This window comes from Falco biarmicus, chromosome 6 (assembly GCF_023638135.1).
Source record: "Falco biarmicus isolate bFalBia1 chromosome 6, bFalBia1.pri, whole genome shotgun sequence".
Taxonomy (NCBI): domain Eukaryota; kingdom Metazoa; phylum Chordata; class Aves; order Falconiformes; family Falconidae; genus Falco; species Falco biarmicus.
In genome coordinates, this window is record NC_079293.1 from 49,162,572 (window position 1) to 49,442,996 (window position 280,425).

General features: G+C 40.4%; 4 protein-coding genes and 1 long non-coding RNA gene across 21 annotated transcripts; 3 read left to right on the forward strand and 2 right to left on the reverse strand.

The window, feature by feature from the left end:
• Positions 1-1,339: 1,339 nt before the first annotated feature.
• SERAC1 (serine active site containing 1) lies at positions 1,340-31,241 on the reverse strand. Of its 5 annotated transcripts, XM_056343931.1 has the most exons (18): positions 30,754-31,054; positions 30,438-30,624; positions 24,635-24,726; positions 23,224-23,260; positions 22,816-22,952; positions 22,399-22,488; positions 21,394-21,525; positions 19,215-19,336; positions 17,606-17,734; positions 16,105-16,218; positions 14,290-14,452; positions 11,338-11,488; positions 10,374-10,515; positions 9,487-9,587; positions 7,141-7,238; positions 6,418-6,600; positions 5,786-5,929; positions 1,340-3,869 (listed from the first exon to the last, which is right to left on the reverse strand). In XM_056343931.1, the coding sequence occupies exons 3-18, from the start codon at positions 24,723-24,725 to the stop codon at positions 3,733-3,735; spliced, it is 1,971 nt and encodes a 656-aa protein (XP_056199906.1). In that variant the 5' UTR covers position 24,726; positions 30,438-30,624; positions 30,754-31,054; the 3' UTR covers positions 1,340-3,732. The 5 variants fall into 5 exon arrangements, with proteins under 5 accessions (XP_056199906.1, XP_056199903.1, XP_056199904.1 ...); XM_056343928.1 differs by lacking the exons at positions 30,438-30,624; positions 30,754-31,054 and adding an exon at positions 31,124-31,240; XM_056343929.1 differs by lacking the exon at positions 30,438-30,624.
• A 78-nt stretch (positions 31,242-31,319) lies between these two features.
• On the forward strand, positions 31,320-34,639 carry LOC130151535 (uncharacterized). 2 transcript variants are annotated; one of them, XR_008822609.1, is made up of 4 exons: positions 31,320-31,330; positions 31,557-31,675; positions 32,988-33,203; positions 34,500-34,639. It is a non-coding gene; the product is annotated as an uncharacterized LOC130151535 (long non-coding RNA). The 2 variants fall into 2 exon arrangements; XR_008822608.1 differs by lacking the exon at positions 31,320-31,330 and adding an exon at positions 31,434-31,447.
• Positions 34,640-37,340: 2,701 nt separating this feature from the next.
• Positions 37,341-217,318, forward strand: TULP4 (TUB like protein 4). 9 transcript variants are annotated; one of them, XM_056343920.1, is made up of 17 exons: positions 37,341-38,207; positions 40,358-40,556; positions 40,929-41,005; positions 81,257-83,545; positions 157,399-157,527; positions 157,832-157,993; positions 175,454-175,634; positions 178,162-178,296; positions 182,258-182,424; positions 192,225-192,449; positions 195,272-195,506; positions 196,007-196,151; positions 197,655-197,799; positions 199,065-199,158; positions 200,719-200,862; positions 204,969-207,541; positions 209,326-217,318. In XM_056343920.1, the coding sequence occupies exons 4-17, from the start codon at positions 83,294-83,296 to the stop codon at positions 209,440-209,442; spliced, it is 4,704 nt and encodes a 1,567-aa protein (XP_056199895.1). In that variant the 5' UTR covers positions 37,341-38,207; positions 40,358-40,556; positions 40,929-41,005; positions 81,257-83,293; the 3' UTR covers positions 209,443-217,318. The 9 variants fall into 9 exon arrangements, 8 of the variants coding, with proteins under 8 accessions (XP_056199895.1, XP_056199899.1, XP_056199891.1 ...); XR_008822606.1 differs by lacking the exons at positions 37,341-38,207; positions 40,358-40,556; positions 40,929-41,005 and adding an exon at positions 52,165-52,248 and having other exon boundaries at positions 209,326-211,436; positions 216,636-217,318; XM_056343924.1 differs by lacking the exons at positions 37,341-38,207; positions 40,358-40,556; positions 40,929-41,005 and adding an exon at positions 52,165-52,248 and having other exon boundaries at positions 81,257-83,200; positions 83,332-83,545.
• A 16,409-nt stretch (positions 217,319-233,727) lies between these two features.
• Positions 233,728-269,735, forward strand: TMEM181 (transmembrane protein 181). 4 transcript variants are annotated; one of them, XM_056343430.1, is made up of 17 exons: positions 233,728-233,950; positions 246,860-246,963; positions 251,659-251,714; positions 252,507-252,597; positions 253,184-253,302; positions 254,381-254,500; positions 256,363-256,443; positions 257,453-257,552; positions 258,352-258,482; positions 259,091-259,182; positions 260,261-260,318; positions 260,971-261,073; positions 261,173-261,224; positions 261,907-261,989; positions 263,101-263,190; positions 264,832-264,898; positions 265,846-269,735. In XM_056343430.1, exons 1-17 carry the CDS (start codon positions 233,820-233,822, stop codon positions 265,922-265,924), a joined length of 1,557 nt encoding a protein of 518 aa, XP_056199405.1. In that variant the 5' UTR covers positions 233,728-233,819; the 3' UTR covers positions 265,925-269,735. The 4 variants fall into 4 exon arrangements, with proteins under 4 accessions (XP_056199405.1, XP_056199403.1, XP_056199404.1 ...); XM_056343428.1 differs by lacking the exon at positions 233,728-233,950 and adding an exon at positions 241,909-242,003; XM_056343429.1 differs by lacking the exons at positions 233,728-233,950; positions 265,846-269,735 and adding exons at positions 241,909-242,003; positions 265,103-265,839.
• A 3,129-nt stretch (positions 269,736-272,864) lies between these two features.
• On the reverse strand, positions 272,865-278,357 carry DYNLT1 (dynein light chain Tctex-type 1). The gene is made up of 5 exons (XM_056344485.1): positions 278,176-278,357; positions 275,166-275,207; positions 273,875-273,998; positions 273,582-273,659; positions 272,865-273,289 (listed from the first exon to the last, which is right to left on the reverse strand). The coding sequence occupies exons 1-5, from the start codon at positions 278,200-278,202 to the stop codon at positions 273,219-273,221; spliced, it is 342 nt and encodes a 113-aa protein (XP_056200460.1). The 5' UTR covers positions 278,203-278,357; the 3' UTR covers positions 272,865-273,218.
• Between the last annotated feature and the right edge of the window lie 2,068 nt (positions 278,358-280,425).

The window sequence follows — 280,425 nt, forward strand, 5'->3', positions numbered from 1 at the left end:
GCAGGGCCAGACTTGCTCTGTGTTTATGAAACCAGTACAGAAAACTCAGACTGCAGGAGGCAGGGATGCCTTCCTTCTCGTTCAGGACTAAGCTGGGCCCTGCCACAATGTGAAAAGAGGCCAAGTAACCCGAACCATCGTTACCTGATGTCCACAGGGAACCCACAGCACGGCTCTGTCCTCAGGTCTGCTGCCCATTCTCACTGGGACATCATCAATGGAAACCAGTATCCTCAGTGATAGCTATCAGCCTTGAGGGCCATATAATGAGTGGTTGGGAGTGGCTATCCCGTAATATTTTTCGTGTTGTGAACCCAGCACCTTGAAATCTTAAAATTGTTGACACTGACTGTGAAGCCAGGTATGAATGATTTACCAGATGCAAGTATGTGTCTTGTGCTTATTTAATGTGAGAGACTTTGGCAAGGGACTAAGACCATGGGAGCTTGCCCAGGATGCTGTAGTACAGCAAATTAAAGTTACTACAGGCATCCTGGTTGGTCTGCTGCACTCACGTTTGGGGTGAGAAAGTGGTTTCCTTGGTATAGCAACTGCCCAATTTAGCTTTTTTAGGTGGGTGATCACTGAAACAAAAAGAACCAAAACCAGAGTAGAATTTATACTCTGACAAAACAATATTTTTGCTTTTTTCTTTTTGTCTAGAATTGCCATTTTCACCAGATGGAAAATTTCTCCTTTCTAGCTAGCAGCTCCGCCTGGCACCACGGAGCACAATCACAGTGAAAGCCAGTTTGCACTACTGTAATCACAACAATTGAAAAACCTGATGCCTGTTGCTGCTAGAAATACCAATACGGTTACGCAGGAGAGCTGGACAACAAGCGCAAGGGGACTGACAAACTCCTTGTAGTCCTGCCTTCCTGCCTTACTATTTTAGTCTTGGATGCCACAATGCAGACTAAATACCATCTTCTCAGACAATCCACACATAACTGCTAGCCTCATCTGCAGCTCAGTCCCCTGCTAGATGGGATTAAAGGCATGGTTTGAGACCTAAGAATTTACATAAAGGACTACTCTGAATGAATGTGACACCAGAGAAGCATGGACGTGTAAGTTTCTAATGGGAAGCAGACATGGATGCTACACAACAGACCTTCTGTCCCTCAAACGAATGTCTGTACACAGTTTAGGAGGCAAAATCCAAAAGCACAATGGAAAAATTGTTCAGTTTGGCAAAACATCAATGACCAGCTGCACCCCCCAGTACTCTGCCACTTGCTGAAGATGAAGGGTAAACATTAAATTCTTCCAGCGTGAGACAATCACACACACAAAAAAAGGAGGTCTTTAACAAAAGTGACCATGATCCAGAGTATTCATTTGGCAGATCATTCACCTTTAATACGTTTTGTGGTGTATCTAGCACATTTTTAAAAACACGTTTCATTACTATATTAAAAAAAAAAACACAAACCCCACCAAAAAAACAACAAACCGACACCAACCCAAGCCCAACACCCCCCCAATTACTAGTTTTAAAAGTTACACATATATACATACAGTTACAAAAAGGAGAAAGTTGCCTCAAGAGTTCCAGTTACAGTAACAAAACAGATGCATTTAGAGATTAATGTGTAACGCCATTGACTTGAATCCCTGTAAGCCAAAGGATTCTATTAAAATCAACACAGGATTTGCCACACTAAATATGCATTCAGTTATCAGAAGTCTTGTCTATTCACAATGAATTCCACATACCCGCTACTTTGTGAATACAAAGTGTTCTAATGTATTTACACTCCGAAGTTTAAGCACAGTATAAAAAGGATAAACCTCTTTCGAAGTTACAACTGTTCTGTTAATTTTCTATCTGAAATACCACCATGCAGTGTTCTTACCTACGTCTTGGGGGGGGGGGGGGGGGGGGGAATGCTCTTTTTGCCAGTGTAGTGCTGTACATTCTCTGCACTGCTCTTGTGAATTTTACTACGCAACTCCAGCAGGTCAAGGCTCAACTTCCAGAAGTGTACTTTCAGATGTAGTGTCCTCCTGGGCTGGAGTGCTCTGAGGTGGGAGCAGCTGAGGTGGCCTCAGGACCTGGCAGGACTGCGATGGCCACTGGCGCCTGCACCAAGCCCATGCAGAACTGCAAGGTGCATCCCACCTCTTTGGTAGCTTCCATAGCCATAACTTCAAGGCCAGTAATACTAGATCCATCTCACGTAACTGATGCTAAGAGGTGTCTTAAGCCTGTCATCAAGACGGGCCTTATTTAACCAACAGTCAGCTACAGCAGAATAGCCTGATCATAGCCTGTGTTTCCAGAGAGGGTTGGGGGTGTAAAGAAAGGAAGGAAAGAGACCACAATTAGTCTGTGCTGCAATTTTAACTACATTGCAAATTATCTAAGATTTCAAAAAAAAAAAAAAAATGACTGAGCACTGCCTTTTTTCTTTTTTGTCTCCCTAAAAATACTTACTTTTTATCCGTTCTGTTACAATATCCTTAACATAAACTGAAATCGGACAATACTGCTGTTTTTCTCTACATCTACACCAATTGATACACTTGGCCCCAAGAAACCAAAACATCTGGGATATTCTGCATTTCTGGTGGGACCTTGTGATCACCTGAATTTTTTCCTGCTTTACTTTTCTCTACCTGAGCTCTAAACTCTAAGCATTAGCTTTCTTGGCAGGGCCTACATCTGTCTTACTCCACTTGAGCATTTTCAATGCTCTTCTTTAAATCACCTAAAGAAAAAGTTTCTAAACGAGTAACATGAGCCAGGGCTTTGAATGTACCATCTTCTCGGTATGTCCCAAGAGTAAAGCAGGAGCTAAGCCTCTGTTCTGTATCTTCCATATGAACAAGCACGGAACTGCCCTGAGTCTGACCAGATGCACACTGTCCTAAAGAAAGCAATCTCATAAATTGATAAGATTAGGAGAGAAATGTACAAGAAAGTGAACGTTTCTTCTGTTTTAATTTATACAAACAGATTAAAACAACTACAGTTGCCTACGCAAGACAATCTACCAACCTATCTCTAACTCATGCAGGAAACTGATGGCATATTTACTGACAAAGTTGGGTGGTCTATTAAATGAAAAGGCAAATTACAAAAACTCCTGTAATTGGGCCGCTAGACCAAAATCCTACCTTCATTCACTTGGATAAAGTTCTCCAGGCTCCAGTCAGACTACTTCACATTGACAGTAAACCAAAGCTTTGAGGCAGCCACATGCTGCTTCTCCCCTTTGACACAACAAATAACCACCTCAGTTAATTGCTTCTGATCCTCTCTGTAAGACTTCAGTCCCACGTGTATTTTTACCTTAATGAGACCACCTACCTCCAGGGCAAGCTTTTTTTTTTTTTTGTTAAAGAAGATATCTTGGGCACTCTCCATAGTCAGCTGTGTTGCTCCAGAGCAATATCTGTAGACTAAGCAAAACTCCTCTTCACCGAATCCCTGTCCCCTCCAAGCCAAATTGCTGGAGAATTTACACAGATTTTGTTAACAGATCATGGCCACTCTAAGCCAACACACATTTTTTTTTGCCATGTTTATAGGACTTCATTTTGTGGGTTTTTTTAAATACATTTCAGAAATAAGTTGAAGAAGTACTACTGAAAAGTGTTTTAGCAGCAGATACTATTGATATAACATCTTTGTAGTTCTGCTGATCCCTTCATAAATGTTAGGAGAAGAACTTACTGTGTTACACCAAATAGAGGAAATAAGCAGCCAAGGATGGCAAAAACTCAGTCGCCAAGTTCTTGGGCTAAAACATCCTGAATGAACTTCAATGTACGTTGGTACAGGAAAGCATCCTTCTTCTTTGGCTTACAAATATTTAGATGATTAACATCCACTGGAATAAGGTCTCCAATTCCTAATTCTGTGAGAGGGGAGAAAAAAAAAAAAGAAAAAAACTACCAAAGTTTTAAGATCACCTAGACTGAAAAGCACACCTTGCATTAGCAATTTCAATTTCAGAAGCAACTTCTCCTGTCTTCAGTTTAACTGTTTTGCTTTCATTGTTTTTTAATGTACTAAAAGCATCAATACACGCTGCTAAAGTCAGATAGAGCTATACACTGCTACAAAACTCAAACTGGTAAACCATTAAGTTAGAATTCTACTATCTTTATTGGGAACACACAAATGTTCATTTCTCCGTGTAGAAAACTTTGAAGAATGAAAACTTCATTTACCAGCACTTGAGACTGAAGCATAAGCATTGACATCAACAGGGATAGAGTTTAATCTGGGGTATCCAGATTCTGATCACCACTAATTGCCCATATCCCTCATAAAAATACTTTGATGTGGAGATTAAAAATGGGACTAGAACGAACTTGAAACATGCCACAAATCACTACACCCAGTTCTGGGGAAATGAAAAATTTACGTTGCTTAATTGTAGAATACAAGGATCCCATTTTCAGCTACTGATTTTGGGGCGCACTATGGCATTTAGTCTTTCCTGACAGCTATCACTAGTAGTGAACTTTCCAGTTAGGATGCTGTGACTGCCACGTTCCAGTTCATTATGTATTCACTCAACCTCCTGAGAAATTCTCCATTTTGCTTGGAACTCTGTATCTTTAACCATGTAAAATGACACTAGAGCAGGATGCAGGTTTGCTTTCACATGCCCAAACGTGTGTAAGAAACAGTGAGCGTAGCACTTGTCAACCCGGGGTTTGAACAAAATGAGTGCCATGACATGGAACCATCATGTACCCTCTAAAGGCTTTCAAGACAGCTCACGTGAAACATTGTGTGTCATCTCTAGATGAGGAGAAATAGACCAGAAAATTGTAAGTGCACAGTGCTTATTTGTGCACTTTGTTATCCAGCCCCTCTTTTTCATTTTATTTTGTTAAATTAAAAAAAAAATGAATGTCCAGATTTTCGGTCCTTGCCAATAAAATTGCATCAGCAACATTTCCGCAAACAGCTGCTTCTTGAGAAGACATACTGAAAAAATACTGCTGAAATACTCAGGAGAACAGGGATGTATAGTCTGCCTTTCTCAGAGCAACTAGCCTTGCATTTAATCTAGTGGATTTAGCTGGTGGAAAGCCTGATCTAAAACCCAACAAAGGAATCATTTCTGTTCAAGGCCTTACAGGTACCTTGGGCAATGCAGAAGAGGGTTTTGCTCAGGGAAAACCTGAAAATACCAGATTTGAAAAAATTCTCTATCTTCAACACCCATAAGAAAAGCAAAAGAAAGAAGTGTCTGGTTTTCCCTTTTCCTACAAAAGGCAAAAAGATGAAGGGAACTCTCCAGAAGGCAAACTCTACTGCTTGGGTACCTGAGATAAGGATAAAAGATTCTTAAAGCTGAAAAACAACTTTGTGACTTTTTCCTTCCATTAGCAATTTACTAATTTTCTTTCTTATATTTTAAAGGAGAAAATACCTGGAACTTGTGGGAGCTTCTGAGATACTATTCAGCCTATGTATGCAAGATAAACAACAGTTACTCCTAATTACAGAGGAAAGGACTACAACAACATAACATTAGACCAGGGTCCACCCTGCTTTTTTCAATAAGCAAGTGTTCCTTGCATTTAGAAAAAACAAACCAAACAATTGCCATTCTAAGATATAAATGTAACTGCCTTTAATCTCAGCAGGGAGACTATAGTTTAAACTCAGCCAAACGTTTAAACAAAAAATCCCACAATGTAACAGATTATTTTTTTTATGGTCTTTCCACCATAGCATTTATAATCCTTCCTCATTATTGATGCTTACATGACTATATATAAATTAAATAAATTAAATGGCTACTTGACTTACTTGCTGATTCCAGAGGTACGACGTGCAGTTTTATCATGCTGCCTATGTGTGTTGGTAAGGTTTCTGCAAAACTCAGCACTGAAAATTTCTTATCTTTGGCAAAAGACAGGAAGTCATCATTCAGCTCTTTCAGGGCGGGAGAATCTGAGAAAAAGCAACAAAATTTTGGCAAAGTTGTCTTGAACATAAGATTATAGCATTTGCCTGGCAAGACTGCATCCCTAAAGAGATGTTTTGGAAAAATCAATGCTGTACAAAAAGGAGTAGCATTTTGCTTGTAATGCCTTTTTCCAGCTATCATATACAACAACTCTTTATTTCTGCGTAGCGTGGAATTTGTTTAGAAGAGTCTGAAGTCCAGCACATGTTGAGTTGTTTTCATACCACCCACCACATCACTAAATGGCCTGCAAAACTCTTCTATAAACTTTTTCTGACTCACTTTTTCCCCTCGCCTCTGCCATCAAATGAAACAGCTACTCAGAATTACTTACAGTAATTCAACACACAGCCCAAAACATAAAAAGGGATTTGTTGTTTTTATCCAGCTTTTTCTGACAGCATGATAAGAAAACCATCACGAACAGATTAGCATAGATCCCTGTTGTTAGAAGGTAGCAAAGTGAGCGTACCCTTGCTGAGTTCTTTAACCTCCACAGACGGAAAAAGAAGATATCTGGCATTTATAGAATATTCAGCCAGCTGGGAACCATGGTGAGGTACACTATAAAATATGATTCCTCTGGTGTTGTTTACAATTTTATCCATTTCTGGATTCTTGGAAGCATCCACCAGCATCTTTTTGACTAGGAGACCTGGCAACAGAAACTGAATTAATGCAGGCATTTAAACTGCTGTGAAAACAATGATCATGCTTATTATCTATGAATCAACTAACCCTATTCTTGCCTTAGCTGATTAGTCCTTAGTTTGTCAAATACGTAAGACTAAGTTGAAAAAACCAAAACCTAAGGAGGCATTAAAATAAAATGCCCATGAATGATGCAAATCCAAGTTTGTTTTGCTTTAAGTGTTGCTAATGGCATTTACTATATGCCTGATCATGGAGAAAATTTTGCCTCTGAAATCCCATTCACATAAATTTCAACTCATTGCTTTTGTGTTTTTAAATCAACACAGTAAAAATAAACAGCAACATAAATCCTTTCAAAATGTATATGCTATTGAATATAATGCATTAAAAAAGCAGAAATCTATTTTCCATTTTCAGGTCTTTGCAAATTTTTTAGATATACTATTCTGAATAATTGCATTTCAGACTGAATTTGTTTAACTGCTTATTCTGAAATATAACAGCAAATAAATACTTTATATCAAACAGGCAAAGTGCTTACCACCCATGCTATGTGATACCCACACCAGAGGTCTGTCTCCAACCCCAGCAGCTCTGAGCTTGTCAAGAAGCTCATTGCTCCTGTAAGCAATGGACTTCCTGCAAAGAAAAAACACACGCAAGCATGATGGGTTAAAAGGCAATGTTAAAACAGAAAGAATTCTCAGTGCTGCACATTTGTGAAAGTGATTTAGGTACATAAAACATTGATTACTTATTGAAAAATGCCAAAAACATTTGTAAGGTTGGCTTCACAAGTACAACAGGAATTGAGGTAAATTCAATTTCTTGATCTTGCTAGAAAATTTTATTTTAGTTTCACTCACTACTCCCTTCAGCTTTAGTTCGACAAATCTTTTTATGGAGTTTTAGATAAGTTTCATTTACGCATTGTAACAAAATTATGTTTTCATTTTATGAAAGCATCATCAATCCATAATGACCTTTATCCCCTGAAACAGGAATATACCTAACATCTGACAAAAACGTACTTTGCTAAACAACGCTCAAAATGTGAAGCAATGTACAGGAATTTAATAACTAAGTGCATGATCAACCAATACATTAAAAAAAAATCACAGATAATGTCTGTTATACTTTCCAGACAACAATCTCTAAGTACTTCGTACTGCAATAGTACAAAAGCACAATAATCTCCATTTTATAAATGAAGAGACTGAGCTCTAGAAAGGATAAGCTACACCTTAGAGGTTGAAAAGGCATCTGCAGTACAACCAAAACAAAACCAATGCCAATTCCCTATCGAGCTTGAAAGTGCAATGTTGTTACTACTTGCAGTGTGCTAAGAATCAAACTTAGAAGACCCTTGGATAATGAAAACATCAGGATATTGGGGCAACCACTGTGCAAAGTAATTCACTTCATCTCTACTGGTTCTCAGCATTCTCACTGGAAATTGCTTTTATAACACATATGAAAAGGATACTCAAATGTGTCTTTTCAGCTGAACAATAGGCTTTGGGATAGCTGGGGCACACAAAAATTCACTTTTGAAACAGTGAATGAGCCTACACACTTGGAGCAATCATAAAGCTGTGATTCTACTGGTACATCTTTCAGATACCTTCAGTATCTTTCATTTTTAATTATCCATATCAAATTATAAACCAATCAAATACTATGCTTGGGTGACCGTATTAGCAGGTAATGTAATTTTTCCATTTTGTAATGAAAAAGACGTTATCTTAAAATAAAGAAAGAAATATATGTTTGTTTATTTTTCAAATTTTCTTGCATTATATTTACTCCAGACAGACACAGGAAAAAAGTTCTCCTAGAATTATTTATGTTGGAAAAGACCTTTAAGTTCATCGAGTCCTGACCTTTACCCTAGCACTGCCGAGTCCACCATTAAACCATGTCCCTGAGCACCACAGCTACACATCTTTTAAGTACCTCCAGGGATGACAACTCAGCCACTTCCCTGGGCAGCCTGTTCTGATGCTCGACAGCCCTTTGGTGGAGAAATTTTTCCTACTTTTTCCTAAGTTTTTCCATGATTCAAAGCTGGTGAAAGGTCTGGAGAACAAGTCATGTGAGGAGCAGCTGAGGGAACTGGGGTTAGCCTGGAGAAGAGGAGGCTCAGGGGGGACCTTATCACTCTCTACAACTCCCTGAAAGGAGGCTGTAGCGAGGTAGGTGTCAGTCTCTTCTCCCGAGTAACAAGCAATAGGACAATATGAAATGGCCTCAAGTTTCAACAGGGGAGGTTTGGATTGGATATTAGGAAAAATCTCTTCACTGAAAGGTTTATTAAGCATCAGAACAGGCTGCCCAGGGAAGTGGTTGAGTCACCACCCCTGGAGGTACTTAAAAGACATGTACGTGTGGTGCTCAGGGATATGGTTTAGTGGTGGACTTGGCAGTGCTGGGTTAACGGCTGGACTCATGATCTTAAAGATCTTGTCTAACCTAAACAATTCTATGAAAACCATATGCTTTATTTTTCATGAGTATAAAGTCATAGTACAATGATTTTTTTTGCTGTGCTTATGAAGAATTATTGGATCATTTTAAGTTTAAGAAATATTCCCCTTAAGATACAGAATTGATGTTATATTTATGTCAACTAATAGCATAATTTAGTGTCTCCCCTAAACAGGAAGCAGAACAGACTGCAAGAATATAGGGAGTTGCCACAAGTAGTTCACCATGAGGTTAAAAAGCTCAAGCATACCACGGCTATACCTAATCTTTTTCCAAACTTGATTTACAAATGCAACAGGAAAAGTTAAATTTACTGTTTCACACCAGGCGATCCCAAGGATCAGCATTACAGGTCTCCCTCCTGCCCCCCCCTCCAAACTGCAGACACTACATTTGTTACCTGTGAGCCTCAACGGGACATTTTGCTTTCCAATCACTTAAATGGGTGTCATATTCCACAGATATGATTCTAAGGGCAGGACAGTCTGAAGCCAGCCACGTCTAAATTAATGAAAAGTGAAACCAAAAGGAGCTTATAATTGAAGCGCAGGCAATTTATCAGCAATGGAGCAAAGATACCACTATGGGGACAATATCAAGCAAGACTTTTGCTCTTCAGTTAATCCCCAAACACATCTTATACATAGACTATTATTCTTTTATTACAAGCTGGTGAACTCTAGCCTGTTGCCAAGCCACAAAGTAGGCCAGGGATGAAGATGGATTACTGAATCGTGCGTTCCTAGCGCCCTCTCCCGGGAGAAATAAGAATTACTACGACCACCAACAGGACCGATCAGTTGCAAGTTTTACAGAGCTACTTCGGTGGTTATACTAACGTGAGTTGCTTGAAGCAGCAATTACTTATTTACCAACAACATTTAATTAGCAATCTACAAAAACTGAGGTACTCAGACACCTATGTAAGACAGGTTACTTAATTTAAAACGTAATTTAAATTTTAAAATCTTTTTCTGAGCAATAATGGGGCGGGGAGGGAGAGCCAGCGCATGGGAAAGCGGCCATTGCCCCCCCTTTCACTAGCAGGAGAATGATCTGAGAGCACTAAATTTAGCAGGGGGTTTCCTTCACAAGAACAACATGTTCAAAATTTCACCTTGCCAACAAAAACACATCAGGCACTTGGAAAGTGCTCCTTGTATAACAGATTACAAGTAATTCGATTCAAAAGAGAGAACTACCGGACAGTGTAATTCTAGATCCCCTGGACAGCTGTCATTAATGAGATAACAAAAGCCACATGTGAAAATGTTATTGTCTGTTTACCTTTGGCCAGCACTGGCTATAGTCCTCTTCCCCTTCTGAAGCCTTTTTATCCAAACGCCGGTCAATGTCTTGCTGTCGCCAGGTTTTAAATGCTGCTCCCAAAAGACCATGAACAAAAAGGATGTCTGCTCTGATGGGCTGACTGAGACAGAATAAGGAATGGGTAGTACATATTAAATTTATGCAGAGCTTCTAACCTAAGGGATGCCAAAATATTATTTTTAACAGTATATGTGATTTCTTATCTTCTGGACAGCATTTCATGACATTGCATGGTATTTCAAAAAGGATAGCTAGATCAAGACACACACACACACACAAAAAAAAGAGGGATCCACCAAAAAGAGAGATATATAAAAAAAGGTATGGGAAGTATCCACCTTGCAACTCATATTTTCCTACAATGAAAAACAACATTCTCCCCAGCTACTGTTAATGCAGCTTGGTAGTTCCGACTTTATCATCAAATTACATCTTCACTGTAACCTGACTAACACCACTGGCCCAGGGAACAGTTGCTACTGAGTGACATGCCACATTGGAGACTGCTTCAGTCCCAGATACACGATCACTATTAAAAGCAGCTGAAGCTGTAAATTTACTGCATCTTAGGCCAACATGTGCTGCTGCCAGCAGAATATTTATAAGCCACTGCATCCCAAGACAGCGAGTGCAAAGGTTAAATGGTTGCAACACATGCAAAGCAGTAATTCATCTCATGGTTTGTGTTTGGATTTTTCCATGCAGTACAATAATACTCCTTTCATGACTATCGACTGCTCTGACCCCTTCTGCCCTCCTACCTGAGGATCTAAATTCAGTCCTCTCAACCTACCAAAGAACAGGAGGAACAAGTGACATCAGTACAGCAGCACTCTGATGTCAACTCTTCCAAAGTTTTGTAACTGAACAGTATGGCAAGTCACTCCAAGTACAGCACGTGCAGTATCTCCTTGTGCCTTACCTGCTACGATATTGTGGATGTAAGATATAAACACCATCTGGATACTTCTCTTTCACTGTGTCCCTGTCTAGATTAGCCAAAGCTCTGGATGCATGAGAAGACTGAATAACATGTGGAGATTTCATTACTTCAGCAAGTACAGAAACCCAACCTACAATGAAAAAAAATAAAGTGGCAGGTTAATTAATAGAAACCTCATCCAAACAAAAGAATTCAGAAACATCATCCTTCAAACTATACTTGTGAAAATAGATGTTAAAACTTGAGAACGGTAACATCAAAACAAATTATTTCAGTCCACTGTCTTTACCGCAGGAAAGCCAATGCTAGATAAGTGGAACCTCCAAAATCAAAAATCCAGACTGGCAAGGGGGCAATGTATTTTACTACTGTTCGGCTTATGATCTGCAGAATGTCTTCTCAGAAGAAAAAGAAAGTTTATCAGCAGGTCAGTGCAGTTGTCAGACAGAGAACAGATCTCAAGTCTCTTTCTGCAGGTAAGATACAAGAAAGATACAGAAACTAAATGTTCCAGAGAGAAAATTAAGCTTAAAGCATAAGTCAGACATAGAAAACAATGCACAGGAGGAATGGCAGGTAGAAAAATTGATGCTTGCTGTGAGAGTACAACCATTTCTAATTTTAAAATCCAGTGTGTGAAAAACTATGTAACGAATTAAAACATCCCCACTATTCTAAAAATAGTATACTATTTATATCTAAGAAATGTAAGAGAATTAATGAAGGAAATCTTTGATACAACCCTCAATAAGATTTTAAGTCATAGCTCCTTCAACAAAAAACAAGACACTTTATAATACTTCACCTAAGGTGTAAAATATAGTTTCTTATTCATGGATGGGGATGGTCATAGTCTACTGAGAAATGCAAAGGAATATCTTTTATGCATACACACACATACTCTGTTTCTTTAAAATCCTGAAAAATGTTGCTGCTGCTAGCAAGAGTGGTCTATAACTCAAAATTACGTTAAAGTCAAGTTCATAAATAAAACTTGGAAAGACTTTGAAGAGAGATTTTCAATTAGAGGCTGATTTGAAAAATAAGGAACAACTTACTTCATGAGAACTGTTTCAAAATCATATACAGTATGTTGCTATTTGCATAGCCACTAAGTTGCTAATTCAAGATAGCTAGTTCACTGTAGACTGAGGAAAAGGATGAATTGACATGTGAATTTTCTTCAAATGCTAGTACCTTTGAGAACTATAATTCTTTTTCTAATAATTATGTATTTAAAACACGTATCTAAGCAGAATACATGCAATGTGCAAGTTCTGCTTAAGCAGCACACTATCTAAAATCTGTTTTCAGTTTTCCAAATACAATGAAAGATTGCCAAGCTAGCCCGATTAAAACTAGCAAGGTCTCTGGTTCTGCATGGCTCTTAAATGAGTCAAGATGAAAAGTCAAAAATAACGTTTAGAATCCTTCTGCACCCAGATACCCCATTACAGCTACCACACAGTGTGTCATTGCTTTTCTTCCTCTGCCTGTGCCAGCAGTTTTTGCAAAGGAAAAGGTCCTTACAGGTTCTGATACATCATCCAGCAAAAGAGATGTCGTATCAACTCCTGACCTGCAGTATCCGACCGCTCATCTTTGGAGTCCAGTTCACTGTCTAAAATTCCATATGTGCTGAGAGCTCTGCCCCAGGGAGCTGCTGACTCTTCTGTTATGATCACTTCCTCTGCATGTATGGTTTTAGCAGTAAATCATAAGAATATAAGAATGGTGCTAGACCTCAGACCAAAGGCCTTTGTAGTCCAGCTGTCTTTCTCCAAAACTGAGCTGTCATCAAAGTTGCAGAATAATAAAAGAATAGAGCAATAAAAGGGCAAGCATATAGTGCTGATGCTCCACTATACCCTCTCAGTTTTCTGCAATCAACTTAGCTTCTGTGTGTAGAGCTTTATGGATTTTTCTTTCCATTAATTTGTCTAATCACTTTTCAAAGTTTTTTTAAGTCTTCAACAATCACCATGTTCTCTGGCATGTTTTAGTTTGGTCATGCACTGTATGGAAAAAATGCAGTGTACAAGAACTTTGCTCTTGCATTATGAACAGCTGATGACCATTCCCTGTTTGCCTTCTGTATGTCATCTCCATCATACTCTCCTTCAGTCGCTTTTTCCATACTTGGTGTCTTAGTCTAGTTATTTGTTCTTTGTACCACAGCCATTCCAAAGTTTTAATCACCCTCACAGTCTTTCCCTGTATCTTTGCTACTTCTCCTTTTTCCAAGAGGGAGATTAAAAATGTCCACTGCATTTAAGAAGCAGACACCAGCCCAGCCATAAACAACAGCATATTGATGTTTTCTATTTTTCTTTTTAATTCTTTTCTAATAAAACATTGGGAATTATTTATTTTGCACAGAACTTTCATTGTGGTACTTAGGAGGTATTAAAAAGTGGGCATCAGAGCAAAGCTTAGCAGAAGTTACTAGCCTAACATGAAACAAGGGAGGGCAGGAAAGCATGTTTCACTTTGTTCCAAAAGGTAAGGACTGCAAGCTGGTCTGTTCCTTTACAGGACTAAAGCACAGTCAAAACCACCACCAACAACAACAATCTACACGGTAGATGAGCTAGCTATAGGAGTAAGAAACTCAAAAGATCTTTGCCAGTACTGTGAACCAAGTATCAACCAAGTCCAAGTTTTCACCGTCCATCAGACTTACAAGACCTCTGTAGCACTGACACATATTGGCTAGACAGCATACAGAACTTTGTAATCAACACCATCTAAACTGTCTGTATTTTTTGTATTTAAGAAAACCCCACACAATACCACCACCTCCCCACACCCCCACATATAAATCCCACACTACTACCATGGTCCTCTGCATTTTACAAAAGCACCAAATCCTCTGAAAATTTTAGAACAGAAAACTGACATTCAGACTGCTCACACTTGGCTTCTTTTTACCTGCACGTACTATGGATGAATGAAGATGTTCATCCAAAGCCATATTTCCAATAATGCGAATTATGTTCCTTTGTATTTTTGCTGAATCTTTACGTAGCTGGTATATCCTCTGTAGTAGCTGAAGGCCTCCTTTGGCTTCAATTTTATCACAGTGAGAAGAAACCTAGCATTATACAGTAAATACAATGACAATAAGTAGACGTTCTGCAAAAGGTTCTTTGAGATGCTGTTAATTCACAAATTAAGGAATTTCAAGGAGCCAATATGATGCAGAGCCCTTATTACCTAGAAAATCTTACTAATCTAGAAAGCATTATGCCATAGTTGAAGAGGAAGTAAATATTTTAATATGCTAAATGCATGATTTCTATGGATTGACAACCTGAAAGATGTTAAGTACCATCACTCTACTCTCCTCTGCATCTGAGAGAGACGAGATTGCTCTCCACTTTGCGTGATCAAATTTCAACTGAAGTTCAAGAATCTGAACAGGACAATTGTCTGCATTTGTTACTATCTCAACCAGAGCTACTCGTCTTCCCATTCACTACCTAAAATGCAATCATTATAATCCCTTCTCTTTGAAATGCAAAAGTATTTCTACATTCCAAATAGTACTGCTATCATTATTGACCTGAAGGGCAACAACAGATTCTAGTTCAAGTAGATGAATATGCACTAATTAGTTGTAGTGTCAATACTGATATTGGCCAAGTGCTCATGACTTGAGCATGTTATCTACAGTGCTTAAAAACATGTGGTTGTTATGGAACTGCTGATGTCCTCAACTCTGGCTTTCCACGGACCCACACACATTTGGAATGAGTACAGTCGCAACTTGCTTAAACCGAAAATCTGGAATATAGCAAATTCTAGACTAAGTCAGTTTCTATGTATATGGAAAATATGGAAGGAATACTGGCAAACTGTACTTTACCCATCCTTACTACCAATAACAATGTGGTACTCTCAACACTGTTTATCAGTGTTCTAGGCTTCTGAGCAATTAAGTACTAACAGAAGAGTGCAGAATAGGAAACAAGAAGAATCACTGTTACACAAAGTCTTCCATACTCTTCATCTGTGTCTGCAAAAAACACACTGGTCCTGGGAAGATGCTGCATTAGCTGCATGTTGTGCAATATTTCTGCCCAAAGGCAGTGACCCTTGAAGAAGGGGCCTTTGTGAACAGCACAGGTTCACATCCCAGTCTGGCTTCTTAGGTGAATTCATGAGGCTACTCTGCTTTCTGGAAACCTGGCACTGAAGTTAGATTGAGAGTAATAAGAAAAGACCACTTGTAAACTCTCTGAACTGATGTACATCAGCTCAGACAAACCCACACATACTTTGCACTGAGAATTTCACGTCATCAGTATCTTGCTTACTGAAAGACTGCAGACTGGAAACACAAAGTGTTTCCTCATGATATCCATCTTCAATGACTTTTGAGTGTCAGCAGGAGGTAGCCCTACACAGAAAAGGCTTGTTAAAGCCACCCGGACTCCAGGCATTCTCTACTGCTTTTCTGTGTCAGAGCTGCCCTTTTATTTCTTGAAGGATACACACAGGTACACTACAGGTGAACTTACACAGGCTAATTAGAAACAATAACAACTTACATACACTTCCCATGAGAAAAAAAGTTTGTTATGCTGCCTTCCAATTCACACCGGTCTCAACTGTCCAAAAATCCATTCGAAAGGGGGAGGGGGAGGAGACAAGGAAATGGCAACTCCTTCCCAATATGAGAGAGCATTAGAAAGGAATGTTTATAAATGTAGTTTTTCAGTTCTAGTTTAAAGGACAAATTACCTTAGAATGCTGTACTAAAGCTTGCAAGCAAAAGAGTTCCACTGTCTCTGAAGGGATTTTACTCAGTGTCTCACAATATGGAAGTCCATTTCCTCCAAAACACCACAAGCCTCCCTGAAATGAGAATCAGTAAAAATTATACCACGTTCCAAACGGCTACACAAAATAAGCATTTATAAACTAAAACATTAAGTATGTAATAATCTATAGAGATTGCTATAAAGTGTGCACAACATGCATGTACATTTCAAAAAGTACAAATTACAGAGCAGTACAGCATAAAAATGTCTACGATTTTTAATTGAAAACTAGATTTTCAGTCAGTAGTCTCCATAGTCTATTAACATCGAAACATACAATAAAGGGGGAGAATATAGGATTTTCATTTTGTTAATGATTGTTTTCTTTTAAATTTGTTTGCTTAAGCATAAAAAAACCCAAGAATCAGACTGTGTCTAGATTTCCACAGCTGCAAAAATGAGAAGAGGAGGAAAAAAAGTCTTCGACATGTAGCGCACTCTGAAGACCACTCTCCCTTAATCACGCAGCAGGAAGACCAGCATAACCTTAATAAAAAACAGTTTTCTAGAACACAGTGATTATCAAAATGCTTCCAAGTGTGGTGGCCCACCAAAGCTCCCTTTGTAGCAAGAGCTCTGCCTGTGAAAACGATAAAGGAGTGACAGTGAAAAAATATTACACATAACTGTGTCATAGGAAATAACGAGTTATTGCACTCTGAAATCTCTAAACAAAGCCTGTCAGGCATCATTATTAAAATATGACAGTCATTTTTACTACTGCAAAAAAATAATAATCACCAATTTAAAAAGCCACAACTTTTTGATACAAAAATAAAAAGCACAAGAAATAGTGGATGACACTGGCATTATGATTATTATTTTTAAGCAATAATGGCATTTTAAATGATGTTCCTAAAGCCACTTAGGAAGTTGCTAGGCAGAGTTGAAGAATTCCTACTTTATAAGCCCAAACAGACTACTAGACTATTCCAATTCTGGTTTTTGGCAACAGTGACCTGTTACAGGAAGGCATTTCCATGGGATATAACAGAGTTTACTATTTAAAGTGTGCTAATAACTTATCAGTTTGCTAGTAAGACTTAATAGAGGTTTCATCACCTCAGCACTCAAAGAACACTCAAACGACAGTAAGAGGAAATGTGAAAAATCGTTTTATGAGCACTGCAAGAGGAAGGAAATGTTCCGGACAAAAATGTTGAAATATCTACTTTATGGGAAGGCTTGTAAGTAAAGACAGAATCTTTCACTGGACCAACTAGTACAGCTGGGAAAGACAAAACAAGCTTTCAAACAGACAGATTGTATGTAGAAGAGAGTTTACTTATGTTGTACAGTCACAAAGTTTCTGTATTTCTCTCCCTCTTATGATGCTCAAAAATATGGAAATAGGTGTGTATCTTTTGAGCTCTGCAGGAACAAAGAACCCAGATAGTTGTATTCTGCAAGTGGAAACTCACTCTTTGCGCAGCAAGAGTCTGACTACTTTCACGTAAAGCAAGAGACGTGAAGTACTGGACACATGGATCAAGATCAGTCTGAGGTAAAGATACTAACAACAAGCGAAGTTCATCTTCTATGGGATAATCCTGTGAGCAGAAAGCACAAATAGCTTTTAGTTATGTTCAAAGCATGAAGCAAAACACAGAGAAAAGAAAGATCTTAAATAATGGAAACAGCCATATTAATAAGGCCATAAAATACAAACCCTGGAGTTGAGTGCTCTGCAACTTTGGTTTAATAGTTACACCTGTAAGATTTTGGAAACTGGTAATTCTAAACCCACCAAATGACTGATGAAAAGCAAGCTTTAAACTTTGGTGGCCTTATTCTAACAGGGCCAAAGGGCAAAAGAAAAAACAGCTCCTCTTGGCACAAAAAGCTTAAAAGTTCACCCTTAACTACACAGTAATTTTGGTGCTGCTCCATTACAATGAATGTATAAGTTACTAGTAAAAAACATTGACAACATTTCATTTACTCTTTTATCTTAAAAAAAATCATATAGATGTTCATTTAATAATCCAGCGTAGGTGACAGGAAAACAGATTCAACAAAGTAATTTTATCTGCCCACAGTCATGGAACTTGCAGTTATTCTAATCCTTGCTACAATAAGAGACCGAGACGTATCTGACGTGCAGGGCCACACTTGCAGCCACAATGATTTGCTTCAACTTCCTAAGCAGCAGATTGGGAAGTCTTGGCTTTAATGACCTACCGATCATACCGCTGTAAAAATAAAGTATATATACAACCATATATTAAAATAACTTAGTACTTCAGGACTGACAAGTACAGATCCACTGTCACGTAATGTTACAAAGGTAAGAAGGCAAAAACTGAGAATATCACTACCAATCACAGCTGGTTTTCAGAGTTTTATTGGTTAAGGATAGTCTGTATTCACTGACAGGGACTTCTGCCAGCATTCATTTCAGTAGCATTACAAAAGACCTCTTATATTATGCTTTGTGTGCCAATTCTGTTTATTGAAGAAGCTGATATGATGACATGATTGCTCCAATCATCAAATATACTTACTAATTAACATAAAAACAAACCAAGTCCAAATCTATCCAATACAGATTTGTTGGTACCCAAAAGCTGGCAATAAAGAGGTGGGCCTACAGCAGAGCACCACACTAGCACTGAGGATGCAAAGGCCTCCAAGAGTGATCAATACCTGTAGGATTCTGTCAGTTATCAACAAGGCAATCTAGGGTGACTTCATGTAAGACTGCTCCACATTGTCTATTAGGTACAGATGGGCAGCGCGTGTACCAGACTGATAACTGGCTCAAACTTCACTGCTGCTAAATATGAGGTATGGACATCAATAATTGATGAATCCTCCCTCCTATCCTTATTTCCTTCCATCACGCCATTCACTAATGCAGCTATACCCCAGGGGTATACCACTATGTTGTAGTTTTGTATTTCAGTCTTAATTTTACTACTCATTAGTTACTTCAGAAGAATTCCACTTCAGTATGGTTACCAACAACAAAAGCATTAAAAACAAACAAGCAAGCAAAAATCCTCTACTACCTACTTTTCATTTACTTACATTCTTTATTTTTGGCAGCGGTGGTGGAGGCAGGAAAAAGCGAAGGTCAATATCTTTGGATCGAGCCAAACCTATAGCAGTCCTTTGATCGCAGATTTGGGCAACTGTACCATACTGATAATCTGTAGTACAAAAATTTCAGTGTTAGGGTTAAAACTAACCTTAAATATTTCATTTGGTTTTAAATGTAATTTCTGATCTACTTTGTAAACATACTCAAAAAAGAACCGCCTCTCTGCAATCTGCTGAAACAAGCTCTGATTTTGTAACCACAGTTCCAAAACATAAAACCTGCAGATGTTAGACCAGCACTATACAGAGCTGAAATACACCTGGCCATCAACTGCTCATTATAGACCAGTTTGATATAGGTCCTCAGATATAAGATGAACACAAGCAAAAGCAAACGTTCAGTTTTGCCACTGTGAAAGGAACACGAGGACTACAAACTCTAGCTTAATCCCCTGCGCCTGAGTTAAAATTTGAAAGGCATCTTGCATACTTTTTTCTGCATACAGTACTTAAACCCAGAGCCTTAAATCCAAATGCTGCAAAGACACAGACACATAATTTTAAACAATACAAAAGGCACACTTCAATAAAATTGTTAATGTCACAAAATCTGGTGACCTTAGAAAAGTCAGGATAGCACCACAGTACAATTTTAAGTAGCCTTTCCTTACTGAAGACACAAGACAAGACTTTCAGTTCTCCTACTGAAGGGAAAACAGATTTAAACAGTAACTACTGTTCCTTTCAAAAACCTACCTACTTCATAGCTGGAGAAATCCAAAATTACATATTGAAATTAAGTAACAAACCGAAGGAAGAGAAAAGAAATTTAAAATGGACCAATACTTTTTTCACATAAAAATGTGTTTCTATCCTTGTTACCATTAAACAATTCTAGAACAAAACTGACAAGCCATTTAAAATGCAGTTTTCACAGTCACATATTGGCTGTATTTTTTCATTGGTGCAGATCACTTACAGCTGCAAACTGAAGTCACTGAAGCTGAGCTTTGGATAAGCGAAATATTGTATTTACGGTAACAGGTATGCTGAACAATTTGGTCCTAGCTGTGAAAAGTTAGCCCATACTTTCAGTCTTAACCTTTTGGACTCAGTTTTGGAATACCAGGTAAAAAAAAAAAAAAAAAAAAAAAGTCCATTTTCCTCATGAGGTAGTTGTCAAGAATAATTAGTGTTTGTGAAACATCCAAATATTACAGCAACGAGCACTACAGAGAAAAGGAGGTAACAAAAAGCAACTAGATTCCCAAGTACTGGCCATCGTCTACTGAGATCCTGAGAACACCTGCTAACAGACAGTATTCTAGAAACATGAGTCAGTTACACTAAAAGAGTACACAAAACTTCAGGTTTTGCACAACCTAGCTTTCAAGTGTTCTCAAACAGCACTTTAAAATTGCTCAGGGAAATTAATTAGAATTTTAAACAGGTAATCTGAAACAAGATAAAACCCATGGGTGTGGAATTGCACTGGGAGAGTGAAGTCCTCGACTGACTAGATTACCAGAACGAGAGTCAAGATTAGTGTGTTGCGTATTTTATGCGGACTAGCAATGCAGGGGGGAGGAGGACGTGCATATACACACCCCACCCCTTCACTTTGGGTTTCAAGGATATTTGCTCCTAGAGCAACAGGGAGAACTTATTACTATTAAATAATAACTAGGGTGGAAAACAGCTTACAAATACTGCTTGCACATACAAGTCCTCTACCTCTAGTTTATCACTACCACCTTGCTATTACTATCAGCTCCTAACCAATTTTTAGTAACTTAATTATGGCCTTAAAGTCACTCTGACAGTGTCTTATAAAAATCACTGCCAGAACTTGTGACTGTGTTCACAGTCCCAACAGAAAAAGCGAGGAACTAATGTACACGAACTGCTCTCCCACACCACAGCAGTGGCTGCGCTGCTCTGGCAGGGAACAGAGAAAGACTCCGCTGCAGACGCGCGCTCTGTTTCAGGGTATTAGGAAAGAACAATAACCTGAAATGTAAATAACCCCACACACACTTTAGACCAAATTTCAGTGTATTCACACTTCTGGCAGATACTAGCTTTTTTTCATGTTAGCAGCAGACTTGGAACAGCTAAGACTTTATTGTATTTCTGGGATGAATCAGGCTACATCAGCAAACATTACCATGCCAGTGATTGTTCTTTGCCAGGTCTTCTACAGCCTGCAGTCGGACCTCTTTGTCTTCTGACTGACTTCTCTTTAAGAGAAGCCATAAGGCACATTCATGATCTTCTCCATCAAATGTACTGAATTGTTCTTTCACCAGGAAACAAATAAAACCCAAGTGATTATTAATTTTAATAGTCACATTTCTATTTATTGAGTAAAAAAACCAGTATCTGTTCAATGTTTACATATTAGTTAACACTACGTGTAATATTTTCATATTAAATTATTACAATAATCAATGACAGAATGACATCAGCAAAATGTTGATGCTTAAATAGGATGGTTTTGATTAATTTTAGTGGCACTGAGCTGATATTTCATGTATGTGTTACATACACTACTGACTAGCACTTACCAACCAGGATTGCCAGCTTCCAGCAGGAGCTGGAAATGGTTGGCAAGCGTTGAGGCTCTGACCTTGAACAACTAATTTCACAGTATGACGGTGGAGGTACATATTTTTATAATCTTTTACCAGAGTTAAATGAAAATAGATAATATGCCTCAAGAACACAGTTTTTTGTATGAACTGAAGTTCTTTTAAATTACTCTATAAAGCAGTGACACACTTATAGAAAGACTGTGCTGCTTTCAGTTAATATTGGCAATTCTGATGAAATCATAACCTACTTTTATAAACTGAAATTTTGAGAGTATTTCATCCCCCAAACACCTTTTGTACACAGAACTGGTATCTTAAACTTCAAATCTCTTCTGAAATAGGCAAAAAAATTTCCCAAATCTCTTCTTAACCATCATTTTTATTTACTTTAAGGAATAGTTTTAATACATAGAAAATATACTAATATTCTGTATAAATATAGAAAACTGTAAGTAATATTACCACTGTTTCAAACAGAACGTGCTAAGTTTGTAATAAAAAATATTTTCTTTCTAAAAAGCTTACATTTTACTATTCAAAAATAATAGTCATAGATAAAGCATGCTTTCAATACATACCATTAAAAGGTCTCCGGAAAATTTTAGCTTCTGTTTCTAGAATTTTCCTCACTGCTTTATGGATTTCTTTTCTAGCTTGGTACGTGATCCCTACAAGAGTATTTTTAGATTACTGGAAGTCTGAAGGACAGTTCTCTCATATTATTTTCCACATATTTATCAAAAAAATTATATATATACACACATATACATATGGATATATAGAGAGAGAATTATCTCATATATAGCGAATTGGATGTAAACAACTATCTTAAAAAAACAGCCACCAGCTTAAAATAAATTTGGTGACATTGTGAAGAATATTATTTTTGCAACAGATCTCAGGAAATATAACTTTCCTTAAATAAGGCTGACTTCCAGAAACATTCTATTCTCTTAAAATTGTATTTTTAGAATCCAAACAATTATGCATCTTACCTTGATACTCGCTTTGATTTAGAGAAGTTGTACGTACATATACATAAGATTTAAGTTTCTCTTGATGTATAGCTTGAGTATCAATTTGCAATAACTTCTTTAAGGACAGGACTTCATATGTAATGAATACAAAGCCTCTTTAAATAAAAGAAAACTGCATGTGAATATTAATTTAAAAATATGATGGCAAAAATATATTAACAATCATTTTGGTATAAAAATAGTCTGCAGATTATTTTAATTTAGCAAATACAAGACTCTAAAAAGCTTGACTAATAACTACCAGAGAAAACTATATTCTACCATGTCTAAAGGTCCCTTAATATTGTCAGATTTGTTGAAAGACACATTAATTAAAATTTTAACTATATACATAAATTACATATATGCTTATCAGTTACAACTTACCCTAGTATAAGGGATCCAGTTACCTTTGCAATTTTTCCTTGAAAAAATGAAAAATTAATGTCAAAGTTGTGTGCATCATCTCAACATAAACATAATTAGCATTTGATCACCAGATAATAAGAATGTTAGCCATTAAAAGTAAGCTTTTTAAATTTTTTCTATTGCTCTCTGGCTTTCAGGTAATCATTACCTAAATTTACAAATAGAGAAAACATTACCTGATTAGAATTTCCTGCTCTCCTAAGCAAGATGATAAAACACGTATCCTGCAACTGCTACTTACTTTGAGTATTGCTACCTATCAACTACATTTGTTGCTTAGCTCCAGGAATCAACAGTAAACTCTCCCTGCTGCTATCACTAGCATTCATTTGGAACTCTAGATTATTTTAAGCAGTTAATTTTTTCTTACATGGCATGGGTATTTCTTTGATGTATATAAATACATACAGGAGTATGTATGTTCTTTGAAAAGTCCTGCCAGGTTTCCCTAAGAAAATACATGTTTTTAAAATAATTCCATTGAATCTAATTCATAAAGCAAACAGCTGAATAAACACGTCACTTGCAATAGTTTCCCCTTTAAGTCTAATGATTCTTGCCAGATTTGCACTATTTTACCTGGACAATGCTGAGCTGATTATACAGATGTAAGGATCTCAGTACAGAGAAACTCTATTATTACCAGTAGCAGCAAACCGAATGGAACACATCTCACCTATCATGAAAAATTTCTCCTCCTCAGCGTGAACTGGGAGATTTGCCCCACAACCACTGCCACCAGGTTCTGTCTTTGCAAGACCATAAGAATTTTGCATGCAGACAGGAGGCAGCTACATGTTGAAGAAATAACTGGCAGAGAAGGTTGAAAAGGCAAAAATATGCAATGCTTCCTGTAGAGCAGAAATGGAAATATCCTATCTTTTAATGCTCAAAAATAAACTGTAGAGTTGTAAGAATTGTCATACTATACAGAAGGCACCAAAGAAAGGAGAAACTAAACAGAAAAAACTGCAGAACTTGTATAAGTAAACAAGGAGGAAGAAACAATAGAAACAAACTTTATTCAAACTTTATTCACAGTTTATGGATGTAATTGTTTCATGGCTCTACAGGTTAAAAAAAAAGAAAGATACAAAATGGAGTTTAAAACAGTTTAATGAGATTGCAACTAGGGGGGGACCCTCATCTTGTGTTCTAATCCCAGATAATCTGCTGGTGTCATTTTATGTATCACTATGCAAAGCAAAGTCAGAAGCAGACATCCACTTGAGGCAAATAAAAGTTTTTGATCACAAAGTATTCAGGGATTTAGATCTTTAGTATCATTTAATTATGCATGGCATCATACCAACACAGATTTTTCCTTTTTATTAACACCTCAGGTCAATACATATAGAACTGTACTTACTGATATCATTCCAGGGTAGGTGTGTTTTTGTGGCTGGACCAGAAGTCCCTATTTGTCTATAGCAAAATATACAGTAAGCGGCCACTGACATTCTGTGTAATACAAAAAAAAAAAAAAAAAAAAAAAAAAAGTAATTATTTATTTAGGAATTTCAGCAGAAAACCTGTAGCAGTTTTTTTTTCCTGTCTTTTTACAGCAAAGGTCATGATACGAAAGTCATGAATTACAGCAAAGGTCACAATAAACCATATTTGCGCCATTTCACTCCATATAAAGAGCTTTAATTAAAGAAGTCTATAAATTCCTCAATTTAATAGGCTGCATTTCAATTACATCAAAAGTTTAAAGCAGTTTTTCATACAATTATATGTTACTGTTGATTTTTGTGAGTATGTATCTCCAATTACCTTCTCTGCTTGTAAGTCTCCTTTCCCTACTTCTTAATAATTCTCCCTTACGTCTCAGATACAGTCATATCTCCACTACAACATTACTCAATATGATGTGGGCTTAAATACAACTCAGTAACCAACTACTTTTAAAATTCATATTAGATTAGTAGGTAAGTCTTCTATTTTGACTAACAAGGCTCCAGAACTACTACATACTTTCGCTTTTAAAGGTCAAATCTGACTAATATTTCAAGAATGTAAAAACTCCACAATTAAAAATAAGTATTGGTCCTAAAATGCTCTAACTCTATGGGCTCATGAAACTCATAGGGCATACTTACAGCTAAAAATTAGAGCACACATCTTGTTCTCGAAAAATTCTTACACATGCATGAATGAAAATCTAGCCATAGCCATGAAGAAGATGAGAACCTTTCCTAGAATTAAGGCTTTAGCAATTCAACATTACGAAGACACAGAATACTGACAAATTGCACCTGTACTCACTGAATGCTGAAATCAAACTAGAATACTTTCTCCAAACACACGATGCATTTTAGAACTACCAAAGTTCTGAATGTACAATCAACACAATGCAATCATGAATATTCTTGATAGTAACGGTCTCCACAAAAGTTGTATTGGAATTCTTCAAAAACATGAATATTTTTTTTTTTCAGATTTTTCTTCTGATCTATCTATGATGCAAGGCATTGAATTTTCCCATTTTACAGGTAGGAAGACGAGTTAAGACAAACGTGCTGCAACTTTCTTCCACTTCCATCAAGACTGTGTCTTAACCTCTGCACAATGGGGTTCAAGGAAAGTATAGTTGTATTAGTCAAGCACCAAAAACCAAGGCAATTTAGGCCAGGCAAAAGCCACTAATTCCTGTTTCTACCACTCACATATATTTAACATTTTATATATTAGCAAAAGTTACTGCCTTTACATTTGATTTATATAAGAAAAACCTAACTTATGAAAATAAGCAAATTGGCTTTGGCAACCCACAACAATCAAGTTCTGCATGCTACTTAATCTCAAGTCTTAGCAGACAGAAATGTAGTATTTTTAGCACAAGAATTATGCTAAAATCCCGAAAGAATATTAAACATTTATAACAATCACAAAATACACAAAAAAACCTTTTTGCATACACTGGATAAGTAACATGAAATTCTTATTTTATAGTAAGTGAAATTTTAGTGTCTGTTAGTACATCTTAGTACATTTACACGACTGAAATACTAAGTTAATCTGTTCAAACGGATTTCAAACCACACCACTCGCCCTCACATATTTATCAAATTATTATGTTGGAAACATAGATGTCCTTATTAAATGTCAAATTAAATCTATATTACCACAATGACAATTAACTCAAAATGACAAAACGTCATGTGTGTAAATCTTGATCAGTAAATCTGACCTTGAAATATGGGAGCCCCTGATATTCTCCTTGAATTTAAGGTAATCTCTACAGACCAAAAAAAGACCTTATATTCCTTCTAGTATCAGTGTCCAATTTCTCTAATAAGGGGACTTCTTTTATTTCCTTCCACTAATATGTCTTCCCTCTTTTCCTGTTCCCCAAAAGTTTTGATTTTTCCCTTCCTTCTTGCCTATATTAAGGCGATTCAGAAAAATGTCAGCATCACCCCAGCACTGCCATAATCACAGCAGACAACTTTTCAGCTTCTGTCATTTCAGTACTCTGTTTTATCCATTCACTTCAACAGAGTACACAACACTACAAAACACTTTTAAGACATTATTAATCCGTAATCTGGAGATACCTCCTGTGGCGGTGTGCCCGCCCCCCCCCCCCCAACAACAACATAAGGCCATTGTATTAGATATTACTATCGGCAACAAGTAATAGAAGGTGAAGGCAGTGCACAAGTAGGAGAAATAAGAGCACAGAAAATCATGCATGTAGACTCTTGTGCTGTGTGGGCTGGTGTCACACAGTGGCTCTGTCAATGGAAACCTTGAATTCGGAGGTAAATAGATGCCCAGTTTAGAGAAACAGTGATTGGCAATTATTACTAGATATAGCCAGGAAAACACCTTTCAAGATGGGATGGGTAAAAGCTTATGCTAAGGACAATCAACCAGCCACAAAGTGGAATCAAAAGGTAGATGAGCTAACTAAAATTAGGAAAATCACCGTAAATTCTGAGTGGTATTGATTGGGAGAATGGTTACATCAAAACTTGGGCCACACAAGTAAAGAAGCCCTTTACTTTGCTGCACAGAGTGAAGGCTGGCCTATAAACAGAAAAACTATTTCACTATAAACATTGAAACTATTCTTACAGAATGTCCTCAGTGTAGACTGGAATAACAAGCAGATCACCCTGCTAAAGCACCATCTCTACATATCAATGAAGGAAAACCGTATGGTCTACATGGCAAATCGATTATATCGGACCATTCAAATCCTCTGCGGAGTATCAATACATCCTCACAGGAGTGGAAGTAGTCTCCGGTTTGCTTATAGCAACTAAGTGTCAGAAAGCCAATGGGCAAAATACAGTGCAAGGGCTATCGTTTTGGTTCTCAAATCTACCTACTTCTGATGTTACTCAAAGCAATGATGCTACCCAAAGCAAAAAAATGCATTTTTCGTGTAAGGAAGTGCAAGACTGGGCAAAACAAGAGGAAATTAAATGGGTATTCCATACCCCATACTACCCTCAATCAAATGGGATGGCAGAAAGAGCTAATGGCTTATTGAAAAGGAATCTCAAACCACATGAGGCTCAATGGGATATGAGACTTCCCAAAGTACTCCATAAATTAAATAATGAATACGGGCCTACTGAGGGCCCTGTAAGCCAACCATCCTTTGCAAAAATTGAGCTTAGCACTCCACTTATTGGGAAAAGAGAACTAACAACATTACAGCCAGGATAGCCTGTTATGGTCAACCTACCATCCAGAGGTACTGTGCCTATGTCTTAACTAAACCTTGTGGACCACTTGCCTGGGAAGCCACTGATTGGCAGTGGTGCAAAACACAGAACTACTACACTATAGATTTTTTCCTTCTTTTTAATGGGGTAACGTGTTCGGACTCTCTCAACTAAACAAAATCTCTATTTTCTCTTACAGCACCCTGCAGGATGGCAAATGGAACATGTGTTCATGTTGCTATAAACTGAGCACAAGCAATTTAAACAAATCAGAACACCCACTGCAGTCCTCTCTGTTAGCACTGGGTAACCACATAACCAATGGCTCTTATCTGATATATTGCCTCAGTGGAAAAGAATTAATCAAAGGGACCACCAACGGATTGTGGATATACAAATATCTCAATATATACAAATATCCAAAACCAATGTTTCTCTAGCTCTTAGTTGTATTCAAGCTCAATTGCAGACACAATCTATGGTAGCAGCAACTGTAAGAGAAAATAAAGAAGGTACTTTACCCACTGAAATTTGAAAGGTAATTTGGGATAATGCAACTAAATTTGAAAAAGAATTCCATTCTTGGGGGTATTTAGCCAATTTCACTTACGATCCCATCAGTGATAAGGCCACAGCTTTTGTCTTAACCATATGCAATGCTTCAGTATATACCGTATTCCCAATCATTGCGTTAGGATTAAATCACAAGAGCTATACTTTAGCCGTTAGAAGATATGAGTATGGGCCCAACAAAGTGGAAACAAATGGTAAACTATTGATGTTAATGCACACGTTGTATGGGAACAATGATTTATTTGTAGACTAACATCACCAAAGCCCAAGACATTTGTTTTGACACTGAACAAAATGCCATTTTTCAATACATCCCCACAAAACTCCTGAAACTATACTTGTATATGTTGGAATAGGATGTATTTGTATGAGAACGCTTTGGGATTTTATATTTGTAGATAACATTACTGTAGACACAAGTAATCACTCAAATATTTGTGTTTGTAACTTTACTAAAATTATGGGATGCAACTTTAATTATTCAGCTGCTGTTACATCTTATCAGTTGTTACAATTCTACACTGAGTCTAGATTAATTGCTTATCCCCATCGGAATGAATCTTACATTGGTGAAGAAACTACTGCAACACGATGACCTGTGCCAAGTGCTGAAGCAACAGTCTCAAAACTCTAATCGTTGTTCACCATGGCACAGAAGAGATATACCGTGCCTTTGAAAGAGTGAAGCAGGATTGAGAACACGATTGGTGGAAAACTCTTCTTGGATGGTCACCAAAAGCAATAGAAGTGTTTAATCCTATGCTTCACTCAGTTGTGATTTTGCTGACTACGTTTATGGCTTATAATTATATTAAATATAAAGGTTTGATACATGACAAAACAAATAACCCAACCTCAACTATCCAAAACATACAAATTAACAAACAACAAATAGCAGTGCTTTACTATCTACTTACCATGGACCTATAAGCACACAAACCTTCAATATACTATTTATGGCACAGAGGCAAGAGGTGACCTCTCTGAAGGTACGATGAATTGACTCTATGGGCAGAGTTTGGCAGCATGCTCCCCCCCACCCCTGCCCTCTGCTTAAGCCATAACCACAAGTACAGGTTGTGATGGATCCATCCAGCTCACTCTGCACTTTGGAGGACAGATGGCAACATAGTAGCCAAGGGTTGTCTGGAATGGTGACCCAGATCTTGCTGGTATGCAATATGACTATTAAGTCAATCATCTTATTTTATAAATACTGGACAGCCCAGGGCCGCTTGAGCTCTCCTGCATGGCAGCAGGCTGCGTACCAGTATCTCCACTTCAGCAGCGACACCCCTCAAGAGGCTGAGAGACACTTTGCCGCAACAGAATCTCAGTAAGTGATTAACAGCATGCTAAACTCTGAAATCTTAGCTAAGTGATTTAAAGGACTGATTGTGCATATATAATCCTTTAGACATAAACCACTGACCAAGTCTGGGACTAGGAACAGATCCAGCTGCACTTAAGACCCCGCTCTGAGAAGGGGTTTAGAATGCAAGAGGGTCTTTTCTGAACCTCATGACTCAATGGGAGGGTCTCCCTGACAATCATGTCTGACCCCATCCTCCATGCAGTAAATAATAAAGTGTGCCCTGCCATCAAATCTTGTTAAACCCCTGTTGCATTTACGGTTGAACTTCCTTAACTTGCTACTTTATATCAATAAGATGTACTGTTGCTTCCCCCTTAGCAGTGCAGTGCACCACTCCATCAGCGACACCCCTCCCACCTACAAACTGTCTCATCTATGGCAATTCCTCATGATCTCTATTCACAGAACCACAGCATGCACGTTATTCTTCTACCTAACCACAGACTGCAACTCCAATAAGCACGCAGTTCAGTGACAGCAGGTGCCACAATTCCCTGAATTCAAAACATGCATCTGCAAACACAGGAGGCCAAAGTGAGTACCATTTTGTTGTTGCCAGGAACCTCTGTTCAGGACCGAGAGCAAACATGCTTAGTGATGTACAAACAGAATGCAAAAGGCCCCACTTTGCATCCAGCTTCAGGAAGCTCCACGGTCTGCAACAGACTGCGCCGGCCTGTGCCGGTGGGGTGCCAGCGGTCCTGCCATTACCCCACCGCTGCCTCACAACTGCACAACCAGGGTGTATTTAAAAAAAAATACAGAATTTCAGGCAACGTAACATCTAAACGGCCAAAAAGCAAAGCGGGGATAACTCTCTGCTTCCTTCCAAAGGAGGAAAAAAACCCCATTTGTTACCTTTTATGCGCTCACACGGAGCAAGCGGAGCCTAAGGCACCACTGTTATTTCTGGAGGTTTTTAACAGGCGCGGGCTCCCCCGGGGCCCCCCCGCGCCCGGGACGGGCAGCGCCGCTCGGCAACCCGGGGCCGGGGCGCGCTCGCCACTGCGGACTGCCGGAGCCGGAGGGACTTTGAGGCTGAGATCGTTAAAATAATAAATACTAAACCGGGAAACCACCCCGCAAACCCTCCGAGGTAAACAAGCCCCCTGCATCGGCCGGCGGCGACGGCGGGGCTGAGATCCCCCCTGTCTCTCCCCGAAGCCCGGCTCCGACCGGGCCTGGCCCGCCCCCGCCGGCCGCCATTACCGGGCCCCCCCGCCGCTACCTTCCGCCTCCGCCTCTCCTCCCGCATCCGGCACCGGCGCCCGCGCGCCCCTGTGACGCCAGCGCGCTGCAGGCAGCCCGGCCAATCCGGCGGCGGCGCGCGGGGCGGCGGCAGGGGCGGGGTGAGGCCGCGCATGCGCCTGGCGCAGCGGTGGCCGGCGGCGCGGGGCCTGCGTCGTCAGGGCAGCGGCAGGCCGCAGCGGCGGAGGTGAAGGGCGGCGGGACCGGCGGGACCGGCTGGCCGGGGTCTGCCCTGCCTGTTCGCCGACCCCGGCCGTCCCAGGGGCGTGTTGGGGCTTGTCTCCGCCCGGGCCGCCGCTGCAAGGTGCCGGCGGCGGCAGGGCCGGTAGTCGGGCAGCGCTCCGGCCTGGGGCACGGGAGTTGGCTTCTAGGGTCGCAGGGCTCAGCCGAGGCGTTGTTTCCTTTTCTTTCAGATTTCCTCTGCTGACGTGTGTACCCCAAAGCGAGAGCTGTGCTTGTCGCCTCTTCCGTGCAGCGTTTGTAAGAGAACTGGGAAGATGGTGAATGTGCTGAAAGGTGTTCTGATTGAATGGTTAGTTACAGCGCTTGATTGTCTCTCATTGTGGCGTAGTCTGTTTATTTCGTTAGAGCTGAAAGTGTTCTAAGTAACTTCAGAGTCTAGACCAAAAAAAAAAAAGAGGAGTTGTTTAGAGGAGGAGTGATGCTGAACAAGCAGACAAAAGTGTGGCCGTTGGGGGAAGGAGAGAAGCAGTTGTAGGTGATCCTAATTCTAAACTATCTTTTTTTTTTCCCAACATACTGGTTTCCACTTGTGTTTAACCACTAGATGTTCCCTCTTGTTCTTTATATTGTTTACAAATATGTTTGTTGTTGTTGTTTGTGAATAATTTCTTTACTGATTCCAGAGGGAGGTGAGAGAATCTTTCATCACTTCCTGTCTTTTTTCATGAACTAGAGTCCAAATTCTGTTGAAGGCTGACGTGTGGCTCTGTTTGTAGATCGTACTTGAAAGGAATGTGCTTGTAGTTTGTAAAAGTACATTTTTGATATATGTGCAGTAAACACATTTTCATACAATCTGAAGTCTCTAGACTAAGAATCAGGTAACTGGTTACCTCTGAAGTAAAAGGAAGCATCAGTCAGGATTTGTGAGGTCATTGCATAGCATTATGTGACGTACAAGATTTCTGCTGGACACTTAGGTTGTAAACATATTAACAGATTATGACTGCACAAAAGCAGAAGAACCTTGAACCTCTTGTGATGTACCAGATACAGCTGTGATCTTGCAGCAGCTAACTTCTCAGTTGACTGGATGTTAACCACCTGAAATCTGGATGTGTAATGGCAATGTGTGAGCAGTTCAGAGCTTAAACTCCGCTATAACAAAAAGCCTGTCTTCTCAAATTCGGCTCCATGCTAGTTCATTGACAAACCCTCTGAAGCACAAGAAATTGCCTGCCTGCAGCTGACTGCACAAAAATGCTGAGAGCAGAATTCTTGATTGATAAGGCAAGAAGTTCTAAAATCTCAAGCAGTTAGTAAAATTTTTTTATTTTGCAGCTTATGTGTTTATTTTATATGTATTTAAAGATCTGTGTACAGATCTTTGCCTTGTACTTTACTTTGCCCAAAATTCCATCCTAGGAGAAAATGCAGAATTGCTATAAACCTGGCCCCTTGTTTACACTTAAGATGAAAGATTTTTACAACCCAGTTTTCTGAGGATGTTAAGATACCAAATGAACAGGGAGCAATAAAGAAAAAAAAAAAAGACACTTCTGAATATGTAAATCATAAAAAAGTGAAATGTTGTGCAGGTCTCTTTTGGTTTTGTTTTGGTTTTTTTTGTTGTTTGGGTTTTTTTCCTATGCTCTTCCAAGAAATAGCTAAACTTTCCTGAAGGTACCATATCGAGGATTATAATCTTCAGGTGCTGTAACGAGATCAGTGTTTCTGCTGTGACATACATCTTCTGGCACTGATTACAGTTCTCTGTTGATTGTGTGAAAACAAACCAGTCTCCAGATACTGCCTGACATCATACAGGCTGGTCGTACCAGCTAGGACAAAAGCTTGTGCCATCTAGTACTGCTAATGTGAGTCACTGAAGTACAGCTGAATGAAACAAGCAAAAATTAAACGTCCCTGCAAAGAGGGATGTGGAAGAATGCTGGGAAACACATTCTTCTGGTGTCTGATTTTTCTCAACTCTTCTGTTTCTTTTAAATGCTAGAGTGTGTGAATGATGTTTCTTCTAAAGAAGATACAGCTTCCAGACTTTCCCATTCTCCTTTCCTCAAAATTACTTTGTACTTTGAAAATTCATCTTACTGTAGTCATGCTTCTGCAAGTTTGAGGCTAATATTAAAGGTTGGTTTTGGAGTTATTGGATAGGGGGCAGAGGAAGAGCTTGATCTCATAGTGCATGTCTTTGCACCATATATACTTTTAGGTAAGGGAGAATTGATCCTCATACTGCATTTAAGAGAACATTAACCAAGAAGTTCTTTTAAGATTTAGTGTGTTACTAAGAATTATTTTTAATAATTACTGTGTTGCCAAAACAACTATGTTCATGATTTTGAAAGTGTCCCGAGCTACCTCATTCTGATTTCCTGTGTTTCTTGCACATATTTTTCACCAGTTCTTGCAGTCAAATATTGTTTTACTAAAGAGCATGTTGTTTCAATTTTGTAAAAACTAGTATCAGAATAATATTATCTGAATTCTTCAAAATTTCAGTGGATCAAAGTTTATATTTTAAAGTCACTTTATCTAGCTGCTTAGTATAATGCAGCTGTTTCAACTACCTGTAATTTCCATACTTCCAATTTTTTTTCTTCTGACCATTTAAATTTAACTTAGAAGGTGACATCATGAAAAAGAAGAGATTGTTTGGTTACAGTGTGATAAATCTACAGTTCATACATGACTACTTTTTCTCTGTGCTTTACTACTTTGAGATCTATGTTCTCCTGGGTTCTGGTTACTTTTAAACAAAAATAAGCTCTAAGAAAACATGGGTTTATGGTGCTATTGCTGAAGACAGAAATGTAATGTCAAACTTACCATACTAAGGGTTGGTGGGTTTGTTTGGGTTTTTTTAAGCTACTCCAACAGCAGCATAGGGACACTCCTTTGCTAATCAAGCAGCCAGTTTTCCTCTCTAGTCTTCACTATCAGTTTATTTTTGTGTCTAAAGTAACCCAAGCAATTACTATTGTGAAAGAAGCAACTTTTTCAAAAGCTTCATAAACTTCAAGTTGTGAGCAACTCTTGAAATTAATAATAATTTCCCAAAGAACTTTGGAAGTGTCTTCAGTTGGTGGGGTTTTTGTTTAACTGTATCTTAGTACAATCAGGTGGGATCTGATGTGTGTTTGTCTCTACAGTGACCCTGCAATGAAGCAGTTTCTGCTCTACTTGGATGAGTCAAATGCATTGGGAAAGAAGTTCATCATACAAGACCTGGATGAAACTCATGTCTTTGTATTAGCCGAGTTGGTTAACTTCCTCCAGGAGAGAGTGGGCGAGTTAATGGACCAGAACTCTTTTCCTATTACTCAGAAGTAAAAAGATTAGAGAAATGAGATTACTGCAAGTTTTGGAATAGTGAATTTCAGTAGCTTGGGTTGTTACTGTTTTAATAGATACACTGTGGTTTGTAAGTTCTACGTGGAAATGGCTACTCTAGAAAATGAATAATTTTCTTGGACAAAATACTCTTGAATTGGATTTTGTTGCTCATTCTGAAAAATTATGGTATCTTTATTAAAATCCTTAAAACTATACACTTGAGGACTTGTCTAGACAATTTTGATGCATGCTCTCCATTTTTCCTTTAGGTTTGTTATCTTGCAAGATGGTATGATCCAAAAATTAATGTTTCCGTATTGGAATGGTATATGAATTCCTCTGACACATTACATTCCTGTGGAATTGATTAAATCTGGCTATAGTGTGACTGATAGAATGTGAAGAACATCTATGAAAGTATGATCTGTGCTTGATGGAACATCTCTGTACGTTGAAGGTGTGGTCAGATACTGCTTTCACTTAATGGGTTTTATACACCTAAATGAAAGTTGGTGTGAGTTTTTTTGGGGGTTGTTTTGTTTGGGGGGTTTTGTTTGGTTGGTTTGTGTTTGTTGGGGTTTTTTGCTTTTTTCCAAACATTTTACAAGTGCCCCATACTACTTGCCTACTTTTACCAAGGCTGTGCTTTCTGTGCTGTTCTTGGGTTGGGGAATGGTGCTGGGTATCTAGGATTTTGGTTGGGAAGAGGGGGGATGTGGAGGGATGGGAACAACAAAATCCATTGCCCCACATAATTATGTTTATGTTTTAATTGTAAACCGATTACTTGCATATCGACATTAGTAAATTAAAGGGATAACATAAACTGGAGACCAATGCTTTAGATATAATTTCTTGTGTTTTTCCAGCGAAGCTAATACCTAGTCACAAGAAGCTATGTGATCAGAAAGGGAAAATAAAGACTTGCTTGCTCTACCTGTGAAGAAGAAAGCTGTTTTTGTATTTTTGGGGGTGTTTGGGTGGTTTCTCTTGTTGTGTTTGTGTTTTTTCCCCCTTCAGCTTAGCTCTTCCTTCCCTACTACACTTTGCTGCAAAGAAAAAGCCTCATAGTTTCACAGTAGTTTTTTTACACAGTATTTGTAGCTCACTCAGATACTGGCTTATTTAGTAAGTCAGCTAGTGCATGATGATAAAACCTGTCAAGATTTATGTCTACAAATATGGCAGGTACAGATTACAGAAACAGGAAGAATAACATCTATTACCTTTTCTCTTACCCTACTTCCTACTTAAAATAGCCACATTTATTGGATCTGTAAGTAGTCATTTATAAATGAAAGACTGTTGGGATATTACTTCAAAGGGAAGCTTGGCTTTCAGACCTGCTCATGTGCATCAGATAGATGCCATCTTTTATCTTTGGGGGGAAAAACAAGTGTAAATAGAAAGACTTTCATAAGAAAGGTTTTCTTTTACTGACTCCCACCATTGCTTTTTTTCCTTGTCCAGTAATTATGAGATTAGTTGGTAGTTGGTGGGTTTTGTTGTTTGCTTGTGTTTGTTGGTTTGCACTCCTCACCTCCCAGGGGAATTGATATTTTTTCACAAGATATTTTTAATCAAAAAGCCATCCAAAGAAAGTGCTGCAGAATTGCATATATTCAGGCTCATGTGGATCAGCAGGTAGCCCTGTGGCATTCAGCTTCATGTAGTTTCTGGTACTCTGACTGACAAACAATAGTTTGGTCCAAGTTGTTTCATCTCTTTCTTTCACAAGTGGTTGCTTCCCCAGTCATACAGGTGAAGAATCGTCTCTACACATCTTCACTTGAAATAAAATGCTGACATATTTTATGAATGGTTTATGGTTCCTTACCTCTTTCTTGAGACTGGTCAAATATTGACCTCATAACCATTGTTTTCTGGAAGGTTATTGGATGCTCATTTAATGGAGAGATAATCAGTACTCTTAACATGGCATGATAGTTTAGTACAATTTAAGTGTTACCCTTAAGTTATTCTTTCTTTGGAATCCTAGTTTTTTTTCCATCCAGGTTTTGATGAAAGGTAGATGATCCCTCTTTCTTTAAATGACAGTATTTGAAAAGTCATGTTAGAATTACAGCTGTTGAACTTCTCTTTATTTAATATGCTAGTGCTGCATTTCTGTTGTGGTTTTCCTTTTAACTCTGTGATAAACTTCTTGCGGTTCTTGTCTTTTTCTCCTGGTTAATTGTAGTTTTATTCTTACATTAGCTGTGTTTTAGCTTGTATTTCCAGTTACATTTCCAGTGATAGATGGCTTATGTAATACAGAGGGATAGAAGTTCCAAACTGTATAAACTACACAGTTAGGCATGCATTCTTACGCTCTTTGTGCTCAATCTTTTTTGAGTGAACATGTTTATGGATTTTAACTTGTAAACCTGTCAAGGCTTAGATTATTCCTGCAGCCTAACCAGACCTAACTGTTTCTATGCTGGAAGAATAAACAAAAGATATAAAGAAGCAAATTGGTATCTCCTTATGGAGTCTAAGGAGTTGAGTTCTTTGTAGTTTCTAGGGAAAAGGGTCTTGAATTATGTAGTATGGTGAAGGAAATCCAATGAGGAAGCTCTTAGAACTTGAGCATGTATATGTATTAAAAAAAAACAAACAACAAAACACCCAAGGTTTTCTGGGGTTGAATAAACTTGGATCCCAGAAAACCTTTTTTTTTTCTTTAATGCGTGTAATCCTGGAATTTATATGCTTTTAAAAATACACACACACACATATATATATGTATGTATGTTACCCAGATGGGCGAAAAGTAGATACTAGCTTTGAAAAATATCAAGGCATTTTGAGATAATTAACATTTACATTTAGAGATTTATTTAGAGATTTTAAATGTTTTCACTGGCTTTCATTTAGGTGTGAAGTATTATTGGTGATTGGAGCTCAGAATGAAACATTATGTGAAGAATATCTTTTTTTTAAAATCCTGGAAGCATTTGAGAATAAAAGGTTAAGGAGATCTGTTTAAATATATACATGTTTTGCTAATAAAGCTGATATGGTGAGAACATCAGTTCTCACTGTATTTGGAATATTGTATCTTAATTTAATATTTCTAGCCATAGCAAATAAGTTAACTTTTTTCCGTTGGTATCTAGCATAGGGGCTATACTCTGCTCAGGTCCTGCTTGAGCATCAAAATAGAGCTTGAATGACAGACTTCTTGTTGAAGCAGCAAATCTTGATGGGCTTTCTCTGCTAAGGGTTGAGCTCATGCTTCACTTTATGCTTTTGCTCTGAGTTGAAAGTATCTTGTCTTCTGGAGGAAAAGCATGGTAGGGTAATTACCTAAAGGACACTTATTTGAGCTTAATTTCTTATTTGCTACTAATTTATACATAGATCTAAAATATTGTAAGTTCACTTGTTTGTGTTTTGTGATGTAAACAGTTGTTGGGTAGTTACTGTAACTTTGAACAGGCTCATGGATACCACTTTTAACACAAATGCAGAAGCTGAAGAGTAATACTTGACAGAAGGGTGAGAGAGATCTCTAATGCAAGGTAAGAGATTTTGAGCAATGCAAACAAAGTATTTCTGTTAAATGGGAAGAGAGGGGTGGAAACTGAAGGTGCAGCTTCCTATTAAAATAAAGCAATAGCACCTCTTACTGAAAATTATACTTTGGTGGTTTTGGTGGTTTGTTTTTTTAAGTTTGTTATTAATGGTCTTCAAAGAAACCTGTGTAGTATGACCATAGCGTACCACAAAAGCAAATAAGCCTGAATGCTGTTGTATATTTAGATACTTCTAGAGATTGTAGGTAAGCTAATTCTGGAGTGTGGATTTTATTTTAGTGTGGGGATTCACAGCATGATGAAGGTGACCCTGAGTTAGTCGGTACAGATAGGGATTATAATGAATTTCTTACCTTGTTACCAATTTGTAAGTCCTCTTTCCTTCTCTCTAGTACAACATTTAGCCCAGGGAGAATAATTGTCCACTACAGTAAAGGAGGAAATAACCAACAGTCAGTAGAGAGAATGCACGTGGCCCCAGGAAAGAAAACTGTGTTGAAAGAAAATAGAGAATGCTTCAGGGAATTACACCTTTTTACCTGAGAGAACCCAGATGGAGTGGATTTGACTTTGTAGCTAAACCGCCAGTGTTGTTTCATAAAAAGTTAGGCATCTGAATTCATCTGGAATGAAGAATGATAGAGCATTTTTGTTTATTTGTTTAGAAATTTAATGTGCTTATAATGAAAGTTCAGGTTTTGTTCTATGTAGCACATAGAACAGCTAGATGGCTATGTGATTTGCAATACAAAAACTTCTCCAACTGTACATTAAGAAAGCCTGTTCTACAGTCTTTCCAGGATGGTAGGGTGTATTCAAAATCATATCTTTTGCTGTCTTTTGGTTGTTGTTTGTTTTTTTTTTTAATGTGGCATCACAACAGATTTTACTGGGTTTTTTTCTCAAGTTAACTCTGCAGTGCCACCTCAAGTATGCAAGAGCAAGCTAGAGAAGGTATCTTTTATGCATTGACAAGATTGTTTACTGTGAGCTGAAGATAATGATATTTCATGGTGTCATTAAAATGACTTACTTAAACCTTTCTTAGCTGGCATCATCACCATAAAAGTGTCCAATTTCAGTCAGCACCTAGGTTGAACTTGCAAAACTAGGGCTCTGAAAATATATAGATAAAACAAATGAACAAGTCTTTGGTCATATAAGCCAACACAGGCTGAGATGTATATCTTGCTGGCAATAGGCAATTGGCTATTGAAGAAAACAGTAAGCTTTTGTAATAATTCTTTTTGCAGTTCCAAATTCTACAGCAGATTCCGATCCTTTTCCTACACTGACTTGTTGATTATCCCACAAATGATCTCATTAAAGCTGGTGGTAGTTACTGTGAAATGAGGCATTACTGAGTATATCAGAATTGGGTGTCATGTTTGTTTTGTAATTCAGACTCTGGGAAGGCTTACATGTGCTATAAATTAAGGATTTAATAAATTGGTGGAAGTTCATAATGATGGAAGAACAAATTCTTCCTGAACTAAGTCATTATCTTTGGTCTTATGACTTAACAGCCAATAAGAAATGTAAAAAATAGCGTTTCTGATGGAAATACGATGTGGAGCTCTTTTATTTTTAACGTGGAATAGAAGTAATATTTTACTCATCTTTGTTTCATATAAAAAGATTTTCAGGACTGAAGAATTAACAATTTGAAGGCAAACCAGTAAGGGGAGCTCTTACCAATATTTTAAACTGCTTTTTAAAAAATTTCTGCAGCGTGGGCAATGGTGGGACTTTCCATGCTTTGGAACATTAGTATCTGTCTCTCTGGATATGCTTTCAGCTGGAGATGAACATTCAACTTCAAAGGATCCTTCTAGGAAGATATTTGCAGCAGGAGATTTTGGCCATTTCTTAGATGTTTAGTTATCAGATGTTTTCTTTCTATGCTTAGGTGCACAGTCCTGTTACATGAAAATGGTGTGTTCAACATTCAGATGTTACTGGTAGGACCATGTATCTCCACATCACCGGGCTGATTTAGGAGCTGTTCTGTATTAAGTTACATCATTTTTAGTGAGCATAAATCACAGAAATACATTGTTGATACAGTCTGAAGTAACTTTTATTAATTTTTTTCTCTTTATTTCCTCATCATACAAAATGCATGTGATTTGTAGGGAACCTGTTTCTTAGAGCACATGCCCCATACTCTATGGAAGACGCTATTCAACCTTAACTGTATTTCAGTCTGCACTGGGAATTTCTGCATCTCTATCCTTATGGTGTTGCTAATAGTACACGGAAATGAAACATACAGAAAATTTCTCCCTCACTACCTCCAAAAGTGAAGTTTTACTGGTTTACACCTATATAAAGGTAAATTTCAGTATGTTCTTTAAACAAAAACCCCACACCACCTACCAGTTAAGTTTTAAGGGGGGGTGGGGGGGGGGGGCGGGGGCGGGGGGAGGGAACCTAATACCTTTGATACTGGTGGTTGTATTTTTCATATAGAAGAAAAAGTAATTTTCTCTCCTCTGACTGTGTAGCAGTAATAAGCAGATTAACTGCAGAATGGAAGCAGACTATAAAATTGCTGTCCAGTGAACAAATCTAAAAAATGAAAATTTTAGAGTAGTATTGTTAGCTTTTAGCTTTTTGTGCTTGAGGAATTCTAGGCTTTAGTAACAATGACAAGTATAAGGTTCCTGGAAATCTCATTTTCAAATTAATGTTTTTCTCTTATAGAAGAAAAGCAGGCTCATAATACCCATGGAGGAATGTGCTTGAACACACTAAAGAAAACCCATTCGACACCAGAACAGGTAATTGATTAGCCATAAAATTAGCTTCTCAGGAGAGAAATGACATGCAAAATTTCTGGATGACTGTAGATTGAAGGAGTTTACTGTCAGAGCTATACAATTGTTCACTTTTCTATTATAGAAAAGAGGGACCCAGATGTAAATTACAGGACGTGCAGAATGATGGGTACCCTTGCAGATGTGAAGAGATCTTTAGTAGATAAGTACTGCACATTTCTACAATGTTGGCATAGCTGATATACTATCAGTAGTAAGAGTTAAACATACTAAGCAAACCTCTAATCTGTCAGCATTTTGTGTGTTGTGTTCCTGATCTTTGAAGCTAGAGGGGTGAGGTAGGAGGATGAAACGGAAGGTAAGAAAGAGGGGGAGGAGTATTTTAGGCTTGTATCTAACATTTCCTGTTAATTCCAAAATTGAACAAGATCACGAGGAGCATAAGGACAAAATTGAGAGAGATTATATTCAAATTAATTTTAATTTTGTATCAAAAAATGTACTTGCAATTAACTAGAACCTAATTGGTTTATAGAATGTCCTGTATCAGAGCCAACATATCACAAGGACTGGGAGAGCAAGTTTTCTTAATGTCATGCCTATCATTCTACATCGCTTCAGTCCTGGACAGGGCCACTTTTCCATGTGGAATGATAATGTAGTTTTGCTTCTTTTTAATCTCTGGATTTTCCTACACTGGCAGCTTTATTAGGTGCAAAACGTGTTTTCCATGTGTGTGGTATGTATATCATTAGTCCCGGAGAAGGTGCCAGGAAAGAATTCTCTTGCTGACTCTCATTGTGCCCTGGTAGCCATGGGAAGGACACAACAAAACTTGGGCTATCTGCTTTCTGAGGCAAGAACATGGACCCCTCACTTTCGTACTCCTATGGAGCCCAAAAGCACGTTGGAAATGTCCAGCCACTGTTCCCTGGAGAAGGTGCCAGGAAGCAATTTTCTTGCTGGCTCTCACCATGCCCTATGTAGGTATTCCAGAAGCTAGAGATTCAGCAGTGATGAGGAACCCTGGAATAATAGTAGCCTTCTGTATCATCAACCAGCTTGAAATTAAGATAGGAAGGAAAAATCTCTTCAGCTGTAATATGAAGCATGCTCCCTGCATTTGATTTTGCTTTTGGTCTAAACTGAGGCTAATTTTCTCTTTTAATTTTGGGAAATTTATAAAGTCAGTATAGCACTTAAAAGAGGCCTTGTTTCTTGAGGAATGTTTGAAATTGATATTTTCAAGCACAGACATGGTGAGGTCAGTGTGATACGGGACTGTGACAGCTTTTTGCTGCTGGCCAGGTTGCCATTTGGGCGAAGACAGCTGCCAACAATGTTTGAGAGAAGCAGAAGAGTAGGGATGAGGAGTGGGCAAAGCTAAGCATCTGAACAAATCTCTCTAGAGGACCAGGGAACCTAAAGCCTTGGAACTAGTAAACATTTCCCCTTTTGGCTTTGAGTAGCTTTTTGGTTTTTTGTAAGCCATTTCTGCCTGTTTAGCGTGGTGTGTGACAGCAGGAGCCAGAAGGAAATGTTGGGAGTGGGAAGAAGGGATTCTAAGGGTGTATGTGTTTCAGAAGGTGGTTCCTAAAGTTGCTTGCTACAAGTATGAAAAACTAGACCAAGCTGAAACTGCCTTTTCAATATGCAGGGTTATTTTAGCTCATTTATTTTTTTAAAATGTACTACAAAACAAAAGGAACTGTGAAGGTGCTGGGAAGAACTGTTATTGTTTGAATTGCTAACTACAAGAAGCAACCAGCTATGCTTCTCAATTTGAAACAAGGATGGGGGGGCCTTCACATAGTGCATTTTTTCATTATCATCATATTTACATGACGATTATAACCAAAGCAAGTCATAGAAACAAAGAGAGGAGACTGATATAAATGGCCTAAGTTTAAGACTAGTGGTCAGACATTGGCAACACTTCGTCAGTGAGACTAATCACTTGTGCCAATATTTTAGTTTCTACTAGTCAGGAGACTTGCCTCGGGACATCTTGGGGGAAAAAACAAAATTGGGTCTGCTGGAAACTTGTCGTTCTTGGGTCAAGGGAATGTCAAAGTCTGGATTTTTCAGTCTCAAAACCTGCTACACTCAGACACGACAGGTACTTTTCTCCTTTGCCCTAGCACCCAGTATGTAATGATGGCAGTCATGCAAATTTGTATGCCTGTGACAACACAAAGTAGTGTAATAATGAAATATAATGTACAATTGAAAGGGTGATGTACAGATTTAATTATCTTCTCTTAAAAATACAAGAATAAAAACACGTATGAGAATAACTTATGTGTGCACCAGTAAGTACTGAATGCAATTTATTCTAAGTATAATCTCTGGTGCCAAGTGATTGATCTTTTTTAATGAAGCAGGCATTTAAATATACGTAAATTGTGTAACAAGTGTTGAGAACACAGACAAAACACCAACTCATTAGTTCAAATTTCTTCCAGACGTTGGTAAGAAAATAATTAAAAAGTAACAAATATACAAAGCAAATATTAGCAAAACAATTAATGTTTATTCATGCAAATGTGAGCTTATTACCAAGTGCAGTAAACTTACTACTTGGATTTTTTTCTGCTAGCTTTCAAGACGTGATCATATGGGATACTAAGCACTACATTTAACAGTAATTTTTTTACTTTTGCCTTACTACTAGAGCTGTGAAAATTAGTTCTCACTGAGAAGGGAAGATGTTAACAGCATTATTTTGTTGAGACTATGTCACCACTTAAAGAATAGTTCACCTTTAAGTTAACTAGTGTGATCTAGTAGAGAAGTGAAAAGCCTGGCATTGCTCTATGTTCTCAAGCAGGTATCTTTCGTGTGTCCTAATGTAGTTTTCCCCATCTGTAAAATAGGGATAAGGGTAATATTTTTCTGCTACTCCTACTAAGCAGGACTGCGGCCTTGCTTTGTTTTCTGTCTATGCAAAATGCACAATAGAAGTCTGTCCTGCTCTCTGTTCCTATTGAAGTATCCTCTAGTAAAAGTAAATGTTGGGGTACTTCATAACATACATAGGAAAATATGCATTCAATTGTAGGAGATCTTACTATGCTAGTATGTTAGCTTACATACATGCATATTAAATGCTGCTGTTGATTAAAGAGTTTTAGGTCTTCGTAGCATCACATCCTGGCCTAACCACAGTTCTGAGTGACAGGATAGGAATATTCTCTGTGTTTGTGTGTGTGTATTTGTATGTACATGAATACACACACAAAAATAACTGTATGTCTTTCTGTGTGTGCATATATATGTATATACAGTGTGTATATATAGTAATTGCAGCTACAGTATGCTTATCTCAAGGGAGAAAGGTGCCCTTCCTTGCCTGACAATATTTATTACAATTTAGAGAGGAATGGGATGCTTTTGCTGTACTTGCACTGAGTAGCATCACTGTAAGCCTCAAGCAGGTGGTGGGGTTCTCAAGGGGGAACAAACATAGGAAACTAGGGTGCTAATAAGGATGACCAGACCTTTCACATCTGGAATTTATTTTGTGTACTTCTGAAATGGGTTAAAATGATCAGTGAGATCCCCAATCAGGCATTCATGTCAGTAAGTTGGGTTTTTTTTCTTTGCACATAGGGCCGCTTTTTACCACTGTATCGTATTTTTCTGAAACCATAAAAAATGTGAGAAACAATTGGTATATTCATCATATTCTTGCTGTGTATTTTCCTACTATTAAATCTAGATTGAAATTATTTTTTTCAGTGGAGCAAAAGACCTTAAATATTTGATCGTGTTCCTTTATAGGCCTACCCACAGCAAACACAGGTATCATGCTGCAATTATGTTATTTTTTAAGAATTAACATTCGATTTTGCAACAGTCTGAGTATTTGTTGTGTTTCCTACTATGGAGGGTGATAGTACAAAGGATACTTACTTGGGACTCGCTGATAAACTGTTAGAATTCTGGTGCTTAAGACCTGGAATATTTTGATGGCTTTTCTCTTATTCTTTCATATTTTTCAAGAACTCTCTCGTTTTTTTATTTGAATGTTGTCTCCATTGAATTTTGCAAAAAAAAATGATGGCTTAAGTTCTGCTGTGCTGTCCTTTTACTTGAACTGCTCATGAAACTATACTTTGAAATGATAAGAGGTTTTGAAGAATACATGTATATGGCATGGGTCTCTGTAGATTTAAGCCAAAAAAGATACTAATTTATATTTCAGCTGTTAAAGCGCTTGTCTGAAAAGCCTAGGGACCTTGGAAGAATTTCCACCAGCTGCTATTTATTTTAATATTCTAATGTGTGCTTTGCTGAGAAAGTTATATTAATTGCTTTTTTATATTGTGGACATATTCAGAGGTCTCACTTTGAACTAGGGTTTCACAATGCTGAACTTACAAAATGCTTAAGAAGGGGGCGTAACCTGATGTAGCAAATGAAATAGGCAAAGATTGACTGTGCATGTTTAATAGAGTAAAATATAGATAGAATCATGACTGTTTCTCCTGGCCCTTCTCTGTACCCATTTCAAGTTTAATTTACCTTTCTTCAACGTAATTGATCACAACTGTATGCAGAATTCTAGGTGAAGTCTTCCCAATACCAATGCAATAGCATTTATATTCCAGATCTGTCCTGGGAATCCTGGGAGTATTAGCCTCTTTCATGATCTCATCAGATTGACGCCTTATGGATATTCAGTTCCTGACAGGCAGATACAGGTTTTCCTCATCCTCTCCTTTCAGTAGATGCCTTCAGTTTAAAATGAACATTTGTAAGGCCTTCAGTTCATGATTTTGAACTTTGTACTATCATATTTCATCCCACTTTTTTTTTATTAGTCTGCTTCTGTTGGTCATCCATTCTTTTCAGATTATTTTTTTTTGTGGTTTGTTCTAGGCTATGTTGTTGATTCAGGTTTGTGTCATCAGCAAATTTTAATAGCATACTCATGTTTTAAATATTTCTGTTAGTTGACCTTAGAACAAAAAGGTCAGTATCATGACTGATTGTTCAGGGACTCCATTTATAGTATCTCCTAAGGCTGTTTTCTTTGGAGCACCATCCATTGCCGTCCTTATTAGTTCCCATCGCCTGCCCTCTGTACTAATCCTCATCTCTTCAGTTTAATTAATATCTTGTGTGGCATCATTTGAAATACTAAGTGAAGTTCAAAAAAACCAAACCCACACGAATATATTTCCCTTCTTTAGCACATCAGTTTTCTGACAAAGAAAAAAAATGCAAAAGTTGCATTTCTATTCAACTTTGTGTATATTGTCCCATTTTCCCATTTATCAAAGTGGGTTTGTTCTTATCTACAAAATGTTTGTCAAGTTCTTATGTACTACTCACACCAGATGGGTAAATCTGAGCTTGCCCTTACTGTTCTTTCTTGAGTACAGGTACAACGTCTTCTCTTACATGTGCTAAGGTTGGCAGACTTCATTAAAAAAAAATTGTTGTCACTTTTAATGTGTCAGTTCTTTTAGTATCCTGAGATGATATCTTGTTTTCCCTGTTCAGGTTACATTAAGCTCCTTGAAGAAGCCGGGGGGGGGGGGGGGGGGGGGGGGTGTGTGGGTGCGGAATATATGTCGAAAGTTGGAGCTGCTTCCACAAGAAAAATTAGGCAGGAGGAAGCTGGAGTGAACAGCCAGTCAAGTGGAGGGTTTGGTTACTCATCCATCAGCCTGGCTATTCTTCTCAGTTGCTGAGGAAATCCTTGCTCTTTTTGGGTAATCTGCTCAGGCAAGCTGACTTGTTTCTCTTTTTCTGATGTGTTCCTCTGTAGTAGAGGAAAATTACAAGATTAGGTCCATCAAAAGGAAAATGCCTTTTGGAATCAGTTGAGCATATAAAGCTAGCAAAAATGAGTTAAGTTTGTGTGTGGAAAAAGTACGAGTGAATAATGAGCACACGAAAAAAGTGAGCAGGTTTGCATGCAAAACCCTCAAATGCATTAAAAATGGGATAGTTATCCACGTTGGCAATCCAGACAGAGGTGAAGAAAGAAGATAGAATAACAGAGGCATCTACAAGAACAGTTTTCCTCTTGTGAAAAATACACTTAAGTACCTATGCTAGTTTAGGTCCTGTGAGGTAGTGTTCTGCAAGGTGAACTGTTCATGTCCTTTATTTTACAACACATAAAGACAATTAGCATTTTTTTTTCCTATTTATTTTAATTTAGGGTATTTTGGTATTTCTCAGCTTTCCTTTCTTTGCTGAAGGACTGAGAAACTGGAGTGAAATCATGACATAACTTAATCTGATTTTCAGGCTTCTTGGTTGTGTAGCTGATGTGGTTGAATTGGGAGCCCTTTAAGATCTTTACTTGATTATTTTTGTTGTTATATTTACTTTTAACAGCTTGTAATGGAAATAAACTGCACTAAAAGGCTACATTTCGGTGCCTGCATACTGATGGACTTGGGGTTCAAAAGAAATCTGTATTTGCTCAACATAGCTGAAATCCCTATGGCTAGGAGGGGTAGGGACATTTGAAGAAATCCATCCAGTGCTGTCAGCCACAGACATTTCAGATGGGCAACTGCAACTGGAGAATTTTGTCTTCTTGAAACCTGTAAATATTAATGGACACATGGGTGTTTGGTCCATGTTTCTAAGAAATTCATACCAAAATCTTACCCTGAGCTCATACAGCCTTCTACATCCATTCTACTAAATATCAGTAATTCCAACTCGGGAGTTGTAAAGCAGCAATACTGATGCAGTCTTCTGAAAATTTACTGGCCAGCAGCAAAAAAAGGCAGTCACTGTCTGATGGGGGCAGCCCTTGTAGGTGATCAGAGCAATGACAGGTGTGAGCAGGATTTCCCTTTATATCTCTGTTCTAGACTGAAATGGAATGAAATAATTTTTTCTGTTGGCAGTTTTAAATGATGTATTTTTCAGAAAGTCAGGACAGACTTTCAGTGCAGAGACCTCAGTCCTGCAAATACTTAGGCATATTAGTTTGTTGAACTCAGTTATTGATATGTTTTTATGGCAATAAGGCTTGAGTGGGGATTTAACAGCATGCCTGTGTTGAACTCGTTTTGCTTACTTGCTAATGATTACACCTGAACGATGCAAGAACTATTATTTTTTTTATAGAATTAGGCCACTTTTCCCTTGGGTAACTCTTGAACTGTTTTTTGTTTTTCCTTTTTCCTACCCCAGTTATCTGGACTTACTAGATCTGCAGTTTTAAATTAAACTGTCTTTAAGATGAGATTAATTATGAAGAGCTGCATCCCCAAAAGATATTTTAAAAAGCACTTTGAGTTAAGCTAAGGCATTCAAAAGAATCTTAGTAATAATGGTTACACTTGATTTTTCAGGTGTGCTTTCCTTTTTTCATAGAGCATATGGGACACCTCTAGAAAGTTATTGTGTTATTTAAAAAAAAACCACCCTTGACTTCACATGTAAAGAATATATAGAGAACTATCATCTCACCCAGTTCTGGGAATATAATGCCTTCAGAAATCAGAGTTTTGTTCTTTGCAGTACTAATGTTGCTTGCATTTGGAAGGCAACCAAGGCCTGTGCTTTGCTTCCCGGCCCAACATGCCCAAGTTGTACAAATGAGCATGAACAGAGTGTGCTTGTGAATTGGGAAGACATCATGAAAAGTGAAATGACATGGGGGAAAAAAATTGTCTGCAGTGAAAACATTTTGTGTGAGAGAGTATGAATATTTCACCTGAAGAGAAAAAAAATGCGATGTTCTGGTTGGGCAGACTAAGGAAGGTCAGTTGAAGTTGTGTCCTTGTGTTTTCTTTTTGAAATAAAAAAAACTGACATTCAAAAAAGTTCATGTAGTTGCTCGTAGGCAAGTGGGTTTTATTATTTGCCTTCATTGAATGGTGATTGCTAGTTATTTTAAAGGTGTCCAAATTAAAAAAAAAAAAAGAGAGAGAGAGAGAAAGAAAAAGACGGTATTATGAGAAAATCTTCCTGGAAAAGAGGCCAGCCTTTGTTTTCTTAGGGGATTGTGAATATGGGATTAATGATTTATAGCAGGGGTCCTCAAACTATGGCCCCCCAGGGTCCTCAATCCGGCCCTGGTATTTACAGACCCCCCACCCCACCCCCCCAGCCGGGGGTTGGGGGGGAACCAAGCAGCCGCAGATGACTGCCTGCCACTGCATCCACGCGCCGGACCCCTGGTTTATAGGAATGGCCAGATACTGGAGTAGCTACTCACTCTAACAGCTGGGTAAGGTTTAAAAGCATAGGCCTGGTCATAACTGAAATGAATGGAGTGGAGTTCTGTCTGAAAAGGCATGTTTCTTACTGTCTTTGACCTTACATTCACAATATTCCAACAGTAAAAATGAATTTACAAACTGTTCTGTACAGTTTCTTGACTGATCTTTTATTATCCAGTCAAGTTGGCTAGGTAACTCAGCTTTTCTTTAGATCAGTAATACCCAGAAGTGAGTAGAAACATAGCTTTTAAAAAAAATCTGTGGTTTTTAGCTTCATAATAAAATTAACAATGTTGCCTAATATGATTTTGATAACACAATTTTAGGTTAATGTCTCTATTCATTTGTACTGCTGAAGTTGCATGAAAAGTTGCAGTTGGACTACTGAAACGTTTATGCTGTTAGCTCCATAATATAATGAACTGGTGCTTTAAGTCAAGGGATGTCTTCCTCCAGCTCCTCGAAGGGATGGAGTAGACTAGTGAAGGAAAAGGTTGTCTCTCCACTTTGAGTTTTCTGTGTTTTGTACATATCTTTAAAAAATAATTTGAAGTGTGAATTAAGTGAGTTTTTAAACGCTTAATTATCCTACCAATCTATCTTTAGTCATGGAAAAAGTTCAAAATAGTAGTTGCGCAAAAAATGATGCAATACAGTAGTGGTATTTTCCTCAGTGTGATCTGCCTTTGCATTTATAGAGCAGCAGTGTCCTGTTGGCAAATTAAAAGAGCATGTGTTATTGCTATAAATAATAGAAATGTTGACTTCTCTTTTCACTTTGGAAGCTGAGACCTTGTCTTAACTGCAGGGACACTTCTGGGTTTGAATCACTCAGATTATGGACTTGATTTGAGATTGCTGTGGCTCCCCTTCTGCATGTGGGTGAACGCTGTAGTTCATCCTTGACGTGGAATCAGGTCTTGCTGGATTCACATGTGCAGATGAAAAAGGTGGGGAATTGCCTCTCTGTTGCAAGGTTTAAACACAGTCTGGTTCTAGTCCCTGGGACTCTTGTGCATCTGTGTGAATTATTACTTTTTTTAATAAATGTGTTGTGTTGATAGACTAAAGCTAGAGCAACGAGCGACAATAAGCGTTCATCTTCCTGTGTATTTTTCTTCAGTCCTCAACACGTAGTAGGGTGCAGAATGGGTAGGACCTCCTGCAAGGAATTACTCAAAGTCACGATCGTAGTTTGTAGAGGCTGGCAAACAACTACCAGACATAGTTTTCTCTTGCGATGATGAACCCAGCTACAGACAGCTTCTAGTACAGCTGAGAGAAGAGACTAGTAGGCAATACTGTTATACTGTGGTTAGGGTGGCAGGGGTGGAGAGGGCAGGATTACAAAGGGGGTTAAAGCTGAAGCAGTGTTTTGGAAACCCCTCTGTGATGTTTTTTGCGTGAGTACCTAGACTTAATTTTTATGATGGCCTGTTCATTCAGAATTGAGCTAAGGCACAGATGGGTTAAGTTAAACAAAAGAATTGAGTGATGCAGTGGTTTTAACTGTTTCAGCCCCTCAAAATCTTCTACTGAAGAAGTAATCCCAGTATGGGACTACTTTGGAGTAATGTAAGCCTACCAATAAAGGGGTTGTGGTGGTGGTGGCTGTCTTTTGTAGCCATCCAGAAGGTAATTTGGGTACCCTGGTCTTCTGTGCTTACCAGTTGATAACTACTGTAACGCACCCCAAAATGGAGCCCTAACTCCCTGGTAACTTTTTATTGCATTTCAACTATAGGGCTGTTACTCTACCTTTAAGAGATGCCCGAGGTTTTAGCCTGTGCAGTGCAACTGAAAATTTTTAATAAAAACCCAACTTTTTTCTAAATAGGTATTATATTGACAGATGAAATCTACACCTAGCTCTAACATGTTATCTCAGGCTTCAGTCTTCCAGGTTTTCACAGACCTAGCTGATTCTCTGGCAGAAAGTTTGGCCCCTTCTTGCTATAGGTCGTAAGAGAAAATCCTTATGGAGCTTTGGGGAATAGTGTGAAAAATATTTACCTTTTTAGTTTCTGAAATGGGCAGTAGGCTTTGATTACTGAAGGCAGCATGGGATTGGGCCTTTTCACTTCCCACTCCCCAGGCACTGTTCTTCAGGTGGCTTTTTAGAGCGGATAGTTACAGTTTGTTCCTGGTTTCCTTAAACTATGAAGTGCTCTGCACTTTGCATGTTTAGGCATTTTTGTTGCTTCTTTCTGAAGAAGGGGAATGTGCACTGGATATAATATCAGAATGCATCTGCAGTTTGTTTGCAACACAAATCCCTTTTTACTGAGGCTCCCCCAGGCCTTGCAGTGCCGAAAACTCTGGATTGTGTCCTGAACGTGGCGGGTTTGAAGCCAGAGGCATTCTCTCCCGTAAGGCACCCCTGGACGCGCTACCATAAGCATTATTTTCTGGGAGCAAAGACTACGCTTAGCGAGGGGCACTAGTCAACACAGCTGACTTTCACTCGCCGTGGCTTTTGGTTTAAAATGCGGGACCACAGCGGCGCCGGCAGCCGCGCTGTCTGGGGGGCGGGGGGCGGCGGGCGGCGGTGCCGTGCCCCGGCCCCGCTCCCTCCCCGCGGGCCGCGGCGGGGAGCACTCGGCTGCCAGGGCTTCGCTGCCAGGTAACTCCGCTGCCATGCGCAGCCGCCGCTGTCCCTAACGCAGCTGCGGCTTCTTTCTCAGAGGGAAGTGAGGGGCTGAGGGAGGACGGGGACGCGCTGGCGGCAGCCTTGCCTCCCCCCGCTCCGGCTGTCTCCCCTTGTCAAACAAGCTGTTATCACGTCGCGTTACAGTGTCGCGCCGTCATGGCGCCGGCGGGACCCCACGAACGGTCCGTGGCCTTGCAGGGGGCGCCGGGGGCTGCCCGCGGCTCCGCGGGGGAGGGTTTGGGGCTGCCCCTCCCGCCCCCCGGCCCGGCCGAGCGGCCCCGGCGCTGCGGGGAGAGCAGGCGGGGGCGGAGCGGGCCGGGGAAGTGTGGCGGTCACGTGGCGGGGGTCACGTGGCGGGGGAGTCGGGCCCAGCCGCCGCCGCTCCGGTAGCGGTGAGAGAGGGAGCCGGGAGGGAGGGGGAGGCGCGCGGGGCCGGGGCGGGCGCGGGGAGGGAGCCCGGGGGTGCGAGCGGCCGCCGCCGGCTCCGCCGCCGCGCCGCGCCCCGCCGAGGTGAGTGCGGGGGGGAGGGGGCGATGCGCGGGGCAGGGCCGCAGGGCGGGGGCGCCGCCGGGGGCGGGATGGCGCGGGCGGCTGCGGGGCTGTTTTCCTTCCGTGCCGGCAGGGCGGCCCGTTTTTTTGGTTTTTTTTTGGGGGGGCGGGGGGGGGTGGTCGGTGGTGTGGTGGTGTCCCGGGGCGCCGCCGGGACTCGCGCATCCGCTGTGTGCCGCGCTCCGCGTTCGCCGTGTGGCGCTCCCCCGCGCGCCGGAGGGGCACCGGGCGGGCCGGGCACCGGGCGGGCCGGGCACCGGCCGCGGCTGGCGCCGTTCCTGCCGTCGCGGGCACGGCGGGCGGGAGCCTGGCGTCTGGCCCCGGCCCCGCGCCTTCCCGCGGAGCTGCGGCTCCGGGCGGTGCGGCTGGGGGGTCCCCGCCCTCCCCCGGGGGCTGCCGCTCCGCCTCGCCGGGTGGCCGGGGGCCGGCGGGAGCCCGGGGCGGCGGCGGCTCCGGCATCACCCGTGCCTCTCCGCGCGGTCGCGCCGCCGTGCTCAAAATGTTGTTTCTTTTTTTTTTTTTTTTTTCCCCTTTGCATCGCCCCCGCCTTTCCGGGAGCGGGGAGCTGGGACATTTGCCCCGCGATAGGGTGACATTCTCGAGCGGGTGCAACTCCCTCGCGTTCTTTTGTGTCGTGCCCTCGCATCGCGCCTTGCGATACGTGCCCGCGTGCGGGCGTGTTCAGCACCGCGCCTTCCTCTGGGTTTCCCAAAAAGTGCAGGAATCGTTCACCCCATTCCCTGCTGAAATTTGACTTAAACGTGACAACGGCTGTGGGGTCGGATCAGAGGTGCGCCTCGTGCAGAGGCCGGGTTCTGCGCGTGGCGTGGCGGGTGGCGGATGCTCGGGAACGCCGTGACCACCGGGTGCCGTGCTGCGACGCCCTGGGAAGCCGGCCAGACCGCCAGCGATCTGAGGTTAAAGGACTTCCCAAGTCACATCTGACAGTTTAGGACTTAAGAGCCCTTTTTCTTCCCATGGCTTAGATACACGTCTTTTCAAAAAAGAATGATACAAAGGCCTCTTAATAGAAAAGTTTTTTCTCTGCCTTCTTCAAAAAAATGCAATTGTGCTTATATTATTGTCATAGGCAATTTCATTTTGCCAGGATGAAATTTGCCTGTCCCAAATATTACTGATTTGTGAGCAATGTACTGTGTTTTCAATAGGTGAGGGGTATTGGTAATGGATATTTTCTGTGCATACAGCAGCTGTAAATAACAAAATTGGGTTTTAATGTCTGTTTTCACAGGTCATTTGCAAAATTTAAGTCTTAAAACCTAAAATAGCTTTTAACAAAATGCAGGATAATAAGAACTTGGTCAAAATAGCAAGTGTTGTACTGTAATACGATATTGACAGCTTTGAAGAGGCTTATATGAATAAGAACCATGATAATTTAACTATTTCTATTTAAGTTTAAAGAATGAAGTTGTACAAAAAGAAGAGGTTTATTAATAGAACCAATTTCTCATTACATCAAGATTTCTGGTAAATTTTTCTCAGCAATACCATCGTAAATTTTTCTGTAGTAGCAAAATCATGGTGATCCCTAGGGATGCTAGCTATCAGCTTGATCTTGCAATCCTAGTTTATAAAATAGCTTCATGCCGGGAGCTCCTAACCTGATTGCTCTTATAAGGAACATTTGCACGAGTGGGCCCCGTTTTTCACAGGCGTTGTGACTGTTAGAAAAAATAGAACTATTTCAGAAAACTACATATCCCCCCACGCCTCCGTTGGAATTTTATAAGAAGGTCATTACCAGATTCTTGGGGGCTGAAAGGGGGTAGTGGGTTGGGGTGTGTGTGTGTATATATATTAAAAGATTAAAAATAGCTTAGAAAAGTGACAGCTATAACTGTTGTGAATGACTTTCATGGAAAGATGATAATTTTTTTAAAATTTTTATTTGTACATCACATCACTGCTTCTAACAACAAGACTGGAATTTGGTCTCACCTAATCAAAGATGTTTATTCTAAAACCCTTAGTATATTTCACTGTACTATAAAAACCCTACTCACTTTGAGTTACACTGAGCCCATGATGGACAGTTTATTCAATATATTTCCTTCATTAAGTTGATTAGTAGATTTCAATGGTTCTATTGTGAGCTTACACCAAAAAAGCTGTTGCAGCGCAACTTTTCTTAGCTCATTGAGTCATTTTTATTGCAAGAAATGGTTGCTTCAGCTAAACTTTCAAACAAAATTAGTTTTGAGACTAGCCTCTAGAAAAAGTTGTACTCATTTTATGTAATTTTTAAGTATATTTATAATACACAGCTTTTAGAAGTACTTTTCATCAGTAGGTTTCAAAGCACCTTGCAAAAGAATTCAGTGTAATTATTCTCTCCTTATCTAAGGGTAATTATTCTCATCTTATCTGGTGCTCATAAAGAGATCATTGTCTGCCTGTGATCACTGTAAGAAACTTTCTAAGAAGGTCTAACAATAAAATCAGATTTTTGATTTAATTTTCTTCTACAATGAAACCCACAAACTCACCTTTCTGTTTTGTACAGTTTTTCTGTTGCAGCATTTTTATGTCATTAATGATGCCTGAGGTTGTTTATTGATTTACCATCCATACCAAGGTTGGAAGTCTGCGCTTTAAGTAGGACAGATGTCTCTTCTTGGTGTCAGAAGAGACCTTGCTGAAGGCTTAACCAAATTCACTGATGAGTTAGAGAACGATTCAGAACAGTTTCTGTTAAGGTCGTCAGAGTAGTAATGGTGCATGTCTGGTTCAGTTACTGCGGAGCTTGACTGCTAAGGGAGTTTGTACTGATGTCTCTTGATATTTAACAGGGGAAAAAAAGTGTGTTTGTATGCAGAGCTGCTATAAATGGTATGGAATCTCGCATTTCATTTTTCTGAGTGGAACTGGTGGTTCCAATCACCTTTGGTGTCCCATTTTTGTAACGTGTCTGGTAGCAGAACACTGATGTTAGAGGTGTGAAGTACCCACCCTTAAATTGTTGTTTTCCAACCACCTCTGTCAGTTGGGGTTTGCAGATGATGATCACTAATCATAATATTGGTAAATTTTAATAGCTTAGTTTAAGACTTGAGGTCTTCTACTGGGTTGGTATTTTGTAAAATAGGACAGAACACCATGTATTTTGTTTTCAATTCAAGACAATACGTTAAAGCATTGTCATTTAGAGATAAAATACAAGTTAGGAAATGTATGTAATGGAAGGATTACAATTTGGGAGCCATGCAGTATACTATATACTAAATAGTATGGGACCTGTATTCCCACATAGTGTAATGATGTTGAGAAACATGAGCTCGTATAACTTAGATCTTAGTCGTAAACCTTTTATTAAAGGGGATGAAGGCTTACCTACTGTAATGAAATGTTTGCCAGCAGTCTTGCAGGAGTAGTCAGTGATTTCAGTTGACTCGCTGTAGAAGCAATGCCTGCTTGTTCCAGGCTAGCATCTGGACTTCAGTTAGATCTATGTGGATCCCGATTATTTGGAAGAAAGGTTCGGGAGGAAATGTTCTGAGATGACCAGTTTCAAAAAGAAGTTTTTCTGCCTATTTCTGTGTTCGTTGTTTTTGTGTGACTTTTTGTTTTGATCCATGCTTTTGTATTTGATCCGTTATTTCTGTGTTGTGTGATTTTAAACTAATGCCTTTGTTTACATCGATTTACAGTACTTAAAACTTTAGTATCTTTTAAATGGTCTGTGATAGTAATTTTGGTTTGTGCTTATACCCATGAAAGACCTTAGTATTCCTCAGCTGCACATCTTATCCATGATAGCTGTAATATATCCAGGCTGGCCTGGAGAACCTCCCACTGGAAAGCTGGGCTGTTTGTGTAGCGTGGAAGTCCTGAATCATTTGATTGTTGCTTTCTGCATAGTTTCAGAGCTAGAAGGCCCAGCTGGTAGTCATACACTTTCCTAGTACCCTGGGTCTGAATAGTCTCCCAACATCCTTGCCTGCTGTGAAGTATTCCTCAAAGCACGAGTGTGAAGATTAATTCTCCCATTAGAATATAAAGATCTAGCATTTCTCAGAACTAATATCAATCCATCCTATCAGTTCTTCCTCTGCTTTGTACATGCAATGGAATAGATTGCTCTCCTTTGAAGACACTCTTCTCATCAAATATTTGTTGAAGCAAATCTCTTGCAGCTAAACTAATTTCTAAATAAAATCATATATCTCTTGTTTCATTAGTTTGAAGAATAATTGCAAGGTAAATTTTGGAAGAAGGCCAAACCCATTCACATAGCCATTCAAAGAAAATTACTGCAAATACTTCACCAGTGGTACCTGGCACCATTTAAGCAGATGAAAGACATAGAAAGGAGCCAGAAATGTTGCACACAATATGAAAAAAGATAATCTCTGTGTATTAGGAATGCAATAGAAGAGCAGTGTTTTTAAAGATAAGTAGCAAATAAAGTTACTGCGAAAAACAAAGGTTGGCTGTCTGCGGTAATTGTGATGGATCACAGTCCACAGGAGGCTTCTTTAGTTGGAGAAAGACAACACCTAACAAAATTCTTGAATTGTTAGAGGGAGAGAGTGGTCTCACTTTTATCCTGTTCTGGGTGCTGTATTTAGTATAGTGGGAACCCTGGTTTGCTGAGCAGCCAGGCATTACTAGCAGTGTTATTGTTGCCTGGGCTTGATAAGGAACAGATCTCCTTATTCTAATGGCATGGTGGAATGATTCCAGGAAATCCTTTCAGTTGTAAATAACTGAAAAATGAAACAAAACCCCAAAGATCTACCTGTCTAAAATCTGAATAAAATATACAAAAGGGAGATTGACTAACACAAATCCTGTCTTGGAGATCATACAGCCTGTAGATAATAGTTAATGTTCTATAAAAATATCAGAAATGTTACTCATAAAGCTATTTTAAGTGTTAAATAAAACTTGAAAGGGGGAGCGATTTCAGCTAAGGGAGAAGGAGCGAGGGTTATATATTCGTGGTGTCTTCCCCAGCTCTCGTGAGTGATGCAAGTATGTTAAGAACTGTTACTATATAAATATCTTGGCTGCCATACAAGTGCCCTACATAGTGTTTGGAAAGGAGGGAATTGAACAGTGTAGGTGTTGAACTAGCTTTGGATATTTTACCTGCCTTTTCCCAGGCACAAAACCGCAGACCTAAGGATGATCTATCAGCTCAGACCAAAGGTGTTTCTACATCGGTATCTTGTTTTTAACGGTGAATGATAGCAGATGCCTAAGGGAGAATATCATAGGGTGTGCAAATAGCTGAACTTCTGAAGAGAAGTATCGCTGGCTTCTAACAGGATGCAGTTTAGGAGTCTCTGGGCAGATGATTTGGTATTTAATAATATGGTTTTTAACAGTTGTGGTGAATTTATGCAATCTCTTTTTGAACACTTGATAGCTGTAGCATCTGCGGCATCCTGTGACATAAGAATAATGGAAGTATAATTGTCAATTTTTAGTTAGGCTGTTGCCAGCTTAACAGTTACGATCCTCCACTCCTTTTGTTTTGCATGGTAAAAAATCCTGTTATTTTTAATTTGTGAAATTTGATACGAAACTTTTATAATTGAAGTTGAGTGCTTGAGGTGTACATATGGAATACCAGGCCTTTCTTACTGAGAAATATAAAAAAACTCTACATAAAATCTTCTCCATTTCAGTAATGTCCAGTTTGTTTACGCTTTGCATTTCTCTTAAAACAGAACCCGAGAACTGCTTATAGCCAGTTTTGCTCTTGGCAGTGTATCTTTTTGTGAAGACTGTGGTGTTCATCCCTGTATATGAATTGTGTCTGTAGAAACATGAGCATAAAAAGCTTGCTTTTGAAAAGTAATTGCCAAGTTTGTAATTGTTCATAAGAATGAAGAAAGTTTATATTGAGATTTTGTTGTGAAGTTTCTGTAGTTGAATAGCAGAGGACAGGTATTACGCTCATCTTTATCATATGTTTATCCAAAAGAAGATGTAAGGCATTCCTGAATAACGTGGAAGCAGAACAGTGTGTAAAGGAAATGGCTCTTTCCTACAGTCAATACCGGAACTTTCACTTCATCCGTAAAGAAACAGTGATATAAATCAAATGGGCTTGATTTGCCTTTCCAGACTTGGGTTACTCTGGAGACTGCTGAGGACGTTTCCAGTTTGGTATGGACTTATCCCTGGCATGGATTCCTCATCTTGAGTGGTAGGGTTTGTAGGCAGATCTTTAAAGATGTTTGATGCCTAAGGCAAAGGATCGTTTATGGGAATGTACATATATATATATGTATATATGTATGTATTTTTAATTTGTCAGAACAGAAAATGGGGCAGCAGCTCCTATTGTCTGGTAATTCTTTATGAATTTATTTAGGTGAAGCAATGAAAGTGGTTGAATTCTAGGAGAGAGATTTAAATAAATGTATTTGAATCTTAAAATGACATGGGAAGCTATGCAGTGAAAATCTGCTATCTTGCATGAATGACCAAGAGATAAAATTAAACCAGCTCATGTTACAGGTATGTGATTTGGAACCAAACCATTTGCAGTTTTTCTGAAGCGGAGATGAAGATGTGAAGGGGCGGGGGGGAGGTTAGGTTAGAGAGATGGGAGAAGGAATGTGGTTCTTTTGGAGATACCTCTAGTAAGCCCTATTATGAATTATAATAGACCAATATGAGCAATAGTTAGTCTCTCAACAACAAAAACTTCAGTGCACCAACAGGGTTATATTAAAAGCAAATGTATATCATAGGATTAAGTGATAAAGTCCTCTTCCTCTGAGTTACAGGTCTTACAGAGGTGGATTCCTTCCAGATTTTGACAGCCTGCTGAGGAGTCATTTGTTTTTCCTTTATACCAGTAGAATAACCCAAACATGTATGAAATCCAGTATACGTTATTTCCCAGTATTGCTGAGAGAATTTTTGAATTGGAAAGTCTGTTCACTGGACCTGTAATAAGGTTGAGGAAAATATACTGTATAAAAAAGTGTAATTTGAGCTCAGTCCTAGTGCTAGGAGTAGGTCTGTACGGTATTAATCCCTCCCTTGTATTACCAGAAGCTTAAGCACTTTTTTTTTATTAATAAAGGAATTGGAAATTGCTTTTTCTTCCAAAGATTTAAATGAGAGACCACTGATTAGAGAATGATGATGTGGCTTGGGAGATGAGGAATAAGATTATATGGAAAATTTTTACAATACAGTTTCGTTTTCAGTACTGTGTTGGTAGCTTTGCAATTGTTATTAATACAGAGAGCAGATGACCTGATTAGTGGTTGTTCTGGGCTAAAAGTGACTAGTAATGCTGAAAGATTTCATAGAAGATAGTGTCCTGTTTTCACGAGATGCAACAGTAAAGTCTTTTGTCACTGTCATAGGGAGTTTATATTCAAAAAGTTGGATAGTTACTTAATTCAGTCTTCCCCTTCCCCCTTTGGAGTTGTGTTTAAATACTTCTGGTGTGAGGAAGCTTCTAGTTGGTTTGGAGAGAAAATATTTGTGATTTAATTGTCTAGTGCTGTGGTGCCAGAATGAGCCCTTGGTGCTTTTAGAATAGCATTGCTCATTGAAACTCCAGAAATTCTGGGAAAGTTCCTTCGTTTGGCTTTGAATCCGTGTGCTTCCTTGTCATCCAAGGATGAATGTGAAAACCAAGTGATGACCACCATTTGCTTTATGTTGGGCAGCGAATGAAAACTCTCCTAAAACAATCAAGTGACCTTTGTATGGTAAATGATACTATTTTTATAGTGTCTCCGTGAGTACATCTGCTACTGGCTGTCCATTTTTGGTTAAAGAAGATATAATGGGATAGATGTGTTGTGAGGATTTGGATCATATTGATTCGCCTCCAGCTATGTTGTCACAGTTTTGTTAAATATTATGGCTGATGGCGAGTGTACATTTCTGATGTGCAACTGTGGGTTTGTTTTCACTTACCTTTACTTCTACTTTGATTTATTGGGTAGACTAAAAATGCATTGCTTTCTGAGCCTAACCATTGCTCAAGCACTTGGAATGACTTTTCTCCCTTGGAGTATCTTGAGAGGTTTGGGGTTTTGCCTTCTTCACAGGTAGGAGTAGTGTGGAAGCACTGAATGAAAGACCTTTAAATGCTTATGATGCTCAGTTCTGTTTGTATTTTGATTGCCTTAAATGACATTTTTGAGTGCACCTCCTCATGTGTGGGCTGATAACAATAGGCCTGAGGTGATGCAGGTTGAATGGTGAAAGTACTGGAGAACATACTAAAGAGTACATGGCTTCTTTCAGTTTGTCCTTGATTAGACTGGTGTTTTTAGGGGATGTGGTGTATTTTTTGAACTTTTTTTGTTGTTTGGTGTTTTGTTTGCTTTTGTTTTAATTTGTGGGGTTTTTTTTATTGGTTGTTTTTGTTTTTTTTTTTTTTTTTTTTTAACAATGGTTAGGACAGTTTGTTCCAGTCTTTCTGGTTAAGGGTTGTGACCCTATTTCCAGGATGCTGCTATTGTTACTGTCTTTGCTTTCATTGAGATTTACAATTGCGCAGTTTTGTGGTATGCTAGGTGAGACTGTGTTTTGTTATTGCTTCCTTGTTCCCTCTACATCTTAATAGCACATGTAGTCAGGAAAGAAATCTTGGGGATTTTGTATTGTTTTAAAGCACCTCATTATGTTAACTGATCTAAAAATCTATCTGGAAAATTGCCCCAGCCTAAAAGTAAATAACAATTGCACGCAGACATACTTGGCTGCACAGCAAGATCTATTTTTAGAAAAGGGTTCTGTTCTGTTTTCACTTAATTTTGATGTTTTGGAGTTTTACCTTCATTAGAGAAATCTAATGAATTTTGGCATCTTTTCCAGTTCTTCCTAATAGATAAGTGTATGTATCCTCTGGATCAGATTTCAGAATCATCCGTGTAAGGGAAGCCCAGCTTATCCGTCAGATAACCTCAGGTATTTCAATAATTCCTAGTGTGTTCGAAGTTCTGCCTGTGCTTGTTTGGTGTTTACTCGAGTGGGGCCTTGGGGTTGGAAAGGTGAAATAGGCTGTAGGAGGTTGCTGCTATATAAATACAACATACTGAAACCCAGCTGCATTCCCATATAGATGAGTGTTCTGATAAAATGCTAGTTTTGTTTTTTAAATGAACCTGTGCCAGTCTAAGTTAAGTTACATTTGGTTTATATTTTTGCTGTGCATTAGTTGATTGCAGCAGCAGATGAGGATTTAGAATTCCTGTACTTCTCCCAGTTCTACCATGAGCTTCTGTATTGCCTTGAGATGCTTAATTGTCTTTTACTCAGCAGTAAAATGGGAATAATGCTGTTTTCCTACTTCCAGGATCACAGAAGCTAGAAGAGCACTTCTAGGATGCAGGATAAAAGGTTCAAAGTTCAGGGTCATGTTAGAAAAAATCATTAAGCAGTTGGAAATGAGTCAAATGTTCACTCAGCTGAAGACGATTAGGATAGGTAAAGGTTAAACTAAGAAAGTTGCAGAAGAAGATAGGACTGAAATAGGACAGGCTAAGCTGCAAATACTGTTATGTGACTCCTTATTTCTTTGTTTTCTTGTTGATTCTTGAGACTGTGAACTCTTGGCCTATCACTTGACATCTGTAAACCATCAGACACAGCAAAGTAATGATAGTGCATGCCTGGATGAGGTACCTGTGTAGGGCACGTGTTCAGACATACTCACTAAAGCAGTCTTGTAGCTGAAAGATTCCTCCACCTGTTTGTAGCAAATAGTGAATCACAGAAAGGTACCCACAGTGTTGCTAAATCAGAATACAGTGTGTTGGGAGTTTTGGGAGTTAGCAATGACAAGTCCATATTGTTCATCCATTGGTAAGGATGTGTTTGTGACAGAAAGGCTGATGCAGCAGCTTAGTTCATTTTTTTTTTTTCTTTCTCTCCTGTGTAATAGAAAATACATCTGTAGAGTTTATCCATAGAGATGCTTTTTGGTCACATATTTTTGAGTGAGGTTGTGGGAGTTTTCATTTTCATAGTCCCTTAGCAATGTCTGTGTTTACTGAAGCAGTATGAATAAAGCAGGGATGCTCTTTGTTGAAAAGTCTCATCCTACCTGTTTGGGATTGTTTCTGGAGAACAGACTGCTAATTCCTATAATCATTTTCTTTAATACCTAACTCAGCTATTATGCCCCAGATTTATGTTTGAACAGTGTAGTATGCAATATGCAAAATATAATTTATGCATTTCATAGATTTATTAAGGCGAGAATTAAGCATTACGGTTATGTAGCCTAAACTAATGCACAGCACTTTCTTAGTTGGGTGCTTAGGTTAAACTAAAACAGTGTTCTTTTCAGAGAAAGTAAGACTTTAATTTGTGATACAGGTACGAAGCTCGTTCTTTCATGTAGTCAACTGTTAATGGGCCTGTTCTTTTCTTGCATCTAGGTATAGGTAGAGACCTTGTGAAAAGTAGAATTGTACTTCAGGGCAAAGAGGCGAATATAAAATACCTTAGGTCACAGAGAAGAGTAAGAAAAGTGGAGAAGGTCCTTCCTTCTCATTTTGAGGCTTATCAGTGTTCTGGTGCAGATGTTTATTTGGAAATGTAACTGAACAAATGAAACATATCATAAAAATGCAAGGAACAAAATTTCATTCTTCCATAATTTTCTTCGATAGTTTCTCAGATTGTGGTGTGAGGCTTCCTGAGTGTCTCAGCTTGAGCTGCTTACCACTCTTTGTGATGTGTCTTGTTGACCTACCTTTTTTCTTCCTATTTTTTGAGAGACTTATTCTCTGTCTTCAGAGGTATACTTGCCACCTCTGAGTAGCTGGGTAAATTCAGGGTTGTCTCAGGGATTTAAGTTCATCAAAAGACGATAATGCTGTCACGTTTCTTGCCTTGTCCCTCTACCTTTCTGAGTTTTTCTTTCAGGACAAGCTCCTGTGGCTATGTGATTGATACTGTGCATAGTTCCTTAAAGTGAGACCATTAACGTTTTTGCTCTCCAGACTCTGGTGTTTGTTAGTGGCCTGTACCATAGTACTCAGATCTTCTCCCTCAGGCTTTTCTTGCAGGATGTTTCAAAGCCATCTGCTTTAAAGTACAAATAAGTGATAATAGGGAGGGAAAAGTTGTGGGAGATGCTGGTTTCCATACCAAATAAAACTCACAGAAGTACACAGATTGTTTGGCAGCATTAGGATATGTAGTGCACTTTGCAGCACGCTTGCTGTGAACTGACAGCCAAAGACCTTTGTTCACGGTTTTGGAAAATTTCAGGCCCAGAACTCTGGTCAAAACACTATTCAGACAAAAACCAGTATATAGCCACTGCCCTGAAAGCCATAATCTCCTTGTATTGAGGTTGTCAGACTTAATATAGAGATGTCCTGTACTTTGTACTGTTTGAAGGATCAAAGGCTTAAACATGATGCTTCAAATTGTGAGTTATTTGCCCTAGAACCCATTCACATGGAGTATCTTCTGCAGAATTTTTCTGGTATTTACAAACAAAGTGGGCAAAAGCTTAGGTTTTCCTAGAGTAGGTTTGTTTAGTCTGTATTTGATTCTTTTTTTCTTTTCTCTTTTTTTCTTTTCTTTTTTTGTAGTCTAAATTCTGAATTCCTTACTGATGAGTCTAATTATTAACAAGACATTCTCTCATGCTGGTGATAAGTCTAAATCTGCCTTGGGACAATGACTGCTTTCTTAGCATGATGTCAGTAGAAAGCCTGAAAATGCTGCCACACAGCAGCTTGCTTTCTCAGCTAGAAAAAAATGTTTTTTGTCAGTACCTTGTTAGATCCTTATTATCGTAGAAATTGATTGTATATAGTACAGTCGTAGCATCCTTCAGTCAGATGCCCTGGCTCTTTGTGGTTATACCTGCAATCAGCAGGGTATCATTGTGTGTTCATAGCTTGAGCATATGAAGATGTATTTTGCTGAACCTAGGCCTTGCTCAGCCGGAAAGGTTGCTTCCTGCTTTCCACTGCTTGTTTTTGGTGGATATTTGTGTCGTGCAGAAACAAAAATGAAACAAAGGTGTTGGTATTATGCACAGGTTTTGGGTTGAGACAGGCATATTGGTTGTCAAAGAGGTATTTTTTTTGTGTCCTGTCCTGTTCCCCCAGCCCCAGTCATGGTATATGATTACAGTAATAACCAAAAATGTGGCTGGAAAGAATCTAGCATGTTCTCTTTCCTCTCAGAAGTTTGCAGTCTGTGTTTTTTTTTTTAAGGCAAACACCTACTGTATACTTCTATCGGTTGGGTCTTTATGGGCATAATATGAAAGGAATCGCTGCCATCCTAATTTTTTCATCAGCATTTTAACTCTGTTTTGCTTAATTGTACATTGTTTTTCTAATAACATGCTTCTATCTCCCTGTGTGAACTTTATATCTAATTTATTGAGACAGGATTGTCTTGCGTGGTGGATTTTGCGAACATGTAATTTCTGATGTTAAATAATTCAAGATTTCATTGGTGTGCTAATAAAAAAATGCTTCAATAACTTCTGGGTTTGCTTTCAAAAATTTTTTTTTAGTGTAAAAGTGTCTTACAAATGCTGTTGCTAGACTGAAGGACCGATTCTCCCACCCCTCTCCCCCAAACCCTATATCCCTGCTAAGCTAATTAAACATCCCTTGTGCTGGTTGGCAGATGACACTCTACAGTGTGCATGTGCAGGCTGTTGGCCCGTTTACTCGATCCAGGAAATTGATACCATGCCTGAAGTCTGATTTGGGCCTTTTGCCCAAGAGCTTTAGCATCATGGCTTCAAAATAAAGCTGCGTGAATTCCACATGTTAATCTAATGCTCTTTTATCCCGTGAACTACCTGCCTGTTCTCAGTATGACCTTAATTCACCCCGTTTTCCCAAAAGGAAACTTTCTCCTTGTGTCTCTGCTTTCCTCTTAAGAGGGATTCCCTCCAGCTCTGTCATTAGCCGCAGGAGGGGGATTAATGTTTGTTGTGACCTGATGGCTCAGCTGGAAGGTAGCATATCAGTCACTGGTCAGGTTCAAGCCAGCTTCTAAAGGTTGACCTGCTGCTGCCATATGACACTGCAGGGTTTTGCAAATAACCATGACAGTTTTTCTTCCCATGTGTGCTTACATAGCTGGCTTTGAGTGGGGGAGAAGAAGAAATACTGATTTCTGCATAGCTCCTCTGTTATGAACCTGACATACACAGTGTTCGTGCCATATTCAAACACCTGAAATCTTGTGTATGTTGAGATTTGATGTATGAAGACTATCTTTTCCTGAAGTTTTAAAGAAATAAAACTAGTAAGTCTAAAGGGCTGTAGTAGACAAAATGTGTGAAGTGTGGCTGTGGCAGTTTGATATGTGACAGTTTTCTCCTGCTGTACTTGGTAGAGGCTATCACCAGTCCACTGCTGAAGGATTAGAAGAGAACGTGTGCCTGTGCCTCATGCAATTTATTAGAATTTGGCTTTTTAGCTTGGTCTTATCTTCATTGTCAGCCTTTAAACTGAGATTCAGGACCTTCTTGTGTGGTGGTGGAAGTGCAGATATAGGTCCGTAATGGAGGAGGAGCCTTTCTGACAATACCATAGTGAAAAGTCTTCTTTTACTACAATATGTTAAAGAGCATTTACAGGGCAGCTAAAAATGGATATGAAAAGATACTGAGTTTAAGTGGAACTTTTTGTCTGTCTGTTGTAGCAAATGTAGCCTTTAGCATAAATTGTCAAATTTAAATAACCTAGCTTTGCTAATGTCTGAGTATATATTGCTTAAATATTTTTTGCTGAAGTTTTAAAAGTACATCATATCACTGAGATGAGGAAAATTGCTGGGTAAATAATTGGATTCAGTTTGCTGAAGGGGCAGATCAGCTTGCAATAGATTTTCTTCAGTAGGCATAGATGGAAAGGTGTGTGCTTATTTCACTATAGTTTATGTCAAATAATTTTTTTTCAAGGAGAAATTGAAAAGGATTGTTTTCCACTTAAAAACTGTAATAAAAATGAAATGTGATGTTGAGATCGGCTATTTCTAGTGACGTAGTGATATAATTTCAGAAAGTCATCTCAGTTCACTAGCTAAAGATAATGCTTCCTTTTATTTAAAAAAAAAAAATTAAAACCATCACTAATAGAGGCATATGAATCCAGAACATCTAGTGTAGTTGTATCTTATTAGTAACATTCTCTAAATCTTATAAAACATGGATTTGTGTAAATGGAATTCTAGTTTCCTTTGAAGCTAACTTGATACTTGTGGGTTTGGAAGATAATCCTAAAATGTAATCCTTTAAAATATTGCAACTTATTTTTGCTATCCGCAGCAACATTGGTGACATTAGATTTGACGGTTGGCAGTGGTAACTTCTTCTAGGCTGGGTCTTGGAACACTTCAGAGTAGGTACTCGCAGTGTTGCATATGTATATACCGTGTGTCAGTGGTGCATATGTGACAATTTGCAGAACATCTGGTCCAGAAAAAGAGAAGGACCATTTATTGTTCTTTAACATCAAATATGAAAATCATCAATCTGAATATATATCTGGTTAAAGAATGTAATTGCTTAAATGTGAATGTATTATATAGCATTAAAGTTAGAAAAATGAAATATCAAATAGGAGGTATAAGCTATGTTTAATTGCAGATTAACATCAGTTTAAGGTTACTATCTAGTAACAGGCTGTCTTTCAGAAAAGAAGTAGAAATGCAAAATTGAATTAAAATTGTGTATTTAAATCAAGTTTCTTTGGTTGATGATTGAAATGGTAACTGTTCTTGGTTACTGTAAATCATTTTGAATTAACCTGGCCTGACTATCCATTTGCAGTGAACTGCAGGAAAAGTGGTTTGACACAAAATGTGTTTCACCTAATGTTGACAGATATGTTCAAATAACAAAAAAACCCCAAATAACAAAAAGAGCAAAAAGCAGAATGTTGGTTATGGCTTTTCCTGTGGATCCAAAATGTAAGTTTTTTGAAGCAAAGTGGAAATAAACAGGAAGACATCAGATGAGCCACACTCAGTGGCGATAGGATCATTGCACAGACTGGACACCGGTAATGGCAAATTCTTGCTTCTTGTTTCGATGCTGTCTTTCTCTTAAGTATTAAGGAGGATGCTCCAGCTCCATCCCATGGGGAGGTTCCATGGTGCAGCTGAGCTGGTCTAACATCTTGCTGTTTGTGAAATGTTTCCCAGCACTTAGGTCTTGTGGGTCCTGCCTGCTCCTTTGTGTCACCTCTTGACACTCATCATCTGACCCCTCAGTGAATTGGTCCAGCTCCATAAGGCCACAGAATACTCCTCACTCTTTTAGTATTTATTTTCTGATTTTTTAAGAAACTGGGTCTGCACAAGGAGATGTCAGACAGGCACCCAGCAGTGAACAGAGGGATGAGGGCACAACAGGTCTAGGAAGACAAATTGGAGTGGGTCGTAGCGGTAGCAGAGGTTAAGAAATCTTTCTGTGGCATAGGCTGCTTTGAACAATTTGCTTGTCTTGCAGGCCTGTACCTTTAGTTTCCTGATCTGTTGCAACAGGAATCATACTTACTTACATTACAGCATTGCTGAAAAGACTTTTGAGATGTGTGCTTTCAAGGTGTTGTAAGTGGTGAGAAAGATCTTATAGAAGCAATCCTGCCTTACTGTATACTCAAGGTACTGGTACTTTTGCCATAAAACTTCATTTCTCAGGAGATGTGATGTCATAAAGCTGTTGGATTACCATTGATGATGGTAATTCTGCCAGTCACATTATCAGCTCTTCTGTTGAAGAATGACGAAGCTCTCTTATTATTAATGATTTTGTGGGAAGAGCAAGGCTAGCTGTTTGAGTCATTGAAGGTTGCTATGAGAAACCAGTAGGGTTTCCGTAGGGCATACCAATGTAATTATAGAAGCTTCTTTTGAAAATGTATAAGCTGTCAATTACTTCTAGCTCTACGTCAGAGCGAATAAAACAATAACAGATGTTGAACAGAGTGGATGAACTATGTGTATCCTGATTTTCTTTGCAACTACATGTGGCCTTCCAGAAGATAGACTTGGGTTTGCTTGTAGTCTGTTAGATCTCTGGCCGATCTGGGTGCAGTTCTGAGAAGCAGCGATAAAGGGCATTCACTTTCAATCTGTAGCAGTTGCTTTGTACTTCGGCTTTTGGCTCTTGTAAGGAGAGCAACAGATTCAAGAATCACAGAATATGTTGCATGGGGGAATGTTATGGAACTGCTAAGTGCCTTGCTATGCTCTGCTTGAAATTTTTGATAATTAAAATGTTTGAAGCATTGAGAGGGAATAATCCTGCAGTATCTGTAAGGCTCCACATAAGAAACAAACACAGTTTTGTTGTAGAACTTCCCAGTGTATGTACTCCCCATCCCAGCGGGAGTCTTGACTGCCCAGCAGAAGATGCTCTCTGTAATCGGATCCGTGCAGCTCTGCATTGCTGTGGTACATCTGTCTAGAATCTAGCAGTGTCTTGCTTTATTTTACTGTTCATATTGCTCTCTGTGAGATGGATTTCTTCATCTGAAATTAAAATTTGTAAACATGCAAGTACAAACTAAAGCTTGTGAATTACATTTATAAAAAGCCCCATTATTGGTTTCAGTCAACTGAAATACCAATTTAACATAGTTTTGGGATGTGAGCTTTAGCTTCTCAAGCTTTTTAGTCAACGTAAGATATGAGGTGATAGTTTTAGCTCTCCAGCCTTATTTGCTTACATTGGTTACAAGGATTCAGAAAGTACTTTGCTTCAGATGCTAATTGTAGTTAAGCAGCTAAAAAGAAATCTGTTATTTTATTGATATTTTGCCCTTGGGGTGGGGGAATCCATGAATCTTGTTAATCCTGTGTCCTACTTCCTTGATATCTAGCAGAAATAACAGCAGAAAAAAAATTAATTTATGCAAGATAATTAAATGGACCAGATAGGCATCACAGACAGTTCGTGGCTGTATTGGAATACCGAGGGTAGAATCTCTGTCTCTACATGGATGGAAATGGGAAAGAAGTTTTAGAGAGCTCCTGGGCCTAATTCTATACTTCGATCATTCTTGAGAGCGAGCCAAGAAAAGTTGGTTTTATTAGCGGGCCCCTTAACCCTTTGGGGTGTACTTGCTTAAGGACTTGGTGTCCAGCAAGGATGGACAGGAAAGGATGGAATTTGTTTTATGTTTTTTGTGGCTATCCATCAGCAAAATGTTGTTTACTCCCATTCTTAGTGATAGATTTTGGATGGACTGTTGTAGGAGTGACACTGTGAGGAATATTTGGAAGATATAACTGACACACTGCAAATCTGTCAGGTGCATTAATTTGTAAAATTATTCCTATATGATAATAATCTTTGGGGGTTTGGCTTTTTCAAGATTATTGTGGAACATTTATCCATTCACTGTCCATGTTATAGTTATTTTAAAGATATATTTCATGTTTGGAACAGTGTCTGCTACTTCCATGTGCTCTCTGATGGCTTTGCAGTTTTATTAATGCACTGAAATGCTCATCTTGGGAACATTATGGATTGATTACTTATCCTTCTTCCAGATAATCCCAACAGCCTTTCCGTATCCTACTTTGACCAGTGGTACAAGCATTACACAGCCCTTACACAAGAGAAATACGTTACAATATGGACACGAGGAGAAATAGCATTGGTAGTAATATGGCTGTTGCTGTGATATTCTACAGTTATAAACAAGACAGGATATTTATTTGTAATTAGAAATATTAGAAAAAAATAGGCTGATTTCAGGCGAACATACAACCTTTGTGTTATATGCAAAGTATAACATTTTTCTTTTTTTTTTGTTTCATATCTTACATCATTTTAATCAAACAGTCCAATGCAGATTTGGTAGGTTGACAATCCAGTGAAGTCAGCATCTGTATCAGGTATTATTTGAGGTCTTAGAACCACTAACTACAATTTCCTATATTTAATTTAGGTTTTTCATTCTTTCAATACTTAGTAATAGAATTTTTGTATTCTGACAGTGTAATTTCTGTTTGTTCATCAGCTGTCTTTGTTTCATGCTGTCATTCAATAGCACAGTAAGTGAAAACTAAAACATCATTTTAGTTAGTGGGGTAGAATTTTCTTAAAATACCATTCTTGAGTTAATTTCAGAAGCTTTGTATCAGCTTTATGAAATACTGTATGTTTTACCTTTTTGTCTAAGTCATGTTTTGTGCATCTGTCTACTACAGATCAAATGTAATGGCTCTTTCAAGCAGATGCTGAAGTGTTGATTTCATCGCAATCTAGCTAGTATAGATAACAAGAAAGCATACAGTTTTCTTCTGGTAACCTGTTATTCTGTGGTTTGTGTATAAATACACAGTTAATGAGAAATTATTGAGGTGTCATGACAGCATTAGGTGTTGAAATAGTATACTATCTTCTGTTCCTTAAATCTATGAAGAAACTGGAATGTACTGATCCTCTTAAGCTATAGAATTGAAATCCTAAAAAGATTAAAAAGTTTTCATGTAATTTATTTTAATAGACTTTGTAAGCTCAAGGGGACCACTGACACTGAAAGATTATGATGTTACCTTGCCAAGCTGCTTACCACAAAAAGCAGCAGAATTTTCCTTGAGCAGTTTGCAAGCAGACTTTTTCAATACAGAAGAGGAACCTGTAGTACAGATGTTGAGTTTTATAGAGGGAACAATCAGAGTGGATTGTGTTGGTTGGTTTTTTTCCCTCTTGATTGTTCTGCTGTTTTACCCCTTCACATAGACATACAGAAGTAGCAGTTAGTATAGTAAATACGAGGGTTTTAGACAGCTGTAGAGGTACTTTGTGAAGTACTTCATAAAAAAATTATTGTACTAAACCAAGTTTGTCTAAATATATAGTAATTCTAGGCATAGAAGGAAAGAAGCGACTGTATGTAAGATAGCTTTAAAATTTTAGGTCAAAATTAAATTACGTATGAAATGACCTCAGATTGGTTTTATCTTACTATTATTATTACGTTTGGCTAGAATCTGCAAACATGACGGAATCCTAAGGAATTTACAATCATGTTAAAAAAAAAAGGCGGGGGGGAAGGGCAACCTGGCAACCTTTGCATGAGCCGGAGTATGGCCTATATTTGTCAGATTTAGCAGAAGCAGCCTGCTAAGTAGCACATCATCTACTAAATCCAATCATATTACTTCAATGATATTACTTTACTAAATCCAAATTTTTCAAAATGAAGTAGAAAATGTGTGAAGCTGACATTGTTCAGTTGAGTCAATCTTTTCTCTGGCTGTCTTGAAAAGTTTGCTATCTTCAGATGAAGATCCTTGTGCTCCTTGGGAAAGGTAGTAAGGTGAAGCTTGGCAATGGGAAAGAAGAAAATCCAAACAAATAATGCCAGTGAGGGTTTTTTCCACATGTTTAGTTGTGGGTAGCTTTTGCTTTGTGTGTATGTGAATGCATCACACAGTCTGTGTGAATATTTATCTAAAAGGCATAGATTTAACTGCAATAATTAATCTTCCTTTTTGATTTTAATGCTTTGTAGATGCTGAATCTGAGCTTTACCAAACACAAATCTTGTAACCATAGGTTAGGTAAAAATGCATTTAAGGAGGCATTGAGAGTTTTTTGTTAAGGAAAAGAAATAACTGGGTCCAAGAAGTTTGATAGTTACTGCATTTATATAGCTTCCTGGGGAAAAAATGAAATAGAATTAATTACAGAACTAGCTTGGAAGTAGTGAGAATATTACGTTAAAAACCCCACAAATCTGCATTTGTTTACTTTCTTGGTGAAACCTGAATATTCAATGGAGGAGCATTTTCATAACTTCATAGAGATTATAGTTAGAAGCAGGCACTATCTGGTAATTGTACAGTGTTAAAAGAATTACATGAAGTCTGGCTATCTTGGGATGTTACCATGTTAAAAAATAGATATACCAATACAGTATAAAATTAATTATATATTAAAAATTATACTTTTGAAAGGCTTGCTCTTGGCCGATTGACAAAGCTGAATAGGAAGAATCGGCATTTCAACTGTTTTTTAGGTAATTACAGAAATGAATTTTATAAACAAAATTTGAGCCGTGGCTTTTTTACATTCATAGCATTAAAGTGAAATGTTCGGAATTCCTACTTAAAATAATTCATGTGGCCCCTTGAATATACTTCTCTAGAGTTTCTGAGAATCTTTTTCTGGTCATTCATTTTAATCTGTGATCATTTTAAGAAATACTTTTGTATCATATTTAAGAAAATAGAAGACAGTCCTTGGTAGCTCTCCTTCCAGTGAATACCTCTGTAATCAGCAATTTTTACCTATTATGGGCCTCTTAATATAAAGGTTGTTGTGTCACAGTCGTGCAAGAAGAATGATAGAGGTGTTTGCGACTACAGCATGCTGCTGTTTCTTATCCTCACTTCAGAATTTTATCTGCCTATATCTTTCATATGTCTAGCAGGAGCATCTGGCCAGGATGGAGAGAATTATAATTGTGAAGACTTCTACAAAGTAAAACTACTTGGACACAGGATTGCTTTGCTGATTTACCTAGGTGCAGATCTGCCTTTCAGCTTGTCCACCAGAACATGACTCTGCGTAGAGGACCACTGCTTCTTGCTGGCCTCCTTGCTTCTGTCTGTACAGGTGACCAGTCAACACTTGGCATATTAATGCAGACAGAGCAGCTCAAAAACATCGTTTACCTAACTGGGCACATGCGTGTGCAGCTAATCTCATGTCCTCTGAGTCTTGCTAGTGAAACAACTTGCTTCTGTACGGAAGTCTTGGCTTTGCTGTAAGCATTTATTTAAAGCTCCCGGCTTTTAGAAAGGCCTCTTCAGTGACTCTCGCTTGTCAAGGTTGCCTCTCTAAGTAACCACTCTTTGAGTCTGTCTGTATTCATGGTATTATGTGCCTCTCTTAACCCAGAGACCTTGGCACAACCTTCCAGAGCCTTGAGGAAAAAACATGGAACTTGAAGCAGAAGGGGACAGGTATGGGGAAGTGATGAAGCTCTGTTCCTTAGCTTTGCATCTCTTTTTTTGGTGAGGGCAAGGGTATCCCTCCTCCGCATCTAGACCTCTAAGCAGTGGTTGTGGGGTGGCTATGAGTCCTCCAAACACAGACCGAAACCTTCCGTTATGGCACATTTGAGGGACAGTCAGGACTAGATTTGAGCTCTTGATCCCAAAGGCAAAGACTGAGAAACTCGAGCTTTTTGAAAACTGCAACTCTTGTCTTTCTGCATTCAAATAAATAAATGAATAAGTATATTCAACTCATTGAAGGTCTCCTGTGTGAGAAGTGCCTTGCTTCACAGCTCTAGCTGAGCAGCCTGTGGTGAGCAGAGGGCTGCACAGTGGGAAGCTCATACCCACAATCCACTTCACACCTGTGATGCTGCCTGCAGACATCGCCAGGAGCTCCCTCTCTGTAGGCTGACGCAGCATCCTTCCGCGCCGCAACACGCTGCGCTTGGAGTGCTTTGCAGCGATTATCAGATTTCTGACTGAAGTATGTCTTGCTGCCCAACAGAAATAATTCTTGTTTATGAGGATCTTCTGAATTTTAAAAACTGGTAGCCTCTATTATTTTCTCCCTTCGTCTCCCCCTCCTTTTTTAAATTTTATTTTTTTGTTCCCAGTGTTTCAGTGCATGTGTCACATACAAAGGTGTGTTGGAATTTTGGGGGAGAATATAAAAACTTTAATGAATGATCATAAGAAAGTATTCAAAGAGCCTGTGGGCAGATATTGGAGATAATTAGGAACTAGCTGTAACTGCTGCAGGCTCAAGGGATGTTTGCAGGCTGCAGAATGTTCCTACGGGAAGGAAATTGCTCTGTAATTACAGACAAGGTCAGTGCAGTCAGTTCAGTGGAAAAGAGATGGTGAGAGCTGGGGCTCCCTCCCTGGAAGATCCTTGAATGTCATTAATGAGACACAGTTGTTACCACTTTTTAAGTGAGTGTCCCCTCAAGTGTACATTGTATAAGCATTTGCTGTGCTGTGAGGGTTGCGGCCCTTCCTTGAGAGAGAAGATTGACACTCATAAGTGAAGGGAATTTCTTGGTCACCCTTCATATTTCTTCTAATCTGTGAAGATTTTGAAAGCATGTTTCAGTGGTGTAAATCTCCATGTTTAAACAACTAATACATGCTATTTGTGCAGTTTTCTTTTCTGAAACAGGTCTTTCAACATCTGTCTGAAGCATTTCAGCCCATTTCAATTTATTTGGCAATGAGACATGATTTCATTGCTGATGAGTAGCTTTGGCTCCAGGACGTTGTGGTAGTGGTAGCCATCTTAAATTCATCCTCAAGAGACAAACTTTGCTTCCCTCCCTTCTGAGGGCAAACACATGACTTCAGAAATACTTGTGTGCCCAGAGTTTGTCATCAGAAGCCTTCAAGTGGCAACACCAGTTGCAAGTACTTCTCCCTTCTGTTTCTCATTTGTGTTGAACAGCTCCATCTTTTCCATTTTGCCAGTGCACCTGAATGTGGGACTGCGCTGGGATGTGTCCGGGATTGATTCAGTTTAAAAAAGAGAAAAGCTTTTGAGCGCAGTTCAAACTGATTCAAACCAAGGCTGCTGTGGTGTCATACCTGCCACTGCCTTGCTTACATTGGCAATAGTGCTGCTGCACATACAGGGTGAGTTCACTGAGGGAAGCTCCCTTAAAATCAAGAGCAGTTTTTGGAGGGTAGGTTTTTGGTTATATCAGCCTTCTGAACTGCACACTTGGAAGACTGCTGGTGCTTCTGTTAGAAGAAGCTGGAGAGCTATGGCTTGTCACAAGGGAAGCTGAGAGTGCCGCTGAATAACAAACCAGATTTGTATTCGTTAAGCTGTTGTGAATCTTAATTTCTGGAATTTTTGATTGGATCATTTCTCTGGTGTAGTTCAGAGTGTAGCGCCTTGAATGCATCCTGGCATCCTGGCTTAAGTGAGGGGCATGATCTGCCATGCGAGAGGTTGAGAAAGAAACGATCAGAGCTGTGGGAACAGCAGTATCTTCCCTTTGTTTTGCAGCTGAATGCTTTGTGTTGTGAATTCTAACCTTCCATTATTTTTCTGGTTTTCTTCCCGCTATGTAAGCATAACAGATCTAGCATTATTTGACTCAGAGATTTCCCATGAGTGTTTCTGACCAGTAACTGATCAAAGGGACTTGCAGCAGTTCTTTTACAAGTGGATATAATATTTAGTCACCTAAAGTATATAGTTGCTAAAATAAGTATTTAAAAAACCAAACCAAAACCAGACAAAAAACCACACCTAAGTTAGATGTTCTCCTTCCTCCATGTTTTGGTAGGTTCTGTTTATCTCAAATATCCTTAGTTTTGAGGCTGAGTCTGTTCTGTAGTGCTTTTATCTTTTCTGACTTATTTTCCCTGCAGAAGTGTTTACCTCACTTCCTCCATAGGCAAGGTTTTTAACAATTTACTGTATTTCATGTCTTCAGGCCTCCATCATTTGGAGACTGTGTATAAATTTGGCAACTCACAATTAATAGCTTCTAATAGTTTGCTTAGCTGTACCACCCTTGGTGTTTTTCTTGAAAATATGTTTCCTGAAGGCTTGTTAAAACTTGTTTCTTTCTTGCTCTTCCTAACTGTATGTTTTTAATTTAACTCCCATTTAATCTGATGGTGTAGTATCAAGCATTGAAAGTGGAATATATATAATAGTTCTAAAAATACAGATAATTCCCTTGTTTTTCATACATGAAAAAAGATCTTGCAGTTTAAAAAACATACACAACATACATATATTGCTTTCTCCCCTATTTACAAGAACCCAGGGGGGTCATTCAGCACATCAGAAATGCCAACTGGCTGCTACAATTTTTTTTTTTTTTCACTTCTCTGAGTGTGTGGTTTGATGGAGTAGATGGTTATAAGTTTGTCAGAGTTTTGCGTTGAGGTAAATTTTGTCAATATTCACAATGAATGTCTGCTGAACAGCCACTAATACAAGCTTTACTTTTGTCAGTCTGCCAACACACACATTTTTCTGTCAGTTTTATTTGCTTAGTTATATATAGGTGCATGTAACTCACATTACAGCGTCTGTATTAATGGACTGGTAGTTAGTATCACAGTGCCTGGTATTATACCTTTGCTACATACCTGTTTCTGTGTAGCTATTCTTCAGTTACCAATCTTTTACATCTCTTGAGTAGTGTGGCTGACTGCCTTGCCCAGGCCATGCAGCTGTCCCCACATAGGGGAACAGCTTCTAGAATTACCCAAGGACAAACATTGTGGAGAGAAAACCATTTAAGAACAAACAGTACAAAAATCAAGCATCTTCTTTTTTTTTTTTTTTTTTTTTTTCTTCTCCATGCTTCTTTCATTTTTCTAGGGGTGAAGAACATTTTTACAACCACTAGTTAGCTTATTGGTATTTGTTTAGAGTCACGTCCTCCAAATTAGTTTTTTGTTGTTGTGCAATACAAAAGAACGGTGTTAACCTCCATGACTTATACCACAACTGAAGGTGAATAAAGTGAAAATAATTAGAAGAGATGAGTGAAAGAAGAGGAAAACGCGTACTTACTCAAGTCAAAACTACATTTTCTCCCTATGGAGCTGGCCCTTTTTTAATGGAAAAAAAAATCCTTTCACTTCCAAACCAGTTATCTTTTCTTGTATGTACTTTAGCCTTTTAGGAATTGAGTAGTTAATTTTGTCAAATCATTTTCTTTCCTTTTGGATGGGATTATTTAATAATTTATGTTACTTCATAAGTTGGACTAAATAAATAACAAAATATATCATCTTGCCAGCTTCTAGGCCTGTAGTATTTATCCTGTAATACAGTGACTGTGTTACAGAATGTGCCAGTTCTGCAGAATAGTGTTCAGCGGTAACCTTGAAGGTTACTCCCACAGTCACCATTTAATAGCTGGTGGGATCACCTGCCATCAGCTTGTGTAGAACCAGTTGTGGTTTGATCCTTCAGAACAAAATGCAAATTTGTGGTCTCACGTTTTTTTAAAGCAGCTTGCTTTAAAAAGCAGCTTGCTTTAAAAAAAAGCAGCTTTGGGTACTGGTGGTGGGGTTTTTTGGGTTTTTTTTTCCTTCTTAGAGTGTAAAAGGAGGGAATACTGCATTTTCCTTTGACCTGATGCAAGTTTGACAGGAAGGAAATCTGGTTAAGCTGAAAAATCCTGAAATTTGGTAGCCTGACTTTTCAAAGACTCGGTAGCTTACATTTCTTTCCATAAGATGTTTGGGCAGTCAGAATCCTCAAAACACAGTCTCTGAGTCTTTATTTGTTTTGTTGAAGATAATTTAAAAATAATGGATACTCACCTGAATTTTCCTTCTCTGCTTTCCTTGCTCTCCCTGTCTCCTTTTATCCTCACCTTCAGATGCTCTGCTCTGGAGCCTTGAGGAGTGGGGTTTTGAATAAACATAAAATGCTGAAGAGCTTGCTGCAGCATTGGTACACTTGGCTGTGCATGACTTCTTTCTGTCAACAGAAGAGACAGCTCAATGAAAGATGCATGAGAACAAGCAAATATTTTTCTGGTTGTCCAACTGTGGCTTAACACTTACACTTTATGTAAGTTAATGGAAACAGTTAGGAGAGAAAAATGATGAGTTAAATATTGACACTAAAATATGAGAGCCACTGTTAATAAGCTCATTTTTAAAAATTAATACCTGAACTTATTTCTATAATGTGAAAACAGAACTTGTTGTTGATTTTGAATTTGAGAAGGGCTATGCTTTCAAAGCAAGATCAAATACTTGTGGATCTTGCTTTCCTGTGTCTCGGGTCTAGTATGTTTTTGTCTCTTTAGGTATCTGTACTTAAGAAACATTTTACATCGCTGGGCATAGACTCAAAACAATATTAGAAGATGAGTTCAAGTAGCATCTCCCTTTGTTAAAGGGAAAATCCAGAGCAAAAATATTTTCAGCTACGCTTTGAGAGTGAAAGTAGGTAACTGCAGTTTGTTGATACTTAAGTGTCCCAGTAGTGCTAGAAATAATTCACCAGCAAAAATAAGTATTTTTTCAGAATCCAGTGTACTTCTATGATTAGCCCTTGCCCTGCTCTGAAAGAAAAGGTGCATAAAGTTTGATTATAGAAAAATCTGCAGGTAGAAATTTAGTTTGGATGAGTTTCATCTGGAAGGCCAAGTCCTCTTTATGTGGGGAGCACAAATGGAATTCAGACTAGTGATAAGATCATGCAAGTAACACCTAGCTCTTCTATAATGCTCTTCATCCTAGGCTCATATACATGCTTTACAATAGAGGTAGTAGCCATTACCCTGGTGTTTTCTGGTGGGGAAAAAGGCAAAAAATTTGGTTTTAACATGTGAAAAAGAGCAGACTTGGGGGACTGCTGTAATAGCAGAAGAAGGGAAAGTGTCTAAATTAGTTACTGATTTTCTTGAGGGAAGACTAGCATCCGAGTCTTTTGATTAGGTTATTTCTTAGGAAATACCGAGTGGGTGGAAATGAAGGGAAGGCGAATGGAAGGAATTAAATCTTAATATATAATATATGTAATCTTAATTCAGCCTATCTTTTGAGTGCTTGACACTACAGTCTTAAAAGTATTTTTTTATCCTGTCTACTGAATCAAAGTACAACATAAAGGAAATGTTGACCCTCAGTGATTTAAAGGTAAAATGTTCTTGTAGGGTATATTGTATTGAGAGAGAGTTGTTTGAATAATGACTGGCTTTATTCCTTTTGTGGTTATTATAGATTTTCACCTCACCCTGTCCAGCATTCCTAATGCAATTAGGACATTTTTAAGAGGAAAGGCCTTTGGTTTGTCTAATCTTGACAGTGATGGTAAATGGGACTTAAGTGAGAGAAGGTTGTTGGCCAAGTTACAGAAGAGTCCTTTTCTCAAACTTTTTATTCACTGCATATAAAATTAACGACAGAAATTGCAAACAGATTTTGTGCAAAGCCACTGAATCTGTAGTTGTCTGTGTTTTAAAATCCACTTAAAAAGTCATGGTACTTGCACAGTTCAAACAATTCTCTTCAGCGCTTACCTCATGCTGCTCTTAACTGATGTTTCGGAGGTTTTCAGTTTTCTCAGTACACCAGGTTTTTTTGTTTCTCTGTAGGATGAGTAAAGGCTTTCAACATAATACACATGCCGCTAATATAAAATGCCAACTCTTGAATGCAGGTGTTTGTTAGGAAGACCCCAGTGGGTATGGAAAAAACCCAAAACTTGACAGGATCAAGTTTGCTTATGGGATAAGCACAGAAATTCTTCTTCAAACCATTGTGTTCTGAAAGTTTTTCTAAATTTTCCTTTATATAAACTTTCTTTGGACTGTAATTGAGAAGCACCATAAATCTGGAAAGTCTAGGTGACATTTCTCACATCCTGTGATGAAAAAAATTGGTAGCAGCCATTATTTTTAAATCTTTAGTTAGTTGTAATGCTGAAAATTTCTGGTAGTGACTCACCAAACCTCATGGGCAGTGTTCTTGATAAGTGTTCTAGTCAAACAGTTTTGTAAATTACTTTATGACTTTGCCTTTATATCCATAAATTTGTTTTCTTATAGTTTTACTCTTTTTAAAAAAATATTATTGGTTGCATCTATGCTAGACTGAAAAAAGTGGTTAATTACTCAAAATGTGAGGTTAGTACAGTGCCATATGTAATATAAGACAACACCATTTTTCAGCTGTGATGAATGTAATGAATCCAATTCTTAATTTAAATGAGTTCTTTTTAGCAGTAACTGTATAGCTGCAATAACTCTGCATATGTGTGTGCACTTCAGATACAACTTCTGGAATATCCTGGACAGCCTTTTGCTTGGTCTCTCTTCTACTCTGTTTATGCTCTTCTGTATATAACTGACTTTGGGGAATTTTTTCTCCCTTTTTCAAATGGAGATTTTGAGTAGTCTTTAAAATTCATCTGTATTGATTCAGACTTCTAAGCTTTAATTTTGGAGTACCTTAGATCTCTTTAAACCAGTAATTTAAACCCTGGAGGAATCTTTTCAGTCTCCTTTGAGAGTGGTAAGTTTAGTACTGTACTTTCATGTTTGGAGCATCTTTCATAGGAGGAGAGTCTGAGAGAGCTGGGGCTGTTCAGCCTGGAGAAGAAAAGGCTCAGGGAGATCTTTCTGACATGTATAAATACTTGATGGGAAGGAATGAAGATGAGCGGGGCAGGCTCTTTACAGTAGTGTCTAGTGACAGGACCAGAGGCAACAGGCACAAACTGAAACACAGGTGGTTTCCTCTGAACATCAGGAAACACTTTTTCACTGTGAGGATGACCAAGCCTTGGCACAGGTTGCAGAGAGATGGTGGAGTCTCCATTCTTGGAGATACGCAAAAACTGCCTGGATACAGTCCTGGACAACTGGCTGTAGGTGACCCTGCTTGAGCGGGGTGCTTGGACCAGGGAACGTTCAGAGGTCCCTTCCAACCTCAGCCATTCTGTGATTCTGTTTGCGTGCCTCTGGTTCTAACTCTTGTGTCAGCTCTGTCACTGAGACCCTTCCCTGCTGTCACTAAGAGTTGTAGAATCTTTGTTTAAGAGTTTGCTCCAGTGACTATGGCCAAAAGAAAATTCTGTGGTTTTCCCCCCTAATGTATCTTCCTGGATACATTTCATTAGTTACACATGTCAACTGTGAAGAGTTTTGGGAACTTGGGAAGTGAAAAAGATTTTATAGTTTGTATTTGTGTATCAGATACGTATGTGTGTGTCTGAGTATTGCATACTTAATATAGATATTTTATAGAAGTTCAATGTAAAATCCTTAATCATAATGCTTTCATAATGCTTTGATTACTGTTAACAATATTCCTTGTATCTTCAAGTTGCGTTTTGGTTTAGTTTATTCACATTTTTTTTTCTTTTTGTGTGTGTGTATGTGCTTTGTGTTGCAGAGTTGGAAGAATCCAGGGATTTCAAGCTTTGAATGACAGGCGTCTTACAAGATTACCACAGCTAAACTGAAAATGCAGATGCAGCTCTGAGTACCAGATTGAGTGAGCTGGTGTGTGCACTCCGTGTACATGAAGACACACATGTTTTTGTCATCACGTAGACTTACTCTTGCATATTCCTAAGAGCTTTGCAATTGATGAAAATTAATTTGAGGACCAGATGGAGCACCTTTACAGCAAAAGAATCAGTACCCCATGGAAAGACACCTGCCAGTAATGTTCAACTTTCCACATGGTCTTCACGGGTGAAAAAAGTTAGCAAGAAGAGGAAGAAAAAACACCCTCTGCAGAGAAAAAGCCTGGCAAATACCTCTACAATCTCAGTCAGTAGCTGTGAGGGAAACAGAAGAACACGGAGGGTAGAGGAAACTGATTGTGTTATTGCAGAGGAATAATGTATGGTCATTGGCACGTTTTACTTTGGGCTCCATAGATTGTGAATGGACTAATTGTGACCATATGTTGAGTAATGATGACTGGAAGTGAATAAGTTGAGGAACTATGGGACAAGTCTGGGCATTGAACTGAGCAAACCTCGTTGTCCTTCTTGAGTTAACCAGGTCATCAAACTTGCATATTCTTTCTCCCTCTCCTTTTTCCTCTTTTCACTTAGTGTGGTATAAATACGAATTAATTGAGCTCATAAATGTTATTCAAATAAAACAATTGGAATACTTCATATGTTTCCTTCTTGTACAGCTGCAAATGTTGTGTCTGGAACTATGAATCTGTGCTGTAGACAAGCATCAAGAAGGAAAGATCCAATCAAACAAGCAAGGAAAATACCTAGAGAAATAGCGAACCCAGGAAGTCAGATTTTTAATGCTGCTTCTCTTTCTTTTTTAGATGATTATATTTCTTCCTTCCTTGAATTTTAGAAGATTTTGAAAGAGTGCTTACTTGATGTGCTTTAATTCTGGCATTTGTTTTTTACAGTAGGATGAAAAGTCTGTGATTCCTTGTAGCAGAAAAAAGGGAAAAGTAAAGGAAAAACAGCTTGACATTTTAGCCTGTTTCAGAGGAGAGAGAACTTCATGGTTCACCTGAGGCAAACTTATCTGCTTTGAAAGCTAAAAGCTTTAGAGCATTTTTGATTCTGCTATAAATGAAGAGGGGGTTTCTTTTTCATTCGTGTGTGGCAGCAAAAAGTGGGAAAGCAGGCAAGATAGCGTGATAAACAGTTCAGGCTGTGTTGGGTCTCTGGTGGAAAAAAAGTGCTGCAATGAAAATTGGATTGGCTTTGGATTGCAAAAACTTGTGAGTCCAACGAGCAGTTCAGTACCAAGAGGGATTTCCCAGCTGGCCTGGCACACCAGTGCCTGCACAAGTTTGGGTCTGTTGTTTCGCACGGTTTGTGTGCCTTTTTTTCCCTTTATGCAATCTCTTTCAGCTTTAGCAGCAGAAATACATCAAATGGAAAAGATATGCCAGAGGGCAGCTTGGAAAAGATGAATGTCATATATGTACATATATATGTATGTACGTGTGTTTAAATTTCTGCAACTGAACTTTTGAAGAAAATCTGACTGGAGGAAATCTTAAAAGCCTTAAGTTACTTGAAACCTACACATTTGCAACTCTTTGTCTCTGGAATTGCATTACGCTAAACTGGAATCTCAGGCTGTATAAAGATTATATCAAGTTGAGCAAAAAGATGACTTAACCATTTCTTGAGCGCCTCTTACGAAGTAGCTGTTTCTCCAAAGGATAAGTGCACCCTCACTCTACAGACTCAAAAACAAAAATGAACCTGAATTTTTTTTTAAGTGTTACTTTTTCTTAGCCAACTGCCATCATCTTTTATAGAGGAATTTTTCACTATGCATTTGGCGGATATTTATAAACACTGACCCCATCCTCCTCCCTTTCAATGATCTATCCCAGGTCAGTCTTATCAATTAAAAAAAAAAATTGATTTAAATTTTGTGCACTAGACATATTACTTTCTTATGTCAAAAAATAAAATATTTAAAAAGCATGTATGCAGCAGTGGAACATGGGCCTGTTCTTTGCAGCGATTCCAACATCCTCTGCCTCTCCTGGAAAGGGAGAGTCCCCAAAAGTGAGAAGGAGAAACCGGTATGCAGGAGGCGGTACTATGAGGAAGGCTGGTTGGCAACAGGCAATGGCAGAGGAGTTGTAGGCGTCACTTTTACTTCCAGCCATTGCAGGAGGGACCGGAACACCCCTCAGAGAATCAACTTCAATTTGAGGGGCCACAACAGTGAGGTAAGCAAAACATGTGTTACACTTTAAAGGAAACAATAGCAGTCTGTTTGGTTTTTTGTTGTGGTTTTTTTTTTAATATTTCTGCTTGAAATTTGACAGGGTGGTATGAAGGAGGCTCAAGACTAACCCAAATGTGATTGGGAACTGCTGGAGTCTTTCTAGTAAATTAAAAGTGTGGAGGCTGATGGTGGGGAGGTGCACTGGAAATGGGTCTGTTTTTTGTTTGCCCTATTTTCTCTTTCATTCTTCGTGCCTTCCAGTTTTCAGGCAAATTCAATAAATGCATGCTAAGGGAGTTAAGAGTTGTGATAGTTGACCACTTTTACACAGGATTAACATCTGGCTTGGAAGACTAATGAAAAGGCAGGGGAGTGGGAGAGGAGCTCATTTGAAGTCTGCCACTTTTTCAGAAGCTGCAAACTGGAATGGCCTGTGGGAGGGCATAGTTGTCATCTCTAGAAAAACTTTCAGTTTTGTTAGAAGAACAGGCAATTGGGACTTGTCAGAAAAATGTTAAGATGCCCTGCAGTAAAATGCTGTAACTTCAGAGTGCAAGGCAATGTCGTGACTACAGTGATGCAAAAACTTTTCCATTCATTTTTTTTGAAAGAGATAATTCTGTTGCTAAAAGCTGCTATTTCAGCTGTGCTTTATCATCTTCCTGGCATGTATTTCTTTCTCTGCATAATGCTTCATGGAAAGTGCAGATGATGCCCAGTAGCACACAGAGTGTCTTGGACAAGTGCGAGGACTTTGTTTCTGCTTTTTGGTTAGGCTTTGTTTGGATGTGCTCTTTGAAGAGAATCTGTCCAAATCCAAGCTTTGCTTTTAGGTTAATGGGTGGAATGACATTGTATGTACTGAAATTAAAACCAAAGATACAAAGTGGTTTTTCTTCTTTGTGCGGTTTACTGGTTGGATTGTAATAAATGTTGCCCTTGTGGCATAAGCGGCACCAAGGATTTAGAGGTGGGTAGATTGGTTCCAGTGTAACATTAATAACAATGCTCTTTTTAAGGGAAAAAAGAAGAAGTAGGGCATAAATATTTAGTCTTAAATAATTGCTTCCACACGCTTTGTCTATATGCAGGTGCATGGGTGTATTCTAAAGTATGTAGACTTTTATATTTATAGATGAGAGACAGATTCACATACATATATTTCTGTCAGGTTCATTCAGAAAAGAACAGCCACCCTTTCCCAAAGGGAAGAATGATGTTTGAGTCCAGCATTTTGTTTTGAACCTTCTCTAGCTGTCACTATAATTTTCAATTGCAAATTGCATTTTGTGTTTGAAGTGTGTGATACAATGATTGCTTTTCATTTCTCCATATTTTCTTCTCTAACTTTTCTGTGAACCTGGGCACCTATTTATATCTTTTTGCATAGTATGTGTCTTGGAAACAATGGAGGAAGTGCTGTTTATGGCAATGTGAAGTCTTGTTGCAGGACGTGGAAATAGAAGACTAGGTTTAAGAATGTGGCAGTTAAGTGGAGAAGATGCTGATGTGCATACTGCCCTTTGGTTTTGGCGGGTTTTGCTTTGTTTACTCGGTTGGCCATTAGATTTTCTTTCTTGGTCACCTCATCCTTGCTGTGTGGATTGAGCTGTGGTGTTGGCACATCCTTTCACCTAACAGTGATTGGCACGAGAGAAACTTGCCAAATGAAAGGAAAATGTTCTGTATGATTTTTTTTTTTTAATTTGGGTGCTTAAAATGTGCTGGGTCAAGCTTGTCATTAATAAAAGGTTGTGTTTCTGTAAATAATCTTCCTGACAGCAGGAATTGTATGAATGACCAGAACAGAGACTGTCAAATAATTTCTCTACATGCTACTACAAAACTGGTATGGTGGGGTTGTACTGCAGGAAGAAAAGTGGCACAATTACCTTTCTGTCATGAGTCTGTGGCTGCTATCAGATTTTCCTGCTGGCATTTTTTTTTGAGCATCTGTGCAGATAAAAGTTCATCCTTACAAGATGCTATGTTATACAACGTGCTTCACCAGGCTTACTGAATCCTTTTGTAGGAGAATCCTACTGATTTTGGTAGGAATGAAACTGTAATACAGGATTTGTTAGTTGTGAAAGGTGTATAGTTCAGTATAGACAACACGATTATTTTTTTCTTTAGAAAACACGTTTCCTTCTAAAGCTTCCTTTTGAAAGATTCTTTAAAAGAAAGAAAATGCGGAACACCACCACTTATTGCTAATATTTGCATAAGAAGTAGTAAATGTTTTGTTTTCCCATTCTTATGTTAAAAAGCAAGCCAACAACCATGTGTCTTCTGTATACCAGGTTACACAATGGAAAATGCTAATTTTGCAAGTGTATCCTGGTATATGTGTCTGATCAAAGCTACATTTATTGTACAGAATGTGCCCAAAGGGATGTGATTGACTCAAAACTTTAAGAGCCTGTGTGTTTCACTGACCACTTCTAGGAGCATGTTTTATTGTCTTGTTCCCAGAAATGGTGATTTATACCTCTGTGTGTTTTTCTTGGGAGTAAAGCTAGGGTGACAAGTCAAGTTTATTGCTTTTCTAACATACACTGCTGCTTTAATATTAGTATGCATTCAGTTATGAAGTGTGAAATGCTGTAATGAACAGAGCAGAAGAGTGAAAATACAGAAGCTAGATGCTTTCCATTTGGGGTATAATTAGCAATATGCAGTGGGCAGAGCTGTATATTGTATTTCAGTTTTAGGGTGAAAATCTGGAAGAGGTAATGCGGCAGTGCTGTGCTTTTGGCAAGAACGTGAGACTATTTTTAAGTGAGTTGTGAAGGTGGATGCTAGTGATGTATTTTTATGATTGCTGAAGAGATTCACTGAAATGGTCTTTTGGTACACAGTTACTTTTTTGACTCTTAATAGCATACCTGTAGCATATCAGAAGAAATAAGAATGAAGAATCCCCAGGACTGAATTACGGACACACATGTTGCAGTGGTGGACTTGCATGATTCATCGCAATGAACAATAATTGAGAATGAAATGCTTTGTAGTGTAAGCCAGGCTTGTGTTTTTACAACTGCTTCAAGGTTGGTTTTTAGAGTTTGCAGCTAAGAATTGGCTGCCATATTATTTTAATTAAAAACCTTGTGTTTTTTATAGTTTCTAAGGAGAACCACAGGGATTAAAATAAGTATATTCCATTTATTCTGTGGCAAGATGTGAAAATACTGGTTTTGTGATATTTTTTTTTAACTTTGGCATTGTATTTACAGTCCTGATTCTCATTTATGTAAGTCTCAGCATTCTAAAAATGAAAATTTAAATAGTCACATACCAAAGCCAGCAGCAACTTTGAAGGGGAAGAGGAAATGTGTGTTACGCAGCAGCTGTGCAGCTACAGCATGTTTCACATGTCAAAGGAACATGTTGCATCTCTGACCATGGGATGGGGGTGTCTCTGTGAGGGTAAGCAGTGGATGGAGCAGATGTGCATGACTGCAGAGGCATGTGGTTCATTTTGGCTTTGCAGCATCTCCCTTGGTGTGGGAGGCTGGTGTTTGCTTGGTTTCTTTCTTAAGTCTGGCAGGAAGATGGGCCATTGTACCACAGTGTGGGAATTAGCAGCCAGGGGTACAGCAGAGGTGCAGCGGCCTAAAATACCTTCCCCTCCTCTGGGTGTGTAGATGCAGTGTTGTGCAGAAATTAGAGTGAAATTTAGAAGTCTTTGATTTTGACCTAACTTGACTTTCCTTGGCTGCACTGGGAAACAGTGTTAGAAAAGTAATTGAGCACATTCCTTTTATGACTCTTATTATTTCTGTGATAAATTAAGGATTAAATTAAAAATATCTGGTCACTTCAACAAGGTCAGGGTTTTACCCAGTGTGAGTAGTAGGCTCTGAAGCATGCCAGGCTGAATATATGTTTTATAATACCATGGAGACACTGGCTTTCAGCTTCTGGTCCAGCCTAAGGTTTCTGGGGAGACATTTCAAGGGGCTCTGTGAAAAATAATTAGAAAAAAAGCCCAAACTTATCCTCAGTGGGCTTCAATTAGCCTTACAGGGAACTTCCCTTCCAGTCAAAGATTTACAGGAAGTCTGCAAATCGAACTGGTTGGATGGTGCTGCTGTAGGTATTTCTTTTAATGGGTTCTGTTGTGTCTAGTGTATTAAGAAGGTAACAGTTTCTGGGGCACTTAATATTTCTCAGATTATTAGTGTTAAAATGTGTTTTGCAGGTGTATATTTTGTTTTCACTGCGGTAACTAAAAAGATGTCTTTGATATATTCAATCAGATTCAGTGTGCTAATTGCTGGACTGAAGCATTAAAATGTAACACAAGAATATGCAAATTCAAATGCAGTGAATTAGGTAACACGCTGAATACATTGTTGTGTATATATAACCTTTTTTACTGTAAATATAAATTACTCACTTATTTACATTTGACCATTATTTGAGTGTCCTAAGTGTATGACTACAGCTGCAAAAAACACCCTGTGTTGTTTAGCACAGGATTTAGAAGTAGATAAGGACATAAACATATCCCGGCTGGACTGTCAAATGAATTATTTTTAGTTACAGCTTTTCAAAGGAATGCTATCCTTTAAAAATATTCAATAAATGTTGCTTTTCATGCTACATTAGTTATGGAATTCTGCACAGTTCTTGGGTTTGTTTTGTTTTAGAGTACAAGAAGGTCACAAATCATTTTTCCTGTTTTAAAAAGAAAGCTTTTCTTTATTCTGTTCACCTTTTTGGTCTTCTATATGAAAAACTCTGAGCAATTCTGGCATAGCAGATTCTTTCCAGAAGTTTATTGCTTGTATAGAAAATAAATTTTAAAACCCAAACAAATAAACATTTTCAGTAGTGTTTCTTGATTTTTAGTGTCACTGGTAAGAATATAGAAAAAATACAGGAAAACTTTTTGGTTTTTTAAACTTTGTTGGTTTAATTGTAACTGGGATTTGAACCTTAAATGTGATTGTCATTATGATTCATAGACAGAAAAAACAAGTCAGCACATGAGTCTTGACAGCATGGGTACCTTGTGTCAAATGTTGCCTTCAGACATGGCTGGAACAGTTGTTACTGGTGAACACTGAAGAAATCTTGAAGAGGTAGAGCGATACCATAGCTATAGAAACCTCAGAGGTACAAGACATACACTGATGTAAACTGCAGTGGTACTGCAGATCTTCTCTCCTGTTTTTCTGTCACTGCACAGAGAAGACAGGACAACGTTTGTTGGCAGAAATACTGTCTTTTTGTTAAAGCAAGCTTGTATAATTGGAAAAGACAAACAAGCTTTTGGGCATACAAGGTTCTGAAGAAGGACTTGTGTTTCTGAAAGCTTGCCTAGTTTTTACAACCCTGCTAGCTGATAGCAATGCTAAATGTGTCTACACACCATGCCCTTCCTCTGTCCTTAAACTGTTACGGCTGCAGAAAAACAGTGCTGCAAAGACAGGCAGGATTAGTGCTTCTGTGGGAAGTGACTTGTAGGAGAATAGGTTCTGTGCCTGCCTGGGCTGGGTCTGTTAAATTTGTATTGTGGCTGTTACTGTCAGGCTTTTCTGGCTACTTGTTTTCAGAAAGGACAAACACATTGGGATTTCAGGGAGGCTCTTTATTAAACCTTCTAGAACTGTCTGCTCTGCATTTGGTCTGGGTGCTCAAGTGCTTTAGTTTTCTTAAAGCAAGTATTAAAGGAACCAAAATACGTTTAATACCTCCTTTTTAGTCTTTTTTTCACCAATCTTTTAAACTTTTGGTGAAGCTTAAACATGCTCTGTGGCATGCAAGAATTGTCTTTCATAGCCTTCTCTTAAGAGAATTAGCGAAGGAAATAAATGGAGCTGGAAGTTGGAAGGGACTGATCCTTGTCACTTAAGTGACAAATAGTCCTGCTGCTTCCCATTTCTCTGCCCTACAGCAGTTTGCAAAACCCCAAGGTACTAAACTGTACCCATAAACCTTCTGTATACTTTGTATTCCTTTAAGAAGCGTGACCCACTTTCAATGTTGACCCACTTTCAATGTGTCTTTTATCTTTTCTTTGAGATATTATGTTTTCCAGCCACACCCAGCTTCTACTTCTACAAATATTTGCCCCTGTCTGTCTGTCCATCTTTTTCAGTTGCCTCAGAATCCCAGCCTCTGTGTGAGCTCTCCAAGTCTGGGGGGTTTGGCGGCTCAATGCACTCTCCTCTTGCTAAGGTACCGGATGATATTTGTTCTTACAGAGCTATGTGGCTTTGAGACAAGCCATCCAATACTGCTACTGTGATGAGTAATGAGAGCTGGTAATGCTGCATTGATGGGCTTCTTGAAAGTTGCTTTTGTAGGTCATGCGCACAGAGTGTTTCCTGCAAAGGATAGGTCATCTGCTCAGGAAGATTTTAAATTACACTTTTTCTGGTTTGTTTTAATAAGCATCTAGAAAATCATCCCTCAAGGCTGGGTAAAAAAGGGGTATATGACATGAGAACAGTATTACAATCTTTTAAACAAAACTGATTATATTTGTGAGCAGGTCATCAATATGGATTTACATTTTACCGTGCTGTAACACATGGCTACAGTTTTATTAGATAATTCTACTCAAAAAATTTTGAAGTGAAATCAAGTTCACCTTTATCAGAAGTGAACCCTAAGCTTCTATTCATGTTAAATTGTTGAAAGATAACAACGTGCATATTTCAAGATGATGATGCACCCAAGGGATGTTTCTTGCCTTTTGAATTAAGGTGAAGATGCTCTTTGGATTGGAGCAATTGTTCAGCATGATAATTTGGGTGTTCAGGGAAGATAAATGCATTTTCTTTAACAGAAGTTTAATAATGAAGACCTATAGATGTAGTGAATAGGTTGGATTACTACTGACAGTTAATACCTAAGCTTGGAATATGAACACCTTCTGAATAAGGAAGGTCACAACTCAGTATGTAATTCTGAAGGCCTTGCATACGCATACATAAATACTGAGCATCTGAGTGGTGGAGAAATTGGGTTTTATGATAGCATTTCTGAACCATAATAATAATTAAGGACACTGACTTGGTTTAAACGGTTCCCAGAGGAATTAATCAAATTACAGATAGTCTGAACAGATAAGATACCCATTACAAACCATAAACATTTCACAATATAATTGAACATAGAGCACCAAGTAATTGCTTGTCAAGTATAGCTGGAATGTAGTAGGACAGACAAAAGAAATTTTATAGGCACTTGTCCTTGGGCAACCAGCATCTCTGCTCTGATAGCAATCTTTATGAACATGTGTGAACTTCTGAGGGAGTGCTCAGTATTCTCTTTGCATTAGAAACTTCTTTAAAGAGAAGTAATCCACATGTGTAATGAAAATGTTACAGGAAATAATAAAAATGAAGTTGAATTGGGGAAATGTTTGTGAATTTTCAAAAAGTGCATGTTTTAGGTTTCCAAAATAGAATTGTGATGTTCCAGTTCTGGAATTATTTCACAGATTAGTATAATGAAAAATAGTAGCCTTATACATTGCTTAATTTTTTTGCATTTTAAGGAAATTAAATGCACATAGATGACTTTACTAATGAAGAAAATACAGCTTTGTTTAGCATGGTCAGAATGAAATGAAACTGCAAAGTACAGTAGATTTCTTCTGCTATTCAAAAGGGACACTGGCGGGAAGGAGTTCACACCCCTTGCCCTGATTAACAGCAGGGTTCTCAGCTTGGTCGAAGATGTGCCTTGGTGGGTCCCGATTTGGCAATTTTGGTGGCTGTTCTCTGCAGACAACAGACAGCACTGTCCCCCATAAGGCTCTCACAGAGAAGCTGTTGATGTGCAGGCTGGGTAAGGAGATGGTAAAAGTGAATTGAAACATGGCTGAATGGCTGGGCCCAGAGGGTGGTGATCGGTGGCACAAACTCTTATTTGGAGTCCAGTGAGTGTGGTATATCCCAGGGATCAGTCCTGGGTCCAGTCCTGTTTGACATCTCCATTAATGATCTGGGTGATGTGGCAGAGTTCACTCTCAGAAAATGTGCAGATGACACCAAGCTGAGACAAGCAGCTGATACACCAGTGATCAGCACACCAGTGGCTGATGGTTGTGCTACCATCCAGAGGGACCTTGACGGACTGGAGAAATGGGCTGACAGGAACCTCATGATAGTTCAACAAGAAGTGCCAAGTGCTGCACCTGGGAAGGAAGAACGCCATGCACCAGTATATGCTGAGGGCCACCCAGCTGGAAAGCACCTTTGCAGTAAAGGACCTGGAGGGTCCTGGTGGATGCCAAGTTGAACAGGAGTGAGCAATGTACCCTTGTGGCAAAGAAGGCAAATGGTGTCTTCAGCTGCATTAGAAGTATTGCCAGCAGGTTGAGGGAGGTGATCCTTCCCCTCTGCACAGCACTGGTGAGGACACACCTGCAGGACTGTGTCCACTTCTGGGGTGTTCTCCAGTCCACGAGAGACATGGACATACTGGAGAAAGTTCAGCAAAGGGCCACAAGGATGGTGAAGGGGCTGGAACATCTCATGCATGAGGAAAGGCTGAGACAGCTGAGACTGTGCAGCCTGAAGAGAGGGCTTGGGAGGATCTTATTAATGTATAGAACTACCTCTGAGGGGAGGGTGCAAAGATGATGGAGCCAGGCTTTTGACAGTAGTGCCCAGTGACAGAGGCAATGACCACAAACTAATCCACAGGAGGTGCCCTGTGAACATCAGGAAACAGTTTTTCAGTGTGAGGGCAACTGGCTCAGGTTGCCCAGAGAGGTTGTGGAGTCTCAATCCTTGGAAATACTCAAAAGCTGTCTGAACATAGTCCTGGGCTATCAACCCTGTGTCCCTGCTTAAGCAGGGAGCTTGAACCTTCCAAAGGTTCCTTGCAACTCCAGCCGTTCTGTGATTCTGTGAAATCTGTTTGTAGATCTAGGTGAAATCTTTTGTGCCTAAACTGGTGGAACAACATCAAAACCACAACTCTTGAAGGCAGGCAGGAAGCGCTAAATATGCAAAAGTGTGGAGAGAAGCTATTAAAATTTGGCTAAAATGAGAGAACAAACTGATGTGCTAGAGAAGGCAGAGAGCATTTTTTCTGAGGATAAATACAGATGATATTCCAAGTAGTCAAGCAGTTGGAGAGCATAGTCAAAATCCTCATGAGGAATTTTAGGCAGAGGTAATTAAAATGCAGAAGAAAGTCAAAGCTGTTGGATGTGAGGGTAACTTCACGAGAGGAGCAAAATTGGGGAAGGAAAATAGTTGCTATACTGAAGAGGAGAAGAAACTGTTTAGATGTCATGCCCCTTGGAAAGAAGTTGTAGAAGAAGCTGCAGCGCATAAGTCTTGTTTTAAGCTTTAGAAATACGCAACCCTGCTTAAAACAAAGCAAGAAAAAAAATTAACTAAATGTAGACAGTGAAAGATCTGACTCCTGGTGGAAATTGTATCACAAGATAGCAGTGCACAAATTACTGAGCTGGCTCATCTGTGTGTAAAATGAGAAAATGGCAAGTAACTGTTTTGTCAAGAAAAGACAAGCCAGAACTGTGAAGAAACCTGCAGCAGCAGGTCGTCACTGCCTGGGATAGGTGTGTACGTGTGCCTGTGTGCAGAAGAGACAGGCGTAGCTGCAGTAGAGCCAGTCTCAGAAATGTTGTCCAAGCTGAAAATGACATTGGCTTTTGTGAAGCTGAGCAAATGTGTCAGGGCATCTGGCATTCACTGACAGGCAGCAGAAGGCAGCATCCAGTTCCACAGACGTAGTTTCCAGAGAGGATAATGGCCAGCAGCAGAAGACACAACTGAAGGCTGATTACCAGCAGCATGGTGACCTTCTGAAGTTAATGTCCTGAGTAGTGTCCTGGAGGGGAGGCCAAGCATAAGAACCTGCAAGAGTTGTTGCAGAAGTTGAGAAAAAGGCAGTGTTTCAGCCTGTTGAGAAAGAAATCCATCATCTGATTAAGATGGAAGAAGGAAAGACACGGGGTTCTTCCACCCAGGGAGGAGACGGCTTTAAAGCCTTTAATCTGAAAGGAGCTAGAGGAATTTGGGTTTCACCGAAAATCTTGATTCCACCAAAAGGAATGTATCAAGGTCGTTCTTCAGGTAGAGACAAAACAGAGGATTGTGTCAGTGGAAAAAAAGAACAGTAGGAAGGAGACTCAATTAGACTTGATTATTCAATTACTAAAAATGAAGAAGTGCTTGTAATTTCTAGCTATGCTAATGAGAACCTTTCTTAAGGAATGACTTACCTTTAAAGGGTGCACATGTGAAGATACCCCTAAAGGCAGTTTTGAGGATACGATGAGACACCTTTCTGATGCTCTGCTGTTGGTAAAAGGAGTGTTGATTGCATACTAGAGCGCTTAGCTTAAAAAAGATACAAACAGATCTTTATATTAGGATTATTGTAAGGAAAAGTGATCCTATTCCTTATTTTTTCCCTTCCTTTAATTCTGATTTGATCCTCTGAAGTATTTCTTGGCTTGATAATACACAAATACCTTGCTCCTCCGTTCAGAAATATTCTAGGAGTATACAATGAAGCTGTGTTTGCTGGTGCTGCACAAAAGTGAGAATTCTAAATGCCCGATTAATTAATAAATGATATTGCTGTAGAGGGAGTTCTGTCTGTTTTAGGGAATGGATGCTCAGAATGCAGTTCCTTGAAATAAGGTGTCTTAAAAGTACCCAGAGGACTAAGTGGCTAAGAAAGGCTGCAGTATGAGAGTACCTGTCTCTTCCGTGTTCTGGTAATATCTTGAGTTAGGCGTATACTTCATGATCTAAATGGCACCAATACTGAATTAAATGTATGAAATGGAAGAACACTTGATGTTACAGTTACAGGCACAAATTGCTTTACTGTACAAAGTGAATTGTTAGCATAAGTAATGTTTGTTGGTGCACAAGATAAATGTCATCTTAGCAATTCTACTTTTGCTCACAAGATACCCCGTTTGATCACAGATGCTGGAGTAGGAATGACTGTTTTCCTATGGAATACCATCAATCATCTAAGTTCGATTTAAATTCCATTGCATTTCCAGCATTTTTAATCATTTCCAGAATAAAACCCTCAATGGTTTCTTAAGATTTAGTAGTCCTTTTACTAATTAGGGAACCCAGACCCCACACTCCACTTGTGAGACAAGTCTGCATGTCATAACCTCTCTTGAATATTAGCAATACATAACACAAGTTATAAAAATGTAAACTAATACTTATTTATTAAGAAATAGGTATTGGAATATGTGTATGTTGTTCTTGTTTGAAGGAAATCAGAAGTCTTTTGAAGCAGTGTTTCAAATTAAGAGTAGTTGTCTAGGATAAAATTTGTCCTGCTTTAAGCACTTTATTCAGAAGAAACAAATCCCGCAGAGGGGTTAACAAACCAGATTAAAATATTGTCAGTTTAAGATATTCTACTTATGCAACCGATTATATGTTGTTATTTTGTCTCATGGCTGCCACAAAGTCATTCTGTTGATTAAGCAGATTGAGATTAGGCTTTGACACGATGTTATCATGTATTATTAAAGGCCCTACCTGGAGCTGTAGTTTCATTGGGTTAATTGTGGTGATGGTTCCGGTCACTGGGTATGTGTTAAAGTTGTCCTCCCTCAGCCGGGTTCCTGCTCCGGGTCCTCAGAGTGAGGAGGTGAGATGTGGTTGTGATTACACTGGCTGGGGAGATAACTGTATGTAATGGCTGGCAGCGGGTGTCGGTAATTATGGGTATAGATTGCTTCTCCATCCCAAAGGTCCTCAGCTGCTGCTAACAACTAAAGTGAGTCACCTCCTGCCTGGGATGGGAGAGGGAGGTGCCGCCTCTAAAAATAGATAAGCCTAACTACCATTTGAGGCAAATACATATACTTTTATGTATCTATACCTATATAATATTTTCGGACATGCCTCATTTCATTTTAATTGCTCTTTCTACAGCTTTGATGCATGATTGTGATAATAATCAAAACTTGTTTGTAAGACTTGAAGGACTTCAGCATGTTCATGTGGCTAGAAAACATACAAAGTATTTTACATATATATAAAAAATCCAAATGCATATATGTGTGTCTTAGGAAAGACATGGACCTGTTGGAGTTGTCCAGAGGAGGGCCACAAAAATGGTCAGAGGGTTGGAACACCTCTGCTAGGCAGACAGGCTGAGAGAGTTGAGGTTGTTCAGCCTGGAGAAGAGAAGGCTTAACTGCAGCCTTCCAGTGCCCAAAGGGGGCTTGTAAGAAAGATGGGGACAGACTTTTTAGCAGAGCCTGTAGGGGTGGGACAAGCAGTAATGGTTTTAAACTGAGAGGGTAGATTTAGACTGGAGATAAGGAAGAAATGTTTTACAATGAGAGTGGTGAGGCACTGGAACAGGTTGCCCAGAGAGGTGGTAGATGCCCCATCCTGGAAACATTCAAGGTCAGGCTGGATGGGGCTCTGAGCAGCCTGAGCTAGTTGAAGATGACCTTACTCATTGCAGGGGGTTGGACTAGATGACCTTTAAAGGTTCCCTCCAAACCAAAGTATTCTATCATTCTATTTTATATAGATATAAAAAGAAAGGATTTGTGCTATATGTTGTCAGATAAAATAAATTCATGTTAGTAAAGCTGTTGAAAAAATAACAGCTGTAGAGAAATTCTGTTCTACAGAAAAGTAGACTAATGAGGAACTAAACCATTTGATCTGGGGACCTCATACAGTCTCCTAATGTTTTATGCTTTACTTTCAGCTAACTTAATAAAATATAAACCAAATGTTCTATATTGAGCTAAAAATTCATATGGAGCTCAATAGATGTGTGGATAGATGAGACATACCACAACATATGATATTATTTTAAATGAGAGCGTAGCATCTTTTTACAGTCATCTTTGAATATTCTTGTTTTCTAACTAATGTTTTTTCAGATCTGTGGTGAATAGTCATGAATCATACACTAACAGAAGGAGTAAGCTTTCTGTCCTCGTACTTTGCCTATCCAGCTGTTTTGTTTTGAAGGAAATAATGTCTGCTTTTACTGTGGCTGTTCATGTGCTTTCAGTGTTTCTTTCCTACATGTTCTCCTTTTTTAGTGCCGTGAAGAGTCAATTATAATAGCAGCTGAAACTAAACTAGAAACTTCCTTTTGATAAATGTACCCATGAAACTTGTTGCTATGCACTAGGCATTTTATTACTTCACTTGAGATATTTTTTCAGGGTAGTTTCTGAGTGTGAGACTTTTGTACTGAAATACACAGATGTTTAGTCGTAAGTCCTGTCTGAAAACAGTAAGACATAAAAGATTTAAAAGATTTTAAATGTGATGTTTTTAGGCAGCTGTTAACTTTTCAAGTTCCTTGTGGCCTTTACGTTTTTAACCTTCAGGACAGAAATTTGAAATCTTTTTAATATTGAAGGCACTCTTGCTTCTTAGGTGTTTGGGGTTTTTTTAATACTACTCATAGTATTAGAAATACCTTGCGGTTAATGTTTTACTTTCAAATTACTGGTGCAAATAATAGTCACACCTGAGTTGTTAGCATTATTTCTATTCACTCTCTGGAAATTGTAAGCTTTCCAGTATTATTATTGTACTGTTGAAAAACAGGTAATCTTACGTGACCAGCATCCCTTATTATTTTTCCTGGCGTTTATTCAAGCAGAGGTTTTTACTAATTTAATGTAGGGATCTAGTACATAATGAATTACACATTAAGTGGTAGCAGCATCTGTGAGAGCAGGGAAAGAGCTCAGAATTTAGGTAGAAGTGGGAATGAGCAGGAACTGGGGAACAGGGCAGCCTGAAGTGTAGAGTGGGAGACGCAGGAGTACCTGGAGGGGGATAGGAGGCACGGAGAGGGCAAGCCTGCCTGCTGCTTTTCTGACAAGACTTTCTGCCAGGCCCTGGGGTTGGACCTATGGTTCTGAGGTCCTGAATTCCCCTTGATTCATAACCAGCTATCAGATATGGTCAAAATATCTTCATCCTGTGTAGTGAGTGATCCAAACTGGAGATGACAACTTTAATAGCTGTTAGTTAAATGCAGATAGTAGATATCAGTCCTGCTCATCGTTTTGTGGATTGATGGTGGATGTCAGGAACAACATGTAGGGTTTTCCCATTTCTTTTGTAAAGCTTGAGCAATTTGTCAGACAGCCATTGTGTATCAGAGAGAAAGATTGGAAGTTATGAAATGTCAGCATTACCTGCAGCTGATTTACCGTGTCAGTTCATTTCTTTGGATGCATTGGTGCATATGTATTACGATTCAGTTTGCAGTTTTCTGAATACGTACTTCTTTTTTTGAATCCTTGGAATTCCTATCTGTTCAGTGCCTGTACAGTACCTGCAGATGAGGGAAAGTTACTTGAACAAGCTCTGTATTACTTTTTTTGGAAATCAGTAAGTATGTAGTGAAGGGCATGGAGAAAAGTGAAGTTCTGCGGCTGGACAGCTGGATGTTATTGTGGAGGGTTGTTTTTCTTACTGAGCGTTTCACCATAAGCGGGATGTATTTCTCATTTTCTGAGTACTGGTAGTAATCATTTTACTGTCTTTGGAACTGTGAAGATTAATTAATTAATTTTTCATGAAATGCTCAAATACTATAATTCTACACAGGTAGCCAGCATTTCTTAGTCTTTAAGCATTTGCTTTTGTCAGTCTGATCTTGATAAGTCTTCTGGGGATCTGATTTCACAAGCCAATTTTAAAATAAATTTTCATGACTCATCTTCAGAGTTTGATAATGAGTAATATTTGGCCCCACAGCACGTGGGCAACAATGCAGTGGTTTTTTGGCATGTATCTAGCTAATCTGGAGGGATCCCTTGGTGGACAGCAAAGCTAACTTAAAAACATGAGACTTGAGTTGTATAGCCATCAGAGTAAGGGGAGTTTTAGTGATGTTTTACATTCAGCTCATTGTGATTCAGTCAGTTCATTAGCGTAGAAATCACCTGTTTGGAGCTTCAGAACAATTGTAATGATGCGGATTGTACCCAGAGGATGTATAACACAACTCTTGTTAATGGGAGATTTTAATAATTGAGTTCAGTGTTGTTGATAATAACATTAGAGATGTTAGATCTAACTTGTTCTGTTGAGCTTGACTTCTCAAGTGTTATAAAAAATTCTGTGATGTACTTATATGCTGCAGTGATTATTAAGACTGAAAATCACAGGCGTTTAATTTAATCTAAAACATGGTAGTGTGACTCCCTTGGGTAGGCGTGAAAGCTAGAAGAAAGTCAGATAGTAATGGAGTGAAGTTTCTTATTGTCAATTAACTCCAGAATTGCTTGAAAAATGCAGATGGTTTATCAGCAGACTTACTGTAACCTCACCAGTACTGCAAATTCCACTGCAGTGTGAAAAATCAAGTTGAGCTTTTAAACCTCACCAGTAATCAAGGTTTTGTAGGTTAATGTAGGTTAGCTCTCCTGGATCATCTGACATGGTATGTCCAGCAGGTTTAAGTGGGTATAATGGAGTGAACTGTTCTGTATATGAGCAAAGAGATTCTTTTGATTGTGAAAGCAACAGAGACATGTTATCTTTTTGTTTATTATATTATTTTTACTATGCTAACTCTGTGGTGCTAACTTTTTATATTGAATGTCAGCAGGGGTGAGTTTTGAATACATGTGAGGAACAAATTTATTGAGTAAACAGTTGCTACTGTTAAATAAATCACCCTTAAGGTTGCATTTTAAAGCAATTATATTGCCAGAATGAGGCAGAGGCCCATAAGATGTCTTACAGAAGGTGCATGAACTGTAGAGGAGGCTTTAAAAAGGGCATAAAATGTCTCTTTAAATGCCATTTATACTTCCAGGTCGTTGCAGAGGATGCTTGTTTGGGTTCACTGTCCAATGTGATGGTGGTTAATTTTCCAGATTATTTTTACAAGTGTTTTTTAGCAATGGCAATTCCATTGTACTGTGCAGTGGCACTTGTGGGTAACTTCTGTCAGTATAGATTTAGCTACCATTCTTGTGAAATTAGATTTTTCCTTCATAATTTTCCTTAAGAGCAAAAAATGGATTGTTATTTTTTAAATATTCATGTGGATGGCACTGGTTTTAGTGAGGCATGTTAGATTATGTAAAATACTAATCTAGTCTGGTGATAATAACAACATTCTGTTCAGGCTTTTTACAAATCAAAAGTATTTGAACTTTTTACTTAAAATACAATTTTCAAAAGCCGTTTCGCTCACTCCTCTTAATCTTTGTAATTCTGCTTACAGAAAGTAGTCTGCTGCTTTCTTCATTCACTGCTTGGGATAAGTAGAGAGGGGAAACCTTGAAAATACTTAAAATGAAATTGAAGAGACAGATTTTCCATTTCTGTGAGCCAGTAGTAATCCAAGTTGAAAATAAGCGGCTTGTTTTTTAGGATTTTTGCTCAGCTGAGAATTTTTGGAACAACTGTAGTCATGACAGTCACATAACTGTTTGATGGAAGGCTGCTCACCAATTTGTATTCATTTTTGGGTGGTTATTAGCAAGCTAATAACTCTGGATGCTGTTTTGAAATTTCCTGTCACTTCTTGTCATTATCACTGGAAGCAGTGGGTGTCATTCCAAGGGATCAGCCTGGCATTTTATACTACATTTTTCACAGATAGTGATGTGTGTATCTAGACCAATGATGCCCAATCTTTCTACCCAGAGGAACTAATTCGTTATTCAAGTGTTAAAGAGAAAATTGCGTGCTTTGGCTTCTCCTCTGCCATGTGACTGGACTTTGTGTGGGGTGCTACAGTCATGTACTTTCCAGAAGCAATAAAAACAAATAGGTAGTGTACCAGCAGGTTGTATTTAGCCCTCAGGTGGAAGTTATCTGAGCAGCAGCTGTAGAATGTGCTCATTAGCGTGCTTTGCTGAAGGTGGTACAAATGTGGGGCCCAGATGCTTTGTCATAGCCGTGCTAAGGGATGGGATTTGGTTGCCCTTCGCCTTTGTGTTGTTACCACCAGCACTGATAAATTGTTACACCTTACACAGCGGCAAGAGTCACTGCACACCTATAGCGGTAGCACTCCGTGCTGCGTGTAGCTGGAGTTACCTGTCACTGGAGACAGTGTTTCTGAAGCCGAGTTGTAGCAGAAGCTCTTCATTCACTTCCCCCATGTTGCAGGGGTTTTGTCAGTGAAGGATCCCAGCAGAAAGAGACTTGGGTCAAGCTACAAACCAGAAAAAACCAAGGCAGGATCTCTCAGTCACAAGGATGCCAAACCATCTGACATCAAAAAGCTGTTAAAACATATATGACAAATTCTACTACAAATAGCGTGCTGGATCTTTTAGAATATTAATCTATTTTATGATCTCCCTTCTATAAATAAAGCTATATAATAAAGTGCTCCAGGGTCCTTTCAGATGAAAGGCATCAGATAATGGTGCCTTTGGATGTTTACCTCTTGTCTGGGCTTGTTAATTCGTTTATCACTGAAATGCTTTATTGCAACAACTCTGTTCTTGCCCATGTGTGGTGTGAAACTATTTGAATATCCTTATTTATTTTAGCTCATTTATTAAGTTGCCTGTTGTGGGGCATCTATGGCCTGAATTAAAACAGATCTGAAACACTCGACCCAAATCTCTATGTGAAAGTGCCAAATGAAATACATAGCTAGGCAAAATTAAAACCAAAGAAATAAATCAGGCACAAGGACAAGCCCAACAGACCTCTTGCAAACCACCCACAAAGGGATTAGTTCTGAGCTACTCAAAGGAATGGGAAAAACATGGGTAGCAGATAAAAGAGCAAAGGGAAGGGACCAAAAATATATAAAAATAGCTCAGTTGAAGTCAAGAAGTCTTGCAGTGAAGCCAGTCAGAAAAGAGCGAGAAAAGAAGTGCATGATGAAAAACAAAATGTGTTACACAAAAATGTGCATTGTTATAGAGGGGTGGAAGCTGTGGGGCAACGTGGCATCCCGGGCTCGAATCTAATCTGGAGCAGGCAGAGTGCCTTGCTGACATGTGGCCTGCTGGCTTCAGCTTTTTTGAAACAACCAGGAAAAAAACAGGGTTTGCCTGGTTGTTTCATCCTACCCACCATAACCAGCTGCAAGGAAGGAGACGACATTGCACATGCAAGTCAGAAAGCTGCTCTTCTAAAACACAAGTTTGCTTTTCTTTGGTTGGAAATAGAGTATAAGGGCTTTTAACCACCCATTAAGCACAGAACACCCAAGTACTAAAATGTTTTGCAGGATGAGGTCTAGAAGTTGTAAAAAGATGCATTCTTTTGAGGTTTTGGATTTTACTGGCCTGGGTGATTTCTTCTCAGCTTTCCCAAGAAAAGCCCTTTGTAGCCATCAGGATGCTGTAGGCAAATGGAGAACAACTACAAGGGCTTATCTAAAACATCCCCTTTTGAATAGATTATTTCTCCACAAATGAACCCTGCTGGTTACAAGGTCATTTAAATGAAATATGTGTTGCTGCCATGTTTGTAATCTGAACTGTAATCCTTCACCTGTGCCAGCTGGACAGTGCCAGGTCATTGTCCCCAAACAGGTTAAATCATTGAGTGCAGGAGAAAAGTCTAACAAGTGACTTGGCATTTTTGGTAGGGTGCAACCATTCTCCCAGCTCCAAGATTCAAAACAAACACACCCTGAACATTATGCAGCTCTTTTATTACATCTTCTGGCAACCTGTGGTTGGTTTCTGCTTTGCATAGCTGCCACTTCTTGGGATTCTTATTGACAGTTATTTTTTCTTCTTGGCCCATTTGGGTATTTGTTTAAACGGTATAAATAAATAACATTACTACTACTATCTTTAGTTCCCCTGCTGCTTTTCCTCGAGTAATATTGCTGTAGTTTCCTCTCCCTCCCTCTGCCCATGCAGTAGCACCCTTTTGCAATAATAACGTTACTGTAATTTGCTCTTTCTTCATTCATTCCTTTTGAATCTCTTTATGTGAAATCAGTGCTTGTGAAAGCTGGAAGTTGACTGTTCTGGAGGCTCATCAGAGAGATACCGGTCAGAGTGGATGTCCAAAAAGGTGGCAGTTGTGACAACTCTTTAATCCTTTTAAGTTTTATGCTCACCCATTGTCAGCAGTCCCCAGTGCCAATGCTGGGGTGGTTATGCATGTGTAATTATTACCTGACTGGGACAGGTTTCATTCATTACTGTCCTGCCGTAAAGGTGTAGCAGAAGGCAGTCTGCAGGTGACGAGGAAGATGCTACAAATTCTTACTTGTAGTATCTTGTATAAATTGGATAGGCATAACCCTACTGGTTTGTGACCAGTATCCAAGGGTTGTTATAAACGGTGTGGCTGGAGGTTTACAAAGTAGTGGGGCATTGCACATTTCAGTTCCTCTTTACTGATGTGTGTTTGGTATTTGTAAGTTAAAAATAGGACATCTTTTTCAATTTAAAACATACATTAATTGAAATAGCTAAGAGAATTTAAATTAGTAAATTCTGCCACATCAAGCCGAGTTCTGACTCTGTTGAAGCTTTCTTGGACCACTGCAGTTGTCTTCAATAAATCCAAACTTGTCATACCCATGTGAAGCCGCATCTTCTTCATGGTAGCTTTGAGTGGACCCACAGATGGGGTGCTGTGCTGGATACACAGGATGGCGGGTAAAAGGAGTGTGATGAAAGGAGTAGTCTGATTTACACCCTTGTATGTAATCTACTATTTAGTATTTCTCAATTTCTGGTCTTTACTGGCAGTATGCTGTGAGACTTCTGGAAACTATTACTGTGGTACTGGGTTTATAGTTGTGATAAAACACACTCCAGTCTTCAGAGCTTTCTGAGAAGCTGCTGTTTGTTTGAAAGTGGAATTTTAATTTTTTTTTTTCATTTTATCTGTCATTACCACACTTGAATTCTGCTTTTCTGTATTCCTAGTAGTTTTCTTTTTCATTTTGAAATGAAACTCTTCAGCCTTAGCTGGTACTTGGTGTTCCTTTGTCTTGCTCATCTGACTCCTTATCTTAATTGCATCAGCTCCAAACCCCATCTGTATTTCGGAAGTGGCTAATTCCTACTTTCAGTTGTGCCTACTTGGTTCCCATTGCTTAATGATACGTTTGTTTAGGCCAGAGATTTCTGCCTGGACTTTCTGGTGGTAAAACAATTTAAGGAGTCCTGCAAGGTCTTCAGGTGTTCATTTCAAGTGTGATTTGAGGCGCTTGGTCTGGTAAGGCTCTGTGCTGAGATGTATTGTAGAAACAGATGTATGTGAAGCTGTGGTGTTACATTATTTTACTTATGCATATTCTACTCAGTGTTCTTTAAAATGTCCCTTGTCAGGATTTTAACTTAATTATGCAATTGAACTTTTTTGATGTGAAGAGGGGAGAAAAAAAAAAAGGAGATAAATAAAACTTCAAATATTGACCTTTTGGGAAAGGGAGTGAAAAAGAAATAGAGTGCAGACGTTTACCAGAGGTGGAGAGAGAGAGAAAAGGTTAATAATGCTGGCACTGGCAATTTTTAGAATTCATTTGTAGCTGTATGTCACCAGTTTGAGACAGGACAGTATGACAATTTACATGTTTAAAGGCTTTGCCCACAACAGGACAGTATGAAGATTTACAATGTTAAAGGCTTTGCCCACAATGATTAAGAGCATCCATAGAGTATCAGATCAAACGTCCAACTGGCACAGTGTCCTGTCTCTGGCAGTGACCAGTAGCCAACACACAGGAAAGAGTTTTAAGCACCAGTAAGCTGGTAGTTGTACTTTCCTGATGCACACCATCACTCTCCAGGAGCCGACAGCTCAGGAGCTCCATGGGTCAGGTACATGGACTTTGCATCCATACAGCTTTCTTCTGTGGATTTGCATAACTGCTTTTTGCATCTGTGTAAAGTTCAGGGTTATCCGGTATAGTGACTTGTAGGCAATAGATACACCTATGAGTTGTATGGAGAAAGTATGTTCTTTTGTTGTTGTTTACACGTCTGTCCCCCTGATTTCCTTTGATGACTTTTGTTTTCTACACTAGAAAAGGCAGTAATAACCTATTTACTTTTTGCCACTCCTGATTTAATAGACCTATATGATGTCCCTTTATAGTAATTTATTTTCCTGATTTGAATAGTGCTAGTCTGTTGCTCATACAGAATCTAATCTGTTCATACATTTGAATAATCTTTTTTTTCCCCCTTTTCTCAGTGTGTTTTCAAGTTGCCTTATATGCATTTTGAGACTAGAGGAGCAAGAGCTATGTATCCATGCATAATAGAAATGAAAACCCATACAGTGGCATAGTGCTAGTTTCTGTTTTCCCTGTCTCCCCCACCCCCTTACAGTTGCAAATGGTGGCCAACATGATGACAATTACCACTTGTTACAGTTAGGGCTGATGTGTTTCTTTGAAAGAAGGCCTAGTGGGGGACATTTTAACTAGAGATGGATAGAGGACCTGACGTGGACTCCCAGTACAATTCCTGCTTCTTTGTCCCATGTAATATTTGTCAAAGCAATGGCAATGAATGATGATACATATTTATTATTTTTTTTGTGTGAAGGATGGCTGCATTCAACATGCACACATGCAGATAAAAGAAGTTGAACAGCTTCAAAAGCTATGTCAATCAGTCTGTCAAAATCACATTGGCAGACCTGGAGTACCGTATGTACAGATGGAACCTGAAAGTGAGATCTGTTTGCTTATGGGAGGAAAGGGAGCTTGGCTTGACAGGATTACCACAGAGAGCTGCTGGCTTGCTTGGCTGTGACCGCATCTTCACACTCTTTGCAAGAAGCTTGCCTTAAATCTCTCTCTTACACGTTTATTTAAAAATTTTCTTTTCTTTTTTTTTCCCCCTGCAAGCCATGTGTCCCACTTGGAAGGTGCGCAGCCTTCGTGCCTCTGTCCCCGCTGGGGCACCAGCACCGTTGCAGCCCGGGCGAGGCTCCTGGGGTCTGCCGGCACGGCTCGCTGCATGGGGTGAGCAGGCAGGAGGGTGGCTGGCACAGCTGTACCTTTGCTCAGGCTCTGAAGGCTCCACAGGGCAGGAACAGGGGCTACTTGTCCGTTTCGGGGAGCGAGGGAAGAAGAGCACAAAGCGAGCAGGGTGTGGGCTGCGAGTCCTGCTCGTTGCTCCAGTCAGCGCTCCCTGGGACCTGAGCCCTGGCTGGATGCTGTGGGGAAGGGGTGTGCCTCTGCCCAGCAAACCCACCCTACACACCTTGGAGAAATCTTTCTAAACTGCGTCAAGTCTTGAAGCTAAACAGAAGTTACTTACCTGTTGTCTAGAAGGTCGGGGTTTTTTTGTTATAGGGTTGGTGATTCAGAGCAGCTGTTCGCTTACAGACTTAATGGAAATCCGCTTGAAACGCTGGGGGAGTCTTTCTGGCATCTGTAGCCTTTATATATTTAAATTTAAATAATTGTGTTGTCATACAAGCAATTGTCCATTTCTTATACTTTTGCCATGAGAAATAAGATAGTCTTCATTTGTTTTAAAATGTGAACATTTAAAAATGTGTTTATGTAGGCAGTATGCTTGATCCATCTCTCCTGACCAGGTATTGTGTTGCTAGGCTTGCTCCGTAGTAATACTGATGTACTAAAGTGTTGATCTGTTTTCTGGCAACTAAATTTTGTGATTACCTTTCTCAGAAAGGTCTCATGCATTGAGGGGAAGACTTGTGGGTCTTGTTGGAGGTGTCCACCTTCCTGGCTTTGATCGTGCTGCATACAGTGGTGTAAGAACAGCACACTTGTGTTTCGTCCTGAGGCTACTTTACTCTGATTTCATCTCGCAGGTCACTTAATTTAGTAACATTTGTCCACCGTGAAAATGGTGAACATTTCTGTAAGTTTTAGTGAGGAAGAATTAAATGTCTAATATCTGTATTGTTAAATGGAGTAAAATAAATATACGAAAATGATTCAACGTAATGAGCATGTTCCCTGGAGAAGAAGATATTAAAATGCAAAGAGAAGGTGAAGGACATGGGTACTTAAAAACTAGAGCAAATGTACAAAGGAATAAAATTCTTGTCAGACAAAGATTTGGTAAGAAGAGAAAAAAAGCTAGTACACCAAAAAACATCTTTCGATTGTAAGAAGGAATATTTTATTCCCATTTGCGTCATGTGAACAGTTGAGGCAACGTAGTCAACCCTTGTAAAAAGAAACATTCACCTTCAGACATTAAAATGAGCTTTGTAACCAAGTAAATGTTTAGAACTGTTATGTTTCAGTGATAAGAGAGGACGGAAGGGAAGCTTCAGACCACAGTGTGAATTTGGGGCTCTGTCTCCTCTGGCTGTAAAATGGAGGTTTTGCATAACACTGTTTAAACCTGTCTTGTTATGGAGGATAATATTCAGAAGCAACCTTGGTGGGGTCTTGTTAGCAGCACTAAGTAGGTATTTGGTGTTTATGACTCACTGGGATGCTTACTAACGTATTCTTGGGTGAGATCTACAGACTTTTGTCCAATAAATTATTTTTTTAAAGTAGAAGTGCAAAATTAATGAGAGATTAATTGCCATCCAAACTGGATTATTTGGCAGGGCTTCATACGTAAACCCATCAGCATCAGTGCTTCATCTAAAATAATGATGGCATTGATACTAAAATGTAAAGCACTGGCATTTTAAGATGACTCACTTCAGGAAGAAATTCTATTTTAAAATCAGTCCTTCAGTCTGAGCTGCAGGCTAGGGAGGATGGTATTTGCTTTTGATAAGGGGTATGAAAAAAAATGGATTGAATGTTTACTGAGGGACATAATCATTGCAGGCATGCAGTTAGACAAGGTAAAGCTCTTTGGAGAGGACTATAGAGTAAAAGCCTGCTTTCAAAGAGACAGAATAGGCTGTATGATCCAAGGCAGATACAGGCTAATTGGCTGACCTTACCGCGTTTTCTATGAGGTTTGGCTTGAAAAGGAGAGAAGTAACTTCCAGTCAAAGGAAATTTTACGTCTACTTCTTTGAACTTCATTCTGTGACTTGCATTTGTAATTATCAATGTAGCTTGAGCTGAATTAATTTTTTTTAATGACACAGTATTTTAGTGTGGCCTAGTTCATGTTTTCACGGTGTTTTGAATGTAAAAAATGCTACGTGAGTACAAAGAGCTGTTACATCTTTGTTATAGGGCTGCTGATTTTTATTTACTTGCATGAACTTGTGCTGCAATCCCAGTCTTCCTGTGACTACCCTTTATCTTCTACAGTTTCTGTTGCTTGGGATAGAGGACTTAGCTGAGAATAAAACCAAATTTTTCATCATTTTTCTCAGAATCATTTAATGACTCTTTGTGGTGCTGGTTTCCTTAACTGATGTCTTCATTCTTTAATTTTTTCCTTTTTCTGAGAGTGTTCAAGCCTTCAAATTTTTTTCCCAGTGTCTAAATCTAAATTTTAATATTTCTTTACTTTTTTCTGAATTGCCATAGGTATCTTTTATTATTAAAAAAAAAGGCACACCTAATATAAAATGCTATCTTAGTTCCCTGATATGTGATGCAGCAGTAATCTAATATATTGTATCTCATTCTCCATGTCAGAGATTTACATGACATTTGAGTCTTCTGTGACTGTGAAGCTAATAAAATTTAGACTGTATCTTTGCTTTGATACAGAAGTTATTGTTTTTCAAGATACTGGATTTTGTTTCTTATACTGCATCCCCATATCAGTGTAATTGGTGGATGCAAATCCATCTGCAATTCAGCTGACTGCATGCTACAAGATAAATTTGATTTCTATGGAGCAACTTGAAATAATACTTCAATAAGAAAGAATTTTTAAGCTTATGAAAAGGAGATTGCTTTTGCAGTCTGACAAATCAGGTTTTTGCCTTTGTAGGTCTCTTTAAAGGAAAGAAAATAGCATGGAACCTGAAGTTCTTCTTAAATATTTGAACAAATCAAGGGAAGAAAATTTAGCTTTCCATTGGATTAAGCAAGAACTTACTATTTAGTTGGGCTATTTGTATTTCAGCATTTATGGGAAAAGGTGCTGTCTACTGTTTTTAAAAGTGAAACTATCCAGTTGTGGGTGGACTCAGTACTGGTTCATAAATGGAAAACATTCAAAAAGTTAACTGCAAGTGAAACGAGTCAGTTGGGATTAGACTGCTTCAGTCAGTGGAAAAAGAAACATTTCTGGGGAATCTAACATATGTTTACTTGGGGAAAAAAATTGGTGGTAATAATAATGTCCATTAGCAGAAGCTATTAACAGCAGGAACTTCACTTAGGGAGTCTGGTGGCAAGCACCATGTAGTTAAATGCTTTGATGATGGGAGAGCATGCGGGATGCTGTCTATGGCTGCCCTTGATTGCAGTGGTGTTCAAGTGCAGTGAAAGAAATGAGATGAAAGAACAAAGCAAAGGAAAAAAGGAGATCAAAGCAGAAGCTCTCACTCTAATAATAATAATAATGGGAAAGAAAATATCCAGTAAGACCCCCTTTCTCTTTGTCCCTTCTCCCAGTTGATGGTGTTGAGAAGTAGTGTTCATACTAGAGCCGTAGGAATGGCCTTTCTTTTCAACAGATGTCTTTCAGGAATTTCCAGTAGTTAGTACATAGATCTGCTTACGTCTGGGGCTTGATGCTTCTTTATATAGGCAGAATGTATTTTTATGACCTATTTATAATACTTCAGTTCACAGGATAAAAGTAGCTTGTTTTTCATCTGAGTTGTCTTTCAGTAGTTATGTTTTCCATGGCTTTGGAAATCTTTACTCAGTTGTTTCAAGAGCTGGGGTTTTTTTTTGTTGTTTTTGTTTTTTGATGACTTGAAGCTGCAATAACATCTAGTTAGGAAACCAAGCTGCTTGGTGGTTAATGGGCTTATTTTAACATTATGTGATTTCAGTTTTCTTGGAAGATCTGTGATGGCCAGTACTATTCAATTCAGTCACTATTTGTAGTACTTTGCTTTTGAATGTTCTCTTCTAGGTGTCCAGTAGGAAACAAACAAATCAGCAACTCTGGTTTTTTGCAAACATTAGAGAAATTATTTCAACATTCTCATTTTAAAATAGAAATGAAAGGTTGAAAGCTACAGAAGTCAGTAAATTTATGTGGACTCCTAGGGAAAGAATGTAGATGTACTCTGCAGATTATTTCATTTACATCCAAACAAAATTAATTTGGTACAAGTATTTATTTCCAGTTATTTGCATGTCAGTGCAAACGATGATGAGAAGTACTCTTAAGCCTCCTGTCACTTTGTGACTTAGAAGAATGAAACTCCTTAAGTCTGTAAGAGCCCAGGGACACGGGACCCATGCATCATCTAGTCTGGCCACCAGCAGGTCACAAACCGTAATACCAAGCTCAGTGCAGAATCCAGCAACTTGAAAATCGGTCACACAACTTGTATCAGATAAAATCCCTTCTCTTGCAGTAGGAAAAAGTACATTCCTTTTGTCTCAGATGTTGCAAGTTTCTGTTTCATTGAGAAAATGAAAATTATAAGCCCTTGCAATATCTTTTCTTACCTCTAAGTAAATATCCAGTGGTAATGTTATTGATAATCTGTAATTGCTTCAAAGTGCTGCTGAAATGCTAACCCTCTTACAGGTAGCTGTCAGGAGAAATGCAGAGGGCTACTTGAGACTGATTAATTGGTAGGAGTTAATAGGACCTGAAGGCAGTCTGCTTGTAGCTTTGTGCTAAGATAACCAGATGCTCCTCTCCTAGTATTGTCTTTCTCATACTGTCAGAGGTCTTTTTAAGCATCTGTCATTGTTCTAATGAAAGACCACAGAAGTTCCACAAAATCAATTATTTCAGTCTTTTCCTTTGGAGTAAGGAAATTGAAGTAGCATTTGATACGATTGCTGAATTGCTACCAAAAATGCCCCAAATCAGTCCTTTACGTGAGAAGACGTCCCACCACATGCTGTCATTTTTCGGCTTGTATCTGGACTGTGGAGTGCGGTGTGGCTGAGTTATACCTTTTAAACATACAGTGTGAAAATCACTTAGGTTATCTGAAGTTCGTAGAAAATCAGTGCATTCAGGTCGGATTACGAAAAGGAAAAACTTGTCTACATAATGGCTGTTCATGGAAGTACATGCTTGGGTGAGCTGGTTAGTTGATTTGTTTTGTACGTTGCCTGATTTTTAGACATCAGAGCGGGTACAGAGATTGTCACCTATAATATTTTTAGGTTTTAGGGCACTTTCTAAAGGAAGAAAATAAATAATTAAGCAATAAACTAATCTGTGAGGATCTCAGTGAAAATGTCTTTAGTTTTTGCTCGTCCTACTTAAACTTTATTTGTATGCTGCCTGTAGGGGAACAGTACTACCATGCATTTTAATATTGTAAAATAAGTTATTAATTTCAGTGTTAACTTGGCAGCATTTCTGTGCAATTATTGTCTCTTTTTGATTGGTCGTAGTTCTTTTTTCTTTCTCGCTGTAGCATTGGGATGGGACTTAACTTCAGAGCCTGTCACCACTGGTTCAGGAAGAAGAGTGGCAACTGAGTTGAGTGCTGGGCTGAGAGCGCAGCTCCATAGCTGTCCCAGCTCCTCTGGTCTCGGGCAGGCAGACTGTGAGAAAGAGAGTCAAATTTTGCTCTCAGAAAAAGTGGAGTGGCATCAGAGAAGCCCCTTGGATTGAAGGCTGCTTAATACTTATGTAAGTCAGGTTAACTGTCCACATGTCTCCTTTTGGGCTGTGCTAAACTGACCGCTTCTGCACAGTCTGTGCAGTGACAGTTGGCACGGATAAGAGAAAGAATTACTTCCCCACCCCCACTTTCTTGACATGAAGTGCCCAACCAAGGCACAAGAATTGGCTTTAGAAGCACATGAAGCTTGTCATCTCTCCAGGAGCTTTGAGGGCAAATCACAAATTTTGGGGTCAAATCTTGAGCCCACTGAAAACAGTAAAAAATATCTCTTGATTGCAACAGAAAAGTTACAATTTTTCTTCAGGAAGATGAGCATGTAATAAAATAAATGTTCCTATATTATTATATGATCTTTTATTGCATGCAGCATATTAATGACAGATGGCAATTGTCACTAATTTTATTGTTACTGAAGAAGCAGCTCTGGAACGAGCTTCTTTTTTGTGTCTTGATTAACCTTTTATTCTGAGAGGGAAGTCCAATGCCCAGATGGTTTGGTGTATTGAAGCTGAAAGCATCTGTGCTGGTAAGTCATCTTCTCACTCATAAAATGCTTTCATTTTAATCAAAATGGGATTGGACTAGACGGTTGCTTGGCATGTTGCACCTGTTCTAGTGTTGAAATGATTAATATATTTTTAAAATTGTGAAAGAACACTATGGCAGAGGAATTACTGAGCGTGCAAATGTCATAACGTGCAGGAGCAGGCTGGAAACTAGGACCATGCGTGGCAATAAGTTAGCTGAGGGGAATGTGCTCGGGCTTGTCTAGACAACAATCAACATGATGAGCTTGTCTAGACAGCAATTAACATGATAAGGCCTGTTTGCAGAGCACAGGGGAGCGGGAAACGGATGGCGCCAAAGTTGGCGCCAAGGAAAGGCAACACCTTGCTGTTAATTAGCCGCCAATCAGGGATTGCCTAGTATGCAAGGGTTAGCCTCAGGAACCAATTGGTTTAAGACGCGCAGCCTTTGAAAGTGTATATAAAGTTGTGCTCCTGTACAATAAACCGACATTTGCTTGCATCAAGCTGCGTCCCGTCTCTTCATTCGCCGCAAATTGGTGACCCCGACGTGATACGTTTAAGGATCTAACGTGAAGGGCTCTCGAATCGCCTATCTGAGCGACATGCAGCGAATCCCACAGAACTTTGAATGATCTGCTGAAAGGAAGCAGGAGCCGGCCAGAAATCCCTCCGGAGGTGAGAGGTGAGCTGTGGGAAATCCGTAATGGGGAATCAGGCTTCGTCCCCAGAAAGAGACGTATATGGACTCATAAAGGGTCTTCTAGTCAGATCAGAGAGTCCGTGCCTCAGTCTCCTCAAATGGTGACCCCTATGGTGGTGTTCCGAAGCCTTGGAAGAATAAGGACGGAAAAAGGACAGCTCGTGGAAGAGGGCTGCGTTCCGGAGGAGACGGCTTGGCTGAACGATCGTCTTACTGTCTGGACCAGGCGGACAACCTAAACCCCGAGGATAACGCCTGTATGCATCGAGACAGGTGAGCAGCCAAGAAACTTCAGAGACTTTGAAAGAATGAAAGTGTGTACAAACAGCAGCCAATTGTGTGATGCTGCCGCGGAAGGGAACTCCGTGTCGGGAATGCATTTAACATCTTGGTGGCAAATTCTGACTACTCTTTGCCAGATGTGGACTAACTCTACTATCGGTGCTAAACCAGAGGAAGCTGTAAATTCCACCGACAGCGCGACTCTTCTCAAGACACAGTCAGCGACGGCAATTCTGTCCACACCTCCTCTGCCCCCAAAGCTTCTGTCACTGATTGCAGCGACCCTCACAGCACAGGACCAAGCACGGGAACAGGACAACTCGGAGAATGATTTCATTGACTCTGATAAACCTTTTGATCCAGGTCCTATAGATCTGGAAAAGGAGCTAGAACTTTTCCCCACCCCCTCGTCTCTCCTGATGCATTGATTGTATTTTGGGGGGAGGGTGAAAGGGGGTCTGAGGGATTGGTGACGGGAATGCAAGTGGGAAACACTTCAGTGATAGGTTTTGGGAGTCGCTAGGGCATGTTCAGTATTTTGTCAGACAAATCAACTTGCAGAGTGGCAGCCTGTGCAAAACGAGGCTGTTAAAGAGTTAAGCAAAGCAGTGCGGGAAGGGGGGATTCATAATATATTTGCTATGTCCCTTCTTGAAGTGATGGCAGAGCCTTATACGCTCACATTGCATGATTGGAAGTTATTGCTTTGTATGGTACTAACTGATACAGTATATGATGTGGTTATCTGATTTTTGTGAGCTATGTGTAGTGGCCTTGACTGAAAACCTTAATCGGGGAATTGCTGTTAACTATGAGCAGTTAGCTGGAGCAATTACCTGTGCCTATTCTGTGACTCAGGCAAGGTATGCCAGGGACAACTGTTTGCAAATGAATGAGATGGCTATTAAGGCAGTCAGGATGTGGGAGTCTTGACACAGTCTTGCAGGGTCCTAGAGAGTCACTAACTTGTAATACTAACTTTATTGATTGGCTTCAGAATATTTTGCAACAAGTCGAACATCAGGAAGCTCAAGGGTTGCTTTTAAAACAACTAGCTGTGATAATGTCAATGAAAATTGTAAACGGGCAACTTTCACAATCGCAACCCCAACATGTGTCAAATGATTGTAACGCAGAACTCACAGCAGACTGTAATTCTCAGGCTGAGTTCTGGAATGCAGCATAACAGATTTTTGCTGCTCTAATCTCTTCTGTAAGAATAGTACACGCTCTTAACTTGCTTAGTAAATTAGGCTGCTAGCTTGCTAAACAAAGTAATACTACAAATACTATTTTTTTTCTGGCTTATTAACAGATGTTGATTCTGTCCATCATATGTTGCTACAGAACCGAGTTGCTATTGATTTTTATTATTAGCACAGGGACACAAGTGTGAAGACTTTGATAGGATGTGTTACGTGAATCTGAGTGACCACTGTGAATTAATTTACAAAAGTATACAAAACTCAAAAGCCTTAAAACAAAGATCTGCAACAGAGCCAGGGGCGGGATGCCTTTGGTCTCTTCTCACGGCTGGGAAACTTTGGGCCATGACTCAAAAAGTATTACAGGATTTATTATAATTATCTTTAACCACCTTATTGATGTTTGCCTTATGTCTCCCATACCTTTTTTTCCTGTATTCAGTGTTTAGTTGATTGTAGCATAAATCAGGTCATGGTCACCCAGCTACACACAACCTTTGCCTTGTCGCAATTAACAAGCAAAAAAGAGGAGGATAGAGAATGTCTGAAGAGAGATGTAGGAGAGGAAGCTGGAGAATATTTGACCTAACAAGAGATGAGAAAACAACTAGGTATTGTGAAGGAGACTAGGAAAGATAAACATGGTTATCTAGTGTTTAATAGGTGTCTGCACGCTTGTAGTGATATATAGCCATGTAACTACATGAACGATTTCTGCCCTGAGCCTGGTGGAGCATACAGCTGCGGTTTGTGTCCGGGCTCAGAGATGTAAACAGGGGCTTCTCTGTTATGTTAAAAGTGTCTCTCTTTGCATAAAAAAGAGAGGGAATGAAGGGAATGACCCCAGAGGTATGTTCAGAGAAGGCATGCGATGTTTCGAACTTTTTGAGTGAACCAGTTCTTGTTTGGTGTGCCCTTCCATCTATGTATAATGTTAATTTAAAAGAAAGATGATATTGTTTACACTTTGTCGATAATTGTCTTTCTGTAGATGCTAATGTAGTAGGAGGCTATGATGGGAACGTGTCGCAGCAGTTCTTCTCTTATCCAGAGTGCAGGGAAAGCATTAAAGAGTTAAATCACCTTGTTTGGTAGGCAGTTCAGAATGTGAGTCAAAATTGCCACTGCTTTTTGTTGTTGGTTCAGGGACATGGCTGCGAGGATTTTGATGGTATGTGCTGCGTGGATTTTAGGCGCGCCCCATTGCAGCAACATGTTATCAAAATCTGAGAAAATTTCAGCCTTTTTGGCATCCATTCACTCAATTGGCAGTATTGTTTGTTTGCTATTGCCTTGGTTGCTGTCATGTTTGCAAGGGCCCTGCAGAACATGGCAAACCTGGTACTAGCTGTTCAAAAAGCAAAAAGGGGAAATTGTAAAATTGTACGGAACAAGGACAGTGGGTTATTTTGACATTGATATCATGTCTTAGTTGGTTTTTTATTTGTTCTATTACTTGTGCCTTGTTTTTGCTTGGTTTCAGGGTTTTTTTTTGTGCAACAGGAAGGGGGAGATGCAGGAGCAGGCTGGAAACTAGGACCATGCGTGGCAATAAGTTAGCTGAGGGGAATGTGCTCGGGCTTGTCTAGACAACAATCAACATGATGAGCTTGTCTAGACAGCAATTAACATGATAAGGCCTGTTTGCAGAGCACAGGGGAGCGGGAAACGGATGGCGCCAAAGTTGGCGCCAAGGAAAGGCAACACCTTGCTGTTAATTAGCCGCCAATCAGGGATTGCCTAGTATGCAAGGGTTAGCCTCAGGAACCAATTGGTTTAAGACGCGCAGCCTTTGAAAGTGTATATAAAGTTGTGCTCCTGTACAATAAACCGACATTTGCTTGCATCAAGCTGCGTCCCGTCTCTTCATTCGCCGCAATAACGTTCCTGAATTATATTTGGCTGTGTGACATGAGTTCTCTACTTTATGCACAAGCATCAGGAACAAGTCTTTAATTACACAACCACATAGTGGCATTTCCTTTCTTCCACACTACAGAATACCTGGTCTGCTTGCAGTTACTCTGGGAGCTTCCAAAAGCAACTTTGTGTTATCACTTGTGATGATAGTTGGTGCTCAAAAGTAAAAAGACCTCAAAAGGTCTGGACAGGAGAAGTGCCCAACCCCATTAAGTGCCAAGTCACTTCCACTTGCCTATGGTATTGTAAGATTCCTGGAAACTGTTTAAGAAGTAATGTTTAAATCCCTGATTGGCATGCAGTAAGGGGTTTGTTAACAAGTCTTTAAAGCTGTTTAGTAGAGATGCAGCACATAAGCACAGAAATATATGTCAGGAGATTTGAAGCTATAAAGAACCATGGCCTTTTTCACATATCAAACTGAAAGGTGCTGAAAAATAAGAAGAAGATTGTGTTTTCTACTCTGTATTATATTTAAATAAACTGAAATTAAAAAAATGTCAGCATAGGCTAATGATGAAGGATCAACTAGAGGAGGTGTTGAAGGGTTAGACTTGCACTGGTAACAGACAACAGGCTTTAATCCCACAGCTGACCTCATTTCAAAGACACTTGCAATGGTCTCTTTCCTGGAGCCAGTCACTGAGCTGGGGCCGTACTCCCGAAAGGCTGCAACACGGCAGGCATTTGCACAGGCTCCGACACCAGAGCAGATTAGGGAAGAGAAAGAGTTGCTGTACATCGCTCCAATTTACAGTCATTTTCTGTGTGCATGCTCTTAGCCTGCAGCAAATATTAGATAATTTGTGTTAGCTCATTGAACTTACTTGTAGTGACTGAAGTAATTTTACTAATGCTGATCTTGGACATTAAAGCTAAGATGATCTTAAAGAGCAAGGAGGCAGTTGTGCTCTCACCAGTTCCTCTGCATCAAACCTGGTGTTTAGCAGCTCCAGGGAGGGTCAGCTGAGCTGGTTGAGCCTACACAAAACTAATTCTCTAGAGGAATTACTGCCATTTCTTCCCTTTTTGAAGTTGCTGTCAGTTTTACTCACTAGGATTATTCTGTATACAAGCTATTTATTTTTTCTTTCTCTCTTTGGGTCGTGCTTAGCAGTGTGTGGGCACTTCAGTCTTGCACACTGTAAAGATTAATCTGCTAAGCTCATCATGCAGGTTTTATGTGTCGATGGTTGGGTTTTAACATAGCCTGTGTTTAGTTCTGAATGCCGTTTGAAGAGGAAAGGAGAAACACAAAACTGTCATATATTTTAGAGAGAAGTAGGAAAGGGACTGAAGGAAGGCTGTGTGTGGACAGCAGTTTTATAGAAGTTGGGATCTTGCTTGCTCTGGCTGTTCAGGGTAAAAGAAGTAATGAAGCTGTGTTGCTGCAGCCTAGAAAAATAAGCTGCAAGGGTGCATGGATTAAAAATGTAAGCACAGTTAGCCAATAAACTAAATTACCATGGGGGATAGTAAAATTGTTAATTTAAGCCCATGTAAGCATAGGATAGATCAGGCTGCCATCCATTAGGGCTGTCTTAAGGCCAGTGGCATTATTTGTGAGACATGGCAGCAAAATAGCTGGCTGCGAAGCTGAGTTCTTCTAAAACTGAAAAAATAAGGTTCAGAGTAAACTCCTGTTGATCTAAATGCTCTTATCTGAGCTGCATCTCCAGTGTCAGCTCAGCTGAGCAGGTTTGGCTTATAGAGGGAATGGAAAGGCTTTGCTTTCCCCAGTCTTGATCTTAAATCTTTCTTTTTGTGATTAGATGAGACATTTTCTCAGTCATTTCCTTGCAGTGAATTGTTTCTGCTCTTTTCATTTTCAGCAGGTTTATGTGTGGATGAAAGGTTTGGGTTATTTTAGTCACTTTGAAAGCTTGCTCGTTTACGGCCAAGAAAGCGTCTCCCCATGTAGTGGGCGACCGCGAGCTCTCAGCACCTCTGGTGTTCCTCAACATTATCTGTAAAAGCTCGCAGAGGAGGAGGACAGTCTTTCAGTAAGCAATAGCTGGTGATTCAGTGCCAGCTCCAACTGTTCAGTCTTTTGTAAGTGACTGTTTTGGCCAGTCATTTAATCTTCTTCTGTTTTGGTTTTCCCTTTGTAAAATGTGAGTAACATTAATTCCCTTTTAGCACCTTTTTGTTCATATGTAGAATTTAAACTTTTGAGACTCTTTATTATAGTGTATTTGCACAAAATCTAGCACTGTGGGATCCTTGTCTTAGCTGAAGCCTTACAACGCTATCATAAGTAGCGGCAGAAATAATAAGGTGCATTCCCCCTATTTATCCCAAACCTTAAGACAAATAATAGAACTCTTGAGGTTGATACTTAGCATAAGACCCTGTAGAGTGCTGAATGAGTTAAATTTTTCAATATTCCCATATATTCCCAGTATAAGCCCTCATTAAGATGGAATTCATGTTCAAAATGTACACAATTCATGTAGATGAATTTATAGAAATGTTGTAAAGACTGGGAACAATACAGCCTGGCATTAAAGAGAAAAAAACCCAGACACTGAAAGTTATGGAAAATGTTAAATTTTATGTATTTGGCTTTCTTCTAATCTCAGAAATACATAGTTAGAATGCATGAACTACTTAGTCATTTGTGATGCTCTTTAGTAATCAGAAAGTTGTGACTGTGAATAATAGTATTGTGTTCCAGTTTAGATCAGGTTGATTAATTAAAACATGTAGAAATCTCTGTTTTCTTTCAGTTTTTCCTCCCTGGTTTATTGCCAGAGAACAAAAACAAAGCCTTACACAGGTGATAAGCAAAGCCTTTCCACGTGGCACATTTTTTTTTTTCTCTTATGGAGGATGGTGGTTGTTTTGAAAGCAAAGGGCCATCATATTTCCTAAGGCCCCATTGCATCACTAGTCCTTAGGGTGCACTGGGATGTGGCTGTTCTTTTGCAGAACAGTTCTTAATGGAATTTTCTGCCACAGAGCAAAAGTCATCAGCCCCTGTGAATTTAGGAGTGGAGGAAGAGGACATGGCCGTCAATCCGTAAACAGATACACAGGCAGAATTTTTGAATGATGCATAATATTTCAGGGAAGTTTTACAGTATGAGAGAGTCTTCAACTAAAATCTCTTGGGACACAGCAATGATTTAAAGCAGGATTTTCAGCATTTTAGTAACCTGTTTTTAATTCAATTTATATCTTGGCTTACCTCTGAGTTCTGCATTTTGTGCAAGTATTGCACCTGCTGATGTTGGTGTATATGCTATTTTTCATATGTAACTGTGGCTGAATCCTTGGTTTACCTCGAAAGCCTTACAACGTTTAAAAATGGTAGTGGGTATTTCTGCAGTACCAAGATGATCAGAACTTGAAATTTGTACTTGTAGATAGATACAGATATAGATACTCACCCTGCACCCTGTAATTGTGGTGTTACAGACAGATCTTGAAATACTAACTATGGTTAGCGCATGCTGAGACAAAATGGTAGTAAACATTTCATTTTCTGATTATTAGCCCTTTCTTATAATCTATTAATAATTCATAAATTTGCAATTTAGATTTTGTCTCACTTCATTACCAGCCTCATTTCTTACTTTCAAAGACAAACTCCAGCTGAGCTAAAATACCAGTTGTCCAGTGGATACATTTGGTTAGGCAAGCACTTGGGCAGACCTTCGGTTTATCTGCTTATTTGAAAGGCACAGATAGGCTGCTGCAGAAATAGAAATAGCATCTGAATTGTCCAGAGAAGACAGAATGAAGCTACCGGATTAGAATACTGCTCATTTGTATGCAGATGTACTCTCTTTCTTTCTGAATTTGATTCTTAAGTTCTGTTGATATGGAAGAGTAAAGGATGAAAAACATTCTTGGAATTGATCCAGACAGATACACATGGGTTAGTGCTGTGTGGCTAAATCATGATGTACATGCTGGGGATTATTTGAAAAAATCTACATTTGAAAAAGCCAAACTGACTGCCTTGGGAGAGTGAAGTGCTGCATCTGCCGTTACTGAGGCTAGTGGTCCTGTATGATTTAATCATATAAAGACTTTCATTTGCTAGAAAATTTCAGTGCCTAGAAAATAAAGTGGTAAATGCCTGCATTTTTGCTACTAAACATTGCTGATTACCTGTGAATAAACATTACCCAAATGAATGGAAGTATTTTTGTGGGAGGATATTTTTATTTTTCCTGACTTGGATACAGGTTGTGGGTTTTTTTTCTGCAGAACATTGAGAAGAAAAAGCAGCCAAAACCAAACCAAACCAAAATAAATAAACAAAATTCAGACTTAAAGGCTAAGATTTCAGCCAAACCTGCAAATAGTTATTTGTGTATTTGAATCTTGTGGGAGCTTTACTGCTGTAGTCATTTACCTGAAGTGTAGGCTCTGTCAGCTGAGTTCCAGTGCCACACTTTTCAGTCTGCTGTGTAGTTCATAATTTTGAAATTTGGTGGCATGGAAATATGTCTAATTAAGTCTACACACCTGGCTGTGTGGGCTTTACATTGCATTCTGTCTCTACTTAGAATTATATGGACTCAGGGTTTCTTGTTTCCCATGGATTCTCTGCTGTCATGATTACCCATCATGTCATGAAAGAATAGCTCTGTATCTTTTCCGTAGCAAGAAAAAATAAGGAAACAAAAATGAAGGAAAACAAAGCTGCTCATTTGGAAAGAAAGCAAGGATAAGAAATCAAGAAATTGAGAATTTATGTTAGAATTAAGGCTATTAGCCTTCCTCACATTTTCTTTTTCGTATGTGTTAATGGCTGTCTGGTTACAGAGATACTACCATGTCAAAGGTTTTGTTCTTTGGGTCCTTTGCTTTCAAGGGAACACGTTTTGAGTGGTAGGGGATAAGAGAGAGAGAATTTGATACATTTGCGGGTCTAGAGCAACGCTGATGGGTGCAGCAGCATGCCTCCAGGTGCTCTGTGCCACCTTGGGCAGGAATGCCTTAGTGCTGGTGCACGGAGCAGCCAGGAGACGGTGGCATGCACCCTCAGTTCTGCCGTTCCACAGAATCCATCCATTTGGGTTTTCTTTCCTGAATTTATGTAACTTTTATAAGTTGAATTTGATATTCTGAAATGACATTTTGAGTGAGAGATTATTTGCAATATTTTCTGGGTGCATTGGACAATATATTGTCTTACAGCTCAGAATACTAAAAATATGTAATTAGACAAAGGATAAGGTAAGAACTTTTAAGAGGCTGGCATTTTCTAATAATTTGTACATTTATACATTAGTTGTAGTTGATATTTTTGCTTTTAACTATGCTTAATCTGTTTAATCAGTAGAATTTTTTATAACTTCCCATGCAGTACATGCAATAGTCAATCTCTAGATGTTATGCTTTTTGCATAGACCCCATGTTATGCTGATCTCTTTACTTTAAAAGTCATCATTGATCTGTAGCACTCAATATAAAATTGAGAAAGGTCATCTGAAAAAAAAGTCCCTGTGGAAGAATATGTATATAGTTTTCTGGCTAGTGCACTTCACAGTCTGTTATCTCTTTCATTTGTGTAATGTATCTCCCACTTAATTTCATCTTTTCTTATACCTCCTGGCAAATAGCAATATGCCTCAGCATAATGATGAGCAGCAGCAAAGGTAAAAACAAATATATTTATATTCTTTCCTGCCTTCCAAATTTAGAACTGAAAATAGGAACTAGTCAATATCTACTGTTCAGAAGGTTAACAAAAAGCCATGGTTTGGGTAAAAAGGCTGTATATACTTCAACATTTTTCTGTATTATGCTTTTCTGAAGTACGTAAAGATTTTTGAAAAATAATTTAGGAATGATGCTGACAAGAAAAAGATGAACAGGAAGATAATTACCTCCTGGAAACACTTTATGTATAGCTTTTATTTCAGTGAGATTTAAGAGGCTTAAAGCTAAAATATGCAGAACTATTTGCAGGATGAAATTCGTGGCACATAAAAAGCAACACAGTGCATGCAGAGTATTTGGAGCCCATCAAGGCTTGGAATAACATTTTTAACAAACATATCCACCTACTGCTGTTTAATAACTCTGCCATCAGTGCGTACTGTTCCTCTGCACTACAAAGTTATCCCTCTGGATACTGCAGCACCATTTTGTGTCTCCATTGTGACATGGGGGGTCAAACGCTGGAAGATGTTGCCCAGAGAGCCTGTGGAGTCTCCATCCTTGTAGATACTGAAAACCCAGCTGGACGTAGCCCCAAGCGCCCGGCTTCAGCTGACCCTGCTCTGAGCACGGGGCTGGACTAGGTGGTCTCCAGAGGTCCCTTCCCAACTCAGCCACTCTGTGATGTGATAGCAAGGAAGGGATAGCTTGTAATGAAAAGTGCTGAAAGTGTTGGGACGTGGCTGATGGAAACCAAAAGAGAGGAGCTAGGCTTATCTAAGGGCAGCGCAGAAAATGTTGGCAGACCACGGCCATAGATATTTTTGCAAAATGTCGCCAAAGCAGCTGCAGAAGTAGTACTGTTAGTAAGTAATCGTATGGGGGAATGAGGAGCCCAGAGCTAGCTAGAGGATGGATGTGACAAGGATGTTATGAATAATAAAAATTACCAGCTTAGTTGCAGTACAAACCAAATGTAATAGAGGAGTTGACTGGGTAAGTTAGCAGCTGCTTAAAGGTTTTGAAAATGAGGAATTGGTGCTACATTCTCCATTTCTGGCTCTTTCCACATACCCATCAGTGATTTCACCCAAGTGAGCAAGATAGTTGTTTTAGCATAGCCTTAATGACCAAAGCTTGAGGGGTTTTTTTATTGTTGTGGGTTTTTCTCCCTTTTCTCTTCTGGAAAGCCTGACAGACAGGGTGGCAGCAGAAGCAGTGCCTTTCAGCTGGTACCTTATGTTCCCCTGGCAGCTACCTCTAGGCAGCAGCGTGGCCGGGGAAACCTGCTCTGCAGGGCAGCTGGTGGTACAGGCTTGCCGGTGGCAAAGGTAGTTGCACTGGTGGGCTGGGAACGTAAGCAGTGGCGGTTCTCTGGTCAAGAAAACTTCCCTCATCCCTTTCTATGGCCGTGAAGTCATGAGGCAGGAGCTGTAAATTTGAGGTTGTGTTTACTCTCAGGCTGTGTCATGGCTAGAGGTGCACAGGCATTTGAGGTTAGGAAGGAGTGTTGTAAACATCCAGTCAGATCTTCTATACCCTGGGCCTTGGGGCATCTTTCAATTACTGTATTAATGAGCTCAGGCGTGGATTATCTGTTGTTAGGAGCTTGATAGATCAACTGTAGTTTAGCCCATCATAATCAAAACCGTTACACATCTCCTACGGATTTTCTTGCCTGAATTTAGCCTGTGGTGGATCTTTGCTAGTGTATGTGGATACTGAAATAAAAAGCTTAGGACAAAGTGTGACAAAATAAAACGTACATCCAGGATTAATTAATTGGTAAGAAAATGCTTTCAGGGAAATTCATTTTAAGAGGTAGATACGTAGTTCTATAATAATTTAGTATTTATATTCTCAACCATGTAATTCCAAGGCCTGATTGAAGAAAGAGATGGAGGCAGGAGTCGTGATGACATCATGACTGTAAGACAAGATGTGGTCTATAATACAGTGATACCAATATAGTAACTGTTGACTGCCAAAAAAGAAGGCTCATCTCCTTCCCCCAGTTGCTTTCTCTCTCTTTTTTTTGTTTTTCATAGTTTCCTGCTACCTTAGCCCCTGAAGTAAGGGTTATGTGAGTGCTAGGAGCAAAGGCTGAGCAGGAGCTGTTCCTTTCAGGAGTAGCCTATAGTTAGGTTGGCTCAGCAGTGTCATTCAGATATAAGGGGACATAATGGATCCTGGAAACCAAGGGTCTGACTAGGAACAGTATTGTTAAAAATGTCATTGTTTCGGTTTTATAATACTAAATTTGGAACGTAGAATATGACTTTATTAGGACATTGCTATAGGAATATGTTGTAATGTGGACCATGCACAGCCACTGAAGTTACAGGCTTGACATTGGCATGCACAGAGCTGACAACACCCCCTGAATAATACATGCGATGGGTATGCGGTGGTTGATGCACTGGTGTTGTGTTACTGACATGTACATGATGAGAGGAGGAGAGGTTAGGGCAGCGTGAGGTCAGAAATGGCCCTTCTGCCTCTTCGGCTTCCTGGTCTTACACATCAGGAACTGGAAGAAAAAGGAGAAAAAGTGCTGTGATGCCCTTTGGGTCATGTTAACACCTTAATGTTGTATGTGTCTGAAGTGAGTTTCGTCATGGTCTCACAAAGTGTTTGGTTAAAAACAATTATATGCTTCTACAGATGCATCTACATTAGGGGGTTTGGTACCACAGCCATGTTAAAGGCTGTTCTGTAACTAGGCTTTTTCTGAGCAAGCTATCGACCTGAGCTGGACCTTACTTTTGAAGACAATGTAGAAGAGAATAGAGCAGGACATCACTGTTTTTTCATGCATGTATTCTGAAGTAGCCCATTGTAAAAGATGTTTAACACTCCTCTCCTTCCAGCATATTTTAAGAATGTTTTTAGAGGTACGTAATCTCATTTGTGTCCTCCCTTTACTTACTGATGGCATTAGAGAACCGTGTAATTGGCGCGCTTTCAAACTTTCATGAAAAGTAGAAATTGCCTGAAACGTTAACAAAGAAGGATTTTCTTTGGAATATTGTCTAGCTTGAATTTGACTGCAGCTTATCAGAAATAAATAATGAAGAGTTTTATGCACTGAAAAGAAAAAACTTCCCTTTTCAGATCTTTTCAGTGTCTGGTGCTCATATATAAGTGTATCTTTTATAGTGGTATAGAAGGCCTGACAGTTCTGATATAAAAGTGCGTGAGATATTTTAACAATGAAAAAAACCCCCACCAAATAATTCTAACTGTACAAAAATCAAACCACTTCATATCTGTGTGCATGAACATGAAATTTGTAATTATGTATATGCTTATAATGGGGCAGAGTGGACGTTGTGGTTTTCTTTGTGTCTGTTTATATTTCTGAAAAGAAGAACTCTCCACTCTAACACTAGTATTTGAATAGATTAAAGCCTCATTCCCCTGAGTTTACCCAAATCTGTAACTGTGCAGAATCACAGAATAATCAAGCATTAAAGGAACTTCTGGAGATTGTCTAGTCCAGCTCTTGTGCCCAAAGCAGTGTCAGCTGGATCAGACCAGGACTGCATCCAGTCAGGTTTCGAGCATCTCCAAGAATTGTGTCTCCACAACTTCTCTTGAGTCCAGATAGTATAAAATATGGAATATGGGACAGGAAGCAAGGTGAAGAACTGAATTTTATGGTCTGTGCTCCATGGAAGCATTTAAAGGCATACTTTGGTTTCACAACAGTAAACACAGTTTATGTTTGGGTCTAAGTGCAGTACTGAGCTAGAGTCATTAGCAATGTTTATTTTCATGTAACGGTGCCTTTTGGTATTCCTTACAGATACTAAACCTACTGTTCAGTCACAGAAACCAGATGGACATTGTCAGTTCTGCTATTTTATTGCATGCCCTTTTATGTTCCTAATGTTAGTGGAAGGGGCTACCTTTGGGACCCAGGTACAACCATGTATCGCTGTGTGCTTTGGGCAATTTTATTACTAATGACCAGGAGTATGTTTTCATTTTGATTACTGTAATACTACATAGAATTGTAGGCATTTATACTGTTTGCATATGAAGAGGTGTCATTTATTTAAAAAGTGTGCAGTTATATTTTTTTATGCTGTAAACCCTTTACATAAAGCTTTTGAAAGAGCGCTAAGGCTGTAGCAGGCCTGTGCAATGATCTTGTCATCCTTAAATTATTTTTCCAAAGCCCTGCTTCTCAGTCTGTCATGTGGGATACTTTAATCTCTTTTGCTGATGGCATTCACTATGTCCGCTTCCAGGGCAGCCACGGGCAGACCTCTTTAGAAGAACAGATGATGCGGTTTATATATAGCATTCCATTTGTTCCCAATGAAATCAAATGGCCCTGTGGCCAGGACTTCAGTTAGAAAGAGCAGTTTTTTGAGAACCACTAAATAGGATAAAAAGGGTAACAAATGGTGCGGTATTCCCCAGCTGGTTACCTTTTCAATATCATATAGAGAAATCCCCTCTGAAATGGAAAGAATTCACTGCGCCCTGTTTATGTAGAGGTGATTCACTTCTTCCTTGAAGACTGTACAAATAGTAAAAAAAATAGGTACATGCCCTGTGGCATTGAAGTCAAAACTGGGAAACTGGAGTAACTAACGTGTAGTATTTATCAGGTTTCCCGGTGTTCCTTCCTGAGCAGAAGCATGTGACGGGATGTTATTTTTAATTGAGATGAAAGGAAAATTTTATATATATCTAAATATATTGAAATTCCATTGCAGTTAGTGAATTGAGAGGATAAACCTGAGGCTTGTGTCAAGCTCTGCAGCTAGCTTCAGCATGTAATGTGCTGGAAGGAGCACAAAGACCTTCTGGCCATGATTCCTCATGGACAAAGCTCTAAAAAGTATACTTTACCTGTCAATGTCTGCATAATGCCCATGTGTGTAAGATTAGACATGTTTACATAAATACTGATGTGGATATGCTGTGCTTAATGCGTATATGCAGTGCTTTGCCATGGAAAGACTTTCAGGATTAAGATTGCCCCTAGATCATTAGCTGGAAGAGGTGCATCAGGTGCATCAGTGTTTCTTGACACTGAATCAGATGATGTATGGAATTCAAACCTATGTAAAGTATGTGAAAAGTCATCATCTATTCACCTCATTAACTTTTATCTTGAGGTGGAGGGGTCTAAATTTGTCTCTTGGAGCTGAAATACTGGTAAACCAATTGAATTGTCTGCTGGAGAAGTTTATTCTTTGAATTGGTTTTCATATATATAGACATATATATATGTATATATGTGTGTGTGTATATAAATATATAAATTCTCTAGAGTTCAATTACTTCCTTAATATGGCTGCATGGTTTAATAATAATAATAATAAACAACCCCCTCTCAAATGAAGTAATTTCACAGTTCTGTAAATGTTATATTCTATCTTGTGTGTTTATTGTCTGTCACTTTTCCACTTTACACCTGCCTGTACGCCTTTAAGCTAATTTCCCATACAGGAAGGCTTTTTCCCTGTGTGCATTTCATTATGCATTCTCTCAAGGTCACCAGTGGCTTTCCACCTGTTCCTTTACTCTTTTCGTCTCTCTCTGATCTTTAGTACTTGGCCAGTTACATGATGTTACTCCTACAGGGCCAGCTGATCAAGACAGTTGACTCAGACTTGCAGCCAAACTTGGGAGAGTACCTTCTGTGAATGTGCACCCAATTGTAATGAGCCTGTCAAAGAATCATAGAATCATGGAATGATTTGGGTTGGAAGGGACCTTTAAAGGATATCTAGTCCAACCCCTCTGCAATGACCAAAATGACTAAACTAATCAGCATCTTTACTATTAAAGTGGTGGTTATTATTTGGAATTTTCCCTTTTCAAATGCTACAAAAAGTTATAGTTTTTTAAAGGTGCTTGAATTCACCAAATCTGGATGCTGAAGGTAGCTTTTCATTGACCCGATGGAGTGTTTCACCAGTTGCTGGGAGAAAGGAGTTATGTAGCAAACGGATCTTTATTAGTTGCCATGGGTAATCAACTTGTTTAGTGACATTACATTAGAATTTACAGAAAGGAATTTTTTTTGAGATGCAGAGATTTTATTTGCCTTTAATGCTAATAAGATTTACCTTTTAAATTTGTTAGATTTGCACTAACTTAGGATTGAATACAGACTTCCCAACCCTCACGAGTAAAGGCAGAAGTGGCCTTGGTTTCAAGAAAGAAACAAAAATAAGAATGGGGAGTGAAGAATGGAGAGTGGTAGAGTGCTTCTTTCAACCACAGGACACTGTTTTTCCACTTGTCCTCAGCCCTCAAACCCTACTTTTTTTTCCGATGGTATAACAAGTAGTATTTCCAGGATCTTATGTTCAGGATTTCATTTAAAAACTGAAGGAGACTAACTGCAGAGAACAAAGCCTGCCATATAGCTAGATGCAAGTTCACTTTGTTCATCCCTTTCCTCCTCTGTTAGAGCTTTAGTTCTCTCTCATACATTGCTGTTCTTCACTTACCAACCCAGAAAGTCAGATATCAGTATGAATAGTACACGGTGTAACATATGTAAAAGGTACAGAAAAGTACACCCACCAGCAGCCTATAGGGATGGGGCTGGAGCCTGAGGGTGAAAACAAAAAGACTGCAGTTTTTATTTTTCTTTCAATCTTCTGTGAAAGCTTTATGGTTCTGAAGTTGTGCTCCTGGGCTGTGCTCAGCAGAGACCCCTGTGCCCGCATCTCGGTGCATGGTTCGTGCCTCATCAGTCGTTTGGCCGGAGCCTGGCAGAGGGTCTGCCATCCACCTGGTCCATTTGTCAGCTCTGAGTGTGGTTGTTGTTTTGGAGCTTTCGAATAGGCACGTATAATAAAAATAAGTTATTTCTAGTTAATCATATGGTGCCAAAAAGCAAGTAAACCACTGAAATCATTGCAAGAAACAAAATACACAGGGAGGAGAGGCAGGAGTAGAGAAGTGGGAGAGGCATACAGCGATGAAAGAGATGAAGTGTCGTGGACATTAAGTAGATGAACAAAGGTAAGGAAAGTACACATGCTGTAGAAACTCAAATTTTAAATTAATATAAATTTATATTGTAATGTCAGGGTTATACTTCATAGCTGGAGCAAGAACTCTTATCATAAATCCAGACCAATCTGTTTGATCTGTAAGTAATGGACTGAGTAATGACTCACTCTCTGAATTTACATGGTGTTACTGTTAATACAAGAATGTGTTGCCTGTTATACTCTTTGGAAATGCAGGTGCTTTCCCAAGTATTTTGAATGCCATGGGACTTCCCTAATCATGGTTGCCAGTGAGGAGGTTTGCACTGGCTCATGCTATGAACCACCTTCCTGGAATACCCTGGAAAACATTTTGAGATGCTGTCTACTACCTCCCTTCCCAGGTGTTTCTTTAACTTGCCTTGAAATTCTTTTTCTGTTAGGTTAAGGTAAAAGCAAAAGTGTTTTTATTTATAAAATTCACACTATACAGTATAGCTCAAAAAATGTGAGCGATGTAAAAGAAAGAAGCCCACACAATTATCTGCCTGTTAGGTTAAATCAGGATATTCCTCCTAGCCTGTATGGAGTAGCTCACAGGTTATTAGAAGTTGACGTCCCTGTGGCTGAGGATCCATTTCACAAGGAATTCTCTGATTGTAGCAGTGGAAGACAGTTAAGGGAAAATAGAAGCTGTTACTCCCCAACCATTTTTTGCTGTTTGCTTGGCTTTCATTTGCAGTTGAATCTTCTTTTCCTTCTCCCTCATTCCTCGTGTAGGGATTCTTACATTTATGTAGGAATTACTGATCAGTTTTAGATGTCTTCTGATAGTCTTAATTTTTGGAAATACCAGGATCCCTTTGGCTAGATTTCTTGTAAGGCAGTAGGCTGTCATTTTGGTAGATGATTACCTGTATTTGATTAAACTGTTACTAAAATGTTAATTTATTGAAGAGGAAAACTGTGCTTCTCACCTGCTAAGGAAACACAAAATCTTTTCATGCTTTGGACCTTGCGAGTGTGCAGTTCAGCACCTTCATACAGACATATAAACCAAGATTAATGTATGCCTTACTGACTAGTGAATGAATCGAGAATTGAGATGTGACTCTCTGTAGGCCACTTCAGGGTGAAAAAGGGGTTGGGATGACTGTCCACAACTCGTTTTTTTCCTTCAGAGAAACAGTTTACCCTTTTTTTCCCTGCTGATTTTCCTGCAGGTTATATATCTGAGCCCATTGGTTCTCATGTGATGGCAATGAAAAGCTGTGATCCCATTAGTTTCTCAGTCTGTGATGTTGAAGCTTTTCTGATATAATGATGAGTCATTTCTGACTGTATTAACATATGGCCAGTGCAGCAGGTGGTACCAGGCTTTTGTAACTGAGGGTACCAGGTTTTATCTTGTGAACTGAAGACTGTTAGAACTTCACAGTTGGTTTCCAGTGGCCTTACAGGAGACATTACCTGAAAAATCTGGTGTCCTTGCATAGCTACATGATTGAATTCAGTAGGTTTGCCCTTTGCACTTTGAAGGGAATAATTCTTGTATCTTGTACAAGCATATTGATTTGCTGTTGCCTTAACTTTTGTAAAGTGGAGCTAATTATAATTCCTTCTTTACAAGGAACTATTATAATAATTGTGGGGGGAAGACTGTGAAGTGTATTGCCACCCTGAGCTATAAATACACTATGGAAGAGTGAAGCGTTATGCATTGATCTGTAGTCCTTTGGGGTAAGATTAGCCTTTGATGGGACCATTCAGTGAAATTGCAATTTGGACAGGTCTTTATATTTAAGATGGTGAGATTCTAAAATAGAATTTTAAAATAGAATAGAGAAGTGTTTGTAGTAACCATTCTGACTGAAATGCTAAATTCATAATACCAGATTTATTTTTAACACCTATTTGCTATTTGTAGCAAACTTTTAGAAAAGTCCCATCTCCTGATGTTTCTTAGATGTTTGGATGACTGTATTACGTAGTTTTGTTTTGATGTGCTCCCCATCTTGTCATTTGGTGGTAGCTTGAAAGAAGATACATGCACACCTCCTAGTTATGTACCTTTGCCAAATTGGTCTTTGCTCTTTTGCTCAAAACCGGTGTGGTGAGGGTGTGGGTGTCAGTGGAGGAAAGCAGCTGCTGTTCTTGCTGTTCCCTCGGGAAGTATTGTGTGTTTCTAACAGTAATGCTGGAAGTCAGGCAGGACTCCCTTCATAAAGGTCAGCAATTTTTCCCCTCTGTGAACTTGATTGGGGGCTGTCCTATAGTAAGTCCAGTATGCTGTCTTATTAAACAGGGCAGTATTTTGTGTTTTGAAAAAACATCTCCTCACTTGAATGATTGCTGGATTAGTTTGTTTATTTTTTAGGCACTCTGTTGAATGAATGACTGCCAATGCTTCAATAAATAGCCCAGTGAAAAAGCACCCATATGCTTGTTTGCTTAGTTTTGGAAAGGAAGAATACAACATTGTTTTTATTTACGTGGTGCTAATCCCGAGCCCCTCTGCTACCTTCATTGGTGTGCCTTTGTACATGCTTTTTCTTCCTGCGAGCAAAAAACAGCCTATAATTCAACGCAGAAAAACCTTTCTGAAATAATGTTTTAGAAGTAATTCACTTGCACTGAACTGGTAAATAGAGAACTCTTGACATTATTTGGCATAGCTTTTCTTTTTGTTCTACAACCAGTGAATGCTGGAAGTTACTTAATACTTATGCTAGCAAAAGGCAAAGAATGAATCAACGGCTTAATAATGTTCTCCTTTAATTACTTTTTGCTCTCTTTTTATATTTAAATTTACATTGAATTAAGTGTTCCTTAGGTAATTCAGATGTTGATGAGTTAAATGGATTATTCATGGTGAGAAAAAGTTTAATTGAAGTGAAAGCAAACATCTTTTCATATGTGTGTACAAACCCAAGCAATTTTTTTTTTTTTGAGCTTGTATATTTTTAGCTGATTTACAGCTGGAATATGACAGTGTGCCTCCACTGAGGAGACATCTCTGATATGCTTCTGTTACTGAAGCTACACTTGCTGATTGGAGATTTCAGCTGGACTAATAGCAATTATAATTAAACCATACATCCTACTGAAAATCTGTGATTTCACTGTTTTTAAATTGCTTGAAATAATTGGCCAAGTGAGCTTTGCACACACAGGTCATGCTATGGATTTAGTGTAGGTAATCACAGAAACCCTGTTTACTAAAGGTTTTCTCTCTGTTTCATATGGTTGTCATCAGCTGAAATGCTGTTGTCTGAAAATAAAGCATGTAGAGCAAATGGACCAGGTACTTAGATGTATGTGACAATCCATAAGTGAAAGCTAGGGCTGCTCGCAAAGTAGTTTTTGTCATGTCTGTAGTTACTGAGTTATCACTTGGGAACAAAATTTTCTTGAATTGTTTTGGTATACTGTATTCTTACATTGGCTGCTTACTAGAGAGGAACTGCTGGGGAAAAATGTGAGCAGAGTTCAAATCCTCTGATTTCTTAGCGCTTAGCAGGAACACAGTCTAGAAAAAGAACTTACACACAGTAGGTGATAAAACTGCATCAAATACTTAACCTGCATAGGGATCATTATTATATATATATATATATAAAAAAAAATACTGATTTTATTTATATATAGCCTCTCCACCAAACTTGTGCCAGCAAAAAGGGGTCCTTGCCTCTTCTTTCTCCTCTTCTTCTCAAGATCTGGTTGTTAACTTATCTGGAAGGCAAAGCTAAGTAGTTTTAATTTCAGAAGGTTTTACTGTTAGACAGTTTTAAAATGAATGGGTCTACAGACAAAGAAGTTGTACAATAATAGTGTGTAATCTAGAGGCTGATTCTGCTATAGAAACTTCATATAATAAAGAGAGATCTGTTTTGGTACAGTTGCATATGGCATGGTAGATCCATGTTGTGAACTTTCTGTGCAGAGGATGTATTTCAGGAGCAGAGCATACATGAGGTAGCATGTGAGTCACAGAGTGCACCTCTCGGGTGCAGCAGGCATGTCCTCTACTGCTCCTTGGAGTAAGTACAGGTAATGTTAACAGTGTAGATTTTGCTGGAAGGGAAATTATGTCTTAGTGTGCTAGGTAAAGCAGCAAGGTAGTTACTATCTTTGGTAAAAACCCTGCCTAGTACTGAGGTTGTCTTGACACCTCTCGTTAGGAAGCTGTGTTTTACAGTGCCTACAAGTTTGTCAGCTGGAACTGCTGGGGCTGAAATTTTTGTAAGTTGTTTGTCTAGCTCAAGATGATACTTGATTTTTCTTTATCTTTGTTTTGTGGGCCAGGGATTTCTATCTCCATGTTCCCCAGGTCTGCTTTTAGACCAATTTATAACACCTTGAAATCTGGAAGAGGCAGTTTAAATTTTAGCGGTTAGATCTCTGAAGATTTCTTCCTTACTGAAGAGCTTCACATCTTTCCTCGTGTTGGTCAAATTGCACATGCTTCCATCCCACGAAGTGGCTTGGTGCAATGGTGCCTGATGCTAACGGGGATGAGGTTGGGCTGTTCCTGGTTTAGCTATTTTTCCATTGAGACAACTGAGCTGAGGGTGGGAACAGAGAAAACAGGGAGCACAGGCAAGATGGAAGCCATGTGAACAAAATGAAGGCAGGAATGGGTGGGAGGGGAGAACAGAGTTTGTGAGGAAGAGCTGTGGTGAGAGAAGAGAACTGAGTTTGTCTGGAGAAGATTGGAGGGTGAGGCAAGGCATAGCTTGAGGGGGGTCCAAAATGAAAGCCCACTGGGGAGGCAGAGAGTGGGAACTGGCAAGGGGAGTATTGAGGAAATGGTGGAGGGGTGTTTCTTAGCAAGGACCTGAGGAAGCGGAGGAAGGAGACGTTATTGAGGTTGGACAAGGATCTGGTGGTGGTGGGGAAGAAATAGGATGGGGCCCAAGGACAGTTTGGGTAGGAGGCAGCTAAGGAAGCTTAAGCGTGGCATGAAAAGGCAGGAGATCACAGCATTATATACCATGGCCTGTGATAAACCCTGCATTCATGAATCTCTGTTGTCAGCAAATATCTGTAAAGCCCACCAGTAAAATCCCCCAGCACTGTGCATCAGTGGGAATCTAGGGGGACAGCAGGCTGCTAAATGTTACGGGTCGTTCTGTTAGTTCCTGTGCGAGAGATATGGGAGATCGGCATGCTATTGCCATAAAGGTAGGAAAATGAGGTGTTCAGGGTAATCAAAATGGGAGAATTTACGTAGTTCTCTTGAACCAGTGTGATATAAAAGAACCTGAAAGTATCAAAGCAGAATTCCCATCACTTTATCCTCCATAACGACTTGGTACTGTTTAAAGGTCAGCCTTTGCCCTCTGTTACTCTTCAGCACTGTCAGATCCCCCTTATTCTTCCTGTATAGTTAATGTAGGAACCTGCCACCCCGTTGGAGATACTAGTGGTTTGGGACTCCAGGTGCACAGGGTTTAATTCCAAGTTGGCCACTCACAGGCTGTACAATTTTGGACTAGTTAATTGACCTTAGTGTGCTTTATTTTCCCCATCAGTGATCTGGGGATAATGATTTCTAACCACCCTCTGTAGAGGCTGTTACGCTCTCTGAAAGCTGCAGTTCATGCAAGAGCTGAGAGATGCTGATCATGTTATTAATGTCCGTTTCTTTCTATCTGACTGGTGACTGTTTCTTTTTTCTCTTTGGATCATTGTGTGACTGAGAAGAAAGGAAGGTACGCCTAGGGGTGATAGCTATGGTGTGACAGGGACAGCTTTCTATCTGTTATCTAGACCCACTGCTCAGGCAGCACTGGATGCATTTGTGTCTGCAGCCGGACTGACTCAAACTTTGTAGAGAGTCATTTCAAAGACATTCAGGCCTCCCTAACGACTCTCAGTTTATGTGGAATCATTTTGAAGAATCTGGCTTCATTAAGTAATTGTGAGTGACTTGGACCCCCGTGCTGAGTACTCGTTTTGTAGCTGGTGTGATAATGTCACTGTGCTGTGATCTTGTGGGCTGCAGTATTGAGCAGCATCACGGGAACGTGGCAGGGCGAGAGACGGGGCTAGGAAGGGAGAAGCTGCAGAATAACACATTTCTTTTCATACATGGTTACATGAATGTTTTAAGAACTTTACACAGCTGCCCTGCATTTAAACAGGGTAGCGTTTTAATTTCATGTTTATTCTTGCTGTGCTTACTATTTGCAGCCCTCTTTGAGCAGAGAGTGTGCCTCAGTGCTCTGCCGGCGATAGCTCAGATGCTGGTTTACAGTGTTTATCTCTATGAATTTGGACTTGAATTCAAATGAGAATGTGTTTCAATGTCATAGATATCTAGCATTCAGAAGCAATTGGATCTTGGTGGTTTGTGTGTTGTATTTAGTTACAATTGTTATGAGTATCTCCAACCCTTGTCATTTTGCCAAAATTGTCATTGAGGAACACGCTCAGGTCAGAAAGTTTTTGATATGTCTTATTGTTAGAGGAGAAGATGGTATCACATGGGGCACAGAGATCAAGACAGCGTCTCATTTACTCCTAATTTTTGAAGTAGAAATTGGTGCATTGCCTCGTCCAGAGGAGTCCATGGAAGTAGTCAGGGAGCTGGCTGACGAGAGTGCAGAGTTAATTCTTTCAAGCTCTTGCTGTAACACCACCTCTCCCATTAGAATAAGATCTTTCCTTCTTTCCTGCTGTTTTTTATTGTTGTTCTTGAGGTTTAATGTTCATGAGAGTGAGCCGGGCTGGAAGCCAGCAGGCTGTAGGCTGGCTCTGCAGCCCGCCATCCGTGCAGCTCCTTTGCTCCCAGAAGCTATTGCAAATCTGGTCGTCAACCAAACCTCCAGACTCTGCTAGGAAGTCCATACGAGAGCAGATTAAAGCACTTAGATGTTCTTTTGGGGAACAAGCCCAATTAAGCTGGTTTTGAAGAGCCAGATGCTTGTGAACTTTAGAAGCTGGTATCTTTCTCAACTGCAGTATTCCTTTCAACCTCTTTCTTTGCTTGTTTCTGTCCTAGCTCCTCTTCTGTAATGTGTCCTTGTAAGGTAACACAAGCCAAGAGTTGGATAAAAGTAGTTTGACATTCCTTTGTCTCAGATCTGGGTTAAAAGGTACGGATGCGGCATTTTTTTCAGGGAAATGAAATTTCCACAAAACATTATATTTGAAACATAGTGAGTAAATCACATTTTATGTTGCCCTTCTGTGTAGTGTTGCATTACTTTGAGAGAGCTGTTGTCTGTGTGCCATATGACGCAGTTCTTCCTTAAAAGCCTGGCTCTGTGGCTGACCATGTTTCTTCTGATGTGCCTGCAGTTATGCTTAAGAGTCTTCAAAATTTCCCCGGTAAGTTGATGTGGTTGCTTTTGTGATATTTATCTATTTTCATAATACTTGTCTCCACGCATTGCAGGTTGAAAATAGTCCCTAAGCCACTCCAGATTGTTCAGCCTGGTACTGTAGAACGGTTGTCTTTGTGCACTGACCTCTCATTAGAAAAACACTTTCTTTGGATCACCTCGCTCTCATCTACTTTGAGAAAAGAGGGGGCAGTTGTAATTCCTGAATGCTCTTCACAACTCCCAAGTTGAGAACTTTGGTCCTAGAATAAATATTTCCAGTGACACTCCCGTGCACTGTCGCAGGAGCACTGTGTTGCCCATGTATCTGTCATTACCAGTCATGAGATAGCTTGACTGGTGAACAGAATACAGTGCTGTAAATTATGGATATACAAATTGTGTGATACGAAGTGAACACCAAAGTCTAAATACTGTATGCTTTAGGAATAAAGAGTGTAATTAGAAAAGATGATTTAAATGCTATGGATTTGTTTCAGCAAGATGAGGAAAAAAGCGAGAAGGTTAGTGAAGTAATCTTAGTTTGTGATCTGTGGAAGCCTTTTAGTCTTCCTTTCTTTTAGGAATAGCATTGCTGTCCCCTTAGTGTAGTAACTATACATGAAATAGCAGTGCTTTAAAAATACATTTTTTTATCAATTTTACCCTTATTTCTGGAGCTCTGTTCACATTTTGCTGGGTAGTGATAACTCCCAGTGGAAAAAATGAGAATTACTTACATCCCACATTCAGAGAGTCAGATTCTGGGCTCTGACATTCACTAGAAATGGTCAGAAGTGTTCTGTAAACTTCACGTGCTTGGGCTGTATAAGCAGAGATGAGTCTCAGACAAGAGCCTTGTTGAATAGTGAAAGCGTGCACAGCTTGAGTCTTAGAGCAGTGTGGATTAGCTCACAGAAAACCAATTTGGAAGAAAATCTCTTTAATGTGGATGAATTATCATATCCTCTAGATTTGGGTACAAGCTGAGTGGGTGGATAAGGTAGCCTGGAACACTTAGCTGTCCGAAAAGAAAGTGTTTTTTTAGGACCTGCTTGTGAAGTATGTATTTCTGGCCTTCAACCTTTTTTAATTCGCTTCACATGAGAGTTGTACATTATTTATAGTGAGTGTGGGAGATGGAAAGAGTACTGTGGAAAAAAGAAAAATAAACATTTCAATAACGAGTTCTGATTTTGACTGCGATGCCAGTTTGGGGCAAGATGCCAGTAATTTCACAACCAAAATAGAAGTGCTAAAATCCCCCAAAATTCAGCAGTCTCACTCATGATCTGAATATTTTCTCAAATTATAGTTAGGAAGCAAAGCACAGAGTCTTGAGGCATGTGTCAGCCTCATGATGAGAAGAGCCGATCATACTCTTTTTAACTCAGAAATGTCTTCCTGCTGTTTTGAATAGGCTTTAATGGCCAGAGATGGTCTCTGTGTTTAGATGAGGTCAAGGTTACTGGGCTATAAAGGCAAACTGGCAGGCATCTCGGGTTTTGTGTTCCCCTGTGCTTGGTGGCCCATGCCACATCGGCAGCAGGCTTCCTCTTGGCTGGGGGCAAGGCATGCCGAAAGCTCCCCTAGGAGGCACCCAGGTTTTGGAGCTCTGCAGGACTGTAGCCTTTCTTCAGCTCCGGAGTTTAACAGCCCAGGTGAAACTCATGTAGGAGTTGAGCTGTGTTGGGCATAAGAGGCCGTCGCCATCAGATGAACGTGCTCTACTGTGCTGCTGCCAGCCTGTTTCTGTCACTGCAGCGGTAGCCAAGGGGCATGAGTGCAGTTTCATGGACAGCCTTTGGGTAGCAGAACTTATTCAGGAGGTTTATTTCACTGTGCCATAGTTCAGCAACACTTAATCATTGTAAGATATTATTTCTCTGATATGATTTACCATGTGGCCACTCACACAACTGCATTTACGCAGATGAAGGAACAGTGAGATGGTAACCAAGCATGGGAGCAAGCAGCCTAAGATGGGAGCTTTGGCCACTGAAGAAAATTCATACAGCAGCAGCTCTTTGCGAGTCTCCTCCAAAGCACAGCGCTTGGCTCAGTTGGCCTGGGAGCGTTTGTGTAGATCCTAAGCACTGTGCTGGCACTGCTCAACAGTCCTGGCTTTTTGTTGCAAGCGTGCATCAGTTCATGCTGTTTCATGCACACCTTGTTTCGCTTACGGCCAAACACGTTCATTCTGTTTAGTGCTACACTAAGAATTACTTGAAGAGTCACAGCCTTGTTGTTTAGAAAACTGGAGTATTGCATAGTGCAACTGTCAAGTCTGCTTAGTTTTAAGGGAAGGCAATGTGTCCTGTGTTGTTAAAGCAAGTCAAATGCCATTTATTTTGAGCCTCGTTACAAAGTAGTCTAATAAATACTTGTTCAGCCTAGGTAACACAGCCTGTAAAGGCATGTTATGCTTATCAATAATGAAAGGATCAAACAGCGTGGGCCTGCCTTTTTTTCCTTTTTTTTTTTTTTTTTTTTTTTTGGACATATATTTTTAACATACTCTGCTTGTTCTTCATCTGTGGCTGCTGGAGGCCATGAGGGGACACATTTTGTGTTTGAAGTGTCGTACATATAGACATTATATACACGTATTGAGTAGGCCAAAGAGTCAGAAACCATGATTCAGCCTGAATCTGTTGTGAATCTGCTATTAAACAGTCCCTGACTTGTAGGAATCTTGTAAGGGACTATGGGTCCATAGGGGATCATCTCACTAATTGTCTTGCATTTCTTAGGTACGGTCTGTAGCGTTTGTAATGGTCTATGGTGTTTGTTTACACAAGCATTTGAAAGTCATGTCTCAGACCCAGAATTTATGAATTTAACTTCAAAATGTTAAAGTTCTCTGGCTTTTTTTTCTTTTGAATTGTTAATATTTGTGATTGTACTCTTGGTCACCACAGAAAAATACTTGAAATTTTTTGTGTGAAACTGAAAATGAGATTACTTTGTCACCTTCTGGTGTGATTTGCAGGGAGAAAGTTACAGAAAAAGTGATGATCCCTTTCACATGCCCATGCACCAAGAGCACTTTTTTCCTGTAGTCCGGCAGGCGAAAGAAGCAGGGAAGGGAGAGGCTTGGCCGTTCTCCCATCCACAGCATGTCCTGGGCAGTGCCTCTGCCCTAAGATCATGCAGCCGGGATCCAGTAACTGGATGGTCTTTTTATGCATTTTGCCTGGAGAGAAGAAACCAGCTGTCTTCAGAAGCTGCTTGGCTATAGGAGTCTTAAGGGAAAGGAAGCCCGTAAGGTAGTCCTACAACAGGTAAAAATGGATGCCAAAAGTCTAAAATGCTGGCAATGGAGCACACACCTGAAAGAACAGGAACAAATAACAGAGTGTTTTCAGTGAATGAGAAGCTGGAAGTTGGTGAGACAACTGGTGGACCTGCTGGGTGGATTGCCGTGCACAAAGGGAGCAATTCAGGAAAGCAGAATATTGCAGAGATGTTAAATTATTTATTAGTGCCAATCTTCACTGCAGATTCACATCCAGATTTGTTGAGAGAGCTCAAGTATGAGGTGGCTGAGGTGTTAGACAAAATATGTACAGTTTTATTAGAAATAACATAGTAAGAATGTGGAACTAAATGTGTTAGAAGGCTCTAGGAAGCATCTGGAGAATTAGAGCTCAGTAAGCTTATACTGATAGTTGGTAAATTAGCTGAAGTAACAGTTACACATCACAATAGATTGCAGCCATCAAGATTGCACAGAAGAAAATGGTGTCATGCCAAACTGAAGAGCGGGAAGCTGTTTTGGCAGATGGAAAATTGTTTGATTTAACTGATGAAAGCTCTTAGAAAGTTTCATTGTCCTTTGCAGATGGTTGTTAAGGAACACTGTGCTACTAAGATGAGAGTCAGTTTGCTGGCACAACTCAAAACCTGCATTAGAGACAGAAGCAAGAAGCACATTAACCAGTTAGACCTTCTAGCAGTAATATGTTGATAAATCCCCCACTTCAGACTGGTGGGAACTGTTCCATTCTTACAGGCATGAAGCAGCACTGGTATGGGATTGCGCCTGCCCCACTAGCCCCTGCCAAAAGGCAGAATTGGGAAGTGTCTAAATGGTATCTGATCCCTGAGCATGGAGAGCTATTGAGGCTGTCAGTCCCACACCTCTCCGTGGAAACCTCCATTTCGGAAAGACTTGGACCGGAGAACGGCAAGCTCGCTTGGCATACAGCAGACTTGAAAAATACTGTAGTAGAAGAAAAAATTGCAGTAATTTTGTAAACATACCATTAAGAATAGGAAAAGTAATAAAGAACAGCATGGAGAACGTTACCAAAAGTAAAAGCCGATATATCAAGAACGCCCTCATCTCACCTCAAAATAGCATTCGAGAGTCAGTGGGAGTTCTGGGAACACGAGATGAAGCTGAAAAAGGATTGGGGAAGTCTCAGTTGTGGAGAGTAGCTGAAGAAAATTGTGACTGTTTTACCTTAGAAAACAGATGAGTCAGAGGAGAGATGTGTTAGAACTGTACAAACCAGTAAATGGTAATAGATTGGGCTAGTTTCTGTTTTCCTTGTCTTAAAGCACTGAAGTAGGTGGATATTTAAAGGAATTGGAGGGTTGCAGATTCCAAAACTGATAAAAGGTAATTTTGTTCAGACCTGTGATTAAGTTACGGAAGTCACTATGGCAGTAAGTTGTTAGGCTGAATAATTTAACAAGGTTTTTAAAATGTTATTTTGGTGGATATCAGAAATAATTACAGCTGCCATCATCCATGCTGACAAATTTTGAAGAGGATATTGATTAAACCTTATACTTGGGATTTTAAGGCAATCTCTAGCTACTAGGGATATCTTTCTGTTCTTTTGCTGGTTGTTCTTTCTTCCTAACGTAAAGTGTTAGGTAGGACTTTGATGGTGTAATTCATATAATATTTGTGTAAAAGGTGGGAAATTATTTCTGATTCTCAGTGACATCCTAAAGAGCGTTCTGCGTGGGTGATGGCTGAATTCAGAGCAGCAGCCTGTTTTCAAACACTGGCTGAACAGAATAGGCCAGAGGATGTTAAAGGTGGTTCCCAGCACCTCTTCAACTCACCGAGGTCTGTCGCTAAACAGAACCATGCGGGTACAGGATTCCAAAAATGTAACAAGGTCAGGAACTGAGGTGATTGTAAATTCATGTAGAAGGTGTTGAGTTGCTTTTTTTTTTTTTTTTGATTATACGTGCATTACACATACGAGTAAAAGATCTTAATCTCTTAAAAATGCCCTTAAAGCAAGAGTGCTTTCTGCACTTGTGTTCTTGAGTTCATTTCACTTACAGGGACTGGGAGGCATGACGTAAGCAACCGTCGTCTTTACCTGATGTCTTCAGTTAAACTGTCAAATAGGCAAACCTAAACTAAGGAAATTTTGTTTTGTTTGCCTAGAAAAGCACGTCTCCTTGGTGCAGTTCCAGCATGCATGGCTTTCATGGATGTGCATGTGAGTACGTGATACGTTGAGTATGTGGTGATGAACAGTTCATCATTTTTGTAAGGTTTTGGTTGCATTAACTTGTATTTGTCCCTACATGAATTTGACGCTGTCACTTGCCAGACATTAGACAGTTGATCCTGCCATTTTACCTGATAGTAACCTCCTCAGCAATTGTACTTGCAGCCTTACAAGCACGTTCAGCTCAGTGCTGGTGTAGTTATTCTCTGAGTTGTGCCTTTTTTTAGGTGACATGATATTTTAGGATAATTCAGAAATCTCCAAACAATAATTAATGATGTTGTCTGCAGATCTTAAAGGTATGAGAAACTTTGAATCAAATCCTCTTGAGAAAGGAAAGCTATATAAGCAAAAAAAAAAAAGAAACTAGTTTCTGCTTAATTTCCAGAAGGTAAGGCAATTCCAAAACGTTAATGGAAAATGTTGATATTTGGCCTTCAAATGGCAAGCGTAACACAAACGTGCTGACTGGAATCAGTAAAATGGTATGGGGAAAAAACACCCTACTTGAGAGTTTTAGGAAATCAATGGGTAATAAATCGTGCATATGCCTGTGCAGTAATAATGACAGCATTTTAGAAAAAAGAAGGCAGCTAGCATGATTTCTCTTAAAATAGTGTAAATGACTGTAAATGCAAATAAAACTATTAACTCTAGGTGACTGGCTCATAGTTACAGTATCTGAGCTATCATGGTTTCACTGCATAACAGCAGATTCTCCAGTGCATGAGTCTGCATCACATGGTTTTATTTTTAGTACTGATAAATCTAATATTCCAAGATCATGTGAGACTGGGCATCGGGCTGGGCACTGGGGGTTGCTCATCGCTGCCTTTTCTGCCCTCCCTCGCTGCCTGCTGAGAGACACTGTCCAGGGTTCCCTGGCTCATGCTTGTTCCCCTTGACAAAGGTGTCAGCTTTGGCAAACAGTGCGTTACGAGCAAAATCACTCTCCTGAGACCGGGTTTGAGATCTGGTGACACACGTCGTGTCAGGGGGGTTGGGAGCATGGTTGCAGGCCAGACAGGGTGCCCGTGCCATGGCTCACACAAAGCAGCGGGCGGGTGTCGGCATCATGGATACCACGGGCATAATAGGCCTGTACCGCAACACTTCGTTGGTGTTTTCTACAGAAATATACTTTGAAGGAATTACCATATAGTACTGGTAGCCAGGCAGGGTATAACTGTAAGAGTGTGGTTGCCGCTGACATGGAGGTTCACTGAAAATCTTCTGGCTGGTGGGCTGTACGGATGGACCACAGAGCAGGAGGAGGTGGTGGTGATCGCCACGAGCCACCTGTCCACCTTCCAGCTTAGGCTCTGGGACAGGGGATGCTGGAGGAGGCTGGTGGCTGAGAGCTGCAACTGTGGGATCCCTGTGCTCCACTTTTCGGGGTGCTTAGCTGGAGCCTTCTCAGCTCAGCTTCACCTCCTCCCCTGTGCTAGCTGAGCGTGGTCACGAGTCACCGTACTGGGGGTCTTTCGCTCCTGTGTCTAAACACTGTGTAACTTGATGTTCCATGTAGTATCCTTGAGTCCTCCACAGAGTCCTCTTTGGTACTGCGTAGAGGACTTTGCTTGGTGAAAATCACTCTTTGTTGGATCTTGGGTCCCATTTCTGATTCCATGCTTTTGATCTATCACCCTAACACTCCATCTCACTTTTTTGGAGAGAGGGAGACACTGATTTCTCCATTATGATATGATCCACTTAGAACCACCTCATACAACCCCCCAGATCACTAGCTGCTTAATAATATGAACAAACAGTGTCCAAATTGAGCTGTTTGATTGTTGTGTTAGTGATGTCCCCACTTCGTTGCTAAAGGTTTCTGAAAAAGTGAATGACTCCCAGGTTGTTTTCGCTCGGTCTGTTCTGCAGGAAGGAAGGTTCATTCTCTGGAAATACTAGCAGACTTAACATTTCAAAGTGCAACAAGAGCACACATGGAGCGAAACTTACTGGAATGACCGATTGCTTGCAGGTCTGCGTGCAGACATGAAAATACCTGGCAGACCACCTAGGCAGCCATTGCCTGTGCCCGCAGCCTATAGACAGACACAAAAACGGCAATTTAGTCACAGCTATCTAAAGACACAGATCTTTCCCTTTCACCCTCATGCATAGAACAAGACTGTATCTTTCTTTTTATCACATACTACCATACTGAAATAATATGTCTTTATTCCATATATGTGCAACACTTCAGCACTCAAGTGACCTTTGAAGGGATACTGTTCTATAAAAAAAGTAGAAAATGGAAAAGAATTATTGTATTTGTTAATAAAACACAATTATTTTTCTTAAGTCTCAGTTAATGAATAAGAAAATAATGCTTTAATAACAGAACTCTGAACTGTAATAACCACATGTAGCCAGTTAACACAAAAAAAAAAGAAGAGTAAGTCCCTGCAATATATCTCCCGCTGCTATGTGAAAATTTGTATGAAGTGTTTCCAAAAGTTGGCTTAATTCCACCTTTTCTTTTAAAAGACTGTGCAACTGTTTCTTTCATTGCTGGAAGCTTTACTTGATATTTAACCTAAAATACAGTTTCCTGAATATCATCCTATTACTTAGAGTAACATTTAATAATGTCTTACCTTCCTTGGTTTTTCACGTCCTTCCAGTACTTGCTGACTGTTTGCATGACTCCACTTTGCCAGTATGCATTTTTAATTTGATATTTGCCTTTCATATCTCAGGACTTCAATTATTTTTCTTGCCTTTTAAACTCTTCTAAGAATGTTAACAAAGCTTAACTTTAAAATCTGTTAAGTATCATAAAGAAAAGAAACCAAAATTGTGCATAGAATGAAGCCAAGTATTTCCTTCAGCACAGTCTGAATTAATGCCATTGCTGCTTGATAAGGGGATGTCCAGTGGCAATGTTTTGTGCTTTTGGAATTCAACTTCATAGAACTGTGACAGTCAGAAAGCCCAGCCTCTAGCACACATGGGCAACCTCTTGCATTATGGCAGAGTTTATTTAACAATACCTATTAAATGCATGTTCTAGATTTACAGTTTTAAATAGTTCAGTGATGTTCCACTATTTCTTGCAGAATCTTGTGTTACTGCCTGATTATTCTGGTTAATAGAAAGGTCTAGGGCTTTCTTTTTCCCCTCAAAGGCATCAGAATGATGCAAATGAATAAACAGTAAAAAAAACCCTGCAAAACCCAGCAGTGTTTGTAAGGAAAATGCAGAATTAAAGGCAAGGAGAATCAATTTACACTGCTACTTGTGTATGCAGTCTAGAGTCCTTCTCTGCGAATATCTAACACATAGAAATAGAAGACAAACATGGAAAGTGTGCCAGCATGAAGAGCAGGAAGAAGGCTTGGTTGGTGGGAGGAAAGCTGCCGTGCCTTGGTATAGAAGGCTTGGTAGCACAGACACGGACAGGCTCTCAGGCACCTGGTCACATGTAAGCTTACCATTTGAAACAGTTGTTTTCAAGTTGGTAACTCACTAACTCTTTAACAGTATTGGACAGAGATGTAGAAACTGTCCACTCAGAACCATGGTTTAAATACTAATAACTTTGCTTTGAAATAAAATGGTAGAGAAGTTTCCTTTTTAATTCAGGAGATTTTTCACCTTTGCAAAAATTTGATAGCCATCTGCCCCTGTTTCTTTGCTGTGCCTTGCCAGATTAGTTCTCATTTTACTGAAAACCTGAGAGTCAGTTGCATAGAGACTTTAATATGACAGGAAAAAGGGAAATGGTGTCTGGATAACGTAGAGGCAGTGCACAGGCAGATGTGCTTGCCTAAATACAATTCATTCCTTCAGTAGGTTTTTTGTCTCGTTCATATTCCAGATGCTCATCAACTAGATAGAAAACATCTGCTTATTTTGCCTGGTGAAACTTTCTTAAGGATTTTACTGGGGGGCAGGGGGCTGGTGAGAACAGAAACGTGTGTACTTCATATTGCTTTTCCTTTCTCGTTTTTGAGTGAACTGAAGGATAAAATACATAAACTATAAAATAACTTTCCAGTGATGCAGTACTTAAAGCTGGCTGGCTTGGACTCTTGGATACAGATCAGACAACATTCATCTTTAGTCTGTGGTTCATATACTGGCTGGGTTGCTAAAGGCTGAATATTGTTGCTCTTTGGTCTCCGAGAAGCAAGTCAGTTTTAGCTCAGTTCCTTGAAAACTTTTCTGCACCACAGGTAATATCTTTGTTAATATTTGCATTCAGTGAGGTCAGGTATCGTCCTATATATAGTCAGATGTGTGCTTCCTATAGTCAGATGTGTGCTTCCTATCACCTTTATGGCCACTGATCTGGTAGTCTCATGATGACCCTTACATCCCATTAGGGTGCCCAGGTTTCGCATTCCCTACCCATAGTTCAGCCCTCTCAAGTACGTCGAGCAAATACAGTAATTTTACAGTTCTGTAGAGCTAGCCTTCCCTGTAGCGCTTCCCTAGCCTGCTTTTTGCTTTGTCTTCAAGGCTAAAATCTTCAGACTGTCCTTCTTCATAAACTGTGCAGTTCCAACAACATGAGGCTCTGTTCTGGTTGAGACTTCTTTATGCCACAGCAGTGAGAAGGAGTAGCAATGATTTCTGAAGTTGTCTGCTTTGCCTGTTGCAATCCTTCTGAGTAACTGATTGAACCCATTATATATAGTTCTCTTGTGTTTTCTGGAAAGTCAAACAAGTAAAATTATTGGTCACTTGGCCAACTGCATCATAGTACAGTTTTTATTTCATGAAGAAATAAGAAATTAATATAAAACTGCTTACAGGGGTTTGCTCTGAATGCAGTCTGTGCCGAATTGCTGGCCAGCCAAAGCAAGGATGGGATTTTCAAACTGAGCTATTTGGCATTTCTTAGAGCATGGCGTTTCTTCAGCTAGTATTCACATTGTCAGAAGTTTGCATCGTATCGTTTGCAAATTAGGTGGGCCAGTGTGTCTCAAGCCTCAGTCAGAGCCTGCATGGGGGTAATACATATGTTGACAAAGTAATTTGTGGTAGGTGCCTGTTGTCTTATTTATTGTAATATGCTAAACTGAATGTTTTGCATGTAAAGTTGTGATTTGTAGTTATTTGTATTGTTAATTTAGATTCCCTGCTTTACTGCTTGCGTCCTCCCTTGCGTTGTTCTCCTTGGAAGCAGACATTTTCCACTTTGTTTTCTATGTCTGTCTCAGCAACGATACAGTCACCTCAACAGGTGCCCAAAACGCCACTAGCTGAGCATCCTATAAACGAATGCACGCAGGAGAAGCCAGCAGTCGAGGGGTTGGGTGGTGGCCTCGTGGTGGAGGTTAAAGCAGTGCTCTGCCTTTGCAAAGTAACGTGGTGGAACTTCATCATTCTCACAGCAGGATTAGGGATGCATGGTCTCTGAGTCATGCAAAGACAGCCCAGGCAGTCCAATAAAGATTACACAAATGCTTTCTTTTCTCAGTTTCTTTCACTAATTTATGGTCGGTGATATTCCTCAGATGGCCAGAAATGTTCTAAAATTGCATGTAACTCACACAGAGATCTTACGGTTGGACTTGATGATAAGAATAACAACAGTTGAGTATTTCTTTGGGAATTTGGGATGGTAAAATAGTCCCACTTCGGCAGTGAAATGCCCAGCTATATCATTTGTCTGCAGTCTGCCTTATAACTCACCTTAATTAGATTAGTGCACAGATACTATCACCTGGGAATTGTTAATAGATTTGAAGAAGTGATCTGTGCTCTTACTGAAATTTGGATTATTTAAAAAAAAATAATAATTAAGGTTGAAGTATGGTAGCTGTCAGAGAGATAATTGTGCTTGGATGACACTTTTTGACACTTGCCTCTGAATTTTAAGGTCTTTTCTGTTTGCTGACAAAAATGAAATTTTTATTACAGTTCTTAAAGGGTGAAGTTCACCTCTGTGGAGAGGGCTTGCACAAAACGTGTGCTGCTGTCAGGTCCCATGTAGGACTTACTTGGGGGACTTACAGTAATTTCAGCTAAGCAGATGCAAGTGAACTTGTAAACTCATCAAGACAGTCATTGGCCAGCTTCTGATTATAAAATTTCTGCCACCGATGCCAGTAACGATGTTCAGAAATCTGGAATAATGTTCCTTAATTGCCATGCTGTATGAGTTTGAATATCTGAAAAGCAAAAAATTACCTCTTACTTTACTATATTCGATATGGACAGACTTAGTATATTTGATATGGGCAGATCCGCAGAGTGTGGTTATGAAACACCGTTATTTTTCTGACACTTCTCAGAATAGAATCCAGAAGGTGAAGAACTTGTGTTGCCTTCTTTCTCTGTGTTAAATAGCACAGTTCTATAAAGTAACATTTATATTACATTTTTTTGAGTTTCCTTTAAAGTTGTCTGGTAGTGCAAGTGTTTGTTAGTTTCTTGCATAATTTTCTTGTGCGTGCATATATACATATAAAGTTACATTATATTTCACTATTCTGTGAAAAATTCATCAGGAATTTTTAACCACAAAATGGGGAAGATTGAGTATGAGGAAGAGTGTCTCTGTCATAGTCAATTCACTGACTTTTTCCAGCAATTCATTACCCTGGGGGTATTCCCAAACAAGATAGCATTTACAGGGTAGACAGATACTATAGGAATTCCTAAGTAGCTGCTGTTGAGAAAGCAGAGTAGAGATAGTTCATTTCGAGTAGGAATGGTTTTCAGTAATGTTTATTGTTATCCTGTCCCCTGTGGGGTGATTTGTTTGTGGGGTTTTTTTGTTGGTCATTATTTGGTGATAAATCATATGGATCATGAATATAATGCATGGCTCCAAACTGTGTTTTGTCCTTGATTGCATATTTTTAAAAAGAAGAGACAGAATAAAATCCATAGGCTCTGCTACAGGGTGTCTATGTCTCTGCATCCAATATTTTCCTGTATTTTTATCCAGGAAAAAAAGAGAAAGAATTTTAAATCTGCCCTGTATGGGGTGTTTTGATTGGTCTTTCCCCCTCTTCTCCTTGGAGCTTTTTAACAAAGATGCATGTGGTCTCTAAATTCATGTATGGTGATGATGGATGTCAGTGAGTGTTACTCTTGTTTTTAAAGCTTGAGGTTCATTTACATTGAGCTTGGTAGATACAGCCCAAAAGTGAATGTAAACATGGAGGTTGTAAACTGGCCCTGATTTATACCATCTGTAATGGTAATTTTATCAGACCTTAGTGAAATGAGCATTAAGCTCATGTACTTTTAATGTAACATAGGCCAAATACCAGCAAAATTTAAATCTGGTGCTTTTTTTCTTGTGGGAAAATATTTGACCATAGATGTTCAAACCCAAGGAACTGCCAGCTCTGCACAGTTAACTGCATGTGTCTTATTTTTAACAGCAAAGGGCCTTTCCTAATGGTGTCCATCAGTGATTTTCTAGAGAGAGGAGGAACTATTTTGCTCTGGATATTTGATCTTAAATCAAAATGGTTGTTCATCTTTAGCTAGAGTAGTCATCTCTTTTATTTCTTTATTGTGGTGGTTTTATCTGTATGGAAACTAGAACAAAGCAAAATCTTTCTTCTTATAAAGGAAGGCGATGAAAGTACTATTTTATCCTTTGCTCATCCTTATCAACATTCAGGTTTGATTTATTTTCAGTGAACTTGGCCTTGCCTTTGTACTTATAGGGAGTATGTATGGGCAATTAAACAGAAGTATCTTGCAGCAATGCTTAAGGACAGGAAGACCATTGCTAAGAGGCAGTGCTAGTACATGCTATAAAGCAGTTTCCCCTCACTGGAAGTGAGCATGGTGTAACTCTTAAAAACATTTTTCTGTGGAAACAGTTATCTTTTCTATGAAAGAGCTTTCGGGACTTGAATGTCCTTGTGAAGGGAAGGGAGTCAAAAGCACAGCATCCTCCTTATCCCTGTCACTCTGTTGTCAGTGAGATGGGAGATGAGCAGACCTCCACCCATTTCCCTTTCAAGAACATAGTGTGCAGGTATCTCATGCATATGAGCGGTTGACGTCAGGCCTTCACTCTTTTCATGCCTTACTTCTTTTCCTTGAGGTTATACCTAACTGTTTTTTTTTTTTAATAGCCCTTGAAGGAATAGTTAAGAACCTTCAACAAGAACAGGTAGCCAGATACCAGCATCTTGTCATCCATGGTAGGTTCATATCGCCTGTTTCTCGCATGCCACTGTCAGTTCTGACAAGTCAACCGTCAAAGATCCTCAGCTGTCCAAACACATTTATTGGATATTCCTCGGATACAGCTAATATCTGATGGGTTATTTTTAATGTCCCTACAACTGTAGTTCTTTAAAGCCATGATTAAATGTGGTGATTCCAGAGTGAAAAGAGTAATTCCTTTGGAACTGGCCCTGTGAGCCACTTCATTCATCGGAGCATAAGGCTGCTTCTTTGGTACCTGTGAGGGGTATTGGGGATGCTTTCCTCTAAGGTAGGTGATCAAATGGCATGTTTTGTATTCTGTGAGCCTATAAAATGGTTACATGGCAAATCCTTGGGATTTATAGACTTTGGGTGTGCATTTCTTAAAATGAAGTGTATGACTTAAGGAATGTAAGGAGATTGGCACAGCTTTAGAGCCTGAGTCCTTATCTTGTCAGTTTACTATCAAGGCTCCTTAAATGTATTCAGTGAGATGTTGACAGTCTAGGTATTTTTAAGACAACATCTTACTCACACCAAGTACATTCCCTCCTCAAAGCAGCTATCAAAACAAATTTTTCTTGCAGTTGCCTATTTGCCAAAATCATTGCCTACAGCTTTTAAAGGTCAGACTGCCTTCCATTGGGGATTGAATGACAACCATATGATACCTTTCAAAAATAGGCATATGCAGTGGGTTGGATGCCGACCCCAAGATACCTTTTAAAAATAGGCAAGTTTGGCGTTCATCTGCAAAGCAAATAAACAAAACTTGCTGGGGAGCATCAACACTCTTCCCAGGGTGAGCAACTACACTATTACTTGCAAGAGGGTACCAGCCGCTCACACACAGAGTGAGTGAGTGCTGGGTGAATGGTTACCTCCCCTGTGCTTACTCTAAGGTTTATTGCTGTAAACTTCACTGCTTTTACCTGGCTTTTTCTCTTTCTGCAGCTGAGCAAACTATCAGAGTCTTTGTTAGCCTGATGTATGCCCTGAGCATTAAAAAAAAAAATGCCAAGGAGAAAAGCAGAAAAAAAAAATAGAGCAAGTGTATTGAACAAAATGGCACAGAGCTGCTAATGTATCCCTGCATTGTACTTAACTTTAGACCCTTACCTGAGGTGTTTGAGTTAGGGCTGTAGTTGTTTTGGAGTAGGTTTTCACATGAAGACCATAGAGAAGTCTGTGGTCAGAAGAAGGTACAGAGTTGGACCTTGACCTTTGAAGTCCATTAAGGTCAGCACCTTATTGCTGGTCCAGCCTTACCTCTGATTTCAGTTAGCACAAGGTTAGGTCCCCAGCTGACTCTGATGTCACACTTAGCTTGTTGATAATTTTATACCATGAAATCAGATTTCCAAGTAAAAACAAACAAAAAACCTATTCAGATTTGGTCCTTGCATGGGTTGGGGTTTTTTTTTGTATTTTTAAAACCACTTAGTTAGTAGCTTTTATATTACCTCTCACAAGTGTGGTGTTGCATTTGTTTTAATAGTATTTGTAGAAATTGAAGCTCCTTTTCAAAGAGCAGAAGAAGCAAGATGACAGCTGCTGGCAGAGTAAGACATCTTTTTCAAGGTAAAAGTAGGATCCTGGGATAAAGCAGCAGACCTCTAATGTCTGAGTGGTAGTGAAAAGTGCTGCCCACAGCAGCAGCCGAACCCTGCTAGGGGCTGTGAGCAGCTGCCATGCAGTCCACGCTCATCACCAGTGACCACAGCTTCTCCTGGAACAGGGTACGGATTATTGAAGGACATCCATCCCAGAGATATCTGGAGGCTACTCCAGTCCTTCCAGGAAGAGAGTTCATTTTCTTATTATATCAACTAAAGAAACATGAAGAATTTGGATGGTGTTTTCTATCTCCAAGAACTCACTGTTCATTTACCCGCTATGTAACATGCAGCCCCTATTGTGGGTTGGCAGTTTTTCTGAAAAGATGTAGACGCTGACTATAATAAATTTGCCATTCTTTAGCTGCAGCACAATGTTTGTTATTAATAGTAGTAGTTTCTTCTTAATAATAATTCCTTGATGGGTATCATACTTTGGAAACTGACAGCTCCATATGCAAACGAAGCACTTCCACCGGGGTGTAATGTTGCTGGAAACACAAAGTCAGAGCTCTGCAGTTGTGGGAGAGACAGGGAGTGTATCATTAGAGAATGCAATGTAAGGCAAGTAGGATGGGATGATGGGTGTGCCACCCCAGGAGAGGCAAGATAGATGTCTACCATGTCTGCTGAATTTTTGTCTGGTGTTATTAGTAGGGAAAATACTTGCATGATGCCCTTTGTCTGCATGATTTAATTTGTTCAAATGGAGATAATTATCCTGACATTGCTATCATGGCAAGAAATGAAGGTCATAAGTGAAGATGAAAGTAAGAACAGTTACAAACAATCTTTGCAGCATGAGAAATTAGGAGAGAGAAACTTGAATCATCTTTATTTTAAAAATAGTAATATTTTAAAAATAATTAAACTTAACATTTCATTGAACTAAACATACACAGAACCGTTTAGAACCAGGCATTGTTTATGGGTGAAGTATAGTGAGAAGCAACAGCTTGTTAACTCCACCCTACTGCTTATTCTGGGCACCTGTTAGCACTTTCAAATTACATTTAAGTTATAAAAATCTGCTTGATTTAACTAACTTGAAGTCAACAAATGTATTAAGTTGGCACAGTTTCCTCAAGGATTTAATAGGGATGTATGTTCATGCACATCCCATGTTATATGTATGTAATGCATATGCATCTTATGCACGTATATCTATATATTGTGTAGAGAGAGAGACTGAGCTAGTATTAACAAGTAAAGGTGGTTATTGGTTTCTGTGGTGTCTTTACTTTTATGTTTCATTTCTGTTCCCCACTGTACACTCATCTTTTTTCTTTGACAGATATACTTGTACATCTCTTCATCTGTTGCTGTTAATAAACCATATTGAGCGCCATTGTCTTGCACATACTGTATGCACTGTATGCACATACTTCTCTATACTTGTAACCATGACTGAAGGTCAATCTGCTTATTAGGGGATTGCATAACAGGATTGCTTGGTACAGCAAATAGGTGACACAGTGATCCTAGGCAGATTGTGTAGTCCCCTTTTCCAATGCTTTGTTTCACCCCTTGTATGTTCCTTTAAAAACTTAAGTACTTTCTTAGAAGTACAGGATTGGAAGAAGCCTTCGGATAGACTGAGTCCTGTACTCTGCTACCGTAGGCAATAGCCTAATCTCCTTTATTAGTTTTTCTGTTTCTGTTCTAGGAACAACTAGGTCTTTTGCTGTTGCTGCTTGGAAGGTAGGTTCATATCGGCACTTTCAATAGTGTTAGAAATGTATGATTCATTAGGGGGAAAAAAAGGCCAGCAGTTCCATAGGATGTTTAGTGTTGTATATGCTCAGTGGAGTTAGAATGCATCAGATCCTGAACACTCTGCAACGATGCCAGGCTCACTTGCAGTTTCAGGAATGCTCATGCCAGATAAAGGAACATGGCTCTCCAGGTATAGCAAATAGTGCTGTAATCAAATGTTTTCCATCAAGTACTTTCTACTTTCTACTTTCAGTTGCTGCAGTAGTCCATCTGCAAGCACATCTCCATAGCATGTGTGAAAATGAATGCTGGGGAGGACCTCTATCCCTACAGCATATGCCTGCTCCCAGTAAATGGATGGAGGACCAGAGATTAAAATGACTCACTACAGCATATCAGTAATAAAATCTATCTAAATTTGGTAAGGAACTCTAGGAACTCATTGCCCTAGTTATTTACCTACTTTTTTTTTCTCTATGTTTGTCCCTTGCTTCTGTAGCAATGTTTTAGGAACTACAGAGGCAAGATTTCATTGATAACTGTTGCATGGTAATGTAGATAAAACAACTGGCTCTTGGAAGATTGGCAGTCATCTCCTTCAAAAACTGTAATGAAATTAGGAGCAACAAAAGCACTCAGAATACTTTGGATTTTAGCAGTCTTCTATTATGTTAGAAAATGTGAAAAAAATTAATAAAAATGCCAGTAGCACATAATGAATTTAAATCACCAAACCTGGCTTCTGTTGGAAAGAGGTCACGTTCACTATAAATCACATTTTTGCTACTCCAAAAATTGTAGTTACTCAACATTTCTTGTCTGAGATTTTAATAAATAATAATATTGCTAGCTGCATGATGGTCTTTCTGTGGCAGTATCTTCATGATCTTCATGATCTGGGACAGAGACTAATTGGACTTTGGGTTTTTTATGTGCATTAGTGGAACAAAAAGTATTAACATGGCTGAAAATAGAAAATTTAAAGCATAATTGAATTATCTAAGAAAAAAAATCTGTTGTATTTTCAATTAGAATAATACAGATGTTTCATTTGCCGTGAGACAATGCCTTTTCCAAATGGAGCATCTGTGAAGATGAGAAGTACAGGGAAGTAACTGACGTTCATAAACTATAATTTATGTTTGCACAACATTTTTAATTCAGAAATGTTATCAATTATTTCAGTCTTTATTAGTCCATAGTACTGGGAGTGAATGCACGGGTTTGTCTCCCAAGTGTAAGTTAACAATGTTTTCCCTTTTAATTTTATACATAAACATTTTTTTAACATTGAAGATAACAAACCCTCACATATCCTTAATTTGTGATGAAAATAATTTTAAAGGTTTTATTTTTTTGCAGAGTTTCCTGTGTTTGCAGCATTGTAGTATGCAGTCAGTTCTTGTGGAGAGTTTCTAGCACCTTTAGGATTAATTAAATATAATTCCTGAAGATGAAGTTGACAACTAAAACAAGAATGTTGCACTTCTGAAACAAATTTTTCACCACTCTGCATTGTATGAAAAGGAGCTCAAAGAAAACAAGACCCTGATTCAAAAGCTCATTGAACTTCATGGAAAGCATCGTGTTTGGGGGCAATATATTTGCCTTTACATTTTACTTAGTATTTTAGCTCAGGAGTTCCTTGAAGTCTTATTTATGGGAGATACTTTCCTGTATGAGATACCAGTTTAGAAGCTAATTAATATCTGTGATACATTTTTTTCTAGAGTAGAACAAACACAATTCATCATTTTTATAGTACTTTAAAAAACCATGAAGAAACAACAAACAAACCAAAATAATTAGGCAGCATACACAGGCAGAGTGGACCACCAGTGGCTCACAGACAACTTCCTTTGGCAAACCAGCATTTTTGCTCTTTCAATACAACTTAAAACGATTTAGTCCTTCAGTACCTGTGTGAAGATGCTAAGCAGGAAGCAGAGAACCATAAAGGCAGAAGTCAAAATGGGTCCCCTGTGAGCTGAAGCTGTTAGTGAAAATAATGATATCTTTGCATTTATGGGTTAGCAATAAAATTCTTCTTTGCAGAGGGGTAATTCAAGCTTACGTGTTATTTCAGTGCACTATCAATAGGGCATGTTTTCATATGCTTTACATTTTAGCCAACATAAAAGCCAAAAGTCATCTTAGTATTTAGGGCAATCCTTCCTTTCTTTATCTCTGCTTCAGTATGCTGAGTGTCTAAAATGAAATTGGAAATACTCAAAGCACTGTGGATTCAGCACCTGTAGTCAGATGTAAATGATGGAAACATCTTTAAAATGACCTCATAAATTTACATTTGCTCTGTATTTAAAGAAGTTGCATCTTCAAATTACAAATTTGCTTCCTTGTGAGGATGTTACGAGAAGGCATATAAAGTCAGTCTCGCTTTCATTTGTGATTAGAAAGTATTAAGTTTATTTTGGAACTTACTAATTTGTATATGATTGGGTGGAGGGAGAGAGACTCTAATTAATCTTGTTTGCTTTTAAATGTATGGATATTTTATAAAATCTAAAGAAGAGACAGGTTGTACAAGTTATCTTCAAGTTTTAAGAAGAATCTTATTTAAAATAGAAAAAAGACAAACCACATCAAGGTAACTGTTGTCACTTTGCCCATAATTCCTATAATTCAGTCAACTGTTATGTGTAATCTGTAAAATCATATGCTCGTCTAAAATCTTTGCCAGACAAAACCAGGCAGTTTTAAGATGGGTAGAAGCACCTTTGATGTTGTTAGTTAAAACCCATGTTATTTGAACAATTAGTTTTATCTTTTGTTCCTGAATTTTCTCTAGCAATTTATTCTGTACTATCTATGAAATGTCCAATTTAAGCAGTGTCTAAGCATTAAAGGTCTGGTTTGCAGAGGTGATAAGTATGTTGTACTCATTGCTCATCATTGTTAGCCTTAGCGGTTCCCAGCTTTTGAAGTTGAAGATTTTTCAGTGTTGTCCTTGGGGGTTTCTTTACTTCTTTCATAATACTGCAAAGGCATTACTGGCAAGAACAGTTACATCGGTGTTGCATTTTGCCTCAGGGTGGATGAAATGATGGCTCTCTGCGTGGGAGTTGCACCAAAAAGAAAGCAAAATTTTGACAAATTTGTGCTATTCTTGTTTAGATGGCAGGGACAGAGCGAAACCTCTACCAAAGTACAGCTGCTTTTATTACTACGATGGAATATTTTATTTACTGCTTTTCCAATGAAAAAAAAAAAGCAGTATGTGATATAATCCATCTAGTGGCATGATATAATCCACGTGACTGGAGATGGGACAAGCAACCTGGAGTGCAGCTGCAAGGGTATAATCAAGTAGAAGCAAGTGTTAGTCTGCAAAATCTCAAATGGGATTCTTCTTAGCTGCTTAATAACAGAGAGGTAGTTTGTCATACTCAGCTCCTCCCCATAATCTTTATGGGGAGAAGAAACAGTTTACTTGTGGTTGTCTAATTGTTCAAGGGTTGATGCTTCAGGCTGGCAAGCACCACTGCTGTATGTGTTCTGAAGTTCTGACCCTTTACATTCTGTGAATAAGTGTAGCACTCGCTAAATAAGCACAAGATCATCCTTCTTCAGCTGTCCAGTTTAGGTTTCAGGTATGCGTATTTATATCCTAATTCTGAAAATGACTGATTTTGTTGTGAAGCATGAAGGATCTGTCTACTCAGAGCTCATCTTAGGACTGGAATCTTTAGGAGGATCAGTCCCTCTCTAAAAAGCAAAATACATTTCAGGAAAATCTCTTTCTGTCTCTTTTAGATGATTAATTATCTGTTTAGATTTATGAAAAAACATCATTAGAGCTGGATGCCCATGAAGCAGTTTAAATAACACTCTACTGATTGACTGTTTAACATGTGTTTTCTTTGTTTGCGTATGCTGTGTCTCAGTAAAACAACTAGGGGGAATATCCTTGTGTATGAACAGAAGTTTCCAATATGTATTTGCATGTTTTTCAAATGAAACTAACTTGGCAAAAAAAATAAGAAAAAGTCACTAATAGGAGGTAAATGGTTATACTGCTCATTTCTGCTTCAAGTACTAGGATGACATGCTTTTTTCAGTTTTATACTGAAGTTTCAAGAGGTACTGTATTTGTTAAATTGATATTAATTAAAAATGAAAGAGCAATTTTGTAAGTTTTGACTTGAGAAGATTTTCCGGAAAAGCCCAGATAGTTCTAATGTGAAAAGAAGAGCCTAAAACTGCTTTGTATTCCTTCTGCATTCAGTAGCCATGCAACTTCTCTATGAAGTTTCAATATTTTTTTTCATAATTTGGGACTCTCGGATTTTGTTTCATGTCACTATTGAAGTGAGTATTCAAATTCAATCTGATAGTGGTGGAAGCAACTTCAAATGAAGTCAGCAAGAGGTGAGGATTTGATGTAGTCTGACAGTCTTTGAGATTATGGTGGGGAAAATCATTTGAAGGAGTGTTGGATGCTCTGTACTGGGCCTCCGTTTGCTGCTTCTGTAATGAAGTCTTGCATTCCTGTGTACAGTATGATTTTATTGAGAGCATGCGGTGCCTTCCAAAACAGCCTGACAGTGTGAGACTGTGCATTCCCTGACAGCCATGACAAAACAGTTCCAGCTGTTCTTGAGGCATCTGATGCTGTGCTGAAAATTGCTGTTTTGTACATCTTTCGGATTTAAATGAGGTGATGTTTAGTTTGCAGTATTGTTTCAATGGTTCTTGTTAAATAGTTGTTAGCACAACATGCAGGTTTGGTAATGCTGTTTTTGTTTATCTTTTAAGGTTGTGCTGGTGAGATGGAATGAACCATTCCAGAAATTAGCAACCTGTGATGCAGATGGAGGAATATTTGTTTGGATACAATACGAAGGCAGATGGTCTGTGGAGCTTGTGAATGATCGTGGGGCACAGGTTGGTATGCATATTTTCTCTGCAGTCAAGAGTCCTGAGAGGCATAATGAGGAGAGCAATAGTTGCTGCTTTATACCTTTTGAAAAACACAGGAAGAGATGAAATGTTTCTTTATTGAAAGGTATATGCTACTATTGTCACAAAGACGCTTTGCAAGGACAATTGCTTTATCCAGTAGCTGTCACGTCAGAGCTACAACTGGGCTAAGAGTTGTCCTGTCTAGTTCTGTGCAGTGCTACCTTTTATTAAAACCACAAAAAATTCGTACATGGCCCATATATCTTATTTTCTTGTCTTTGATAAGGTAAGCGACTTTACATGGAGCCATGATGGGACCCAAGCACTTATCTCCTATAGAGATGGATTTGTGCTGGTCGGTTCAGTCAGTGGACAAAGACACTGGTCTTCAGAGATAAACTTGGAGAGTCAGATCACCTGTGGCATATGGACTCCAGATGACCAGCAGGTAATGGGGCTTTTAGAGGTATTAATTGTGTTGGATTGATATGCTATAGAATACACCTCTTAAAGAGTTGTTAAGTAAAATGGTTTGTAAGAACCAATTTCCCTCAAAACCGGTGTTCCCACAGGTAACAAAGATTTAATTCGTCCCATCATTCTCATTAGGCAAATATGATAATATGCCAAGTTACCTGTCATCACTTTTCACCCCAATTCATGTGCAGACTTATTCCAAGTTCGTTGTTTGAGACAGGAATCTGTAATTGTACCCCTAAGTTTTTGATACAGCTGTCTTGAAAATCCATTTGAACGGAGATGCAGCCTTGTCTAGTAAACATCTGACTGATCATATACAGCTGTCCAGCCTGCACTTGCAGCAAGAGCAGTTGCAGTGACAGATACAATTACGTTTGCCTTCATATGAGCAAATGGATCCAGCTGATTGTCAGAGACACCCCTCAGCCTTATGCAAACAGTGTAACTTGAAAGAAGGCTGGTTTTCCAAATGTTGAGCCCAAAGCTTGCTGAACTTTGAAAAGCCAGTTCAAAAATTCTTTACTAGTTTTCTAAAGAAGCGGATGATATTGGTCACATTACCATTTGTAGTGGAGCTTGAGCTAGCCCATTGGTTTCATTTGCAGAATTTGCAATGGCCCTTCGGCATTCCCTGTTGAGATTACTGGAACAGTCTTTCCTTCTACATGCTTGCTGTTCTTACAGTTAATGTGTGTATAACATAGTACTGAAAGAAATGATGGGGGTAGAATAGCACAAAGAGAAACTGTTACGATCACAGCTGGATTCTTTTCCTTCCTTCATTTTACACTGCAGTGAAAAGGTGCTGGTTCAAGACTTAAGGTACCACTAACTTTAATTTAGAATACTATAAATCCATCCAAGACAGAGTTATTTTGGGAATTGCTAGTGGAGTGTAATAGCACTAATAATAATGTGTTTCTGCAGCAGCATCTAATTTTAGAGTGCTCTGCAAAGGATAATGAATTAATTATTGCAACACTACTCTTTAAAGCCAAGGAGTCTAACTGCCTGGTTTTGAATCTAGGGATATGTATATCTTGATAATAAATAATGTACTCGATCAAGAGGAAAAGACAAGCAGCAAAAGTAGGAGACGAAACTAAGATGTAGTAGCTCTCAGTCCTGTGTTTTAAACAGGAGGCTGCCCCATTTGTGTGATACTCAGTTGTTGCTGCTGTATATGGAAATATCTTCACTTGGGTGTTTAATTTGGGTTGACCAACTGCCTTTAATTCAGTTTAGCCAATATTTGTACTTTCTAATCTGGATGCTCCAGAAGTGGTTATTCCAGGAAACAAACACTTGTTCAGTGTCCAGAAAAGCACATCTTAACATAATGGCCTGTTACAGCTGTGTGAAAACCACTCGCTTCAGTTACAGACTCTGCTGCTGACAGACTCACTGAAATAGAGACCAAAACCAGCCACAAGCTTGATGTTTCTCAGCACAGTTCTCCTAACTATAGGGATTGCATGATAAATGATGATGGGTCTTTGCACTGCTCTCTGGAGTTGGTGGAAAGAAGCAATCTTCTGAAATGTATTTAGATGTCTTTACCGCTGGAGCCAGAAGGAAGTACGATTCACTGAGGCAAGAGACTGTGTTCAGTGCAAACTAAAAATAGCAAACTGGGGGGGAAAGACATTGCACGTATTACACACAAATAAGCACATATGGAAATGGGAAACTTTACTAGCTTATCTCCTTAGCTCATTTCTTTCCTGATTTGTATCTGTGCAAGTGAGAACACAATATTATTCTAGAGTAGCTTCAGCATCTTCGCTATTGCCTAATGTACAGTGAGTGACAGATGAATGTCGACATTTAAACTTACATTTTCATACTATTCTTTTTGTCACCCCTCTGGCACCATGAAGATTGCTAATGAAAGTATTCCTGGAAAACATTACACGCCGTGGTCCCATGACCTTTAACACAGTTAACTTGGAAAGTTAGATTTCCAAGGGGAATGTATTGTTCAGTATCAGTTTTCTATTATCCTAACAAAAATTCACTAAATACAGTCTGTCTGTTCACCTCACTCTTCAGTTCTCCTTTTTCTCCCTCAGCCCTCTGCTGCATGCATCCTCCCTCCTCTTTTCTTCAAGCCTCGTTTTTCCATCTTTTCTCCTGTCTGTCAGTTCAACACCAGTAGGCTAGCACCTCTGCCACTCCTCACCGCAGCTCTGTGGCAGCTCTGCAAGTGGAAGGTAATTTCCTACCACTGTCTTTCTGTTGGAGGCAAGAAGTGGTTGGAGTGACAGTATTGCCAACCATTGGATTTGACAGAGCACGTGTGGCTTCTGGATTTGTATCCTGGCTGGGCATTGATGCAGGCTTATAAGTAAAGCACCTGACGTAGTGACTGATGCCAGCTGTGGTTGAAACTCTATAGTTAATGCTTCCCGAAGTCTTTGGAGAGCCTGGAGATGGGATGAGAGCTGGAGAGATGGCCAGGGTGGAGTACAGTATAGTTGTGTTTTTTAACTGATATAGTACCTACTTTGCCCTGATGATGTTATTGGCTGATTTTATTAATACTGGGGCAAGTGTTCTGCATTTTCTTTTGGGAAGAGAGCGGTATCATTCTTCTTGTGGCTGTGTGTTTTTCAGGATTTCTTGAACTCTCCTTTTCTGTTGGGGACAAATTTGATACAATCTGGTTGACTGCAATGCTTGCTTTTTCAGCATCATGTCATCAGATGATCTTCTCATGAAGGTCATCAGCAGATTTTTCCTGTGGTTCACACCCAGGTCTTGAGTCTGGACTTTGAGCTGTGGGCTTCATTCAATACATAGGCCTTTGGATTGTGATTCTGAGTGTTTATTATGGAGGACTAGAAGTTAATTTTCTCACTTCATTGTGTGTCTGTAGTCCTGCTCATGTAGGTGTTTCCTGCTCCTGTACACTATAACCAGAGCCCACGTCTGGCCAAGGCAGAGAGCCCCATTATACCAAAGGCCTCTTGAGGGTAATAAGCAAATACACACAGTGGAAATACTTCACAGGACTGGGTCCTCTTTATCTCAAGTAGCATGCCACACCTGGGTTAACCTTGGACAGCTGGGATCACTCAGGAGTGTGCCCTTTCTTTCACTGTTTGGAAATGTTTTTTTCAGGGCTACGGGAGGCTGTAGTAGGGCCTACTTCCTTGGTGTGTGTGGAGTGTTTTTCTGGTGAGAAGGCTCACCTAGGATCATGTAGGGATGAAAAGTATGTTTGAAATAAAGTCAGTTTGAAGTGTCAGAGAATACTGTACCCTGTTTTGAGGCAGTTCTGTGGTGTCGTACCACACTTGTTTGCAAAAAGGGAGTGCACATACCAAGTAGATTGAATGCCTTCCCAAGTGAGAAAAACTTGAGTTTTGTGTAGCCAAAGGCTTTATTTATAATTATAGAAGCAATGTCAATAAGTAATTGAGGATTTTTCTTAAGCCCACAACTCATAAAATGTGTTTCCCATGGTTCATCTCCCTTCCTGTGCTTGCTCACCTCCTAGTGACATTTTTGTTACAACTCCTACTGCCCTCGGGCCATCCTCTCCCTATCCTTCTCCCAGATTTTACCTATTAAAGAGGCTTATCTGTGTTCGTGATGGAGAAAGGCACAGTGTCAGAGAACCAGTGAGAACTGTAGAGGAGTCCTCTTGTTTATAGCAATATATTGTAACTCCCTGGACTTCACTAGGGTTGTTTCTGTTGCTGTTCTGTGTGTGAGAAGGGAATTGGAAGGAAATCAATCTGCAGTAGGGGGAAAGTCTTGATGAAAATGAATTGAATATATTTAATTCCTGGATATCCCAAGAGGTGCTATTAATCTATATTTGTTCCCTGCATCTCAGCTAGACTTTTTCTGGCAGCTGTAAGAGCCCATTTCTATTCCCTGCCCTGCTCTGCCACACCCCGCACCCCACCCCTTCCTGTTGTAAGCTGGTTTTTTTGTGGAAATTCAGGGACTGGCCAGGATCCTCTTTGGCCAGGACATGATAGACTACAGGTACATGTGAACTTTGCTGGCACGCTTCCTTCTGTTTACTTTGAAAATAGGTATACAAGCAGTTAGCTAATTGGATTTGCATCTTGCTGGGGACAGCATTAACTGTTGTATGTGGTTCCATCACAATGCAGCATGCATTAGTACTAAGAATGTGTAAATACAGGCTCCAAGTTTCAGCCTCCTCTGTGTCTAATCATACGAAATTCTGCTTTCGGTCAAAGAGAAACGCATCACTGTGTTAGGAACAGATACCATGTGCACTGCAGGGTCTTAGAACACACTGGAAGAAAACAATGAGACCAGTAGCAGATGAAACGGCATTGTCGTGAAATGCAGGGTGCGGGAGGTCTGTATGTTTTTTTTAAAAAAAATTCTTTTGTAGTTTGCAGTAGCTGTGCAGGAAGGCAGTTTCTATGTTGTTAGTCACTCCTGCTCCCAGCACTCACCATCCCTACTCCCATGGCAACCACAGCATCTCTTTCCCTGATAGGCATGCGGCAGGGGCAGGCTTCTGCTCCAGCACCCTGCCTGCGGCACCCTGCCTGCAGCACTTCAGGGCAGATCCGGGGACCTAGAAAGGTGCTTCATGCGAAGGAGGGGGTGCTTGCTGCTTTCAGGGTCCAGCAGTGTAGTTGGGTGGGATCTGTGTGCTAGTACAGGACTTGGTGCCTCGGTTGTGCCCGATGGGATCAGTGCTGTGCTGTGCCAAGGGGCTGCCATGAGGTGGGAGCTACAGCACGGTTCTCCCCAGGGGGTAGGAGCTAATTAACAAGAAGCACTGTCAAATGGTTACCGGTGGCACCAGGTGTTTCGCGAGCTTGCCTCTCAGGCTCCTTGGTTTTGGTGTGGCTTTAGTCCCTGGCAAGAATTTGAACTAATAAATCTATTCCAGTAGAGTCTGGTTGTGGTTCCCCACCCCATCCCCCACCCCCCCATTTCCACCTGTGGACTATGGTCTGCAGTTGCTGTTGCCGTTTCAGGGAAACAGTTGTTCTTAACAGCTCCTAAGCTGAAAGCAGGGATAGTAGCCTTACCTAGCTTCCAGAACATGGCTTAAAAATAAGGAATTTGTAAGTGTTTGAAAATGTTGCACCTGTTTGGGCTGTGGTGTTGTCTTCTCACCTACATCGTCTTTTGCCTGCTGCAAAGGACAAGGAGTCAGTGCTTCCATTCACCCTACTGTTTTGGTTTTAGTCAGGTGCTGTAGCGCATCTGATTCAGGCAGTCCTTGCTGTTGTGGTAGTCACGCTGATCAAGTTTAATTATGCTCAGAGATCTAGCTGAGATCTAGAAAAAAAAATCTTGAATACAGCCTTCTAATGAGTTGACAGAATGATGAAAGGGAGCCACAAACAGACAACTGAGGCAGTATAGGGAAGGCAAATATTTACCTTAATTATTATGAATTAAGGGAAAGAAAAACAAAATGAAAAAAAATACAGCCTGTAAAATTTGAAAGTGTAAGCAATGATTTTGGTCTTAATTAAAATACTTCTTGGCCCTATTAAGGATCTTTACAGGTTCATGTAAACGAACCTTTAAAATGCCAGGGAATACCTATATTTCTGTGTCTTAGCATATAAAAATGCTTCTTTTCCCCCATCAATTCTGGGTGTATGTATGTCAACTGACCTTACATACATGATTACAATGACTAAGGCCACTCAGAATTGCACTGTAAGACACAGTCTTTGAGGAAGAACTGTAACTTATTTTCATTGATCGTTGAATTACTCAGATTACTGGGAAAAATGGCTAGAGGCTTTTTATAGCATTGAAGAAGTGTTATTAATTAACTAGGCAGTTTATTTAAGCCACAAGGACTGCAGACAATGCTTAAATTGCATATAAGGATTTTAACATTGCATGCTGCATAATTGAGCAGTACCATTAAAATGCAAAAAGAGGACAAGGGAAGGAGACTTGTCTTTCAAGATAAATCCGCATGTTATATAAAACAAACAGATAAATAAACCCCACCACAGCTTAACTGTCTGTAATATTTTGGGCTATTTTTAGAAGTATTTCAAACCTTTGTGGTGCATTTGCTATTAAAATTAATGATTTCTGCTTGCTTGTGCTAAGGGTTCTGTGAATGTTTACTATCCTATTGCATCCTTTTATAGACAAAATGTGTGGGGTTTTTATATATACTTTAAATGTTTAAATGATTTTGTGGAGACTTTGTATTCTTGTTTTATATATTTATATGTGCTGGAAGCCAGTAACACTTTGGTTTTGTTCTTTGCTTGGTGGCTCGATTTTTATGATGCCACATAATGGTGACAGACAGATTTTGTGTGAAAAAGTAATGTGAATTTTAAGTGCTAGTTAGCCTTCCTTTCTCCCGTCTCTTTTTATTATGTTGTTTTAAAGCTGCGTTATGCAGCTATGTCTGAAATAATAGATTTTTCTTTTTTTTTTTTTTCTGGTGTCTATACATAGTTTTATTAGCATCATCTTTCCTTTGCCTTTTTGTCTCAAGTAGTTTTTCATGCATCATTCTGCCGAGAATTCAGCTTCCAGAGAGAAGAAAGGAGAAGAGTTAAATAGTTTAATGCACTGTGCCTTTTTTAAATTGTGCTCTCCTTTTCCCACTAGCAATGAGCAGCTACACTGCAGATTTCAGTATTCAGATGAGGATTTTATAGGCTTTTTGGGGAAGGTAGGCAACAAGGATGTTCTCCTTGGAGCCTCTCGGGTTCATCTGCAATTTCAGGAGCCGTGGCATCTCTCTGTGGGTTTATTCCAGGCGAGGTTTTTCCTGCCAGAAACCCTAGCCCATACTGCACAGTTACTGAGTGGGTAATTGAAGGAGCAGAGCAACAAGGTGATGTTTCAATGTACTTTCTTCTTCCCACTCGCTTCATCTGTGCCTTGCCTAATCTTTCCCTTGATACTCTTCATCCAGCCTGTAGTGGCAAGACGCTGAGAGAGCTGACGAGGTGGTGCCATTTGTTCTAGTCATGAAGGCTGTAACATGGGAGATGTTTATGGGCTGACAGCATCATGGCTCATGTTTTCTCAGTAACTCCTGCAGTCTTTCATGTCAGTACTGTTTCAGATGAGTCTTGCAAAGAATTTTTTCCTTTAATGATTCTGTCTAGAAGGAGTAATACAACTGTTTTAATGTTTTGCTCATCCTCTTAGACAGGGTATTTGATGTTTGTTACTGCGCAAAGCGAATGACGGAATGGATTTCTGCATCCCCTTGGATTCACAGTGTACTAGGACATACAGATCACCCTCAACAGTCTATCTTTTAACTCTTTACCTTGATCTGACATGACTCTCAGATAGGTAACAATATGCTTATTTTAGTTGACCAGACTCTGGGGTTTATTAAGCTCTGCACACTCAACCACATCTTCCCCTCCCTCAGGAAAGGAAGGATGCCAGTGGCAGTGACAAACCAGAGATGGAGGGAGAGCTGAAGACTCGTTGTGCTATTCAGTTAATGTGTCCACTTAGCATTTTTATACCCAGTGCTGTTTTACATTTTTGGAGCATCAGTGTTTGAGTCAGCAAAGTAAAGATGAGCGCAAATAGAAACACGACCAGTCTTTGTGTAGGAAGTGTCAGGAAGAAAGAAGCCATTTGCCTCTCCTCTCACCTTGCCAGCACTTGTATGAAAGACTTGTTCATATAGCCTGAAGTCTTTAGTTCTTTGGGACAGGGAATACTTGAAACTTTATTTCTGAAAAGCTCTGTGTTATGCTTCAGCTGTGGGGCAAGTAGCAAGAACGAGGTTTTGCAGTGCACCTGTGCAAAGTAGCCGCACATACACTACTTGTTAGGCAGTGCATGGAAAAAATGGAACCTTCTGCAGGAAACTGCTCTCTTTATAAGAAGTTGTATGTAAGGTAGGAAAATTGCTTCAGTTTGTTCGTTCAGATTCTGAGTTGGTTAAGAGAGGGCATGTGAGTGGAAGTGTAATTCTTACAGAGGAAAAACTCTCGAAACTGTGAAGGTTTTACAGCATTTTTCAGAAACAGACCGTGTTCTTCCACTGCCAGAGCCACCTGGCTGAGAATGCTTTGGCCCCAGGACTCCTTTGGTTCATCCAGAGCTTTGTGGTCTTCCCAGTTCAAAAGAGATGTAGCTGCCAGAGTGGCTAATTTAAACTTTATTGTCACTGGGACTTGATCCATCGATTTTTTGGAAGTTAGAAGACCAGGAGCCAAATGGGGTCTTGAACTTGGGTCAGATGTGTTCAAGCCTATGAATAGTCTGAAACCTTGGTGCAAGGAAAGAGTATTGGAGTGACTGAATCTGGAGGAGGACATTTGTGGATTTCTGCACTAGGTCTTGTCTAGGAAAGCAAGGTCAAGTTTCATAGTAAATTAAAAATGAAGGGCGGTATTTTTGAAAAGTGGTATTGCATGGTCTTTCCATTGATTTGACAAAAAGAGATAGCATGCCAGTGGAAAGTGGGAGCAGTATCTCTTTATTCTCCAAAACCTTTCCCATCAGGGTTTCATCCTGTGTGGATTCAACTGAAGCTCTCTGTTCTTTGTCCAGGAGCCAGTTTCTTGTCAGTGTTCAGATGTTGAGGGATTGTTGGCAACTGCATCAGCTGAAAAGAGATTAATCCTTCCCTGCTTTCCTTGCTTTTAGGAGGATAGTCATTCTTCTTCAGTGTCTCATTTCAGTAACAGTTTATTACTCAGCCTATCACCATGTTGACTCAGTTGTACTTGACCTCACCCACTCTAGGTATTTCCTGACCATGCTGAGTTACCCCTCTCTGCCAGCACCCAAGACCTAGAAGAGGAATGCAGAAGTTGAGGGGCTGGCTTCCATTAGCATATAGCTTGACCTAGGGACTTCTTCATTTTGTACTATGAAATTCAAAACAGTAAGGATGTTGCTTCTCTAACTGCTTTGTATTGCATTTTCACTGGTTGAGAGTGCAGTCCTTGTTGCTAAGTAATATCAATTTCAATTAGGAAAGAAAACAAGCCACAAACCTCAATGTAAACTCTCAGACTGCTAAAACTGAAGGAAATACTAGCTTCAGCAGTCAACACATCCTTCAGGAAATAACTAAACCCTGGCTTGGGAACAATGCAAGAGGCTGCCAAATGTATCTTGACTTCTTTGCCTGATTGAGTGGTTGTTGGTAAAACAAATTGCATTTTCCCAGCTAACAGTACCAAATAGTTGGGTTTGTTGCAATATATAATTGGATATATGTGAAGAATATGTGTTTTCATAGACACGTATGCACTTGCTTGGCAGAGTTTAGTGAGAAAATGGCACTGCTTGAAGAGTATTCTAGAGTACTTCTGATGTGGGAGATCAGTGGTCTGGGCTCAGAGTCCTGCCTATGTTGAAAGCTACAGATGTTCTATAGAAGGTGTTCCAGCTGTTGGCTTTTGCTCATTTTGCATACAGCTTTGAATGTGATTTGAAACCTGACACAAGTTTAAAAATCCCACAAATCTTTCTCACATCTAAAATAAACTGAGGTGTATTGTTAATTCAGTACTTACATAGAAGGGCAACTCTTCTCACTTAAAACTCCAATTGTTACAGGGTTACAGGATGCTTTCCTGAAAAATGTCTCAAGAGTCAAGAAAGAATATAGAAACGTGTGTGCCTGGAAAAACACAGCTCAGAATTAGTCCAGGTGTAATTACAGGGGCATATAATAGTCTTCCTGTGATTTGCGAGAAAGCTTTCAAATAACATTATCTTTGCCTGGACAGTTGCTTCCATGTCCACATGTCCAGAGCAGTTGTATAGCTTGACATCCTGATTTTGAGACTACCTACATTTTTGACTCCTGAGACGGCGTGCAAGGTTGTATCTCATTTAAGGTCATTCAGCTATGTTACAGTATTTCATAGAGAAATAAAGCCGGTGCCGTTTGAATCCCCAGGTTTTAGTATTGCAATATTTATTAAATGGATTTGTCACCAAGATCTCCAGTGTATTTACTTTCTCTTCTCATTTGAGAGCTTTGTAATAGTTATCTAGACCCTGTGGACTTTGTAGGAGAGAGAAGATACAAGCCTGCAAACAGGTACCTAAATCAGTGCTGCTTTTGAAAGTGTTAATAGTCTCAAATGAGAATTTCACTGCTGCGTATGTATGCGGTTAGCTGGATGATCTTGTGGTGTATCATCTGTGTGTGGGGCTGCTAACTCCCCACGTCCAAAGGAAACAAAAACACTTCTCAGTTTTTTCAGACATAAAGGCAAGTCAGAAAACCTCTAGTGCTTTCCCCCTGAGCTTGTGTGTGAATTGTGGTGATGTCTCTTTTTGTGTCAGTTCAAGAGATCATTTTACAGCAGCTGAATTTTTAATGGGAGTCAAAAGCATTCAGCGGGAGAGAAGCTGTCTCCCTGTGTCTGGTTCTCTCTCTTTGTGCATTTTGAGGTAAAAAGAAGGAAAGCCAGAAATACCACACTGAGAAAAAACAAACTTTCACTTTTTAATGTATCCTAAGAGGCAGCTGCTGCACTGTCTCCTGCTTTGTGATGGAGAAACGGTAACCAAGAAGAGCACAAGAAATGCAAAATGGTAATACCACAACTAAATGGACTGCAAAATGTTGTAACTCAGCCTTTGCGAGACTGACATATTTTTGTTAGACTAATGAATGAAAATATTTAAAGGCAGTAGTTTTCCAAGTATTTCCTATTTACTAAGCCTACCTGCATGAACGGAAGGTTGATCCATCATTTTCTATATTAATCAGTTTATAGTTCAGTTAATTTTGAATCAACAAAATATTTGTCTCTATTAGTATGATGGCATTATGGTGATGACTGTGAAGGCTCTTCCCATCATGAATACTGATGTTTGTCCAGATGGCTAAATCGGCAAACAGAGCTAATTCAGCTTCCTTAAACTGCTGAGCATCTTCTGACAATGCAAATGCAGTTGGCCTTATTAGCATTTTTACAGAATGTAATTTCTGAGGTACAGTGCTGAGTTTTTCCTTTGGAGGGAGATGGAGGAGGAGGAGGCTGAAGAAAAAAGCATAAAGACATGTCTGAACTTTGAAAAAGGGAGTGTCAGTGAAACAGAAGGTCAGACAAGGCAGCTGCAAATGCAGAGGTGCGCAGGGTAAGTTGTTAGTGGCAGTATTTGTGCTACCCAGTACAGTGGCAGCAAGGTTTTGGCAGACCTGTACAGTGCCAAACAGAAGAGGTACCACCATGGCAAAGAGTAAAACTACATGCTGAAAGAGCAAGGTTTGCAACGTGGATGGATGGAAGAGGAATCCTTCGAACTTTGGAAGTGCAACACTGGAGAATGATAAAAATCAAAACCATAAGTTTCTGTGAGATCGTTCATGGTTTATTTGGTCATAAGATGGTGATGAGATTTCTGCCCTGGGCTACCGCTTCACGGTTAAGAGGCTCGTCACAGAGTCTGAGGAAATTAAAAGGGGGTCCTGGAACAGGTTAGTTTGAAAAGCAGCAAGTTCCTCTGACTGGTACATCCAAAGATGATGAAGGATCTTGAATATGAACTAACTTTGCTGCTAGCAGAAATAATCATGTCTGTGTCCAAAATCTTGAAGAGCAGTACTATTTTCCTGCAATATGTTTAGAAAAGAATTTAGGAACATTCAAGAAATGTGCAAATAAGGTTTACATCTGAACTCTGCAGCTGATTAAAGCAAAAATTGAACGTGGAATAACAAAACACCTGTAAACTGGTTTGAAAAGACCTAGGTAGGATGTTTCTTCCAGAGGCAGATCATGAGTCACTAGTCTCTCAGAAGTCTTTGCATGTGTCATTAAAAGTGATGGCTAGAAAAAAATAGCTGAAATGGCGTGTTTAGTTCTGGAAAAGTCAACACATTCCAATGTAAATAGGTCCCCCCCTAGGATTTCCTGACAGAAATACCTATGTGTGCGCTTTGGCGTAGTGGGGATCTATACTCTGCATGAATGATTTGCCAGGTGTAGAACCCCCAGCAAATTACAACAATACGTATTTTACTTACTGTGTTTGGATGGATTAGCAGTGCAGGGAGAACTGCCCAGGAACTGGTCCACAAAGGGGAAGACGTAAGTAGTCACTTTGCATTATAAAAATGAGAACAGTGGGTTTGTCTTTATTTCATGCTCTGTTTTAAATTAATTTGTATTTTAAAATACTGCTGTTTAAAATATTTACTGTTGTGAGACAGCAACATTTACAGGTTACATACAGGTGTTTGTATTACTTAGGGTGTAGCAGTCTTTGGTATTTCATGTCCATTAGAGCTCAGTTTGTTGGACCGGTCCAGTAAGCATCTTCTAAGACACAGCTAACTTTTCGCCTTCCTAATGTGATCAGTCGTTTCCTGGAAAAGCTTTGTGTAGTCACTTTGTCCTTCCAGCTGCCACCTATCCTATGGGAGAGGGAAGAGATGTAACTGGAGAAATTGCTCAGTGGAGTTACTGGCAGCTTAGCCACAGCTTAGGGAAAATTAGAGCACCTGAGATTTCATGACAGATGACATTAATTTTCAGAAGATTTCTGTGTATCCAGGAATTTAAATGTTTATATTAATGCACCTTGCATACTCTTACAAGGCAAGTTCTGTCTTTCTGTGAAAATTTTGGTTTGTAAATAATAAAATTATACTAGGATGAAGTTTACTAGTTTCATTTTCAATGCTGTTTTAATTAGCAGAGTGAGTTGTTTTGCTTCCCTCAGTTCTCGGATGTACATTCTTTGTAAAAAGTCAGAGGTTCTTTTAAAAATCCTGGGCCAGCAGGAGTAAAGCAAATAGATGTTCCTTTCCCAGCCTTCTAGCATCCCGCTACTTTAAAAGTAGTATCCTGAAGCAGCCTCCAATGGCTTTATATTTCTTGCAGTAGCTATAGCAAGTCCAGCTTCCAATACTTCAACTTGAGCTTCATCAAAGGCTCAGTCATTGCCCTGATACAGAATGACAGCCCGTGTTCTGAAAACGTATTGATCAGATTTCCTGGGAGTTTTGTTTAACCAGCAACATTAGAAACCTTCAGTGTTAGTAGTAAATGTCATGAAGGGAGCATCTTGTTTTATCAATATCTTTCTGTAACAGTATTGACTGTTCAGTTTGTACAAGCAAAACCTGAGACTGGAAATGATTCTGTCTTTTACCCCTCATGTATACATCAAGTCATTGAATACATTATTGCTGGTATTGAATTATCCTTGGTTATTAAAAAAGTCAAAATGACTGTGTTCTGGAAAGCTTCTTTGACAATGAGGAAAGATGCAGGAATGGACAGTGGCTAGGTTCTCTGCAGATGTAAGTCAGCACGGCTTCATTGACTTAAGTCTGTAAATCATAACAATTTAATTTTCTCAGCTACTGCACATAATCACATGTGGTGAGATCGCAGTATCTCCTGCTTTCCTACTGGGCAGGTATATTCAAATTAGCATAAAGCTTGAGCATTCTTACTGTTGATGAATTCAATTTACTTCCGTTAAACCAAATTAAATAGTAATAAAATGTGTTTTGTGCAGAAATAACATCACTGTTAGTAAATTGTAGTTCTCTTACAAGTAGCAGGCCTCCTGAACGGGACCTTCAGTGCACCGGGGTCTTTGGTCGCTCCGTTGTAGCTCTGTTGATCTCAGTGCTGGACCATTCTCTGCTAGTACTGCGTCTGGTCCCGACACCTTACGGCATCACAACAGATCTGAGAGGAATAGCGATGGTTCACATGTAGCAAAGTCACTGAACAGGTTCAAATTGCTCCTCTTGGATGAAATTTCCTGGCTTCTTGGCTGGCCTGATAGTCATCTCATGAGACAAATGCTTCAGACCAGCATACCCCATCTTTTGATGACCACATCTTTTAGGAAGTGGTGTATTTCAGACTGCTAATTGAGGAGTCTTTGAAATATTGGGCATTTGAGGGGATTGCAAATTTGAATGTTTCATGGATAATAGATTAACAACTAGCTGAAAAAACTTTTTATTTACCGAAACTAGTGTGTGAAACTCATCACAAGTTACCACAGAGGCTAAGAGGTCAGCAAATTTCAGAGAAGGTTGTTTTTCAGGTATTGAAATTTGTTATAATAAATAGGAATCACTCCAAGCTTTGGTTTCATGGAGAACCCAGGCACTTGTGTTTCAGGACCGAACCCAGCTTTCAGCTCTTGGTATGCTTAGAGAACTGTGTGTGAATTGTCCTAGTGCTGTTTATCATAGTTTTCCCCTCAAAGCGTAGAGCTTCAGGGCACTATTGGAGACTGCTCTGCATTTGTATGATCTTGAATCAGCTACAGCTTCACTGTAGTGTAGTATTTGTTATGTTTTGTAAGGAAATACTGTATTTATGTTGTGTAACTGACTCACAGTTTGAATGTATTGGATGATTTTAGGTATTCTGTTAATCAGATTATGCGTAATTCTACAAGTGCAATTCTGTAAGTGGTAATGCATGTAAAAATAGTTGAAATAATGAACAGGATTAAAGGAGGGGAGATGAGGCAAGAGAAGAACAACAGAACAAGGGGCCAAAAAACCTCTTCAAAATAAGTATTTTGTATTTTTTTAATTACTATTATTATTATTTAGCTTTTGTATTCAAGGGTTAAAAAACCACTGTAACTTGCATTACCTTTTCCCGACATTCCCTCAGACCTCCTAGATCTGCAAATACCCCAAAAAATATTAATTTAGGCAGCTAAAATACAACCTTTTAATTTCTCTGTTGGATCCTTCAGGCATACCCTGTGGCTCAGCCTTTTTCTGAAGGTCAAGAGAGTTTTAGTCATATGATATAAGTAGCTTGAGTGTGGCGTTCATAACTTGAATAATGTTGTGTATGATAACACCATTAGACATTTTTACAGCTTCAGCAGGAGTTCAGCCAGCAGGACTATCAGCCTCATAAATGCTTTCATCTTAAAGGTTGTATTGCTACAATAACCCCAAAACTTAAAAGCTGCTCCTTGAAATGTATGGCCTGGCTAAAGAGGTGAAGAGTGCCCTGTGACATTTCAAGGTTGCTAAAGAGCTCGCTCAGGTTCCAGTGCAAAAATGGAGATGCCCACATGCAGCTGTTCTGATCTGAATTGGAGATTTCGGTAGGACTTTGTTATTTTAAATGAACTGGGGCTACTCAAAACAATTAGCTTTAGATTGAGGTGAGACGAACTCAGGGTGATGAGTCCCAACATTTTGTTCCTACCCAGTTATAAAGTGCTTCTACAGGATTTTAGGAGACAGAAGCCTTACACGGCTGTTTTCAGAAACAATAGAGTTTCACCCCCTCTGTCTAGGTATTTTGCAGTTATAAAACTTAGAGAAGACTGGTAAAAAACTGTTATATATATAGAGTAGGCTGAAAGTGGTGTGAAAAGCTAACAATGAAACCAGTAGGATTTTGGCTTTGTAGAAGTTTGTTTTGTAGAGATCTGAAAGAGGGTGGTTATGTTCTCAAAGTAGATAGTGAAAGTGGCTGTGCACTGATCATGCATGTAAAAACAGTTGAAATAATGAGCAGTGTGAAAGAAGATGGGATGATACAAGTGGAGGAAGAGTAGAATGAAGGACCACAAGGGAAGGGAGTGTGAGATGAACAAAAGTCAAGTTCTTGCTTTTATATCTAAGAATAGTAATCTGAGGCTTGTAGCAAACTTTACCCACTGTTTTAACCCAGCAGCTATTTAACCCAAAAATATTTGTAAGATGTAATGACTACAGTTTTGGCAGGCAGATACTGTTTTTTTCATTGCTTCTGATAATGTGAAACAACTCCACTGATTTTCTTAAGATTTTAATGACTTTACCGGAGTTCTTCTGTTAAACTGCTATTCTAGTTTACAGCCTTCTGCGTTTCCTAGTAATTACCTTGTTCATAGAAAAAAACCGTAGGATTTCTTGACTAAGACCTTTGAAGCCACGCTTCCTTTCTGAAACTTTCAAAAGTGGAACCATGACAATTGTTTCCTCGGTGAGTACCATTGTATAAGTGATACAATACACAGTTAGAGTGCTGCAAGTCTGGCACAACATCTCAGAAGGAAGATAGGAAGGAAGACCTCTGACAGCAGAAATCAACAAGGGTGACTGGAGGCTTCTGAACAGCAACTGTGCAGGAAGATCCTGGGTAGGCTATGATTCTTCATCTTGGAAGAAATGACTAAGGGATTAGATAACAGAGGTCTCTACAATTGTGGCCAATACTTAGAATGTAAGTAGGGAGCAATTATTCTGTATTTCTTTTAGTGTTAAAAAGTAAAGGTTGCCAAGTGAAATTGTCGCTTATCAAAGAAAGGGGAATATTTTTTGCTGGAAGCTACCTGACTGTGCAGGGGAGGTGCTGTCTCAGTGCATCCTGTTCTTTTACTCCTACCCGTTAGAGGTAAGATACAAGGGTAGATAAATTTTTGATCTGGGCATATAATGGTTAGAATCTTAAATTTACAAGCACTGGAAGTAGGTAGTAGGCTAAAGGGCAAGTACAAGATTTGACCTTACTTTTAGCTTCTTTTCCTAATGCTGGCTAGTTTTCAAGTTGATGAGCACCTTTAAACTTTCTTTAAAACATATTTGCCTTGTATGGAATTACATGGTAGCAGCGGCAGCCTTGGCTAATGTGTTTATCATTTTGTGGATTTATTAATCCTTATTTCCTGGTGTTTTTCTAAAACTAATCAAATATGCAGGATCTTAACTTGCTTAAAGCCTCAAGAAGACAATGCCTATAAAAAAAGAAATTGTAGGTTCCAGTCAGTCTGCCTTCTGTCAGTGCACATTGGTTGTGAAGTAGTTTAGGGGCAAGAACAAAACATGCGTTATCCATTTTGTATTTGACATCACGGGTGGAAGCTCTTACTCATCTCTTCCTGAACGGGTAACATACTGCCTTCCTCTTGGGGGGTGTAATGACCTACTTCCAGTTCACTGACCATATTGCTTTTTTCCTCTCTTTTTGGAAGACATTCTCCCACTGTCTCGCTGCTCATAACCAAATAACCTGTCCTCCTGTATTCAGCTTTCTATTTCTTAAAAGCTGTTTGAAATCTCTGCTAAGACCATTTTTGTCAGCTATGCCTTTTGATATTGTTATGACTGATGCATACCTTGGTTTCTGCCACCTGTTTTAGAAGTTTCTGTGTAATCCAAGAGTACTGCAGAATCTGTGGGAGCCCTTCTGCCAGCTCACTTCAGTTGTAGTAATGGCCAAGTTCAAGTAGTGTCTCGTATTCAAGTGAACACAGCACACCCCACTGTGAAACGTTACTTGCTCACAGATTTTTAGGAGCTTGCCTGTAGACCTTGCTGCTTTAACTTTATTCTTTACGTCCATCTTTCGTTGTAGTGTCCTATTGTGGCACCATTTCACGTCCCTGACTGCTTTGCTTTCAATTAATTTCCAGCGTAGCTAGTTAATTACAAGATGCCTTTGAAGGAGGGTCCAGTGGCTGACATTTGGTGGAACTAAGAGTGCTGTTCTGTTATTTTCAGGTACTGTTTGGCACTGCTGATGGACAGGTTATCGTCATGGACTGCCATGGCCGAATGCTGGCCCATGTGCTCCTTCACGAGTCAGATGGCATCCTCAGCATGTCCTGGAACTACCCCAGCTTCCTGGTGGAGGACAGCAGCGAGAGCGACACGGACTCTGACGACTATTCCCCACCACAAGGTAGCGTTTTGGGCACATCCTTCTGTTTCAGCTTTGCAAGCCCTCACGAAGGCATCTCAAACACCAGGGAGCTCTAATGCTCTACTAAAACAGCAGGATGGCCACAGTTTCAAGCCGGTAGAGGGCTGAAAGGCAGCGTGTTTCTGTGGGGGTAGCATGGTGGACGGAGCAGAGAGCTGGTGTGGGAGAGTGGGTTTGTCCCCAGCTCTGCCACCAGCCACGCTGCATGGCTTGGTACAGGTCATACCTCATCTGTGCTGCTCTGCCTCAGATGAGATAACAGGACAAAGCTAAAAGTTTTTAGTGATGGTAAGTGAAAAACACTAGATAGGGGCATATCAGGCTTCGCTGATAAGCAGATGTGAGGTATTGCAATGGTCGGTATGTATGGAGGTAGTCAAGAGTGCAGTCACAGAAGTCTATATATTATATAGATTCACGTGAAAAGGCAGCAGAGAATACCACATCTTTAATTTTATCTCTGTTTCATAGAATTTCTGTAATGGTCATTATAGTCCCATCCCTGATAGTTCTGACTTAAAGAGCTCAATAAATTCTGTAGAAGTATTGGAAATGAAAATATTTCCTGCAATTACACAGGGTAGAAGAAGGGTGAGTGCCGCTGTCTGCTTCAGAGCACATTGCCAGTTTGAGGGTCAGGAAGAAATCCTTACCTCCATTTAAGTATAAATATACTCATTGGGTGAAATGTTTTGGTTTAAAACTCTTTGGAAATCGTCACTATTAAAGATCTGGGAGGCATAGATATCCATGCACAGTCAGCCCCATCCTTCTTATCCAAGTAATACTAATACTTATTAATGCTATTGATTGGCCTATAAGTTCTAGGTAAACTGTTTCGGTGTTCCAGTATATAAAGTCTGAACTAAATTAAGAATTAAATTAATATAACAGTGATTGTAGAATGAAAAAATTAAATACAAAATAGCTAGGGATAATTCCGAATTTGCATCTCAGATCTGAATCACTGAATTGAAGACTCTTGCGGTTGTAACTTTGATTTGGAATCAGTCCAAAAATCTACCTTTTTGCAGAATTGTATATATATGTCAATATAATAAGCATATGTATTTAACAAATAATGATAGAAGATTAGAAGATTGTGATCATCTGGTAAAATGTTAGCATCTTCTAAAACTGAATTTTGTTTTGGCTTTCATGCCTCACTTTTAGTGCTGGGTGAGATGTCTTACCTTAGAACAAAAGAAACAAATTCTGAATTTCCTGGCAAGCTTCTAAAGCAAGACAGAGAATAATAATAAATTGATTTTTCATTGCTTTTTCAAAAATACTTGTGTATTTAAAATCCTCCAGTTGGAGGGTGGTGAAGTTGCAGAGTACACAGATGAGAACTTAAATGATCCGAATGTGCTAGCTTTTTCTGAGTCAATCAGGGGGTGGGTGGACTCGTTACAAGCCTACAAGCCTATTTTAATGATTACCCAAACATGATGTTTTTTCTTTAGAGCAGATGCAGCATAAACCTCTCAAAGGTGACAAGCTTTTGACTCACACAGATGTGTAGGAAGGACTGGAAGTTTGATGGGTTTTTCTTATTAAATTATATACACAGAGAGATGCTAATTACTAGACATCTTTCTCCAAAATGCTTTCTGATCAGCTTTTTTACAAATTCAGGAAGCAATACCACTTTTAACTGGCTCTGCCATTTTTGTTGACTGAAAAGATGCTGGCTCGGCCTTGAGAGGCACTTTGTCAAGGGCCAGTGGCACCTCCTGTCAGAAACTGTAAACAAAAAATGTTAAACAGCAAATGCTACAGATGGTGATGTTGGTCATGAAGCATTTGAACAAGGGAATTTCAGTGAATGCTGAAAAACAAGCCCTGAAGAGCAGAGACTTTGCAGAAATGCTTTGTTAAGCCGAGTGTTCCATTTGGGCTCACGTCTGCCTTTGAGTGCATTGGTTCCTGTTAATGCAGGATGGCAGGTACCTTTTCATGCTGCTGCCTAGCTCTTAACAGTTAGAATACAGTAGTCTGTGAAAGGTCAATATGTTCTCTTAGAAGTTCTTATAATTTCTCTGTGTGATTTCAGGAAGAGTCCTCAGCATTTGCCTAGGCAGAAAGTGTATCTAACAAATAGCTCTTAATGGGATTATATTGTTTATTACATTGGTTGTCAACTTGGGTCACAAGGAAACGTTCCAAAGCACTGGGTTTCAATTTGTGGACACTTTGGGGAGTTGACAGTGGAGAAGGATTGAAAACCACCACTGTAAAACATAATAATACCTGCATAAAGCACTTTGGAAATACCGCAGTAAATATTCAAGAAGTAAAAACACTGGGGTTTTGCAAAAGCAGACAAGCTGACTAGCTCAACCTGCTTTGCTTTTGCTCGTTGATGTTGCAGAAATAAGCAGGTAGAGTTTGAGGCTTGGAAGCGCTCCCGATGGCCACAGGCTGAAGTAAAGTGTATTTTGGCCTGGATGTAATTACTTCTGGTTGTTTGTCTCTTGCTCACTCCAGAGCCTTGTTTTTGCAGATGGACCGGCTGCATACCCAGTCCCAGTGCAGAACACCAAGCCACTACTTACTGTCAGCTTCACGTCGGGAGACATCAGTTTAATGAACAATTATGACGACTTGTCTCCTACTGTCATCCGCTCAGGGTTGAAAGGTACAGAAGGAAGCCATTTCACCCCCTTCCTGTGCTCTGTTTTTCATGTATTTTTAATGATGTTTGCCTAGGTGATGTTTTTGCTGTCGTGTCTCCTAACCCAGGGCTCCGCCACCGCTAGCGGTGCCGTGTACAGTGACACCTGCCGGTGGAAGGGCTGTGCCTGGCTGATGGAGTTAACGGTGTTTGAAGAAATGTTTCATTTTTGACATCGTGTTTCTATGGCAGTTTTGTAGAGCACTTGATCTGTTTGCTGTTTTCCAGCTGAATGTGTCAATATGTTCATGCTTCTTTGTGTGAATGCCTCTGCTACATAATGCTTCCTTTGCATTATTAATTCACAAGGTCTCCTCCTGTGCTTTTGATAGCCAAGTATGAATTGCAGTGCTGCTTTGACTCTCACAGATATCGAAAACTTGCTAGAATTATTGATTATCAAGAGGCAAGTTATTCTGAGAGAAGGAAAATTCCACTGATTAATTACTATACATCTTGCTAAGCGATGTGCATGGATGTTTGTACGATTAGTATTCCATGTAAAATCTTTAATTCACATTGAAATTTTTACTGTTCTTACCTATCAAAAAAGTTCCCTACTTTGCCAGCACCCTCAGTACAATTTACAGTGCTTTGTTGGCAGAGACGTTTTAATTCACTATGGCGCATAAGCGCATGCTTAAATAATGGGTTCTGCTGGTTCTTTTTCATCTGCACAGATAAATAAGTTTGATATTAGATGGGAGAGGAAAAAAAGAAAAGCTGTTGGATCAGGCTCTTAGCTGTTCTGTAATAGTGGGATATTTTTGGTGAAAAGTTGCTCTAACACCAGCCCAGTAGTTTTTGGGTGATCCACTACGTAGGGTAGTCTTAGGAGGTAAAAAAAGTCACCTTTGAGGTTTCTTTTCCACTCCTGCTTCCATCTGTGCCAACACGAGAAGTGCACAGATGGCAAAATGTAGCATCATGAGGAAACGCTATGATCCAGAAAATTTACTCAGCTGAAGGGAAGCCTAAAGTCTGGGAAACTGGAAGCAGTTTAGAGAAGCTCTTGTGATATCCACCAACAGGTCTGCCCAGCATCTCTACAGTAATCAGGGTAGGGAGTGGTCTTGAGTTGTCCTCTAGTCTAGATTTCAGCTGGAAACAGTACAAGAGACAAACCCCATCTTACACTTTGTTTAGAATTGCAGGGCTCTGTTTTGCCGAGGATGTCCGTCCTGTTTCTCTTTCCCCATTGACTTTCGGTAATGGAAAAAAGATCCCTTATTTATGTCACCCTCCTCTAGCAGAATGTTACTGTGCAAGCTAGAGTAGAAATATTCTTGTGAATTGTAAACTGGACTGCATCGTTTTCGTCAGTAGACAAAGAATGTGCAACATCTTGTTGGACTGGGAGTGTCTGTGAGACAGAAGACAGAGAAAGGTGATTGGGATATCACTGTCTTGTTTTGAAGCGTTGTACAGTGAGAAGTACTTTACGCATAGTTTTATATAGAGGTATGTATTTTCTGTATCTTCTCATCTAAAATTTTTTCAAGTGACTGGAATTTTACTGGTTTTTATCATACGCAAGAATGTGCAAAACCACCCAGCTCAGGCTCTCCACCCTGTCCAGCCATTTGGTATTCTGCTGAGAGGGGACAGTTTTCAGTATTGCCTGCAAGTCTTAATTCATGTGGTTTTGTTTGAAATCTCCAAGTGTTGCTGTGAGGTCTCTGCAGCAGATGTCCTTGTCTTTATGGGCTGCTGTAGGCTACTCAATGTATTATTAAAGCAAGCAACTATAAAACTATTTCAAGTAGTCACAATATATTCTTGCCATTCTACTAGCTTTGCTTAGCTGTCATTTTAATGGGAATATTTGTATTAAGTTGATAAAGAAAAACTTTCATTGTTGGATGAGAATTTGGTTACCCAAATACAAGTTCTTCTTTTCATCCAACTTGAACACCCCTGGAAGTTTGGTCAGTTCTAGTGGAAGTCCCAAACTGTTCCATTGTGTCCTTTCTTTTTGTACACTTTTTCAGTCAGTGATTCTCAGTGTACTGCTACCTGCAGAACTGCCAAACTACACCTACTAGTTGTACTAGTTAGCTACAACTGCTACCTGCAGAGCTATTGCACGTTTAGAGCGCCGTCTATTCAAGGTTTGCTGATACACATGCGTGTAGTGGCTGGCAAGTAGTTTTGAGGGATGACTCTGATCCAGTGATCTACTTGCAGACCATTACCCTAGATGAAACTTCCGTATGATGTTTAATATCCTGCTTGTGCTGAGACCTAGTTATCAGTTGAGCTGTGTTACATTAAGGTTGAATAATCCTTGAGGACCCTGCTGGCAGCGCAGATGTGCTGTAGAGCCACGCTGCCCATGGGGGGGATGCTGCAGCCCATGTCTTCTCCTTCACTGCCTTTGCAGCAGCCTAATTCTAGGAGTTCTGTGGAAGAGAGAGAAAACTGCTGGACACAGTAATCGCTCCTTTTCCCCTTGTTATAGGGATCTACTGAGGGTTTGAACTTGAGACACGTATGTATCCAAAGAAGAGTGTTTTTCCACTTTGGTTGTTGTGTAGCTAATGCAGTTATTAAAAGCCGAGTTGATCAGCTTGCTTCATTGATTTCTAATCTGCTTATCGTTACACTCTCTGAGAAAGATGAATTAAATCCCATTGTAGATACTTAGAGGGCTGAGGACTAAGAGGAAAAAAGTGGCATGCAATGCCTAGCTGTGAAAAAACTGTCTTGAGGAACATGCGTCTTGCCTCTGATATGTGCAGAAGCATAATTCCCATGGGAAATACCAGAAAGTTGAAATAATACAAAACCATTTTAAATAGCGCATAAAAGTCCCTGAAAATGACAAGTTGACAACTTGAAACAATTTTGAGTTCCTTCCTGCCAACTCTGATTTCTCTCCTGCTTCTTCATTTGAAGACAGCTTCTCGCCCACAAGTGTCTTCAAAAGGTACTTGGCAGATTGAGCATCCCAGAGCACAAAAGTTTTGTCTTTACCTTCACTTTGTCTCAGCGCAAAATAGCTGCCTTTCACCCCCAGCTGAAGAGCAGAAAGGTTTAAAGACTAGCTCAGTATTCCTTGCACATGCAAATCTGCCTCTGAAACATGAGCAGAAACACAAAGTACTGTTTTTAATGCTACTCTTGAAGTGTGACAGAGAGCTGGAGGATATAAGGGTTTGAAATTAGCATCCCCAAATTAAGCTGTGGGCGTTCCTCATCATAAGGTGCCTGTAGAAGTAACTGATACGTATATTCATACGCATGTATATGAGAGACTAAGCGATCCCTGTGTGTTTCTGTCGAACTCCTGCTAGACAGACGAGTAGATTTTCACAAGTCAGGTGTCAAAAGAAAACCTATGATATGGAGGCCATATGTATTTATGGACACAAATGCAAAGGTCTTTCTAGTTTGATGTTACTAAACTAAACTCTACTTTGAGTTACGCTAAAAGGTACCTTCGGCCAGTGAGAACATGAGGCATTGCCAGATACACTGCTTTCTTGCACAGTAGGCCTTTCCAGACAAATACTCTTTGCTGCTCTCTTGGTGAGCTTATTTATCTGTGTATGAACTTCATTCTGCTTATTTACCCCAAAGATGTGCGTAGGATCTTCCACATGAGTTTTAACATCTCTAATAAGTTCTTTTAGTTACTTAGGAGCAACCACTGATTACATTCTGGGCTCCCCAGGGAGAGAGAAAAATGAATGGGGTTTTTACACATTATTTTTTTTTGCAATTTACAATATAAAAAGAGTCATTCTCGGAAGTGCATATGTGGCACATTTGCTACTATTTCAATGAAAAGATTTAAGCTTCTAAGTACTTAAGAAACTTTTGAGAGGACAATTCAGCTGTTCAGGTCACTTTACAGCGTCTGGAAACGCTGTTCCTACTGATTCTAATCAGTGATTATTGCAAACCATCTTTGTGATTTCAGATGTGGTGGTACAGTGGTGTACACAAGGAGACCTACTTGCAGTAGCAGGCATGGAGAAGCAAAGCCAGCTGGTTGACCTCAGCAATGGTTCCTTGTTGAAAAGCGCACTTGTCAAGTTCTACAATGTGCGCGGGGAACATATCTACACTCTGGAGACACCTGTGCAGGTAGGAGGTATTTTTTTGTCAGTTCTCAATGCTTTGCTGACATGTCTTTCGAACGTTAGCTTGTTGGTATAGACCTGCAGCGTGAAAATAGTTGCAGAATGTCCAGAACACATTCTAAATTATGATATAGATAAAAATGCACTATAAATAATCACTGTGTGCATTAAGGCAGACATCCAAGAGTGCATCTGATTCTAAGGCCCACTGTGCTGGGTACTGTGCAAATATATAATGAGAAACAGTCTGTTTCCTAAAGTCATTGGGCCATGAACAGACGACATAGAAAAAAGAAGTTGTGTTGATTTATGGATAAGTGACTGAGGAGAAAAAACTAGGTAACTTGCTTAATGTTGTAGCAGAGCCAAGAGCTGGACAAAAGTATTTGAAGTCCAGGATCACGATTACAAGATTATTCTCTTTGTTATCGTTGTAATTTTCTAATGTACGGTCAGTTGATCTGATGCCATAAAAAGCAAAATATTGCATCAGATGGAGAAGAATGAATGAGAAGGTCCTTTTTCTGTTCCAACCTTCTGCACAGACTTTCAGTGTAACCTCGGTCATGTCACTTGACAAGTAAATGTCAACGCATGGTCTGTGTGCTGCTTAAGAGCACAACATGCTTCATAGGTCTGCACTGATACTTCATAATCCAGCTGAATGTATCTCTACAATTTATTTCATTTTCTGGAGAATAGGTATGACTCCATTCTGACTTCTGACTGTTACTAGTGAAACTTAATTGATGTATAATAGCTTTGAAATCTAAAAATGAAGGAAGAAGCTATAGATACATTTACTTAATTATGTTTAATGATGATACCATTTATTATCCTTTTACTTTTCAGTACCCTGATCTGGGATGGATACAAAACGATGACATAGTAAACCAGCTGCTAAGCTTTTGTGTTTGCTTATATTTAGCACTAACCTGTGCTTATTAACAGTAGCACTCTTAATTTAGATAGAATTCTTTAGTTCTGTAATGTATAAAATAATGGTCTCTAAAGCCAACCTAAATACGTACAGTGATGTCTGATGTTGATTTAGGTACCTAAAGGATTTACCCATGCACACAGCTTTATTGTCTTAAACATAGCTCTTTCAGCAAAATAGCAACAGCCCTTTCCTCTCTGGAGCGATTCTGGAGAAAATATGTTTATACCAGTGTTGCTTATTCCCAGACCAGGTAAAAAGCCAACCTTGTTCTGTCACTTCGGTACCAGCATACCGTGTGTCTACATGAGCTGTTGATCCAGTGTAACACTCTGGTGTCAAGCTGTGAAATCAAATTGGGGGTTGAGCATTGGAACTGATGGGGTCAGGTTGTCATAAGGTGTGTGCAGGCTCTTCTCCTACTGCTTTGTTCCAGTAACCTCACATTCTCCTTCATTTAAATACCTTCATCCTCTAGTTCTCCCTATATCGCTTCAACTTCTTTTCATATTTTCAGCTCTTCTCCTTTCTCCTCTGCTTAATCAGCTGGGAGAAAGCACATACTGTAGCTGATGTGAGGGGTAATTACTCTGCTGTGATATAGGTACTGCTAGGGCAACGGGCAGGTCATACAGTGTGGACAGGTAACCGCCAAGTTCATACTGCACTATTTCTCATAGTGAAAATACTGACGTGAGCCTCCCTGCTCTTTCCAGCTGCTAATTTTCAGTGACTTTGCAGCATTTTAATGTCATGGAGATTTCTTGCCCCATTGTCAACTTCAGATGAAAATCCAATGGCTTCAGAAGTTGTAAGCCAGGTTGGAAGTGAAGGATGGCAGGGGGTGGGGGTGGCAACCACCACTTCACGGCACAATTGTGGAGTCTCATTTCCTTGGCAAAGCAGATAAAGATAACATTCAAACCGGTATTTTTATTTAAGAACTCTATGTGCACAAACCTGCCTAAAATTAGAGTAGTTCCTCTTCTTATTAGTCAGTGTTTATTCTCTTTATTTAGTGCATTTAAATCCGTGTTTGCTCAGCTGCAGGAGGAGGTGAGGGGTCTTTCAGGACACCTGTATCTGCTCATGTGGACTTTATCCTTGTATGTGTTTGAATGCTAGTCTAGCGGTATTACCGGCTGCGTGACAGGTATGCTAGAACATTGCGAAGTATTTGGTTTACTAACAAAACCAGATAAAAACCACTGCTGCCAAAGAGCTGCTAGTAACTTTCATTATTCTGTGCCTCTGCTCCAAAGATGGATATGCAAAGATGACAGAGTGAGTCAGTGGTCCCAGTAATTTGTCTGAAGACAAATTCATCAGTATAAATTAATTAGTTTTCCATACCATGACAGTCAGCTTTGTAATGGGATTTTACAAAATCCATCATGGGTTATTGAAGAAAAGAATTGAAGAAAAGTACAGAGTTTCCTCACCTTCAACTCTTCTGCTGAAAGCCGTTTCTTTGGAAGCAAGCAAATGTGTGACTGGAAAAGCACATTTATTCAGAATAAGCATTGTTCTGAATATAAAGGTCAAAAAAAGCAAAGCAGCAACGAACCTAGAAAACAGTGAATTACAGGTGCAAAACTGATTTTCCATGTGGTACTCTGTCCCAGTTCTTTATTAAAGCAGATGTCTGAAAATTTTATCAGTAAAATATACTGCACTGTTTTTGTTTCTGCTGTTTGTCTGTCCCGTCTTTGGTAGCATAGTCAGGAAACAAGAGATTTTGTTGTTTATAACAAAACTTAGTCTAAAACTGATGTAGGATTTATACGCAACTTGGCTAGAATGTTATCTACCATAAAGTCACTGCAAACCCCAACATAGAAGAGATTTGGGTACTGCAGGTTACATATCTTGATGGTGACTGTTGTCATGGATCCTTTCAAGGCATTTTATGTGCCACCTTCTCCAGCTTCAGTATAGTTTTGGCATTCTCTGTCTCATTCGATTAGCTCTCTTAAGCTCTTATGTTTGGTGTAGCAGTTTATAGTTCATAAACCTAGTTTGCTGACTATAAAACCCTAGGTAGGGAAATCACACTTGTTTAAAAGTATCCAAATGAACACAGTAGCTTTGCATGAAAAATAACATTCATAAACAGGGTGATAGAGTTAGCATAATGTCAGAGTCTTTCTCATTCCCTGCTCTGGGGCTTCAGCCTGCCACCCTGACGTGCTGCAAATGTATTTGCAGAATATAGTGGAAAGCTCTAAAAAAGCATTGGTAAAGGTTGGGCAGACATTGAACTTCTGCTACACAGAATCAAACTGTTTTGAACCTTGAAAGAATGATGAAAAAAATTCAGAAGGGACTTCAGAAAGTCACACCAGACTTTCATGTTATTGGAAGCAGTTCTGTGAAAACTGGGTCCATGCTGTGATGCCAAGGAGTCCATACCAGTTTATTTTTTATACAAAGAGCGTATCTTAAAGGCTGTTGATCAGCTGGTAACTATTCAAAAATACACTATAAATTTCTGTAAAACTCAGCCCTTACTACACTCGGTCTTGTGTACACGAACATCAGCCTGGTGTACCAAAAATATGCCAGATTCTCTTAGCTGGCAGGTTTTTCATGGTCCTGCTTTTTCAACACTTTAAAATGTAATTACAATAGTAGGCTGCCCTCGTGGTCGTAATTTTTTTACTGGAAGAATGTTCATTTCTTACATTATCTGTTAAATCCTCACAACCTTTGCCTGGCATCAAGCAGGGATGAGAATTATCAACTCATTCAAGACTGCTTTACAGTCTTGCTAAAATTGTTTACCGGAAACGCTGCAACCCAGTTCTGTCACTGCAGAATTTCTCATCTGATGTGCAGACAGGTCTTTATTCTGTCAACTAACCGTACCTGCTGTCGCTGCTGAATGAATACAGCTGCTTCATGTCTTCCCATTTGAACTTTAAACAGAGGTGTCTCCTACAGGATTGCTTCGAAATTACTTAACTGCCAGCTTTAGCAAACCTGTGAAATTTTTCTAATGGTTCAAAGGTGTGGCTTACATTTTGGTTCCTTCTTTGCTTTTTATAATTTTCTTTTATATGTGCTCGAGAGGACCAGGGGAACAGGAAAGTGGATTTAGAAACAGTGATGCTGATCTCATCTATCCATCTATAATTCCACTGTAAATTTATGTTAGCTTGTGATTTTATACCACTGTGTAACTGGTGTAAGAAAAAATTAAAGCTCAAGTGCAATAAAGAAGAAGGATGAGTGAACACAATTCTGAGTTCCAGAATCAGTTGTATAGGCAACAAGATTAGATGCAGAAGAACTGTAATTGCATTTTTATCAGTGTCATGTTTTTATTCCCTAATTAAAGTGGTGTACCAAAGGGTAAATATTTAAGGGAGAAGTTTCCAGGAGTCTTTGAGAAGAAGACCCACGTGTTCTAATCCTGCTGCTGTCAGCAGTAGCCTTCACAGCATCTCACAGGCTGCTTCCTTACTGAAAATGTCCCAGCATCTGAATAGATAGATTTGAGATGATGTGATCCTGCAGAAACCTGGTAGTTATGTAAAAGCTATTTTATTGAGGCCTGAGAAGGACGGTGCAGTTTTAGGTTAAATTCAGATCAAAAGGCTTTGAGAGAAGAGGCTGCCTTCTATGTTACCCAGATGAGCTGACCTTGCTTACTTTGTCTCCATTTATTTTACAGAGTGTTTGGGTTTGTTGCTTCTGAATTAGCATTGCCTTTCATTTATATTGCTTGAAATTAATCCTATTCAGTTGTTACTGGATGACAACAAAGCTTCAAGAAGAGTTTATTTTCTTACAGAAACAAGAGCAACAGTTTAGAACTAGCTGGTGAAACATTCTTTGGGATATCAATAAGGACCTTGATATTTTCCATTTAGGCCATAAGATCATCTCTGCTGCAGAAATGGATCGCGGTCAGGACTGGAAAGTCTAAGCAAAGACTCATTCTGCTAAAATGCAATCTCATTGTTATATTGAAATCTTTTAAAAAAAATTTACTGTAGAAACAGAGAGGATCTAAGAAACATCTGTGAATCAAGTAGGAGTTTGCTACATGAAAAATCATGTAAGGCCACAGCAGTGTAATTTCTGACCACATCATAGTCTTTATTGCTTTTATCACCATCAATTCTTACTAGTTAACATTGTACCCACTGTAAATATGGGGAAGAGAAGAATGAAGAAGTTGCGCTACTTTCCAGCAGCCATCCATGAATGCTGTGGCAGTACAGTGATGTGCACACACAGTTCATAAGAGCCGGGTGGGCATGGCAGCTGTTGCACCTTCCAGCTTCTCTCTAAGAAAAGCAGAGGGAGGAACGTGTGTCTCCACATCAGCAGTCTAGTCCAGAGCAAGCAGGAAATGTACATCAGAGTTTCACTTACACATACTATTCACTAGATACCATTTTGCAGTTGGGTTCTTTCTCCTGAGAAAAATCACGCTTGCTGCTGGGCTGTCTGCCCTGGAATACCATTTTTATTTCATTACCAGTGAGACTCCCAGTGCCAGCAGACAAAGGATTATGCAAGCAGCAGGCAGGCCCCACGGCTCCGGATTTCTGAGCTCAAGGCAGGCAGCAAGAATCAGCTTGAACAGTATTTTCATTGACTGAACTGCATACAAGTGATGAAAGGTATATAAATTATGTTCTTTCCTGTAAGGGAGACAGTTGAGTGACTTACAAGAAGCAACCACAGAGCCTGAGCAGGAATATCCATTCCCGTGTGCTTTTTTAAGAGGTGTCGACATCCCAGCCGGGGCTACATATTTGAGTAGATGTAGCTGACTTTCAAGCCCACTCTGAAAAAAGGCGAAAGAGCTCCTCCTTGTTGGCTACTTCTTGAGATGTGTTTTCAGTCAATATTTCTCCTGATAAAACATCTCATTTTCTCGGTCATTCAGCCAAATATTTCTAATATACAATTGTCATAGAGTTGAATCCTATCTATGTGCAGAAGTTCAAGGTTTTTTCCATGGTTTTTTGGTGGTTTTGGGGGGTTTTTGTTTGTTTGTTTTTTGGGGGGGGGGTGCCTACATGTTTGTATTTAAACCCTGGAATTCATTCAGTTATTTACAGTTTGTGCTGAGATTTTTCAAAACCTGATGGGATTTTTATATGCAAAGTGAGATTATAAATTCTCATTAGACATTATGTTTGTTGCTGCATTTCTTTGTAGCTTGCGTTTCCTAGCAGAAAAAAAAACCCAAAAACCAACACGTGCAAACATGGGAAATAAAATTCTTCTGTGATAGAATCTGCTTGTTCGTTTTCTAACAGGTGCAATAAGGGTATCAACAACTTTTTTCCTTCCTTTTTTTGCTAAAACAGTGCAAATAAGTGGATGCTTTATGAGGAACAATTCTTTTGCATTGGATGTTGAAGTTGTTTTTTCTCAGCAGAGTTCGGAGGGAAAGCTGTGACCAGCTCGTAAGTAACTTGCTGCAGTAATTGATGCATCCCTTGTCTGTCAAGGGAAAGAGTATGAAGCATAGTTACTGAAAAATATTATTGGAGCAGTACATTTAAAGGTCAGGTCAGATCTGGCATTTGGGTGATCTTTGATTTCTCCAAGGCTGTTAATGACAGGCTAATTTTCCCCAGACTTCATCTTAAATCTTAGCCCTTCACCATAAATGAAGTGTTGCTGGATATAAGGCTTGAGGGGTACCAGGGGTCTGACCATTCCATAGAAAAGGAAGGCCAGTTGTGTCTGGTGGATCAGTAAGCAAAGACAAACCAGTGTGGTACAAGCGCTCTTTCATGAGATTGAAAATATTAAGATTAAAACATGTGAGGTATGTGGGGGGGACTAAATGTAGAAGTGGAAGAGTAGAAATGTTGTCATTTACAAACAGTACAATACTTGGAGGTATTGTGTGTGTGCATTTAAACATACACAAACAGAATATAAGGGAATCAGACATGCACAAGTTTAGAAGATGGCTGACAACTCTGGTTGCCTGTTGGGAAACTGGTGAAATTGTGCAGCAAGGCAGTGTCTTTCGACTTCTGACTTTCTGCTCTTCCTGAACTCCACTGTGCTGTGTTGCCAGAGGTCCCACCCAGCATTTCAAAGCTGCTGAAAAACCTGTTCCTTAGGAATATGTTTAAGATTGCAAAGGTTCTTGCACTAGTGCTGTCTGCATCTCTGCTGTTCTCTGCATGCGGTGGTAACCTGAGGAGAGAAGTGATTTCATTTGACTCTGCTTGGATGAACAGAGGCCTGTCTGGGTGTGATATATTGGATTGTTGTAGCTGCAGTACTAGAATTCATGGTAGGGCTATCTGGGTGTGCTGTATTGGATTATGATAGCTGGGATATTAGACTTCTCTTCTGGCATTAAATAATATCCAATAAATAAGCATTTGTGTGCTGAGTCACATACCTGTTTGTTCCTTCACCGTATTTAGAGATAAGCTGTAGCTGATGGAAGGTGAACAGAAGGATGTAGTTTGGATCCCACTGTAATGATCAGGTAGATTGTTCTGCCTATGCTGGAACTCAGCCGTTGGAGAAACTGGGGTCACTTCTACTGGTGCCGTTCCCAGCTGTCACACAGTAGATGTGGTCGGTACCTAACTTGTGTCAGTGCCTTTTCAGTTGCATTTATTTTGCAAGGAGCTTGTACTGTCTCATTACTACCAGACAGTATGAGGGCTGAGCCACACTCTCAAATCATGAAAATACCCATCAGTAAGGGTTACTTTTTGTGACATCTCATCAAATTTAAGGCTTTCTCCCACAGATTATGGTTATGACAAGCCATGTAATAATTATTGATAATACAGAAGGATTCCTCAATTCTTTTGAAGTTCTCCACTACAAAATGCCTTCATCAATTACTGTAAAAATCACAAGGTTCACATGTTGCTCCTTTCTATTTGCATATCAGTGAGCCTGAAGGTTTGTGCCTCCATGGAAGTAAGTGTGTGTCTATGTGTGTCTATGTGTGTCTCTGTGTGTGTGTCTCTGTGTGTGTGTGTCTGTGTGTGTGTGTCTGTGTGTGTGTGCGTGTGTCTGTGTCTGTGTGTGTGTCTGTGTGTGTCTGTGTGTCTGTGTGTGTCTGTGTGTCTGTGTGTCTGTGTGTGTCTGTGTGTCTGTGTGTCTGTGTGTGTGTCTGTGTGTCTGTGTGTGTCTGTGTGTGTCTGTGTGTCTGTGTGTGTGTCTGTGTGTCTGTGTGTGTCTGTGTGTCTGTGTGTGTGTCTGTGTCTGTCTGTGTGTGTGTGTGTCTGTCTGTGTGTGTGTGTGTCTGTGTCTGTGTGTGTGTCTGTGTGTGCGCGCGTGTGTGGTGTGTGGGGGTGTGTGTGGGGGTGTGTGTGTGTGTGTAAATCCCGCTTCTTCATTCCCTCGGCTTTAAAACCAGTATTTTCCTTGAAATTTTAATCTAGGGTAAGATGACATAGGAGGGAAGATCTTTCTTCTTACAAAGGTGTTTTGTCCAGCACATTATCTTGATGATAGAGATTGATACAGTGCTGTGCAGCTGCATTTTACTTCATTTCATGCACATAGAAACATCTCATTCCACTTTCTCACCTTTAAGCATCTTGAATTTGTAATGAAGGGAAAGCTTTTTTCCTCCAGACTACATTAGTAGTTTATGGGCTGATCTAACTAAGCTATCTAGGTACCACATTACTAGAAAGGAGTGAATAAAAGTTACTGTTGATGGTGCCTTAACCCTTATCTTCTGTATAAGGTGCATCTTGTGAAAAGCAAAGATAATGCAAAGAGACCCTGACCTTTCAGTAAATACAGTTCATAATTTACATGAAAAACATGTTTGCTTAAACTTTTGAGTGTCAATGGATTGTGAAAAGAAGGAAGCCCTTCACAGGAAGGAGTAAACCTTTTGTAGTTCACTGATCACAGCCTGCTGCACAGTATTCTTCATGGAATGGGAGGTTCTTCTTTACTCTGTGTTGTTTGTATAGAGATAGCAGATACGGGATTGACGTTCCCTACAGTATGTATATATATGCAAACACAGATGCTTTGTAACACAGAAAGCAAGAGATGACAGGCAGATGCAGCTAACACTCATGAAGGGCAAAAGTAACAGTGGTAGGGCTACAGGAGGTCACAACAGACTGGTGCTTTACATAAAAAAGATGGGTTTCGGGAAGAGGGTTTAGACAGCTCCTTGCAAGCCCAGCTTGGTATTCTCACGTGAACTCTTAATGTTCATGCAGCAGGGAATAATGTCCAAAGCAGCGTTTATTGCTATTTTGCTCTGCTTTCTGACACTTAGTACCAGCTGTCCCTGACTCTGTTTTTACTGTCATGAATTTAGACAGTTCTGAGTGTAGACAAGCAGAAGACAAAAGGCTGTTCTCTGTGTTGTCCCTGGTGCTCTTTCACAGTTCGCTTCCTCTGGGAATAGTTCAAAAGAGACTTTGTGCAGCAGAAGACTCAGTGCAAGGCAAGAAAACTGATACAGTTTTGTCCACTACTTTACTAAGTGTCTCTGGGCATATAATTTAACTTTTCATGTGTAAAATGTGAGCCATTACCAGTGGATGAGGATTGATCAGATGCCTGAAAGATCATCTGGGTGAGGCATCGAAAGATCCTGCTTTTTAACACTGTGTGACTTTAAAGTCATTTATCCTATCTAGGTAATGAATTTGATAGACAATTCCTTGCATGAAGATCTTCACACCTTGTGAGTAGAAAGCAGTGTATAGACATCAACCACTGTTATTAATAATTTCGGATGTTCACATTCTTCCCCCTTTTTGTGGGCAGGTTTCTGGAAGACTTAAGGTAACATGTTTGGTGCTGTGTGGTCACTTTCTGTGCAACTACCTTGGAGAAAGTACAAGCTCTTTTAAAGTTGTATCCTTCTCTTCTCCATGCAGCGTCCTATCATCTCGATCTGTTGGGGTCACAGGGATTCACGCCTGCTGATGGCTTCTGGACCTGCATTATATGTTGTCAGAGTTGAGCACAGGGTTTCCAGTCTGCAGCTGCTGTGCCAGCAGACCATCGCTAGCTGTCTGCGGGATGACAAGGATATCAGCAAACTGACCCTGCCCCCTCGGCTCTGCTCATACCTCACCACTGCCTTTATACCAACAATCAAGGTAAAAAGAAGGAAACGTGTGTGTGAGCAAGAATAAGGAGTTGCTTGATTTCCCCCCTGTGGTGCTCCCAAGTGACAATGGATATATTACAAGATGCTGTAGTTATCATAATTATAATTTTAAAAACTTGATTAAGGGTCATTCCAGCCCTCTTGAGGAGCCCACTGATCCATTTGGTGCCCATTAAAATCTGAAAAGAAGGTTCACACATACTGATCTGCATTATTCCATGGTAATTTTGTGCCTTTCCAAGTATCACACTGATACTGTGTCACAATTAAAGGAGGATTGTTACACGAGTCCTTATATAGCCAGGAAAGTTATACTTAAGACCTGGGGTTGCACAAATATTTCTACTGACAGTGACTTCTGCTAACCTTACTGCTCCAACAGTGCTATGGAGAAATGAACCAGATACCGTGCCTTTCCCTGTACCACTATCAGAGCCATCTGCTCAGCCACTTTGTTTCACAGTTTTGCCCTCTGTCACATTTCAGGATTTCTGAAGTCGTTATCACAGCCTATAAACCAGAGCATTAGCTGGTAAATGCCCTACATTCAAACATATATTTTTGTGTTACATATCTTTTGTATATGTGTTAGCATTCTCTTGAGCCAGTGTCAGGTCCCTGTTAAAACAATGCAGACCTAGAATAACTATTTTGAAATCAGTGGACTTGGCTGAGCTTAAATGAGAACAAATTATGCCTATAAAATAATGGTTCAGCACAGTTCCGTTTGGGTGCTGCTAATCAGGGCAATTTGCGCGACTGTGAAACATTGCATTTGCCAGAGAAGAATAAATGCCTTGCTGTAACCGTAACTCCTCGATCTCCAAAGATGCAGAGCATTTAACAGACCAGTGGTTCTTAGTTCTTTCTAGTATGCCTGCTTCTCCCCAGGATGCGTTCCATGTCCCGGAGCCACCCCTGCAGCTCTCTAAAGCATCAGTGATGCTTCCTTGGCTGTTATGGAAGGCAGGGGAGGGGACGGGGTGGAACGGGATGGGATGCGATGGAACAGGATGGGATGGGATGGGATGGGATGAAGGCAGCAGTTGGCTGTAGCAAGGCTGGGAGCCATGAAGGCAATCAGAGGGGCAGAGGTAGTACAGGGGGCACATCGTTGCCAGCAGCCCTTCTGTCAGCTCCGGGCTGCCGAGGTGGGGAGAGGTCACGGGGCTGCATAGTTGAGAGGCTGAAACAGGGTTCCCAGACGCCACATGCCTCTTGCTCTTTCATGGGTGTTTCTGGAGCCTCCTCAGCACTACTTCATACTTTACCCTGGCTCTCCACCAGCCACATACTCCCACCTACATTGTCAGCCGTGCCTCCAGTGCCTGGCAAGGCACCCTGTTCCCTGTGTATATTCCTCTTCCCCCTCCAGCTTAAGGACTACACCACAGATTGCTCAGCCCATATCCATTTTGCCAAGTTAAGGAGGCTCCTTTTTTCTCCTACTTTTTTTTCTTGTACTTCCATTTTGAAAGAAACTGTGTTGACTTATACATAATAATAGTATTTGTGTTATATAGGCTTGACTTATACATAATAATAGTATTTGTGTTATATAGGCTATATTGTCCTAGGCAAAAGCAGTCCAACAGCTTTAGGACTGAGCTTTTCATGGATTAATACAGTGTGCTGGCAAGCAGGGCAAAGAAACCCACCCTGAGCTTTGTGCTCGTAGTTCTCTACATTGCGCACAACTAGGCCCTCAGCAACGATGGGTCATGTGCTTGGAGGTGATAGAGGTACAAGCTTCCTCCAGAGCTGGCAGCACTGTAGTATAGTGCCATAGCATGTACTAGCCAGGAATGGGAACCTGGGTGGCCAAGTTCACTTGGAGGGCCAGCCAGAGACAAGGTACTCTGAGGCTTAGACCTGATGACATTACCCAAGCATCGTGGTTTAACCCCAGCCAGCAACCAAGTACCACACAGCTGCTCACTCGCTGCCCCCCTGCCCCACATCCCCCCAGCGGAATGGGGAGGAGAACTGGAAAAAGGTAAAACCTGTGAGTTGAGATAAGAACAGTTTTAATAGTTGAAATAAAGTGATAATAATAACAACAACAATAATTGCAATGAAGAGGAGAGGGAGAGAGGGGAATAAAATCCAAGGGGAAAAAAACCAACAAAAACCCCCAAGTGATGCACAATACAATTGCTCACCACCCTCTGACTGATGCCCAGCTGGTCCCCAAGCAGTGATCGGCAACTCCTGGCCAACTCCCCCCCAGTTTATATACTGAGCATTATGTTCTATTGTCCTGGCCGTGCTCCCTCCCACCTTCTTGTGCCCCTCCGCACTGACAGAGCATGGGAAGCTTGAAAAGTCCTTGATGTAGCGTAAGCCCTACTTATCAACAACTAAAACATCAGTGCATTATCAACATTATTCTCATCCTCAATCCAAACCACAGCACTGTAGCAGCTACTAAGAAGAAAATTAACCGTGTCCCAGCTGAAACCAGGACACCAAGTTAAAAGATAATTTTGTGATAGAGCTGGGACTTGAAGACAGGTTTGTTGTCTAATTCAGTGCTCTAACCACAGGTCCAGCTGCCTTTATTGAAGTAACTAGTTTGAGTTTTCTGTGTACAGCTGCTTTTGACCTAACTAAATAATACACAGCCACTCTGTCTTGCATGTGGGTTCTGCATAACTCATGTGGTAACCTATACTAAACCTGCTAAGTTAGAATTGGGTTCAAATTCAGTTAGTTGTGTTGGGGTTAAGTCACCACAGAAAAAAAGCAACCACCAGCCAAACCACAGTAACCTATAGGAAACTTTCTTTTTCCTTCCTTCATTTAATTAAGCCTCCTATCCCAGACCCAAACAATATGAGAGATTTTGTCAGCTACCCAACAGCTGGTAATGAACGGCTTCACTGCACGATGAAGCGGACAGAAGATGACCCAGAGGTTGGTGGTCCATGTTATACTCTGTACCTGGAATACCTTGGGGGATTGGTGCCTATCCTGAAAGGACGTCGTATCAGCAAGTTGCGGCCGGAGTTTGTCATCATGGATCCTAAAACAGATGGGAAAGCAGGTAGAATTTAATTGTTGGTCTATATAAAAAAAGGTTTAGAAATACTTTAGTTATTAAATCCTCAAGAGTTAAAGAAGATCTATATATGCAACATGGAAGGTGATATCTGATTTTTTTTCTTCTTCTGATGTGGAAAAAATCTATAGCATGACCTAGGCTCAAGCCTCTGAAATTATACCATGCTATCTTCTGTTTCACAGAGAGGAACTTCTTATATTTGAATAGTGGGGAATAGATTGCTCACTAGCAGAAATACTGTTTAGTCTCAGTTTTGAAGTTGGTTGAATGCTATTCACCCCTCCGAATCACGTTCACTTGAGTTCAAACCATTGGAAATTTGGACATAATACTAGGAAGGGTGCAGAATGGTTAATTTTCTCTGCATGGTTTTATCTCAGCTGCTGCCTGTGGATCAGATTTATGCTTCTGACGACTGATAGTTGTAATTGATATCAGTTTTCTGAAGCAGCACTTACATTTTCTGGGGCCTGTCTTGATAGATGAAATCTATGGAAACAGCTTGATTTCCACTGTGATTGACAGCTGCAACTGCTCTGACTCCAGTGATATCGAACTGAGTGACGACTGGGCAGCAAAGAAATCTCCCAAAATCAGCCGAGCTAGCAAATCACCCAAACTCCCCAGGTAATCACATCTTGGGTATTTCTTCTTCTTGGGTTTTCTTCCGTTTCTTTTTTCTTTTCTTTTTTCTTTTTTTTTTTTTTTTTTTTTAATGACTGTCTTGACACCTCATAAAATTAAAGGCAAACTCCTTTGGGCAGATAGGTGTGGGTTTCACTACAATGTGCAGTTCTGGAGTGGTCTCAGAGATTGGTGTTGAGGTGGACTTTGAGGAAGGTTCTGAGGCAAAAGGTAATGGGGAACCATAGGGCACCCCTTCTCCCCAGGCAATCTCAAAGAAATATTTTATAAACTCTCCCACCTCTGTCTCATGTGAACTCTTGCTACCATGGAATAGATTTTGTCCTTCAAAAACAGTTTGTGTTTTTACCTCCTCAATGCTTAAGAGTCCTTGGTCTAGTTAAAACCTTTATTTCCTGAGGGGTATTTTCAAATTCCTAAATCCATGCATAGGTGGCATAGATCCTGGCATAGGTGGCACTGCTGCTGTGGTGGCTTTGCAAGGGAGCCTCAGCAAACAGATCCTCCTAAACACCGGGTTGAGGAGGTTCTGTAAAAACATACAGAACAGGCTTCTAAGCCATTAATTTGTCTGGTTGTTTTCCTGCCAGCTCTTCATTATATTCATATGTGCATAGATAGAACCTTCCACCTGCACAGAGCCTCACTGATGTCTGTGGTGCTTCTTACAGGCATTGACATCTATCTGCCAGCTTCATGTCGTGGGGTTGAAGCCCTGTGATGCCTTCTAGCAGCAGCTGACACTTACATTAAGTAAGGTCCAAAGACCTTACATTATGAACTTGCCCTGGTATGAGGCAAAGCAAATGCATCCTTTATATGTGAACATCATGTGCAAAATACCGATGGTTTAGTTCAGTCGCACTTGACAAAAGAACCATCAGTTCCTGAGCCTAAAACTTGAAATGGCTCAGGAAGAACAACTACCTTGCATCCTTGGTTTTCTAAGAGCATACTTTTGAAATGTAACTTTTGTTCATTATTTTTCCTACCGGTGAGCTTTTTCAGGTGCTTGATCTCTTGTTCATGACTCCCTTCGTATAGTGGGAGGTAGGAATAACTTTTGGCTTAGAATGAGAGCACTGACAAAGTTTGTGGAGCCTTCGTTTGCTGTACTAATCTGGAGATCTGCCAGCTGAGGTGTCATGTTTCCATTTCTTGAGGCTTTGCGCAAAGTCTGCATAGCCGAAATAGCTCAGCAGTACACCTTTTTATGGATTAGTGGAGGATATGTTGTATCCAGCAGAACTACTGTAAGCTTTGTTAAGTGAATCAGAAACCATCCAGTCTGAGTTCCTGCATGTATGTCAGGTCTTGATATATCTTTACATTTAACCTGTAGCTCTCCATCCTGTAGACTCTACAGTCTTTATTAGTCAGAGGACACCATGCCAGTTGTCTTCATTATGTCTTTACATGCAAAGACATGAATTCTGTCCATTTTTGCATGCCTGTTGGTGATTCTAATTATTGCTTTATATGCAGAATCAATATAGAAGCTCGCAAATCTCCAAAGATGTCACGAGCTGCACAGGAGATATCGAGATCGCCAAGATTACCAATAAGGAAACCATCTATTGGTTCGCCAAGCCTAACCCGAAGAGAGTTTCCTTTAGAAGATATTACTCAGGTATTGTGCCCATTGCTACCAGACCTGAGTCCAAATGCATCTCCTTCCAGAGGCAGCAAGTTGTGATACAGATCTAATGTTGACCAGTAAAATATTTTCATTTAAATTACAGTAACTATATGGACAACTAAAGAATTGCATCTTCCAGTTCACTGTTAATGTTTGAAAGTGTCAATGCAATATCATGTGGTGTTTGGTAATTCCTGGCACCACTAACTTCTGTCAGTGTGAATCCATGTGAGGGGTTTTATTCTAGGTGATGTTGTTAGCTGTTTGAAAGTGTATGTGAAAATGCTTTGTCAGTTTCTCAGAGCTGTCTTAATGCTCTCATAGTTCTCCGCTCTGCTGAGGATTGCAGAGATAAGGAAATGCTTGCTTAAGAGGGCCACATGTTCTCTGTTTCATAATTAACATGGAGCAGCCTTAATTGAAAGGAAGGCAAAGAATTAGCACTTTGTGCTCTTTGTGGTGTTCGTGTCCTGTGGGTAAATGAAACTTAGCAGACTGTAGAACTGTCTGGGTTACATATTTTATTAATACCAGCCTGTGTTCTTTCAGTTTTGTTTTGTTTCATCTCAGTTGTTTTTTTCTGCTCTGTCATTTCACTTTTTCCTTTATGTTGTAACATTCTAGATCAGTTACACGGCAGCAGTAGATAGGACTAAAAGCCCTTTGATTAGGGAAGGAGACCAGAGTCTTACATCCTGCTCCTGATATTGGCAGCGTAACTCTTGGCCTTTGAGAAAATCTCTTGGTCTGTCAGACCCCTAATTTGATCACCGTGGAAGCAGTGGTTTGGGAAGCTGCTTTGGAAGCTCCAGGAAAAATATGTTTGTCATTATGAGTAATTAACTTCTGTCTTATTTGTTGTTCTATAAAGTGATTTATAAGCATAGAACCAATGGGCAGGGTATATTACTTTCTGAAATACAGAAAAGCTGTGCTCTTGCTGTGCAGGAAAAGCAAGTGTCTGAAAACTGACGTATTCTCACTAAGCAGCCATCGTGTTGTTCAGTTCTTCAGCAGCTTTAATCAGCCTATGTGGCTGTTGTATACGTTATTTCTGATGGTGTTCAGATATCAAAATGAGACTTCTTAATGACTGGGTATAACAGTTGCTACATAGGCCCATTAGGCTGTTTCAATAAGAACAAGAGAAGCTGAAATTGTGTTACCACTTGCAATAGCTTGATTGCTCTGCTGTTTTTTATTAGAGCTTGATACGGATTTTATTAGGCGAAAATGATCTTGTTTTTCCTTTGCAGCACAACTACCTTGCTCAGGTCACATCTAATATCTGGGGAACCAAATTCAAAATTGTGGGTTTGGCTGCTTTCCTACCGACTAACCTTGGTGCAGGTAAAAGTAAACTTCCAACTTGCAAAGAACAAACTTATGCCATATGATTCTTTTTAAATTATCAAAAGGCTTTTTTAACAATGCACTTATTTTCTGGACAGTAGGAATTAGATTTTACAAAATTCACTGTAACTAAAAGAGATTAGAATCTATAAATACAATAACGAGATTATCAAGAAAATGTTAAAAGGCTCAGTTGTAATAAAAAGACTGATTAACAGTCAACCCCAGACCTTTATTTTTACAGTTTATTTGAACAAAACCTAAACAAATAAAAAAAGAACACTGTAAGTATCATAGGTTTTAAGTTAATGAGTTAATGTAATAGAAATATTTTTAAAAGTCAGATTTTTATAACAATTTAGCTACTATTTATAGCAAAATAGTGTTAAAAAAGGCCTTACAGAATCATGCTCAGGACTCTTCAAGTCAGTGCAGTGCCTTATCATATGGTTCTTTTTGCTGGAGCATGAGTAAATTTGTAGCCTTCATTAAAAGTAGCAGTTGTCTAGTCTCTTGACCTTTTTCTGGATAGGCCAATTCTACCTAGGTAGTCCTGTTGAAAGGAAGAAGGCCAAATAAAGAACAGGGTACCACCTAGCCTAACTCAGCTCTGAATTGAAATATTAACACAAGTATAGAAGTTTTATGAGCTTTTTGGAGAACTTTTGTTTCCTGTGTTGCATTATATAGTTAGGTCAGGACTACATAGTGATGCCCTGGGTGCAGAATTAGTCAAATAAATACCTTCTGTGGCTATACTGACTACTATCAGACAAGAGAAGGAGGCCCAGCTACTGAGGAGAGGACCTTCTCTGGCCCAGCCTCCAGGCAAAGCTTGTCCTCTCAGGGCGTTGTCACCATGGGGACAACCAGTGCTACTACCATAGAGCACTGGCACCTTCTACTTGATAAAGTATTATGGAAACCCTCAGGTTTGTTCCAGCCCCTTTGGTGTTTTTTCCCCAAGTGATTTATAACTTTCTGACATCTGCATTTGCAATGATTGTCAAAAGATAGTGTAAGAATGACCCTAGCGGGACAGACCAGAGGTCACGCTCATTCTCTCAGTGTCAGTGACAGATAAGTAGGGAAGGATGTCAGTGTAGAGCAAGCATATAGTGATAATTCCTTCATGTGTTCTCCCAGTCTCCAAGGGTTTGGGTCCCAGGAACTTCCTGAGCCAAAGAAGGGTTTCTTTGTGTGTAGCAGTGGAGAGTTCCAAAAGTAGAATGGAAAAATTATTTTATTTCTTTAAAAATAGATGTGTATACAAGATGAAGTAATTAATTATTTCTACATAGTATTTATCTACAGAAATGTTGCTTCTATTGAAAGAGAAATAGCTGAAAGTAACAATCCCTTTTATCCAGTTTATGCAAGGTGCTGCACAGTGATTTGGCTAAGAATGGCCCATACTTGCATTTGGTCTTTAATACATTAAATAAAAATAGTCTTAGCCCTTTTGTCTGCTTTGAATTGATTCTTTCTTAGCTTTAGATGCTCTTTGTGTAACAGATCTTTTTATTATTATTATTTCTTATTATACTCTTTCTCCAGTAATATATAAAACCAGTTTGCTGCATCTGCAGCCCAGGCAGATGACAATATATCTCCCAGAAGTGCGGAAGATTTCAATGGACTACATTAACCTGCCGGTATTTAATCCAAATGTTTTCAGTGAAGATGAAGATGATTTACCAGGTAAGGAGGAGCTGGAGGTCTGCCACATTACAGGTTAAGCTAAATGGAGGACAGATCGCTTGTGTCACTAGCCCCTTCTGGTGAACACACAAATCAAAACCCCTTTGTCTGATGGGGTCCTGTAAAACTGAATTAGAATAAGGCTAATACGCACTACGGGCATTGTTTTCTAAAATATGTGCATAATGTAATTCGTACAGAGCTGCTAAGTTTCAAGTTCATTGGAAAATTAATCATCTTCTATTTAGTTCACTAAGAATTCTCCATAGATCGAAGCCTTGCATTCTGCATTTTTGTAGGACAGAACTGTAATCGGCACAGCCCACTGATAGGAGCTTGGGTGGGAGGGGAGGTTCCCCTAAAACCCTTTGAGAAATGATAAATGCCCATTTGGATTTTAACAATACCAGGTCTTGCAGAGAAGCTAAAATAGTAAAGTAGTCTATAAACAAGGGGGATCAGGAAGAATTTCTCATTTAACTGAGGTGTAAGGTAGCAGAGGATTCAAACAGTGCAGGGAAGGCTTGGGTGCAGGTGATATGAATGTGGCAGGTAAAAGGACTGGAAGTACTCAAGGACCTCTTCCAATAAAAAAAAAAAAAGAACCATCATGGCAATAAAATTAACAAATAGTAGACAAGAAGAAGATAAAATTAATAGGTTTTTAGAATTTTCACATCAGTAAAGGATTCCTATTGTCAGATCACACGTTTTTGGAACTACAGGAGTGGCCTTCATGCCAGTACCCTTTAAGGAAGAGGGAGTGCGAGCACTGCAGAGCAGTTGAAGGCTTGTACTAGAGTCTGTTGAAATAAATGGAAATACTCCCATTATGTCAAATGAAGGTTTTGACAGCTGAACGCACCAAGGCTTATGTCTGACCCAAGCATCAGAGTAGTCCTCTGGACTTGTAAAGAAATAGTCATGTGCTTAAAATGAAGCCCACTCTTTCATGATTTGGGGCTTGGCTTGCCTAATTTATGTCTACTTAATATTTACCTCTAGGATCTATAGAAAATCATAGAGGCACTGATGATCGTATACATACTATGCATAGGAAGCAGTCAACATTTTCTGTTATGAAACATGGTCCAAGCTGACAGAAAGTAACACAAAAATGAAATAGAAAAAAAAAAAAGTTAATATAAAGTTTTGGCATCCCTTCCTGAAAATTGGATTAGGTCCGCAATATCAATTCCTTTTATATTATTAAAAGATCTGAAACATTACTCAGAACTGCTGATTGGTGAGCACAAACATAGGGAAAATTGTTAGAGATTTGTTACAGCTCTTTGAGAAGGTTAGTAAAAGAACCATACTACCCTGTCCTCCATAACGGCCTTCCTCTTCTTGTCCACCTTTTTCTTTCTAGTTTCTTCTGAGAAGTCATTTCTGACTTAGCAAATGGAGGCTACTTAAATCTTGGGGTTATCCTTTCTTAAAGCCTGCATATAAAGAAAAAAAGTTACATATAATAATGGGAAAATATATTGCAGTCTAAGTAATGATTACATGACAGATTTTAAAAAACATAGTGGAAAGCTGCTCTTGGGCAGTGGAATGTTCATAGTGAGGTACTCTTGGGACAGGTGCTTCTTAATGTAGTCAGTAAAGACTTGGCAAGGCAAATGGACGGTGAATTGCGAATTATGCAAACAAATCAATTAAAAACCACTGGAGAAATGAAAAAAACATCCAATTTAAACATTTTGGGATATTAAGCAACACCACAATGAATGACATTTTGTTTGATAAGGCACTTAATACCCATGACAGCAATATTTGGGTCAATCAAGCCAAGCTAACAATTCAACCTCAAGCTCTGGTGGATAAATTGCTAACCTGCAGACATCAGGATGAAAGCATGGCCCGCCAGCCAAGCACAGAACCATGCTGCCTTAGGGTTAGTTGAGTTTAGCTGTCATTCTTCTTCTAAATGGACAAACAGGACTACCATAAAAATTTACCAGCATAGCCACAGACCTGTCTGCACCACAACATTCATGACTGATGCTGTTAAAAGCCTAATGCTATTGAAAATATAATTATAGGGCATAGGTGGATGATAATTGGAGATTAGTTAGGAACTGGGCAGCAGCTGGAGGAATCCTGACTAATGGGTCTTTTGCCTAATCTGGTCTTGCAAATCAGAGGTCTCCACAGAATTTGGCACACTGAGATGATCCTGGATGTGACTTTAGGATACTGGATATTACTCCAGTCTCTTTTCCTCCCATAAACCTGCTGATGGAACTTGTAATTTTCTGTGGGTTTTATACAGAAAACCTATTAAAGAATCTCCAAGAATCTTGGGGTGGGGGATGGGCGTGGGGAATACAGTATTTACTGTTTCCCCTCATTATTGTATTTTATTCCTTCTTGACTTCTGCACCTGTATTTGGTTCCAGTGTTCTCATTTCCCTGCCATGCTCCAGCTTCTCAGTGCTAGTTCCTGTTGGAATCAAGGAATTGCAAGCAATTGAACAAGTTTCATGCTTCTGGTTGAAGTCATCAGAATAGTTTCTTGCCTCACTGTCCCTTGTTCACCACCACCACCGTGAGTGGGAAGCTTTTCTTACATTCTTTTGCTTCTTCTCACATTTCTGGTCGCAGCCTGTCAAAGCATTGATGCTGAAGTTGTCCAGACTACAGTAGCCACTTCTTGAATCTTTTTGGCTTCCTATCTGTTTCCTTAAATCTTCCCCTTACATTTCCCATCTGACTTCCCATCTATTTCCTCACATCTTTTCCTTACAGATCTTCTTTCAAGAACTTTTATAAGTTTTGTCTGTATTTCATTCCATCATATTCCTCTCTCTCTGTTTCATCTTCTTTCATTTTGCATTACTGGTTGCTTTGCCACCCACTATACTCAAGAGATAATAATACTTCCTTTTTCCCAGCTGTGATCTGTATTCTCCAGTTTTCCTGAGCTCATGGAGTCTGGAGACCATTATACTTAAGATACTATGCAGTGATTTCAGTGCAGGTCTTTGACTTTCTTTTTTTTTAACTCCACTTCTTTGGCTTTTATTCGTTGGGTTTTTTTAATGACACAGACTTTTAAGCCAAAACTCATAACTGCCATCAGATCAGGGCAGGCTTGAGGTGCATCATTTCATCTTCCTTCTGAAGCTTGGTTCTGCATGGCACAGTGACACCTGACTGGCTCTAGAGGGGAGTCATCCTGGGCCAGAGGGGACACTTTTGTGCCTCACCATCAGGCAGCAGCAGCCCTGGAGGACGTCAGGAAGCCACGTTAGTGGTCCTAGGACTAGGGTCAGAGAAGAGGGGGCTAGGACTAGGGACAGCTGTGGGTTTCTGGGTGGATTATCCTTTCTGTTGTTGATGTATTTACTATCAAAAAATGCTCCCTGAAAACTAGTGAGTCCTGATTCAGCAAAACTTTTGAGTAAAGTAGTTAAAATTGGATGATGAGTGAGTGGCAATTCAGACTGTGAAAGTCCATGGGAATCGTAGTGTAGACCAAAAGTGAGCTCTGAACTTTACCTCTGAAGCATCACTCCCGAGACATTACTTTAAAGTTGGTCACCAGCTGTTAACAAATAGAAATTGTGCAGTGGGAATCAGTGGGTACAGGCTGGCTTACTTGTCCAGACTAAGGTCTGATCCATTGATTTTGGGATCTGATAGCAGTCCATGCAAATACAGCAGGGTGCTTCAGCAAGTATTTAAAGGTAGCAGATAGTTCAGAAAGTCAAAGGTAAAGTGAATGACAGTACAAAAGATGGGCAGTGTTTTTTTCTTCTAACTAGCTTTAAAAAACATATTCCTGCCAGTTCCTGAATTTTATGTCAGTGCTGCTCTGAAATTTTCCCATGAAGCATTTTTTAGCGGCCTGCATGTCTTCCACAAGTGCTGAAGAAAACCCAAAACTATGTGAAACCCCACTTCAGGAAAATGCCCTGTTCTAGTGCCTGTTACCCAACCACTCGCCTAACTGCCACAGCCCGCCGTGGCTGGTGGCCCCTCAGCGTGGGGCTGGGCCAGCCCCACAGCGCAGGCCTCGCCACTGCCACCACTTGCAGGGGGCCCTGGGGGGGAAGGCCGGGGCGGCAGGTGACACGCTGTCTTGTTTGTTGCAGTGCCCGGCGCCCCCGGCGCCCCCGCCAGCAGCCCGCCGTGCACTGTCAACATCCCCATCGCCCCCATCCACAGCTCGGCCCAGGCCATGTCGCCCACACAGAGCATCGGCCTGGTCCAGTCGCTGCTGGCCAACCAGAACGTGCAGCTGGATGTGCTGGGCAACCCGCCGGCCGAGGTGGGGGGCGAGGGGGCAGGGCCCTTCCCGGGGGCGCCGAGCCGCTTCCCAGGCCCCGGGGCCGGGGGGGAGCTGGGCCGCACCGCTCCCCCGCCCCCCGCCCTTGCCCCGCTGCCCCCCGCCGCCCCCATCATCGCCCTGGCTGACCTGCGGGACCACGGCGACCGCGAGCACGAGCCGCCACCCAAGGCCAAGGCCCCGCGGCCAGGACCGCAGCTGGTGGAAGGGGATGCCGTCGTCTTCGGGGCCGCTCCGGAGCTGCAGCTGAACAAAATGAACCCCCCACCGCCCTACCCCGGCACCATCCCTGCCGTGCCCACCAGCGCCCTGCCACCCCCACCCGGCCCCCCGCAGCCGCCCCTCGACCTCTGCCTGAAAAAGGGGGAGTTCTCCCTCTACCCAGCGGGGCACTACCAGACGCCCCTGGGGTATGAGCGGATAACGACATTTGACAGCAGTGGGAACGTGGAGGAGGTGTGCCGGCCTCGCACCAGGATGCTTTGCGCCCAGAGCACCTACACCCTGCCGGGGCCCGGCAGCTCCGCCACCCTGCGCATCACAGCTGCTGAGAAGAAGATGCAGCAGCCCTGTGCCAGCGCCACCCTGAACCGGCTCACGGTGCCCCGCTACTCCATCCCAACCGGGGACCCGCCGCCCTACCCTGACATCGCCAGCCAGCTGTCCCAGGGCAGAAACATCGCGCAGAGGCTGGACAGCAGTATCATTCATGCAACTCTGCGGAGGAACAGCAGGGAGGCAGCCCTGAAAATGGCTCAGCTGGTGGATGGTCAGAGAGCCACCTTGCAACTTCCCCCAAAAGCCAAGAGCAGCGTGGTGACGGCACAGTACCAGCAGAGAGTACCCACCGCCTTGTACACCTGCAGCCAATGCAGCAGTGGTGGCAGCAGCAGCAACACAAGCACTGGTGGTGTGGGAAACATCCCTAGCACCAACGCTAGTAACAGCACTTCCAGTATTGGTGGCATGAGACCTGATCTGAGCACGGGGAGTGGCTCCCAGCACAGCTCTGTCATTGCTCACTCCGTCAGTACTTCGCCTCTGGCCTCCCAGTCCTCCTACAGCTTGCTGAGCCCGCCTGACAATTCCCGTGACCGAGCGGATTATATCAACTCCGCCTTCACAGAGGATGAGGCCCTTTCTCAGCACTGCCCAGTGGAGAAATCAATACGACACGTACCTGTGACCTTGACGGAGGCTGCCCTCAGTGTAAAACGGCCTCCGCCGTACCAGTGGGACCCTGTGGTGAGTGAAGAGATATGGGTTCCTCAGGAAAGGACATCTCAGAGCGCAGTGCCCAACCCCCTAAAACCTACTCCTCTCATCATCGGTCAAGCTCAACATCTGGATATGTCTCGAGTGCCATTTGTTTCCCCAAAGTCTCCAACCAGTCCCACTGCCACTTTCCAGACAAGTTATGGGGTTGGAGTACCTTACCCAGCAAGCTACAGTGCCCCTCCCCTTCAGGGAATGCAGCCCCCCTGCTCCCCCAAAGAAACTCTGGCCCCAACGCAGTTTGCACAGCAGGAGCCCACAGTTGTGCTTCAGCCAGGTTATCCACCCAACCTCTCCTATTGCCCTTTACCACCCATGTACCCAGGAAGTAGCGCCTGCTCTAGTTTACAGCTGCCACCGATCGCCTTGCACCCGTGGAGCTCCTACAGCGCCTGCCCACCCGTACAGAACCCCCAGGGCACCTTGCCCCCCAAGCCGCTCCTCGTGGTGGAGAAGCCAGTGATGTCTCCCCCGCCAGCAGAGCTGCAGAGCCACGTGGGCACAGAGGTAATGGTGGAGACAGCAGACACCTTCCAGGAGGTGCTTTCCTTGACGGAAAGCCCTGTTCCTCAAAGGACAGACAAATTCGGCAAGAAGAGCCGGAAGCGCCTGGACAGTCGAGCCGAGGAAGGAAACGTGCAGGCTATCACCGAGGGCAAGGTCAAAAAAGAGGCAAGGACGCTGACTGACTTCAATTCACTAATATCCAGCCCTCGGCTGGGGAGGGAGAAGAAGAAGGTCAAGAGCCAGAAAGACCAGCTGAAGTCCAAGAAGCTAAACAAGACAAACGAGTTTCAGGACAGTTCAGAGAGCGAGCCGGAGCTTTTTATCAGCGGGGATGAACTGATGAACCAGAGCCAGGGCAGCAAAAAGGGTTGGAAAACCAAAAGGAGTTTGAGGACAGCCAGTGAGCTGGATGAATTCAAGTGCCGGAAGGCCAGCGAGAAGGAGGATGGGAGGCTGGGGAGCCAAGGCTTTGTGTATGTGATGGCCAACAAGCAGCCGCTGTGGAATGAGGCAACACAAGTCTACCAGCTGGACTTCGGAGGGCGGGTGACCCAGGAGTCGGCAAAAAACTTCCAGATTGAGCTGGAAGGGCGACAGGTAGGAGGGAGTGGCATACGCAGGCTGTGGCGGGGGCAGGGGCTGGGGGAAAGCTGTGCCAGACATAAATTCTGCCTCTCATGCAGCCATATGCCTCCTGCTCATGTTAGCTGCTCTGTGAAAAAAAGCTTTGCCACGTAGTTGATAAAAACCAGCCAGCAAAGGTCTAGATTCAGAATGGAGGGTGAAGTTTAGTTGTAAAGTAACTGTACGAAATGTGTTTGGTCTTACTGCAGTCAGACATGGGAACAAGGGCCTCCTTTAGGCTCACTGGCTCTCACGGCTGAAGGTAGGTAGATTTTGTGATAAATGTAGCAGATCTCCCCAGCATAACTGCATTTGGTGACAGTGGCTGTGGATGACAGCTAGCTGAGTGAACACTGCTCCCTTCTTGCAATGCTCACAAAGGGTAGCCAGTCAGCAGATAAGGCAGAGGTGATGGACAGGTAGTTAGCTTCCCTCCATGCCAGATTTTCCCTCTGTGGGTTACCAGGTCTCTGGGGCTGGTTCTTAATGCTAGTGAGGCACTGACCCTCCCTGGAACAAAGCGCTCCTGGGCTGCTTCTGAACTGCTTCTAGCCTGTGGCTAGAGTGGTCTGTGGATTGGTCAAAAACTCAAAAAACTTTTAATTGTAGGCTCTCTCACCTTGGCCTGAGTGGGATGTTACTACACCAAACCCAGGCTGTTAAGTGGTATCAGTCAGCAGAACACTGGACTGAGACTCAGGAGACATATTTATTTCCTTGTCCAGCTGTCCCATCTCTGTAAGTCACTTTTGATTTATTAAAGACATAAAGGCTCTCAACTCCCTCTGGTTTAACTTGGGAGTTAGATGCCTTAAGTATCCAACATGCATGACCAGTGGTGGTCTCTTGGTTTTGTTTGTCTGTAACAGCAGCTCATTAAAAAGGCAGTGATGAGAGCCATTTACGTGCCTGCCTTCTACAGTTAAATAACTGTGGATACATGCCCATGGGCAGCTGTGCAAAGTCACCTGGCCTCAGGTTTTGTTGGTGGAGGAACAAAGCCTGACTCAGCTTGCACAGACAGCCTCCATTCTAGCTAAGGAATCTTCACTGTAGAGCAAATACGATCTGGGCTTCTGATGAAGTGAATGAAAAAGCAAAAGCAGTAATAACAGGCCAAACGTCAGATATTCCCTGTGGAAGAACAATGAACAGCCTGACTATCCTCGCTTTACATTTCAGACAGCTCCTACTGCCCCTTTGCTAATTCATTCTCAGTGTAATTTATGTACTAGTGAAGTTTATGCAAAGGAAAATAGAACTGCCAAGAACATAAGCTTACCAGCTATGAAGTGCTGGAGTCAGGAGATTGGTTATTCCCCTTCCCTGAAAGCTTCTTTCTTTGAAAACAAAATCTGTTTTCCTGATGGGCTGATGATAGGATCTCTGCGAGGGAGAGAGTGGCATTTTCCTGCAGAAAGCATGGTGCTGGTGTAACCCACATCTGCTGAAGAATTGGTGACAACCTACTTACACCAATGCTGTATACAGTCTAGCGTGTTTTAAAGTTCAATTTACTCTATAGAATCAAACACTGCAGTCAGCTACTCTATAGAGACCACTAGGACAGTGCTCTTGCTCTTCCTTGGCAGCACACCCCGTTCTGAGCAGCCCCATTCATACTAGCTCAGGAGGTGAGGCATTTGTACAAAGGAGCAAAACGGTTGCACTTTTCGTCTCTGATTCCTCTTCTATGGATCACTTCTTTTGACTTTGTTCTCTTTTTCCTTCCCTTTTCCTCTTCCCCTGCTTCCCAGGTGATGCAGTTTGGAAGGATTGATGGCAATGCTTACATTTTGGACTTTCAGTATCCATTTTCTGCAGTGCAAGCCTTTGCTGTTGCTCTGGCTAATGTGACTCAACGCCTCAAATGAACAAGCAGAGACTGGAGAGAGGAAAATGTTAACCTTCTCATAAAGTCCAAACCGGAAAATGTCAGGGCAGCCTGCTTTAGGTGTGCAGAGGTGCCTGGGAGAGAAGGCGGCAGTAAAACTGGAAGTCTCTTGGTGCCCAGCAGAAGGGCATTAACTCTAATCAGTCATGGGGAGGAGGGTGGGGGGTTGTTTCCTGTTTTGTTTGTTTGTTTGTTTGTTTGTTTTCAGGTGTTTTCTTTTCTTTTTAAGCGTTGTGCTGGGTCTCAGAAAGAGCGAAGGGTTGGGAGCCATTCAGTGTTACGTGGAGAAGTGTGGCTTTTGGCTTGTTGTGGTTCTGCCGTGTTTGCTACAGTAGCTGATGTAAGCTCATAGGGGGATTAAAAAAGACTGCTCTTTTTGATAGACTGCCTTATATCATGCTGTTCTTTTTAAAACAGGGAACGTAACTTTTTTTCTGGTCCAGTTTGTATTACTACTACTACTACTACAACATCAGTAATAGCAGCAAAAAAAAGAAGCTGTAATACTTGAAGACATGTATTTCTTCTCTGATATCTGATAATAACTGAGCACCACAAGTTCCAAGGAGGCTTATGTAGGTCAATGTATAATTTCTAAATAATGATGTGTTATTCAGAAGAGAAAAGTTGTTACCAGTGGGTAGTTTTAAAAACCCACAGCATCAAAGAAGTTGATGTCTGCTTGTTTTGTGTGCTGTTATTGGGGATAAACATCTTTCAGTAGGTGACAGAAGATAGAGGAGAAAACCATTATGAGCGTTGCTTCTTCTGTTGTTGGGAATAAACATCTTCCAGTAGGTGACAGAAAATAGGGGAGGAAATAATCGTGAGCATTGCTTCTTTGCTCGTATTGATCAACAGTGTTCTCTGATTTGGCCTGTAGCTGGGAGGGGTACGGTGTGACCAGATGTATTTCTGAGGCCATGCCTGTACATGCTCCTTATTTAAATGTGTTTACCACTTTACAAACAAAGTATTTTGAGTGAGTAAGAAGGCCCAGTGTATTCAGTCTTCTTAGCAATCAGTGTGAATCAAGTTCTACAACAGTGATGAGCACTTGAATTAGGAAGGAGACAGAAGTGTAGCAAGTGATTACAAGAAGCATTTTCATCAGGAAAGCAATTTCATTACAGGGAAAACATCATGGCTGGCTGGAGAACGAATGAGTTGAAAGAGGAAGGAAAAATTGGACAGAATCATCCCTTTTATCACCTTGTTACTTGAGTAGGCTTTGTGACTGTGGTTTGAGATTATAACACTCCAGCTAAAAGCAGGAAGCCAAAGTTTGCATGGAGTGTTACAGAGGAAAGCTTAATAACTGTAGCATGACTCTGCAGTTCTTTCTGTTGGACATGCAGACCTGTTGAGCATTTCAAAAGGGTTGCTTGGACAGAAGAGTTTCTGTGTTGTCCACGTGTTGTGCACATATTTATTTGCTTTCTCTCTTTCCTCCTTGCCTGCATTTTGCTACAGAATATGTTTTGATATGGAAGTAGTTTCCCCAGTAATACAGAAAGCCCAAAACTATTAATGTAATTATTTGGACATTAGATTACAAAACGTAACTGCAGATTTCCTGCAGAAATTACTGTTTGAAATGAAAGGCACACTGAGAAAGGTATGCTGGTTGAGGTGTCGATGGCTGCTTTGTCTTTGTCTTTCATCCACAATTTCAGCTTCTTACTTGAAAAATTCTATATAACTTAAGATGAATAGGCGTGATTTTCTCTTTGCTTTTCTTAAATCCTAATGGTAGGGCAGATGTGTGTTGCATTTTATTTGTTCTAGAAGAACATACTGCTTAAGATAAGATCCTGCTGTAGTAGAAGTTACCAAAATGCTTTTAACTTCTGCTCTGCTGAGGCTTCTAGAGGTGTACAGCACGGAAGGAGTAATGCCAGTCGCAGAGGGGAGTTTCAGGGAGTTGCCAAGGGAGATGACGGGGCAGATCATCCACAGGTCATGTTCCACAGGGTAAGTCCAGAAAAAAACACCTGCAAGATGGTTTTCTTGGAGAGAGGTAGGAAGGAAGGAGGGAGGTAGATGGTACCATGTCTCTGTTATCCCAAAGCTCAGCAACTTCTGTTTGAGTGTGGGAGTGGTCAGGCACATCATTCCTCTTGACATCTAGCAGATTGTTGTTTGCTTTAATTAATGAAGTTTGTTTCCATCAGTTGTCTGGGCCCATTTGTATTCTTTCTCACATGCCTGATTTATTGAGCAGTTTGTGTGCCTGTACGTATAATGTGTGTGGAACAGAGGAACTAAGACGGATTTGGTTCTGGTCCCTTTAAAATCAATTAAAATGTTTCCCTTGGGTTTTGTGTGGAGGAAACACTATTAAGCCCTTTGTCTATATTGAGTTGTATGCTGTACAAACAGCAGGTTGAATTCTCGGTCCACTGATTCCAGTACACAAAGAGGAAAGTTGGCTGATGAGAGTCCTCACCTGCTCCAAGGTCTGTGCTAACCAGTCATACCCTAATTAGAGTATTATAGGCACACACTGAACACTGTAAGAGAAGAAACATACCATGGCTTCCTTGCTTGCTTGCTTGGTTGCTGAGGCCACTCAGCCACATCAGAAACCTTCAGCTGGAAGAAACATCACCTGTATTTTTAAGCCAAAATTGTCAGTACATGGAAACAACATGAATGTCTTTTTTTCTGAACAAAATCTAATCTATATAGAAGGACTTCTGCATGCAGTTTCTTTAACCTTCCAGAGAACGGTATTCCTCTTCACTTGGTTCGTTGCCAATTTTTTCCAGTTACTGGCAGTTTTATGTTAACAGAGAACCAAGAAATTAAACCCAGTACAACAAGGAGCGATTTGGTTTCATTGGCCCAGGTCATGACTGCATCCTTCTGACGGCACTTAACAAAGAACCTTGGCATAGAAAGATACCCAGGTTTTGCCCCAGCAAAGCACAAGGAATAATTATCAAAAATTAGGAAAATAAATGAGATTTCCCACATCCTTCCCATTTACTTGTCAGAAAATGCTATAGGATAAGATAATCTTTTTATCTTTTTGAAAATAATTCAAGAGAGTCCCTTTAATTGAGGATCTTAATTGTGTAGAGAATAGCCAGTATTAGAGAGAGAAAGTACTCTCAAATATATTAGAATTTTAATAAAAGGAATGGAAATTATGTAAATGTCTGATGCAACTGGGTCCTAAATTATACAGAGAACAAGTGAATGTGACAGTTGTTTTCTTTGTCATTGAGATACAATATAGGAAACAAATTTAAAAGCCCCCCCAAATAATCACTATTGCATTCAACCAAAAGAAGTTACATTTTATATTTCATTAGTAAAACACAGGTTTTATGTAGATAACTAAGTTCTTCTAGGAAGAATGTAGCAAAGTGTTCAGAAATACCTAGTTCTTTTATACGTACAGTAATTTCCATTAGTTAAGTATGTTTTTTCCAAAGCTTGTTTTTTTTAGTTGTGCAATAATTGTAACAGTCTGGGGGTTTATGAGTTTTTAGTTGGTTTGGGTTTTGGGGGGCTTGGTTGTGGGGTTTTTAGGGAGTTTTGAGTGTTGGGGGTTTTTTTAGGGTAATTTAATGCAGATTTCCGGTTCATGTCCAAAACCCAAATTATTTATCTTGCATAATGTAATAAGTGATTTAGGGATTATTTTATTACTATGTATCAGTGAGTTATATACACTTTCTTATTTATATTTAAAGAGCATCTTTGTAAGTAATTGTTTGTTAGCAGTATGTTTTGGTGCAAGAAGTTAAAAATGCATATAGGAAGACCTGTATTTGCTAGATATACAAAATTTCATAATGCAGGCAGGCAAAAATTTTTTTTGGCAGCTGAATGCAACAAGTTTGCCGTGGAGGACTGTGTAGACGACGAAGAGTATAGATGTTTTCTTTGGGACCTGCAGAAATCTGTCCTTCTTCACTGCTTTCCTCCTTTTCTTCTAACTATATATTTCAGTTGGGGGTGGTTTTCGAAATACCAGACTTGATTTGCTTTCCCTCTTAGCACAGTGCTTTTTCTTGAGAAATAAAATAAGGTGGGTTACATGATAAAAGAGGGTATAGCGATATATGGTCAGTTTGTAAGAAGTTCATTGCACAGTTTAGTAGGGTTTGGCAATGGCATAATTCAGCGCTATGCGGAGATACAAGCAAGTTAGCTTGGAATAAGCTACTTGAGGCACAAGAAATAGTGTAGCAGTAGATGCATTTTCCTCTGCTCAGACTAACAACATTCCTTCTTTCAGCTGGGCTCTGCTGATTCCAACACAGCTGTAATGCTTCTGATAGCTGAGCTAGCGCTGTGCAGGGCTGGTGGAGCTGAGCCCTGATGCTGCCTGCAGCAGCTTTGCGTCTTCAGCGTGCTCCATCACAGACCTGGTGGAGCAGGCATTCCTCCACTCGTCCTTCTAGGTCTGTGCCAAGAGCAGCGTGAAGCTGCCATGGGGTTTGGCTGCAGCAGCTTTGGGCAGAGAAAGCCCCAATGCCAGCCAGTGGCCGTGGTGGCCATTTGGAATCAGAATCTGCCCCACTGGAGTTGCCTTTTGAAAAAATATGGCTGATGTCCTTGAAATATAGCTCCTAAGAGAGTCTAAGAATTGATACTTGAAGTCTGGTAGGAAGTGCACCGTGTGTGGAGTGGCGAATTTTAGCTTGAAACAGCGAGGATATCACGTTTCTGCAACAACACCCTAAGAAAATACAAGAAAGAGGAGGGTGAAAGAGGAAAAAAGGGAATTAACATGTTAACAATTTTGCCCTCAGTTCCAGACGCAGCAGTAACATGTGCCATGGGCTGCCTGAATATTGTAAATCTGCACACAGGTTCATCGCAGATAAACTTCCTGTGATGCAGCCACGAGTAAAACAGTTCCAACGTTTCTTTCTCCAGTTTTGTTGCATTGTTTTTATGAAGACACTTGAAGGTCTACAGATGTCAGAAAAGATATCTGACTTGGCTGAAGCCTTGAGCCTAGACCTTCTGTGGGTCCAGACTTTCCTTGGTGTGTCTTTTTAGTGTCCTCTCAGAAATTCCAAACAGATTTCAAAGCTTGCCTGGTCATTGCCTCAGACAATTTCTGTGCATTTGTTTTTTACAGCCTGATGTGTGTGATCCTATGTAATCTTGGTGCCCTATTACCTGTCAGAAACAGTTTAAATCCTCACATGAAGAAGTTAGCAAGTACAAAAATTGATTTGATAGAGAGAAAGCAGAGAGGAGACAGTAAGTTTTCACTAGCTGTTTCCCAGAGCCAACAGTTTAGAAACTGCAAGTTTCTGCACTGCCCAAACCACTCCAGACTGGTAGATCTGACTTGGAGATTAGTAATGCGAGTCACTTGCGTGGCACACTGACAGACCGCTGACTGCTAGCCTCACTACATGGTTACACCAAGGTATATAAGAGAGTAGAATCCAACCCAAAATGGACTTTCCCATTTCTGTGTGGTTATAAAGTAAGAATGACTTACATCACCAATATGTCCACTTAAGAAAATTATAAAGCATTACCCAACAACTATATTGATAGTTCCGTATAACCCTCTCTTGAAGAATGCTAGATGTAGAAACCTGGCCACAGAGTAGTCATTCAGATTTTTGTCTTTTATTCCCATTTCTAGGATTCCATCACAGGAGAGCAAGCTGTTTGTTATTTAGGGATTGGCATGTTTTTCCCAGTATAAGAGTGCAAGTGTTACCGTGCTGCTGACAAAAATGAAAAAATTCTGGTAGATGAATTTTTTCATTTTCAAGTCCTTTCATCTTAAGGCAAGCACAATCCTCCATCAGCAAATACCAATTTGCAGTCCTCCTGTCCTCAGGAGTAGTCTGCAGGTAGGCACCACAGGTCCTCTTTGCAAGAATTTACATGCACCATTCTCAACAGAATAAGATTAGTTACTACTTGTGAACAATGGGCTATGTGAATTATTTTATATCTTTGTACTTATTTAATTTTCTTCTAAAAACATCCTACAGAGATGTTTTAAGATTAAAAGACTTAGCTTTGTGTGTTGCCTGATATCTCTGAAGAAGGATCAGGAGGTAATTTCTTTAGGCAGTTTGATTGTTGCTGCATCTAGAAAATTAGATTTTTAAGACAATTAACCAAATAAAAGAATGAAATCGGATTCAGTGAAGCAATTCTTGCTAAGAAAATTAAAAACTTCACCCTTCAACTTCTGATTTTGCAAATGGTTCCATAGTGAGAAATTTGTGCTTCAAGGCAAGTTGATTGTTGTGCAGCAGTATGCAAGCACACAGGTTTGCTGACCCAGACCTGACTGCAGGATCAGAACAACATGATTTTGTGAAACTTAAAATTAAATAAATGAAAACACCAAACGCCTATCCAGATTGTTAAACAAAAAAATCAGGTGGTATGATGTTAAAGCCTGCCAGTTTATTCTTAATCCTTGCCCTCCAGTTTACATTATTACAAATACAAAAATACGATCTGATTCAGCAATTCTGAATCCTGACAAATGTTGTCTATTTGTGGAATATTTATCTTACTGGCCAAGTAGATGGTTTAAGATACAGATTGAGATTAAAGTAATAATAAAGAAGAAACATTTTTTACCAGTGTGCAGACACCTGAGTTTCAAGTATTTCATTGGAACAGTGCTCAGCTTGTAATTCCTACCTATGTTGTCTCAAGATATTTGTTCAGAACTTTCCTAATTTTCCCTTTGTTTCCTTTGTTTGCTTGATACATGTTTTGCCTTTGGTTGCCTTTCGTTTCACTATTTCTGCATTCACTGCTTCTTTTTGTGTGTTGTGCGTTTGGGGAAGGGTATGTCTGTTCAAGATCTCATTGTTTATTGTAGATACAATATATGGTGTTGTGGAATAGCATGGGGATGCATTTGATTGAAAAGGCACTGTAGTGTTTCCTGAAAAAGAAGGGGAGTTGCATTTGTTTATAAATGCATTATTTTGGTACTATAACTTTGAACGTGATTTTAGAAAATTTTTTTATTCTTATTTAATGAGCATATACCCATGCAGGTGCATGCATTCTTAAGCTAGGAAGCCCAGCATGTTTTTCTTAAGGCTTTTAAAAATTTGGTACACAGTTTGTGTACTTTTACATACCTATGCTATTTTTTAAATACATTTTTTGGAATCTCAAGTTTTCTTTTTTTTTTTCTTTTTTTTTCCTCAGTATACCGTGGTATACCTGCTTTCCATTGGACTTAAAAACTACCCTGATCTGCCTCTCCTTCTATGTATCTTGTGTAATAGATTTTGCAGGAGGTGCCTAGAAAGCATTGTTGGTTTCCCTATAAAAATGTGGTTTGTCCAGATTCTTTACTGTCTACATAACTGAGAGATAGACTGATTGCCCTATTTTTCCTTGATGATTTGGAGTTGTAAGAGTTGTCCAGCTGTTGCTTAATAAAATTTTGCAGACTAGAACATTCCTGACTTGTTTTCGTTGCATTCTGCATCTCATCGAGCACCTTCAATAATTTTAAAGCAGATGACAAATCTGCACTGGAATGACCTGAGTAATAAATAGCTAGATGCCGTTATGCTTTCTCTTTTCGATAACTGTATCCACAAGTTCCACTGAACCTGAGGTATTTACCAGCTCATCATACTTTGTGTCATTCATATGGGAGGATGGGTGGCAAAGATTTCGTGGTAATAATGTTCCTGTCTGCCTGGATATCAGCTGATTCTTATGCTATTTCTCTTCTGCTTGCTTTCCTTTTTAAGGAAATTACCTTTGGGGTTTGTAGTACTTCTCATTTTGTCATTGATATACTGGAAACTTTAACATTACCACGAGGGATTCCTCTGTCCTGTCATCTTTAACAACAGAATAAAATGCTGTGATGGCCAGTGTTCATTCTCTGGTTTTTAACTAAAACAAGCATTCTGGGCGCTGAGGGGGGGGGGGGGGGGGGAAAAAAGGGTAGCAAAGTAGCTTACCTTGCATGATAAACATCCCAGCTGTGGCACAAATGAGAGAGTCCTGGTATGGATCCTCATAATGGATGCAGGTTACCGGTGGAGTTTTGCAGGGGTCTGTGCTGGATTCTCACCTGTTCACCGTATTCATGGGTGGCCTTGAAATGAGTTTGAACGTTGAGCTGCAAAGTTTAGTAAGGATGTGAAGGTATTCGAAATAGTAAAGGCAAGGGCCAGTTGTCAAGAATCTTAGAAAAGTCTTTGTGAAGCTTGGCAATAAAATGGTAGGTGAAACTTGGTGTAGGAAAATGTAGAGTGATACACGTGCAGAAAACAAAACAGTCCTACCTTCACTTTTGCAGTAGATCTCTGTAGTGATCCCTGCTACTCAGGAGAGACCTGAGAGTTTGGTGGATAACTCCCGGAATACATGAAGCTGGTGCTCAGCAACAGTCAAAAGAAGAAAATAAAATATTGGTATTGATTAGGAAAAGAACTGATGGCGAAGGAGAAAATACAGTATCACTGTATAAAATTGCAGTTCACCACACTTCACATACGATGCCGTACTGGTCCCGTTGTCTCAAAAATGGTAGGGATCTAGAGGATTCACAGAAGGGCAATGGAAGACACAAATCAACTTCTACATGAGGCATGACTGCAAAAGCTAGGACCCTTCACCCTGGAAAAGATAGCGTAAAGGGGTTACTAGAGAGCCACCAGAACAGGTGTAGTGTGGAAAGGTGGGGAGGGACTGTCTGTTGGTTGTGTCTTCCTGCAGAAAAACTAGGAACTACAAAACTAAAATAAAGTGAAATAATAGTCGGACAGGAAATCAAATAAAAGGAGGTGGTTCTTCAAGGAGAGGTGAGTAGCCAAAGCCACTTTGCTAAAGGATGCTGTGATACAAGAAGTTTACAAGAAATCAGGCGAGACTGGAAACATGAGTGAAAGAGAGCTCCACTGGGAACTGAACAAACTACAACAGGAGCAGAAAGTTCCCTGAGCTGAAAATAGTCAGAGACTAGAAGAGTACTGGGGGAAATACCATATGAATTTGCTCTGTTCTCACTCTTCCCAAGAAATCTGCAAATGACTGTTGTAGGAGACAAAACACTGGGATCACTGTGAACCAGTGTCACCGTTTGTACACCGGTGTTTCTAAAACAAGCTTCTTAAACCTGGAGTGTCAGTCTCTGGGAATGAGGAGAAGGGGGAGGATTCCCAGCGTTGTGTCTGAATGCTTTGCACTGCAACTGTGAAAAGTCCTCTTCTAGCCAGGGAATGGGTGCTGGGGATCTGCCAACACTGATGAAATCTCCTGGAGCTCTAGATGAGGTTTTGGGTAAAATTAAACTTCTACTGAAATGCAGAAATGATGAAATTACTTGTTATGTTTGGAGACAGAGAAATGGAACGGCACTATAGCTTCTGGTGATGGCACTCTGCTTTGGCCTTGTGCTTTTTGTGCTTTGGCTAGTTTTGGTGTTTCCCTGAGCTAGTAACTGGCTGGCTGAACTAAGCTGATTCATGCAGTTTTAGATTGAGGTTCAAGCAGTTTTCAGGTTTTTCCTTCTTTGTGTTGGCTATTGACTTAAAATATAGTAATCTTCTGCTTCCCTGCCCTTTTTTCATGGTAATTTGGGGGGGTTCTGCCAACTACAGCACTGGTAATTGATGCAATCAGGGTAACAATCTCTGTCTCCTTTGCTCAGGAACTGAGCTAATGCAGTTTGGCTTGTTTTTCTGGAAGATGGTTTTTGGAAAGCCCCTCACTGCTGGGTGCAGCCAGCTAAATTTAACACATGGAGTTACTTGTAGTTTGTAAATAAATTATAGTTTGCTGCATCACCTTCTCTGCATTGGTACAGAAGTGTGACTAGATGAGAACACTGGAGCTGTAACTAACTAGTGATGCAAATGCAAAAGTTATCAATTAACAGGGGGTGCAGTAAACAAAATTTTTTGAGCCTTTAAGGAAATATCCTAGAAAGATTCCTGTGATCATTTTCCTGCCTCCCTAGAGGGATTAACAGCATTTATTTGGTTTTTTTAATACACAGTTGTGGTGGTTGTTGATAATGGTGCTATCTTATTTTTAAGATTTAGGTGAACACAAGGGCTGTTTGTGCCCAGTGCCCTCTATTTATGCTGCCTGGTTTAGAGGTCAGGATGTGTGCAGACATGAGGGAACAATATTTAAGCAGGGGCTTTTTAAAAAGAAGCTGGGAATGCAGCAGCTATACATACAGATAAGCTTGTATGTATGAACTGCTGACTAGATCATGAGCTTTTTGTTGATGTTCTCTGGTCAATGGCATATTCTATTTTTTATTGGCGTTACCACCAAAATAACTGTCCATAATAAAATAGCAATCTCTATACTGCTAAGTTTTTCAACAGCAGCCCAGTTTTCATTTTGTAATCTTAATGGTGTAGAGTCAGGAGCTAAGTAATTACCTAGTTGTAAGGGAGCTGTACAGGACCAGGAAAAAAAAAAAGCAGCACTTCATAACAATGGAGATTCATCTCAGAGCTTTCATCTTGCTCCTCATCCATTATACCTGTCTGTTGCATATTCTCATTTTTTGTTCTGTTTAAAACACACACATTTAAAATCTTTTTTTGTTTCATCAAAGGGAAACCTATTGATACGGGAGAATGCTTTGCTTTGTTGCATCTCCTGATATTTTTATCCTTCCCAGCTGTTCCACATTTTCTTCTGTTTCTGACTTCCCCATGGATAAGGAGGAAAGTTGAATTTGAACTGCACTGAGTAGCATTTCTTTGTTCTTCTCCTTTCTCATTGCACTCTGTGGTGATAGTCCTCTCACTTAAAGAGTATCTTTTTTTCCCTTTGTTGCACAGTTTTGGTGAGATTAATTTCCTCCTTTTCCTTTCAAAGCCATTTAGAACTTTTTTACATTTTTGTAATCAGAAAGGATGTTTATTTTGGAGAATAGTCTATATGAGGCAGTTACAGCCAAGGGAAGATACTAAAGGTGATTTAAACATCATGGAGGCTTCTAATTGCCTTGGGCAGAGGCAGCCAAATGCAGAATCTCATCTTCAGAAGTCACGTAACTGCTTTGACTTTTAAGTGATTTCTCTATCTCATTTTATGATGCTTTCTAATGAGAGAAGCATCCTTGTTTTCATCATATCTATGAACATACCTGAAGATTCTTCTCCTTGAGCTGATGTGGTAGCTAGTATAATCTGAGGTGGCAAACATTCATTTTGACAGGCTTTATTTGTGTGGCTTAAGAGAGTCACTAAAGCCAAGATTCCAGTTTCGTTCCTAAATCCAATGCTAGTATTCCTGTTTATGTGAAACTAATAATTTTATATGCCGTTTAAAAGAATATACAGATTTTAGCAATTTGAATAGTGTCTGATCAACAGAACATATCAGTGAGTGTGAAGGAAGAGTGGACATTTTCAAAGAACGGTGGCATATGTATAATTCATACTGGAAGTTGTGCTATGAATTTCAGAAGTTCCAGATGCTGATGAAGTGTGCCCACAGGCCATAAATTGAGAGAGCAGCATCTTTGGAGAGCTGCCAGAATCCCCAATTAAATTCCACTTCTAGAGATTGTGGAAAACTCGAGTGAGAGTAAAGTGCCACTAACTGAGTATCATCAGAAGTACTGCGGTATATGCGTGATGAAAGAGCTCTCCAAAGAGTATGGCAGTAGCAACTGAGAAAAGAGAGGCTTCTGGAAGTCAGTGAAGCTGTTGGGGGGCAGAGGGATCAGCAGCATGTGAGACAGAATGTACCTTACTTCAGAAGAACTAAGAACAAAACTTACGCTGATGCATAAGTGTAAATAACTTGTATTCAGGTACATCAATGCAAAATCTACAGTGGTGGTCAGCCTGCCATCATCGCTAGAAAGGTAGTGGCCACAGAAGGTTTTTTTGTGGAAATTTTTACTGTGTGAATATTGAATGTGAAGAGAAATCAAAATAAAATGCTATATGGTGAGAATGATGATCTAAAATTCAAATATTCTGAAATAGAAGATGTTGCATACTAAGAGCAGTTGACATCCATTAGGAAAATATCGTTATCCAAAGATGGTAACAATGAGCAGCTTCATAGCAAGATTGCTTGCATCTGTGAAGTTATTAGCAAGCCAATGAAGAACAGATCCAAAACCTGCAGCTGTCCTAAGCTGGAGGCCAGGTCTGAAAGACCAAAACATGGAATTCATGAGGATAAAGCAGTGTTTATCACACTCCCAAAGTTGTTGCATTAGTCTACTATGTATAGATTACTGAGTGCAAGAGACAGACAAAGTTGAGAACAATTTAATCAAAAAAACACATTTTAAATGGTTTTGAGTAGAGTTTTACAGACAACTGATGATGTCAAGTGTCTTTAAATTGGATCTCCGCATTCTTCTGGAAGAATCTTACTGTAGCAGGCAATTACGAAGTAATCAGCTGAAGAGATTCAAAGAATAGGATGTACAATGAAATTTGCTCTCAGAATAGTTGTTAGGCAGTAATTATATGAATGAGTTAGTAATCATGCAAAACAACTGACAGCCATGATTTAACTGATTAATTTCAAGGTAACTCATGAAGACCTGTAAGTACATATGGCTTTAAAATACTAGGTGGGTGTTGAAGCTTTGTTTGCACAGTTTGAGGGCATGAGATAAATGTAGTCAGTGCTAATGAGGCAGATGCTGTCAGTCTGTTAACTGCTTGGCCAGTTTCCTCTCTGGTGGTGTTGGTACCCTATTAAAGTATGTAGAGTTACGGAAGCAGCACATAATGGTACCAGGAGGAATTGTTTTAGGCATGATTCACCTTCATAGATGCATTACAACTTGGTGTCCAAGTAGAAATATAAGATGTTTTCAAGTACCAACAGAAAGAATGGAGTTGGAAAGTGCTCAGAAAAGAATGCTGGAAGCATTTCTTGAGAAAAATATTAATTGTGCAACACAGAGAGCTAAAGGAGTTCCTGTGTGTTCCCTGGGACTGGTGACAATGAATGGGCTACAAGTGTGACTCCTACTGAGATCATCGTCTCTGTTACTACAGAATGCATTTAGTCCAAAGAATGAACAATGTTAACTAAGTGTTGATATCACCAGGTCGTTAGCACTACCCAGCTGATAACAGAAGCTGCAAAATTTATGTCATGTTTGGTATTTCCAAAAAGATGGCCAAATAAAAGGTGCAGAGATGTGCAACAGGATACAAAGCATGCGTTCATTTCAAGAACAGAACTCTGTAGCAATAGAGAAAGGGTTTTGAACCCATCAGGAACTCAGCCCTCATCCAATTTGTGGCAAAAGAGAGTACATTTATGTGCTGAATTCTCCATGTCATAAATGAGTCCCTGAGCTAATCAGTGACGTGAAAAAAATTCAGAGTTCCTAAATTGTCTTATTGAAAAGCTGATGGACTTTTTTGCATGCCGTCAGTGCCTCAAGGGACGGGTACAAATCAGCCACACTTACCCCTGAAGATGTAATTGTCCTTGAGCTGAGCCTCGAATGCAGCAATTTTACATCTTGGCCAGAATATCAGATGATTGGAACACAAGCCTGGACAAGATTCACGGGCATCCATGGAGTCGAATGCTCCTCTGAGGCTGATGTCTGTGGAGCTGAAACAAGCCTATGTGTCTTGTTTGGGATGTTCAGACTGCTAAGTGAGGGAAAGTTGGGAGACAGAAAACGCATGCAGGTGTAGCTCCAGGCACTAGTAATTTCATCACATGTCATCGAAACATAGGTGTTGTGAAATCCTGTGATGGGCAGTACTTGGTGTAGACAAGTTTATTATCCTTTCTTCCAAAATGAGTGAAGTAGGTCCCAGCTGTCTTTGGGCATGCACATGTCACTTTGCACTGTGTATGTTTACACTGGAATTTGGAGGCAGTTGCTGCAGCGCAAACCTCTTTTGCTCAGTCCTGCAAGTTGTGGCTAAACAGCTGACACCCAGAAGAATCTGAACAGGGAGTGGATGTTTGGATCATCACCACCATGGCTGCTTTTCACATTTATTATCAGGTGTGTCCTCCATGGTCAATGCACATGTCCAAATCAGTAATGCCTTTGCTTGAACAAAGAGGTGCAAACTGCAACTCTCTGCCCACCAGAAGATTAAAGATGACGAGAGAAAATGGATATAATCATTTCACTGAAGATTTGTAAGACATGGATGTAAATTATTTTGTTTGAAATAGTATTTTCCCTTAACACATCCACATACTATAAACCACTTGTAAGATTCTATGTTGTCTGTTTATGGTGCTTTTAAACAATGAATGTATATATCATTCTTATTAATAGTCAGATTTTGACTGGTAAATATGTAAAGCTTAAATGTTACAGCACAAAACTACATCAACAACAGTCAGGGCACCATATTGAAAAGCTTCATCATCACTTTGAAGCTACCAAAGGCTGTAGGATCTGAACAAAGTCCAGCAACACTGACGTCTTCAAAGAACATTGTTAAATTTTGCTTCTTCAAATGGCACCAGCAGCTGAATTTTCTGACCTTGGTTCATTAACTCTGTGAGCTGAATGCAACTCCCAGGAGCTTTACACACAGCAAGCTCACCCAGTTAACTGGATTTTCCTCCCAGATGGTTCCTGATAATGACTTCCCTGACGCAGTGACACGGAGAAGCCCTATAACGGTTGTCTCTGCCTGGCTCAGAGTGATTGAATAAGGCACCATTTCAGCTCCTCAGTGTTGCATTCTAATAGCTTCCCTTTTTATTGTCCTGTTCTTTATCTCCTTTGATATATTCGTCAAGCCAATTAAAAAGGAAAAAAAAAAATTAAAGCCAACTTCAATGCAACACTGGCTTTCTAGCACTTGATACATGCAGCATACCGGTGAGCCTTAAAGGAACCTGATCTATCAGTGATGGTCACAGTGTGGTGGGGAGGCAGGGGCTTTTCATAACAGCGCATCAAGAATGAAGAGGGAGCATCCCCAAGGCAAACACCAGTTTCTGGGGTGCACCTGTGGTAGGAATAGGGAAGTGGGTCAGCTCACCCTACTTCATCATGCCTGCATGAGTTCACCGAGAGGGAGATTTTCCTATGGAGCAGATGATGAATGAACATACAGACTGCAGCTGTAGGGACCAAATACAATCTTGGAGAGCCAGAGGTGAGCAGGGAGCTGCAGACTGCAATAAGAGTCTTACGGTATGTCACAAAAATAAAGTAAATGTGAAACACGGATCCCTGCCGCAACAGAAATCACCTGGGACTGCAAAGCAGTGAATTTGAGCAAACTAGCAGGAGGAATATTCAAGGTAATTCCCTGAGGGACCAGACAGTACACCCACAGGCAGTTGGGAGAGACAGCTTGAATCATCAAAGAATTTGGGTCTTGAGAGCACTGCAGAGATGTGAAAAAGCAAACTGTGTTGTGTCCAGTTGCCCACAGTACAGATCTGCTGAGCGGTACCCAGGAAGTGGATTTAAACTGTGACTGATCCGAAGAGATGTAATTTCAATAATTCTCAGCTCTCTTGTGGACAGCAATAACTGGATTGAATCCTACTATAGCTTGAAACTTGCTGTACAGCCCCAAAATAAAATGCTTCTAAAGAAATTCCTTTCTCACACAAGGAGGCAAAAGATACAAGGAGGCAAAAGATACACGGAGGCATTAGGCAGCATGTCAAGAGATTCCAAGCTCCAGAGCCAGTTCTGCAATTTTAGGTCTAAAAAAAATATCTTGCTACAAAGTACATGAGCTACAAAGTACATGAGCTAACTTTAAGAAAAAATGTGGGAGCTATAATTTGTCACCCTGAACGATGCAAGATGGTATCACATACTGCTTACGGTTGGAGAACATATTGCTAGACTTGAGCACACTCAACACCTTCCTTCCTTCTCTGCTAAAATAGATGGGTAAATTTAGTGCAAGTTAAAGTACAAAATTAAATGTCCTGCCAAATGCGTTCTTCAGACAATATAGTTAATGACTTGCAGTAATAACCAGAATTGACCTGTATCAGTTCACCCTGTTTCATTCTTTTTTCAAAAGGTTGAGACTTGGCTAGTTTATCAAGAATGGCACAGAGCAGGCGAAAGGGAGATCCAGCCAACTGCTGTGCATTTTTAATGAATTTTATATAGTCTGAGAAATTTCAGGAGCCTGAGAAAATGCTGAGCTCACAATATTTGAAAAAAAGGAAGTAGGTAGCAGGCCAGCCATGCTGGCCCCAGCAGCAGGCAGCATAATAAAAAAGATGATAGAGGAGTCAGTCAAAAACTGGAGTATAAGGATGTAAACCATGAGAAAATAATTTTAGGTGATATGTTATTATGGAGAAAAAAAGAGATCTTATCCCACTGTGTCCTTTGACACCATTATTTGAGGTTATTACCTCAATTTGTAGATAAAATTCCATTCACAGGGCATTTGATGAAATAATGCCTAGAGTCCCAGTAAAGAGATTAGCAATAACTAGTGTGAACGAGGTGTGCTTTAAATGGATTATGAATGGACCAAGTGATCTCACAAAGTAGCCTGCAACCTGGAATCGTCACTGAGTGGACTGTTTCTGATAGAATGTTGCAGAGACAGGTACTAGATCTGACCGTGAACAGGACTCGAAAGGAACTACAGGACTGTGGTTGATCAGGTCTGGACATGGCACAAAACTGCCAGAAAGGCAAACAGCACTAAAGACAAGGCAGTGAAACATCACAGACAAAATGCATTTTGAAACGTCACAGACAAAATGCATTTTTAATATAGGTGCATGTGAAATTATGCATTTAGGAGCAAGGGATGTGGGCATATCTTGAAAATCAGTAATTTAGCTCTGAAAGCTGCAGGTCTGATTTGGAGGCATAGGTCAGAGCAAAGCGCCTCAATGGGATATGTTCACAATCCCAAGACCTTCTTTCAGAAACAGCTAGTACAATCCTCAGGTTCACAAGTGGGGCAGTGGAAGGTGGAAAATTATTTCACCTGATAAAATACTGAATCTGCTTCTGCTGTCCTGGCTTTTAAACTGTCTTGGAAGAAGGGAAAGTCTTGAAAAACTATTAAGTTCAAAAACTGAAAAAGATTCCTTACAGCAAGAGATATGTCTGTTTAGCTTATTTCTTTCAGAAGAGCGTAATTAAATAATTCTCACTATCTTAAAAAAACTAACTGAACTGAAATACTGGTATCAAAAGGCACTTTAATTTAGCAGGGAAAGGCACAACAAGCACTAATGACTGGGGGCTGAAACCAAGTACAAAAAGAAGTAAGACACATTTAATAACAAAAATAATTAACACTGGAACAAGCTCAAAGAAGTTGTGGGTTCTCCATCCTGTGAAGTGTTCTGATCAAGACCGCTTTAGTTAAATGCATTTGGACAGATGTAGAGGTAAATGTGTGAAACACACAATGCCCAAAGGCGAATTGGCTCCAGAGGCATAGGTCAGTATTTGCCAAGGTCTTGGTGCCCTCATCAGCCAGATGATGACCTAGCTGGAGGACACGTCTACTCCTTTGCCGTCTACACACCCAGGTTTCTTTCTTTCCTGCAAGGGGAGGAGAAGTGAGGGCCTGAGGATGAGGAATCCCTGTCTTTTGCGGGCTCATGATTTAGCCACACAAGGCCCAGGAGCCTAGAAATATGCCTGAGCCCTGCAAATTAGCTGTAGTCCTAAATGGCTGAGTGGGATACGCATTTGTTGGTTTGTCCAAGAGCTCTTGGTTTGCTCTACTGGGCTACGGACACCTGCTGCAAAAGCTGTATTATCTATGGGGGTTTATTACTTTCAAAAAAAATGTTATGTGCTATTTATAGCTGGGTATTCAACTTTGTGGTTCCAACCAGAAACAACTGGCTGCAGAAAGGAGATTCCCAAGCACAGAATAAGGTCCTGGTAATACTGCGTGTTTCTAGTTAGATCTAGCAGTATCTAAAGATTCTCAGCATTAATTTATGTGTGACTGTGCATGGAGGCAATAAACTGCTTCTAGAAGGAGAGGAGAAGTTTTCCAAAATGCCTGGCACTTTTCACTATTTCCAAGTTAGTTTTAATTGCTTCCCTTGAGCTCTACAGAAAACAGTTCAGAAACAGGAGTATTACATGTAATGGAAAAGTATTATGAAGTCTTCTATCCGAAGAACGGTGTACTGTATGGGGTGTGGGTGCCCAGGTGCTGGCAGGGAGGGCTGCAAAGGTGGTCTCTCTGGGAAGAGGCTGGGGCTGCCCTGTGTCGGGGACAGATGGTTTCAGCCAGCTCCAAAACAGACCCAGTGCAGGACACAGCTAAGCCCATCAGCAAAGCTGCTGGTGCCTCCGTAGAAACATATTTAAGAAAGAGCAGAGGTAGGAGGAGGGAACAAAAAGAGTGAGAAACAGCAGGAGAGCACCAAGGTCAGAGGACGAGGAGGTGCTTCATGGTAGGGCAGGCACCCCACCACTGCCAAGGGGCTGTGTGGCCCATGGAGAGGACGCACACAGCCCCCCTGGAGCATACACACCCCACTGGAGGGACTGCAGCCTATGGGTAAGGCCATGCTGGAGCAGGTACACCCCAAAAGAGACAGCAGCCTCTGGATGACCCACACCAGAGCACAGGAAAAGAGTGAGGAGGGAGCCGCAGAGAGAAACCTCAGTGTCCTGACTGCACCCCCACCACCGCCCATTGCCTCACGGGAGGGGACTGGGTGTAACTTGCAGTGATAACTGGGTTAGGGGAGTGCAGAGGAGAGGTGCTTGGATGAAGATGAGCCTGGGAAAGATGGAGAAAAGGTGGTTTCCTTAAGTGTGTAAATGTTTGGTTTGGGTTTTTTTGGTGTTGTTTCCCAGTGTCCAAATCAGTACTCAAATATGCATCTCAATAAATTAAATGCCCCCAGTAAACTGTGGTTTGCCTCCAACAGTAATTGGCAAGTAAGCGGTTTCCCTGTTTTATCTCTACCCATGAGGGTTTTTGCTCCTGTTCTTTTTATTTTGTTGCCTGTCCAATTGGTTGCAGGGCAGGGTGGGGGAGTGAGCAAGGAGAGCGGGAGTTTGGTTGCCCATCCAGGGTCAACCCATCACACATTTTTAGTCCGATGTATTTTGCATTATTATTAGTCAATTAATCCTAAATATTCTTGAGAGATGAGACTATATCTCACAAGAGAAATGACTTTGAAAGGAAGGGTAATGGGCATCTTCAAATCAAAGCAAAGGTATTTTGCTTAAAATAGATACAATAAAACTGGCAGGATATGGCATTACATGTATTTTCTCAAACATTATGAAACTTTAGAAAAATACAGCTATACGGTTTGAAGATCGTGTTTAAAATTTTCTCTGAAGTACACTTGCAGCAATATGCTGTATGAGAACAGAAAAGTAAAGATGGTGATCTACGTCACTGACTTATGGTAACCAAAATACAAAGAGTAAGCAGCAATTAAAAATACGCAGTTATTCTTAAGTCTTCACTAGTTGTTACCTAGATATCACAAGTTGCTGAGTTTTTATTTACCTTATGAGTATTCCTTTTAATATGAGTGGGATATTTAAGCTAATGTATGCCACTGGTAATTATTATTCCAAGTATAGTTGACATTTGAAAGCCAGTAATCACACTGGTACACCATATTAAAATGTGAATTTATATATAGGACAGGCAACTTAGTCATGCTCCCAATTAGGCCATTTCAGTCTTCTCACTGCTCTTACATGAAAGTCAGGAGAAGAGCAACCCAGCCATTCTGAGACATACACAAGAGTGTTAATCAGGTGTCATTAGGGTTTCTTCTTTGTCATCCTTGAAATCACTTCACAAGAGATTCTTCTTAAGTTTTAATCAAAAGAGATTATAAATCTTGTTGTATTTTCCTGTCCTCACAACTCTTCAAAGCAGGATAGATTCAGGGAAGATTCATCTACAAAGATACAAAGAGAGAGTGATGAGTCTTTCTTGCTGCTGCTGTAAGGGACAGGAATGACAGCTCCAGCCAGATGTGTAGAGCTTTTTTCCTCCCAGTGATGGCAAGAGCAGCCGCGGCTCCAAAGCCCCTGTCAACAAAGGGATGATTTGTTATGGATGATCTGCCAGGGCTGTCCCAGCTGATGTCTCTGCACCACCTCTTCAAATAAGTAAGAAGCCTTGCTTCACGGTGAGCACCGTGCTCCTGCTGAGCTCCTCCAGCCTTTCTGTCCCCAGTGCCCTGCTGCGATCCTCTCCACCTGCAGCAAGGGCTGTATGGCAACAGCTGTCATTGCAAGTGGGTACCTGTGACAAAGTCATTTTCTGACAGGAGGAGGCAGTCAGGCCATGATGGCCTGGGGCAAGGCAGGAGTAACTTTTCCCCAGAATCAAGGCAGCAGTGGAGAAGAGGGCAGGGTGCACCAAAGTGCTGAGTATTCTGTGGGACTCAGCGCAGTTTCTACTACTGCTATTTGGAGATAATCAGTGACAGGTCCTGTATGTGGTGAGACTCGGGGGCATATTTGCAACTGTGTAACAGCAGCACAGACACTCTTACCTTGGGAGAGTCATGTTTCTGTGCTTGTTTCTGTGCTATCTGATGTGCCAGTCCTTAACTACACTTGGAAGGAAAAAGGCAGTTGCTCTTTTCAGCCAGCAGCTGCCCCTACTGTCTTTCTCTGGTTCAAAAGAGTTTTGAAGGAGAAAGTATTTGCTAAGCAGCTGGACTTCTGCTTGCTTGTGGGTTTTGTTCCTTTGCTGAAAAGGAGGGACTTCAGCTGGCAGCAGTTATTCCCTTAACTTCTTTGCACCAGCTGCTATTGTTTCTGAGAGAGCCCAGAGTAATAATCCTGGTGCTTTTACATGGATTGCCAAACGTATTTAGCTACTATCACAGTTTAATACATGTGGCTGATGCTGCAAAAGGCTAACTATACACAGGGGGAGAGCCAGGAAGAAATATTATGTGGAGGACTTCTGTTAAGCTCCACCTTCAAAATAAACTCTGTCCGTGTGAGGTGATACAATGAGTGCCTTGAACAGATGTTGCGTTTGATCACATCTTATTCTTAGACTCTTGGGGCTTTTGTCTCACTCATGAAGCACTCAAGGGATCAACTGAGTTCCAGATGCTTATGTTCTAACTGAGATTTATTGGACTCTCAGTATTACTTTAGTCTGGTTTGTTCTTACATGCGGTTTGATGGTGCCTCTTTTTTATTACGTGCTGTGCAAAGCAGCAAAATAGGTTGACACAGAAGGTGCTGTGCTTGGACAGATGAGTTAGGGTGCCCTGAAATGAACAGGGCAAGTCATACCCCAGAGCAGTGTCCCAGTGCAGGTCATTCATTCATTACTCTTGTATGTTGTCTGCAAAGCTGCCTATGAAACCTTGAGCTTCCTTTGCTTTTATTGAAGTTGTGCTTCCCGCAGAACAAAACGCTTTTCTCTGCCAGCCCGACCTGTGCCATGACTGCACTGACAGGATGGACCCACTGATGAAGGTAGAAGCCCGATCTGTTAGCATCTGCAGGGCTAGGGGTAGGTAACAACTAACTGAAATATTCTGTTCATTAGGTTTTAACAATAGAAAATAGATTGGCAGTTTTAATTTTAATAGAAGTGGCTGTTTAATATTAGAAGTTCATTTTAATATTTTTCTCATTTAAGAAAAAAAAAGGAAAACCTGACATTTCTTCGAAGAAAAAGCTTGGATGGAAGGTAACTTTTTTGCCTTAAAAATGTTACCTAGGAATTGCTACTGCGTCGCAAAGGAAGCGCTTTTTAAAAAAAGCAACAAGCCAGACTTGTAACTACAGTACCATTTTCTCAAAGTCACTTTTAGGTGGCTGAACATCACAGATCACCAGTGTCCTCAGCTCTTGGGTGTTTTCTTGGCTGCACAAGGCACAGCCAGCACGGCTCCGTGTGCTTTCAGTGTCTGGTCACTTCCCAGGCAGAAGAGGCCATGCACTGAAAACATTTGATTGGCACACTGGTGGTACATGCATACAGCTCTGTGTATTGCTTGCTTTGTTGACACGCTGAAGTGTTTTGGAAACTCAAAATGAATTCTTGACCTTAGCATTTCTGAGCGTTTAATTGGACCGCAATGGGAATATGCAATTAGCTTGGGTCTTCACACCAACTTCACTGTTCACAAGCCTAGTAATTTTAATCCCATAATGTCTGGTAATTAGTTGAAACATTGACTGCTTTTTTTTGGTAGCAAAAGGTGGTGGGTTAATATATGGTCAGCGCTGACACCTTCTCTGAGTAACCTGCAGGCCTGACCGTCAGCCTTCCACAGCGGGTGTGATTTCCTCCTGAGGCACTCGAGGTGCAGGGGACACACACTGCTTGGAGCCAGCCTGGATAATGTTCAGCACAACAGGGAGGAAAACAGATTGCACGTCAGGAACGGTGCTGCTTTGGGCCCTTGGGCAAACCCTGGTTTGCGGTGTGGGGTGTGAGAAATAAATGCAATAGAGGTCATTTCATTGTAAGTAATTAAATGGTAATCTGTTTTAAATCTTTGAGCCTTTTTTTTTATTATTTTGCTACACTAACTGCGCAACTCCTAGTAGTGAATGTGGGTTTACTCTGCTGAAGCTTTAAGTGCTTTATTTCCTCCTTTTGGTAAATATTTAAAGATCCCATTGATTATTCCTATCTCTGAGCCTGAGAGCTGGAAGCAGCACATTCATCACACATAACAAATTTTAATTCTTGCTTTGAGGGAAATCATGGCTAAATCTTAATCACAAATGAAATGTTTACCCTGAAATAAACACTTCCAGGAAAATGACTACATCAGCCACATGTATGTAACGAGCAGGGTGCTGGTGTGTTACAGCACACAGGCAGTCACAATCGTGCAAGGGACCTGCTAAGCCTGTCCTGAGGTTTCAGAGTAGCTGTTCAGAAGCTGTTCAGGCTCTACCCTAACTCTGGCTGGGCTCTGTGGTCCTCTTCAGAGACTGTTCCAGAGCAATAGTCCTGTGCTTGTTAGGAACCTTCTAGCCTCCAGCCTAAATGTGCATGTGGCTTCTATCCTGCTGCTACATCTTCTCAGGCTTAGAAACATTCAGAGTTAGGAAACAGAAATTCTTAGCCAGAGGCCAGCCTTCCTCTCATGCTCTTTCCCCCAGCCACCTGCCACAGGACTTTTTTGTCCCTCTCCCACTGTACCACCAGGAATAACTTCTTGTCAGCACATATTGGTGAGGTATCGAAGTGGGCTTTTAAAGTAAAAGTGCATGTCCCAGCCTTCGTGTGGGATAAAATACAGAGTAAGGGCAAAGCCGGGAAATATCCCGGGCCAGCTTCCTGAGCACGAATGGGAAAGACATTTACATGGGGCAGTGCAGAGGCTCTCCAGAATTTATTACAACATATCAATAGCGATGCATTTTCATATTTAATATGGATACCATCATTGCCATTCATCCATGGAAATGATTAAGATTTTAATTGATAGAATAATTTAAAACAGAGTTAAAATGTTTTAAGGTTGTTTAAGAAGAAAAATTTAATACAAATTAAGCTAATACCTCATGCTGGAAATTGACCAGAGCGCAGCAGAAGTCACTCTGAAAATCAAAACAGCTTTGTTCATAATGCTGGAGCATTATGCCCAAAAAAAGTGGATTTCCCACAGGATTTCTTTCCTGTGCTAGGCCTTCTTCAGTGGTGCCAGCCGGCCTCATTTTGGTGGGATAAAAGATCCCATAAAACCCGGGACATCCACTTCAGGTAGAGCTGGTGTGCTTTGAAGAACAGACCGGTTTTATTTTACACACACACACCCCGATGTTGGCAGCAGAGGTAACGCGCGGCCTTTCCCTGCTTCCCCGGGCGCTGCGGGCAGGCCGGGCCGGGCGGGGCGGGGGGCCGGGGGAGCCCCCGCTGCCCGGCATCAGCCACGGGGGGCGGAGAGGCCTTGGCCCCGCAGCCGGCACCCTGGCGCCGCGCCGGCTCCGCAGCCCAGCCCTGCCCCGGCCCCGCAGCCCAGCCCTGCCCCGGCCCCGCAGCCGGCACCCTGGCGCCGCGCCGGCTCCGCAGCCCAGCCCTGCCCCGGCCCCGCAGCCCAGCCCCGGCCCCGCAGCCCAGCCCTGCCGCCCTGCCCCGCAGCCCTGCCCTGCCCCGGCCCCGCAGCCCAGCCCTGCCGCCCTGCCCCGCAGCCCTGCCCTGCCCCGGCCCCGCAGCCCAGCCCTGCCGCCCTGCCCCGCAGCCCTGCCCTGCCCCGGCCCCTTTCCCCGGGCGGGGCGGGGCAGCGGCCTTCCCGGGCACCGGCCGCCCCTCTCCGTGGTGCTGAAGCGGCTCCCGCCGCCCCCGCGGGCGCGGGCCGTGCGCCGAGGGCCCGCCCCTGCCGCCGCCGCCGCCGCTGCGGCTCCTGCGCCGCCCCCGCCCCGCGGCCGCGCAGCGCCGGGCGGGCTCTGGCGGGGCGCCATGGCGGAGCGCGGGGCCTGAGGCGGCGCGGGGCGCCATGGAGGCGGATTTCGCCGCCTTCGGGAGCCCGCTGTGCGGCGAGGTCAAGCGCTTCTGCAGGCGGGTGCGGGAGACCTACCGGGAGATCAAGGAAGACCTCACCCCCTACAAGGATGACCGCTACTACCGGTACGGGCGCGGGCGCGGCTCTCCCCGGGGCTCCGCGGCTTCCTCCGGCCTGGCCTCCGCGGCGCTCGGCCGGCGGCTCCGGAGGGGACCGGGCCGTCACCGGGAGCGAGCCGGGGGATGCTGGGCGGGGACCGGCACCGGCGATCTGAGGCCGGGCTTCGGGCGACGAGCCCCGGCGGCGCAGCGGGAGCCGCCGCCCCAGCCCGGGGCCGTGTTCCGGCGGGCGGCGCCGCGGGGCCCGGGCCCTGCAGTCCCGCCGCGGCGGTACCGGGGCCGCAGCGCCTCCGGGCAGAAAGCCCAGCGCCGCCGTTCCCCACCTCCCGCGTTCCCGTCCTTACATCGGTGATACCCGCAGTTCCCATCTGCATCCCTCCGTGCACGCCTTCCCCTGCCCTAGCGAGGCGGCGGAACGTGGTCTGGAGCACCGTGAACCGGCCCTAGGACAGGGACAAGCGGGCGGGGAAAGCAGTGGCCGGCAAAGGGACGGGTGCACTGAGCAGGCTGCATCCATGTTCCTGCCGTGCGTGGCCCTGTCCCCCGTTTCCCTAAATGACCAGTGATGGCGGGAGACCGTTCGTGCTCAGGGATTACACAAGGCTAGGGAGGACTCCAACGGCGTTGGAGGACGGGCTTAGAAAAGAAAAGAATTTTTGGATCGGAGAAAGGGTCTGAAAAAGTAGAGCGAGAATCAGGAGAAACAAATGCCAGGAAACAGAATGAATCTCTTCAGCCCAAATACAGGTTGTGGGGAACAAACAGTTGGGTAGCTTTTTTTTTTTTTTTTTTTTCGGTGGGAGGGGAGGTATGGGAATTATACTACCTTATAAAATACCTTCTTTCAACAATGACATTGTCTTATACATGTAAAAAATGTCATTTGGGCATACAGCAAAAGCACGGTTTGTAAGATGTGAGAATTAAAACATCTACTTCAGTCACCACTCCAGACCTCAGCTGCAGCTGTGTCCAGTTCTGGGCACCACACTTGAAGGGCTTGCCAATGGAAGAGAGCATAAGGACAGAGATATGGATAATCAAAAGCCTAGCAAACATAGGTGTGAGGAAAATTTGGGGTTGCTCCCCGAAAAGAAGAAACATCCAAGTTGGAGCAACAGGAATTTCTGTAAAGAGAAACTTTAAGTTTGTCTTGGACAAAAGATTACAGAGTAATATTAATTGAAGTAGTGAAAGCTCATATTAGTCATTAAGAAAAAACTTCTGAATGGGAAGGATGGTAAAACACTATAGAAAGAACTATCCAGGGAGGCTGTAGCATTTCCATCATCTGGAGGTCTTTAAAAACTTTTCACAAATGTGTGCCAAGAAAGACGTAGGTCTGGCAGATGCTCTCTTGAGACAGAAGGAAAAATTAGGTACCTTGTGAAGTCTCTTTCAGCTCTATTTTACTATAAATCTGAGCATAAGGACTTCTGCCTCTTTGTGCATGGTGCCCCAGTTCTTCTGCTTTGATCATTTGACCCCAGTATTCTGTGCCTGTTTTCCCAAGGAAGGGGCAGGTGGCCCATTAGATTGAAATTGTCTCATTGCTCACAATGGTAAAGCCTACAGAGAGTCACAGAGTTTGGAAACACTGCCTGACAGCTTGGCAGAGTTCACCATAACCATGGTCCTTCCTGTCAAAACAGGGGCTCTTTGTACCTGAGCATGCTGTGAGAAGCCATGGGAGGTGGTAAAGAGCGATGGAAATGTGCCTGTGTGCACCTGGCAGCATGATAATGAATATCGGCACTAGAATGGAGAAAGAGGGGAGGCATAAGCTTCGAATTAAGGAATAAGAGGTCCTGGGAGAGGCATTTGTTCAGCTTTGTTTCCAGAAGAAACTTGAGCTCTCCAAGGTAAATGGTTATTAACTCATTTTTATGACTTTAAATGTGTATGGAGGGACTTTCTGGGTTGAAAAGAGAAGGTGCTAGCCCACCGCATCAAATGAGCTTGTACAGTTAGTGCTAGATTGCCCTTTCTTCAGTAAGAATATCCCCAAGAGTTATCAGCTGCAGGTCATCTAGAATGAAATGGGGTTAATATTGGGCTCTTGGCAAGGAAATAACATTTCATGACTTAGAAGTCATGCTAGTACTTCCCTGCATTCCCAAAACCCTAACCTAAGTGACCTGCAATAAAATTAGTTTACTGTTACTGTCACTGCATACCTGCTGTTCTGGTGAGTGCTTCCCTTCAGCATGATGGATGGATGTAGCAACGGCATCTGCCTTTTAGATTCTAACTCTCCCTTAAGGGATCAAGAATTCGATACTTCATCCTCTCTATTTTATTCAGTATGTTTGGTCAGGTTATAAATAAGTACATTCAGGGATGTAATGGAGATACTGCTCTGACAGCAGGCAGAATTTTGGAAGTTTGACCAAGGAAAGGCTGTGTGGCTTGCCTTTACTTCAAACCAGGCAGGTTCTTCAAAATAGTAAGGTTACTAAAAGCAAGTAATATTTTATACCAGACTAACAAAATGAAGAGATGGTAAAACCACATAAAAGCATGTTTTTCTCTCTCACACACTGTATTCACAAATATGAGGCTATCAACCGCTGCTAGCCTTAACTCTCCCCTCCCACCAGTTGAGCACAGCCATTGGGCCTTCAGCTGGTGGTTTCCATCGCCTCTTCAGAAACAGTGGTCAAGTTCATTAAGTGGTAGGAAAGGAGAGGCTGGGGCAGGGCAGGGGGTGGGTGGGTTTGCAAGTAATGTTTTCTAGAAAAAAAAAAAATTGCTGCTGCAGTCTCACTCCTGATTTCTGTAAGGGCTTCCTTCTCTGAGTGCCAACAGAAAAACTCAAAACTGGAAAGCTTTGGAGCAGAGCTGGTGCAGAAATGGAAAAACACCAAGCAGTCCCCTTTGTGACTGGCAGGGAAACAGCTTTTCTTGACTCAGGAGTGCTTGTTGTATGCTGTGTTGGTATGTGCTTATTCTCAGTGACAGGGGATTCGGTGTGAAGGGATGACCTAGCTCAGAGACGGCTGATGAAGCTGTTATCCCAAGTAACTATGCTCTCACTGCACAGATGGCTGAGTCACTTCAGATTCAGATCTGAGGCTGTCCCAGTTCAGTGATATCTTTTGGTGATGGTTTCCTTTAAAGCACGGTGCTCTTGAACGTGTGGTTTAGCAGCTGTCTGTGAGCAGCCTGTTCTTTGGGCAGGGGTGAAAACTAAGGGTGGCAGGCTCCTCAGCCACCTCAAGCCACATCACCCTTACGCTGCATAGCCCCAGGGCACTCATCCACACTATAGAGATGAAGGGGTGTCCGTGTTAGTTTGTTCTGCTCAGCAGCCCAGTATAGTCTGTACATTGTGCATCCTGGTGTATTTCCCCACAAACAAGCACGAGTTTACCCAGCCATCTGGGAGAGGTGGAGAGAGCAGGGTTGGCCGTGGCTCAGCGCACTAACTGACGCCATCTGCCTGGGTTAAGAGTTCCCTTAGGCAGACATGGCACTTCATGATATGCTTGTGAAAGAAACTATTTATTTACAGACTAATGGGTGTCATATTAAATAACCTCATTGGTAACTCCAATACCAGGTCGGTCTGGACTTAGTACACCTAGGATTAGTCTGTGGTACACCAGGAGATGCTTGGTGTGGTAGATAAGCTCAGAGAAGGCAGACTGGAATAGTGTTGGGCTCTCCCATCAGTCTTGGGCACCACTACAAAGTGCATCAGATCTATTACAGCAACTTCAGGGTTGTTCTAATTTATACACCTGACAAATTGGTCTGAAGAAGCCACTTGAATGAACAGTTTGTTGCCTGGTGTCTCTCCCTCCCACTCCAATATGTCCCTTCCTCCCCTAGCATGCCTTCTGGCCCGGATGGCAGGGCAAGGAGAGGAGGGCTGGCAGCTGACAGCAACCTCCACTGCACTAGGCAATTTTAACTAAGCTATGGGTACAAAAAGAACTTAGTACAAATGTTACTAAAGCATCTACATTTTTATTTCTTCGACATGTGGTCTGTGACATATACAAAGCTTATCAGAAGACAGCAGGCCTCACAGCAGGCCTCCCAATCAGCCGACAGTTATTTCAGTGGAAGTTTCATAACTCGATCCCCTAGCTAATGTCAAAGAGTTCAGCATGCTGAAAACATTTTGATAGGAAAGCAAGCAATGAAAGTGCCTACCTGACAGAGAGTAGAGAGCAGGAAAGTGGCCAAACTGTGGTGTGACATCACAGTTGCATAACTAAGTAACAGCTTGGTACTCTTGAAAAATCAACTTCTAGGTTAATGAACATATCCCACTGGCCAATCAGCTTATACAAGGAAGCACAGTGTTGATGCTGAATTTAGTAATAATACCCAGAGATTAAGATAAATGACCTACAATCTGCCCTGCTTTAAATAAGGGATACATTTTAAACTCCTATCATTCAATAATACGACATTTTGTACATCAAAAAGAAAAGACTACATATAGGACATCGTGAAACTTATTATTTAACTTGCAGCTTTAATTAATGCTTGATGTTGCTTATATGGGTAACAGAAGTGGTAATTATAGATGATACCGATATTCTTAATTCCTCAGCATCTCCTACGAGTGTTTCCAGTTCATGAAAACATAGCTAATCTTCAAAACATGTGGGAAAAGTTCATTCACAGTGGTTCTGCTCCCTTAACAAAAAGACCACAGAACAGCACATCATTTACTCAGCAACAGAGAGAAGCTGTTCATTTTTCCTTTGAGAAACTAGTGTCTGTGTGCTTCAGAGAAACTAGAAGTTTGCCAGAGGGCTGTTGTGATAAGGATACGCTTCTTCCCACCTTCTTAAAATCTTTCCCAAGTGCTCAAAGTGCAAGTCTCTGAGAAGCCAAGGGGGTCAGCAAGACCTTGCTAGAGAACTGCTGTGAAATTCCCTGAAGGTTCATGCTGCTGCCAGCCTAGCCCCAGGCAGGACCTTCAGTGGCTGCTTCAAGCCACAACTGGTACCCTTCTCTTGTTCTTACAGGGCTCACTGCTGGGTCCTGGCAACTGGGGGAAGAACCCAAATGACCCCAGTGTGAAGTACACAGCTAGGGCTAGAAGGCTTGAAACAGCAGCAGGAGGAGGAGACTTAACACAGTAGCTTCATGATGGCTTTAAGCTGCCATAAGCTGGCTCTGTGGCTGGAAGAAGCCATCCTAGCTCTCCTAGTCACACATTTTGCTCTTTTCCTCGTCTGCCCACAAATGTTCCTGGTAGCTGCACAATGACAGAGCAACCAATCCAGCAAAACACCATTTTCTTTCTGAGTTACTTGCAACTCAGATAATTTCCATTATTTGATTCACCACTACTGCACAAACATTTGTGCTCGCAAAAATCAAAGAGCTACGGAGAGGCTGGATTTCACCTTTTGTCACTAAAGCTGTAGGTAGGAGCCATGAAAGTATAAACTGGTCATGAAAGCATAGCGTTAGTGTTAAGGTGGTTAGTGTAAACAGAATCCTAGCTGAGCTGGCATTCAGCCTTCTTGTTCATAGATCAGCCTGCCTCTTCTTGCAAGCCTCATTCACCATACACCATCCACTTTCTACAACGTATGAGGCAGACAGTAGCTTCTTGCACTGTTTCACCCCAGAACACGTCAGACAAGGCACTGAGTGGCACCTTCTTGCAAGGGGCAAAGCAGAGTGAGACTGACTGATTCTGCATTTGTGGAGGGAGAGGGGTTTCACAGTACCTTCCCTCTGAGCGTTTAGTTTGTAAACTCAATGCCACTATTTTGACAGCACTTACAGGTTGCAATGCATGTGTTTACAATGTATTCACAACCCTTTGAAAGCTGGTAGATGGCAAAGAGAAATGTGGTCCCATGGCTGATCGAAGTGAGCTGGATTTCAAACTCTGCCATCCACACGCTGTTCTCTGAGTGACTTTCGGCTAGGCTGTCTCTCTGTGCTTCAGTTTCCTACCCATTCAATGAGAAGAATGTATTTTTATTTTGAGGAGAATACATTGATTCATGTTAGTGAAACATCTGAGTGCCAGAGGGATCGCAGCAGTTACACAAATAGCTCAGATGTGTGCACATAAATGGTAGCAGTTGTAACTCTGCAACTGTGCCTCCCAGAACACTGGAAATGGTCACAGATGCTGTAAACATCATTCCATCATTTTCTGGTCAGAGAGAACTTGTTGGGGAAGCCTGCTGAGAGCGAGGCAATGCATGTCATATCACCTATGACCTAATGACTTCAAACTGTGGCTTGGTAGTGCTATCTTGTTCTGAACAGATACAGTTTGTTAGGTTGTCCTGATTTCTCAAACCTTTGTTTTCTGCCCTACAGTAGCAATTCCTGTCGATTTCAGATTTATAAATGCCTTTATTTCATCACTTCATATTATGCATTTCTCAAGACAGCCTTTTTATGAGATTACTAGATAATCATCAGTGGTGTAATTCAAAGATCTAACTGATGGGACAAATATGGTATCAATGTCTGAATTAATTCCCAGCATGTTTCTTTTGGGTTTAGTGGTGCTACACAAGATACACACTGGGTCCCACAGGTCACCAGTAATTACATGAATTACCTGTAAGGCAACTGAATGAAATTAATAATACTGTTAATGTTAAGTACCTTTAAAAAGGAATTGCAATAAAGCCATCTTACCATCTAGAGTAAGCTTTTATGGACGTATTTGATTGTTGAAGAGATAATTTTTAAATTATATGTTGACTGATCTATCTAAACATTTCTGGAGTCATCCTGGGTTGGCAATATATATATGACAAATACCAAAGCCAGGAAGTTACTCGGAATTTTATCCTAGACTAGACACCAGGTATTTTATCCTAGACATGTGTTGAAGTGCTGGCTTTCTATCAGAAATTAGCTCAAAATATAACTTGGCAAAATCCCTAAAGCTGCCTAGTTTTGATCATTGCTACCCAGTGGATCCGTTGACAATCTTTGTTGCCCAATCCCAGGACATTTAATAGGAAAGTGGAACAAAATCCAACTGTACCTCAACATTTGTGCAAGAGCAAAATGGTGTTAGGTGCGATCTGGAGATTTTTATTAAGCAGTATCTTCAAACCAGTAGCTGGTGACTGGGAGCTGACCGAATTCTCTGTGAGCACGATACCTCAGTCACATCTCGAACACCACGAAGCTGCGTACAGGTGACTGCAGTGATAGCATTTTCATTCCGCTGGAAGAGCCATTGCCATTTGGTCAGGCTGGGAAAAAATCCCATCACATCTGCCAGCCGGGAGGCTGTCTCTAACGGGCACTAAACCAGCACGTGTTCACCACAGATAAGTCACCTCAGGCCTTACGCCTCAAATGGGCAGGTTTAGATCAGATCCAGAACCAATTCTCTGTCTTACATGTTTTCTGTTTATAAGGTTACATTTCCCTGATACACGTGGCTTCTCCTGCTCCACCACCAGCTGACGCGCGCGCTGGAAACGTGGAAAATGCCGCCGCCACCCCAGCGGGGCGGCCCGTGTCGAAGCCCCGGTGGGCGGGGGAGGCCCAGCCGCTCAGGGCCTTTTCCCCAGAGCCCAGGTAGCACCTCAAAGGGCCGAAGCTCAGCGCCGGGCCCCGGCGGCCCTCCCGCGGCCCCGGGGGGGGTGGCGGCCGGTGACTGCGCCCGGCGCCCGTCCCTCGCCCCGGCGCTCCCGCTGCGGAAAAGCGGCGGCTGCAGCCGGCAGTACGGCGCGGGAGGCGGCGGATGGCCCCTCAAGGCCGCGGGCCGGGCCCTGCCCGCCGCGGCTGCTCAACGCGGGGCCGCCAGCCGCTCCCCGCGCTCCCCGCACCGGCGCGGCGCCCGGCCGCCAGCCGCAGAACGCCGGCCCGTGTCCCCTCCGGCCCGCCGTAGCGCCGCCGCCCCCCGCCGGCAGCGCTGCCCTCCGGCCCCCCGGCTGCGGAGCGGCGGGGGCTGCCGTGACGTCTCCCGAGTCGCGTGGCGGCCGGGTGACGCACGCGGAAGCCGCCGCGGGGCGCCGCTCGCGATTGTGCCACGGCAGCGGCGGCGGCTCGGGGCGGGGGGGAGGCGCCTCCAATGCGCATGCGGCGCCGGGATGGAGCCGTGAGTGGTGGGCGGGGGAGGAGCGGGGTGGTCGCGGCTCGCGCGCCGGGGACCCTCGCGCGTGCTGGGCGGGGTGGCGGCTCGCGGGGGGCTCGCGCGGCTGCCCTCGCGCGCGGGCGCTGGCGGGGCGGGAGCGGCCGTTAACGGCTGGCGGGAGCCCGCCCGCTTGCATACCCGTCTGCCCGCCGGGCCGGCCTGCGGCTCCGGGTGCCCCCCGGCTGCCGCCGGCGCCGCCCGCTGGGTCTCGGGGCGGGGGGGCAGGCACCGGCCCGCCGTTACCGGGACCTGCTTGTTCGCTTGGGTCAAGGTCCGGAACGGGGAGCAGAAACGCCTTCCGCTGGCCGGGTGCGGGAATCTGGGCTTTTCCCCTGTGAAGACCTGGATCTTGCCGTTCAGGTTACATACGTTAATTCTCGTTAAGGAAGTGCGGTTACGGCCGGTTACGTTCATGTCCCGGGGCCATGGTTCGCCAGCCCGCGCCTTGCGAGCGCCAGCCCGCTCCGAGCGGACCGCGGCGGCCCCCCCGCTGCTGCGGGGAGTGAATCCCGTCGCAGCCCCGCGCCCGTCTTGTGTCTGAGAAGGAAAAAGCAAAACTTGTTTTCCCGGATATGTTTTCGCATGGATAGAGGCATCGCCGTGACTAATTGTTCAGAGTTCAATGAACACAACAAACAAAACGCTGAAAAAAAGCACCAAACCTACCGCGTGCTCGCAAGCTAGACAGCATAGTCGTGGTTAGCTGTCAGTTGTCATAGAGCAGTGCTGTGAAATGCTGTTAGTATTAACTGCATGCATCTTTTTATGTAGTCATGTGCTGCCTCATTAGCTACTAACCATTGCAGAATACATCTGCAGGAAGAAATTAAAGGTCTCCTGAGGGACACTGAAGCAAGCTGTGTCTTTAAACTGTGAGAAAGTGCAATAGACCCAGGACTATGAATATAGGTAGCATATATAATCATTTATATCAAAGTGGGTTTGATGGATTTATTTGGGAGTGAGCCTAGAATAGAAGAGAGCAGTTGGAGGCAGAGGTGTTGAGGTCAGCATGCCAGAAAAACTGTTCTGGGTAAAAGTTATTTCTGATTTTAATATTAAACTTTGTGCTACCTGCTGCTTAATCTCAATTTTGTCACAGCCTTCCCATCTGTAAAGTGAGAGTCTTAAGTGAAAACTATTGTATAAGAGGCTTTGTTTTCTGTGATTGTCTTTGTAAAGACTGTGATGCAGGCATGAGAAGTGATTTCAAGTTGGGGAACGGCTTGAGAACCATTTTGCTTAACCATTTGAGCCAAAACTTTACTCAAAGAGCAAGATTTAACCTACCCTTACATCTCACTTATGGATGGTTTCTGAAAGATTGCAGGTTTTATGAGTGTGCATTTCCATAGTTCACTCTATCACGGATTGCGTTAGTGCAGTTTAGTTCTTACCGGCTGCTGTTTGAGATGTCAGAGTAAAATAATTCTGCTTCTGTCTCTGTGCTTTCTGCTCTTTTGCAGTTGGTTTTAGACATATCCATTTTAATTATAAAATATGTAGTTTCTGTCTCAGGATAAAACTCAGTACAGGTGGTAAAAGCTGCCTGAAAAATCTGCAGACTCTTGGATGGCTGGTCTTGAGCTTCAGGCTGCTCTGGCTAGGCTGATGGAAGCGTCTTCCATTGGTAAAGCAAAGCACAGTTCTTAACTCATTTGAATAGATGCTTCCAGAATGAGGAAGCTTTTTTTGCTTTTTCCCATAAACGCCTGTAAAACATTTTATTCTTTATTATGCCTTCCGGATGTAAGAAAGAAACTGCTAGTTGGGGGATCATCCAACTTGCATTTATGTATATTAATAAATTTTGTATCATCTCTTTCCGAAAGGCAGATGTTAAACAATGAACATACAGGAAGATCATTTTATCTGCTTTGTATGTCAGCTGGTGATAGGTTGAAGTGAGACATTGAAACCACACAAGGAAATTCTATACATCATGTGATAGGAACGCTACAAATTTTTGTTTGTTGTCGTGATAAATGGAGTCAAGATTAGGCCGAGGTCTTACATTTGCCCTTACAAAAGGAGTCCGTGTTGTCTCACTGACCTGTAAATTGCACATACTGTAGCACATAAGTAGCACATACAGTCAGTGGCTTAAATGAGACTTCAGGAGTACCAGTGTGAAAGAAGGGAAAACAGCACGTCCCTGCTCTCTCTGGTCTCCTCTCTGCTAACTGCCAGCACGACTGTTCTTAGGTAGGTGTATACCAACTCATTTTGACTACTAGGTGTTGCACCACCTGGAGAGGAGCTGGAATAAAGAATGAGCCAACGTCTGGAACATGTTTCTTTGAAAGCTTGCAAGTGCATCTGTGCTTTGGTGTACAAGTAAACCAGGGTGATAATTGCCAATAGCTGTGATGCTGTGAGTGTTGGCTGGGTGGTGAACTCCGGTGACTTTCCTGTAAGGACTGTGGAGGTGAAGCTGCTTCTCATGTTCACATTATGCATTTTGAAATGTGGAAGCTTATCAAAAGAACCGAGAATATGCATAGCAAGTCAGAAGTATCCTGCATGAGACTGTATAGCTGTTAAGAACAGCATGAGCATATGTCATACTTTCCTGCATATATACGATACTCTTCCAATTGTCAGCTATTCTCAGCTCATGGACTTTTCCCATCCAGACCTGGTTTCTGTGTGTTGCGTGATCCTTGGTGTGTGCTCTGCCATGAAGCATCTGGTATCCCCTTCAACCCTTATGTTTCATTGAGGCATATCAGCATTTTAAGTACCATTTTTATATAGCAAGGATTTTCTTGTTAAGATTAGTATTTTGGTATCTCAAGATAATGTGCCGTATGTGGTGTTCTTAGGGAAACAAGGAGTGTTAATTAATTAATTAAGGAATGAATTAATTAGGGAGACAGGTCATCTGTGGAACTGGAGGAGCCCTTGGAACAGATAGGAAAATGTGCCTTAGTGTAGTACTACTACAGATGTAGTAGCTTTAAAGCGATTTAAGTGCATGAAGGCTGAGGTGTTAAGACATTGATTGAAGGAAAATGCTGTAGTTAATATCCCTGCAAAAGCTGTGCAAACAAGTTCTGGTTTGAAATGAGCCTATTATTTGGCATTTTTCAAAGTCAAAATCTTATTTGTCTGTAAGGGTCTCTGTGACAGAGATCTGATCTGTTCCTGGTTATGACTATCATAATTTCCTGTACAATTTACCTTTTTTTGCCTGTACTATCAGCTATTCTGACTTCTTAGACTGGCGTGGGGCTTTTGCGCTACATAAGGGTGTGTGGCAAGCAAGGTAAGTTACACTGTGCTTGCAGGTGCTGTGCCCAGAGTCCTGTAAGGCCAGTTTGGGAAAACTTGTAACATTTACAATTACTTGTTTGCAGTTCTCATTACCTCTGTGGGGTTTTCCTCCCTTCCCCACCTCCTTTGTGAGTTAAATTAAGATTTGTATCTTTCAAACTTACAGTAAAGGAATAATGTAATTATTTTTTTATTTGGAAAGAATGCAGGGATTCTTAAAAACAGAGGTTATTGTTACCTTTTACTGGTGTAAAGTGAATTGTTTGCCTTACTTTTAAGGGCTGCCAGGCATGCAGGCATGCGGTACCTAGTCCCAGAATTCAGGCTGGGCTTATGGAAAGGATTCCACCACTTTTTCTGCATTTCTTCAATAATATGGTGAACCAGTAACGGCACCATTCAGCTGGTGAAAAAAAAGTTTTATTCCAAGCTGAAAGGGAACACTGTCTTTAAAATGTAATGCATTTATTTCTTTCCATGATGATGCTCATACAGTTTTATCGGAAAACGCCCTTACCCCCAATCGTATTGCTTTCCCATATAAACTGTACAGCTTTCTATGATCGTGCCTCCTGGAACAGCAGTAAATCAGCTATATGGCAGCTCAGCTCTGGCATGACTCAAAAATCAAAGTGTTGGCTGTATTTTGAAACGTGGTGGATTTTCCTGTTCTGAACTATGCATTTAATAAAAAGGGAGATAGACGAGGGATATGTTATGTAGGATTAATTCTTTGATCATGTTTCCCTTAAACTAACAGAACTGGAAGTTACCTGTTTCCAAGGGAGGCAGTTGGTCTTTTCAGTTTTTTCCCATTTTGTCTTTAACCTAATAATAACCACCAAACAATTGTGAAAGAGATGTCATTGCTTTTATGTGTATCTGTATTTAAGTGTCTAATAATAAATTTAAGTTCAGGTTTCTATTTTCCAAGCTTTGATGGAGCTCAAAGAAGAATGCAGAGCCTGAGCATGTACCTCCAGCACATCTGGAGCTTGCCTTACTCCTTTTTAGGGATGATCCTGCAGGGATGAAGTGTATATATCTATATATTATAGTGTATATATATATATATAAAATTATATATATATAGGGTGTAGAAAACTCATCAAGATCCTGTGCAGGTAACTGAGTTGCTAGTGACATCAGTCCCTTTAGGTTAAGCTGTCATTGCAGGAGATATGTTGGATATTTAAATTAGACGTATTAACATATGAACTAAAAAAAAAAAGTAACTTTTTCTCTCTCTAAGAAATGCTTTCTTGTGCTCAAGTCTTAGGACGATAGAAGACCCTAGCATAAAAAGTATGGGCAAAATTCATACATTTTGGGACGTGCATGTGTGTGCACATATATAAGCCTAGCAATTCCTAGTAGTTATCCTTGCCCTATAAAGCAGCATTAATATTATTTCTTAGTGTTAACATGTTACCTCAAAGTTTGGTTTAATTTTCTTTGTGGAGGAATGAATGGGGACTATTCCCCCACCCCGGCTTCGAAATATGACCAACAGCTAATTCTGTGCTTTTTTTTGTTTCTTGTAGGCTGGCACCGATGCGATTATATACACTGTCCAAACGGCATTTTGTTCTGGTCTTTGTAGTATTCTTTGTTTGTTTTGGTCTGACAGTCTTCATAGGAATAGCAGGTAAGGATATTGTCTTTGTAAAAGATTTCAGTTCTTGTATGCTTTATCTAAACCTGTTGGTATTTACAGATGTATTTAAATGCTAATGAGCTTACTGCCCCTAAGGTGTCTGAGAAAGCATTACTTTTGACAGGGAGGGGGAAGTGTCTCCTCCATCTCATTTTTTCATAGGAGTATTACCTACACAGATTTGGTATTTGCAGCTGCTTTCCAGGGGAGAGTCAGTAAAGTAAAACAAAACCTGCTTCATTGTAACGTAATTTTTCAGCAGGCTGCTACATTAATTTTCTTCTTTGTATTTCAATCTGTAAAATGGTGGTGCTCATACGTCATTTCCTGGAAGGAAATTGATAACTGTTTGAAAGGCTTCTAAATGTTTGGGTGATAAATGCCACAGAAATATAGAATATTTTAGTGATGTAAAAATGGCAGCTTCTTTTGTCAAACATAGATGAGTTTAGGTGTCTGGTTTCAAAGACCTTTGTGGGAGTCATGATGATCTGGGAGACTAAGCCTGGATACTTATCCTGGAGATCAGAGAGATTTGTGAAAGTCTGGTTGACAAAGATGCGGAGTGTCATTAGGCAGACGGAAAGTGTGGGAGCCATCTGTATTTCATTCCAGAGAGCTTCTCCAGGTCTAAAATGTACTTGGAAAAAAAAAAAAATCAGTGTGCTGTCACTGCACTGTTAATAAGCTAATGCTTTGCTGTCAGAGTATCTTTGTCAAAGCAGAAGCGATGGACAGGGAGAGGGGAAGGGAGGGACTTGTGTACTCATTAAGCAACCCGCCCCCCCCATGTAAGAATTATTTAAGGACAAGGAGGTTACCACCTCCCCCCACTTTACAGCTTATTTCCACCCAGCTGTGTTCTCCCTGGCACTCTCTGGCACCTCTTGTAGGGTTGTCTCTACCTCTGCCCTGTCCTTCACTTCCTTTAGAAGGATTTAGATTCATCCCCTCCTGCCTGCCTTGGAAAGAAGTGGGGGTTAAGTGGAGGCAGCTGTTTGGGCTTTTTGTGCCTTGTAGGCAGTATGTTCTTCATAATAGCATTAAATAATAATTTTTTTTTCTGTGAAATAAAACCTTCTTTCCTGCTGTTTGATTTATTGTAGCAGCCTAAGGTTCAGACAGACTTTCAGTCCATAGAGCTTAACCACAGATATTCCTGTGATTTGCCTAAGGATGCTGAAGGGCATTATTTTGCCGCTGAAATACTGTATAAATACATTTACAAAAAAGCATTTTACATGAATGATAAAGGAAAAAACTCCTGGAATTACTTAATTTAGTGCTATTTGGCTTTAAAAGTGAACCATATTTGTAGTTGTGTATTTATACTGCTGCTGAGTTGCAAGAGATGCAAGAAAGTTATTTTACGTAAGGCTAGGCAAAAAGCAGTGCTCTTGGAAAAGAAAACTGAGCATTTCACTCTTAATCAGTGGCAGAACGAGAAAGAGAGCTGTGTTATCGTGTTGCGTCTGTGTGCAGAGTGATCCGATGATGTGGTTGCCTTTGGTCCAGGGAACTTGGCTGCTGTAAGGCGACACTTGGTCATGTGCACCCCGCTGGGGTCCCAGGGCTCGCCTGTGATCCCCTTCAGGAACTGGCATGGCTGTGGGATTTTTGTGCTTGTAAGAGTGGTTTGCTGGATCCTTTTGTTGACAAAGCGTGAGCACAGTTCATTATTATACATTCATTATTTTTAAAAGAATGCTGTTTACCTTGGGAGGACACCCACTGAACATTTACTGTGATGTTTTTGGTGGCTTTTGTTGACAGCTCCTTGCTTCCAGTGAATAGAGGGAGGGGCATTAACAATAGGGTGCTCCCTCAGTAAAGGGTGCAGTCTGAACAAAACTCACCAAACCCACTAAGTAAATGAAAAAAGTGTGAGATACCTCCGTGTTTTCTGTGCTACTTGAATATGCCTTTGCCCATATTCAACATCTCTCTCTGCAGTTTGGGAAGCCTAGCAGAAGTCTTGCTTCTCATCCGAGGAAACAAACAGTTTAATGAGGTAGCTGTTACTCTTCAGTTCTTTTAACCCAGGACAGGTGCACACTTGTTCTCCCCGTGCCCCCACACCCCCAAGTTACATTCACTTTCTTTCCCTCTTCCCAATGGGTCTTTGTTATCTTCCGGGTGAGACAAGTGCAAGGAAAATCCAAGGTGCAGAGCTCATTTTCTGTACCTGTGCAATTTTCCTGTTCGCCACCTCAGGGTGGTTCTCTTTGTTTTCAGGCATGATTCTGTTGACTGAGCAAGACTGAAAAAAAACCGCCCAATAACAATGTAGTGTAATCACCATTGTTTAGTAACATGACCACAGCATTGTTTTGGTTAGCTGCTTTAAAAAGCTTTAATATATTGCTTGCTGGAGGAGTAGGAATTACAGCAGTAGAACCTTATTATTTTTTTGGTTGCTGCTCTTAACTGGGACTATGGTCTCTCTGCCCCAATATTGATTCATATCTTCTGGTTTAAAAAAAAAAAAAAAAGTTTAAAAAGGCTCATTGTGTTGGTTTTGTTAAGATTTAATTACTGAAAGATGATGACTTATCAACCATGAGCACTTACTGAAATTGAATTAGGCTTTTCAAAACAAAAATACCTTCCAAAAATCTGTGCTGTTTGTATGTACTTGAGAATTGAAAAGTTCAGTGATGCAGAATGGACTTTATAGTGGGTAGCTGTTAGTGAAGTTGAACTGTAATTCTAATATGAAGCTTTGATTATGATGGGTGAAATTCTTCATTTTTCCATTGTAAAGTCTGTAAGATTATTAATATTATAATTACAGTGGTTATAGAAGCCCAAGCAAAGCTGCATGTTTAGGGCTGTCATGGCAGATAACCTAAAATACTTCTTGCACAGAATGATTCCATGTTGCTTATTTATAAACTTCCTTCTTTTCCATTGTTTCCCTGTAGTAACTTTGAAGTCTATGGTCTTTGTGAAAAACTGCTTTTCTTGCATAGTTTTTTTAATACTAAATTTGTGGCTGAAACAGCATGTTTTGAGGATTAATAATTTACAATAAATTGCCAGGCTGAATACATAAGGGGAGAGACCATTTGAACAGAGAAATCTTAACTGTGACGCCTCTAGAATGATCCAACTATGCATGTGTATGTCCTGCCTATGTCCCTACCTGCTATACATGTCCTCTATGTTTGTTCACACCCCAGTATATACATACAGACTTTTTCCTGCTTTTCCCTTTAATTTTTCTGGTTTAGTCCTTTTGCGTATGTACTTATGCATGCATGAGTACATACTTCTGCGTATATACATACAGACATACCTAAGAAGGCTAAGGGGAAACTGTACTGCTGTCTATGACAACTTTATCAGAGGACACACAGGAGATGGGGCTAGACTTTTCTCAGAGGTGCATGATGGTAGGGTGAGATGCAACAGACACAAGCTGGAACACAAATTCCAGTTAGACATGAGGAAATTTTCTTGTTAGAAGGGTGGTTAAATACTGGAACAGGTGGCCCAGGGAGGCTGTGGGAGTCTCTGTCCTTAGAGATGTTCAAGACTTGACTGGACATGGCCCTGAGCAACCTGATCGAATTAAATAAGAGGCTGGACTAGATGGCTTCTGCAGGTCTCTTGTAACATAAATTATGATTTTATTGCTTCCCATTAACTGCATACAGAACTAGAGGTAGAATGTGAGTGGATGGATGTGGTTGACCAGTACATGTGTGTCTGTATCCAGAATGATTAGAGGAGAGGTTGCATAAAAAGTCTGGAAGCGAGCTGAACACCTCCCACTACAATTGGACATGAAACTCTATGGATTAAATAGATTGTCTGTCTTGGGAGAAATTGTTTATAGAACTTTTATACAATTATGTTTATTTATGTGATGATATATATAATATATTATAGCACCAGCTTTCTATAGAGAAGGAGGGGCCCCATCTGAGTAGACTGAGAATTGTTCCCAAACATGTGGGTATCTTGGCTTGAACAGACCAATGCGATGAAAATCCCGCACTAGCCAGAAAATACTGTTACTATGATTGTACAAGCGAGTACACTACATGTAGATAAAACAGCATTAACATCAGGCACTCAAATACCATGGGATGTGCTTGCCCTGCTACCCAAGCCCGGAGTGCAATGCATTAATGGGTGCTATGCCCTATGTAAATCAGACCGTGGTAGCAGTTCGGCTATAGAAACTTTATAATGCAATTAAATATATTGGGTTTGATATGTTGTTTTAAATATGTTGTGGTTTGTTGAGCTTCAAGTTACTGTAACAACAGTGCCACTGGTGCTTAGCTAACTTTTCCTGTGGCTGAGTACCTTTAATGAATGCAATGTACAGCTTAGCTTGGGAAAAGTACAGTGTGGTTGGTTGTAGTCGTTTAGAGTACACATGCAGGGCTTCTGACACGGAGTTCTTGATTTATAATTTATTTCCTATTTAATTATGCCTAGAAATACTGTGGCAGAGAGGCTTAAAGGAACATTCAGGCCAAGTTTATTAATGATGTTGAGATGTCTAAGTGATTTACCCTTCATCTTAAACATCTGAAAAGTGGAATACTATTTACCTGCTTTTCAGGGAGGTATTTTATATGGTCTTTTTAAATCTGATATTTACATCATTACTAATCAGTAATATGCATACTTCAATATTGTTTTCTTTCTTCCTTCATATGTATTGTGTAGGTCCTAATGTAATTGAAACTTCTGTAGCAAGAACTGACTTAAATAACAGCCTAAAGGTAAGAGTTAATAAATATTGTTGGATTACAGGAGTGGCTTTATTTAATGTCAGTAATGTTACACATTCACCTTCCCCCAATTATTTTAAGTGTTAAAATTTGTACTGGAAAAATTCTTGACCACATGATGCTTTCCAGTTTGAAATTGAATGTACAGTATTGTACTACCACTGTGTTGTTTCATGGGTGGCCAGCAGCAATTTCTAGTCTCTTAATTTTCTGAGCAGGAAAGGCAGGAATTCTATGATGTTTCTGAACAGTAATTTCTGATAAAGTAACCCTTGAGTATTGATAGGATTCCCTGGTGAGTTCGTATTGGAGATTCTTGTAGGAGGTCCAGAAGAAGAAATTGAGAACATAAACTGAAAAAGAATGCTGTCAGTGACAACTGATGATATCTTTCTTGTGATCTTCCTTTTTATCAGCCGAGAAGGAATATGTTTTTTTCTTGTTAATTGTTCACTGTCATGTGACCAAGACATGGGATCTGGCTTCCTAACATGAACCTTCATGTTCATTTTCTTGAAAGCTTTCATATTCTGGTTCTCAGTTCTTGCATTTTATTTTTTTGTCTAGCTCTTCACTGTCAAGCTAATATTGAAAATAATTTGCTACTTCTCTGGAAGACTTACATCTGAACTGCTTATTGTACTGTCCACAGAGTTGCACATATTAAATCTATTACCAAAAATATTGTCACAAACATAATTACCATGCCTTTCATCGTTGTAACTACAGATATATCATGTAACTGAATAATGTCTGGTGCTAATCTTATGGGGTTTTTTACAGCTGAAGCCATTTAATTTAAGTTCACCACCACTGTCCACTTACAATCAGCAGCTGTGGCTGACCTGCATTGTTGAGCTGGATCAGCATGAGGGTGAGAATCTTACCTAATTCTCAGGAAACTGATATAGTAACTTGTATATTGTATCTTTCATTTCATCTGTCACATACATGATCCTGTTGCTTTCTGGTTATGATTGGTGGATTTTTCCTCTGATACATTTTCTCCCCCTCCATGCCACCCCCTGCCCCTAGTAAAGACATGGACAGCAGTAATCTTGAGAACTGGAAGCAATAGGTATATGGGATAAGCCGTTTGCTATTTCTGTGAAAGCAGTAGTATCTAAAGAATCTGTCTCCCCCTTCATTTTGGAGGTAATTAATGTGTAGATTGTAATTGTATCAATTTTTCAAAAAAATTTCCCTGTAAATATGTGAGAAATACTGTATTGGTAATTGTTAATCTGTTAAGATTCAGTAGAGGGCATTTGTGAATTACTGCCTAAGTATATAAATAAAAAGTTTTGTGAGTTTTTTTATTAATATACTGGACCTCTACTCCGGTAAAGTATAACTGAATAACTTTGAGTAATCTTTGGATATCGTAGTGTTTAAAACTATATTTGGAACTGTATTTCTGCATGTAGCAATAGCTTAAATGTTTTCTCTTTTAATTACAGGATCCCTCAAAAAAAATGTTACTATGACAGTCAAAGTACTTGGAGTGGTGAAGGACGGAAGCACACCATATGTTAATAATCAGGTTCACAATCGGACAAGATTACTCAGTTGTGCACAAGTATGTGCCTGCTTAAATAAAACTGCTGAAGTACATTTTCTTTCAATCTGTTTGTGTGCATGTTACATTACATTGCAAATGAGAAGAATGTATCTGTTAAGTATGTCTCAGGAAAGACTCGAGTATAGTTTTAACTAGAATTGCAACCTAGCTAGCAATGCTGACCAAGATACCTACCTGTTTGTCTCTTTCTGTTTACTTCTATGACTTTTGTCTATTATCCCTCAAAGACCCCTCAGCAAAGCAGTGTGTCCTGCTTAGTCACCTAAACAGATTTAGCAGTACTGAAGAAAGGGGTATTGTAGTAGAAGATTGGGTATAGGGCTCCAGAGGAGACAAAAATTCTCCTCCAACACCTAGCGGAGGGTCTATTGAAATCAGCTGGCATCTGTGTTCTGAAAAAGCCAAATGTCTTGCCAACTGTGAAGAAATGTTTAAGGTTTTTAGTTTCTAGTATAATTTTTACTCATGTTTTTAGGTTTAGAGACATCCAAAACAGCTTCTCCAGATGCATGTCCTTTAGGAAGGGCATAGCTGAAGGTTTTTTGTGATAAGCATGTAGGGTAAATAAAATATTTTCTTTTTTTATATATATATACACACATATATATGAAATCTGCAGAAATTAATTGTGTTCCATTAGATTTAATTACACACAGCCAAGAGGGCAATATGCTTGGGTTTTTTCTTTCTTTCTGTGAAGTTTTAGAAATGAGTTCATACAAAATAGCCCCGTCTCACAATCTGATAACCTAGAGCTTGACTGACAGGAGTTATGTAGATCCTTCCTGGTGCTGCAAGCAGTTGCTTTCACCAGCTAAAGTGGAAAGCTAGCCTTCTTCATCAGTTCAACCTGCTGACTGACTTCAGCAGTTTCTTCTACTTTGTCTGATATCTGTCGAGAAATTTATGTGCAGGTCTTACTTGAGTCTTATTCTGACTGATAAAGATTGGTAAGGCATATAACAAATACCATCAATATCTGACCATTTAGAAACAAATTCTCCAACCTAAACTAACAGTGCATATTCTGGAATGAAGGCTTTTACATATTTTTCTTCACTATATATGTTCACAGAAATGCAGTGAAATCATTGTTGCTCACCTTGGCTACCTGAACTACACTCAGTATAACGTATTTGTTAGCTTTGAAGATCTAAATAAGTTGACATACACCATCCAGAATATTACTTTCACAGTAAGTACAAAGTTTTATACTAGCAAAAGAAATCTCTTTTAATTACTAATGCTGTAGAAGTCTGCTTTAACTGTAATTAAAAAGTTGTCTCATTTTTGAAGATAAACATAAAGATGCATCATAATAATTTTTTTCTGTCACTACTGTCAGAACTATTATAGCATTTGCTGTTAATAAAGTTCTAGACAAATTTTTTTAACTCTGGAAGGAAAGATTTTTCTTTCAGAACTGCTACTGCTGTTTTCTGGAACAGATAAATTTAATGTGATATCTGGAAGATATTTTTAACAGTATGCAAGCTAAACTAGAACATCCAGTTTTCTGCACTTTCTTACAGAGATGTTGCCTCTCTAAAACAGTATCTTTTTCAGCCTTTCCAGGAGGTGTATCTGAATTTGCAAGATTTTTCCAGACTTTATAAAAGCAAGGGCTAGAAAGATTTAAGACACTCAAAGAAAAATGAAGACTACTTTTTTATTATTTTTATTTTTTTTTAATTGTGCTTATAGGGAAAACTGTTTTTTCAGCTAAAATAAGCAGGCTAATAAAATAGTTCACTAAAATAATCCATAGTGAAATAAGAAGTTCAGTTCATAGTGCTAAAGATTGCTTATAAAAGTTACATCATCAGTGTGTGCTGAGTGGCTCCAGAAAGAAATTTAGAAACATGTGCACTGGGAGAAAATGAAACTAACCCAAATTTATAATATAGGTTACTATGGTATATTCTACCTATATGCAACAGTCGATATGTCAGAGCAGGTAGCAAGCAAAAATCTTACTGTAAAGCTAAAGTGTTTTTTATGTACTTAATTAACTTCCAGATTTCAAACAGGACAAAAGGTTGGAGCATTTATAGTTGTAAGATTTATTATCTTGCTTTGCAGGCTGCCTTTAAGGCAGACCTGTGTGCAAAGCCAAAATACCCAAAACTAAACCCCTGTTTCCCTGCAGCAACCAAAACTGTCAATTTATTTCATTATTACAATGGTTTATGGTGATCTCAGTTGAAATCATAGGTTGCCTTTTTTATAATAGGTTTCCCTACATATAATTTTTGTTCTACATTGACAGTTTAAAAAGACAAGACAGAGGTTGACAGATTTAATACATTGAAAGGTACAGCTTCTTGTTCAGATAGGCAGAGCATATGTTGTACCAGGATTTTACATTTCAAAAGTGGCTTCAAAAGAGAAGCATGCCAGGTATGAGATAAATTGTCAACAGAGCAGAGTTTATGCAAGCTGATATGTTATAATTAATATTTTTACCCTTCTAATAATTAGAGGAGGACAAGGAAATTTTCCTCCTTAACCTATGAAAAATGTTCTTTATTTCTGATTAGCTCAAGTATTCTTCCTTACTTGATTTTCTTCTTTCCACTTCTGAAACAAGAGAATAAACTTTAAGAAAACAAATCCATTACAGGAGGATGCCTGTACTTTATTAACCTGTTCATAATCAATTTATGCATTTGACTTTGATAATAAAGAACATACTGGATTTAGCCAATTATTGGCATTCAAACTTTGAATGAAAGTGCAATTGAAATCAATTAAGGAAGTATTTTTTTGTCCTGAGAAGAGCTGTAACATATGACAGCACCCTTAACGTGTTACAAAGTGGCAGGGTAAAGCAGAAGCAAGGATATTAGGCTGCTTTGGTTATCTTTTCATCAGATAATCCTATGGGTATACATTTATCTTTGCCTTTCCATGGTGACATGGTGGAATTTGGTTATACCTTTACATTTTGAAAAGCCTGAGAACTTCTCAGTGTCTGCAGAAAGTGCTGATTATTCATGTTGTATGTACCCTGTCAAAGCATTGTTCACTGGGCTATTTTTTTCTGTTTCCTTGTAGTGGAAGACCTACAATCCAACTTTTTCACAAGTGGAAATATGGTTCCGATTTGTCTTTGTCGTTCTTACTTTTATGGTCACGGTAAGATTTCGTTTCAGTTTTTCTGGAGTATATTATGTAGGCAGCTGATAACCCTGCTCTGTAGTGCCATATTTAGTAACTTAACCCCAGGCAGCAGAGATGAGATATCACTGCATGGGTGTAAAAATATGTTTCTGAAATACTTTTGTAGTTGCTACTTTTATGTTTTTACAAGTGGTATTGAAGCAACATTATGAAAACGGGTTAAATGGGAGAACTTGTTTTTCTAAACTCTGATTTTTGAATTGAACATAAAGAATTTTGTTTAAACAAAGGGAGTTGTGAATACATGCTAGAAAAAATATGTTTTTGCCATGTGGGTAGGCTCAGACATTGGAATAGGATGCCCAGAGCGTTGGCTCTCCACTCCTGAAAATGAGCAAAACTCAGTTGAATATGACCTTGATCTAACTTTAAAGTCATCACTGCTTTGAGTGTGAGGATGGGCCAGATGACCTCCAGAGGTACCTTGCAATCTAAATTACACTATGATTTAGATTATCTCTCTCCTCCAATCTGGTTTGGCCCCTGGAAAAGAAGTGTTTGGGGAAAAAACCCACAACATAAAATCTAAAACGCAGAATTTTCAGAGTAAGGACACTAATGCCCTGTACACCTGCATAACATTCTTCTCACATAGATGATGTCAGCAGGTAACTGTGAATGTGGTATGGAATCTTTTTTTTTTTGTTAAGAAGTGAGTTTAAGTGGAAGTTGTTGGTAGTGTATGACCAGTAATCAGGCAACATTTTTTCATACATTGTTGATTTGCACAGTACTAGCTGGTTTCCTTCTCAGTTTGCTTCAGAGATTAAGTAATTTGCATTGGGGTAAGCCCACAAACTTGAAGTAGAAGTAGAAGCTAGGAGATGTGGCTCCTGTTTTACAATGTTCTCAGTGGCAATGAACTCATGAAGTAGCCTTTGCAATGGGCTGTGTTACCTCTTTAATCCGGTAAAACCATTAAGGCTGTATTTGTTCCTTAAAATTTTTTTTTGTTGTTTTATAGTGTCTGTTTGCACATTCCCTGCGGAAATTCTCTATGAGAGACTGGGGTATTGAACAGAAATGGATGTCCATCCTCCTTCCCCTCCTGCTACTTTACAATGGTACTTATATACTGGAATTTTTAGAAAAGCTCCTTTTTAAAAAAGAAAAGAAAAAAGAAAAGAAAAAAAATGCACGCAAGAGAGGAGGCAAAGTGGAATTTGGCCTTGAACTTATAAGCAGCTGTTTATAAGGCTTCAGGAAACTAATTAAAAAAAAAAAACAAACCACACAAACCACAACCCTTTTTAAGTGTATTAAATTCAAGGGCATAATTAGTAGGTGGATTTCATTCTCTTCAGCCACATGAACATCAACGCTATTTGTTTAAAGCCCTGGTTGGAAAAGGTGACTGCAACCATAGTGAACCTTCCATATACTGACCTATAAATGCAGTTTCTGTGTCTGCTAAGTCTTACTTCTTCATTTTTCAGATACTTGCACGTCAGTTAAAAATGGAGGGTACTTTTAGTCCAGTAAACCACATCAAATTCTAGCACACTCTAGCAGTACCAATAAAGAATAATTGCTTTTCGGTCATTCTATGATAATTTTTTAGGTCATCACCAAGAGTAGTGGTTTAGTAAAGAGTCTAACAAAACCTGAATTCTTCTAGAAGTGTTGGCAACCATTTGAGATTATTTCTGCAGCACAGAGGATTGCTGCTGGAGGCACCTTTCTTTGTAATGGCACCAATCTTTGTAAATTAAGATGCAGTAAACTTCAATTTCATTTTCTGGTGTAATTTGAAAAAAAAGGGCGTTTTGTTCCTCTGAAGGTCCATTCTGCTTTGCTTTTCATAAAAGAAAAGGCTGTGCTTTTTCCCCTCTGTTTAACTTTTTTTTTCTTATTTTGTTACAGATCCATTTTTCCCCCTTTCCTTTCTGGTGAACAGCTGGTTTCCTGGAATGCTGGATGATCTATTCCAGTCACTGTTCCTGTGTGCGTTGTTGCTGTTCTGGCTTTGCGTCTACCATGGTATAAGAGTACAGGTAAGGGTGCAACATTATCTCCTACTTACTGAGAAGTCAGTACTTTTTTTTTTTTTTTCAGTTCTCTCAAAAGGTGGCAAAAATAAAATTGGATTTTTAAAACAAGAGACATCTATGTTATTCTTAAAGTACAATTTGACACATGAAGCTTTGGAGTTAAAATGAGTTGCAGTGAAGTAGATTGTCTTGACGCTACCATGCCTAAACGAGATCGATGGGACAGTCCACTCTACACTAATGCAAGACAGTCTTCAGAATTACGATGCCGTTATGTCTTGTTCTTGCTTGAAAGGTTTTGTTGTGGTATATGGTGGTTGATTGGTTTTTAAACCCCTTTAAAATACTGCATAAGATAAATATGAATTCTGGAGCATATTCCTAGATATGCAGTATTAATGAAATATGTGGGACCTTAAAAATAGGATGCACCAAATGTACTGCATCTTATTAACACAAATGATGATACAGTTTTATGTCTTCTGTAATCACCCATGCAAGTTAAAAATACAAAAGTCTCTTAATCTAGTTCATGTTGGACAAAACAAAGATGATAGCTATTTTATTCTGTCAAGAATGAATGAAATCTCAAATGTGTTGTGTCTCAACAGGGGGAAAGGAAGTGCTTAACTTTCTATCTGCCCAAATTCTTTATTGTTGGACTATTGTGGCTGGCCTCTGTTACATTAGGAATATGGCAAACGTAAGTAATTTAAAATTTAGTGCAAAAGTAATGAGCCGAGAGTATTGAAGAATGAGAAGATTTTTTATAATTAGTGGTATGTTTCTTAATGATCTGATTGTGATACAGGAAGGGAGTTCAAATTCTTATGTCTTTCTGTGTTGCAAATTGTGACTGATTTGAAAACAGAATTTCTCATGGATGATCTAGTAGTACATAATTTTATAAATCAGACAGAGATCTAGAAATCACTAGTTTGTCAGTGTTACGGCTCCCTGCAGTACTCCCTCTAGCACTATGTCCCAGTTAGCTTTTAGTATTCAAAGCAACAGTTTCTCTGTAGTTAGCTATTACACAGTTTGACCAAACTTTCTCAGCTATTAAACCTGCACAATTGGTATTGACACTGCTTAGTCAAGTTATGCTCTGTCTCTTCAAAACACAATTATTTTGCTTGGTTTAGTGTTTCTCTTTTCCAGTTTGTTATGTTAACATAAAGGTGTCACTATTCCCTACCCAGAAAACTTTCTCAGTTTTGGTACATTTGTAGTTTCTAAACTGTTTCAGCCTCAAGTGTCTGCCTCTTATTTTATTCCTCAGGAGGAAAATATCTTGTAAACTTCTCCATGCCGTTTTACATTGTTGAAAGCAGTGCTGTTGGGAACGCTTGGGCTAATGACCTATCAGCAGAATTGCTATGAGGGAAGGGCTTATACCACAGCTATTTCTTAAGTACAATTCTTATCACCAAGGATAAGATATAAACACTAAATCCTGAAGGCTTGTAGGAATTTACAAGGTTATACGTTTTCTAAAATATAAGTGGGGAGATTAAGACATGCTCGCACCTGAAATCCTCCATATTCCTCCAGAACTGGGTTTGGGAAGGAGGAGGATGTTATGTACTGTAAACTGTCATGACTCCATTGGAATCAATGACATTGCACCAATTTATACAGCCAAAAACCTTTAGTTATAAACTCTGTATAGTAACTTTAAACCTTTTCTTTGTTAGTGGGTTTCTTGGTCGGTACGTTCTTTTTGACCTTGTCTTTTGTAATGGTTTAAGTACCACTTTTTCATTTTGAATCTTTTCCAGTGTTAATGAAGTACATGATCCTACATATCAATACAGGGTTGACACGGGTAATTTCCAGGTAAGTCAGAAATGTTGTCTTGCTATTAAGTGGTCAGGTGGAGTTTGTTCTATTAAAATCTGTAACACAATTTAGACAATAGGAAATGCTGGTCAGAGGGTCCTATTCTGACTAGAGTACTTTTAATTTTGCTTTAGGACGTGCATAGGCCATACTGAGCTCCATCCCAATGAGAAAAGTAAATTGTCTTGTAAATCAGGACACTCAACACCACAAGTTTAATTATATACTCATGGCTGTTGGGATTGAAAGAAAAAATTTTAAGCTTCTTACTAAGTCAGTTTTGTACATCTTTACTCCTGCCAAGTTTCTGTGTCCTAGTAAATTTCGGACTTTCTTGTTGTAAAGGAAGATCTGATTTATACGGGTCCTTGTATTGTTCTCAGGAGCTGTGTTTTTAGAAAACCATTGAGATTCAGCTCACTGTGACCTCAGTGAACAAAATGATGACTTCTATCAAACCTTTCTTTACATTCCCCCAGAACCTACCTTGATGTACAGCCATCCTTCTTTTGTACTTCCTTTCATGAACATACTTTCCCTGGATAAATGGACCATTTTGTGTTGTGCTTTGGGAAACGGTGATTTCTATTGAGGGAAGAAGGAATACACCAAGTCTTGTAAAAAAATAAAACCTAAACTCTTCTTACAGGGAATGAAAATCTTCTTCCTTGTGGTGGCAGCTGCATATATTCTCTACCTTTTGTTCCTGATAGTGAGGGCATGCTCAGAACTTCGCAACATGCCTTATGTGGGTAAGCAATATTCTTTTGATTCTTCCCCAAACAGGCTTGCTTCTCCAGGATGCAGGTGTGAGTTTGCTAATAACAACAACTTTTCTGAATCTCTTTCAGATCTCAGGTTAAAATTCTTGACTGCATTAACCTTTGTTGTACTTGTCATTAGGTAAGGCTTTTCAAAGTGCATTTCTCAGTCCTGTAATGTTAATAACCTTTTTTTTTTTTCCAGGGCTTTGAATACATTTTGTTGCTAACAAAATTGTCAATGAAACTGAGGAAAAACCGATATGATTGTTATGGCAAGCATTTCTTAATTTTTTTAACCCTTCCTGAGGCTTTTAGAGATAACTTTATATTGTTACCACAGCAAGACACTGCAAGATTTAGAGGTTCACTTAGCAGAGGCGTTTTCTGTACTGCTGAGGGGTCTGCAGTGCACTGTTCACTTCTTTTGGAGTTTTATAAGCTTCACTTAGTCAAAGCAGAAGTTTAGAATTAGTTTCTTAGATTACTGTTAAGTGTCTGTCTCCCCCATTCCAAGCAGTTATTTCAAATTACTGTTGACTCTTGTATTGTCTATATTGGTTGAAATCTGAGGCAAATAGACCGGGGTGGGGGGGCTGGGGTCTGCCTTACTCAGTTGACTGCTGACTTTCAATCACAAATGACTTTTAAAAATTACTTTTAATCATTCTTAATTTAGAACTATGAAAGCAAATGTATCTTAAAATAAATGGTCAGCCTGTTAACATAATTATTTTCTCATATACTCTTCTGTCAAGCTACCATTTCAATTTTGCTGTTTAAAGACACTGTACACATATATGCTTTTAACTTTTTTTCCACAGCATTGTTATACTCTATCTACGCTTTGGAGCACAGGTTCTACAGGACAACTTTGTTGCTGAGCTGTCGACTCATTATCAGAATTATATCCTTGTGTTGTGATACTGCTCAAGTAGGAATGTTAATCTGTTTTCATGCAAAAAGTACTTAACAGTGATGCACCTAAGGACTGAGACCTTTGACTTCTAGGTGGGCTTTTGAAGTTGAGTCCACTTTGATTAAGGCTTTACGTCAGCATTTTGTAACAGCTTTTTGTAAAGATTATGAGCTGTGAGAGTTTCAGTTGACTTTGTGTACATCATAGAAGTCATTTGATACTGCATTTGATACACTTCAAAAGGAACAAGGGCCTAAATATGCATACATTCAAGTAATTTTAACAAGTTATTGTGACAAATTTGGCTGCATTCACTGTGTGAATTCAGTTTGCTGTATACCTGTTACTTGGCACGGAGTGTACCAAAATATTTGAGAAATTAATAGTTTAGAAGCCACTGAAAATGTGTCTGTGTGTTGGTCCAAGTCTACATGTAGAAGAGGTCACAGCAGAGAATTTAAGTGACTTGAGAGAGACTATTTCTGATGCCTATCGGCAGCAGGATTACAAACTATTTCTGGACCTGAACCATGAGATCCTAGTTCATTCCACTATCTGAAAATGCCTGTGTGACTGCAACTGCTCCCATTACTGATATGCTTAGGTAAGTATTGGGAGCTAGTAGAAAACAGTAAGTAAAGCCTTCAGTATTTTCCCAAAATGATGGCAAGAAGCCATCTTCCGTGTTCTGTCTACAGACAGTCCTTTCTCCCTCCTTCTCAATCACTGTGCCAAGGAAAAACTTTAAAAAATAAACAAAACAAACCAACCCCACCTGAACACTCCCCTTACTCAGCTTTCTTTCGAAGGCAGAACTATTCAATCTACCATGCACTCCACCACTCAAGAGTAGACCTTATCTCAGCAAATGTTACTTGTGTTAAAGCTTTGTCTTCAGCGAGAGCTTTACCATGAAAGAGCGTGAGTACATTAATTGTCACTGAATTTAAAACATGGAGTTTTGTTTAGCCATTCATATTCTCAAACTTTAGTAAGGTAAACATTTTTTTCATTGAGATAGCTTATGTATGGTTTGGGTCTTGTTTCCAAAGTTAATATGTGTGGAACTATATTGAGCAAAATCCTTGACACTTACTACCAGCAGAATTCTTATCATTTTATGGTTTATTGAACTTTTATCTCTACACATTAGCCTTCGTGTACTCCCCCTCAAAGAACGCACTTTATGGTAAGTGTAAGCTATTGTGTGGCATACTTAAATGACAAGAGCTGGCATATTAGCTTATACTGTGTAACATTTTTATATTTTGGTTGTCTTTTTACTATTTCCATTTACTTTGAGTTAACATAATCAGAAGCTGCACTGCTCCTGAACAAATGAGGATTGGAAATATGAAGGAACACATAAAATGTATACAGCTGATCAGCTAGGCTTGAATTCTTATGCACTTAGACGAAGCTTATAATCGATATGATGTTTGCATATAAGGCACTAATTTTTGCATGGACTCACATAAAGTCCTTAAGGAGCAACAACACTGCATTTGTACTTTGTTCTAACAAAGGTTAATGTATTGGCATGCTGGCAGACTGGACTCTGAAATAGGTAACACGCTGTTGGAAAAGTAGGAGTGAAGCTGATCTCTTACATAGGAGGAATTCTGGGGAACTTGCTATGGGGAAAGGGCTGCACAAGGCCCGTGTAGAGGGAGATAAAGGATTGAATTGGTGGGACTTCTGGTTTTGCACTCTGTGTGGAGGATGTAATTTGATTCACATGATGATTATAAAGCATTATCCCTCTCTAGCAGATAAAGATCTTTAAAATAAGTATTTTATTGCTGAGTGCATTCTCTGGTTTTAGCCTTGAGTTTAAAATATGGAACCATAGAACAGCCCAGTTTGGAAGGGACCTGGAAAGATCATCTGGTCCGATCTTTCATGGGAAAGAGAGCCTAGATAAGATTATCTAGCACCCTGTCTAATCACATCTTGCATGCAGAGAGGTATGCAGGGGGAAGGCATTACATATCAGAGCTAGCCCTTCCTCTAAATTTAGAGTGGTGATGGATGGAACCATTACAGAAAATGGCTATTTTTCCATTAAGGAAAACAAGAGGAATGGCTGGGTGAGCATAAAGTTAAAAACTTGCTGATGGGTTGCAAGAAATATTGGTTTATAGAAGGCAAAAAGTAAAAAGCTGCCAGGAAGGTGCTGTTTATGGCAAATGGCTGGATTGAATTTTACTTGCATATGGTTATGAAGTGGAGTTAAGCAGCACAGATTTTGCAAGGAATGAAGGCCTTGAGGTAGAGGGAATTATCATAAATAGCCAGTGGGAAGTATGTGTTTTGTTTTGTCTCGCCGTAAAGGTACAAGTCCATCCTTCATCTATTACAAGGATGAAAAATAACAGGCTAATCATTGACTTGCATACAAGGAATTACAGCTTTGGTCTACTATATTTGTAGTTTGGAAATAACCAAGAAGTTAAAGAAGTCAGTGCTTTTTAATACATATGAACTTTTAAATAATGGTTAAGAATAATGAAGACTGACTGAATTACTCTTATGTGCAGGTTGAAATAATATGACATAGGGAACTGCACGAGGGAGGATATCCACTTACGCAACATGGAGAATATCTATCTAAAAATGAGATAGTTACATCATCTCCTTAACTTTTAAGACTACCATGATGTAGTGGCTGAAGGGTTTAAAGGAAATAATTCCTGTTTGGATATAGTTTTGTTGAATTGTAGTCATGACTGCCTTATAAGTTACTGAGTTTTCTGCTAGTGTTGAGTTGGAAGTACAGCCATATTTCTATATTTAATGTGCCAAATTAACCCTTATTTGTATTTTCCAGAATCACAGTTGAAAGACAATCCTGCTTTTTCTATGCTGAATGATTCAGATGATGATGTGATTTATGGGTAAGATTTTTAAAATACCTACGAGAGTTACTTCTGTTGTGTTATTTTTGGATATGGAAAAGAACATTATATTAAATAACGGAAGGATTTGTAGGTTGTAAGCAAAAGTATTCTGCCTAAAGAACAGAAACATAGCCTTATTCTGAAACAGAAATGCAATGAGAATGCATGTTATTTTTTTTTTCTTTTTTTGGTTTCTAAAAGGGATTGCCATGGCAGTAATACAAACAGGTAAGGAAGTATTAGGATGCTGGTAGTTTATGAAGGCAGCAAGAGCGGTGAAAGGAAAGGACCTCCTTTTAAACTGGGAAGGATTGCAGGAGCCAGGTGGAGTTTGCAAAGAGGCAGCTCATATACAAGTGCTTCAGGGAAGGAGAATGGCTCTTCTTAAATGTCCATCACCTACTGAAATAAGTATAATCACATCTAGCAAAACTTCCTGGACTTGTGTGAGCTTATGGAATACAATTACAGTAGCACTTAAAACTCATCCCAATCAGGTCTTTCTGTGCTAGAGACACTAAAGAAAGTCATTATCTGCCCTTGACATTTTCCTCTCTTACCAGAGACACTGAAGTGGCTGGAACAGTGAGGATGGGATTAATATTGTGGTGGCCTGAACAAGTTTGTGCTAGACTAGCTATATGTGTTGTCCGAGGTAGCTTGCCTTTGTTTAGTTAGATGAATAGTGGTAGTACCGGCTTGCTTCTGTACAAATCTGCATGAAAAGGGGCTTGTAGTTAGTGGAGTAACTTTTATTATGCATCATCCTCTGGAGAGAAGTCATATATGTTGTTCATAACTCCAACAAGGAAGGAAAACAGATAACCAGCTTCTTACCCAAACAGCAATTTGATACCTCAGTGTACTTTAGAACTTTTCTGTTTGTTTTTGACTTCCTCTCTCAACACCATGTTCAGAAGTTTTAACAAGTATCTGTTTTACAGGAGTGACTATGAAGAAATGCCACTTCAGAACGGTCAGGCTATTAGGGCCAAGTATAAAGAGGAATCGGACAGTGATTGAGTGATTTTGACGTAGACAGACTTGTTCAGCTGGAATTAAACCAATTTAAGTTTTCTTAGATGGACAACTTCCTTGGCTTCCTTACAGTCTGCTGTCATCTGAACACCGGCTCCCAGGAAGGAAATCCTGCTTCTGTTTTTGTTTACAAAGTTAAAACTGAAAAAAAGGATGCTTGAAAAGGTTGTGGTGAAAACTTAAGAAACCAGAATTTTTACACATCTTATAAAATGCCTGATAGCAGGATGTTTGTGGACTAAAATCTTTAAGTCTATTTCCATTTTAGAAGTGTCACATTATATGCTGATTTTAAAATTGCTTCCTTGCTGCAGCTTGGTTTTTTGGTTTTGTTTTTGGGGGTTTTTTGAGGATTCTGTACAGCATACTGTCATTCATCTGTTCTATTTGTGTTAGCTCCTTTGCATATTGTCCACTGCTGTATGAAGTGCCTCATTTCCTTTTCATTTTTCTACCTTAGCCTGTTGAGCTGGAGGCAGGGGAGGCAGGGAATGAAGTGTTTTAGTGTTTTTTGTTTTTTTTTTTAAATGTGAGTAAACATGAGCTTTCCATTCTTCCTTTGAAGAAGCGATATAGTCTTAAAACATTTTCTAAATGAACGTTACCAGATTCATAGGTGCGAGATACATACAAATAGTCAATTTCTAGTGAGCCAAAATAGCCTCAGTGGTGCAAAATCATTTGTATAATATGTTTCTTAACATGCTTTACTGCCACAACAAAAGTGTTCATTTCAGTTTTTGGTTTGTTTTTTTAAGCAGCCCTTTCAAATGGTAATATTCAGACAGCAACAAATCTCAGAAGGAAGCCAGTACTCTCTTCTCCAGGTTTTTTATATGCTGGATGATATTGTTGCATTTACAGATAATATAGTATGAAAGTTTCATAGTGAATTACAATTTCAAATTTTCAAACATTTAATTTTTAGGGGCTTTTCTACATCAGAATTTTTCCTTAAGTTGAATTAATAGATAGTTAATCTACACCCTAGGAACAATTTGTGGTTGCTTATGTGTTGAACATGCATGAGAGAGCTTTTGAGATGTTCCATGCATAGTTCAACTTCTTTTGTCATACCAGTCACCTCCTGCATTGATCAGAACTTACTAGCACATTTTGTGATTATCTGTGTTCCAGCCTGTGCTGGAACAAAGTTATACGGGAATTAAGTATTCCTAGTACAATGCTGCTGCTTCTCTGTTTCAAAGTTGGTTTCGCCTACACCATCATTCAGTTCTTTATTTAAGTGGATACTGTTTGTTTCTAATTACTTTTGTTTTCAGGTACTTGACCTGTTTGAAAGTATCTTTTTTTCAATGGATTTGTAACTGTGATTTACTCTTGTAAAATTTCTCTGCCCTGCTGCTGTAGAAGACTCTCAAAAGCACTGTTAACGTATTAGGCAGAAAAAATGGTGCTGGCTTACACCAGGGAATTGTGCTCATCACTGAAGCAGTTTAAGCAGAAGAGTGCTATGAAGTCCTACTAGACTTGCTGAATTGTGCTGGGGAGAAAGTAAGACTTGTTCTGCTTGGATGCAATAACTGTTCTGGACCATTCCCATTGCAGTGACCTCCTGGTAGCTGTTCAAGATCGTGAAGGGGAGACCTCACAGGATTAGCAGTTTTCTTAGAGAGGACCAAAGGAACTACTTCATGTGGTTGAATGTGATCATAGAATAGTTTAGATTAAATCAGCGCTCTGTTAAAGACCAAGTGTGGTAAGATGCTGCGTGTGTGTGTGTGAGAGAGAAAATTTTCTAAAATTATGTAGAGCTGTGAAATTTTTTGAGGGTATTTGAAATTAAAAACTTTCTGTACCAGGGATCATTTATTTGTGAGAAGCCAAAGCACTTTTGTATGACTAAAGCAAGGAAACTGCTGGAGCGGGAGGAGGGGGAGGTTTTTCCCCTTCATTTCTTGATTAATTGGTTTCGGTTTAGAAAAGCATATAGGAAAACATGAAAGAAGTATTTCAAGTTAGTGTTTTTTTCTTTCCAGTGAACTGCAGTAAGCTGTACCTTCAGCACCTTCATTTTAGATATTTTTTTTAACAAATATGGGAGATGATCTTTGTATCCTACAAGTGGAGAGCCCATTCTCACTATTCTGAAGTGACTCTCTTGAGGCTTTTTGAATTTGCTGAATCAAACTTGGGAGCCAACTAGGCATCCTTTGCATACCCCAATCCTTTTGACTTCCATTGGAGCAACAGTGGGTACAGGAATTAGGTCTTCAAAAATTGTTATTTACATGGTCCTTATATATTCAGATCTCTTTTGGCTCTGATATCATTTAATTCTGTTCTGAAGAGAGAAAATCTTTGATTTGACCAATGTGCGATGTATACTAATATTTATCACAGCCTGAACTGGTTGTTACAGTTAACCCTGAAATACAGTATCATGCTTTGGGATTTTATTAACTAAAGGAAATATTTTTAATCTAACTTTGAGATAATGATTTTTTGTCTAAACTGTTCTCAGCCCATTTCACTTGCCATTTTGTTTCCATTAACTTACCTACATCACTACATTCAGAGTGGAAACAAGAAAGCTGAGAATGGGAAATGTATACTTTAAGTGTCTCACTATGGAAATAGTGAGAAAATAGTTTCCTTGTTAATTTTTAGAGAATATATTTTAGGAAATGTTTGCCATGCATAAGAGCTTTGTATTTCAGAAGTGCTAGAGTGTAACGGTAAGCTTGGTTGAAATATTATTACATCAAATTCAATATACAGTAAAAAGGCAAAAGCAGTGAAGCAGAAACAGTTTTGCTAGCAAGAAATCTCAATTTCACTCTTATTTCCACAGCTGGTAAGCAGAGACAGTATCTGAGCAATATCACAATATGGATTGTAAACAGCTTGGGAGTAGGTGGCATGAATTCACCTATAAGTATTGTAACCTAAGGGTGAAACAGGAGATATCTTGGCAAGAAGCTAGCCTCACTTTCCTTTCCTTACTGCTAAAGTAATTGTTTCCATCACTAGTGGAACTGTATAACAAGAAATATACGAAAGGCTCCCAAAGCAGCATACAATGTTCCTGCTCTAAAGGAGATGCCCTCCATCTATTAAATAACTGCAAGGTTTCCATGTACACAATGATCAAGAGTGACTTTCAATGAAACCAATAATCATTCAGCATGAGCCATTCACAGCAACCACTCTCTGTAGTAGTTGCTTTGAAAAGAGAGTTGGTGTTGGATTTGGTTGGAAGCTTTCCTAGGACTGGCAAACAAAAGGAAGCATAAGGCTTAACACCAGTAAGGAAGAGCTAGCGCGGCAGACCCCTGGCACTAACACTGGGGGAAATGGGAGGACAGTTCCAGCTAGGAAAGACTTTGGTCTGTTGTCTTTCTCTGAGCCAAAAGACAACTTTGTATCCATAGTCACCTAATTTTTGCCCCGTTTCCTTTTGCTTATGCCAGTAATAACCTTTGCATTACTGTAACACTTTTTTTAGAAGTTTGTAAATATGTAAAATGAAAACATGGAAAAAATTGTGTACCAAAATGGTATAAAAATGTGTAAGATAAATGCTCTGTTTAATGAGAAGCTGTAATTAAATGCTGCTTTGAGACAGTGTGTGTGAGGACATGTTAAATATTCTACGTATCTATACATTGTTAATGACAGCAAATTTACCCATTTATGTCTGAAAACTTCATGCTAATATGGAATATGAAGGAAAAACTAATACTTCAAGTGAAAACTGGGTATTGAGTTTCTTGGAAGACTTCATGTGCATAATCATTGTTAAATATGTTCATAATAAAGTTTTGTATCTTTATATTGTATCTTGGGGGTTTTTTCCTTCTAGTGAATGACTAACTACCATTTTCATTATATACACATTTTCAGTTTACATGTATTTTCTCATGCATATTTAAACTTAGTTAATTCCTTGGTCAATCTGTGCTGACAGCCTCCTGGACCCCATCCTTAAGCAATTATGTTTTGGCTTGGGTTTGTTTTTTTTTTTTATTACCTTGCCTGGGCTTGAAGGTGGAAGGACAGGTTGCTAATTTTCCTAAGAAATACACTTGCCAGCTCCTCTGTCTTTCTCAAACAGCTTAACAGCGGCTTTGCTGTGTCATGCTGGCAGTAAAACCTCCCCTGGTGGGTGTTAGCAGCACCTACCTTTCTGCTACATGTGCACGCTTCAGGTTAGCTGCTGTCAGATGCCTCTGCCAGCAGGGCTGTACATTCTCCTACTTACCCTGCAGTGATCCATCCTCTCAGCACACCCAGGAAGGGCTGCCCCACCTTCAGCCCAGGGGCCAGTAATAAAAAAAGCTCAGAGCTGGTGAAGATGCTGATGTCATTCATCTCCTTAGAGCTCTGTATATTCCAAGAGTTCGCTTGCTCACAGCTGTTAGACTGCAGAAGCCATCAGCATGTCTCTTTGAGGTGATGCCATTCCTTACATAAACTCAAGGAGAGAGTGAAATCTCATCGTGTGCTGTATAAAGTATCTGTAAACATCTCTGCACAAATGATACACAACTAGCTTACTCCCACTTTAATATCAGAGAGGGTAGTGCTCGTTTACCAGCAGCAGTTAATTCTGAAGTGATTTTCTTTAGGTTTTAGCTAAAACAGTTACTGGTAGAAGACGGGCCATACTAATTTGTGGCAGTTACAGTAAATAATGACACACACCCCCCCACTTCCCCCTTCCTCTTCCTCCTCCCCTCCAGATCAGAGCTGATGCCCCCGATTTCTATGCGGCAGTCCCATGAAGAGGCATGGCAGTGAAGCTAAAGACAGGAAACAGACCATAATTACCTTCCTGAATACCGCAGCCCACAGTCTGTGCTAGGTTTCTTTGGACAGCCAGTTAATTGGAGCAAGGACTCTGAAAGCTCATCACTCTAATGCTCTGCTTTGGCACTGAGGTGAGCTGGCCAGCAGTCTTTGAAAAAGGTGGTTAACATGCTTGAAGATACCTAAAACTTAAAAATCTTTAACTGTACAACACTGAGACACTGTAATATGCAATGGCTGAGCATTTCACAGAAAAGTCGTAAGTTCAGCAGAGGGGGGGACCAACATCCAAAAAAATCGCAACCCCTAAACCCCCTTCTGTAATCCTAAAACTGTTACATTGGAAGTGTTGGTTATTGCTCAAATGTATAATCTATAAAACTCTCTTTCTGTAGCACAACTTCTAGTTTAATTCAACAGTGTTTTTCTCCTCCCGTACAGCTTCTACACTGATTTTCCTGTAGTTCAACACATGCAAGAACCAACAACCAACACATACACACACAAAAAAAAAAATAAAGAGATTTGCTATTATTAACATGAACAAAATATAAGGAATGTTTGAATGGCCCGACTAAATACCAAGTGTTTCTAGAAGGAAATACTGACTCACAGTGCACAAAACTACTTTTTTAAATGAAAATAAGTATTGGAGTAGATACTACACTACAATTATTATTCTGGCATGCTAATGGAAAGGAGATAAAGTATCCAACCAGCCAGATTAAAAATTCCCTTAGTGATTCTGCGATTTATTCTCTTTATAACGAGTTTCTCTCTCACCCTGATGGCTATTTCAGGTACTTTATTCAATTTATCTTGTTTTTAATATTTTGTTTTTACAGATGTTGTACTATTTCTGACACTGAATACTCTGCTAAAACTCTGCTACAGAACTGTAAGGTATACACTCCTCAGTACAAGGTGTATATACACTCAGTATAGCCCTGTATTATTTACAAGGACATAAGCTAGAATAAAGAAGTCTCTTATCATGAAGGACATGTTTACAGAGATGTTTTGGAACCGGTATGCTAGCAGAAATATATGACTTTTACAGCTATATTAGAAGTCTCAAATGTACCAAGCCCAAACCTGCTGATCAACCTTTTTCCCAAACTTTTTTGACAGCAGAAATGCGTAGGCAGGAAGAGGACTGAAGCCTTGGCCTAGCACAGGGTCTTATACAGTCTGTTTGGATACACAGAGTTACCACAGAGAGCACCCCTGAGCACACCCCTGCGCACCTCGCACTATAAAAAACATACCTTCTACTGTCATTTGATTTTTCATTATTATGTCTTTCCAGATCACGGAAACATACTGTTGTATTAGTAGCCATCTCATTCTAAACAGCTTTAGTTGACAGCCAGATTCTGAAAACATTTGACAGAGTTTCCTAAATAGAAGCAAATGCAGGTCACCCAGACTAACTCTAGCCCAGGAATACTCTCCCATGCTCGCTTTGTAATTCTTTCCACTTCACTAGCAATGAGCTACTGCTCACAGCAGCAGCATAGCAGTTCACACAGGCAGTCCGAAATTCATAGCATGCTTCCATTTCTTCAATTAGCTGACAAAGAAAACCTTACCCAAGCCTAAGCTGAAAACTTGTTGTACTTGTTTTTCCTTTGCAACTTTAGAAGGCAGGAGACCTATCCACATGTTATTTAGTAAGGACACCTTGAGGCAGCTTCCCCCCCCTTTCAGAAAGGATCATGTTTCACCAACTCTCGGGACTCATCACACTCACTGAATAGCACAACCAGTATAAAAGGTAGCAGGTAAGTTCAAGACCTACTTGACAGGTGTAACTGGCTGCAGTAGTGGATGATTATCCATGTAGAGCTTGCTGAGCACTTCTCCAATGCGAAAAACTCCACCTCTGTTTCTGTTCAAAGATTATAGTTATTTCTGCTATCCTTCCATACCCTAAATACCGTACAATCAGATTAAACCTGTCCCAAAACCAGAGCCAGGTTAACTTCTCATAAACATCACCTCATTTTCTTGCAATTTTTTATTGACTTTGGCAAAATTATGGAACTGCTTTGTGTTCTGCTACATACCTCAACTACCTTGAAGAGAATTAAAAGAACTGGAACCTTTTTTAAAAATAACAAGAGACTTACATTTAAATGAGTCACACCAATTGTTATGAATTTCAATAATTTAATGCTAACCAAGAGTAGAAAGTGTGAAAGTCGGTGTCTCATTTATACTGGTCTTAAAAAAGTTATCTAGAGAAAGTTTTACACTGCAGCAGATTTCAGTATTAGCACCTTGAAGAGAAGTTCTTGAAGTGTTAAGACAGTATGGCAACACTGGTACAATACTAAGTACAAACATAAACCATATAACAACATGTTTTCACATTCTACATTTAAAAAAACCAAAGTTACTTAAGTACATTAAAAACAGAAGTTGTTCAGTGTATTCACAGTTTAAGTAGAGATGGAATCAAGTGCTGGAGTAGAAAAGAGAAGGATGAATGACTTCAAGGCAATTATATTGCAAGTCCAAAGGCACTGACTATACAATACATAGTCTTGTTCTCCCATCTCACAGTGCAGGTTCCTACAAATACAAAAAAGGGGTTCAGAGACAGAAGAAAGTTACAGTGATAAGTGCATGCCCTTATATGCAGCCATTACATGCAGGTTTGTAATTGTTTACATTAAGAATGAATTTTCACAACAGCTTTTCATATGTATCAGTTGGCATCACTGCCACAAGGAAAAAAGACCAAACTGCATGCTATTACTCCAAAACTATAGCACTTGGAAAAAAAAGAATAGTACACTGCCTAGTCTTAAAGGGACTAGCATTACAGTGGCAAGCTGAAAAACCCAACAGTTGTGCTCCTTACCATCACTGGAGTTGTCCCAGAAGCAAGAGCTTGCTGTATGTAGCCCAGCACCATTCTTTTGCATAATCACACAGGTCACTGTTAGCCAGTAGAGAAGCTTTTAGTAATTTATCACTAAATTAACATTTAGCTACATTTTTGCTTAGCATAGTACATACATGCAACACATATGCATATATACATGCTTACGAGTAGTTTATAGACATGGTTCTCGCCAAGATCTTCCCCCACCCCCTAGCCATCAGCGCACTTGACTTTACCAGCTTCAACAGAAAAGAGAAAGCTGCGCTCACCAATATACTTGAAAGGCTTCCCCAGCTTTGTGAGTTGGCTTAACGTTTGTTCCACCACACTGGTTGTCCACTGGTTCACTTTGCTGTGCTGGTAGGCATTGCCACCTATCGCACTTTCTATGGCCTATTGGTGACAAACATATTTTATAATGCATGAATAAACTGCACTGCTGTCCATCTACCAGGCACCCATTAGCCCATTCCAACATCAAATACTAAAGATGAGACCCCCGTACCCACAGAAAAAGTCCTAAATACTGCTTGTCCATCCTGATCATTGGAAGTGTTTTCAATTATTACAAAACTTTCAGGTCAGAGTTTGAGCCAGGCATAGAGGAAATTACCATAGATTCCACTCTCTTTTCATTTTGTGATATTTTGATTATTTTAATTCCTATCCCAATGTCCCAAAGCCAGAGTTACGAGAAGGGTCTTGCATTTAAACAGTCCTGAAAAGACTGGAAAAAACACACACAGCAATGGCTCATTCACACATATTCTATGGAAATGAACTCCAGACTTTTCAGCAGAATCCTTTTTGGGAAATAAAACCCACATGGTTGCTGGTTACCAATAAAGCAGAAGCTTTCACCCAAATAACCCATTCTACTTATGAGGATAGTTTCTCCTTTACGATACAAACCAAAATACATTAAAGCTGCATGTTTTTCATTGATACATTTTTTCCTCACAGAACTTGTTTTAAAAATAATCACAAAATTATTTCAGATTCAGAAGAAACAGGAGCATGTATTAAAGCATGTGGATTCAATTTACGAAGTCTGACCAAAACAGTTGTTTTGCAACAAGAAAAAGATTGTACTAGTTTACAAGAGGAATTTGGGACACAAAACTCAAATCCCTCTGGAAATTTTCTACACAGGAAGTTCATGACTGAACTATTTTTGTTGCTAAGAAACATTTCAAACAAACAAAAACTCATCTTAGAAGAAAAGCATCTCAAAAGAACACAGTAACATGCATATTCAGACAGCCTATAAAAAATGCCTATCCCTCATAGAAATTCAACTAGGGATACACTGCAACTAGAGAGGAGCATATGAAATTATTTCAATTATCTTTTGGATTTGTAAAACACATCACAACTAAAGCTAGGTGTCACTTCCACTTAAAGCATATACATTGGTTAAATCAACAATTATCTATACTTTGATAGTAACCATTCTAGAAATCTATTACATATCAGTTACCAGATTTTCTCGAATGCCTTTCAGCACATGGCATACAACATACTATACTTTCACACCAACAAAATGAAAATGTTGTTTACCTCTTTAATGATGCTACTGACTTCATCAACAACAAAGGATGTCTACAAAAAAAAAGTAGAATTTTAAATAATCAGTGGACACATTCTTCTGTTTACAGAGTCAAGCTTTGTTAAGAACAGGCACTAGAACCTTAATTTATGCTTGTCAGATTTCTTGCAAGTCAGAAGATACCACGTCTTCCCTTATTAGCTCATATGTACCCTGGCTCCCTGAACCCACTCAAATTAACATTCTTAACAAAGTAATGAAAGTAACAGATTAACTAATATTGGCTGGCCTTTTGAGTCAAAGTGTTCAAATTTTAACTTGAAAGTATTTTAAAATAATACACATAGCACTTATGCACACACATATTCTCATTTTACAGTAAGTTTTAATGTCCACAATTCACAGTGAGGTTGCAGAGAAAAGCTTGGTGCGCAGACACAGCTTACAGTTAAACAGACATCTCCAAGGCACATATGTGGAAAAAACATCAATTCACAGCACAAGGAAAAGCTGTCATGACAACCTCAGCTGGGGAGAAGAAAACTGCCCCTTGGAAACCAAAGGGAAAATCTAGCTTGCTGGACTCCCCACCACCTTCAGCCTTCTCTCAGGCTCTGGGGAGTAGGGATGAAGTACGTGGAATCAGAACAGAGAAGGTCCCAACATTTTACTAATCTTAAAAGTACTATCTGTTTACTTGTATGGTTAGTGTTTTAGTCCCTGAGCTATTGCTGCCTCCCATGTAAGGTGGCTAAAACAAGCTGCCACCACTGCTGGGGAGCCAGCCACCCCCTGCAGCTCTTCAAAGGGCCAGGGAGCACTGGTAGGTGAGCACTTGGCACCACAGCCAGCCAGCCACCATGTTTTTACTACTAGGTATCTCATAGCCTCCCCTCACAAACCAGAAGAAAGGAATCAATGAGAAGAAACGGACATAACAGCAAACTAACAGATTTCAAAAGACTGAACAAGGATTTCAAAATTAACGTAATGGAGCCTACGTTGACCGAGTTTTCACTGGGAGGTCTGTCAGCTTCTTCAGCTGGCAAACACAACTAACAGTGTAATACAGGTGTGCAGTCAGGACATCATTACACCTGCTCAGGATTTCAACATCATATTGATAAACCTTTCAGAAGGTGAACAGCCTAGCCAGCTTTAATGACATGTGACATTCAGAAAGATGGGAGCAGCTGAGTGTTCTCCGTGACATAAGAAACAGCACGCAATGCCTTTTCTGTAACTACTGAGAGGCACCAATTTGCTCGCACACTTCAACATTTCTAAAAGCTTTTATGTGCTATGGCAAACTGGCTTTTATTTACAGCTTTGACTTTAATTTTAATATGCCTCATTTGTTTTCATGGTAATAGGTTTTACGGGTGCTTACATTTTAAAGTGCACCAGCGTATTTAACCAAATGAGAGCTACAATTATCAAAATAGTCTTTCCCATAAAGCATAAGTTAAGAACAGGCATGCCAGACATGCTGGCAGACATGAAGCGTGCTGTCTGGCAAGATGATAAACCATATACAGGTTTTTTCTTCACAAAGTCTACAACTCTGCTCGCAAACACCTTTGAGTGAGCACAAACACTGTTCACCACAGTAAACCAAATTAAATTCAACCTGAGTTCTCAAAAGCATTTCAATATCTAATTTGTACTGAAACAAGTGGGGAAGGGCCATAAAGAGATTTGAGGATTTGGTTCTAGGGTTGCTGTTACTTCTCAGCCTTCCTTTTCTGGCAAGAGAGCATATATGGGTTTAGATGCACAACAAAGCAGAACATAAAGTTCTGATATCCAGCTTTGTGATTTATATGCTTAAACTGAGCTGCCAAATAATACAAGCCCCTCTTTAAGTAAGATGATGTAAATACTTTTTGTACTGAAAAATAAAGGGAAAACATACAGAAGCTTTATGACTTTCCTGTGCTACACCTCTGGCACAAGGAAAGCAGATGTAGTTTCCAGTATCTTGTTTAAAAGGGGTGCTCCCAGCCAACAAATGCAAACTGCAAAGCCGTATTATCTTTCAGTAATACTGAAGACGTTTTTGAAAACAGCTATAAGAATGAAGTTCGAGCATGTTGGTAACATTTTTTAAAAAATACCCATAACTGTGTAACACAGGCCAGGCCCAGCAATCAGGACAAGGCTTTCTGAACAGCACAAGCCTGACACCCCTTCACCCCTCACACTGCTTTGCTATTGTCTCACCAAATGACAGTGCAGCTGTTTAAGAACACTGCAGCAAACCGCCACAGCTCGGACAAGCTCTGCAAGAGCAACGCTCGCTGGGTAGCCATTTGGCACGAGAAAGAAAAAGACCCTTGATTTATCAGACTTCGTTAATATGGTAGAACATCTCATTAGCGCGTCCCTGCCTGGACTCTCCGCACACAAATAGCTTGTTCGAGTCTTTCACTCCCCTAAACCGCACCAGCGAAACGCCCAGCACAGCGCCCTGCTCCATCCTGCCGGTGGAGGCAGAGGCCACGATACCCCCAGCGCTTTCTGCGGGCGACCCGCAGCGGCAGAGGGGCCTGCGTGAGCCGCCGCCGGGGAGAGGCGCCCGCCCCCCGAAATACGGACGGGGGCGGCCCCGCCCGGCAACCCCCCTCACGCCGCCAGAGGCCGGTAACCCCCCTCACGCCGCCAGAGGCCGGTAACCCCACTGCACGCTGCCAGAGGCCGGTAACCCCCCTCACGCCGCCAGAGGGGCGGCCCCGCCGGCTGGGCGGCGGGAACAAAGGCCGGGCCCGTCTCCAGCGTTGCCCGGGACGCGCGGCTCGCAGCCGCCGCCAACTGCCGGTGTCACCCCAGGGGCGGGCGGTGGGGGATCGGGGCGAGGCGAGGAGGGAGTGGGGGGTGTCCCAGTGGCCCCGGGCTTGCCGCGGGGAGGCCGAGGAGTGGTGTCCGGGACGGGCAGGTATCGCCTAAGACCCTGCGCCGGCCCCGCAAGGAGAAGCTAGGGGTGGCCCGAAGTCGCCCTTCCCCTGCCCGCCGCCCCGTTACCTCCTCCCCCGACTGGAAGTCGTCCATCTTCTCGGTGGAGCCCCTCACGCCGCAACGGACACCCCGGCACCGCCCCCTCACCCGCTGCGCCCCACGCGCCGGCCGCTGCCTGCAGTGCGCCTGCGCCGCCGGCCCCGGCTCCACGCTCCCGCCGCGTCCGGCTGCGGCGCCCGCGGCGCTTGCGCAGTGCTGCGCGCGGGCGGTGGCGCCCGGCCATAGAAGCCGCTCGGCGCTCTGCGCCTGCGCGCTCGGCTCTGCTTGGGCTCCGTACGGCCCGGCGCTTCCCCGCCCCGCCGGCCGCCAGCGCGCTTGCGCACTCTGCGCGGCTCGGGCGCGTAGCAACCGGGAGCGCCGCGGTCGCTGCGTCGACTGCCGCAGCGGGGCTGAGCCCGCCCGGCGCCCTCCAAGATGGCGCCGTTTCCATAGCGACAGCGCGGAGGGGCTGGGAGGGGCGGGGCGGCGCGGGGCGTGGGGGGCAGCCATGGCGGTGGCGGAAGCCGCGCAGCCTGAGGCTGAGGGAGAACGGGCGGCCCGTCACGCCTGTGTTTTTCACGCAGGTGGCTTGCCTTTCGTGTGCCGCGGGCGTGCCTGCGGGGGTGGATCCGAGAGGCCCTTCCCTGGGAAAGGGGGGGTCTGCGGCTTGCTTCTGGAAACAGCTTGAAAAGAAGGCCGGAGGATGTCATGTATACTCGGCAACTGAAAAAAGCCATGGAAAGACATGAGGAATATCTGAATTCTTACAGTTCTAAGCAGATCCTGTTATTTTTAGCAACCAGAATCTGGACAATGAAGTTAGAGGGCACACTTTGCACAGTTTATGGAGTGGGGGGGCCCCAGTGTTTACAGATTGTCTAAATTACTGTGGATGTCAACCTCTGAGAGTGGCTCTAGATGGTGGAAGATGATGTTCAGGTTCAGCGTGGCCTGGGTGAACTGCAGAAATAGCCTGAACGATGAAAAAATTAATTCACTGGGGGCAAGCGCAAAGGCCTGTACTGAGGCAGGAATAACCAGCTTTATAAATGCAGACAGGGCAGGACCAGCTCAGCTCACTCGGCAGCCATTGCATTGACCAGAGAGAGTGTGTTAGGTATGCTTTACCGCAACTCATCATATGGTGCTGTTAAGGAGATGCGATATCGGAACCCGGAAATGGGCATATAGCTTGCAGGAAGAGGGAAGTGGCATTCCTATTGCACTCTGCAATAAAGCCTCACCAGGAATACAGTGGAATACTGCATCCAGTTTTAGGCATTGTATTTCAAGAAGGTTGAGGGACTTGCAATGTCAGGGCCTGAGTGCGCTGACAGGTTGCAGCTGTGGCCTCCGCCCCTGCGACCTCTGCTCCGGGCCTGTCTCTTTGGCAGGCTGCAGCTCTACATTTTGACCTTATCTCTAGTCCTCTGTCAGGCCCTGCCTCCTGTTGCTCCTGAAGAAGAAAACTCTTACTGGTCACCTCACTTTGGGACTGCACAGGCATCCTGCGGCCAGCACCCGCTCTGCCTGCCCCGCTGGGATACAGCGGGACTGTGGCTGGCTGCTGAGCTCACCCTTGGTCCCTCTGAGCCCTGTGCTTGCTGCTCCCGCCAGCCAGAAAGCAGAGACAAACACATGAGGACTATGGGAAGGCTTAATAAGTGGTGCTTGTTTAGACAAAAGAATAAAAGGTTATAACTTGGTTATAGTCTTAGCACGTATAAAATAGCACAGCAGTTTTTCATGTCCAGGCATGAGAGGGAAAAATACAACGAGTTAAAAGTGTGGTGGTTAAGGCTTTGGTTAAATATTAGGGGAAAGCTGGTGGCAGGGCTAATGTTCCTCAGCCTGAATGTGTAATACTACAAACCTGTTGCTGTGGGTAGTAACAATCCTCAGGTTATTTCTGGTCTTTCATCTAAAGTTTTGCCTGAAATGAAGGCCTAAATAATCCAAATATTCTTTATTGAGCATAGCTCTGTGCCCCACTAACAGTTGCTTTCCCTTCAGTGATAATGGTTGAAGAAGGTGATTAAACTTGACCTACACAGGTGGAAATATTTAAATCTATTTAACTTAACGAGGTTATAAAATTGCAGGCTGTTTAATTTTGCCATGTGAATAGAATTACAGTGCTTTGTTTAATTTTAACTTGAAATAATATTTCTTAAAACACCCAGAACACTAAGAAGGGCTTCTGCATTGTATATAGAGTTTATCTGGTAGAGCCAGGAACAAGAAAGGAGAATGACCTGCAGGAACAGCCTCTCTTCT

What these genes read in the sequence shown, in the direction of transcription:
- SERAC1 (XM_056343928.1), bottom strand. Translation starts at nt 24,725, where the DNA reads ATGTCAGTGGCCGCTTACTGTATATTTTGCTATAGACAAATAGGGACT. An exon ending in ATAGCCAGTGCTGGCCAAAG is followed by an intron (nt 9,588 to 10,373) that starts GTAAACAGACAA and finishes TCATTAATTTAG; the next exon opens with ACGTGGCTGGCTTCAGACTG. An exon ending in TGTCCCGTTGAGGCTCACAG is followed by an intron (nt 7,239 to 9,486) that starts GTAACAAATGTA and finishes TTTTCTTTGCAG; the next exon opens with GAAGTCCATTGCTTACAGGA.
- TULP4 (XM_056343920.1), top strand. Translation starts at nt 83,294, where the DNA reads ATGTATGCAGCAGTGGAACATGGGCCTGTTCTTTGCAGCGATTCCAAC. An exon ending in CTTTAGAAGATATTACTCAG is followed by an intron (nt 197,800 to 199,064) that starts GTATTGTGCCCA and finishes TTTCCTTTGCAG; the next exon opens with CACAACTACCTTGCTCAGGT. An exon ending in AGATGAAGATGATTTACCAG is followed by an intron (nt 200,863 to 204,968) that starts GTAAGGAGGAGC and finishes TGTTTGTTGCAG; the next exon opens with TGCCCGGCGCCCCCGGCGCC.
- TMEM181 (XM_056343430.1), top strand. Translation starts at nt 233,820, where the DNA reads ATGGAGGCGGATTTCGCCGCCTTCGGGAGCCCGCTGTGCGGCGAGGTC. An exon ending in TGAGCTGGATCAGCATGAGG is followed by an intron (nt 252,598 to 253,183) that starts GTGAGAATCTTA and finishes TTTTAATTACAG; the next exon opens with GATCCCTCAAAAAAAATGTT. An exon ending in TTCTTACTTTTATGGTCACG is followed by an intron (nt 256,444 to 257,452) that starts GTAAGATTTCGT and finishes GTTGTTTTATAG; the next exon opens with TGTCTGTTTGCACATTCCCT.
- DYNLT1 (XM_056344485.1), bottom strand. Translation starts at nt 278,202, where the DNA reads ATGGACGACTTCCAGTCGGGGGAGGAG. An exon ending in ACTTCCAGTCGGGGGAGGAG is followed by an intron (nt 275,208 to 278,175) that starts GTAACGGGGCGG and finishes TTTTTTTTGTAG; the next exon opens with ACATCCTTTGTTGTTGATGA. An exon ending in TCAGTAGCATCATTAAAGAG is followed by an intron (nt 273,999 to 275,165) that starts GTAAACAACATT and finishes TGTCACCAATAG; the next exon opens with GCCATAGAAAGTGCGATAGG.